Source organism: Hoplias malabaricus, chromosome 3, assembly GCF_029633855.1.
Source record: "Hoplias malabaricus isolate fHopMal1 chromosome 3, fHopMal1.hap1, whole genome shotgun sequence".
Lineage (NCBI taxonomy): Eukaryota > Metazoa > Chordata > Actinopteri > Characiformes > Erythrinidae > Hoplias > Hoplias malabaricus.
Genome location: NC_089802.1, coordinates 12,782,303 through 12,999,386, shown reverse-complemented (window position 1 = coordinate 12,999,386; position 217,084 = coordinate 12,782,303). Strand labels below are relative to the sequence as shown.

At 37.2% G+C, this 217,084-nt stretch overlaps 9 protein-coding genes across 16 annotated transcripts; 3 read left to right on the top strand and 6 right to left on the bottom strand.

The window, feature by feature from the left end:
- The first annotated feature begins 5,215 nt into the window (after positions 1–5,215).
- acsf2 (acyl-CoA synthetase family member 2) lies at positions 5,216–28,348 on the top strand. The gene is made up of 16 exons (XM_066663227.1): positions 5,216–5,349; positions 6,250–6,445; positions 10,317–10,445; positions 10,551–10,604; positions 10,929–11,047; positions 12,115–12,277; positions 12,599–12,694; positions 12,902–13,053; positions 13,907–13,998; positions 15,429–15,505; positions 25,864–25,971; positions 26,105–26,256; positions 27,009–27,150; positions 27,285–27,395; positions 27,511–27,579; positions 27,974–28,348. The coding sequence occupies exons 1-16, from the start codon at positions 5,243–5,245 to the stop codon at positions 28,022–28,024; spliced, it is 1,818 nt and encodes a 605-aa protein (XP_066519324.1). The 5' UTR covers positions 5,216–5,242; the 3' UTR covers positions 28,025–28,348.
- Positions 16,978–23,014, bottom strand: chad (chondroadherin). The gene is made up of 4 exons (XM_066666028.1): positions 21,971–23,014; positions 19,853–20,016; positions 19,556–19,702; positions 16,978–18,336 (listed from the first exon to the last, which is right to left on the bottom strand). The coding sequence occupies exons 1-3, from the start codon at positions 22,751–22,753 to the stop codon at positions 19,561–19,563; spliced, it is 1,089 nt and encodes a 362-aa protein (XP_066522125.1). The 5' UTR covers positions 22,754–23,014; the 3' UTR covers positions 16,978–18,336; positions 19,556–19,560.
- Positions 28,349–28,834: 486 nt separating the features above from the next.
- On the bottom strand, positions 28,835–40,065 carry armc7 (armadillo repeat containing 7). Of its 3 annotated transcripts, none has more exons than XM_066663230.1 (4): positions 40,036–40,065; positions 30,650–30,740; positions 30,373–30,516; positions 28,835–30,138 (listed from the first exon to the last, which is right to left on the bottom strand). In XM_066663230.1, the coding sequence occupies exons 1-4, from the start codon at positions 40,048–40,050 to the stop codon at positions 29,792–29,794; spliced, it is 597 nt and encodes a 198-aa protein (XP_066519327.1). In that variant the 5' UTR covers positions 40,051–40,065; the 3' UTR covers positions 28,835–29,791. The 3 variants fall into 3 exon arrangements, with proteins under 3 accessions (XP_066519327.1, XP_066519329.1, XP_066519328.1); XM_066663232.1 differs by lacking the exon at positions 40,036–40,065 and adding an exon at positions 31,983–32,001; XM_066663231.1 differs by lacking the exon at positions 40,036–40,065 and adding an exon at positions 31,762–31,927.
- stxbp4 (syntaxin binding protein 4) lies at positions 39,784–192,067 on the top strand. Of its 5 annotated transcripts, none has more exons than XM_066663223.1 (23): positions 39,784–39,886; positions 48,962–49,134; positions 160,988–161,061; positions 161,543–161,638; positions 161,717–161,786; positions 162,049–162,123; positions 165,421–165,512; positions 167,005–167,113; positions 167,443–167,575; positions 167,800–167,906; positions 168,059–168,281; positions 168,552–168,630; positions 170,048–170,163; positions 170,728–170,824; positions 171,855–171,967; positions 172,285–172,374; positions 172,540–172,605; positions 176,912–177,088; positions 177,874–177,987; positions 178,616–178,665; positions 180,745–180,887; positions 188,289–188,346; positions 190,013–192,067. In XM_066663223.1, exons 2-23 carry the CDS (start codon positions 49,082–49,084, stop codon positions 190,119–190,121), a joined length of 2,244 nt encoding a protein of 747 aa, XP_066519320.1. In that variant the 5' UTR covers positions 39,784–39,886; positions 48,962–49,081; the 3' UTR covers positions 190,122–192,067. The 5 variants fall into 5 exon arrangements, with proteins under 5 accessions (XP_066519320.1, XP_066519322.1, XP_066519323.1 ...); XM_066663226.1 differs by lacking the exons at positions 39,784–39,886; positions 48,962–49,134 and adding exons at positions 159,276–159,388; positions 160,168–160,215; XM_066663225.1 differs by lacking the exons at positions 39,784–39,886; positions 48,962–49,134 and adding an exon at positions 157,078–157,913.
- On the bottom strand, positions 85,926–120,586 carry grin2cb (glutamate receptor, ionotropic, N-methyl D-aspartate 2Cb). The gene is made up of 12 exons (XM_066665388.1): positions 120,164–120,586; positions 111,897–112,492; positions 110,032–110,146; positions 103,612–103,823; positions 95,488–95,656; positions 94,703–94,856; positions 94,231–94,356; positions 93,133–93,362; positions 92,062–92,222; positions 91,498–91,685; positions 90,239–90,471; positions 85,926–87,427 (listed from the first exon to the last, which is right to left on the bottom strand). The coding sequence occupies exons 1-12, from the start codon at positions 120,584–120,586 to the stop codon at positions 86,030–86,032; spliced, it is 4,005 nt and encodes a 1,334-aa protein (XP_066521485.1). The 3' UTR covers positions 85,926–86,029.
- On the bottom strand, positions 141,865–152,421 carry rab40b (RAB40B, member RAS oncogene family). Its single transcript, XM_066664938.1, has 6 exons — positions 151,836–152,421; positions 147,469–147,529; positions 146,727–146,787; positions 145,809–145,886; positions 145,008–145,230; positions 141,865–142,873 (listed from the first exon to the last, which is right to left on the bottom strand). The coding sequence occupies exons 1-6, from the start codon at positions 152,005–152,007 to the stop codon at positions 142,602–142,604; spliced, it is 867 nt and encodes a 288-aa protein (XP_066521035.1). The 5' UTR covers positions 152,008–152,421; the 3' UTR covers positions 141,865–142,601.
- cox11 (cytochrome c oxidase assembly homolog 11 (yeast)) lies at positions 154,063–157,978 on the bottom strand. The gene is made up of 5 exons (XM_066663229.1): positions 157,847–157,978; positions 155,277–155,643; positions 154,984–155,139; positions 154,687–154,812; positions 154,063–154,562 (listed from the first exon to the last, which is right to left on the bottom strand). The coding sequence occupies exons 2-5, from the start codon at positions 155,592–155,594 to the stop codon at positions 154,380–154,382; spliced, it is 783 nt and encodes a 260-aa protein (XP_066519326.1). The 5' UTR covers positions 155,595–155,643; positions 157,847–157,978; the 3' UTR covers positions 154,063–154,379.
- A 2,490-nt stretch (positions 192,068–194,557) lies between the features above and the next one.
- Positions 194,558–201,321, top strand: hlfb (HLF transcription factor, PAR bZIP family member b). 2 transcript variants are annotated; one of them, XM_066665237.1, is made up of 5 exons: positions 194,558–194,825; positions 195,501–195,830; positions 197,714–197,928; positions 198,718–198,759; positions 199,360–201,321. In XM_066665237.1, exons 1-5 carry the CDS (start codon positions 194,717–194,719, stop codon positions 199,573–199,575), a joined length of 912 nt encoding a protein of 303 aa, XP_066521334.1. In that variant the 5' UTR covers positions 194,558–194,716; the 3' UTR covers positions 199,576–201,321. The 2 variants fall into 2 exon arrangements, with proteins under 2 accessions (XP_066521334.1, XP_066521335.1); XM_066665238.1 differs by lacking the exon at positions 198,718–198,759.
- Positions 201,322–213,426: 12,105 nt separating this feature from the next.
- On the bottom strand, positions 213,427–213,790 carry si:ch73-256g18.2 (small integral membrane protein 36). Its single transcript, XM_066662893.1, has one exon. It carries the CDS (start codon positions 213,733–213,735, stop codon positions 213,427–213,429), a length of 309 nt encoding a protein of 102 aa, XP_066518990.1. The 5' UTR covers positions 213,736–213,790.
- Positions 213,791–217,084: the final 3,294 nt, after the last annotated feature.

The following is a 217,084-nucleotide window of genomic DNA, read 5'->3' as shown; positions in this document are numbered from 1 at the left end:
TCAGCATGGTGGCGCAGCAGGTAGTTGCAGTCACACAGCTCCAGGGACCTGGAGGTTGTGAGTTCAATTCCCGCTCTATGTGACTGTCTGTGAGGAGTTGGTGCCTCATATAGGCAGCCAAATTTTATTGTATACATTGTGCAACTTCCTCTGAGGCAGCAGTCATGGCTCAAATGTGCAGGTAAAAGTACTTTTTCAGAAACTGCCTCTGAGTCACCAGAGCATTTTACAGCTTACTCAAAAAATAGAACTCACAGTATATTGCACAGTTATTCTTCTAGGGGAATTTCTGTCAGAAAGTGCAGGCAACCCACAAGGGTCTAGGTAGAGCTTTACTGGTTTATGGCGTAGTATTTGAAAATCTTTACCCACTCTATTTTAACCCTTTTAATCATGTTAATCCCTGTCTGTTGGCTAATAACCAATTACTTCTGCCATAAAGGCAATGCTGCTTCCAGACCCATTTTTGAGTAGTGCTTTTAAACACATGCTTACAACTCACTTCACATCAAACACATATCACTTGTTCACATGCAGTCCTCAAATATATGAGACCCTAATGTACAAAGTGAAGACATGAGTGGAACCGAATGAGGTCTGCTCCTTGTAAGGGGGCCTTTCACACATTTTCTATGCACTTGTACGGAAGTGGCCAAAGGTGTAGCCATAATATATACTTAATCTTCTCCCCTGCTGCCAAACCCCAGTTTTCTAAATATTTGTGTAACTGTATTGGACCAGTCCCCAGGACAAATGGAATGACACACGTCATAGTTTGGAAAAGCAATGACGTATATGGATTGCATTTCACATTTTTCTATTGCAATGGTTGCTTTTCAATTTGGCACCAATTCCTCTCCATAGCCCTGTGTTGGGCCAAGCCTTAACTGGCTTGAAATTTATATATATATGTTTATTTATTTAAAAATCAAATATTTAGTTGAGTCTAGTGGACTTCTTTTTTCTGTCTCAAGCCAGGCTCTGAGAAGTGTGTACTCTTGATAGTAGCTGCTGATAGTAAATAATGAATGCATCTTAAATAAGACACACCTACGAACACTGACATTCCAATTATGAATGGGATATTTAGCACATATGCAAATAAAACAAATTAGCTGATCATTAATTAAAAATACTTGTTAACCAAATATGTTCATATTGTCCATCCATCCATCCATCCATTATCTGTAACCGCTTATCCAATTTTAGGGTCGCGGGGGGTCCAGAGCCTACCTGGAATCATCGGGCGCAAGGCAGGAATACACCCTGGAGGGGACGCCAGTCCTTCACAGGGCAACACAGACACACACACATTCACTCACACACTCACACCTACGGACACTTTCGAGTCGCCAATCCACCTGCAACGTGTGTTTTTGGACTGTGGGAGGAATGTTCATATTGTGTTATTCATATTCATATTTCATGTTTGATGTACTTTGACTGGTCTGAAGCTTAATCTGGAGGGGAAAAACTCACCGGATCATGGATTTAAGCACAAGATTTCACTACTCAAGGCTTGTAAAGAGGAGAATCAGATGGAGCAGGTGAGGCACACTGTAGTCAGAACAAAAAAACTGAATATATAAAGTGACATTTGAAGAAAGCATCAGTTTAATTGTAGGGCATTTGCACAATAACTTGAGGATCTGGCTCTTATCAAGCTACAAACTGTGAAATGAAACAATCCAGTCAGTTTTTTTTAACAAAGTCAAAAAACATGGGATAAAATTAACTGTTCTGATTTGCGCTGCTTCTCATGTCAAATGCAGAGACTTTGTCCCTCCTCTTCTGAGAATTTTCAGTTAAGATGCTAGACATGGATTAATGTGAAAATGAAATGATGAGGTTAAACAGAGCAAACAAACATAGAAATGGGTACTGATATGACAAGAGAAATTAAAGAAAACAAAGTGAAAATGGCTAATAATCAGAGGTTCTGCAACTGGGGCTCATTGTCATTGAAAAGGGCTGATTAGATGGGGAGAATGCAGCTATGTGGTTTAATCCTTGTGGAAACTATATTTACTTGTGGAAAATGCATATAACAAGTTTAAAATTAAAGGTTTTAAATTGGGCAAGAATATATCTGATATACAGTTTACATCAATATCAATATACAGTATACATCAATACAGTTTAGAGTTAGAAAAACTCCAAAAACACTGAAAAGGTCTGATTTATTCTTAAAATTAGAAAAGAAATATTATAAAATGGGCTTAACAACATTATAATCTTTAGAAGTTAAGAAGTGATAGGTGAAGATTCATTCATTCATTCATTATCTGTAAGCGCTTATCCAGTTCAGGGTCGCGGTGGGTCCAGAGCCTACCTTGAATCATTGGGCGCAAGGCGGGAATACACCCTGGAGGGGGCGCCAGTCCTTCACAGGGCAACACGGACACACATTCACTCACACACTCACACCTATGGACACTTTTGAGTCGCCAGTCCACCTGCAACGTGTGTTTTTGGACTGTGGGAGGAAACCAGAGCACCTGGAGGAAACCCACGCAGACACGGGGAGAACACACCAACTCCTCACAGACAGTCACTCCCTGGAGCTGTGTGACTGCGACACTACCTGCTGCACCACCGTGCCGCCCCCATAGGTGAAGATGTGTATTATAATTTAATTACAATTCTTGGTGCTTTAGATTATGTACTCCTCCGAGTATTGTTTTGTCTATGCCATTCTTGTTCTTGTTTAGTTTTCACACATTCACAATTCAAAACAAAGTTTATGAGAATAACAAATGCTAATTATATGAGCAAATAATGGCTAAAATGTTTTGAAAGGTTTAGCTTACCTGAGACTTTTATTAATTTGTTTATTTTTAAGTCAAAGTGTTCTAATATATTTTGTAGATCTTCGATCCTGAGCCCTGCATATTGTACTAAACAAATTCCAGTAGAATAATTAGTAAAGAATTTCAGATCATAAATTAAGCACACACAATCTGTCTTTGTGATCTTTGCCTTTCTTTGAGGTTCCACTGTGTGTGTCCCTGAGCACTAAAGGTACATCTCTGGAATGTTTTTGGATGAGAGTCAAACTCTGTATACTTTTTGTAATAAGCTCTGTACTGGCTCTATTTTTCCTGACCAGTTAGTGATTTAAAAAATAAATAAATAAATAAATAAAAATCATCACTGGACATCACACAAACCCCTAGAGGTCCTGATGCCAGTTGTCCATGCAGGTCAAAGAAGCTCATGTCTGTTTCTACTTAAACGGTATGCATATAGTCTATTATTTAGATATATATTACTGTAGTAACAAATACAAATTTAGTTCTTTGTTTTAAGAAAACCATGTGAACAATGTGAAGGTTTCTGTGATTTCTTTTCTCAGGGGATTCTCTGGTTTTGCCAAGGGTCATCTCATCTACTCACTTTAAATATACTATATTGCTCTAAAGACAGAATACTGTGGTTTTACTGGCTAATGTGTTCATTAGGAAATTTTAACCAGAACAACAATAAATGCTTTTCGCAATTTCCCATCTTTCAGTCTTAAGATTCCAACTCTGCAAGTAATTGCACTTGTAACTACTTGTAACGTAAAATAATGTCTTGTGCACTTTCACAAGATCTAAGTTTGTTCTCTTTTGGTCATACGACAGTATGAGCAAAACACATGATGTCACTTACAAAACAGGATTATTCATTATCTGTAACTGCTTATCCAGTTCAGGGTCGCGGTGGGTCCAGAGCCTACCTGGAATCATTGGGTGCAAGGCGGGAATACACCCTGGAGGGGGTGCCAGTCCTTCACAGGGCAACACAGACACACACACACACACCTACAGACACTTTTGAGTCGTCAATCCACCTACCAACGTGTGTTTTTGGACTGTGGGAGGAAACCGGAGCACCTGGGGGAAACCCATGCAGACACAGGGAGAACACACCAATTCCTCACAGACAGTCACCCGGAGGAAACCCATGTGAACACGCTAAGAATACACCAATTCCTCACAGTCACCCGGAGCATGAATTGATCCCACAACCTCCAGGTCCCTGGAGCTGTGTGACTGCGACACTACCTGCTGCGCCACCATGCCGCCCAAAACAGAACTAAACTAAACTAAAATAAATTAATTTAGAAATATTTAGTAGTAATACAAGCAGACTATGGAAACTCTTTGTATGAATTATAAGCTGCACAACTGTGACTGCCACTCAGTATACTGCATGGTGGGGCAGAAGGTAGCATCGCTGTTCGAGCCCCACTCTGGGTGACTATCTGTGAGGAGTTTGGTGTGTTCTCCATGTGTCCATGTGGGTTTCCTCCAGGTGCTCAGGTTTCCTCCCACTGTTCAAAAAAACACTGTTGGTAGGTGGATTGACTACTAAAAAAGTGTCCCTAGTTGTGAGTAAATGTGTGAGTGTGTGTCGCCCTTCGAACATCTAGTGCCCCCTCCAGGATGTGTTCCCATATTGTGCCCACCTGGATCCACCGAGACCCTGAACTGGATGAGTGGTTACAGAAAATGACTGACTTGACATCTGTTCTGCCAGTAGCTTTACTGGCACGCTGCAACAGATTATGTTTGTTTATTTTGAAACTTGGCCTCCGTCCAACAGTAGTTCTTACTGGTGGACTGTTGCTAAAGAAATCTCTTAGTACATTGTGTAAGTCTGACGTTAAAGCAGACACTCTGTATTTGTACATCTGTATACCGATTTAAAGCCAGATAGTTGCTCATCATGCTGGAGCACTTTAAAAATACTTAAAACCTCCACCTTATGATAATACTATACAGGTATAGTTTTAAAGGTCCCAGTGCTATTATATTATATGTCAGTACTCTCATGGTACTGTCTTCCAATCAAACTACTGGGTCGGACCTCGATACTGAATTTAAGTATATGTATTATATCTCATCAGCTGAATTCACGTTGGTTGAGTGGATAATAACAGAAAGCGCGCCATCTTGTGTTCATACAGCGCCACAGATTCGGGTTATTACTTCAACTTTGGTTCAAAGTTCTAACTGTTTTACGGTCCAATCACCCGTTTGGTCTGCACACCTTAAGACAGACTGGTTGGTGTCACTCTGCCAGAGGAATAAGGATTTTCTTACGTCAGAGACATTTACCTTTGTGTGAATCGGTACAAACTGCATTGTTGGGTCGGGGTTCTTCTTCTATATTCACACGGCAGTTCTACAGTCAAGATTCTCTCAGTCTCAGCGATCAGCTTTGACCCTCAGGTTTTAAAAGCTTTGGACCGAAAATGTCGCCGAAGATTTTGGCAGCTGTTCGCACCGCTGTTGTGCTTTCTAAGACCGGGAGAAGTGTGACAAAAGCACGGATACCGACTATAACAGTTCAGCCTAACTGGTAAGTAGTGAAAACCACAGACCGTAGAGTCTGCACAAGTCTAATGACCGCTCCTATAAAGAAAAAAAGGTATCAGTGTAGCATGTGTAAATGCTGCCATATCTGTTGTTGTTTTGGAGATTTTGAACCGCAACTCCCTTCCCTGGTCTAATTTTGCACTTCCTGTTCATTTTCTGCAAGTATCAGAAAATTTTCTGCAAGTATCGGCGAGATCAGGATATTCTGGGGATGTTATGAAATGTGATGGGAAGCACAAATTTAGGGAAGTGAAACCCACGTAAAAGATCAAATTTCAGGACTAAATTCGACGGAACAACCGTTAAGAAACCTCATACTTGAAAAATAAATCTGTCCAGGGCTGAACAATAGTATAAAAATGAACCAGCTGCAGAGGCCTCAGCTCTGGGCAGTGTTCCATTTTGCACGCTGTTATGTTCTTTACATGCTCTTAAGGATTTAGTGTTCATAACAATAGTTCAAAACGTCTGCCTAATGAAACGTTTAACACGTAAACAAAGGCACTGAAGTCTAGAGAAACACACTCAAATGTTCAATTCGTGGGTATGCAAGAAACAGAAAGGCTAGATAGTCTTTAAAGGAAAGTAATTAAGATTACATAAAAACTCAACTGTAGGGGTCACTGCATGTTTCGGATAGACCAATCCAAGTTACATACGTTTCAGCCACTGAATAAAGTTCTTATTTCTTATTAAATGTTTTAGAAGCCATATATAAATATATAAATTAAAATATATTTATTGAAGTTGCTTTCATGCATTTTGTGTGCCTAATAAAACTGCAAAACACTTTGCTTTTTTTTTTGCATAAAAATACTAGTCTTTTTTACTGAAATAATTTTCAGATCTGTAAGTTTCATATTTTCCTTTCCAATTTATCCAGTGCCATCCATGTGGATACTCCACCCAGCGTGCCGACCTTGATCACCAGCTATGCCCATGGTGTGTCCTCCTTTCCTTTGCTGTCTCGTACCGTGGGTAAGACCCTGCAGGACACAGTAGAGCGCTGCCCTGACCAGGAGGCTGTGGTGTTTATGCAGACTGGCATCAGGAAAACCTTTGCTCAGTTCCAACATGATGTGAGTAGCCTTCTTTTAATTGTTTAGTATTCTGGCCATACTCATATGGTATATTCATATAAGTATCTGAGATTTTCTGTGCATAAGTAATCAGGGAAGTCGCAGGAAAATATGAAACAGTACTCCAAAACTAGAGTTCAAAATGAATTTAAAAAATAGAGTGGCCTCCTGACAGCTGTAAATGATCTAGTAGCATTGATGTGTGTCTGAAAGGATGTGAAGATGTTGTTACTGAGAAAACAGTATAGAGGGAAAAAAAAAACATCCAGGCAAAGAAGTAGCTGGTGCGCTTAGAACAACTGACTGGCCAGACCATGGCCTAATCTCAAAGTAGGTTGTGAGAAGCAGAAAGTGTAACCAAATTCTTAGATTTTGCCCCTTTATTTAATTGACAATTGGAAAATGTAAGCAGATATCCTGAAAAGTCTTAACTGGTGTATAGATGGAGTACTGTAGAAATTCATTCATTCACTGTCTGTAACAGTTTAAGTGCTTCTGTTAAATGTATATTTTATCTGTTTTTTCATCCTAAAGCTAAAAATATATTTGACAGTATATTAAATAAATGAAGCATAATAATTTATATTATTTGGGTAGTGACACTAACCTGGAAGTAACATTAGTTATCATGCTGGCGCAGCAGGTTTTATTTCAGTGTTTATTTCTGCAACAATGCTAAGATAATGTCTACACCAAAAAAATGACAGATGTGGTTTATTGTTTGACTGAGCATTGCTTATTGGCTAATAACGGATGTAGTTTCTGAATTTACATGTATGACCTATACATTATATCTTTAAAAAGTATATATTGTGAATTAATGTTAACTACCTGAGGATGATTTAGCCTGTCCTCCCGTTTTTCTGTTGGGTCATGACCTGTGAAAGATTCATCATTTAATTTGCAATGCCAGGCCTCGTTCTACTTCTGTGGTAACTTTTGTTGGTAACACGATGTACATACATTGTGTTAAAATTTGACCTTTGCTTGATTTTGTGATTTGTGTCTAGAACTACAAAGTAAACATGACCAATCCTTTAACTCCCAGTTCAAAGGTTAGTTGTGACATAGAAGCTGATTGTATAATATGTACTTGAATGAAGAATGCACATCAAGGATTTTAAAGGAGCATTCTGTAGTACTGACACCAAGCGTTTAAAATTGGAACTATAATACAAACAGTTTCAAAACAGTGGAGTGAACTGTCTGTCTCCTCCCGCTCCTCCCCAGACGTGAAGCTCGAGCAGGTTTGCCAGTTTGAGGAAAACTGAACAAACAAGCAAGAGACGAGTTTAAGAACTTTGGACAGTGACAGCTAAGAAGAATGTGCCACAATCAACATATTTACACAGAAATGTGTTAATCATTTCACTAATATATATATCTACGTAAGAGAAAGTCAAAAAAGTGAAAGAGCCATTGACATTTCCTTGCATTTACAAGCCTTTACTGTTCAAGTCCACATTAAATATTTAGATTAGACGAGGCAGGTGTTACTTATCGATTTTATAATAATAATAAATGTCGTTTAGGAGGCAGACGTTTGCTTCTTATTCACAATTTTCATAGTCAAACATTTCATTTCAACTTGCAGGTGTCCATTTACAAGTCTTATTGGCGCTATTCGCCAGATTCTTGAATTCTCTGTTCCACATTAAGAGCTGAAGCTACTGCTATAGATTTTGAAACTTCTGAAGTGACTGATATTCCACTTTATACGTTTAAATCACACAAACCAATTGTGTGATGTCACTAAACATTTACCTACATTCGCTGCAATTAAACAAATTTACTGTCTAAACCATCTTAACATTTTGGACTAGACAAGACTAGTGTTATTTTCCCATCAACCATAGGGTGACCAGACGTCCTCTTTTACCTGGACATGTCCTCTTTTTTAGACTTAAAAAAATATCCGGGTGGAATTTCAGAAATGTCCGGCATTTTGTTTTTCTAGAGCTTACATAGAATTTCGAGAAGCGTTTCGTTCCCAAACTAGTCCCGCCCTCCCCTACTCCGATTGGTTCGCTTGAGTGAGAAGGGGGAGTGAGAATTGGACGGTCTGACTGTAGAGATACCGTTATTGGTCGATAACCTTCTCTGTCCACCCCCCGTATTAAAGAATTTAGTTAAATGGGTCAGTTTAAGGGTCTTATTTGCGTTCCAGCTTCTTTTTGAATGTTCATTTCCACCATAAACAGTTATGCGAAGCTAAAGCTAGTGGTAGGATTTCTAAACAAAACTTGTTTTGAAACACTTCTTATTTCCCATTTTATCCATTTAAAACACACGACCAAGTGTTGATCATGTCACTAAAACATCTACCTACTAGTGAAACGCTTATATTTACTGTGTACTAGCTACCAAGCTTGATTTCTCTGTTCCACCTTAAATAGCTGAATATGTGAGGCTTTTCAAACACAATTCTTACACTCTAATTTGTTTAAAACACACACACACACACACACTATGGGGAAGCACATGAATCTGTCTCAATTTTTTAAAAACATATAAACAATGGTACTTACACGTTTCAATCTTGTTGTTATTAACTTTTTCGTATAAAACACACAGATTACAGTCCTAATGCCTTTCAAATATCACTATGGCGTTTACTCCTTTTAATCTATAAATAGGCGTCTGTACTTCTATATTTTTAAAGAAAGTTTTTGCTGTTCAGGATAAAATTAGCCAGCTCTGGCTCTGTTTGTGTTGCTGCATCTAAACTGCCTCCACGTTTTAAACACAAAACCAATATTTCCTCTGATTTTACTCTGTCTCTGGTCATGGAGATTTTTAGAAGGCGCAGCAGGTAGTGTCGCAGTCACACAGCTCCAGGGGCCTGGAGGTTGTGGGTTCGATTCCAGCTCCGGGTGACTGTCTGTGAGGAGTTGGTGTGTTCTCCCCGTGTCCGCGTGGGTTTCCTCCGGGTGCTCCGGTTTCCTCCCACAGTCCAAAAACACACGTTGCAGGTGGATTGGCGACTCGAAAGTGTCCGTAGGTGTGAGTGAATGTGTGTGTGTCTGTGTTGCCCTGTGAAGGACTGGCGTCCCCTCCAGGGTGTATTCCCGCCTTGCGCCCGATGATTCCAGGTAGGCTCTGGACCCCCCGCGACCCTAAATTGGATAAGCGGTTACAGATAATAGATGGATGGATGGAAGACACTGTTTGTAGCTCTGGGCACACAGTGGACTGTAAAATGATTAGACAGAGGGCGGGACACATGCAGGACCTCAGAGGGCGGGATCTGTGAGCTTCACTCTGGACAATGCTGTGAGAGGCAGCTGTGTTTTAGCTTTGACTGTTTCCTTAATCTATGATCACACACTGGACATTTTATGACTATGTACAGTAAATATCTAACATATTGCCCCTTTAAGCACAGACAAATTTCAGATTTGCCTCCTTATACATTGTTAGTTGCTTTTTTGATGAATTTGCTCCTTTGAAAGAGTCAATTTGTCTTTTAAGCTAGTGCTGCCAAAAATATAGTTTCCTGAAATGCAGTTATTCCTACATATATTTCTGAATAATGCCAAAAGTTTTATATTTGTTCAAAAAACCCATGTTATTCTGAGACCCAGAATGGTTGCTGGAAAACTACGTAATGGTGTTTTGTTAGACAGTCTATTTAGTCTGATTTACATGGATATACAGTATAAATACATTTTCAGATAAATTAGTATTCGTTCTTGAGATATACATAATATTTATGTGCCTGCTTTTTACAGCTCTGAACATTTCTTTTGATAGTTAGACTAATTTAGAAGTGAATCTAGTTTTTTAAACATTGTCCATACACAATAGCCATACTAATTATCAAAATGTAAAGGGTAATGCCCCAATTAATTAGTGAAATGTTTTACTGCAGGTGGATCAGGCAGCAGCAGGTCTGTTAGCTCTGGGACTGAAGAAAGGAGATCGATTAGGGATGTGGGGACCCAACACATATGAATGGATTCTGATGCAGTTTGCCACAGCCAAGGCTGGCATCATTATGGTGAGATTTGTTTACTACTTTCATATTAAGGTTTTGATTGCTTGTTTTAACACTAAGTCTAAACAACAAAAATATACTTATTTATATTGTTTTTTTCCCTTATAGATCTCAGTGAATCCAGCTTATCAGCTGCATGAACTTGAATTTACCTTAAGGAAGGTAAAGTTGGTTTCTACACTCATTTGACTTTGACTTTAAAATCTCAGATTAAACCATTTAAACCATTTTAGTATTTGGTAGTGTTTGTCTGTGACTGGTTTCCTTTAATCAAGCTTTACTGTTTTTTTATTGTTATTATAAGTGTATTTATGAGTTCTGTTTTATCTTCTGTGTTTTTTGTTGTTCTAATAACATGTCTTTGTTTTTTGATCATGTTGTACAGTTCATTTTTTTTAATATGGCAATAAAAAAATAAGGCTGTTAATTTTACTTCCCTTAGTTTTGTGCTCAGCTTTTGCTAAAACATCTTCTCCTTTGGTTTAGGTGCAATGCAAAGCAATTGTATGTCCGACACAGTTTAAGACCCAGAAATACTATGACATGTTGAGGCAGCTCTGCCCTGACATGGAAACTGCCGCCCCTGGGGAGATAAAAAGTACCAGGTGCAAAAACACTTACATAATACTACACACCATTCCACTCACATTACATCCCAGTTGGCCCTCAATGTGAGACTAACATATAGACTATAGTTATATAGTTTCCTTCGGATTTTAGTTCTGAGAAGACTGCATTATTTAATCCTGGATTGAACTGACTAGTTCCAAAAGTCACTGAGCCATTAAAATACTACTACATTCCTAAGAACTTTGTGGCTCCAGATTTTTTTTTAGTTTTTGTCTTCACATTGCATAATAATTGGACCCATAAAAATGTTTTAAAAAAATCTTTCAAGATATTTTGTTAAATTAGCTTAATATTGGAATAAATATGTCTGGAATAATTATGAAAATAATCACTTTTTCATTGCATTAGCAATCCACAAACTGTGAAATAGAACATCTCAGTGAAATCAGCAAACGTGGGATAAATTGACACGTTGATTTTTTTTCTGCTTCCTATGTGGAGTACACTAGGATTGTCCCTCTTCAATCTCAAATCTCAAATCACAGTGTTTGTACATGTGCTACGATGAGGTTGATTGGAGCCAAATACACACAATAAATGCAGAGAATGAGTATACTGTTTTAAATTTGCTGAAAACTATTCATTTTTGCCAAAGCAGCATTAAAGCATCTAATTTGGTTGTAAAAAATTATGAATATTAAATGTAGTCAGAACGCCCTGCGAAGGACTGGCGCCCCCTCCAGGGTGTGTTCCCGCCTTGCGCCCAGTGATTCTGGGTAGGCTCCAGACCCACCTCAACCCTGAATTGAATAAGCGGTTACAGACAATGAATGAATGAAATGTAGTCAAATATGACATATAATTAAACACCACCAATTATCTAAAACATAAACTAGTATTGTTATTTACTCTTGCATACACAGTTGCATGAAAAATCAAATTACATTTTTTGTTTTGACAAAGTTTAAGAATATGAGCTGATTACCAGATGATAATTTGAGATTAACTTCCTGTTGTAAAAATATTGTTTTCCTTCTTACAATGTAAATAAAATTGACTTAATTTTATGTTTGTCACTACTGTTCCTACATGGTGTGTGCAGATTGCCAGACTTGACTATAGTTATTGTGACGGACAGTAAGCAGCCTGGGACACTTCACTGGAACGATCTGATGCAGGCAGGGAACAGCCAGCACCTTCAGCAACTGGAGGATATCCAGAAAAAACTCTCATTTGACGACCCCATTAATATCCAGTTTACATCGGTACTGAACAGCATATTTGTCAAACCAATATATTGTCATTTTCCACTCAAAAACATGTATCTGCATTTTTGTGGAATTTTAATTTACTACATAATTTGAACACAGCAGCGGTCCTTTACATTGTGTGAACATTTCATGATGAATGGACCAGTAGAAATGCTCCAAAATAAAATCTTTTTACATTGAATTGCATTGAAATTTAAGAATTTTTTTCCTTCTCTTGTAAAGTCACTATTTTGGAGATACATGATTTTGATTGGACAGGAGTGATATTTACCTTGAAATTAAGATTCAATATAAACATAATTTGTCTGTCTCAAGGGAACTACTGGACGTCCAAAAGGAGCCGTGCTGACCCACCACAATATTGTCAACAATGCTTATTATATTGGTCAACGCGTGGGATACGAATGGAGGGTGCGTGTGTGCATTATATCTGTGATAGACTCCTTGAAGATATTATTTATGAAAATTAAAAGAGTTATTGATTTGTACAGTGTATAATATTTTTGTAGATGATTTTAAACCATAAAGACCACACTTTAAAGTTTTTGTTTTGAGCTTATACATGTTATGGATTTGCTTTAACAGAGATTGTCTTTTATTTGACCCTGTTGTCCCCAGAAAAATGTAAGAGTGTGTTTACCAGTGCCACTCTATCACTGTTTTGGATCTGTGGGTGGTGGGATTGTCATGGCAGTACATGGAGTTACTCTGGTTTTCCCCTCCACTGCATATGATGGACATGCCAACTTGGCAGCCATACAGAACGAGAAGTATGACTAAACAATGTTTTTCTCTCTCTTTCTTGGTGTTACCTCCAGCATGTGGATCACATCCTGTTCTCCAGAACTAAAACGTTCAGAAATGTGTAGTGATATATAATGTGGAATTTCTAGTCTCATTGTCTTGAATGTTTAATGTTCATTTTTAAAAAGATTATATATAATTCTATTTCTTAAAAGAGAAATATTAAAAAGTTTGAAAAAAAAATTCTGATCAATTAACTTGTTGAAATGTTTCAAATTCTGAGAGATAAGGTTCTAAATTGTGCTGCTCAAACCTGCCCAATTTCACAAATGAGCACCAGGGTTTGAACTTAAGAGAGCCAGAGTCAGTCAGAGTCAGACTGGGTCTGAGTTTGTGCTATGCTAAAAGCTAACTCGAGGCTGCTATGTTCTCTTTTTCTCCTTAATGTCGGGGGGCTTCTTGTTGGATATTTGTGTTGATGGAGCTGAACTTGCATCCTGCACACAAGACACTGTGAGCTCTGTGTGGTTACCAGAACTGCAGAACAAGCTTCCAGATTGACTGCCTGATGGTAGTTTTTTATGTCATTTTTTTGCCAGGTCTCACAGTGGCCTACGTCATAGAGATAGTCTGAATGGTAACATATAGTCTATAACTGTTACTTGCTGCTGTAACACTGAATTTCCCCATTGTGGGACTATTAAAGGATAAAAGGATAAAAGTCAGGAGCATCACAATTTTAACAGCACTACTGACAAAGCCTGATGACACACCAGGGTACTGTGGCAGTCTGATTGAAAAAAGACTGTTTTACACTGATGACTATCATAACTTTGTTTGTTATGATAATGTTACCATATTTTTTTCCTACTCTTTCAGGTGCACATTTGTCTATGGCACTCCAACTATGTACATAGACATGCTGGGTCAGCCTGATTTGTCCACGTTTGATCTGTCATCTCTTAAGTCGGGTGAGTCATGGAGTTCAGTCTGTTAAATATCTAGGATCTGGTGTTGGATCCATGCTAATATTCCTTATCCATTTTTTTCCATATAATATGACTTAAGATGTAATAAATTCTAGGAGATCTTCATTTAGAATTTAGGGGATTTACAAATACACCACTAGCCATACGTCATATAAGGTTTGTAATATTAATTACAAATTCAATTTGTGTAATTGATTTGACATTTGGCCTGCAACCACTTCCAAAAACATTGGAACAGTAAAGTATTTACCTACTTTGTAATGTTGCCAGTTCTTTTCTCAACACTTAAAAGACATTTTATGAAGGAGAATATGAAGTGATGAAGTGTTTCAGGAGTTATTTTGTTCCATTCCTCCTGCAAACACATATTTAGGTGTGTAACTGTACAGGGTTCTCATTGACACTTTTTACCTGGATAGTCCACTTCTGCAGCTATGCCTTTGTAATGTGTGCAGCATGTGGGTTTGCACGGCAGCATATGTTGCTCTAATATCTCATTGTACTTATCTGTATGAATGCTGCCATTATAAAATCAACTTTTGGATTTGTTGCTGATATCACTCTGGACAGTCCTTTTCATCTTTGGCCTAGAGCACACTGCGAACCTTTATTCCAAAGTAGCTCTGAAATAATGATTAGCCTGAACACAATACACATCCGTCATAAACGCCTCTGGAAATGGTTAAAACAGGGCTTCTACTTTGCACAGTAAAACGATGTTTGTGAATATAACTCTGTATCATAGTGTATGATATAGTTTTGACTAGTAATCCATTGCCTATGTGGTTATGTGAGGTATTGATGGATGGTTCTGAGGTGCCATCTGAGGTCTTGAAAATCACAGGTGTTCAGTTTAGTGCCCTTGCCATTTAAACACTGAAATCCACCCTGATTTTTGACTCATGTAACAGTATTATGCACTATAGATGGAGGAATATGCAAATCCCTTTCAATCTTTAGGGAACATTGTTTTTAGTCATTTAAATAATTTTCTCATGCATTTGTTGACTGACCCTCTGCCCATTTTTGCTCCTCAAATACTCTGTTTTTGTATCAATTCAAATTACTTTCACTGTTGTTGTTTTTTTTTTTTATTATTTAAAATATTGTTTTACTCATCCTCAATTTTCCCCTTGTCTCCTTAAGCAGGCCTGAAATACAACAATGTATGTATATTAACAAATACAACAAAACCAACCATATAAAACATGCATATATTATTTTTAGATTTTATTCATTCATTCATTATCTGTAACTGCTTATCCAATTCAGGGTCGCGGTTTTTAGATTTTAGTATATTGTATTTTTTATATTTTTTTATTTACATTTTCTCTAAATTTTCTGATTTTGCTTAGTACATAGTATATGTGAGGCTTGACACTTATGGAGTATCTGTTCTTTTTGCCTGATAGGAGTAGTAGCTGGCTCCCCTTGCCCCCCTGAGGTTTTGAGGAAACTTATGGAATTCATGAACCTAAAGCAAATAACTGTGAGTACTGTTTCCATCTCCAGAAACAAATTATTACAATGTGTATATTCTTGATTTCATATTAATCTCAGAAAATAAATTCTGTTTAGATTTAGATATGATATTTCTTGGTTTATAGGTAGTTTATAACCCTAATGTTTCAGGATGTAGGGTTTATGTGTGCCTTAATGGATGTAACAAGACATATATGTGTAGTATGTTTTAAATTTTTTTTTTTTTTAATGTTGATAAGGATTACAAAACTGAATGTCAACATTCTACACATTTGTTATTGTTTTGAAAATAATTGTTTTGCACCAGCCAGAACGCCTGGTCTTGCTCTAAACATTTAGAGTAGAATATCAATTATGAATTTTAGAAAGATTTCTTTGTATATAATATCACAAATATTGAGAATAAATATATAAATGGACACTAAAGTAGTTCACTAGAGGGAGACAAAGGTGTGTGTGTGTGTGTAAAAGCCAGTAAAAAATTTAATGTAATGAAAAGGTGTCATTTGATTATTTTGCTTAAGTAATAAAATGTTTTTCTGAGGAAGTATATTTTAAATTTAAGTAGAATAAAATACATAATTACATAATGTAAAATTAACTATTTACATAACAATCCATAATTAATCACTCACCATTAATACAATTATTTAACTAACCATGCATAACACATAGTCAGCAAGACAAAGCCCTGTATACATTGCACATTAACAGGAAAATCACAATGCTAAGTTCAGAATGGCTCCGTATTCACTATTCCCTATATTCCTCACTATATAAGTGCACTGTTATAGGGAACTAAATTCAGGAGGATAGTGAAAGATTTCAGACACTACCTCATGCAGGTTTTTAACCAAACAATGCAGTGTATTATGGATATCTGCTATCTACTTGTGTCAGCTAGTGTACATATGTTGTACACTATTTTTTACAGTGCTTTGTGGGATTGTTTACGAATACTGAAAATGATCCACTGTAGTTTTGGACACTACTACAAAATGGGGGAATCCTAAAGTAGTGCAGTATATAGTGCATAGGGCAAAATTGTTACACAGTGTTATTTATTATACTGATGTTGAGGTAATAATCAGAACGATAATTTAACTTACATTTTAACAGCAATTGCAAAATATCCCTTTTCTTTTGGTAATATCTTATAGCTGTTCTTGAAAATGTTTGTAAATAATACCATTAGCACACCATAATACCCACATACAGGATGTGTGTCATCATTATTCTTTCTTAAACTCTTTTCTTTTTTCTTTTACCCACAACACATTTGATATTATTAATATAATCTGTTAATAAGGCCATAGATTTTCATTTTACATATAATGCACATCATGTCAATATATATATATATATATATATATATATATATATATATATATATATATATATAATGTGTGTGTAAAGGGTTTTTTGGTGTGCTCCAAAGAGAAATAAAACAAAAAACTAATCTGTAGTTTAGGTGCTGGACTTTTATTTAAAATGTAATACAGATGACTTATTACATACAATTTGAAGTAACTACATAATACTGTGCCATGCAGTTGTTTGGTAATACCTATATAAAAATATCCCTTATGAAAATGAACATTTCTTTGAAAATAATGTAAACTGTTTTTTGATAGGATGTCATCTCTGTTTATTTGAATGAAAAAGCACTGCAAAGCAACAGGATATGGAAAAGTGTAAGCATGTGGCACAGGCTTAAAAATGAACAGTTTATTTTACTCTTACTCACACATCATGCTCGATGTACATATTTCTTCCTCTCCTCTTATTGTGCACATGCATCTATTTTGTGCATTCAGCATAATAAAGGTTTGCTTTAATGCGTATTTTATGTAACTTGCATACATCATGAGACAGCAATACTGATAACCTCAATTGTCTCAGAAGTTAGTTTAAGGTATGCCAGTTTATACTCTTATTGAAAATTGTTGTGCCCCATTTTTGGTCAGAGGTTGCTTTCCTGGGTCTGGGTAATTGCTTAGATTCAAGATGGAGGAAAGGAGTTATGTATGAGTATGTATAATTCATATAGTTTTTTCCATAAGTTGTTGGGTCAGCTGAACACACAATAGATACAAAAGCTCATTTAAAACTGGCAGAGCTACACATACACCATATGGCCTTAAGTTTGTGGACCTGCTTGTCAAACAGTTCTTCTGAAATTAAGTTAATTATAGGATATTTTTACTTCTTTTTTTATCAAAAGGAAGAAACATGGGCTACTACTATTTTGGGTAGGTTTTATATTATTTCACGCACAAGGGATTTTGATTGAGGTTCTCATTTAGGATCAGAAATGCCTCTCCCAATTCATTCTAAAGGTATTGGCTGTGATACTGTCCAAAGCAGCAAATGTACAGGGTCTTATCTTGATATCACCATTTTAGTCAGTGTCAGGAATGAGAGTGTTATTATAGGCCTTTAAAAGTAATGCTCATGGAACTGAACTGAGTGAACTCTGAGAAAGTTGGACTATAGCAGGCTTGTCTGCTTATCTGAAAGCTACAGGAAGCTTACCCTTTCCTCAAGATGATTACAGATGTTGCAGAGAATGTGTATCAGGCTCTGTGTGAGTGAAGTGATCTTTATACATTGTTGGATCTGGATTTGTGAATTATTGTCTTCAGATGTGTTATTAATCATTATGTTTACAGACCTTTTTGCTTCTCATTTTACTGAGAATACATTTAATGTGTGCATATCTGTGCCACTTCATAGAATTTATAAGAAAGAAATGTATGGAGAGTCCTGACATGGAAAGTAGCAATGCTTCCCTTCTCTGCACACATAGCCAGTCACCTGGACAGGCATCTGCATCTCCTGTGGAAAGACACAAAAAAGGGTGCCAAATCAAATAGCCAGTCCCTGTGCTAGACAACATTTTTTTTGGATTATTCTATGGTGGCTAAAGTGGAAAGGCACGGACAGGCCCAGAACACAAGGTATAATCCAGAGATCAAAACAAGTCAGTAGCCTAAAACCATATCCTGACCACAATTATAACAGCAGCATTTGCTGTTTCAAAATGAGTGGAGAAGATATATGGCAGGCTGACAAATATTCTGACCTTTGTTTCCTTGCCAATTTTGTGAGATGTTTTGTTGAAAGTACAGAAGGGCGATCTGAAACAAGCTACAGTAAGTTAGAAAAACCTGATTACAACTTAATGCAGTAAAAAAGCCAGCTAAAAATTGTCCCCCATTCACAAATAATGTGTATTAGATATTAGATGTCATAGACTAGTTGTTGGCTACTATCTTTTGCCAGTTGTATTCTACTGAAAGTAGCATTATCTAGTTATTTAATTCTCAACGTTTGCACCTTCACTTGAAGTCTTAGGAATTGTTGCACAGTCCTAAGACACAGACTGATTATTACAGGTCTTATAATAATATCCTAATATAAAGAAGACTTCTAATATATACATTTGAAATAATTTGGTTTTTAATTTTAAGTTTGAAGTTGTGATTTTTAAAACACAGCTGCAGGCATAAAAACTGTAATAAACATATACATTAAATACTGAATTTCAGAATATTGTTTATGCTAAGTTTTGGACCGGTCCTGCCAAGTTCTCAGCATTTGCATTTAACTGTTTTATAATATAAACGTTTACAAATCAAGATTCCTGTCCCAGTGCAACCCTGAACAGGATGAAGCAATTACAAATACAGAATGGATTAATACAAAAATGCCTCTGATATTTCTTTTTGAATGTCAGAATTGAAACTTGCTTTGATTCACACATATTTTTACATTTAGTGTCATCTATAATCTCCAGTGTGTGTGGATTAAGTGTTGAATGGAATGGTTCTGAGTGTTGTGGATTTTAAAGCTTCCTTGGGTATCTAGAAAGGCGCTATATAAGTGTAACAATAACAAAAAATATATAAATAAATAAATAAATTCACTGCTTAAACCTACATTTAAAAAAAATTAAAACCATTAGTTCACTTTGAATAACATCACACAACGAACCAGTAGCAGGTTTCGGTGTAACATTTTCTTAGCTCTTGATAATTTATAAGCATTCTGTTACCTTTTTTAAAGCTGTGTTCCCTTTCTGGCTCTCTTCTGCTTTCCTTTGCACTTTTTAAAAACAGTACTGTCTCTTATCTGTTTGCCTTTCTGATTTGGAGGAGATGCACAAACTGCATCAATATGACCACCACTGGTGTCCATCCACCTAGAGATGAAAAGATATTTTAAAGTAATTTAGGCAGTTGTCTTGACCATTTTAAGACATGTAATTAGATTTGTGTAGTATTGCACCATTGCATTTAAACTTGATCATATGGTGTTAAACATTTTTTGTGTTGTTGTATTTGGCCCTTACTTTTTAAGGTTTGCCAACTGGCAGGTGCAGCTCCATGGGTTGTTGAAAAGAGTGAGATTCTGGATAGAGGTAAAAACCAAACTGCTTGGTAGGTTCTTCAGCTTGTTGTTCTCAAGATGCAGATGCTTCAGTGCTGTTACCCCTTCAAAAGCAGCAGTGGAGAACTAGGTGGACAGAAATTGTGCTCCATAATTAATTTCTCCAGACTTTTTATCTGCTAACACGGAAAACATGGTATGACATTAGCAGTGCATTTTTAATAATGTTCATAATTTGCAAAAATTGCAGAATTCTGTGTTTTGATTTGAGTTTATAATGCTTGGTTGTCTGTCCTCCTGATGTGGAATTTCTCTACTATTTACAGATACAGCCCATTTCTTGTGTCCGTGTATAGAGAATGTGAATCTTTATTTAAAATCTCTACTACTTGCAGTTAGGCCTCAGTGTGTTGTTTAGATGGAAAGGTTATTTCACATGAAAGAGCCCTCACATGCCTTCACCTGTGCCAAGGCTTATGTAAACCTTTCTGTACTACCAACCCAGCTCTCCATTAAACTTCATAAGCAACTGCTAAGATGTTAAAAACTGCACTAAGGTGCTAGGTGAGCCATTCTGCCTTGATGGCATGAAGGTCGTTCTTCTTAAAGGAAGAAGGTGGTTCTCAGCCAGAGACGTTGCAGACGGGGTGTATGAGTGGGAGGGTGTTTGCATGCGTTATGTAAGTCCAAAAGAGATGCGCTTATTTAGGAGACTTTTTGTAAATTTCCACTTGAGGGAAGAAATTGGAAGGCTAGAGAGCTTGGTAAGTTGAGGCTATGGAAGATGGATCATTTCCAGTGTAGAAGGGTTGTTTTTGCAACTTCTTTCTCACTTGCATCAATGAACACACTTGCCAAAATGCTTGCAAAGAGGCCAATTGTGTATTCAGGTGTGGCAACTACAGCCTAAAAATACCTCTCTTCATGGCCCTTGGAACACCCTGTCACTATTTACCTGTCTCCTAACCCTTCCTGACCTGTTTACCAGGTGCCTCATGGGGAGAAAATCACCAATCTTAAAATAACACTTGAAATTACTGGACTGAGACAGATTTGGATAGGGGCCACAAAACATACAGATGCTAAAAATATACATAGTATGTCTGCCACATTACTTTTTTAAATTGCCTCTGTACGTTCTGTCATGAATGCTGCATGGAATATACATACAATATGCAAATCCGTAAGATTCTAACCACAGTGGAATTAAACAATACAATATGCAAGTAATTTGAGATTTATGATGGCTTTTTTAAAATACTACACTTATTGATAATTATACCTGCACTTGTTTTCATCTGGTCCTTCAGTGCCAAAATAAATGGGTGAAAACCATAATGGAATAACATTCAAAGGTACTGGGTTTATTGCATGTTTTTTGGTCCACACCAAATCCCTGTCTGTGTTTTAACCCACAGAGCTAAATAAGGCCCCTTTCTTGTACTACTGCAGAAGCAAAAAATGGTGCAAATATAGGATTGGGTCAAAAAGAATTAAGCTTTTTATATTCTTTTTACTTTCAAAGCTTCTTTACTGAGACAGTAGTGAGGAATCCTACTGGTCTTCAGGGTAACAGGAGGATATAGAAAATATCAGGTAGATTTTATTATGTGTGGATGAGATGTGTAAATGTATGCAGTTATTGTACAAGAGCTTCAGAATCTGAAAACATGTTCTGATTAAATGTGCACAAGGCAAAGCTGCACAAAACCAATTGCAGTAAAGTTTTTTTTTTATCTTAAATATATTTCCTGTAGTATTAAAAGACATTGTGAAAGTTTATACTTTAATTATTTTTATACTAATAACCTCATCAACTGAGAGATATACGGCATGCATACTTTGTGTTTACACATGCCTGACCACAAGGAAACCAAAAAATAAACAAACCATCATACAGCCAGGATAGAGAGGCTCCTCAGTGGAATAAAAAAATCTACATAATTAACTTTCCTGCAAAATGTGTGATTTTTCTTTCTTTTTTGTATGCATTGTATAGCTGATACTTTCTTAAAAAATAATTAATTATAACTGTCCATAAGTCTAGCCCAGCAAATATAGCAATGACAGAGGATCTCACCTTTTCCAGTCCCATATCATTGAGGTGTAGTTTCTCCATGTAGCGGCCAAAGCTCCGAAATGCATGATCAGGGATGGAGCTGAGTGGGTTCTTTGACAAATTAAGTTCTTCAATAACACGTAGTTTGCTCATAGCTAGAATGGGATAGTTAGAGAGCTTGTTTTGGTCCAAGGTAAGAACAGCCAGGTTCTCCACTTCATCAAGAGAGCCAGGCTGCATAGAACTCAATTCATTGCTACTCATGTGCAGCCAACGGAGGTCCTTTGCACCTGTGAAGGTGCCTGGTTGAAGGTCACGGATTTTGTTGTTATCAAGTTTCAGAATAAATAAGTTCATCAAAGGGGAAAAGATGCCCTTAGGGAGACCTGAGATGCGATTACCATCCATGTAAAGATATGTGAGCTCTGTTAGGTCTTCAAATGCTCCAGATTTGATGGTGCTGATCTCATTGTTGGACAAGTAAAGGTAAATGAGGCTTTTGAGGCCTTTAAAAGCCTGACTGCCAATCTCCCGGATTTGGCAGTGTTGCAGATGTAGGGAGATGAGTCCCTTCATGTCGCTGAAGCCTCCGGTGGGGAGTATGCCCAGGTTGTTTCGTTGCAAGTTCAGAAGCCGTGTGGCCTCAGAGATGCGAGGAATTTTCTTCAGGCCAGCATTGTCACAGATAACATGCTGAAGGTCACCATGACAGTGACATTGGTTGGGACACTGGCTTTGGATACTTACTATAAATGTGGCAAAAACCTGTATGCAGAAAACTAACTGGAACCTTGCATTCTTCATACTGACCCTGTTCCTGGCAGTGTCTTGCTTCTGTCTGTTCTCTGTCTGTTCTTCTCTAGTCTTCTTAAAGCATCTAACAGCAGAAACGAGTAGCCAAACAGCAAACAGGATTTTCACTAAGCCCAGATGTAGAAAGAGTATGTGTCAGAGTGCTGAAAAGGAGTAAGAGCAAGAACGAGAGAGGGTGTGTGACTTAGAAAAGGAGGGCAGTGCAAAAAGATTCACTTTGGAACTTTTAGAGAGAAATGGCAGTCATCTGGGTGGAGCAGTATTTATAATATTTACTCATGGTGAGGAAAAAAAGTGTTTTTCCTTGCCCTCAGGTTTGACCAGAATTTATTATTTTTTTTGTGGTATAGACTCCTTGAGGAAGTGAGGTATCTTTTGAGAGTTTAACTCTCTACAGGCATGAAATGAGTGTTTTACTTAAATCTTAACATTTTCTGGTGTTTTTGTTGAAATATATACATTTTGTGTCAGTTTATTCTTAGGTTCCAAAGTACAATTAATTATTCCCTCCCAGGGAAGGGAGGATCCCGTTTATAACTCATGATTCCATTTGTTTTTTATAGCAAGCTCTTTGTGTTACTATGCCTATGAAAAACAGTCTGGACTGCTGTATCCTGAACAACAGGATACGTGTAAACATTAGCTCACTCATTTGTAGAAAACGAGTATAAATTGTTTATCCACAAAATTAATCCTCAAGTAAAGGGTTCCAGTGTCATCATCTCCTCCACACACATTCTCATCAGTTTGTGAATAATGCAGTTAAAACTGATGTCTAACAAAAAAAAAACTACTCTGAGAGCTGATGTGGAAGAACACACATCATTTTGTCAGCTCTTGAGAAGTTAAAAGAAGTCTAAAGTGAGAAGTAAGACGTGTGTTCTGCCAGACCTTCCATTGTTTTTCAGTCAGCAGTAAGAGGAACGCGAGTCCATCCTGTGTGGCTGACTGTTTTATAACATATAATCATTGCCAGATGTTTGGCTTGAATCAAATCACAACAATGGAAATGAGCTTTTCTTTTCTTCTGTGAAAGAAAAATCAACAGTACATTCCACTGCACAAATGTCTCGCATTTCAGATATGTACAGTATTCCGTAGACTTAGGAAGAAAGCAGAATGGTCATTATCCCAACTCCTTGTAGCACTTAACATGATTGGTTCTAATGACTCATCCCTACTAAATTAAATTTGGATTTCTGTTAAGGCACAAATAGATTTGAACAAGCCACTAGCTATCAATCTTGTCCTTCCATTTGACATTACAGTAATGACAGTAATGGGGAGGCAGTCATTAATGTCGGTCCAAAAGATGCATCCTTGAGAGTAATTTACACTCATAGGTAATGCAGTTTGTTTAGGAAATGTCATAAACTGTCATCTATTTTTCATGCAATATTTTATGTGACTCAGAAAGGTCACAGTGCCTTTCCTCTGAGCTTAAGAATTCAGACCTTAGATTTAAATGAACAAGGAAAAATATATGATAATGGTAATTTTACAGTAAGTTGTGTTTTATTTCATGATGTTAAATTGTGAAACACTGTTACTGACATTTTCATAGATTTCATATTATTTAACATTGAACAGAAATATAACAGCTAGATTGGTGAATTAGTTTGATTGAGTGTAAAAAATTGTGATTTCAAAATTATGATTTGTTCATGAATTGAACATTGATAATCTGTATTCCCTACAAAACTTCCAAAGCAGGATCGGTTCAATTTAATTAAAAAATATTATTAAAATGAATTACTTAAAACCTGCTTTTTAATCTTGATAATATTCTTTTTAAAAAATAAATGAACATGGTGTGAAGCTGCAGGCTTGAGCTACAAGGCAATTAAAAACCACTGTACTCCCTCTGTGAGCTACCATGGGTTGATTAAAACTTGCTTGGTCTGCAACACTAGCTACTCCTGGCCAAATAATACACACTAAACCTCCTCCACAAGCAATAATACTTGCTCGGCCAGCTCCACAAGCAACCACAGGGCAATTAAAACTAGCTCAGCATGCTCTGTGAGCTAACAGTGGTGCACTTTAACCTCAGTTAGTACACAAACCCATAACTCACCAGTGTTTTGAGTCAGTTAGGCGCAAATGAAAACAAGAGCTCTTTTCTAGGCCGGCCCACTTGTTGCTAGGGCAAAAAATACAACAAAGGGAAAATGTTGTTCATTGCTTCATGAGCACATTTCTTTTGGACTTGGCCTCATATCTGTCTGTTTTCAGTTATGGCAGCTGCTCTCAGGGAAGGTGGAATCTAGTGTTTGCTCAACAAATGTAACATTTTATTGGGAAAATGTACCTCTTGGCATTCAAAGTATGTATTTATACCAGATCCAATCTTGATTCGATCTTGCAATGGTCAGTCAGATATGGGGTTAATGCCAGTAATTAATTGCTTAATCATTATGAGATCATAGCTTTACACTTCTAATCAGTTAAACTCAAATAAAATATAATTCTGTATTATTAAAAAAACAACCAAACAAAAAACAACAACTGCAATTTAGTTTCTTGATGAATGTGCAATAATTAGTTGGCAGTTTGCTTTTCTAAATATGTTGTTGGACATATGTAATATATAGTTTTAACATTTCTAATCTGTTTTTAGTGAAATATTTTAAAATCTTTGTAAGGGTATTCAAAGGGCACATGATGCAAAGCTAGCTTAAATGTTTTTCTGTTGGAGAGGCCAGTGAGGGACAGAGGTGGGGAATTGTGCTGCAGATGAGCCAGTTCTCAGATGTGCACCACATACCTCACCTGCCTTCCAGCCCTGAATCCCCTCCATGCTGACACGGCAGACTGCCTTCCTTTCGGCCAGGAGACTGTGGGTGGACATAGCACCTTTACCAGGGCCTGCTGAATGAAAGGTGTAAACATCCAAGTTAACTGTCTCTTCTCTGAGATTTGAGTTTTGCAGGGTATGAAATACAGTATTTTTAATAGACCATAACAACACAAATTCAATGCGTGTGTGTATATATATGTATATGTATGTATGTATGTATGTTGCATTGTAATTTCCTAACTGCAGACAGAGAAAACAGAGAGAATGTATGCTTTGATTTTCTCTTTTCTAATCTGAATAGAATGCATATGGCACCACTGAGAACAGTCCTGTGACTTTCTGTGGTTTCCCTGTTGACAACTTGGAGAGAAAGTTAGAGACTGTTGGATGTATTCTCCCTCATACTGAGGTAAGTACATGTCTTCCAAATGTGTTGTTAAATTAATGTATAACGACTTTACATATTTTAGTCACTTTGGATATAATAAGTCTGTAAGTCTATAAGTGTGCTTGTTTGTCTAATGACTGGTTTGATTTGTTAGGCGAAGGTTGTTGACCCTACGACAGGAATCGTTGTTCCTCTAGGAGCACAAGGAGAGCTGATGATAAGAGGATACTGTGTTATGCTGGAATACTGGCAAGAGGAGGCCAAAACCAGAGAATGCATCACTAAAGAACGCTGGTATAAGACTGGGTATGTTTGCCTGACTTTTAATAAACACTGTTAATCAGCATAAAAATATGTTGTTATGTAGCACTTTTCTTGTGCTACGCTGTGTTATGAATGGCTCCAGGGTATCTTAGTATCAATATAAAAATCACCATATAGAATTTACTCTATAGTATAGAATATATATGGAACCACGACCCTGAAATGGAAAAGCGGAAAAGAAGATGTATGTATGTATGTATGTATGAATATATATGGAATGACCGAAGTACACTTCACTGGGAATTCAGATGTGATGGCTTAAACAATACATAGTGTACAAGTTGTGTAAGAGGGACCAATCCTTTGCTGTCCAATTAAAAACATGCATCTCCATTTTTGCTGATTTTTAGTTTACTACATCATTTGAACATGTCTTTCACATCATGTGCAAATTTGACGATGAATGCACCAATAGAAATGCTCAAAAATTTCTTGGCATCTTTTTACATTCGCTTCCATTCAGATCTAAGAAGGTTTTTTCCTTCTCCTGTAAAGTAGGGAAATGTTGGGAACTGGACACTGACAAAATACCACTGTGCTATGTTCATATGGGACTACATCTTTGTTTTACTTGTTTAAATATGTGGCTGTCTAATGTTTTTACAATGTTTTATGTCAGTGCTTATGCCTGCCATAAAATAGCACTGGGATGCCCTAGGTTAATTGGTTTTGATCATTTAAAATGAAAACTGCTGCACTTAAATTGACATCCCATGGTCATTCATCTTTTGAAGTGATATTGCCAGTTTGGACAAGTATGGCTACTGCAAAATAGAGGGACGAATTAAAGACATGGTAATTCGTGGAGGAGAAAACATCTATCCTGCTGAAATTGAACAGTTTCTTCACACACATCCTAAAGTCCAGGAAGCACAGGTGAGTATACAAACCTAAACGAGGAAGGGATTTTCAGTTATCAGTTCCTTTATTTGCTTTTAGCACTAAAAATGGTAGAAAAAAGTATACATGATGAATCTGAATCTTCGAGGTACTGTTTTCTCTGTTTTCAGGTGATTGGGGTGAAAGATAAGAGAATGGGAGAAGAGGTTTGTGCCTGCATCAAGCTGAAGGCTGGACAAGAATGCACGGCTGAGGAGATTCGTTCGTACTGCAAAGGCCAGGTTATGTTCATTCAAGGCTCTACCACCTGAATAAAATATTAATATTCATATAAGGAATAACACATACAAACAAATGTTTTTCTGATAGTCTAATTTACTTATTATTTAATTGCAGATTTCCCATTTCAAGATTCCACGTTATGTGCTTTTTGTTAAGGACTACCCTCTTACTGTCTCAGGCAAGGTAAGTGTGCAGTGTAGGCACAAAGAACCCAAAGAAAAAGGTTTATCTGAAACTGCAGGTGAGCCAGAAATATTTTTCATCCATATATTAGACCTGCAGTCTGCTTAAATATCATCCAAATATTCCCTGTGGTCACCGCCCCTTTTTATTTGCTTTTGTGGACACTTTGGAAAAAATGTTAAAAATGTGAGAGCGGCATTTATTTGAGCCTAATCACATCGATTCCTAGACGGGAGAAATCTGAACAATTTCCCTGTCTGCACAATATCCGTTAAAGCAGTTTCTGTCGTTAGAGGCACCAGTTTCTCCGGCACTTCTGCTTTGTGGTTTACTGTTGAAGGATTGAATCCTTAATAGCACTTATAGGCTGATTCTTTCCTTTCACCTTCCTCAGATCCAGAAGAACAAACTGCGAGAGCAGACTGAGAAAGAGCTGGGACTGTGAATGGAAGGAAATCTGTGCTTTATTTTTACCGAACAAAATGCCAATTCCACATTGGCCTGAACTGTTAATGTGCCACTTCATAACCATTGGACATTCACTATATGTTACATTTGTAGACTTTTATTCATGTTAAATGTATCCTGTGATTCACCAATAGTGGTTAGAACATTTAAAAAGAGATGCAGATACTTATACTCATTAACTAGTATCATGAAGGATGTTTTATCAGTCAGCAATGAAATCCTTTTTTATGTCATGAATAAATGATTAACAATTTACAAAAACACATTTTATGTGATGTGAAACACTGTACTATTTGTACAATCAATATAATTTTATAAATGGCAAGAACGTCTATGGATTGCTTATTCTCTTATTTTAATTATTCATATATTTTCTCAAGCTATAGCTTTTTATAGCAACATTGTGTATGTTTTAACTGCTTGATCTGTTTATGGGAACAAAAACTGGATTGCTTCCACTGTCTGTGTGACACACAGTCCATTATTCATTAACACATGGATCACATTAAAGTCGCACTCCACCTGAGGTGCATATGCCCTGATCCTGACACTCACTAGTTCTCTCTCTCTCTAAATACAATCAACCATAACTTTATAACTAGGTACATAACCATAACATTATAAGTAGGTGTGTCTGGTCAATTTGACAGTGAGGGAGCACAGTGTTTAAAAACTCCCTGCAGCACAACACAGTACAAATATACACATTCCAGTCCATAACATTATTACAATGTTGACTCATTGACAATTCTCTCAGCTCCACTGTGTTGTGCTGCATAAGTGGATCAGACACATCAGTGGTTGATGAGTTTAAAGCCCTTAGTGTCTCTGCTGGACTAGTCTAAGCCACAAACACTCCACCCACAATTCTAATTGGCTGTTCATACATCCACACATTCCTTGTATATTTTTGTAGTGGCACTGTCTGACATGGATCAAAGACTGCCGCCTTCTACACGTCATGTCTTAATAGCATGTTAAATGGCAGAAGGTGTGAGACTACAGCTGGACTGAGAATAGTCCACCAACCAAAACATCCAGCCAACAGCATCCTGTGTCCACTGATAAAGGACTAGAGGACAACCAATATAAACAGCAGGGACGGATGAGCTGCTACCTGACTTTATATCTACAAGGCGCACTGATGAGGGACACATTGAGTGGACATCGTTTAAATGCTCCAGCAACGGTGATGTATCTGATGCCCTTGTACCTACGGAACCCGCACTACCACCCCTCTACCACATCAGTGTCACTGCAGCACTGAGAATTATCCACCACCAAAATCATATCTGTTCTGTGGTAATGACCATTGAAGCACAAGGTAAAAATGAGATATTAAATTATGCATAGAAACAGACTACGGTCTGTAATTGTACAACTACAAAGTACTCCTGTATGATCAGAAGAACTGAGAGAATGGACAGCTAATGCAGAAACAAGGAGGTGGTCATAATATTATAAACGTTTTTGAATACAATAAATACCTAAAGAAAATGTGGAATTACCACAGGGCTCACAGACCAGTGTCATTACCACTTTTATGCTTATACTAAAGTAACAAGAAAATAATACACATGATGTCTAAACTTTATATACAATTTGAAAAGACCACTTACAATGCAAAACTCACAAAAATAATCACCATTCTGTGGTGACCAGTCATTTGATCTTGATCTTTTGAAATCAGCTGTATTCAGATCAGAAAGCAGCCCTGATCTGGCAGGCGTGACCTGAATGTCTTCTAGTCTTTTGGCAGTGGAATTCCAACTGCTGACTGGCTGTGTCCCTGCATTAGGTCTCTGGCTTTGTCCACTTGTTCTTGAGAGCAATAGTCCTGCAGGAAGACGGTGGCTAGGTTGCTAAGGCGAGGGTTTTGTGTTTGAGAAAATCTTAGCATGCACTGTACCACTGCGCTGTCTGTGGTTTTACAGTGTGGTGCTGCCATAGTAAGGTTCATTAATGCTGTGATGGCAGAGAGGACCGTCTCATCTCTGTGACTTGAGAGGCAGCCTATTACTAATGTAATTCCTCCACTCTTCACAATTTGTTCACAGCACTCCCGGTCCATACTGATGTTACACAGGCCACCTGAGTTACAGAAAACAAATTAAATCAGGCAGAGAATTTAAAGGCATTCAGTAACAAAATCACCTAGCTCCTGTATTTCTGAACCTACTGGAAACATTTACTGTCTTAGGCTCAGTTTTCCAAACACATCTAAGCTAAGCTCAGCTTTATTAGGAGAGTATGTTCGGTTTGTACTAATTGTAAACATTGTAAAATTCATCCTTGTGCTGAGATGCTCTGTGTATTGATACTAACCAATTCCAAACTCCACAAAGTTCTCGTTCTCCTCTGTCAGCATGTCCAAAAAGAGCTCAGTGACCTGTAGCATCTGCAAAGCTTCCATGTTTCGAGGATCATAAGAAAAGTTGGCCAGATTTGCCAGAATTTGCTCTTTAGCTTCTACAGAAATAGAATGAGAGAGATAATGTTGATTAACGGTATTTATGCAAACATAATCCATTGGAATTCATTTCCAAAACTCACACTAAAGGTCTAAAGAAAGGTTGCTCATCATGAGGAAGCATAGTTATACCTTCACTATCAGTGTCCTGAAACTCTGTCACGAGCCCTTGCAGGTAATCAAACCTTTCTGATGCACAGAATTTATCCATTTCTGTCACAAGCTGGAAAAATAAGATTCAATAAAAATATATTTAAAAAAAAGGTGTCTGCAATAAAAAAGGAGCATTTAACACTTTAAATGTCTGGTTCCTATAAAAACCACAGTAAATAATTCTGATTTATTAATGTTCCACTGTAGCTAACTACCTCTCGTCAAAGCACATAATGACTCTACTTAAATCTTAAACATGAAATTATGAAGGCATTTTTAAAAGTTTGTAAAATTATGTATGCCACAATTATGAGATGATATTCACACTTTTTATGAACTTAACAAAAATAACACCCTGGTTTTTCTCCACGACTAATCAATTGTCAACTCTTTAACTGATGACCACTGATGACCAAGTTGAGTTTTTTCACATTAGAAATTAACATGGGGATTCCCAGGCACCTAGGTAATCAGTTACTTTAATCATGTGTTAAAATGAATTAAAATAAAGCCCCGCCCCAATTCAATTACAAAAGCCATGTTAAACATATTGTATAAAAAACAAAACATAAAAACATGCAGAACATTCCTCGTATGTTGCACCTCTACTTCAGGAAAATACATTCGTTTTGCTGTAACTGTCTGTGCATTTTATATCACTAGCTACAACAGTTTTCATTCGCTCTGTCAAGTGTACCCACAACCCCGTGTGATATTTCTAGCTCCTAAAAAAACAAACAATGTTTTTGTTTTGTGTAATTTTTTAAAAAAAAATGAAAAATGATCTTTGTCCTCCAGGGACTCAAAGCTACAAACAACAAATAAAAGATCGGATAGCGACAGAAATACAGTGAGAATCGAGTGAATAGGTTGTTGTGGGGTGTTTTTATACACCTTTTATGTCTTTAATGTTGTTATTATTATTATTATTATTTAAAAATTAGTTGGGATAACAATCATCTGTAAAAGACTAAAAACGGGAAGTAACACAACACTAAACGGAGGTGTTTATAAATCTCCCTATTTTGGGCTTCGAAACGCTCAAATGCTCCCATATGAAAAAATATGAACGAAGTTCACAGTAAGCTTACAGAAAACGAACACTTCTCGGCTATTTTTGAAGAGATGATTCCTGAATGGGTTTTTACAGCAAACCTGAAAATGAGGTGCTATAAAGTTGTTTCATATCTTATCGTTTAAATATATATCTTTAAATAAAGTAGTATCTAGCAGTCGCAAATAACTCATTAGCGTTGCCATGTCTCTATATTTGAATCCCAAATACATCTCGGTTGGTCATGTAGTGCACTACCTGAGTCTATAAGTCAATGCATCCTATGACCTGTATAGTGCACTAGTTAGGGAATAAGGGGCCATTTGAAATCAGGCCCATGTGCGCAGGTTTGAAATTGCAGATCCGGTTTTTTCCCTGGAAACAAATAGTTCCTGCTCAACCATTTTATTTATTTTTTATAATTTTACATGTTTTAAAACATCGTAACAATAAAATCTCTATACTAAATCTAAACTTCAGGTATTTTGCCTGTTAATATCTGCAGTCTGCAAGCGCATTTGTAAGAAATAACCACTATAAACGAGAGTGTTATTTACAATCCTCTGAGGAAGGGGCGTGTACGTGTTTTGGGGCACGACTCGAGGTCAGAGCTAGGAAAGCAGCCTCATTATTAATAACCTTAACGGCTTCATCAGGTTCCTGTGAACATTTTTCAACATGAAGCAACACAAGTTATCAGCAAAAAAACGTCTTACAAAGCCCATTCTCTTCGGAACTCTGATCTTAGGACTGACCACAGCCTTCTTGAATAGGTAACTTAAATGTCAACGCCATGCCAATGTTTATGTGTTACTTCGCTAGTTTTAATAGTTTTAAAGCAAATTCCTCTTAAAAAAAAAAACCCTGACTCGATTTGTCGTCAAACACAAATCACAAAATTCATGCGCGGCTTCTAAAAGCTTTCCAGACTCTGTCACTTTGACTCCTATACATATTGCAGAAAAAACATGTTTGACTGAAATTATTTTTTCTCCTGAAGGCACTTGTTCTTTAAAGATGTGGCAGAGATCCGGGCTCAGGAACGAGCTCGTAATGATGCAAAACTGTTAGAGGTTATAGAGAGGAGGCAGAAGCAAATAGAAGACCTGTCAGACAAGAAAAATGCAAGGTAGAGGTGAAAATCAAACACACCTTCAAAGGATATATCAAGTCTTTTATACGGAAAGAGGACCATCCCTGGTGACACTGACAAAAGGCTGGACAACTGACATGTCCTGTTACGTATTTGAAATTATTCGAGAAACATATCAAGTGACCTGCACATTACACATGAAGAAAGACAAAAAAAGGACCTTTACCTTTTGTGGAAGAGAAAAACCTGACTGCCCAAAAGAGCAACTCACTTATGGATTGAAGATCTACTGATGTCAAAGGGAAGCCAACAATTCTGTGTTGAGACAGTATTGTTTAATCCTGTTCCAGGCACTACTCAGCCTCCTTTCAACTTTAGTGCCTCAGCCTGATATCTGTCAACAGTGATTACAATTTGAAGATTTAAATGTACAAAAATAAATGTTTTTTTTTTTTTCTCAGTACCTTCAAAAATATAAAGAATGTGAACACTTTAGAATCCATACAGTGGGCGGGAAGCAGAGGGTTGTGATCAGATGGATGCCTTCCTTTTTTAATGTGTTTCAGTTAAAACATAGTAGTGATGTACTTAAGAAATTTTTTGACAATTTTGCTTATAGCGTATAAAATATTAAAATTTGAAAACGGATTCAATACATATTTTTTTTAACAAATGCTGATGAGCCTTGTTCTTTTCTGGTTTATTTATCAATTTGTTTCACTAAAGTCCTGCCTTGATTTAGAGGGACTTGGGTATTGCTCACTGCAGGAATCAGTAATTGAACTGAAAATCTTGGACACTGAAGGTTCTGATTGTTAACAACTCTCTTTGATTTTATGCACTCTCATTGTTGTCAGTTTATTAAGCACATTACTGTAGTGTTGTCAGCCAAGAAGTTTCCATCATGGCAAAGATAAGAGATATAGTACCAAATAACAGCCAGAGCTGTTTGATTTGTCTGATGATTACAATAGATTTATTTTCTTTATTGTTTTATTTGTTGGAAGATGAAATGTATACTCTAGACATATGGACTGAAGCATTGAGATCAAATATTATGTGTATAAATTCATAAAATATGGATTAAAGGTATAGAATGTTTTCAGTGAAACGAGTTTTTCTGTTGGTCAACAGAAACTAATTTGAAATGTGTTTTAGGTAAAGTACATTGTTATAGTACAAAAGTTATAAGTTTATATAAATATGACCTAGAGAAGCTGATGTGTCTTTTGTAATCTACAATATCTACAGCGCCATCTGCTGAAAGTTAAAGAGCAACAAACAACAATGTGAAAGGGGAAAACAAAGTATGCAGAGAAACAGATGGAGTACAGTCAGTAATATTAGCACTACAAATTCCTCCTGCCTGGTCTGTGGAGCCAGGAGAATGGACCATGGTTGTAGAAACAAGGAGGAGGTCATAATGTTATGGTTGATTTGTGTATATAGAATGAACATTGTTATGCTTTACATTTGTGTCAAACATTTGTGGAAATTCTCACATTCTCAATTCTCACTTATCAATAACTTTGAAGTACAGTCCATAAAATAGAGAAAGTATAGAAAAGAGGGACAAAAAGATGCAATCTTTAAAATAAGACATAGATCTCATCTTTAGCAGGTTATGACCAGACAGTTATTTTTGAAAAAACAATATATTTTGATACATGACTCACCACAGACATCTACTTGCTGGATTTTACATTCAATGGAACAGTTACCGTGGTTTAATGTGAAATGCATTCTAGAGAACCTTGCTAATTCCAAACATTTTACAATGGTAATGGTAAAATTATTACAAGTATGTTGCCTGATGCTAATACACAATACTATGAAAGGTTTGAATAAAGCTTTGGCTTAAAAAAATATGCAGATATGTTAATACATTCAGTGTGTTCCAAAACAAAACGAGCCGAACACATGATGACAACAGTAAGACCCCAAAATGAATACCAATAATTAAAATATGCAGCCATTTTTTTACAACATTTGGTGTCTTAGATGTGAAGTGCTGAATAGAGGCCCTGAATAGTGAGTGAGTTACTATTCCAGTTCAGTTGTATGTTTTGACTCTTAGTTACATATAATTAAAATAGCCTGACTTAGCTGTGCATACATCAGAAACATAGAAAATTCAGTATTGCCCAAACCTTTTCAGTATTCTGGTTTACTGTCTTATCTGTGAGCCACTGCAGCCTGCCAATGACCATCGTCATCTAGCATTCACAGTGACCGACCACCATTTATTCTGTAAAGACAGAAACTCTATCAGTCCAGTTACTCAGCAAAAACCTAACATTCTTCCTTTTTATGCAAGTGTAATGGAGTCCCCCAGGCCTGTCTGGCTCTTTAGTAATGGATTGAGTGACAGGGAGGAGACTTGAGAGTGGAGGATCCTCTGAGAACCCCCTGTATGACAGACACTTGAGTGGACAGCACAATCTGTCTTTTTCCCCACAGCTCTCCATTTGCTTGATAAGCCAATAGACACAGGCACCCAGAGTAAAATGAGCTGATGGTCAGGGGACAGATCTGGAGTTGGGAAATGAAAAGATCAATTTCGCAGCCACGTTTTTTTTTAAATTAGTTTTTATATTTTACAGCTTAATAGAATGATTGTTTTTGTCCCTGTATAGTTTTTTTCACTGTGAAAATGATTTTGACATGAGTTTTCTAAGTAACAATAAAGACGCTAACATTAGCTAAAATAAAACATTCATAGATTAAAATATAAAATACTAAAGTATAACTAAAACATGCTTAGATGTGTATGGTCATTTGATTAATTTATAACCATGTAAGAGGTTGAGAAACCCGTTTAGAAATCCAGATAGACTATCTGATTTTAATATCATGGTTAAAACAACTGAAATAAGTCAATGGGTTTGAGCCTTTCAGGTTTCCAAACAGCTGGATCATTTCTACAACCCTTGAGGTACTGTTTTAAACACAGGCCTTTCATTTGCTTTGAGTAGTCACAGAGATGAGATGAGAGCGGGTTTACTACCTTTACTCAATTATAGAGTGCAGTTGTAAAATCATTGAGAAATATACAAAAGGCTGGGTTTATTGAGCTTATGCCATCTTTGAGAATTTACATTTCAAAGTGACTCATCTCATCACGTATAGAAAAAAAAAAGAATTAACTTTGGTCTGCTTGGCCCTTTCATAATTAATCCTCTGTACTCCACACTGATAGCATTTCCAGACCATAACATTATCCTTTCATGAAATGTCCTCTTTTATCCTGTCAGATGGACGAGTCATCATTTCTTGTTTATGAGGCAGGGCATCAAATAGAAAAACAAGTTATTTACATTTTACATCACAACTGCAAATGAGAGATGAAATTTGTGTAAATATGGTTCACTAGAACAGACGTAATTGCTTTCATGCAGTATAGCAAGATTTACTGCAATATTGCAGTCAATATCTGTTCATCTGCCAAAGTTTAACAGGCACCCTGTGCTTCATAAAACATGTCACCTTATGAGCGCTGTTCACAAACACAAACAAAGCAAAAGTGTACAAATGCAAAGCACATACAACAATGTATCTTACAAATGACCAGAAAACTATGTTTACTATATGAGAGTTTCAGCAGTGTATAAAACTCATATCACTCTACATCCTCCAGAGGGCACCAGTCCATTCTCAGAGGTGGTTTTCCTCGTCATGAGGAATTTTCTCTGCAATATACACTGATCAACCACAACATTAAAACTACCACTGACAGCTGAGGGAAATAAAATTGATTATCGAGTTACAATGGTAACTGTCGAGTCGTGATATATATATCAGACAGCAAGTAAACAATCAATTCATGAAGCTGATGTTCGAAGCTTTGACGAGGGCCAAATTGTGATGGCCATAAATATTTGGCAGAATATTTCTAAAAGAGCAAGTCTAGTGAGGTGTTCCTAGTGTATAATACCTAATAAAGTGGTCTAAGGAAGCCCAAGGCTCTTTGATGCTTGAGAAGAGTAAGACTATCCCATAGAGGAGCTCAAATTGTGTGACATTTCTCAAGAGACATACATCTGTTGGAGTTTTACTTATGGTCCTTGTTTGGATCACTTTTGGTAGGTACTAAATACTGCTGAACACCTGGAACAGCAACAAGGGTTGCTGTTTTGGTTCTGTGCTCTATTTGGAACCAAATCATCATTTCTGGCAGGAAAAGGTTTTATCACAATACTTTACTTTTTTTTATATAGTTTTGTGCTATGGCTGCAAAAGCAGAGCCTTTCTAGTGATGTCACCACACAGCCTTCTAAGAGCAGTCCATTTGAAAGAGCTGTTGGCTCTTGCACTCTTTTGACGCCTTTGAGTCGCCAATCCACCCACCAACGTGTGTGTTTGAACCATGGGAGGAAACTGGAGCACCAGGAGGAAACCCAAGCGGAAACAGGGAAAACACACCAACTCCTCACAGACAGTCACCCGGAGCGGGAATTGAACCCGCAACCTCTAGGTCCCTGGAGCTGTGTGACTGCGACACTAGCTGCCATATGAAATCAACATAATATTAAGATCAAAAATCATTAGAGAGTAAGGTACAATTATGTTCCCTAATTAAAGTATATGTACCCTTTAGAGTACCACCACGGTGACATTTATTCTGTCAGTGTATGGGGTAGTCTTTAAGGGCTGAGGACTTCTCTTTCTGAGGCTGTAGCCTAAGCCTTGGAACACGGCTACTGTCTCCTTTGTAAGATAAATTGTGTAAGTTTGGTACAGTTGCACCAAGATGGTTTTGGACTGTAAACCTCAGAATATTTTATGTATTTCGTTTCATATGAACCTAGTGAGCTTTGCTGGTGATATATCTATATATGGCCATAACTGTTGACTGTAGATTTGTGACCAATAGATATTTAAAGTATGGCACTAATATCCATCCATTATCTGTAACCGCTTATCCAATTCAGGGTCACGGAGGGTTCAGAGCCTACCTGGAATCACTGGGCACAAGGTGGGAATACACCCTGGAGGGGGCACCAGTCCTTCACAGGGGAACACACACATTCACTCACACCTACAGACACTTTTTAAGTTGCCAACCCACCTACCAACGTGTGTTTTTGGACCGTGGGAGGAAACCGGAGCACCCGGAGGAAACCCACACAGACACAGGGAGAACACACCAAACTCCAAACAGTCATCCAGAGCAGGACTCGAACCCACAACCTCCAGGTCCCTGGAGCTGTGTGACACTACCTGCTGCACCACCGTGCCGCCCATGGTACTAATATGAGATTTTTAAATCAAGGTCTCAAATTAGTAAAATGAGAGGACAAGATAATTGTTCATGACTTTGTCAGCTGATGGAATCAGATAATTAATTAAGTCATGGTTTCAGTTTAAGTATCATGACTTAACTATTTCACTGCTATAACAAAATTATCATATGACATCTCATTCACACTCCTTACTTTGTTATTGCCACATATTACTTCCACACATGGAGAATTTCCCCCTCATTACAAGCACAGTGTTGCCCATCTTAGGCATCTTTTAGGTGGCAGAGCAGATCTAGACAGTTAGCTTTCTTCTCCAAGCCTGTTGAATTGTCCAGTGGCATTGCATTAGCAGCAGTTTGGAAAAAGTGGTAGTGGCCTTCACGTGTCTCTGAGTAAGCATTCCCTTACCCTCACCCTCCTAGTTTGGTGGCATTTTGTAATTGGGGATACCTAGCTAACAGACCTTGCCTCTTTTTCATGGGATACAATGAGAAAGTCATTCCTTATCAAGAAATGTATAATGCTTCATTTAAATGCTAAATATAACACTTACAGTTTTTGGTTAATCCATTTATTAATCCATTAAAGTTTAATCATGGAACTTTTCTCATCATTCAGAAAACAACAGAACATAATTAAACTTCTGCTTTATTATTTCATGTCTGATGCAGATATTAACATAATTGCAGAGGCATGAAAACTAGACTTTCCAGCATAAAACACTGCTGATACAAGAAATTATTGCTGTAAAAGGTGGCTATCTTGAGAGCTTTGGGTCCAGAACATTTATCATTAAACAGCTGACTGATCTGAACATGTTACACAGTAACAAGGTACTACCTCTGGCTTCCCACCAGTGGCTAAGGCAAATTATCGTAGAATAAATGTGATGGGGTAATTATAGGGATGCTTCTTGAAGCTGTAATGTAATCAGTTCATTACACATCTTATATTTTATTAAAATGTTACCATTTTCTCCTCTGAATATATGAAATAAACACAACTTCATATTAAAAATCTGTCATTTTTGATGTGGGTGATTTTAGCTTCTTAGTCAGGGCAGCTCAGTGATTTGACCTTGAGGTAACATTGCAGGGAAAAGCAATCCCAGACTGAAATAATATTGTACTTTAAGTTTATTCTTGTATATTCTGCTGGGATCTCTCTTAGAATTTCACTCAGAGCTCGACACTGGCAATTGCATACATTGTTTAAGATCTTTTGCTTTGTTTCTTCTGATATTTATTCTCCCTTTGATGAGGCACCTGTGTTACTGGTAGTGTGGCTAACATTGTTTTTGAAGTATTGAGCCATTGTGGTGGTGTGGCAGGCATGCGGGAAGATGACAGGGCAGATGGTTTATTAGAGTTAATCTCAGCTGGAGGGACTGAATTAGAGAGGGGACAGTGACACTCTCGCAGCCAGGTGCAATACACAGTCACACACATAGGCTTGTCTCCAGATCACTCAACGGTAGGGATGTACCGATGCACCACGAGACAGTTAATAATCGATGCAAACATGCACTGCTCAATTCGATTGAGATTTAAACAGCAGAGGGCACTGGAACCATTTCCGCGTGTTATACGTCACTACACATAGTTGCCAGATTTGGGATATTCCTGCCAAATAGCGGTTAATTAAAAATGCAGTCGAGAGGGAATGGTAAAAGGTGGTGATATCTGCAGGGCCTGGCAACCCTGTCACTACAGCGTTTTAGTATGCAGTGCATAAATGGTGGTGATAAGTCTAGACGAACTTGAGGATTCACCCTCCTCTTTCAAATCAGAGTTTTGACAGCGTTTTGGCTTCCTCAAATGAAAAAGGTAAAAAGATAACAGACAACGCGTAAACAGCGCACAAACAGCGCAACGAATATGAGGAGGCACATAAAATGGCACCACAATAAGAAGCTCCGTTTAGTCCTGTCTGAGTGAAAAAAAAAAACATTATTAAAAGGCCAAGTCACGCTCACCTCTAGCAAAAGCATACTTTTCTATACCAGCCACTGGTGTCCCGAGTGAAAAGGGTTTTTTTCAACAGCACGTTGTGCTCAGAGATATCTGCTTCTGCCTGAAAATGTAGATATGCTAATTTACCTGAAAATAACGTAAATTTCAAGCCTGAAAAGAGCACAGATAAAGCCTTAGTTCATTTATTTGTGGAGAATTTCTTTATTAGAATCATTGTTTATTTATGTGGGATTTGTTTTAAAACTTGTTTTTGTTACACAAAAAGAGAAATGTGTAGCACTGTTTTGCATTATGCCTACCTCAGAAATAAAAGAGAATAAGATAAAATTGTATTGTGAACGTAGCATCATGAATCGTATAGTATCACTACATCCCTACACAGCGGCCTTACTAACCACATGACCTTTCATTCACAAAAGAGTGACTGTTCACTGTTCCATTCACTGATATTGAGATAGAAAAGCAGGCATTTTTGCAATACTACTTACATACTGAAAAAAATCAACAAAGTAAAATGTGGTAAAGTGTAGTTTTTCTGTTGGTACGTTGGGTTGTGACGATTGAGGAAGTTATATTTTAAATATTATGCGGGCCCAATTTCTGCTTCACAGATTTTATGTTAACTAAAATGTTATATTTCTTGTTCTGGGAGCATTGTGTGTTTTGGACAGTATTAGCTTTGTTGCCCTAGTGTTTCAGATTAAATTATTTTGTTTTGACGAGTTGCTAGTTCAGTTTTAATTGCTCCATGTCTCTGGTCATATTATGCAAGATTAAATTATTTAAATCACAAAGTAATGAGTGCAGTGGACTGGTTCTGGTTGGTGTGCCAGACTGATACTGGATACCCTAATATTATGGCTGGTAAATTTAGCTTCAGTATTAATTTTTGTTCATTGTCTATCAAACTGTCTATAACTACATCAGGTCTTACTGAAGACCAAGGTTATGACCAGGTTTTCCTCTTCAAGACCAAGGTTGCAAAGTGGTGGGTGATTTCCGATAGATTTCCAGTAAATTACCAGTAACTTTCCATGGGAAATTTAGCTTGGGAACTTTGGGAACTTATGGGACTTTATTGGAATTAATAGAAAATATTGGATAATTTAAAGGAACTATATCATACACTTTCATCAGTGTACCTTTTTTTCTGTCAACAGCAGACATGAAGGCACAACAATAATAACGGACACCTGTGATGTCATAGTTGATGCACATGGCATGCTTCTGTTAAATAAAATGACAGTGTAAAAACATGAGCTAATGGTCTTCAAAATGTTAAATAAATATAATTAATAAGTATTAATTCTTGGTTACAGAAATGCGTTGAAGCCAAAAATATAGGTAGCTAGCCTTGGTAAGCTAACCTCTAGCCTGCTGAGCTTTTCTGATTTACCAGATCGCAAGCAGCTGTGAGATTACACCTTGATTTAATAGTTGCTTAAATGTTTCAATGCTATTATTGTCATTAAAAATATGAACCTTGACCAATCTTACCTGACTTTAGGTAGCCCTTTCCAAATGTGTGCTTTCAGTAGGTGAGTATCACATTTCTATAAATCATCTGGACATATGCTGTCATATCTAATTATTTTAGCCAAGATTATGCTTCAGGCTATTTTTTACCAACTATATGTAAGTTTCTCACCTTTACCCTTGAATATTCCAATTTTTTCCCCCATTAATACCCATTAATTTCCATAATTACCTATTAATTCCCATGGTAAATTTCCCAAATTTGAAAATTCGCGGAATTTTGCAACCCTAGTTTTGACAGAGGAGATTGAGAGAGTTTTTGGAGATGTATTTATGATTTATCTCCCTGTCAACGTCTAGCATTTGTTAGCAGCGTTAGCCTCTTAGCTTTTGTTACAAAAACTACTCCAACTGATGACAGTCAACAGCTAAATTTGATCTCTTTTAAGAAGTGCATGTTTCTGTTTTTCAACAAAGAATCTCTTCTCCAGGATTAGGTTTCCAAGCAAACTTAATACATAAAACCTAAATTCAGTCCCAGAAAGAAAAATACGTCCCAGATTTTTTTTACAACCCTGATAGCTCTGAAGCTGATTTGAGACGATTATAGAAGCCAGGCAGTCCCTTAAGAGAATTTTGCCCCTTAATTGTTGCTTGTGACATCTTGTTCTATTGAACATATAAAGCCATACTGTAAATAATACTAGTCTTCACCTCATGCTGACAGCACAAGGAGAAGTCATTGATCTTATAGCTAATGCTCACTGGGGAAAGTGTTTGGTTGACCATGGAGGGAGAGGACAGATGGGCGTATGGGAGAGGGGTCATCTCATTGCTTCATACATGACCAATATATCAATATTAATTTTAATGCAGAGTTTGTCTTTAGGACATCTGAGTTGTCTTTTGGAGGACACACCTAGCAGCATTGCTAATTAGCAGTAATAAAAATACACACATTAAGAGGAAAAGCCCTGATGGAAGTGGCTTCACGCTGGGTTAAATATTACATTGCATGTGAATAACTGGTTTCTGTCATGTGATGACTCAAATTCACATTTGTCAAGCTATTATAGAACCACAATTTATTAGCTCTGTTTATGCATGCAACACATACCCACAGAAACAAAGCACAGAAACCTCTAAACCCCATTTATTTCTTTGAACTTTTTCACATAGTTCACCACCTACAACTATCTGTACAGGTCTAATCCCTATCCAGAACCAAGCTCTATGGAAATGAGACCTATTTAATGAGATACATCAATGATAATTATGATTATGACCCCTGAGATGCCAGTTTCTGAAAGTAATTAAAGATAAAATTGCAGGAGGAAATGAAGGGGCCCAGAGGCAAAAGGACAAAAGATCACTAAGAGGCAAAGCTTATTAAATGAAAAAATACAGAATTGTGATTTCCTCATTTCCAAGCTGCAGTTCTAAATACTCTCAACTTTTATTGTCATTACTGCTGTTGAAATAAGTATACAAACTCGAGTAACTGAGGTGGGGGATTTGCACAGTTTAAAACGGATGAATTTGGATGAAGGCTTAAGACCTTGGCTGAAATTGTTGTATGAAAACATTCACTACTAAGTCCAAATGTTTGTAGAAACCCCTTTTTACTGAACGATTTCATGAATTTCATTGCTAAGTTTATATTCATGCAATGAATTACTTGAATGAGACTCAAATGATACTCTCTGTGGGTGCAGAAAGAAATGAGTAGGTCCACCAGCATGTGCTCCTATAATGTAGGATAATACCACAAACTTAGGACTCTTATTAAAGCTGAAATTTGTGCCTCGGTCTACAACATTGGGAACCAGAATATACCCTTTTACATAATATGCCTTAAACACTGTGTGTGTAACTGTAGGATGACATTTTTTGGTATGAATATAATATCACTTAAACCTGCTGTTAATGACCCACTATCACAATACCATTGTCACAGCAGGTACTGCTAGGGTGTGCACGTTTATCTGTGCATATCCTCTGACACTTAGACATATCCCAAGTGCATGGAATAAACAGACTTAAAGAAACTTCATATTAACTTCATATGTAAATTACATTGAAAGCAAATATGGTTACTAAGATTTACCAGCGACTTGACTTGAGGCAAAAACCATGCTTGGTATAATAACAATATATTTTTTTCTCTGTTTCATGCTGATCATGGACATGAGGTCGATTTTGAAGTATATTAAATAAAGAAAATCAAATAACAGATATTCTTAAATTTTGCCCTTTTTTTTTTCAAGACAAGTTCCATATTGCCCTTAAAGTGGCTTAAAACTTACTGTATATCTTGACTTTCATTCTGTACGTTGACAAGATTGGTTCCTTAGGTTTATGGTGTAAAAAACTGCCTATTTTAAAGAAACACTACAATTTCAAAGCAGAATGAAAGCAGCCATGGTGTTGATTGCTTATTTTACTCATATTTTCTAACTTTTCAAAAAAAAAAAACACTGTACACTTATGTTAAAATTGTTTCATCTGTGTTGGTTTTTAATATCTTAGAAGTTTCTCTTAGATGACAGTGAGATCTGTTGGAAAGAAGTATCAGCATTTGAGTAGGGATCTCAGTCTTACACTGGGCTGAGATTTTTTTTTAAATAAAATTCCCTGTCAATCTGAGTTTCCTGAGCTACAAATAAAGTGAAATGGTAGTGTATGTCATTTGTATTCTCCAACTCCATGATTGGCACTTTGGTATCCCCCACAAATAAACAAAAAAAAGATATTTGAGAATCAGGGAATGTAGCACTAGCAAAGGCTTTGATACTCTGGTCTCCGGCTGGTGGTCTCTCTCCACATTCAAGATGAGGCGTAATGACAGCACTGGCATGTCTTTGTCCCCTCTGCCAACAATTACACTGACATGTACTGACACCTACCAGTTCCTCAGTGGGAGGTGCAACCTTTTCCTCTTGAGCAATATCCAGTGGACATCAAAGAAGGAGATAAACTGTAGATGGCAGATAATAGGACATTTTTAAAGTCATGGTTTAACGCATGCACGTCCTGACACCACCATCTCTGTTCCCTTCGGCCTCTCCCAGTGGAATGTCAAGTTAATGGCTCAGCTCTGAAAACCCTCACTGAATCTAAACTACAGTTGATATAGCAGAGAATGTGATTAATTTTCAGGATGGTATATTAAAATTCTATTAAATAGAATTAAAAAATCAATCCAATCTGTGAGTATATTTTAAAGTGCAGTCATTTCCAGTGCAAACATTCAGTCACATACACAAAGCTTGTAGAATCACTATAGAAATGTTTTATGTAGAGGACACGAGCAGACCCACTTGAGTCTATGGTCAGAATGCTCAATACCAACAGTCAAGCTGCATTGGGTTGTAGAGCAGTGGAACTGCGTTCTTAGGAGTGATTCTAAATAATAAGAGTTGAAACTTACTGAAACCAGGGAGGGGACAAACTTATTACTACCCTTGATGGATAAGCAGTTTTCCAGTACTAGATTGCAACTAACCTTAGACTGTGAAGTACTAAATCGTAAATCACTTTTGTCATTTATTTTAATGCAATATTGTGCTTAATCTTTATCCAGGAACCTTGGATGAAGGTTGTACATTTCTTCAGTGATTGTGCTCTAGGTTTAATGTGGAGGATGGGGATAGAAAAGGAAAGCCAATATTTTGAAGTTATGCATCCATTTATCCTATAATTAATTTAGATTCTTAATTACGCTGGTTTGATTGTAATGTGTTCTGTTGATTAATGAGGCCAAAGGAAGGTTCTGTGTCTATCCTGGGAGCAATTACCTCTGCAGCAAAGCACCTGTTTAATCCTGAGCTCATACTCTGTGTGCTGACTATTTTTGCTTGGTTTATGAGATTAGACTAATATGAGTTAATGCTTTTGTTTTTGACACTATAATGACTCAATCCTTGACCTATTCTCTTTGGCAGAGAGATTCCAAATTATTTTCTGTGGATTTTAACACTTTCCCATTATTGTTCTTTGACTTGATATTTTTTGACTTCATAATTTTTCATTCGGGTAGCGCCAAGTCCATAAATATATTTCTTGGCCAGTTTGACACACAAAAGGTCACTTTCATTTTTCTTTTATTAGATTTGTAATAGCAGCAATTATTTCTTCCCTCATTAACAGATTGTATATTTGTGTGGAAGGTTCAGGAGATGAGGGTTATATGAAAAGATGAACATTTTGACTTTTAATGAGGTCATTTGTACCAATTTGTGACCCTACTGTTTTCTTATTTCTCACACTGGAGTCATATACACTATTCATTAAGCTGTCAGTAGTCATTGCATTCTGAGAGTTTCTAAAATGCATCCAAGGCTTCATTTGAGGGATAAAAGAGTGAAGTCATTTGATGTCCTTTATGCTGTGCAGTCTGTGAGGAGTTTCACATGTTCTCATTGTGTCTGAGTGGGTTCCTCTAGTTGCTACAATTTCCTCCCACAATCTGAAAAAAATACGTTAGTAGGTGGACTTGCTATTCAAAAATGTTCATAGGTGTGATTTGACTGGCTGTATGAGTGTGAGATGCCCTGTTGATGGACTGACACTCTTTCCAGGGTGTGTTCTTGTCCTGTGCCCGGTGATTCCTGATATGCTGTGGACTCACCACAGCCCTAAACAAGATGAAATAGTTAAAATAAATAAATAAATAAATAAATGAATTTAAGTTATATAGACATGAATAGTTTGGTTCTACCTAGGGTTTGGTGATGCCCTCTCGCCTCTTTCAACTGTCTACACATCTGCTGCTAACATCTATCCAACTAGAGAACATCAGTATGTTGCTGCTGAACATAAAAAAGTACAATGTTTACACTTATACCAAAAATGGAAAAACTGCTGCTAAAAAACAATGTTTATATTCATACAAATACAGACAAAATTGCACCTTACTTCTCCTCCAAATGGACATATTTGCACCTTACTGCTAACTGCACTGTCCCTCACCCTTTTTTTTTATTATTTATGTCTCACGTACTTTTTGTAAACCGTTTTGCACATTTGCACCTTATGTTGTATTGTGTAGTCTGTTGTTCTGTGTAGCACCTTGGTCCTGGAGGAACTTTGTTTCGTTTCACTGTACACTGTACACCACTTTATATGGTTGAAATGACAATAAAAAACATTTAAGCTCAATGCCCCTTAAAGTGTGATCACATGGGTTTAGTATTTTCTGATGGGTTTAGTATTTTCCTTGATTTTTTGAAAAGAACATAACTTTGTGATGGTAGATAATTTTAAGAATTTTCATCCTAGTGACTTACTGTTCCTATTCAGCACCTGATGTGGGCAGCACAAGACAGCAGTATTCTCTATATCTTTTTTGACTGTTTTCATAGCTGAGAGAGGGATAGTTAAGGGATAGTGGATAGTGGAGAGGGATAGTGTAACGCTTCATAATTTGTCTCCTGTTTTCAGGTTGGTAATGCATAAAACATAAACACATGATAAAAACACACTGTAATGCTATCAAACTGCATTTTCTTACATAAATGTCAGGTAGCAATTTGCGTGGTCAAGATTTGAATTTCTGTTTAATGTAAGAAATACAAGTTTCACAAGGGCATTTTGAGAATGGCAGCTGTACATATTTTACTAACCTAAATTTTGTTATTAATATCTCATCAAAGTTTGACTTATAAGTCATGAAAATAAATATTTAATACTTTGGTTACACAAACAACACGAATTTCAAAAGTTCTGCATTGGGGAAAGGACATAAATTTCAAGTACACTGCATTTGAAAATGTGAAATACATTTAAAAAATGTTTTATTCCAGGGTTGCTCAAACCAGAAAAATGCCACTCTCCTGTAAAGAGCTGTCTCTGTGTGGGTGTGTGAGTGATTAACACTGCAATCACTGTGCTTCTTAGACCTACTGATACCTAGAAGCGCAGAGAGCCAGTCATTTGACTACTGTGGTTATACTCCAAATGCAGTGTTGTTTTTTTGTTCTAAGAAGGCACACACTCTTAATAGGAATAAGCTGGGAATAAATACAGGCCTTAAAGCTACGAATTTTAAGTCCTCATCATACAGAGCAGGAATGGACTACATGTGCTACAAGTGCTACATGGCAGTTATGTGTTCCATATCAGACATAAAAACTATGTTATACTAAGTATAGTCCTTGGCCAAGATTCTTAATCCAGTCAAGTCATTGGTTCTTGACCATGTTAATGGACAAAATGCAGCACACTCTGATGATGAGCAGAGGTCTGGTTTGTAAGGGTCAGAGTGCACTGGTTCTCTGTGTGTTAATACCTTAAACTTGTGCAGTCGGTTCTCCATCAGAAAATGCCACATCAGCTAACCAAGCTGGTCATCATTTGCTGTCCAGGCTTTAAACATAAGAAACATGGCACTTTTTTTCATGTGTGAACTTTCACAGATTTCAGTAAACTAGTGTTAGAGTCATACCAATTTGGATGTGTACCATAAATGGGAAATGACTCTAGTGTCACTGAGTGTGTTACCTGTGACAGTGTGCTTAAGTGTGTATGATAGACAGCACATAATTCAGCAAGTATTCTCGCACCCCATGTGGCTTGCAGATGTAATTGGGACGTCTCTCTGTAGGGGCATGATGAGCTCATTAAGGGTGATCAATCTGAGGAAGAAGTGCCTGCTGAACTGATAACATCACAACCAACCTGATACCTGTTCCTGCCATTTTGACTCCCCACAAACCAGATGTCACTGGATACTGACATTTAGAGCTCTTTACTTTGAATCCCTTTCTGAAATAGCTGTGTTGTCTTTAATACTTTTAACATTTATATTTAAAGAGTACTTATTTTAGGACTACTACAACCATCTTGTAACACTTTGATTTAACAATTGTCTCTGAGGGTCTTGTGATCTCTGAGTGAGTTGATGGGTTGTATGACTGAAAAATACAAAAAAGGCACTTAACCTGATATTTTGATTTACAATTTGTACCACTTTCATAATGATTACATGAAATGGTTATGAATGTGCAAAATTATGCCTCAGACATTATTTCATGGCACACTTAAGAGAAGATCTTTGAAGAAAGTTACCTAAAGACTTAATGTTAAAGAAAGAAAAGAAAACCCTGGTCTCCACTGTATATTTACAACTCCATCCATCTATCAGTACCTTTTTAAAATAAGACAACACTTAATAAAGTTTATAAATGGTTGCAATATCTATTTATTACTGGATTATTAATTGTGTTGTAAACACCTTAAATGTCATTAATTGGTGATGCGCGATTATATCAGATGTTTTTGTAATATTTTTATTGACACTTCAAACTAATAATTGCTGTTACATAGGGTTGGGCGGTATAACGATAATAATAATTATACAGTAATATTTAAAAATGTGGATGGTATCTCAAAATTAGGGTGGTATTTATGTGGCGTGTGTGCTGTATCAAATTTCTGTTGTGTGTTTTTAAGGACATGGCCAAACATTTTTGTGCATGTAAGTGAGCCACAGAGAGGGAGAATGTAGGAACTCACTGGCTGGAGTCTGAAAACTGGTGGAGAAAATCAAGCCCAGTAGCCCACCATAGACAGATGAAAACAGACAAAATACTCAGAAGACCCTTCACCCGACTCACAGCTCACAGGTATAAGGCTTTATACTCTAATTATGTATGTTTTGAAATAGGGGTGGGCAATATTTCAGGGTATTTTGGTACTTATGCCAATAAGAAAAAAACACTGAAAAATAATTTTAATTTTTTAAAAAACACACTACTGAAACAAATTAACAAATTAAATATAATTAATATATATCAGTAGTATTACATGGGTATATTTATTTAAAAAAATATATTACTACAAATGTAACAAGCATTTTAAAAACTGTAAACATTTGCTTATTTTGTAAACTGTAACTTACCAAGATTCTGATTTTGTATAAAACAATTATGTAGCATATAAATCTACCCCCCCCAAACACACACTCACAAATACACCCTCCCCATGGTAATGCTGTAAACTGGCATAAAATTTTGAAACCATATGTCAGTATGAAAAATTTGGATACCCCCCCATCCCTACTGATACATTATTTTATGCTAGAATAAGACTAGGCGACACTCTTTTATTGTCATATTATTTAAACACTTTTTAAAAGAACAAACAACAAAATTTGCCTCAGATTCTTCCACCACTGATAGAGTGGAGTAGCATAAAGGCAGAACTGAAGCTTTTTTTCTGTATTACAATATTTTTGAATTGCTTTTTTTTTTAATTGTGTCAATGCATGTCTATAATTATCTTTCTGTCTATCTATATATCTAGATATCCGAGCTGATCATTCATTATCTGTAACCGCTTATCCAGTTCAGGGTTGCGGTGTGTCTGGAGCCCACCCGGAATCACAGGGCGCAAGGTGGGAGGTGTGTGACACACACTTGCACACTCTGGACAATTTTGAGTAGCCAGTCCACCTTTTGGACAGTGGGAGGAAACCGAAGCACCCGGAGGAAACCCACACAAAAAATACACCTCCTAACAGACGATCACCCAGAGAGGTGTTCCTGGGTTCCCGCTTCGGGTGACTCTCTGTGAGGAGTTGATGTGTTTTCCTTGTGTCCGTGTGGGTTTCCTCCGGGTGCTCCGGTTTCCTCCCATGGGCCAAAAACACACGTTGGCAGGTAGATTGTTGACTCAAAAGTGTCCGTACCTGTGAAGGACTTGCGCCCCCTCCAGGGTGTATTCCTGCCTTGGGCCCAATGATTCCAGGTAGGCTCTGGACCCACCGCGACCCTGAACTGGATAAGCACTTACAGATAATGAATGAATGAATGAAAAAAGGATGTAATTCTACTTGATCATGTTACAGTGCATGTTAACTAACATGAGTTGGGTACTTCAGTTTCTTGTGCATGCAGGTCAGGCCATGAGTATGATTTGTTCAACATAATGCAGGATTCAGGCCACAACAAAAAAAACAAAACAAAACAAAAAAAACACTGTTTTGAGCAGTAAATTGGAATTGAACACTTAGACTTGCAGTGTGAACTTGCCCTTGGATGGAGAGAGGAATAAAATAACATGTTAGAGGATGTATTTATTTTCCCTCTGCCATGTCTGTGGCTATATTTGGGCCTGGCCTAAACGTTTCCTCCTACACATTGTGACGGATCGATGGAAAAATAAATAAAAAATGTGAACTAGTTATAGCCACCAAAAACCTATCTGTGGGTATAGGTGTCTGTTGGGAGTTAATAAGATGTCAGTGAAGATTGATGGTAGAGCCATAGGAGGAGGTTGGAGGTTTGGCGTGAGATGGCAGTGTGTGCTTTTATGAAAATGGACTGAAAAGGGAGGAGAGTTCAGCATTTTCAACATCACTCAAAATGTCAGGCAGGCTATGTGCAATTTCTTTTGCCTTTAACTGAACACCAATATAGCACAAGCAGTTACTTTGGAAAATGTAGATATGTGGGCTGAAGAGTTTGCTTTACACCCAAACAGATGCCATCTTAGGGTATATGTAAATATACTGGTACGAAATCACTACATTACAAACAAAATAAACGGTGTCTAGAGCAAAGCGAAACACTTCAAAAACTAGAGTGTATGGTAGAATACAGTAAATACAGTATATGTTGTTCAGAAAACTAACAGTAGCTAGGAAATCTACATTAATTTCAGCAAATAGAATAAAAGAGAGAGTTTTAGCCTTTCTTCAGATCTACGATTGAAAAACCCAACTAGACACATCAGACTTACTGGCCAACTCTCCCTCAAACACATTTATACACAATAGCACACAGATCTCTGTGAATTATTACTTGACCTTTTTGACTTTATCATTTGTGTGTATTTCTTCCTTAAAAAGGCACCAGTTTTTACATTTTTATGCTTCGTTTGATTTGGGCTTAGCTGAAACTTTACCCTAAACTTTTGAAATTGTCATCAGATTTGGTGACATTCTGTTTCTGCAAACAACTATTGTCTGATTTACATGAAAATAGTTCTTAATTTTTTCATCCTAGTGTAGTTGAGTGTAATATTACATTTTCAGACCATTAAGTATCAGTATCGATCAGGTTCACTGAGCATCAAACCGATTTGGGCAAATCTAGGTCTGGAAGTGCCTGAGAGTAGAGAGCTTTTCGTGGGGATAACTGTAGCACATGTTGAATGCACCTGTCATATTACACTCAAAACAGGAGTGAAAAAATGCCTTTGGTGAATTGGAGTGTTCCCAGAAGTGCTTTGTTTATCTGAGAAGTCTGCATTGGCGAATGCAGTGTGTGACCCTCAAGTAAAGTGTAGAGGAATTCTCTGTGTGAACTTGACATGTTATCTCGTGGGCTTTGAGCCCATCTCTGCTCCCCTAAATTAACTCCCCTCTCAGGATATGTCAACGATTTGGACTGGACCTAATTCAGTTCACATTGAGATATATTCTCCCTCTCTGCCTCTTCCTCTCTCTCCTTCTCTTTCTCTCTCTCTCTCTCTCTCTCTCTCTGTTGTCACTCCCTCCCTCCACAGGGAGGAGCCCAGGGAGGTTTCTTGTCTTTTCAAATCACACATCCATCACTCAGGCACTCGAGCGGAGGAGGGAGGGTCTGGATGAGATGAGTGTGTGTGCGTGTGTGTGGCTGATACCTTGGACTATGGTCCCCGGGCAGTTTCACACACACGTCAGAAAGGCAGCCATCTGCTCTCTTCAGAGGATTTGCTTCAGGTCAGTCTGAGGGAGAACGAAGAAAAGCTGCTTCCAGTGAAATAAGGCAAACCTACTTTTTTATTCCTCAAAGGCATGAGACCAGTGATAGCAAACCACAATCAAAGATCTCTGTCTAATGAGCAGTCTGCTGGTATTAGCTGTTAATCCGGGTGTGGTGAGGAACCTAAGACTGGTCACATATCAAAGTATCAAAGGCTTTGAGGAGATGTTTCCCTAACGTACACGCAGCTCCTTGCACTCAGTTCAAAGTTACCTGGCTTCTCATGTTTGCCTAGTCCATCAGTCAAAGGCCAGACTGAGACACTGATCCCTATCTCCTCTCATCCTTCAGCCTGACACCCCTGACAGCCAATCCCAGTCTTGATTGGCCCTCGGCTTGAAGGGAAATGGATGAATGGTTACCATCAGGCTCTTATAGACACTCAGCCATGATACTTGTAAATCACTGTGTACTATCCCAGCCTCCATATAGCTGACAATGAACAACTGCTGTACAGATCAGAGGACTTGTTCATGCAAAACATACATGCCCCCACACTTGTGGGGCATCATGGAAATGGAAAAACCTTTGAGTACAGATTTACTGTTCTTACCATCTGCTCCTGTACTTCCTCAGAAGATTAAGGAGTATGGGAGGTAAATCCTGGCAAAATTGAAATGAAAACAATAAAATGAAAATGCAAATACAGTTTTGCCATTTCTTTTTCCAAAAGTGTGAGCAAATATCAGGACAAAATGAAAAATGAAATGCAGTAACTTTATTTGCAATTTCATTTTTCACTCAAGCATGGGTCAGCACTGACAATATTAAAATGAAAGCTTTTTGTCATTTAATTTTCAAAACTGCTGGTGTTTCATGGTCAAATCTAAAATGAAAAAGCTAACAAGGAAAAGAAAATTCAAACACTTTGGCTTTGTTTTTTCTTCGTGCTCTGGATAATAATGCTCAAAATAAAAATGGAAATTAAATATTTATTTAGCTTTTCATTTTCCACAGCAAAATGAAAAATGAAACAATAAAAGTCAAAGTGACTGTTCTGTTTTCAGGACTGTTGGCATTTTCACTGACATAGCTTTCATTAATACAGATATTCATATACAGGGTGGGCCATTTATATGGATACACCTTTATAAAATGGGAATGGTGTGTGGCCATTTTAAAGTTGGCCATTTTGGATCCAACTTCTGTTTTTTCAGTGGGAGGAGGGTCATGTGATACATCAAACTTATTTCACAAGAAAAACAATGGTGTGCTTGGTTTTAACGTAACTTTATTCTTTCATGAGTTATTTACAAGTTTCTGACCACTTATAAAATGTGTTCAAACTGCTGCACATTGTGTTGAATTGTCAATGCAACCCTCTTCTCCCACTCTTCACACACTAATAGCAAAACTGCAGCAGAAATGCTAGCACAGGCTTCCAGTATCTGTAGTTTCAGGTGCTGCAAATCTAGATCTTCGCAGCATAGACAATTGCCTTCAGATTACCCCAAAGATAAAAGTCTAAGGGGGTCAGATTGGGAGACCTTAGGGGCCGTTTAACTGGCCCACGACGACCAATCCTGTTCATCTAGGAAAGCTTGGACCTGACACCCTTAATGTGGTGGTGCACCATCTTGCTGGAAAAACTCAGGGAACGTGCCAGCTTCAGTGCATAAAGAGGAAAACACATCATCATGTAGCAATTTTGCATATCCAGTGGCCTTAAGGTTTCCATTGATGAAGAATGGCCCCACTGTCTTTGTACCCCATATACCACATCATACCATCAAGATATGCAGCACCTGAAACTATGGATACTAGAAGCCTGTGCTAGCATTTCTCCTGCGGTGTTGCTATCAGTGTGTGAAGAGTGGGAGAAGAGGGTTGCATTGACAATCCAACACAATGGGCAGCACTTTGAACACATTTTATAAGTGGTCAGAAACTTGTAAATAACTCATGAAAGAATAAAGTTACGTTAAAACCAGCACACCATTGTTTTTCTTAACAATTCCTTGTTAAGTTTGATGTGTCACATGACACTCTTTCTATTGCAAAACAAAAGTTGGATCCAAAATGGCTGACTTCAAAATGGTCACCACCCATCTTGAAAAGTTTCTCCCCTCCCATATACTAATGTTCCACAAACAGGAAGTTAATATCACCAACCATTCCCATTTTATTAAGGTGTATCCGTATAAATGCCCCAGCCTGTACTTTAAACTGACGGACATATGCACTAATACTGATAACAACCAAAAATCCATTACAGTCATTCATGCTATAATTAAATTGCACTATATTTAATCAAATCTACACATTTTTACAAGAATTATCATGACTGTTTTGCATCTGTGTGTTTTTGTGTGTGCATATGTGACATTGCTGCAGTGTCATTGTCCCACAGATTTAATTACTTAGCTGCCCTTGTTTAGATAAAATTCTATCCATCATTTTGAAGGACAGGAAGTTCTTGGATGTTTGGATGTCATGGTAGAGTTTTGATAATTTCATATTTATTTATTTATTTATTTATGGTATCATACAAACTGGGCTCTGTCCCAGCCAGTCAACATAGCTGGACATCAAAGATACCTCATGTCACCTTGCTTTTGCCTCTGTGTGCTGACTGAGAGTGCTTAGTGTAAACTCTACTCTGTATGCATCTGTTCTCCTGCAATCTCTGTCACATTTAACCACAGCAGACAAGATGGCTAAAGTTTAAATGCTCCGCAAGATGACATTGTTGTACATCTCCCTTTATAATTACTTAAGAAAGTTACACAGAATCCTTAAACTTCAATACAACCCAGTTTCAGGAAATTAGCTCTGATTGGCTAATTATCTTGAAAATTGATTTAACTGACAAATACCCAAAGAAAATATTACCCATATTTTCCTTAACCAACAGGACAAATTACAATTTAATCCATTTAAAACGTTCTATTATGTAGGTCTTTGCTAGCAAAAAATGGGGCATGGCTCACCACTTTGTTCCAAACTTTATAAAGTTCAACATTTCTTAATATGAAATTGCAAGAAATTTAGGTATTTTCCTATGTACTATTCTTAACATTGTGAAAGATTCAGGAAACTTTGGCAAACCTCGTTATGGCTAAATCAGTGTCCATGTTATAGGTAACTTGTTTATGTGTGAATTTATCATTGATATAGAGGTTTATACTGGGATTTTAGAGAGATATTTGCTGTTATTAAGATGACGTCTTTTTCTGGGAAGCCAATGGTTATTTTAGAAAGATGATGCAGGCCTAATTGTATACATGCTACAGCAGCATGACTTTGTAGGCACAGTGTGCTTGTGCTTAAAAAGCCTGCCTGGAGTCCAGGTCTGTGTGCTGTGAATAAATTGAAGCGGAGAATAAGAGTGAGCACAGATTTTTGAGAAGCTAACATTTTGCCTAAGTTAAAATGGGCAAACATTTTATTTGCAAAACAAACTATTCGTATCCCATTTCCCAAGATATCAAGAGTAAATAAGAGGAAACATGATAACACAGTGGTTGATGTCTTTTTATTAACATTTTTGGAATGTGTTACAGGCAACACGTTTTAAACTAGTGATGCATGATCTATTGGCGGCCGTTATATTATTTGTCGATATGTGGATTTTTTTAGTTATTGTTATCAGTCCAACATTGGAATTTTAGCCGTTATTACAACCGATACTTGGCGCCTAATTTATGCTTGTGCATATGCACTGACGGCTGTAAACTCTCTGCCGTGTGGACGTTTTTCTCAGTTTTTGCAGAGAACAGTCTCTGGGATTAAATTTCTCAGTGCTGAAAACTAATTTATAATATGAGTGATGCTCACTACACGCACGCACATAAGATGTTAACACACACAGCAGGTTAAACGACAGTAAGATACTCTCAAACACCGCAATGCAGGAGCCCTTCTTTATATAAAGCATATGAAAATGGATAGAGTCATTCAGCGTCTGAATTTATTACTGAAACATGATGATAAACACTCGCTCAAACACCCCCTCTCTCCCTCGTTCACTCTGACCGCCTATATGCTGCTCTCTACCTCACTCTCCAAAACAAACCCGCTGTTGCACTAATAAGCATCCCCTCTAGAAATCATTCATGCGGAACCAACAGTAAATCTTTGATTAAAGTGTGAATAAACTACACCTAATAAACTTAAAGGATAAAAAGTACAGAAATGTACAAATACTGAAGAAAGGCCCTGTCCTATGACAAGATTTTTTTTTTGCTTTAATTCATTGTGAATTTGCTTTAATTACAAAAAATAAATGTATCAGTTATTATCGGTATTGGCTTCTCCAAGGTTCTAATTATCGGCTAATTATCATATTGGCCCATAAAATTAAAAATCGGTGCATCTATATTTTAAATGTGTTTATATTTAGGATTGGTAATTGAAAATTGAAAAAAAAAATCACTGGAATATTTTCATCTTATACTTCTTAGTTAAATAAATATTTAGGACAATTAACAAAACACAAATTGTTGTTTTAACTGGATTTCACAGAAAATCTTTCTATAAACAGGGTTTTTATCTAAAAATCATAAATGTCCTTTTCATCTGAATGTTTGCTAAGAAGAAACTGCATATCAATTATCAAATCTATATTTGCAAGAAGGCCTACTGACACTTCATTAACACAGCTTGTTAGTGATGCTCATCGCCAAGGAAGTGATCATCAGGGGCATAACACAAAGTCAGCAGCGGTAATTATGATTCTACTGTGAGTTATGTTGTGGACTCTAAAGACTGGAAAGGTTTAGTGTGTGATTCCCATGATAATGATGGAGACTGTAATTAAAACACACAGTTCAAGAGGATCACAACACTTTTTTATCACCTGCAGCACGTCCATGGATAGTACTGTGAAGCTGCTTTGAGACAACATCAGTTGTAAAAAGCGCTTGATTTGATTTGATACGCATTACACATGTGCATAACTAATGACACACATGTAACAAAGCTGATCAAATCAACTTTCTACAGAAGGTTGATTTTTTATATTATATATGATGTGGACTTGTAAGAGTCCATTGATTTTTTAAATTAATTCATTCAATCTAAGTCTTTAACTGCTCATTCAGTTCAAAGTCGCAGTGGGTCTGGAGCCAACCAGGAATCACTGCGCACAAGGTGTGAACACACCTGGGATGGGCGACAGTACATCAAAGGGCACTCACACATTCACTCACACACTCACACCTTACACACACACACAAAATATTAAATATTCTAGTATTATCAAAGTTGTCGACATGCAAATTTGTTGATTTTCATAAATAATAGCAGCGATGGCTAGCCATAATACAGAATTTGAGGGCTAAAACAATGATACCCACCAATCACCCACCAATTTGAGTTATAGCATATGAAAATATGCAAAATGTGTGTTAGCATGAGATAAAACATCTCAGTATAGGCACAAGACCAAAAACCATATATACAGCTTTACTTTGGAAATCAGGCACATTAAAGCTTCTACATTTCTGGAAAGGCACTGGAATATCACAAAAGCTACTCCACCACATCCCACTGGTATTCCATGTTGCTCCATCACACCAGAGAACATAGTTCCACTGCTCCCTAGCAGAATGCATAGGCACTTTTTACCCTTCAGGGCCCATGATTGGTATGAATTGTAGTGACCTTATAGAAATTTACTTTAGAACTGATATGACTTCAGGCATGTGCAGTGTGTTTTGAGCATATAACCCTAGATTTGACCACACTCTCACACACCATTTTTCATTTATTTGTTTACATATATAACCAGACAAATGAATAGAAATTGTTAATATTTGCTGGACTTATCACTTGCAAATGTCCCTATGTTGTCAGAGCTGATGCTACACCATTCATCTCCTTGTGTGGGCATCACTGGCCTGGTACAAATGTGTGGGAGATTAGTCTCTGAATAATTCTTGCCAGGTCAACAGGATGCTGGGCTGATTGAAGAATAGCTGTTGGAGGCTCAATTCCTGTCCAACACTCTGTGGAACAATAAGGAATTTGTGTTTCACATGTGACCTAAAGTGAAGGACTGGCGCCCCCGCCAGGGTGTATTCCCGCCTTGCGCCCAATGATTCCAGGTAGGCTCTGGACCCCCCGCGACCCTAAATTGGATAAGCGGTACAGATAATGGATGGATGGATGGATGTGACCTAAAGTAATTTTATGGGCATTGCTGTATTTTATTTCTTAAAGATTCATACATTATTCTGAGTGTTTTAATATGACACTCTGAGTCAGAAATATCAATATATTTCAAAGTTGTTACAATTAAAGAAATGCAGATTATTAGAACAATATGCCAAGTTAAATTATATGTATTTTTTCTTAATTTCATTATGGTGCACATTGCAGTAGTGAATAAACTATTGGCACAGAGTTAGGGTCTCTGTCACCAGCTCCAGGGTCCAACATTTGAACCCTGCCCCAGGTCACAGTCCAAAGTCCAAAAACACTTTTCCTCCCACAGTTCCAAACACATGCTGCTGGCACGTTTGTCAATTCAAAATTGTCCATAGGTGAATGTGTAATGCCTTTTACTTTATATATACCACATTTTGTTTGCTGTAGTGCAGTGTGAATATAACATATATACAGCAACCACCCATAAAACTCCTTGGATTAGATAATTAACTCATTAGCCTACCACTGCACGATGATTAGAATGGTAATATGATTTTGCAAAACTTTTTTCTTTACTTTTTATTCATGAAAATTAATTTTGGAATGTTAATTTGTGTGAGGGGGGCTCAGACCGGGGCAGGTGGCAGGCTGCTGAGTTCTGGGCTGTAACTTGGAGCGGTGTGTGAGGCAGAGTAAGGCATGCCCTCAGCATCTCCTAATCACCAGGGACAAAAAGGAACACAGTGTGACAAATGCACCATGTCACTTTCTTTCCCCAGAAGCAAGCCTTTACCCTAGAGTGTTTGACTTGAAGACTGCTAATGCTTCTTCAGTGCCCTCCAGATGAAAGATCAGAATCACTCCCATGCTGGGATCTTTCTAACACTCAGTCAGAGCCAAAATAATCCAACAGACCTCATTAGATAAATCCACTGAAGGTTGCCTCTTTTTAATTTGAGCAGTTTGTTCTATGATGTTGCATCAAGTTATGATCTGTGAATGAAGGTTTCACACTATGCAGTTTTTTGTGCTGTAATTGTCATGAACTCTTGATTTTCTGTCATGTCCTGTTAAAGGTGTAGTCAGTTGCACCAGGGTCCATTTAAAACAATCCAAAGCTGAAATAAGGTGTATTCTTTCATATGGCTAGCTTCAGTTACCCTCCTCTAATACTGGTGACTGCATCTTTTATCAGTGCTGTGTACTAAGAGACTAGAGTGTGATATTTTTATCATCATACATTAGTATGGTTGTGGGAATTTGAGGGACATTCATGACAAGAATCTTTTTCTTCTAAAGGTCTGTCTTATGAATGTCTATGCTGAACTGCCTAATAAGACTCATGGTTTTGGGTCATATCAGCAGGCTATGAACATAATATTTGTGATCTTCAACTGTGAAGATAGAGAGGCAGGGTGAGAACTTCCTCTACAGGAGTAAATGAATGATGTGTGAAATGAATTTCTGAGCTCTGCTGTTCTCCATTCACACTCTGGGCTATCATAAGATCTGCTAATTCAGCTGCATGGCCCTTACTGACTTTAATTAAAGCCTACATGACTTTAATTTTGTAAATATATTTCAAGATACAGTGACACCACATGATCAAATGTCTGGATTGCCCAACATTTCTCTGATGAATGCTGTATATTAGCATACAGTTTTGATCCATTATTTCCTTTGGCAAATTCTGCCATGAGAACATTAGTTGGGTTGAATAGTGATGATGGATTTAGTTTAGGATCACAAATGTCACTCCAACTCATACCAAAGTTATTGAACAGAGTGCCATTACTCCACAGAATCTGCTTCCATTTCTTCACATCCCAATGTGAGGGGGCATTATGCCCCTCTAGCTGACACTTGACATTGGGCAGTGTGACCCTAGTTAAAGCAAAGCGTCCCCTTTTAATTGCAAGCTTTTGTAGCATCTACAAAATTACATCACAGTAGAATAGATATTCTTTTTAAGACTAGACTGTCCAAGGACAACTATGGGTCCTTGATGCAAAATAATGGATGTAATTCATCTCAGTATTGTGAACCATATTTGCATTTGTCATACTTATGGTCCATACAGAGACTGAAGAATACAATCCTTTGCCACTTCTTACAGTCTGTCATATCTGAAAATAGAACTAAAGGCTTATGTTGCAAACAGACATGGTTTGAAACTGAATAAAACATGTGTATGTGTATAAAAACACTAATCATATGAGGTGAGCATTTGGGATTGCATAAAAGTGTATAATGCCTGAAGGGCTATTTATTACACTTATCTGTTGGCATATTGATTCTCAGCTGGAAAACAGAAATCATGTATCCTGAGGGTGTGCCTCCCTCCATCACATTTATCTTCATCCACTCCAGAGGCAAAGGAGAAGATGGCAAACTGGCATAGCATAGAATAGCAGTCACGACTCAAATAATGTCACTGAATATTTGCCTTTAGCATCAAATTGTTTATTTAAATGATTCTTTAGCCATAATGAGTCATAATGGTGCTAATTCAGAATATGCCCTGGATTAAGCTTGCAGCATATAGAAGATAAAGTCTTGAGTTTGATCCAGTGAGTTATACTGTGGCTAGAGTGAGGTCAGGCTTTGCTGTGCTGTCTTTAAAGTCCCCCCCTGCTTTTTTTTTTTTTTTTGAGGGATGAGTGTGTCCAGCTGCTGGTTGATTAAAGTCCTTGGTGTGTCCGTGGAGGCTGACAGACACACTCCTGCTCATGAGGGACCATCCAGTGAGGTCTCGCTTTAATTAACTCAATACTCGAGACCACAGATGCACAGATCCTCAACGGTGTCCTCAATAAACCAAACAACAAACAAGCCACGCAAAATGATATGCTTAACCCCTCTTTTTTCACCTACAAAGAAGCTACAGTATGTAAATCAAGGTGTTCTTTGAGCACCAGATCTGTGACCAGTGTTGTAAGCCAATATGTTTCCATCTCTTGAATATTCTCAGCAGGAGAATGTCCCCATGGTTTTGCCCTTGTCAAGAAATTGCTAATGGCTTCATATCAGAAGAAGAGTTTTTTTTTTAAAGTTTATATTTAGGCAGCTTGTCAGACCCCATTGACCTATATTACTTCAACAATAAGAAGAGAGATTTGTAAACATTTTTGTTCTCATGAATATTTGCTGGTTGATCTAACTTTAAAGATACTTTATTATGGCCTAAATGAGATATCCATGGCTGAAAGCACAGTTTGCATTTGTTATGGCCGTTTTCTTATAATTAAATTAAGAAGGGCACTTTATCAAGTTTTGCAGGAGTATTTATGTTCTAACTAATATCTGACCTCAAATTAACCACATAACTTTTAATTGTATGAAACATACAAACCCCATTTCCAGAAAAGTTGGGACATTTAATAAAATTAAACAAAAAGAACAATCTGTGTTTTTTTTTTTATTTCCTTTGAAGATTTATTTAACTGACAAAAGAAGAAAAAAGATTTCTGATGTTTTAACTTGATTGTTTTATGTAAAAATAAGTACATTTAGAATTTGGCACCTGGAACAGACTACAATGTTGTGACAGAGTTTACAACTGTGTTACATCATCTTTCCTTGTAATGACACTATTTAATCATTTGGGAACTGAGGACACTAATAGTTCAAGTTTTGCCAGTAAATGTTAAATTCTGACTTGAAAACACAGTTTTACAACTGTTGAGTCCATGATAGCTATTGCCTGATTCTCATCTTATAATGCACAAAATGAGACACATCTGGACTCCAGGCAGGCCAGTCAAGCACATGCTGTAGTAGCACATACATAATGAGGCCTAGCATTGTCTTTCCAGTATAATACATTAACTTTATGGCAGCATATATCTCTCTAAAAAACACATTTTTGCCACACCCATGCTGTAGTCACTGACGCACCCTCATACAATGAGAAATGTTTGCTTTTTCACCTGTCGCTGATAAAATTCTGTATGGACGCTGTATGGACACTTTCAGAATAAGCACAAAAAACACTGTTTGTTTTTCATGAAAACAGGCTAAAACATGGAATCCCCTGACCACAGCTCACAAGTCTGTTGTGTTCAGAACTTAGTGGTTCCACATTAAATTGATGTATGGCTTACGAGTTAATTTTTTTTGTTTCGTTTTGGATGCAGTATTAGAGCCCATGTGACTGTAGTTATAACTGTAACATGACAGTTTCTTATGCATCTGAGGGCAAGATTCCCTCTTAAGCAAGATTGCCCTATTAATTATGGTAGATAATATAACACCTACATTTTTTTGCAGTCTAAAGCCCTATGGGGGCAGCCATGATCTGGTGGTTAGGGAACTGGGCTTGTAACTGGAAGGTTGCCAGTACGATCCCCAGAGCCAGCAGGTCATGACTGAAGTGCCCTTGAGCAAGGCACCTAACACCCAACTGCTTCCCGGGCATCATGGCTAGGGCACTAGTGTTCACTAGTTTGTGTAAACATGTTTTTCACTGAATGTACTGGGTTTGCAGAGAACAAGTTCCTCTGTGTGCAAGCACAGTGGCCTATAAAGTGATTCTAATTCTATTCGGACGGGGTTAGTTTTACCTGTTGACTTGTGGGTGAAGTAATTATTACCTGATTATCTCAGTAGTTTTAATCCTGTCTGAATAGACCATTGCAGGCATTGCACACACCTGTTTCAGGAAAGTTTCCTCAGCCTTTTACATACTGTAAAATGAGCTGTAAAAATGACCCCAGGTTATACAAATCACGTCCAATGCGCTGTTTAAACTGTTTGACAATACTCTTTAATGAAGTTTGGCATGAAGTGATGAGCAACAAACTCTTTTTGCCTTCTAAGCCTTTGGTGCATGATCATCTTATACCTTTTATATATACCTGCTTATAGTGTAATGCTTTGCCAGGATGGCATGCATGATCTATAAACTTTTTTTACTTTTTTTTTATCACAAAGTTTTTTAAGGGTTGCAGGTATCAAATTCCATGTTTGTTGAATTGTACAGACCACAATCAAGTTGGTAAGTAAAATCTTTGGAAATTATTTCTTTGTAATGTCATCAGTTAATGAAAGGTTTGAGAGAACTAATTTAATCACAGATACTTGTTTTTATTCCATTTTACAATATGTCTCAACTTTTCAGAAAATTGGGTTTTAACATGTGGGAACATATGATGTAAATATGATACATATACTAGGATTGAAACAATCCAAATAAAAAGTGATACATCTCAAAATTGTCTTTTAAATAGAGACAACAATGAAGTGCATTCATAAACAATGTAACATTCGTGTAGTTCATGTATAGGTCATATTACCTCGGCTCTTGTTATTTTCCAGAAGAGTCCCTCTCAAAGTCCAAGCTCCTGACACAGTCTCTATACTGAACACAAAAACTGAACTGAACACACACAGAGATGTGAGCTAAATGGCTCTCTGTGTTGAGATCCAAGGGGCTTTCAGGTCTGAATTAAAAGCACCCCACTGACCACATGTGGCTGAGCTCTTATAGACACGGCAGGTAAAGCAGTGCAGCTCTGATCTCATGAACTTTCACACCATCTGGTTTTAGATGACTTCTATCTACGAGAGAGAGGGGGAGAGTGTATTTTTTCCTTCTTTGATGGACTGAGATGTTGCTTTTCCTGGTGTTCCTTTTTACTGTGTGCATTCTACTTATTACAGCATTACTCTGTGGTTACTCACTTTCTAGATTATGCGGTTACAGATAATGAATAAAAAATTAATGAATGAATATATATATATGCATAGCATGTATGCTGTGATCTAAAATGAGTGTGATCTGAAAATGTTTTGTCATTAGACACTAATGTGACTTTAATTGGTCTTTTAATTTGGGGCTGTGACATGGCCAATGGACTTGGGCAGCTTGGGGCAGTTCAGCTTGCTCCTCACTTTCTCAGGTGGCTATGTTTATTGCGCCCACCTATTTGCTTTCAATCTGTCAGCAGCAGGGCTGCGCGTAAGAGGAGAGGCGCGGCATTTGGCAAGCCATCTTTCACATGGCACCCAAATGCTGTGTCCCATCTGCCAGACAGGCATCTAGTCCGGGACCAGCGCCTGGCATAGGCTCGACTGAGAAACAGCTCACCCTCACCCTCCCCCCTCCCTCTGTGAGGAATCATTTTACCCTTTTCTCAGATGTTCCTCTGGGCTGATGAGGTCATATGCCAGCCTAGTGGAGACGACTTAAGGTTTTCATAAATTTCCAGCACTACAGAATGCTTGCAGTTTTATTTTCTCATTTAAAAGGGAAAAAAATATTGGTACTGTTGGATTTTTATAGGGTGTGTTTTGCCAATCATATCATATACCCTAAAAATAGTTCTTCTTTAACTTTAGTAAAGGTAGTGGTTCAATATAGAACCAGGAACACTTTAGAAACAGATTTAAAAGGTTTTGTTCCTGGTTAAATGCCCTTTATCCAAACATTTGCAAACACAGCTTACAGTTAGTGTATTTTGCAAATTTAATGATAGCCCTTTTAATTGAGTTGAATAGAATGAGGTCACCAAGCTCAATGCATTATGTCAGTTTGAAGGGTATAAATCCCCCAGGTATTGGGTAGTGGTGCAGTACTCTGAATTCATTGAGCTTCATTAAATTTATTTGGGAAGATTGTGTTAGGGTTAGTCTCACATTGCCGGACTCTCTAGGGTTTCACATTTCACAGCTTTGTGTGGACAAGAACTGCATACTACTGCAGGAAAAGAAATTTGACAGACACGCAGAATGACCAATCACAAGTCTGCTATTTTGGCATGGCGGAGGTATGCAGTTAGTCAATCAGAACGCAACTGAGAGAATCCTGACAGTGAGGCCAGCTTAATGCACTGAAAGTATCAGACTCTCAGTGGGTGGAACATCTGTGGCTGAGTCTAGGTTAGTGTTAATACCAATGATACAATATTAGTACTTCATTCTCAAGGTCAAATGCATTTGGAGTGCCTTCCCAGAAGTCTTGCCAACTAAATATCAGGTTTTTTCTGCAGGGCTTAAAAATATAGACCACAGATTTAATTTAACAGGTTGGAAAATATGTGACCATTTGAAGAGGTAATTCATAAAAGTTTTTGTTTGATTTTGATGTGAAAAACTGTAATTCACATGTTATTATAACCATTTAAAGCACAAAATGACATATACATTGCAAGTTTGAATTTAAACCAGTTTTTTTTTTTAATCAATTAGTTTGAAAGTTTTAACCATTGTTAAAATCTATTTGGTTGACTCAGTGTGGTGAATCCAAAAAGAATGGTTCATTCATGAATTATAGGGCAATTTAAACTGGCTGTGTCTGCTTTGTGAGTTTTGTGGGGCTTTTAAAACAGAATATGCATGCTCTTTGGGATAATATAAACTTTGCACACTCAGTGAGCTCCATGTGGTGATTACAATTACTATGCCTGCTCCACAGGGGATTAATACTTTCTCAGTAGTTATACCTGCTGAACTTACCTCACGACAATACTCACTGTAGCCTTTTTTATGTGCACAATTCAACAATATAGCTCTCATGTACACACTATGTTCAAGTTACCAGGCTGAACTCACTCAAATTTTTTGCCTTAATGTGACACATCTTGTTTTTTCAGGGTTGTTTGTACATGTTAAAGGCAAAAATAATAAATAAATAAATAATCAGATTTGAGTCACTTTAGTCTGGTAATGTGAACATAGCTGCACTCAGTCGGTCAGATTAAGATGATAAAAGCTTTTCCTTTAAACAGCATATCTGAATTGTATTTAGTGCTACACATATCTATACTTAAAAACAAGGCAAGCCATTTCATGACTATTTCTTTCTCAGCTGTAAGTAAACATTTTAAAGTGGTCTGTCAGCAGACTGTATAATGATCATTATGTCTGTTTTGTTAGCTGATGCTAATAGACTAGTTATCACTTTGGCTAATTAAACTGAACTCACTATCGCTGTGCTCAGCTCTGCCAACTCTAAACACATTAATATCATTATTTAGCACATAGTGTTGTATGGTGGCCTCTGCATACTATCAAGTTTTTTTTAAGTTTAAGACTAACTGCTAAATTAGAAATGTAAATATTTTTTAACACAGTTTCAAAACTGTCAAAAAATTATTTTAAAAATAGTTCAATATAGGTTTAGAAAGGGTTCCACTATTGTTATAGTCACAGAGATGTTAGATTTTCAGACTTTACTACCCTTTATCCTTTGGAGAAACAAGGTGGTGGGATGGGGGAGAGAGGTGTAAAGAACATGCGTGAGGAGTAGACCTATAAAGCAATCAGTAAAATAAACATTAATATTTAATCTATGCATGAGGGCCAGAAAGGATTTTATTGTAATTTGCTTGGCATATTGCTGAACATGGCTGGTGCTGAACCCCTGCAGGCCACAGGCTGGAAGCAGCTTAATTTGGGGCAGTGATTATCAGCTTGTCAGCCGTCCTTATTAGAGGTGCGAGTGTCCTGCCTGTCCACCACTGCTTTGTTGACTCACTCACTCAGTCAGCAGGCCCTTCTGCCTTGAGCTCAGATTATATTCAGCTATCCACACCTCTACCAGTCCTCTGATTCCCAACATGTGAATGTGTTCATATTTAGCCTGACATGCCAGACTGCTTGACACGTGGGTATAAAGTCTGGGGACGTTTTGTAAGGTTGTTACCCAGTAAGCCTCAACACCCCCCAAATACAGTGTTGAGGAAAAGTTCATTTAATTATTTAAAGTCAAAATGGCCATTAAGTAGAACTTGTTCATTTTTCACTAGATATTTCAGAGAAGATTGTATATTGTTGCTGTCCAATGAAAAACATTTATCTAAATTTTTGTTGATTTTTAGTTTACTACATCATTTGAACACAAAATGTTGTTTACATGTTGAAAATGTCATAATGAATAACATGAAATATTTAATTTAAACATTGATGTAATATATATTTGTAATGTAGTTAGGTATTACAGGTTGCCAAATGAATGTGCAAAAACATTGAAATATGCTCCTTTAAAGGAGCTGCAGAAAAACAAGACTCTTAAGATGTGGGTTATCACCAAAACAGTCAATGCTAGATAAACAGTTCTTTAATCTTTTATATGCTGTAGAACTTCATGCTCCACTGTTACCTCTGATCTTACTGTTTATCCACCCTAAAAAGACAACAACCCAGCTCTATGGCTCTGAAAGTAACTGTAGAAGAAATTACCATGAAAACATAATAGATGAAAATGAAAATGTTCAAATCAAACCCAAAAGCTGCTAGTTACCCCAGTTTTGTTTTATGTTGCTGAAAAAGTAATACTCATTCATTATCTGTAACCACTTATCCAATTCAGGGTCGCGGTGGGTCCAGAGCCTACCTGGAATCATTGGGCGCAAGGCAGGAATACACCCTGGAGGGGGCGCCAGTCCTTCACAGGGCAACACAGACACACACACATTCACTTTTGAGTCGCCAATCCACCTAACAACATGTGTTTTTGGACTGTGGGAGGAAACACACGCGGACAAGGGGAGAACACACCAACTCCTCACAGACAGTCACCCGGAGTGGGAATCGAACCCACAATCTCCAGGTCCCTGGAGCTGTGTGATTGCAACACTACCTGCTGCGCCACCATGCCACCGAAAAGTAATACTTTTAAACTTAAAGGTCTTTGGCCGAAACCTTCCAAAAACCATATGAAGTCAGAAGTGTGTTTTAGGTTGATAATTCTCTTATTTGCATAGTTTTAGATTAAGGTGTCTTCACACTGAAATGCAAATACCTAAAAGCATTCATCTGGTCTCTTGTCAGCAACTGCTTGGAAACCAATGGATATGTCCCGATATAATACACACTGATCCATAGTGTATTAATCTGTGAGAGAGGGCTGTCAGTAGACTATATCAGGTTATGCTTTATATACATGAAATATGAAGATTGAAATTGTTAGTATATGCGGTACATGTTTATTTTATGCCACAACTCACAGAGAAACGTTTGAATTGTTTTGTGTATTTGTGAACCAGGTATGAGGCAATAAAGACCTAATGTATGTAAACTCAATATACCCAACATAATAAGCCCTACGTTTCCAGCCGCACTAATACAGGATAGTTTTATTGATTTTTAAACACATTGAGCCTTTCATTGTAACCAGAATTGTACTATGGGACATTATTGATCTTCAGTAAATGATTATGTGCCTACTCACTGAATGTAAAAAAAATAACACAGTCATAAATGCTGTGTTTTCACCTCCCCCACAGTTTTTTATCTATTCGACTCCTGTAAGATTCCTTGGAGGTCAATGATAATGGAGCATGCTTCAGATTAAAACAGATGACTCTATCCTTGCTTTTTATTTCAGACACCAGCAACTTTGATCTTGGAGGGGAAACCAAGGTGAATTGTTGAGTCAGCCCATTTTACAAGAAATTGCTCAGATTTGAAGTATATTAGCTAGAAACCATGAAAAATCACCCTTAAAATAAAGCACTTGTCCTTTTGTCCCTTGTGTCCCTGTGTAAGATACACATATGCTCTGTGGATGTTGTAATGAGTGGATTCTAACTTTTTCTGAATGGCCCAGAGTTGCCAAATGTCCCTAGGAGGATGTTTATTTTTTAACATATATCCAAAAGTTTTAGAGCGCCTGTTTTAACCCCTGTTTTGCTGTGTCCTTTCCCATTTGGGTAAATGGTTTTATTTTTGGTCAAGTATATTGACTTTAATAAACTAGCTCCCACTGCCTTTCTCCTTTCAGATGGATTTCAGTTGCTCTTTTTTTAACATTATGAGGCCCTGGAAGTGCAAATGTTGCTCTATTTAAGCAAAGGCAAAATATGGAGTTAACATGAAAACCATGACATACACAATGACTGACAAATCAGAAAAAAAATAACACAGAGCTTTTAAACATGAACAGAACAGAGAACAACTCTGAGCTCTCGATCACATGATCGATAGCTCACAGGTGTGGGGTGTGTCTAGAGGAACAAAACGCAAACAAAAGCACATGGAAAAATTAACAGGGGGCATAGAGAAGCACAAGGTAGGGGCAGATTACAGTGTGGCTGTCATGTGATGCACTGTCTGGATGATGTTGTGCTCTACTTACTGCTGTTAGCACCTCTTTTCAAACACTTTAATCTAGTTTGCTATCAGACTCCCCCTGGACAGCTCATCTGTTTTAATGACATGTCATAAAATGTCCGCATCACAAAGTTGAGCAAAGTAGGCAATGCGCTTTTGGAAAGTCCCCCTTTGGGCCTCCATCTGGTACAACACCAGTGTAGAGAAACGTGGTAGGGCTAAATTGAAGTGAGAAATGCTGGACTGATGTGTGAGGCTGTGGGTGAGGAGAGATTTAGACAGCTAGCAAAGCCCCTTCTGAATACAAAGTGCTCTGATACTGAGTGATGGCATCATGTCACAAAAATGGCACCTGACACACACAATAGGACACTATGATGGCTAATGTGAAAGCTTTCTACTAGACTTCTTACTCCTCTCAAGAACAGAACCATATTGATTGCACCAGTTGCTCACATCACTGCAAATAGAAAAAACAAACAAAAAATCTTCATTCTCTGGGATGTACAGTTTGCAGCGTTTAGCAGATGCTGTTATCCAGAGTAACTTACAGATGTGATGTAAACCTAAATTAGTCATCACCATCAGCTGGTTATCACCAGACAGCTACAGTGCTGTAGAAGGAATAGGTCTATGAACATCCATCCATCCATTATCTGTAACCGCTTATCCAATTTAGGGTCGCGGGGGGTCCAGAGCCTACCTGGAATCATCGGGCGCAAGGAGGGAATACACCCTGGAGGGGACGCCAGTCCTTCACAGGGCGTCTATGAACATGTTTTTTTTTTATTATTTAATTTAATTTAATTAATTATTATTATTTATTTATTTTATTTTTTTTGTAATTTGTGCCAGCTACTATTTACATCGTGTTAATATTTCATAATGATAAGACTAACATATAGGCTCCATAAACATGACTATGCTTAGAATATTCCTGTTCCATTAACTCTAACTCAAAGTAGAGTCAAAATTTCTTTCCTTTCTCTTGTAAAATAACCATTTTGTTGTTTTTATCAAGATGATGATATACTACATTGAACTCTTAATTAAAAAATGAAATGGAAGTTTTACATGTGCAATTCATTTTAATCTAAACACTTGAGTCTGAATTTGAAACTATACTGTTGTTTATATGTTACTCTGAACTGCATCTCTCTGTAGTTGTCAGTCATTGATCAGCCTAAATAATATCACTGACAGAAGGCCCATTTTCTGCTTTTACCTAGAGACAGAAACCGTCTATGTTGGTACTCACACACTCAGGGCTGTGTGAAAGAGACATTCAGGAAATTTGAATGAACAGTGGGGCCCAGAACCTCTTTAACTTCAAAAGGATGTTTTGTGTCAAGCTACATTATAACAGTAGTGAAGCTGAGGTGCCTCAGAGGTGTTCCCATGGACTGTGTAAGGGAAAAACAGATGCTGTATCAGTCATTCAGTCACTAAATTCTGCTTCTTTGAGATCCTCTTCAGGTGGTCCTGGAGGTTGTCTCTGTGGGGTGTTCTCTGTGCTTGTCTTTGTCATTCATGACGTCTCTATTGTCTTATTTCCTGTCCTATCATGTCAGATTTAAAAATTGATTGCAGTCTGATGTTGTCACCTTTAATTAGTCCCGATGTGGCACATACACGTCCGCACCACCATTGCCCTCCACCCAGTGTTAATACTGACGCAAGACAGATGCATCAGACACTCCTAATTCATAAAAACAGACGACCCCTTTCCCCTGTAAGAATAATCTGCCACAGTGCTCTCAGGGGACTGTGTGTATGTGTGTCTGAATACAAAATTGGCTGACAAAATATTTCAGTAGTTTAGATTGATTTGTTTGTTAGGATCAGCAGTCACAGAGCTTTTAAAACAAACTACTCATCACTCTACAAAGATCCAAGCCTTAGAGTAGGTTCTCAGCTCCCGTCTTGCTGAAGCTATACTGACATTTATACTATAGATTTTAAATGACCAGGTCAGGTTTTCCTAGTTATTTTATTTCAAATTTAGCATCAAATTTATAATCCAGTTTATGATGCAATATCCCAATCTGAGATTACCCAATAAGTTCACTGTCAAAAGATTGACAGTGTGATAGTACCCTCGAGGGTATATTTTTTTAACATTATTGTAATTGTATATTAAAAATTTGTGTTGATTTCTAGACATATATGATGTTTTTGGACTTCTCAGCATAATTATAGATTAAAAAATTGAATTAAAAGTATTATGACAGTTTATGCTAGTGACTATTACTGTCATTCTTCATAAACAAGGCATGCAGATTGTATTTTGAATTGACTGTAGTTCTGAATGTAATTATAGATCCTTTAAAATGATTCGCAGTGCACATACAGGGAAGGACATGGTCAGCTACTTTTATTACAGGCGTTAGCAGAGTTTCATGGTGCTTTGTACTCATTAGGTTCAGTACATGTGATTCACCACAGTAATCATCATCACATACTTCAGAGATATTTTACACTGTTTTTCCTATATGTATTAAGACATTATATGAACATAGCTGTCTAATGATGAAATGGGTGTTTCTCTTCTGCTCGTCTTCCTTATTTGTAAAATGTTTGTAAGATATTCAGTAATAACCACATATTTCTAGTATCATACCCTTTAGTGGGCGGCACGGTGGCGCAGCATGTAGTGGGTCGCAGTGTTGTGGGTTCGATTCCCGCTCCGGGTGACTGTCTGTGAGGAGTTGGTGTGTTCTCCCCGTGTCCGCGTGGGTTTCCTCCGGGTGCTCCGGTTTCCTCCCATAGTCCAAAAACACACGTTGGTGGGTAGATTGGTGACTCCAAAGTGTCCGTGTGTGTGTGAGTGAATGTGTGTGTGTGTGTCTGTGTTGCCCTGTGGGGGACTGGCGCCCAATGATTCCAGGTAGGCTCTGGACCCACTGCGACCCTGAATTGGATAAGGGTTACAGATAATGAATGAATGAATGAATGAATACCCTTTAGTTAGTACCTATTTTATTTTATGGCTTATTTAACAAGAACATACTCTGTACTTAACTAGTAATTAGTGGGCTTTAATTTAAAGTGTTACCAACTTTTATGTATTTTTTCTTACCTCTCTATACTGGTGTTGAAACAGAGGGTGTCTGTGTGAATAGATGAGGATGATAAATTATTATGAATTCAGTGCTCAGCCCTTTGTGCTCTCTGTACTCAGTACTACAGGACAGGCTTACTTATATCCTGGGACAGGACCCAAACAGGCCTTCTGCATGTGAGTCATGAGCTGAAAGTTCAGCTTAGTTACCTTTGCCCTTGGCATCTCTGAGAGTATAAAACAGAACTTTGCTATACTTGGTAACACTCATTAATTAAAACATATTATACTGTCAAGTCATTATATGAATATTTGTTTTATGGCACAAAGCTTTTTGAAAACTCTGCTTAAGTGCATTAAGTGTAGTTAATGAGGTTAATTCAACAGGCGTGTGGTTTAATGTGTCCTATGTGCTCAGCTTTGGTTCTCAGTGTAACGGCGAAGAAGGATTGAGTTCTTACATTTTCCTGTTCATAATCTTGCCCCTGACCTCAGTGTTGGAGCCAGGGCATGTGCCACTGATTGCACCTTATCCTAGCCCTCTTTGGGAATGTCCCCTTGCCACAAAAGCAATCTAACATTGTGTTGGGATGGTGTAATTTTCCCATCTGATAAATATCCACATGGCAGGAGTGAATGGGTCTTAACCTGGGAAGTCTATTATAGCATGTATTAGGCTGGCAAGGACTCAGGCCTCTAGAGAGTAGCACTTTATCACAATAATGAAACATCTATGAGAAGACTTTGGAATGCACCCTGGTTTGGTATTCTCTTGGGGCATCTAAACCAATGTTGACCTCTGCAGTTTGCAGTTAGATTAACTCCAGAGTCTGATTCACACACACCGTGTGACAATAGAAAGAAAATGATGTTTTGGGGAGTAATTTATTTCTAGTGCAAGACTCCACCTTAAAATGTGTATTGATTAAAAAGTATTTAAATATTCAAAAAAATGTATATAATAATGTTTATTTTAATAATTAAATGTAGAATTTGAGCCTTTTTTCACAGTTACACGTTTAAGACCTTTATAGTAAGAATGAAATATTTGCACATTTGTGATACAGTTTTGGCCTGTTCTTTTTAAGCAAACTGTTCACTTCACCAAGTTTCCAAGGGTCTTTTACTGGATTTGCCAATCCAAATTCTTAGTTAATTTAAAATGAGATTCAAGTCAGAAGATTGCATAAAATATTAGACAGCTATTAGATTTTTAGAAACCCGTGGAGTAGTTTTTGTGTAGGCTTTTTGGGGTCACTGTATTTGCCTTTTTCATGTTTCCTTCAGTGACATGTAATATTCCAGTGCCTTTCTCAGAGTAGCTTCTTGTTTTCAGAATACCTCCTTATATCACTGTGTAAAGATGAAAGCAGTGGCCTAAAAGAGAAACAGGCTAGAGTCCAAAAAAATCTGTTGTATCCCCTGGACTGGCAGGAAATATGGGACAGGGTAAAAAAAGGATCAGTGCCTTCTCCACCCTGAGCATTCACAGATTAAGTGCCTCTGAACAAGGCACCTAACCACTAATTGCTCCATGGGTGCTGGCTGCTAATCACTTCAGTCATTTTATTTCTAGTAATACTGCTACTTCTTCATTTGCTTTTCTGTTGCTTCTTCCTCTACTACTACTGCCAACAATATTTCTTCATCTTCTTCTTCTAATACTACTAATGCTATTACTTCTTGTTCTTTTTCATCTTCATCTACTGCTACTTGTTCTTCATGTACTTCCACTTTTACTGCTACTACTTGGCCTTTTTCATCTTCTACTACTATGACTGCTACTACTACTACCTCTTCACGTTCTACTACTGTGACTACTATTACTTCTACCTCTTCACCTTCTACTACAATGATTACTATTACTACTACCTCTTCATCTTCTACTACTATGATTACTATTACTATTTCTTTATCATTTCTACTACTACTTCTTGTTCTGCTTCATCTTCTTCTACTACTACTATTACTACTACTACTACATCATCTACTACTACTACTACTACTTCTGCTACTACATCATCTACTACTATGACGACTACTACTACTACTACTACTACTACTTCTGCTACTACATCATCTACTACTACGACGACTACTACTACTACTTCTGCTACTACATCATCTACTACTACGACGACTACTACTACTACTACTACTTCTTTTTGACCTACTACTACTACTTTTTAAAATTTTCTTCTTCTTCTACTCCTTCTATTTCTAATACTACTACCACTAGTACTTCTTCTTTTTCTGGAGAAGTTTTGGTGCTTCATATCAATGTCTTTGTTTACATGTGGTTTTTATTATGTGATTGTGTTGTACTGAAAATATGGAAGGCAGGACTAATAAATGCAGAAATTAAAAATAGAGCACAAAGTTTGTTCACAATATATAACACTGGCATCAGTGTTTTTCTTGTTCATTTTATTTAAAAATAAATACTAGATGATCGACCACCAAAAAAACAGAGACCAAGAATTACAATTATTTATTCAATATAACTGGTTAGTTAAAACATGTGAAGTTTAAGGAGGCTGTGCACAACTATATTGTTTTATAAACACATGTGCAAAGACACACACACGTGAAATAAGACAAATTCAGCAGTCCTCCTCTCTCTGTGAGATATAACCAGTGTATAAATGTTGCTGAGTTCCGCGCCGTCCTGCTGAACTTGTGAACAGTGGAAAAACTTAACTACAATGCAGAGCCAAACACAGCCCCAGAAACTGGAACTGTTCTGGTTCCTTATCGGTGAAAAGGTGCTATGTGAAATATGGCATTTTTGTGAAAGAAAAAATAACAGGAAGATTTACACTTTAAACATAAAGAATCACATTAAGCCTAGGTTAACAAGGATTTTCAATAGCAAATCCACAAAAGTAAAATTTAATCCAACAGTGATCTTAATCTTTGTTCCACGAACTGTTCATTAGATTGTGTTCCAAATATTTCGGTATAATGAGGAAAGAGCTCGGAGGAAATAGTAAAGTGTTTGTATACTGTGTACAACACTTGTTGAACTCCTACACACTGTGCTCCCTTTGGTGTTATCTTGGCCCTTCCTGCAGCAGGACAGGAACAGCAATAACACAGTCTACCATGGTGCCCTGAAGAAACAGTAGCAATAGTCTTTTGTGCATTTGGAAAGATGAAAGGAATTTGAGCATTAATTTGGTCATCCACAGGCTGTCTGTGTGAACCCATGCTTTTATAGAATACTGGACAGTAACATGACCATGTTTCTCACTGTGAGCATAGGGAAGCTATCAATACCTGCGCAAATGAGGACACATTAGCCTATGACATGATGTAATGAAAATAGAATGTCCTTAAAACCACAACAGAGCTTTCAAACCATGGATCTCTGTAATATCTCTCTCCCATTGATCAACTGGGCACAATTGTACAGATCTCATGGGTCCTTTCATTGCCCTTACTATCCTAAGGGTTTTACAAAGTGAGGGAAATGGGTCAGATTTGTGGAGCATGACCAGATCCAAATTGTTCTCTGAGACTATATCATTTATAGTGAGGGTGTGGTTAAAAGAGCAGTTGGGAGGCTATTGTCTGATGTAGAGGGGATATTCAGTATAAAGCTGTTACATGGGCTAACAATAGAAAATGCAACATTTCTATAGTGTGTATGTAAATAAACCCGAATATATGCTATGGTATGTTCAGTTTACCACGTGCCTGTCCATTCATTTACATGTTTGCTTAAATGTTGTTTATAGGAGGTATAGGAAGTAAACTGAAAAAACTCTGCCTAAACAGAAATTCTTGAAATAGCAATTCCTTCCTACAGACAGCTGTGTTGAACTAGCAGAGTAAATTGGGAATGGGATTTGATTAGAGAAAGCATTCGATGTTGCTATGTAATTGCCCTATTTAATTTTTAATGGAGAAATAAATCAGACAATTGCTCACACAGAATCATAATTGAAGTAATTGTACTCATCAAACACAAATTCATTTTTATACACAGACAATTGGAATTCAGCTTGGGGAATAATGTAGCTCAAAAACTGGCATTTGAAGGGTAATGGTTGTAATACTCTAATACAATCAAGTAGGAATTATGATCATTACTGTACACATACATTTTACAATTCAGTGTGAGAAAACTGCAGGGTTTACTGCATGTAATCTGAAATATTTGATGGACTATGTATCTGAATCTCTGATAGTAGGCCCAAGTCATAGTCCAAGGCAAAAGAGCTAAAAGTATCAGAAAAGGCTAGATATTATCATTGTCTACATGAACCTGTCAGGTCCAAACATGGAATACACCTGACAAATTTGATATAATTTGAGAATTTGAAATTTTACTTAAGTAATTTGAAACATTTTAAGGGAAATATTAAGGTCAGTGTAGAGTGTAGATGGCAATTCAGAGATCAAACATCATGCAGTTTTGTTCAGGCAGGTCTAAAGTCTTTTGCTGTTGTGCTGAAATAGTCCAGTCCAAAAGTCAAAAGTTTCTACATGTTCTGTTTTCATTATTCATTAAAGCTCTTTTTTGTGGACTTCAAGTTACTCATTTTTCTATTTTTAAAACTATACCTAGATGTTATAAAAAGTACCCCTGGTCCTGTAGTATATTCATATATATTCGTAGTATAATCAAATTCCATTCCCAGTTTACTCTGCTCATATTGAAACTCAATTTTATAAATGTAGAAATCTTGAAATTTTGAGATGTAAACAGATGTTTTAAATAACTATATTTTGTGAGTATATCATGTGAAAACTGAAGATTTGTCACTGTTACAATTATTACCTATTTCCCCTATTTAAATATTTTGCCACATTTTAAAAACTATTCTGAACATCATAGTGCTTATTACTTTATTAGTAAGCAAACAAACTACTTAACGTTCTGTGTCTTCACTGTTAATACACGTTTCAGTGGTGTTCTATATGCCCCTTTTCTAGCCCCCCTTTCCTCTCTCTCTCTACTGAGCAGTAATCAAAGGCAGGCTATCAATAGCCAGGGAAGATGAATGGAGTTGTGCGCAGTCCCAGCAAACACAAAGAGCAAGTGTAAAGTGTACGGTAATTAAAATAGAAATAGAGATCTAACCAGCACAAAACAAATGGAGCAGCACTAATAGAGCTGGCAGACTCCATGCCCTGCACATTTCCATTAACCCCACAGAAATATCATATTAACCCTGGTGTAAGGCAACATCAACATTAAACCAAGGCCACACTTATCTTCTGTGTACCACAGACATTATACTCACATTTCCTCCCTGTTACTGCTGAGTTTGAATAGCAGATAATTTTATATTAGAATCTAAGCTTTAAGTATAATCTTTTCCATATTTTTAAGTAATTTATCTTTTTTTTTTAAATAACAACAAAGGTTGTTTTCCAAGATAATGACTTCATATGGGATAGACTTTTCATCATTAAAAATAAATGATTTCCGATTACCAAGTCAAATACTTTGATTCAAGGCACTCTATATTACAGTCTATTATAGCTGAATAAGCACGTAAGTCTGCCCACTTAATTACAATAACTCTAACAGGTTTAATGAGGCTCCAGTTTCAGAGTCATAAATGTCAACAAGATGCTGATTTGCTGGACATAATGAGTCTAACACCTCAGAATCCCTTTATCTCTTTTACCTGAAGAAACAGAACCATAATAAACATCTAAATTACTTTGCTGTTCTCTACAAATTACAATTGAAAAGCAGTTAAGAGAGGATCCTGGTCCAGGATTCGAATAAGAAGTGATTTGTTAGAGATCATAGTCTTAGCTCCTTTAAATGTTGTGGAAAGGAATTCAATGTGTTTTAGTGGCCAGTTAGCTGCTCGATCACACTAAACACTCCATCAAAACTCCATGATGTAGTTTATGATACACAGACAGATAAGTCCCTAATGGATGCTGTCATTTGCAATGCTAGTTTACTCTTCTAACTACTGATTTTTAATAGGTTCGTTATAAACAAACAACATATAAAGAGACAATGCCCACTTTTGCCATCTAATGCTCTTATTACCACACATCAAATAAACAGATATTTCTCACTACCTCTCGCTAAAGGGGTTATTAACCAACACCAGTAGACAACCATAGATTGCTACTTCCTGGAATTACCATGCACAAGAAAGCATAAAAAAATACTCCAATACCGCTTTTCACTCCAGTTTGTTCCCCTTTTCACAGAGTGAAAACACTTATCAGGTTTAGAGACCTGATATAGGTTTCATAGATGGTCCTTGATTAACATAATTTAGAGTATACATTTTACCAAGTATAAGACATAGTACTAGGCGAAGTGAGATAGAAAGAAACCTTTAACTTCCTTTTTTTCTGGTCAAGGACATGGACACCCCTTGCCCTTGATAGTTGTGGATGATTTCTACAGGACAGACTGGATACCCTAATGGACATCGCCTCCAAAATTATTTCGTTTAGGATGTCCTTCCTCCTGGCCTTAGAATTGCCTGTGACCTGCAGGCATAGAGTCTGTAGTTCCTTTTTTCTAATTTCCTCAGCCCAATTTCCAGATAAATTCAGACACTCTGCAAAATACATAGAACTAAAAGCAGTGAGGTACAAATGATTTTATTTAATTAAAAATGGGTACAAAGAGATAATGTTGAAACAGAAAATTAAGCCCCACTCTGGGTAACTAGCTGGGAGGAGTTTGGTGTGCTCTCCGTGTGGGTTTCCTCTGGGTGCTCCTTCCACAGTCTAAAAACAGCTAATTCATTCATTGTCTGTGATCGCTCATCCAGTTCAGGGACACAGTGGGTCTGGAGCCTACACGGAATCATTGGGAATAAGGCAGGAATACACCTTGGAGGGGGTATCAGTCCTTCACAGGGCAACACACACACACAAAATGACTCACACATTTTGAGTATCCAATCCACCTACCACTGTGTTTTTGGGCAGTGGGAGGAAACTGGAGCCCCCGGAGAAAACCCACACAGACACGGGGAGAACACAACAAACTCCATACAGATAGTGACCTGGAGCGGGACTTGAACCCACAACCTCCAGATCCCTGGAGCTGTGTGACTGCAACACTATCTGCTGCGCCACCATACCGCCTATTACTGAACATTGTAAAATAAAATAACATGATATAAGTCCTGGAAGAATAAAACAACAAAACTTCAAAATGTAGCATTAATATAGAATGTGGTACAATTATGTTCCCTATTTAGAGGTACACTTGAGGTTACCAACACAGTGACAGTTTAGTCTGTATGCAATAAATATCTCTACATTAAGCAAAGTGTTAGTATTTTTTATTTGTATATTTACATATACTTTGGCCATTCAGTAAGTTCTCTGTATTGATAAAATTTACTAATCCTGCAGGTCATTATACGGGGGGGGGGCATTTATATGGATACACCTTAATAAAATGGGAATGGTTGGTGATAGTAACTTCCTGTTTGTGGCACATTAGTATATGGGAGGGGGGGGGGACTACGATAGTGGAAGCCTGTGCTAGCATTTATCCAGCAGTGTTGCTATCAGTGTGTGAAGAGTGGAAGAAGAGGGTTGCATTGACAATCCAACACAATGGGTAGCACTTTGAACACATTTTATAAGTGGTCAGAACCTTGTAAATAACTCATGAAAGAATAAAGTTATGTTAAATCCAAGCACACCATTGTTTTTTTGTGAAATTCCCAATAGGTTTGATGTGTCACATGACCCTATTCCCACTGAAAAAACAAAAGTTGGATCCAAAATGGCTGACTTCAAAATGGCCACCATGGTCACCACCCATCTTGAAAAGTTTCCCCCCTCCCATATACTAATGTGCCACAAACAGGAAGTTAATATCACCAACCATTCCCATTTTATTAAGGTGTATCCATATAAATGGCCCACCCTGTATAATGACCTTATATATTTTATAATGACTTTATAAGTGAATCTTTCTGAGAGTATATAAAGAAAATATCAACTCATTTTGTTGCAGTCACTACAGAAACTAAACAATTCTCAGTAACACAAATATGTTGAGGATACATGAGCATCACATGTAGTCTTCCAATCTATAGTCCTGACTTTACCTAGAATAATTTTTACTCTTGAAGAATGTTTTCAGTGGAAAGCAATTATCTCATGATAGTACGTAAAGAAGAAATGTCCTTTTTAGGGAACTGTAAAAAGGTGATTACATAGTACAATAAAAATAATACAGTTCATGTGTCATGTTTTACGTCATACCTATACTGAGAACATGTTGAATATTGGATGCAAATGGTTTGCTAAAGTCCTCTGGACATGTTGGGCAAGTTTACTTGAGGTTTTTTGAAGAATGATTATCCTTATTTTAAAAGTTGTGTTTATTCTGAAATTGGTGGGTGGCTCAAGCACTTCTTAATTAGAAAGGCATTTGTTTCCAAGTGCTCATTGGCAACCTGCTAAAGTGTGGCCTCACTCATATTAGGGGCCTATAGCATGGCAACCTGGGGGATGTTAATTTGCTGCCATGTTATGAGCCAAGGCCAACTGCTGGGACTGTCACCTTGGAAGGACAAAAAGAGAGCCGATAAACAGTGTCAGGGTTTATTCAGACAGCCTTAGTCTTAACCTCTCAACTGTGAAACACACAAGATATTTATACTTGATCATTAGGAAGGCTTGCTGAATATTTTGTTCTTTATGCCATGCCTGAATCTGTTTTGTTTATGGTTTGACTCATTTCTATTGTTCTTATTAGTCAAAGCATTTCAGTTAAGACCAATGATTTAATGCTTAAAAAAGTAATGAAATAAGGCCTAGGATATGTATGCGCTGGAAAATCCATCGATCTGCTTTTGTGGCTCACTTGTGTCTGGCACAAAACTGTTGATGTATTGCCTCTATATGGTGTGAGACCCAGTTAGACCACTGTTGACACAGCAGATTTGGGGGAATGAACACTACAAACACATTGGGAATAAATTCACAATAGTTTCACAGTGCATGCCTATCATCAAGACCATCTGATAGATTTAGACAGTTAATTTATTCTGTGAAGTGTTTTGATTGTGCCTCTATATTTAGCACAAAACTGTCACTGTTTAATGAAAATAACTTCTGTGGAATTTGTTAAACTAGATTATGTGCACTATTCACACTATTCATAGTTTCAACATTTGAAATATTGTCTTTGTACAATTTTAAAAAAAATATAATGATATATGATTTGTACATCATTGCATTCTGTTTTTATTTACATCATACCCAAGTTGAACTTTGGTCAAGGGGCATATTTTGTTGATATTTCAAGTGAGAAGTAGTAAACACAATCCAGACAGTAAATTACAATTTACAATAACATTTCTGCAGATCAATTTGACCATAGCTGCTTACACCTGTCTGTATAAAAGCTGGAAATGTTAAAGTTTAAGGTCGCAGCACCACACCATTTTGGTAAATAAACAACAACATGAACAGATTTCACAGGTTTTTCTTAAACAGTATTTTCTCCATCATTTTCTTATACAGAATGACATTGGCCTAATTACATGCAGTGTCTATGACTATTTTCCAGCTAGATCAGTCAGTGTGTGCTGATGAGTTAGTGTCAATCTGAAATTCTCAGGGGTTGCATCAATGCTTTATGATCAATTTTTCAGACCTGAACACACGGCAGTGCTTAAGGCAGATCTGAGCTACTACTTTGTAGATACAAGGTTTTGTTCTTAGAATTATATGTCAGTGAATACATGACTAAATCAAAAGTGGAGTTGAAGTAAATATTTTTTATATGGTTAATTTAAAATCAGGAAGAAAGTGTTATTGTACTAGTAAAATAAATTGTAAACATTGAGTAATCATGTAGCACAGACTGGGCTATGATTTCTGTATGCATGCATCGTAGGATGATTTTAATTAAACTGATGAGCATGGAATGAACCGGATATGACAGCTGAAAAACAATTTGTTAGGTTAAATCCAATTAGATAGATCTGTAATTAAACCATACTACATGACAAGGTGTGCATCATCAGACAACAGCATGTCTCCAGATATGAAGGTAATGCATGTTAAAGCCCTTGTGTACTTGAAAGGAATAAGATATTAACGAGCCTATTTTTTCTTCTTCAATTCTTAATATTGACACAGAACTCTTCCTGAAGCTAGGAGTTTCTCTGCTTACATTATGGTGTGGTTCTGTCCCTGTTTACTGTTAATGTCATTTAAATATTTTTGAATACACAAAGAGAATATAACTGGATAAATACAAGCTCACAGAACAAATCCTTTTGAAATCCTATTGTTTTCTGTTGACTGCAAACCATAGCTCTATATCTCTAAAGCATTTTTTGACAGATTAGATTTGTAGAATATATTATCAAAGATACAAACTGTGTAACATTTCAGAATATAATGTATCTTCCTTAATAGGTCTAACAGGTCCCCCTTTCAGGAAATGTCTTTGTCGTTTTTAGTTATGGAAATTAGTCATTGCTCAAGCTGTGTGCGGCTGTTGTCCTCTTTTCTGCCTCTTCTCGTCCCAGGCCCTTGGCTGAAGGTGTGCATGGGACAATTTCCAACATCTAAGCAAATGGATTTAAGGAAATGATGTGAAAAGAATAGGGATATGGTGTAGGACAAAGTATTATTAGCATTTGTGTGTGGTATGTGTTTAAAGTATTTCACTGCTGCATTCACCCTGATTCTGAGTGTTTTTCTATTTGGTTTAATGAAGGGTATATTTCAAAAAAGAATATGGAGCCAAGATGAGAAGAGACAGAAAAACCAGAAACAAAGATTCAAACAAAGACTTGTATATTTAAGGTTTCTCGCTGTTTTAGTAGTTTAGACCTGGCATTTCTCAAAATGTTTTTTGTTGCAGTACATTTGTTTACTTCTAATTGAGACAAGACTTCAGAGATACATTAACATTTGAGTACATTTAGGCTACCACCAGTTACTGCTTGTATTTTATTACTTCATACACATTGCCTTAAGGTTTAACATTCATTTAAAATCTTAAATTCCAGTTGACTGTTACTCAGCAGTGAAAGCACATGGCTTAGGTGGTAAACTACTTGTTGAAATGTGGTCTGTTCACTATCAGTAGCTGGATCTAGAGAATGGTATGATGTAGAAAGTAATAAATATTAGCTGTGTTCTGCCAGCAGAGTATCATGATGATGTTATTGCTATCAACCAAAAAGGATCCTGAGCCTGTGGCTATTCTAGAGAGAACAACTGTGAACAAATCTTTCAGCTGCTTATGAATCTTAGAGCGAACATGCAAATTATTAATGTTTTGAAAATCCCATTGTGGCATGGCATAGTGTCTGCTGCATATAAAACTGGTGGACACCAACCCCCTTGACTTTTAAATGCAGATCATTTGTCTCTCATAGCTACCTGTAGCGTTTGATATATTGCTGCTTATTTCATTCTGTGGCCAATTGCCAGTCTCCCAAGATGCTTTCATATGCAGGTACTGAATCATTTATCAACTCACAAAAATGTCTCAACAACAGGCTTGTCAGGAACACACAGAGCATGATGTTGGGTTTATGGGGCTTAAGCTGGCTTTGGTCAGCATTTACCTCACTTCTGTGTCTACAACATATGATAACAAAAGTAAATTCTGTTCCTTTCGGCTGCAAACATCTGTTTTGCAGGTACAGTATATATGAGCAAATATATGCGCAAGGAGCAATAATTATATATAAACCTAACAGCGAAGTGTGGTGCTGGGGAAAGATTAAATCATTTCTATTTTGCCATCATCTAAAATGCAGCAATAACAAAGCAAGGTTCATAATTGTAAAATAGGGGATTTGTAAAATGTTTGGATTCTCAAAAACTCTCCATTTCCTCCCTGAAATGCTCTTCACTTGCTCCTTATCGGTAGATAACATGAGTCTCACAGCATAATTACCTCAATCGGGGTCACCTTGAGCTTTGTAGGAGCACTCTGAGGTGGACACATTCAACATAATATAATCCAGTAAAGGGCACTTTTTTGGTAACGTTTACCAGGCTTTGCATAATCATGATACAGATTGGGTTTAATGAAACATTCATGACCGTCTCTAGAGCATAGACACTCGTACATCACAGCTGAAGGCTCTTCCTCTTCAGAACAAGACCAAAACCTACTGTGAAGTGTCCCTTCACGATGGAGAGCAGGTTTCTCTTTTTTTGGTTCCACTTTACATTTTCTTAACCCTCTTATCTTTCTTTGCTTTCCTTTTTCTTACCTACTTTATCTGTCTCCTCTACTCTAGAGTGTTAAAGCAATTTTATATTTTATTTGAAGGGATTCTCTGGAAGGCTCGTGAGGATGTGGAGGTCAATGCACAAGTCAGCAGAGTTATGTGTACAGTGATTCATCTCAATTTTTTTTTGGGTTTGAGTGGGGGTTTGAGTGGGGTGCATTCAATATGTATATGTTGGCAGTAATATGAAGCCAACTCAACTGTGTATACTCTGAATTATTGTCACTTTATTTTTCCAAGTATGCGATACATAATTGTATGACAAGATACAAAAGAACAAACAAACAAACAAAAAAAAATCCCAGTAGATACCAATACAGGTACTTAGTACTAGCCAATGCTTTTAATGAAATATTGGCTTTTATATAATAATGCTGTTCACCCTTTGCTATTACAAACATAAAACATTTTAAGACACAACCCACACATTGAAATAAAGGATGCTTTTTCACATTGAATCATTTGAAAATAATAGGCAGTCTTACTTAAAAGTAGTTTTAATCACAATGTCTAAAATATACTGTACTTAATATAGAAGGCAGTATTCAGACTACTCTCATAGTTACCCATTTAAAAAAAGACACTGATTCCATGGGACCCACTCAGAGGCCTTTGTAAGTTATTAAAGTGTTGGAGGTACCTGGTAATGCTATTAATAGAATATCTTTCGACTTGCTCCTATTCACAATCCTTCTTAGACACATACACACACACACACACACACACACAAAGAGAGAGAGAGAGATAGAGAGATAGAGAGAGAGAGCTAAAGAGAGAGAGCTAAAGAGAAAAAAAAAAACACCTGAAAAACCCAAAGCCATCAAGTCCTATATTTATGTGACAAATGTGTTTACAAAATTCATTATTATAGAGGACTACATGGAGCAATACCAAATTTACCTCAAAAAACAACAACACTTTATATACTGTATCTACCAAATGCCCCTATCTCCCACCCCAAACAGTCATATCACCCTACTTCAACATCCTTTTGTTTCCTTGACAGGGGAATAACACTGTGATTGAACCCAAGGAAACATTATCTACTCAGTTGAATTACAAATGGTCCATAAATTCATTGACACATCCTCCTCACCTCACCCTTCTACAATCTCAACATTATTGCACTTACATGAATAAAAGAAAGCGCAAAGTGAGTTTTGTGTGTGTTTGTGTGTGTGTGTGTGTGTGTGTGTGTGTGTGTGAGCAGGCACGCACATGTGTTAGTGTGTTTTTTTTGCAACAATCAAAGGCAGAGTCCTGTAACTGGTTGCTAGGTGTTCAGTGACAGAGCTTGGCACTGAAAACAGCGGTGTGAAAAACGGCACATGGAAGTGAGGGCTTAAACCTCGGACTCCAGGCTGGAGATCCTGCCCCATGTCAGAGGTATGCCTGGGCTGCTGACCCTGTGAACCACCCTGCTGGCTGGAACAGGCAGCAGATGGTCATCTTGTATATGTCCAGGAGCTCGGTAGGCCCCGTACACACTGTCACTCAGGGGGGCCATGCAGGGGAATATGTTACACAGCTCGGCTGGCCCATATGGCAGTGTGCTCTGGTAAAGTGGCAGGTCAGGGTAAGAGTATTGTCTGTGCATTAGGCTGCTGGCCCTTCTCACAGCTGCAGCATTGTGAAGAACTGCCTCCCTGTAAGAGGGAAGCCGAGTGGATTGAGTGTGCCTCAGCTTCTGACCCTTTCTGGGATGACGGCGGAATGGGTGAAGATAACTGTGGTCTGCAGGCAAAGGGTAGCACAGGTTATTCCTCACTCTTCCACATACATCCACACAAGGGAAAAGATCTGGTATGTCAGGTCTTGATGATGCTGAGGCTAGGGGTCTTTCGCCTGGAAACTGAACCCTGTCAGGACCCCAGGTAGCCTTGAGGAATGAGGGCCTGCGATGAAGCTTCCTCTTTCCTATTAGAGGCACGTCATCTAGCACTGGATCCACATAGGTCTTGATGCAAGAATTGCAGGTGGGATCTCCTGGTCTATAGGGGCTTTCCATTGATGATGAAGGAACATTGTCAGGTACAAAGTGGTTTGCTCTGAGTTCTGCAAGACAAATAGTCTGGTCTTTAAAATCGTGTAACCCTCTAAGGTCCATGGACTCCACCAGGGCACTGCGAGACCTTTTTTTCCGCCTGAGACCATCAGAGGCGTGGCAGGTTTCTTGATGCTCAGCATAGATATCTGGCACCTGTAGATCTCTGTATGGTGTGAATGGGGATGCTGGCTTCTGAGAATAGGGTTCATGCATGGCTAAATGAGGGGTACTGATACTAGACACCGGAAGCATCCCATTATACAGACCACCAGACCGTGAAGGGAGAGTGTAACGTAGAGGAGTGGGACGTGTTAAAAGTCTGTTATTGGGTACATGGGGAGGGCTACCAGTGTCTGTGTAATGCTGACTGAATGGGGGTGTTAAAGAGTGTGGCACATGGGGTGAGTGGTTCTCTGTGATGTTAGTGATGTAAGAGAAGTGACCAGGCACAGTCTCAGTGGTGGTCACTTGTGGTATGCGTGCTGGCAGAGTCCCCCCTTGCCGACTCCAGTTTTCAATGGTTTTTGTAGCATTGTCCAGTGAGTTCTCTACTTTTGCTGAGGAGACAATGTCTTTGGCAGTCTGAAGCATTTTTAGCATGTTAGCCTGGGCATAGTTTGTGGTGAGGTCAGGGTTCTGCATGTTGCCAGATCTTCCTACATCCTCTACACCATTAAAACAGCTGTATATGCCCTGAGAGAAAAGAAGACAAAAATTTTTTGGTTCATGTCATACAAATGCCATATTACAGCACAATCCTAAAACACTTAAAGGAGCAATCTGTATCACTGACACCAAGCATTTAAAATCGGAAATATAATACAGTTTCAAAACAGTGGAGAGAACTGTCTGCCTCCTCTCCAGACATGAAGCCATAATAGCTAAGACGAATATACCATAATCAACATATTTACACAGAAAAGTGTTTATCATTTCACTAAAACATCTAGCGATATCTACGCAAAAAAATGAACATGAAGTTCCCTGCATTTACAAGCCTTTACTGTCCAAATCCACCTGAAATATTTCGACTAGACACAGCTGGTGGTACTTATAGATTTTCCCTTCCACCATAAATATCATTTAGGAGGCAGATCCACAATTTCCACAAGGTCAAACATTTCATTCCACCTTACATGTGTCCGTTTACGAGTCCTAATTGCTTTATCAACCAGCTTCTTGAATTCTCTGTTCCACCTTAAGAGCTGAAACTAGAGCTATAGCTTTTTGAACAATTGTATTATTCAACCAATTATTCACAAGTTTTGTATTCCAGCATTTAATTCCAACTAAACTGGGTCTATTTAAGAGTTGTATTTGCTTTGTTCTCTAGCTTCTTATTTAATACTAATTTAGGGTGACCAGATCTGAGATGGTGAAAAAGAGGACACGTCTCGGGGTTGATGAGCTCTCGCCCCTCACTGCCGTTGTATGCTTAGCTGAACCTATGTGTGCTTTTAGGTCCTTTACTCCTTTATTTGCTACACAAAACATGGGAATTTCTTTTCTAATTCATCCAAGAACTTATATTTACATTTTGGCATAGCTGCTCGAGATGAGGGTAGGTACATGAGCTTTGCCTGACGTAAACAAAGACTACTGACGTGCAGACTGACCAATTAAATATTTACAGAGAAGGTTATCGACCAATAACGGTAGCTCTACAGTCAGACCGTCCAATCAGAAGATTTTAGGCTACTTCACCACCCCCCCTTCTCACTCAAGCGAACCAATCGGAGTAGGGGAGGGCGGGACTAGTTTGTGAACGAAACGCTTCTCAAAATTCTATGTAAGCTCTAGAAAAACAAAATTTTTAATCTATTCATAGGCGTCTGTACTTCTATATTTTTTCAGAAATGATTTGTTGTTACCAGTTCAGGAGAAAATTAGCCAGCTCTGGCTTTGTTCTGTAGTGTTGCTGCTTGTAAACTGCCTCCACTTTTTCAAATCTCTGGTCATGGAGATTTTTAGAAGGGCAGTGGGACTTTTTGGGTCTGGTAAAATATAGCATTAACTCTGTTCACTTGGTCATTTCATGGCTGCGAGACACTGTGTGTAGATCTGGGCACACAGTGGACTGTAAAATGATTGGAGAGAGGGATGGGATGACAGGCAGGACCACGAAGGGCGGGATCATATATGTTCCGGACCGGACTAGGCACCTCAAGAAGAATATACTGCTTTAGCAATGCTGTGAGAGGCAGCAGTGTTTTAGCTTTGACTGTTTCCTTATAGTCAAATGATCTATGATCATACACCCTGGACACTTTATGACTAGGTAGAGTAAATATCCTACAGATTACTCCTTTAATACGTGCAGCTATTTTTATTCAACGCTCTCAGACAAAAGGTATGGTAGATGTACATTATTGTAAATGTACCTTTAAAGGGACGACAGTGGCTTAAGGGTCCAGTTATGTTCCCTAAAGGTACATTACATTTTTTTCTCCAGAAGGAGAACTATAGAGTTTCTACATATTTCATTATAGAACTTTGTAAAAAACATAATGTAAGTCCAAGAGATTAAATGGGGCGTACGAAATCAACAAAATTTTAAATTCTACAGTTTTAATAGAATAAGGTACAATTATGTTCCCTAATTCAAGGTACAGAATATGTACCACAGAGACAGCAAAAGTTTCCACCACAGTGACTGTAGTGGATGAATAGAAATGGCCACAAATAACTTGCAATTACAATCCCGTTACATTAAAATAATAAAAGAACATTTTAGGAATGGCGCACACAATGCTATATAGTAATATATTTTAAATAATAACATAATAAATGTGCATAATTTTACTAAAACGTATAATTCTTTTGAACATTATTTTCTCTCTGGCATGAAGATAAAATACGTTTCACTGAGAAAACTGGCAGTGCATATTTATACCTGCTTTTTTCTAAAAATAGACACCAAAGACAGGAGCAGAAGCTGTATTACAAAGCTCTGTTGATGCAACTAAATAACATTACAGTTCAGACACGTGTCCCAATAAATACACACACTTATATAATTCCAAAATGAAAGCCATGCACTACATATATCCATATATGGAAAATAATCTGTACACTTGCCTAAAATCATTTCATTATTTGTAACCCAGTGAGCTGAACTGTACATTTAAAAATGACAATTATGATTTCATTGTCTCGCTATTTATAGAGGTCACTATATTTCTGAAGCAAAGGCTTATACTGCAGTAAAAGACAATTGCGTGAAAGATTGAAAGATTAGTGCTCTCTTTTAATGAGCAATTAGCAAAATATGTCCTTGCTATCAGTCTGGATAGCCTGAGGTTTTCTGGCCATTAAAATTATGCCTACTTTGATAAGAAAATAATTTGTTCAATGACTCAATTCCGAGATAGTCCATTATTTTAAACCTGGATACGAAATCACAAATTGTTGAACATTAGAGATTTTTCCATATTGTTGTACTGAGAAAAAAATTCAGTATTAAAAGCTTAGAAAGTAATGTGCTGTGGTGTGGTGCCAGTATACCCTGCTTATGGCCAAGAGGAAATCCAAGCGCTCAGATTTGTGCACAGAGTGTCTAAGCTTCCAGTAAAGCAGATGTTCCCAGGCAAAAACAAGCAAACTGAGGCCCATAGCCACCAGCAGCATGTAGAAGACGCCCGCCATGTTGTCTATGTCCAACTTGGAACTCATCACCTCATTCTTCTCATTTTGGCAGATGCCAGACAGCCACACAGTCTCCAGTCTCTGTGTATCCCCTTCAGTAGCAGAAACAAAACAGAGTTAGTAAGCAGTGTCAGTCCCAATGCTGCCCAACTGTTCACACTCAATACCTTTTCACATAAAAAAGATATAATAAATTAAAATTAAGTTATTTTAAATATATATTAAAAATAAGTTATATTTATATTTACAGAATCTATGAGTGACTGTAGGAAATAAAAATATATTTTCAAAAGTATGAAAAAAATTAGTTTCTTTTAATATTAATAATTTTATTAATAAAATATTTTAAATTCTTACTTCATTCCAAAAGATTGATAAAAATATCTTGTGTTTATATCTTTTTGTTACAACAACTTCTTTACTCTTTGACTTTCCCAGTTTCCAATGTTTTTCATTCATTCACGGTGGGTCCAGAGTCTACCTGGAATCATTGGGGAATACATCCTGGAGGGGGCATCAGTCTTTCACAGGGCAACTCATGCACTCACACCTATGGACACTTTTGAGTTGCCAATCCACCTACCAACGTGTGTTTTTTGGACAGTGGGAGGAAACCGGAGCACCCGGAGGAAACCCACGCAGACACGGGGAGAACACACCAACTACTCGCAGGCAGTCACCCGGAGTGGGAATCGAACCCACAACCTCCAGGTCCCTGGAGCTGTGTGACTGGAACACTACCTGCTGCGCCACCATGCCGCCCAAAACAATGTTTTTTTTTTGTTTTTGTTTTAATATCAAAAGAAAAGTGTTAAAAAAGAGGGAAAAGTATTTCTGAAGAAATTTTGTGCTTAAAAAAAATGACCTCTGAAACTAAAACCCAATGCAAATGAGTGTATATTAATATCCTGTCCTTAATGACATTTTATGCCAAGTAATAATATAGACACACTGCATCAGGTTCACACTAACATCCTTAATCCGGTAAATTCTCAGGTGTTTGGGTGCATGTGGTGACCTAGTTCTAGAGCCACTGATGTAGATGATAGTAATGGTCTCCATGCTGTGAAGGAGGATATTAATTGTGGACCTGGTCTGATCCCCTGATGGTGATTTACCATCTCCGAGGAACTGGAGGAGAGCCAGGTCTATGGGGCGCTTCCAGCGGGAGTCCTTCTGCAGAGCTATGCCATAGCCTGTAGTAGCAAACACCTTTCCACTGCCAATGGTCACCAGCTTGCAGCCCTCGTCCTTGCCAGCCATGTAATTAAGCACTGCAGCATCATATATGAAGGCATCCAGTTTCCTGCAGCAAGGACAGTGACATGGCACTTGCTGATAAGTTGAAGGTAAATGGTTTGATAATTACACATAATTTATGAAAAACAAATTATGTCAAAAATGTGTTACACACAGACAAATATGAAGTTACTGTGTAAATTTAGAACTAAACAAATAACTTACACCAACATTTAATAAACAACACATTAAAGAAATATGAGAGCTGAGAACTGTTAATCATATGTTTGAAATCACAGCTGATATCTGAAGATATTACGCAGTAACACCCTCATTTTTTAGCAAAACTATTGAGGTTTTTATTGAAGGCCTATACTAATAACTTACTTATCCTCTTTAAACAGTTAAATTTTTTCTTATGGGTCAGGGCCCACTAAACATACCCTGTTTTAAGGCTGTTGAGTGCCTCCTCCACTCCTTTCTGGTTGTATTTCATCATGTGGGTGTGCATGTCAGGGTAATTGCTGCGAATGTTTCTCTCAGTGCTGCCGTTTGGGACTGTGCCGAAGCGAAAAGGCGGGTAATGCTCCTGGGGCTTCTGGAACTGCCGGAAAAGACAAAAAAAAAAAGAAGTTTGATCAGCATGTAGTTAGATACCAGACCGCAGGCATTACCATTCATGTTTTATATATGTTTGATCCACACAGAATTAGAGATAACCTCAAAAATACAGTCCAATTTGACAAGCTGTGAAAAGAATGACTTAATGGCAGGGACATATCACTAACAGACCAGGCAGGTCACAAATTCCCCAGGCCCTGGCCTAACCTTGTGAGGCCAGTGAAGGAAATGAGCCTTAATGTACCATTCAAGCAACTTGCAGTCAGCTTTGTATTTTCTTTCACACCTCATTGAGAAATGGTGTCGGATTGCTAGCAGATCATTCTTCATATTCTCCACAGTGAAATATTTTACAGTTGTTAGGTTAAAAGTATATGTTTCTATTCTATGAGTGTACAGTTGACAGTTTGATCATTTCCTTTTATAGCCCCTGTAATCCTGGTGAGGAGGGTTGGATCAGTGGGCTTTCAGTGGATGGGGTTCAAAAAAAGACTTCAAATCCTGTTTCAAATTAAATATGCATACACAAATACAACTATGTATAACTGCTTCTATTAATCTGCCTTCTAGGGCTTATCCTGTTTTGTATGAATGAAGAAGCTGTTGTCTTTACTTTCTGAAAGCACATTTCTTTACTTCTTGCATAATTTTATAGCGTTTGTCACTTCTATAGCTTTCCCCTGTCTCTCTGAATTACTATGAAGACATTATTTAGTTACTAGAGGTTCTACAGCACATCTTGATAGGCGTTATCTAAATGTGATGTTGTGGGTAGTGGTGGTGTTCTGAAGAGATAGAGGAAACTATAATTAAATAACTAAATAACTAAATTAATTATTCTAAAATGGCTTTAAAATATGTTCTAAATAGTGGGATTTTAACCATGTCCTTACTTTTTTGTCACTGAGTCCAGAGACAGTGTCAATATACTGCTCTTGGATCATGAAGGCTGCTAAATTGGCAGTGTAGCTGGCTAGGAAAATGACTGCAAAAAAGGCCCACACCAAGACCATAATCTTGCTGGTTGTGCCTTTAGGATTTTCTATAGGGACAGAGTTATTGAAAACAATCCCCCACAGCAGCCACACCGACTTCCCAATAGTGAAGGTAGGGCCTCCAGGGGCTGTGGATAAAGAAGACAAAATTTTTTTTAATTTTGGCTAAATGCTCTGGTATATTAAAATATATAATTATAATATATATTATAATAAATATATATTAAAATATATATTAATATTCAAACTGAATATTATGTCCAGTGATTAAGTACAAGAATAGAAATGTAAATATTATAGTGTGATATACACTATATTACTATACACTATAGTACTATACTATGTACTTTATGAAACTGGCAAAATTTCATTCCAGTTAATTAGATTACATCCACTATAAAGCTAGGCTATATAATAGGAGCTAATTAAAATTTGGCATGTTGGAAACCCCACTGACAAATTTGACACAATGCTAGCATTATCTAGAATTGGGGAAAAAATTCTGCTGTATCATAATACTGTGACCTTTCACAAATGTAGTGACTTTGGCTGAAATTTGAGGTTTGAAATACAATTTATCACTCGAATGGATTTTGCCAGTATTTTGTTCTTATGGACAGGTTAGTTTTGTCCATAAAAAAATATGTACAAAATGACATATAATTTGACAGCTTTAGATGAATTCCACATTGTGTGAATGTTTTGTGATGAATGTAATGGAAATAAAAGGTCCCCAGATTGCAGATTGTTTTGGAGATGCATTTTGTCTGACAGCAGCAATTGGCTTCCTTAAGTTTAACATGTAGAAACAGTCAGGGCAAGCAATTAGTCAAAGTGAAATTAGCACTAAGAGAAACAATAATTAAGCACAGAAAGATAGTTAAACCATTACATAAGCCTGATAAGACTGATTTGGCTGTTTCTATCCCATTTCTGTATATAACACAGTGTATTTCTTCCTGTTTTAGTGTTGGACATTTGCAAAACAACACTGACCTTTGGCACTGACAAGGCTGCGGTTGTACCCCATAGGGCTAAAGTATTCAAACACAAATACAGTGACCGCTACAACGGTCAGACACATTACGAACATCATGACCCACACTGCAGGACTGTAAGGCTCTGTAAAGAGAGAGCGAGAAAGAGAAAGAACAAAAAATGTATGAAGTCACATTTCTGAACCTCCATAAGATTACAATTAATAGTTACAATCACTGATGACAAGAATATAATATTATGTCTCTGCTGTTTTATTAGAGGTAGAATATCAGCCTGACTAATGTTCAGCTGTACAAATGAACCGTAAATGGTCCTCTTAAGCATTTAAAGCAATTTTCCATCTTGGACCTATTTAACCTTAAACCCAATGATATATAAAACTTTAATCCATCTATAGGAGTCTTTAGCAGTAAATACTGGCCTGTATGATAGCCAGAGGATAAAAAGACATTGAATTAAATATTCCCACCTAGAAAGGCAGAAGGGGAGACAGTTCCATTGCTCCTGGCCACCATGACACTAATCCCAGTCTCCACAAATGGCACTGAAAAGTCAATAATCTCCGAACGCTCTTCATTAATAGTGAGTGAGCCAATGGCCATATCAGCACGCTTGTAGACGACCTGAAAAACAGGAGAGAATCAGCAACATATTACAGCATTGTTATATATTATAATTATAAAATGTAATAAATTATAGATACAATGGTGTGCAAATGTCAGAGACGCCCCCCCACACACACACACACACACTCACATATATATATATATATATATATATAAAGAGAGAGAGAGAGAGAGAAAGAGATAGAGAGCGTGTACAGGATGTATTCCCCGCCTTGCGCCCAATGATTCCAGGTAGGCTCTGGACCCACTGCGACCCTGAACTGGATAAGCGGTTACAGATAATGAATGAATGTATATATATATATATATATATATATATATATATGATTTTTTTAGTTCCGTCTGAAGCTGATCAGTTCATTAGAATCAAATCACATTTAATATTATTGAGCACATGTCTCTGGAATAGTCAATTCAATGTTCTGATAACACCAGTGTTTTCACAGTGGACAGAAATACACAAGATCAGTTTTAACAAGCATGTGATATCAGAAGTCAATGTGACTTCCTCAGTCTTTTTGTGACCATTTTAATTTTAGCCCAATATATTCCATGCTAATTGTCTTGAGATGAGGAGTTCACTTCTAGTAGGTGTGGGTGTAAGTGCAGCACAAGTCTAGCTGCTAACCTCTCCAATCATTCCATTCCAGATTCCTCTGACCAGCTTGCCATGTTTTCCATTGGTGACCAGGTAGAGGTCATAAGAGAACTTGATGGTGCGTGAGAGTTTCTTCAGAATATCGATGCAGAAACCTTTGCAGCACAGCTTGGTGTAAGGCTCAGAGTGCCCGAACATGCTGCAAATAGAAGTGAGAAACACAAAGACTGTATATTTTACCACTCTGGTGAGAACGATTCTGTACCGCACTGTGTTACAATCTTGCTCACAGTAATCTCACAAAGCCACTCTGAAATATTCACTGATGGCAGTCATTAAACCGACCATTTATGGAAAGGACAAATCTTAGCAGATACTTTAAGGAGCTTTCATTGTTGATATAGGGGCTTTCACTTCTGTGATTGATGTATTGATGTCCTTGTTTTCAGAATAATTGTTGAAAGAGCAGGTCCCCACACAGTGTAGCTTGCAGCCATCTGTTTTAATTATTGTAGGTAAGTGACAGGATTACATCAGACATGAATATAGATAGAGGAAAAAATATTTTTGCTGGTTTAAGGGGATTAGCAACTGGAAATATGCAAAAGGGTGACTACATTACCAGCTAACTACAGTCTTAGGTAACCTGCATTAATACACTGGATTCTACACTGGATGTGCTGGATTCTAAGTTTAGTCCTAGTCTATATTTTGTAAGAGGGCAGCTGTCTAGACCTTGTCCCACCAACAAAGAAAGACAGAGAGCAGCCACCTTCTAATCAGTGGCAATGCAAACACTTGGCTAAGCTTTTCTTATGCACCAGTTTGGAATGCCCTGGTTGAGGGCTTTACCAAGACTGGCTGGTAATTTGGTTAGAGACCTTGCTTGAGCTTTTTATTGCTTTAGATCAAACCCCTTAAGGCCTGTCCCATGAGGCTTCTCTGAAGCTTTTTTGAAAAAAAAAAATCCTCTTGGGCTCCTGTGAACGAAACCTTGTGCTTTAAAGTTCAATGTAAGCTTAATCTCTAGAGCAACACTGTACTTGGAGCCTTCTAGGTCTCGTCAGTGTATCACCCAGAATGACTATTATTCCCTTACCTCTACAGACCTGGTGTCCTGGGGTAACCTTGTCAGATGTTTTCCTTTCAGCTGGAAATCTCCATTCAAAATGTTCTGTAGTTCAGGACTTTGCTTAATACCAGTAATTGTTTTAATTAATTAATAAAAAAACATTTTTAAGAATAATTTTTCAAAATGTTGTAGACACCTTTTAATAAAATATTTTTTGAAGACTTCATGGATATTAATAGGATATGAACCAAATGTATCCCCTTTGCTGCAGTAACAGGCTTTATACCAGATGTCTGAACATGCTGTGAGGACTTGATTTTATTCAGTCGAGAAGTTAAGTGAGTTTGAGTGCTGATGTTGGATGATCACAAATGCTACTCCAACTCATTCTAATCTATTTAATAGTGCTCCATAATTCCAAATCCCTATACTTATATTCAATTCTTTGTATTGTGCAAAGTGATTTAAACTCATGTGCCACTCTATTTACAATGCTTTTCTATGGAGATCAGCACCTTGAAAGAGCTCACTCACTAGAAGGATTGTCTGGATTTATGGACACAATGTATATGCATTATGTTCAGGAATAGTTCACTTATTTTATTTGTCTCAATTATGTTCATATACAGACATCAGTGTATTTATTACCAGATGCCGTTTTCTAAGTTGACTCCAAAACTGGTCCTGAGCTTACACTGAACTTGCTTTGTGCAGGCCTTCAGAGCTAAACTTCCTGAAAGAAACATTGGTAGCCAGTGATGGGCCCTATTCAGCCATTATGTGAAGGGAGTACTCAGCAGAGAAACTGGGGGAGATATGATGATGCATCACCCCTAACCTCCTTCAGACCCCCTGCCTAATGAGCTGTGGGGAGAGAAAGGCAATCAGAGAGGGGTGTGTTCAGTTGGGGCAGTGGCCATTGCAAAGAAAAACAAATGAAGTTTTTGGAAAGATGAGATTCCCTGTGTGCAATCATCTCAGCCAGAACATAAACAAGCTTGTCCCTGGCTCCCCTATCTCACCACCTGCATGCAGTGCTGAAGCTTTTAGGTTAACTGAGCTGTGAATTGTGGCTGAGTTCTTTAATCAGTCAAGGCTCTCTCTCTCTCTCTCTCTCTCTCTCTCTCTCTCTCTCTCTCTCTCTCTCTCTCTCTGTCTCCCTCCCTCTCTCTCTCTCCCTCCCTCTCTCTCTCTCTCTCTCTCTCTCTCTCTCTCTCTCTCTCTCTCTCTCTCTCTCACCTTCTCTCTCTCCCTCCATGTCCTTATATTGTCTGATGGTAGCTCAGGCCACTGTCCTGAGAAGTCCTGGCCACTCTCCAGGGTACTGGAGTCCCACCCTTCAAAAATACTTCAGCATCCGCTTTCTGGACCAACCTTCTGGATGGTTACTAGCATGTGGTCTGAGTGTAGGATTCCCCTATTAAACAAACCTGTAAGGCTGATAGCTAAAAATATTTTAGTCAAAGAATGTTAAGAGTGGACAATCTGGCAATAATATAACCATGGGTGACATGGCTTGCTGTGGTGCAATTTTTGAGTCATTAGCAAAATAATGATATATATGATGGAACCATTTTTCTGTTCTATATAGAACCATATTTAAAAGGTTCTTTAGAAAACCATTACAGCAATGTTTCTGTCAGCTTAAAAGTTCTGTCAGCTTTTTAAAGAACTCTTTTTAAGAGTGAGTGGACAAAAATGTTTCCTTGACTTTCCTTGCTTTTTTCTGTCATTTGGATATACAAGCAAGATGCTGCCAGCTAAATTAAAGGCTTCCAAATTGCTGTTGACACACTGCCAATTGCTGCTATGCACGATAAAAAAAATCCTCAGTATGTTGTTATTATGAGATCTTATATCATAACTATCAGATAAGCATCTGGTTATTCTGAGTTAGTATCTCTTTATTTTCAGGTAATATCTTGTAATACCAAGATACCATGTTGTAAATATGACATAGGCTATTATATACAACATCTCATTATCTGAGCTTAAGATTTTGACATGGTTTGTAAATACCTTCTGCCCTTCACTTTGTGTGAATGCTCTATTATAAGTGGAGCAATAGCAATGTTCCAAAACCTATGCGATAAAATATTTTTACATTAACTTACACTGAAATGTAAGCCTTGGAGTGTTTGACTTTTTATTTTTTGTACCCAATGCTCCCTTTTACTCTTGTAGACAACCGTTAAATATAGGTCTGTGCTTCTGCATCTAAATTAAGATGTTGGCAGTGAACTGTGATTTATAGACCCCTGTGACATTAGTGAGTATTCATTGCACAAACAGTTACAGTCAAAGTTCTGGCTGAGTGCCATGGCTCATCCTGTGTACTGGAAAGGTAGACTACCCTTAAGGATGAGTTCACTGCTACCTGCACACATATATTTCCTGTACAGAGGCAAAGCAGCTTCCACAAAGTGCTGCTTAAAATGAAAAGAAAAACAAGCTTTATTGCTGATGTAATGCTGATTTTGCAGTTGTGATTTACAGTATCTATAACACGTATTAAGCATGTTACTGAACCTGCTATCTGAAAAGTGGTGATACAAGGCTTTTGCATATCGGCGATGAGATATTTTGATGTGCTTTATGTAATAAATGGGTGCCAACACATTTCCAGTTAATAACTAACTCTGGAGTCTAGGTGGAGAAATCTGAGTAGGGGTGGGCGATATATCACTAACGATAATACCCGTATGTTTTTTAATTCAATTACTTTTTTGTGATGTAAGCGCGAGCTTCTGACGCAGGCGCGTGAACGTGAACACACAAGCTAGAGCTGGGGATATATCGCAAATATCAATATATTCCATAGTATTTTTTACATGATTTTGAAATCGTTTCCATCTGAGTACATTTAAACCAGTGCACAAATGTCCCGTTCAGCACAGGATAATAATAAAAAATAATAATAATAAAAGTGCTGTTAAGACCATGATGTTTGAAACACTCTGCTCTCCCTCAACTGGAGGGAGAGGCAGATACTCCACGGTTCCTAAACAGAGAACAAGCTTTTCATTGATTGTCACTTTTATTTAGCCAATCAACAGCCAAACTTAGCTGTCCATCATGTAGTGCTGCAGCCAATGGAGTCACAGTCCCGCCTACAGGGTGGTGCTGAGAGATACAGGTCAATGCTTTAAAAAAAATCCTATTTTTGCACTGTGTTTAGAAGAAATTACATTTAATTTTTCCTTCAGCACATCTGTGATGACAATAAAAGTGACTGACTTTTAGAATCAAAATAATTCTTTATACATAAAAATCACATTAGATAATTTCATATAAGTTTAAAAATAATATTAAATCATTTATATGAATGGTGAAGACACCATTTGTTCACTTTGTTACAAAAAAAAAAAGACAGCAGCTTGGATGCAGGCAGTTTGTTTCTTAATGTGAGATATTCAGTGTTAAGCAGATAATCTGGGCTGAGTTTACTTGAAGTGTTCACTGGCACAAATTACAAGTATCAGATCGCTACACTGTATTGGCAGATACTCAACTTTAAAAGACGTGAATCAGGATCTGGGGCAAAAAACTTGACGGGCCATCACTATATGTTAGACATACAGTTTGATAATTACAGTTAGATAATGTTAGATAATGCAGCACTAATACATTGATATATTTTGTTATGGTTTTCGTAATATTGTATATTGCCATTTCATTTAGAAATATTGAGATATGAGTTTTTTGGTCATATTGCCCAGCGCTACTTCTGAGCCGCCCTGTGAAGGACTGGCGTCCCCTCCAGGGTGTATTCCCGCCTTGCGCCCGATGATTCCAGGTAGGCTCTGGACCCCCCGCGACCCTAAATTGGATAAGCGGTTACAGATAATGGATGGATGGATGGATGGATACTTCTGAGCCACCCACAAGCAACTTCTGAGCAATACAACTGTCCTCTGAGTATGTTTTTCCAGTGTTCCCATGAGTAGAGGAATGCTGGAGAAAATATCAACAGTGAGATTCCCACTTATTAAATGGCCATCACAATCTGTGATTCAATTAAAAGCTGTGGATAGAGCTTCCAAAAGTTCCTGAACAGCAGTGACAATTAGCATGAAGGTGTGTGACAGCCCATGACACTAACGTCATCATTACTGTTATTGATTACCATCCCCCTCTCCGCTCTCCCATCTTCCCCAAGGGGTGCTTACTCCGCTCTCTGATTTATTTACATGCTCTCCCCTCAGCATGCCATCATAATGAGACTGTCATCTCCTCCCTCAGGTCCTGAGATGCTCCTCAGCAATGGGTACTTCCTCTAGTGCTTCTGCATGAATCACTGAGCCTTTACTCTTTTCCCAAATGGAACGGTAGCACTAACTTTACCATCGACATTATTTTCATGTTTGAATTCATGCCTGGGAATATGCCAGTGGCAGGAGACTACTTTATGAGCTCTGATTGAAATAAATGTCTTCATGCTCAAACAAATGTTTTATGCTCAGGGCAGGTTGCTTGGCCTGATAGAAAGCCTGCATTATAGTAAGACAATCCCTAATTATTAGCTTTGGGTAAATGCGGGCCTTCAGTCCATTGAATTTTTGCTTGGGTGTAAATCACACTGGTTAATGCAGATGAGGTGCATTTGTTGGAATTCACTTGAGAGCACAGTTGGTGGAGTCAGGTGTGAAAACTCGGGAGTGACATAAGCACAACTTCAGCTCATTTCCATATTAAGGGAAGCGTTCTAGAAACTTGCGGAGTGCCTGCAATAATGTTTTTTGAGATCTGAGTTTATTTGTAGAATAAAAAATGATTAACATACACTAGAACTATTAATTACAGTCAGAATACCAGTATATGCCCATATGAAACAAGCCTGCAAGACGATTAAAAAGCCTATTTATAGAAAAAATAAAATGTAATTATTTGAAATTAAATTGTATTATGTAAATATTCAAAACATATCTGTCTGACCTATATACAGAAAACTAAGCCTCAAAAATAGGCTGTGTTGAATTTGGTGAAAATCAACACATTTACAGTAGGTTAGCTCTGCCACTTCAATACTATAAGATGTTTTTCAGCCTGGGCAGTTTTTTGGGTGAGGCATAATCAGAATGTGGCTAATTTTGAATTTAATCTTAGGTACCATAAAATAAACAACCTTTTCACATACTGATAAAGTAAGGTTGGTCACATTAAATCTTTATATACTTATTTATAAATGAATCAAAGTGTAGTGGATAAGATTTATTTACTGTACTAGGAAAACTATAAATATGAATTGTGTGATCAAGAGATATCAGCAAATGCTGGGTATGTTCCGATCTGTTTCCAAATCAGAGCAGGTTTTCAGCTCTCATGGTTTTGTGCATATAATTTAAATCTAGACCATTTTGTGTCTGTAATCTATTCAGAGAAGTTTCAAAGCTTTTTTAAACAAGTATATGCACTGATCATCCATAACACCTCCTGAGTGAGAATAGTCCACTGAGAAATGTCCACCAACCAAAAATATCCAGACAGATGACCAGCACAAACTGTGCAGCAACAGATGACCTACATGTCTCTGACTTTATATCTGCAAGCTGGACCAATGATGTAGATGTGTCTAACAGAGTAGATAGTGAGTGGATACAATGTTTAAAAAGTCCAGCCATCATTGCTGGATCCACTTGTACCAGTACAACAAACACAATCACATCACTACAACATGAGTGTCACTGCAGCCCTGAGAAGGATCCACCACTCAAATCATACCTGCCCTGTGATGGTCAACATGGTCTTAATATCATGGCTGATTGGTGTATACATAGGAATATACTTACATAAGTCATCATCATCATCATCATTTTCTTCTCCGCTTCTCCATTTCAGGGTCGTGGTACTTACATAAGTATATAATTAAATAAAGTGCATATACTTATATATTTAAGATATATGTATATAGATATCTAAGGTAAACATAAATAAGATCACTTTATTATAGGTCATTGACTTCAGCAAGAAAACCTACATCATTATGCAGCATAATTTTCTTATTAGTGCAGCAGGTACTGTTGCTGTCACACAGCTTCAGGGTCATGGGGCTGGGGCTGTGGGTTCGAACCCTGCTCCAGGTGACTACCTGTGAGGAGTTTAGTGTGTTCTTCCCATGTCCGCGTGAGTGTCCTCCAGGTGCTCCAGTTTCCTCCCAAAAATACATGTTCGTAGGATTGGAGACTCAAAAAGTGTCCATAGGTGTGAATGTGCGAGTGTATGTCGCCTTGTGAAGGACTATAGACCCATCCAGGGTTCTACCCATGCTTCTGCCTTGCGCCCATTGATTCCGGGTAGGCTCTAGAGCCATCGCGACCCTGAACTGGATAAGCAGTTACACACAATAATGGATAATAATGAATGGATGAATGAATGTTCCTCTTGGAACTCATTAGCAGAAAGAAAATTGTCCAGAAGGCAACATTATTAACACATTTGCATGTCCCATCTTATAAATCTTACTAATACATAAGAGTGCATATTTGCATGCAGTGATATAATGCAGAGCAGACAATGTGCCTTAAACAATCCTACTGCTGACTGATATGAGAAAATATAACTGATAATAGCAAGACATTTTATATGATATAGCTGGGCAGTTGAAATGACCACTGGCAAAAAAAAAAGTTTCAGTGATGCAGTGTAAACATGGTGCTTCCCATCAGTGAAACTATGTTTCTATTAATGGTAAATTGTATGTACTCTCTGTTCAAAGAAACATATTCTCACAGTGCTCATGTTGAGCTCACATTAATGGGTTTAATGACACTGAGTTATGTCATGGAGCAGGGATTAATCATCCTACATTAGCTCACAGAGGGTGTTAATGTCTCACTACAATTCATCTCTGCTAAATTCTGTGGCAATATACTAGATTGTTTGTCACATTAACATTTTCATCAACCAGCAACACTGTCAAGTAACAGCAACTCTTTCCAATACCACAGTATATTTTTTCTTTAAAAAAAAAAGAAAGAAAATTATTAATGACATTATATAACTGAAATGCCTATTTTAAGAATCCCCAAAAGTGCTTTGAGCCAAGCTCTATATGTAAATGCTTCTTATATGACATCACTTACATTTCTGTCTTGTTGACTTGGCGGCGACAGGGCACAGTGTTTCGGACACAGGTGCCAGTGGCAGGGTCCACGCTCTCTACAATGACGAAAGGCCGCTCCTCCAGTGTTGCCACTGTCAGGTGACGGTTATCTGACACAGGCTCCAGAAAACTGCTGTAGCGTGGCCACACTGGATAACGCATGTGCAGAATGCCACCTTCATATGTCCCTACCTGGATGGAAATAAAATGTTTATAAGGGCAACACTTAAAGCTTTAAACCCCTACAGGTTTGCCCCATTAAAACAAACAGGATACTTTGATAACACATACCAGATAACACATTTCTCACTGCCCAATGAAATATATGTATCTCCAAAATAGTAACCTTACAGGAGAAGGGAAAAAACCTTATTTTTCAACGGAAGTCAATGTAAAAAAACTATTTTACTTCAAGTAATTTTGGACCATTCCTATTGGTCCATTCATCATGATTTTTTTGCACAATTTGAAGGACAGCTGCTGTGTTCAAACAATGTATTAATGATATTTAAAATGCCTCTTCATGTATCCCCACCTGGAAGGAATTAAAGTGAGAATAAGGGGCTAAATTTAAGGCATTACTCTGCCAGGGATGCCACTTTACAACAAACAGAAAGGAGCACAAGGAGGAAAACCCACATTGTCAGTGGCAGCAGGAACAAAGAAAAGAATTCCCTAATTGAATTGAGCCTTTACTTCCGACAAGTTGTGTATATTCCAGGCTGAATAAATCATTGGCTTTTCAATATGATGCAATCCAGTAGTGGCATTCTGTCAGGTATGCTGTGATACATAAATCATGATAAAATCTTCCACAGCCCTTGTTTTCACTGACCCTGAAGCTGTGACAGTGTTCTCTTGCTGATATATAAATCTCAGTAGTGTCTGATACCGGAAGATTCAAGTCTGGACTTTCCCTGTAAAAGGCTGTGTGGTGTCTCAAGTCAAAAATCTCCAGAGATTTTCAGTCACACTTTAAATAGAAGCAACTGCCCACTAGCTCTGGCAGTGGTGGACAAAGTATGTCATTGGTGTACTTGAGTGAATCTTGACACCGTTTTAATTTTTTTTCAGGAAACGTTAAAGTTTTTTATATTTTATTAGTGTGTTGAATTACTGAAGTATTTGCTTTTGTATAAAAAATTGAGTCCTGAAGCCCTTTGTTCTGTTTAATTCTAAACCTCTTCTTTTCTTCTATCTCTAGTTTAGTCTAGTTCGCTCCCACATTAAAGCTCTTTTATATGTATCTAACTTGCACACATCTCATATTGATTTAGACATTCTTGCTTATTTAGATTTTTTTTTTTTTTAGAAATATGGTGGAATTAATTTAAAATATTAAAAATGGTGCCAATAATGAGAAATATTTGAATGAATGAAATGAACTACAGTACAATTATGAATGTAATTCATTGTGGTACATGTGATACACCACTGTGGTAACATATTGTGGGTTACAGATGTGGCATATAGAGATTAGGTTGAAAGAATGCTGTTTCTTTTAAGCTGATATGACGATGATTAGGAAGCACGTGTCTTCCTGGAGCATATTTACTGAGCTAGAAAAGAGAGAGCAAGATAGAGAGAGAGATAGAGAGAGAGAGAGAGAGAGAGAGAGAGAGAGAGAGAGAGAGAGATTCCTTATTATCTAGAGAGTAAACAGGCAGTCCAGGCCAGCTTTAGAGCCCACAGAGAGCCTGTTACAACACAATCTTCACACACTCTTCCCCCATATCCCCACTTCACAGCCTGAGATCCAGGTCCACAGAGACAGTCAGAGCCAGCACTCCATGAACAAGCTTTTTTTATATGTTCTTTTAAGTGTGAACGCAATATAATTTGCTGTGCTTTGTTAATGAATTGCTGCATGTACTGTTCAGTTCATTAGCTAATAAAGCATTCATATATGCTTTATTATTATGCACAGTGTGCCTTTTGAATAGAGAAGCTAAATATATGTGCTTTTTGTGCAAATATTTGAATATATTCTATTATAAGTATTATTGCCTTAAATCAAATCTTCCTTGGAGAAGGCTTTAAACAAAAAATCACCTTAGTGAGGATTTAATGGAATTATGCCATGAGAGTATTGATGAGGTCAGGTCCTAGAAGGGCACTGAGCACTGAGTGATCTTAAATTGTTGTGCAAATAATCCAGCACCTCCCATTACAGTTTGTTTTCCCAGCGAGTACACCTCCAGTAAGAGAATTCAATAATTATAATTGTTTTCTGTACAGTATGTTTTAATCAGTTGTGCATCTTGTATTGTGCAGCTCAGATAAATGCGGAGGAAGAAAGGTTATTCAGATTGGAGATCAGTCTTTGTCATATTTATTTATGGTATTAGCCATGAGGACTAGCGAGCATGATAAGCCTCAGCAACAGGGATTTATTCAGGTATCATTCATAAACATCAACAGTGCAAACAGACCCAATCTTCTGCCTTACAGGTGTGGGTAATGAGACATGCTTGAATAACACTGGCCATCGTTTGAAATGTTCACTCAGTGAATGGACATCTTAAAAATTAGACACCAGAGAATTCTTGTTACATATGAATATTTAAATAAAGCAGACAGATGTTATTTAAATTGGGGCAGTGTTATGGTGGTTATTTGCAAGATGACTCCAAAGGTACAGCATGGTATCAAAATAATGTAATATTTTATTCATGCCATTTGGGAGAGCAGTTCTTGATGGAGACTGAAACAGGTATTGCTGCAGCGAATGGCATAGTGAAAGTCATCTATCTAACAGAATATTATGATAATGCTTTGAATGACAAATCTGCGCCTGTCATAAGAAACAGATTTATTTGTGTGTGTGTGTGTACTTTCATGAAAAAGAGTTAGTGCAGTACAGAGCACAGTCCATTTTCACTGGCCATCTCTTCAAACATCTAAGAATAACAGAGCCCTTATTTTATATTCAGGTTTTCAGTTTAACTGAACATAGGAAATGTGATATATGTTACTTCAGGTAACAAGTAACTCAGTAACCTAACTCATCAAAACCTGTTTGCCTCTTAAAAAATGCATTGGCTCTAGCATCAGAGAGAGCATATCTGGCTTTATTGCCACATACTCCTCTCATCCCATGGCACACTGACACACACACATGGGTGTCTGTCAGCTGATGTGATGACCTGACCTGCTTTTCTCTCATGCGTGAGGCTGCCCACCAATGTTTCATTAGCAACTGTACAAAAATGGTTGGTGGTTGACATCACATGCTTAGGAGGAAAGAAGTGCTTGTCCTCACCCTTCCAGTATTGCAGCTAACGGGGTCGAACTGGAGATTACTAAAAACTGGGTGAAAATTCAGCCAAATGAGGGGTAGACAATCATTTTTAAAAAGTATTCTTCTAAAATTTTATATTCTTTGAAGATGACAAAAAACAGAATGCTATTAAAATTATGTTCGAATGCTTAAAAAGCTGAGCCTTGCTATAGTTATTTATGTATGACATTTTTTAAACAGCTACTTGTGTTGCTTCTGAAATCAGACTAGGTAAAGCAGACTAAGTATTGGAACACTGGTGTGAGGATTTGATTGAATTCAACCATAAAAGTAATGGCATAGGGAAATTAGATAGAAATTATAAGCGTCAGCTGACACAGACCACCAGATGTCACTCTGCTGAAGGGCCGTTAGTTAAATGGATGTTTGTCAGTTGTCACAAGAATATTAGTGAAGTTAGGTTCTATAAAAGACAGCAGGAAGTGGCTGTCAGTGGCAGCTGACCACTCACCCCCAGTAAATCACCAGTAGCAGTTACCACTCATGGTCAGTGTCAGCTTAAATGGGTTGAGTGGCAACTTACATTGTCTGGGAAGCAGCTCCCGTAATTTTTTTTTGGCAACTTCCACAAGAATATTAGTGAGTTCAAGTTGTGTTAGGTTCCAGTAGCAGCCTATGGCAGCTGACCACTAACTACCAGCTGCCACTCATTATTATTGGCAGTTTCCACTGACTGACTGGCAGCTGCCACTGGTTGCTCAGTTCTGCTGTCAGACAGCTTTTAGATCCATTTTATTTGCTACTTCGTTGGACCAGAAATGAGATCAACAAAGGGTGGTGTACAAACCTGGCACAGTATTGGACAAATTCCTTTACTAAGGGAGTAAGAGTGTACTTCTACCTATATGTATATTTATTTTATATTTATTTGTGTCTACCTCCAGTAATTTGACACTACTTGGTCTTATGTCTGTCAGATCACCCTCTGTAGAGCTCAGACACCCTCTGGACTCTATAGACTCGACAGAGAAGAACCTACTCTAAGACATGGTCATGCCTCTGTTTAAAATAGTGGAGTGGTGATTCATTCCACTCAGATGAGCAGAGAGGTGGCACTGAGTGTCAATGGGAAACTAAAGAAGGCTACCGTGGGGGGCAAACTGATAAAGATAAGCTGTTATGTCACACAGGGGATCAGGGAGATGATAGCATCCAGAGGTGAGAGTTATGACTGTTTTTCACTGATAATCTGAGACTGATGATCTACAGAGCATTTACAGCGTGTCTTGGTGGTCTGTGGATGACAGCATGCTCATTCTCATTACTTCATCCTCCCATCCAGCTCAAGGAGAATGAGACTGACCACATACTTAGAGTTTTTTTCTATTTATACTCACATCTGGTCCCACAGTCAGTGTTAGCACATTGCCAACCTCTCTCCACATGTCTGTATCTGAGGAAGCCACAGCCCTGAGGGCCTGACTAACTGAGGACAGAGGGATTGTTTTAGAGAACGAACTGTAACTGCATTATCTGCTGTTGCTGACAGTGACATATTATCTGTGTTTAAGAATATAAGAATTTCTTTACTGGTGATTTCCTCCATTAGTTCATGTGTCTCTATGCCAGTTGTATTTTTTGCCCTTGAAATAATCTCCACTGAAATGCATTCAGTGTGCAACATTTATATGTATTTGATGACAGGTAAAAGATATGCTAGCTATTAAATTAATAGCCCATAAACCAGGGACTGGACTGTGAGTTTCAGTAATTCTATGACTGCAATTGCATTTGAGCATATAAAACTCAAAGGGCATATAGAGGTTATAAGACTTATTCAAGAGGTTCTGGAATTTATGATCCTGAAAACTATATTTCATCATAAGTCAGACTCTCAGTCCTTGCTGAATGGTATTCAGTTGCCTGAAATGCTCTGAGAAAAACAATTGTATCTTTTTTTTTTCTTTGGCACATTCCACATTGTATCCTCAGTAAAATTTGAACACAGAAACACGCAGTTTTCTTATTGTTCTGTGAGATCTGTCACATGACCAATAATATCTCGCAGATGTGGGGTGTGGCTAGAGCAGAGAACACGAGGAGCAGCATGAGAAACCGAAGGCAGGATTTGTGGATCAAAACAAAACCAAAATATACTGGTTCAAGAAAAGCACATGGGCTGAATAAATACAATGACAGAGTGTGGTATGGTAAAGTTTATTTAGTAATTTAGAGCTAAATGGTGTTATTTGATTAAAAAATATATATATAAAATGATAAAAAAGAATAAAATAATACTCTAGTAAAAGTAAAAGTCCTCCGTTTAGATTTTTGCTCAAGTAATTGTACAAAAGAACTTCAAATGTATTTAAATATCAGTAGTAAACATATCATGATTTATTATGGCTCTAATGTCCTATTATAATTTTTTGTAACAAGACCCTTGATTATTCGCGTTATATACTTCATAAATACTTCAGAGTCACTCTTCATTCACCAGTGATTCAGTACAATGTCATTAATTATTCTGACACGGACTGTTAAAGTATCATGAAGCATAAAACACTGAGGGCAAACTTTGTCCTTTAGGGTTAGGGTTGTGAAATACCTAAAGTCTTTAAATTTCATATTGAAAACTGTCACACATGCCCCGCTTCATGTGTTCCTGCTCCATTTTTGTGCTTCATTGACTCCTCCCTTGTCTCCGCCTTAGCTTCATCAGTGTTCCCACCTTTGTCTCCTTTGTTGCCCTGCCCTCTCATTATCTCTCCCAGGGGTTCCTTGTTGGTGATCCTGTGTATTTATACCCCCTTGTTCTCAGTACTCCTTTGACTGGTCTTGTGTGTAGATGTCTCATTAGTAGTCTCAGTGTTTTACATATGTCTACACCGGTTCATGGCTGTTTTGTTCATTCCTTTCTTAGTTCTGTTCAGTTTTGTTCTAGTTTGGTTCTGTGACCTGCCTGTGTTTATTTTCAGATTGTGCTTTGTTTGGTTTGGTTTTGTTATTTGTGTTATTAAAGTCCTTCCTTGCATACTTCATAATAGCCAATTAATATTTCACAATAAACAGCATAGTTATTATAATATGATGATTTCCACACAAGACCATGTTCCAGAAATGGTTATTAAGTTAAATATTAAGATTTACTTTTTTTACCTTGTCCCAGTGTCTTTCACGATCCAAAGCAATGATCACCATGGAGGGGTTCATGAGATAGCCATCTTCATTGAAGGCCAGGTCTCTGTGATCCCATGTCACATTCAGCATATGTCTATAAAATAACCAGAACAATTTCTGTTAAAGGCATGGCCCTTTCCGGGCAAACAAAAGTCCTCAGAAGAATTTATGCACTTGATTTATTGCTTATCCTCCAACCTGGAGATGAAAAGCTCCTGTTCCAACAGCTGGATCCATAAAGTGTTATACAATGGCCTTTGTTTTATAGCACACATTAGGAGTCAACATATTACCAAGGTACATTTAGAATATATTGTAGTCATAACCATCTTCCTTTACCTGAGGCTTGGACTAAAAGGCACTGTGCTGTACAGTGGAGGTGGCAATATCAGCACTGGGAGAATTTTGTCATGAACTGCGTACCTCAGATAATGAAGATTTGTTCATTAAGCTCTTAAACAGTCAGAATGTCTCTGTAAATCACTTCTTTCAAAATGAATCAATAAAAAAACCCTGTAGCCCATATAGCTGAGAAATCTGGCAACATTACAGATGGAAAGCCAGTCACTCGTGTGTCTCTGAAAAGCTTGATCACAAAGTCTGGGGAAGCAACTGGAACAGTCTTTAATGAGGCCGGCTGCTCCCAGGTGAAAAGCCGATCTAACCAGGAAATCTGGAGAATATTTGAATCTCATTATAAGGGGAAAGACTGACCAAAAAAAAAAGAACAGGAGCTTTGCAAGTCTCAGTGCTTTGCCTTGTGGACTATGAAAAGAAAAATCCTTTCTGGACACACTTGCATCATATATAATATATATAATTTCATATTTATTTACTGCACCTGCTCTGTTGAGCAGTAAAAAAACATATTATATTTATATGGGTGTCATATAGCATTCATAGGAATTGGAGTGCTCCGGATGGAGAGCTCCAGTAAGCTATAGTATGTCTAAATTGCAGATCTGTGTACAGGCAATGCTTTACCTTTCAGAACTGAGCATTTAAAATCAGAGGAACAAGCAGACAAATAAATCAGTGCTGTACATGGAAATGATCTCTGTTCATGGTTGTTCAGGGTTAGCCTACAAATGCGACATTTCATGAATACTGTTGTTGAACAAGCTTTAAAGAAGGATGCTAAAAATAAAATTGGACAATTCAGTGGCATGCACTCATGTTTATGTCCTTAATACTCATATTTAGAGGATGCTTATAATTGTAAAATATATGTATTTTGTATGTTTAAATAAAGGGGCGGCATGGTGACACAGCAGGCAGTGTTGTAGTCAGACAGCTCCAGGGACCTGGAGGTTGTGTGTTAAAGTCCCAGTCCAGGTGGCTGTCTGAGAGGAGTTTGTTGTGTTTTCCCTGTATTCGTGTGGGTTTCCCTCAGGTGCTCCAATTTCCTCCCACGGTCCAAAAACAAATGTTTCTATGTGGATTAGTGACTCAAAAGTGTCGCCCTGTGAGAGTGTGTGTCGCCCTGTGAACTACTGGCGCACCCTCCATGGTGTATTCCTGCCTTGCACCCAATGATTCCAGGTAGGCTCTGGACCCACCGCGACCCTGAACTGGATAAGCGGTTGCAGATAACAAATGAATGAATGAATGAATGAATGAATGAATGTTTAAATAAAGCCCCACTGTTTTTGGGATTGATTTGAGAAGATTATTAGAGTCAACAGAATTTTGGCCAACACTGAACAAAACATCTCCAACTTTGGGACAGATATTGTGTAAGAATGCAATATTTATTACAACTTGGATTAGTCACTTCTGTAAGTACATAAATAATACTATTAATTATTTCATTATAAAAAGCACAGGAGAAGTGGAAATCTTACCTAAAAAGTGCATTATTGGCATGTGATTTTGATGAACTGTTGCAGTTGTTGTGTCCCTCAGGGACAAATCCTCTGTGTTTATGGAAACTGTACACACCTTTCACCACCACAGCAACACCTTCCCGCACCCTCTGACGCAGTGTTTTCCTCCAGCGGTCAGAGATGATGCTGATCACTCCAATAGGAAAACTGTCAGGAGGTTTGGCCTCTGGGTTTCCAACGCCCAGACTAGGGATGACCCAAACATAGCCAGGCCCCAAAAGCCCAACATCAGAGGCCATCCTGAATAGATACTGAGCCTCCTCATGAGAGCAGTACACCAGATACACCTGAGCATCCACCTGCTGCAGCAGTCGGCGTGAGCGGATGTCATTGGCCCCCACTGACATCTCAAAGCTCAGCACCTCCTGTAGCTCCCACAGAAAGTAGCTGGAGTCCGTGAAAGAACGGATGAAGTCTACAAAGTTCTCATAGCCAGGATACAAGCTGGTAATCACCACAAAGCTGCTCCAGTTATATTCCTCCAACACTTTGAACATAACATTGATCTGTTGCTCGATGGAAGCACCCATCTGGAGGAAGGTTGAACCATCAGCCTGATGGGAAAGTAAAAAAAAATGTATTAGAAGCTGTTAGATGAGAGACCATAGGTCTACATTACACATTATAGTCTACCCATGAAAATGCAATTTCTGTTTTCTTTCAGGATCTGTAATAATCTTAGTACTATAGAGCTCTTAAAATGTGTCAAGATAAAAGAATATCAACTTCAAGAACCATATGAATGTTTAACTGGTCCTTTATTTAACTCAAGGGTTCATGGAGAATATATAGGTTTTAAATTCACTATTGTAAATTTTCACAGAACCTTTTTTGCTACTAAGGATGTATGTATATAGAAGGCAGATTGCTACTGATTAACTTACACAGCATTTATGCCAAAATCTGAACTAGATAGATATCCAGATATTTCTATAAATAGATGTCTAAACACTATTCAGGAGAGAGTGTCATTCATCCATCCATTATCTGTAACCGCTTATCCAATTTAGGGTCGCGGGGGGTCCAGAGCCTACCTGGAATCATCGGGCGCAAGGCGGGAATACACCCTGGAGGGGACGCCAGTCCTTCACAGGGCAACACAGACACACACACATTCACTCACACACTCACACCTACGGACACTTTCGAGTCGCCAATCCACCTGCAACGTGTGTTTTTGGACTGTGGGAGGAAACCGGAGCACCCGGAGGAAACCCACGCGGACACGGGGAGAACACACCAACTCCTCACAGACAGTCACCCGGAGCTGGAATCGAACCCACAACCTCCAGGCCCCTGGAGCTGTGTGACTGCGACACTACCTGCTGTGCCATGGTGTTTTGATCCTATATCTTCTATTGCCACTAACAGCTGTCATGATTTATTGCTGAGCTTTTGACCATTTTTCTGTTCCCTGATTATTTTGAATTGATTTACAGTTTACCCTCAAAACCTATTTCACAGTGCTGCTGTGGAAAAATAACATATACTCTAATGAATGTACTCAGGCATGTCTACACACATTGTGTAAATATATATTAATCAAATCTTTTGAGCCCTTATGATCAGGTATGATTCATATGGCACATTATTCAGTATAATATATGAACTATTCATTAAGTACAAGGAAATGGGTAGATATTTGTTTATGAGAATTATTAAGTACTATGGGTTTCAAATACGGGACCTTGGGGTTGAAGTGGTTAATTCATAGTGTTCTTTTTCTTGTTGTTATTACCTTCCCTCTGGATTTGTATTCACTGCACATCTCACAAAAATACGGACATTGAACCAATTTCAAAATGATTGTTCTGATTGGATAACATAGCAGCCACCTAAAAACACCCTACTATTCATAAGAAATACACTAACAACCAGTTAATCACTCACTAGCAACCATTTGGGATAACAAAGCAAAACAACCTTTGACTGCAACACAGCTTAAGTCACTAAGTACCCTATATTTTTCAGTTTAAAAATGACAGTGCATTTTTAAATGGATCCTTTAGATCTGTTCTATAAAAGAAACACCAGTGATGCTCTAAAGAAATTTTGGGTATATAGTTCTTTAAAGAACATCATGTGAAAACCTTCTATTAACATCAGGGCTATAATCAAATTATATATTTTTTCTAATGTAATATATGTCTAAGACAATGTTCATATACAAACTTTTATTTTTAAGAGTGAGTGAATGTTAAATTATGATTCATAAGATGATGTCCTCCTGTCCTATCCTGCCAACAGCAGCACTTGCCTGCACAGTGGCATACAGGGTGGCTAAGAATACAGAAGGTAGATTGAGGTGCCTAATTAAGTTCCAACATGAGGAAAATGGGTGGAGAGGTGAAGAGTGTCAGGGGCTTTGAGACACTTTCCCAAGACCCCTCTCTGACAGAAGCCTGCTTGCGCCCTGATAGGCTGATCCTGTGTCCTTCAGATAACTTCCACGCTTACTTAAAGTAGGCAAGGCATGAGAGACAGAAGGGCTCAGAGTGTCAGGAGCTCTGGGACTGACTGTTTTTCTTTTTGTGCAACTTTTCCTCCTTGTAGAAATAAAGGAAAAGATCATCCAGGTTCTCAGAGGGTGCCAATTAGTTGAAATGAAAGCAATGAACCCACATCAGTACCAGGACCTCGATTACATCTTTAGCATTCTCACTAACTATGTGAGCGTAAGAAGCACTATTTTAAACTTAATTCCAGATTGATAATACTGTCTTCCTGTAAAATGTGCATTATATTTGTGATTTCTTTTACAGGAATAGTCTAACCTAGATGCTAACAATGCCCCTTGTTCTCAGGCTTTGGGAAAAAAATCCCATACCAGATGTTTTTGAATCCCGGAGCATTCCTTTTGAGGCCAGTGGGAGGCTTTTCAGAAGGATCGTAATCTAAAACAGCTTATATATTAGTATGGGGCTGCCATGTGTAGGGTACATTAGTGACTACTGTTTTGCTTCAGTGCTGAATAAAGAGCAGATTTTGACATAAAGGAACAGACTGTGCTGCTGTTAGGGGCAGTTTTTGACCCTTTACACTGGCTGGCTTTAATAAATGAATTGAATATTAGTTGTAATCTACATGCTATGCATTTCTCATAGGAGATTACAGGCCTTCATTTTCTAATCCTCAATCTGGTAGTGAGGTTTACTACAGCTCTATGCAATCTGCACTTATACACATTGTATGACAAGAGTCCAAAGTGTGCAGCTTTTAATTTGGTAAAGGAGTCACTTTTAAACAACCAATCACTTTAGTTAACTAAAGAATTTCCCACTCAGTATTTTAGATTTAATAAATAAAATATTTATGAGAGAAATGTCACTATGCACGCCTTATATATGCTCTCCATTATTTTCCCACGTTCATTTTTCTACATATTTTAAACACACAATCTATATTAGAAAAACGATGTTCTGGTGAATGATTTGGAATATAATGTCTTTGTATAAGTTAATTATATATTTATTATGTTTTTTTTTGGTTTGTTTGTTTGTTTGTGTTTGGACAACCACAATATTCTACGCTTTATCCTAGTTACTGTGACCAAAGGAAAACAAATTCTAGCCTGTTTACATTAAATGGACATTTTCCTGAGGCAAACATATTTAGAGTTATTGCCAGAGAACAGCAAATTATTGCAAAGCGAACATTGCACCAGCTCTTTCCTGCAGTGAAAAATCCTAGGCTCAACTATTTTACAAGAACATAGACATACAGAATAAAAGCCAAATTTTTTTAGAGAACTCAATATTCATTGAAAGACAGCAGAAACTAGCCTGTAACTTTTCATATTTTAAAACACTATTAAGAACCTTAATCATTATTTGTCAGCATATCCTTCGACAAATATCCCAATAATGAAGATGTAAGCATATTCTGAAGCGTTCTGCTTCATTCAGTCTTATCTCCTATCCTTCACATGTACAGAGGCAGCTTGAAGTGGGTTTGAAAAATGATGGCTGGGCAGGAAACGGGTCTCTCCTTGATCCACTACTGAAGATATTCATCTGTCCCACTGAATCTATTGCCATTGTATTTCTCATTTAGAGATATACATCTTTCTTCACTCCATTTGCATAACATGTCCACATTTCCCCCAGTTCCTGATTCTTTTATCAATAAGGTCTAACACATGCATACACATGTATTTTGCATAATGAACTTCAAAATTAGTTCATAAATTGTATAAATAGAAAATGCATTTAAAATTGTATACATAGTAGACAAACTGTTAAAGGTTTTTATTCATTCTTTTTTCAAAATTAATTATAAAATAAGACTCTCTTGTGCATTGAATACCATAATTTCATCCAGTGTTAAGTTTTGCGCACATAGTATACAGTAATATATTTTTGTCCATCAGTCACAATTTTATTCTCAATGTGTTACAGCTTTCTCTGTAATTATAGAATAGTTAAAAGATCTGATCATAATTCTGGACACATCTAGTGTTTCTCTCATAGCTTCCTTCTAATTATTTGTAGAAGTAGTCTGTGAAGTATAATGGCATAATTAATAAACAGTTTCTTACATGTATTTATTTATATATTTTATAAATATATAAATCACACTGTGATTTTGTTCATTTCATATCATGCCAGAAACCAAATTTACACTTTAAATTCACACTTTGAGAGTGGGATCCACCCATCACCCTTAGTCATTCAGTAGCTTCACCCTTAGTCATTCACTATCATTACATATGTATGGGGCATACATCATGTTTTTTCATGTGGCACAAGCATCCACTGAATGCTAAAATATTTTGTTGTTTCCACTTTTAAATTTCAGATATTTTTTGTTTCAGTGCATTTCTTCACCTTCAATCAATCAAAAGCCGAAAGTGGGACACAGACCTCTTGGGTGTTTATGATATTCATCATAATACCTATTGATTCAAAGACCTCACAAATCTCAATAGTTATATTTGGACTTTGACTATTTCTCAGACACGTTGGGAAAATGGCAGTGGGAAAATGCAGATAACATTGATTAGGTCTGGACTCAATGTTTCAATTCGCAGTGTGTGGAATTGCATTCTAATGAATCTGAAGTTTTTTGTGAGCTGAGTCTCATCAGCTTCTAAATGTTTGATTATGTGTATTAACAATTCTTATGTTTTGTGGAACATATTAACATTTTTTCTGCTGTTTGCTTTTATAGCCTTTCCCCAAATTGATACTTATACCAGGAAAGTGGCAAATACAATGTTGCAGCTGCCTGACAGAAATATACAAATATTGATAGGAACAGGGAGAATGTTAAAATACATAGGTACTAGAATAACATTTTTTTCTATGGCTTTGAATGAAAATAACAAAATAACAAAAAAAACTTTTACAAATATTATTTAATAATACTTATATATTTTTTATTGGATTATTTTGTGTGGAATCAAAGTGTGTAGCACTCTGGGCATTTCCATCCAGTTTTTCTTTTTTAAGGAAATGAGGGCTTTCAGATTTTTTTAATGAACTTATTGCTTACTGGTAGATATGCTGACATAACAAGGATCCTCTGTATAATATTGGACCCTTCATAAAATTTACTTCTAATGAATAAAAAGTGTCAGTGTGACTGGCTTGTTTACTCAATTCTGTACAAACACATTGGTACAATTAAGGCAAGCCACCAGATCCATGGTCTAATAATTCCATATATGTTTAGGCCAGACTACTAATTTAACATTCTAACAGTACAAATAATGAATGTGTCATGTGTCAGTTGGTAAAGGATCTGTTTAAAAATGCAAATTAACGCTGTCTGTGCAGTGTTTATAGGGGTGAACTGGTGAGGTATGTTGTAAAGAAATTGGGTGTTTCTGAGTCATTGGTGTTAATCAGTGGCAGTGTTTATATAAGAAAATCTAAGACAGGTTTATGCATCCAGGTCAATTCAGCCAATCCTGTTCAAGTCAGTGATCTGGTGATCCAATGACTCTGGGTTTTTATTTAGACTTTGACATTGCTTCTGCTTTTAGCATTCATTTACATAACATGCATTTTAGCCTATAACATTTCCAGCCTGTTTCCAGCCTTGTGGTATTACTGTCTGTTGCCTGGGGACTAGTTTATCCCAAGAAGGCTAATCATTTCTAATTCCGCACACATGGTGAAAATCACAACATCTGGACAGCTGCATTAGACACACCATATTTAACAGCCTGTGTATGGCATGTCTTCATGCTGTACAATTATAAACATAACTTTCATTGCAGCTGAGTTACTCGCTTAATTTCATTAAGTTATGTGCACAATGCAGACTCTGTCTGGGTTAGTCTACAATTCAGACTTGTAGATCATTGTTCACTACATTTTTTACTCAGTTCTGAAGTCATGTTTACATAAACTTACAATTCCTACAAGACATAATTTTACATTTTGAACAACTGAGTTAGTGATACAAATTTCATGTTTTTGAGTGGCAGTGAATTCTCATCTGGAAATAAAATAATTTTTAAATATACTGACAAAATGATGTTTTATCAGACAATTATACTGTTTGAGGAAATTATTATGGAATACAAGGCATGTTCAGAAAATGTAAAAAGATTATTATTGCATAATCATGGAATATATTAGCTTTGAGGCAAATGTTGCAATCACAAATGAATACCAATTACATTTAATCATTTTACCTATAATAACCTACCTGCTATGACACTGAATAATGTATTGAGGGACTGGTTTCTCAATGTTTAGGGAATTAATGAGTGGTAGCAAGTAAAGGGAATCCAATGTCAATACATAGGTCAGTGTAGCAAAGCATTAAATGCTTAACAATCCAACTAGTGTAGTAAACTAGCAAAAACTGGCTTATGTGTATTTTCCTTTATATACACTGATCCACAATAACATTAATATGACCACCTTGTATTCATTGTCCATTTTGTCAGCCATAATTACAATAGTGCAGCATGCAGTTTTGAAATTAGTGTGAAGTGCCTGTCTATCTGTACACACTTTGTTAGCTCACTGTTAACGTGTTCTTCAATGATCAGAACCCCTTCAGGTTGGGTGTTGGATCTTATTAGCAGTGCAGTGACATTGACCTAGTTGTAGCGTGTAAATGTGTATTGTGCTGATATGAGTGGATCAGACACAGCAGTGCTGCTGGAGTTTTTAAACACTGTTATTACTGCTGGATTTAAAACATTTTACCAAATTAAAATATATCCACCCAATAGTGAATGTCCAGTGACCACTCATGAAAGACTAGAGGATGATTGCCACAAACATTTAGCTATTTAGGTAACATTTGAGCTATTATCCCTGACTTTACTTCTAAAAGGTGGACCAACAAGATGTGTGACCAACAAGAGTGGCAAGTTAGTGGACAGAATGTTTAAAAGTTTCTTCAGTCCTGCAAAAGTATAAGTCATCAGTCAGTGTCACTGCAGTAAACAGAATAATCCACCACCCAAAAATACTTGGCTTTGTTGAACCTAATCATTGAACAACAGGGTGAAATTAGACTAACAATTTTTTCAAAAACAATAGATGGGCACACTCTGAAACTGTAGTTTAAATGTAAGCTAAGTGGAGATTCTAAACTAACCCTAACAAGGAGGCCATCCTTGTTAGGGTTAGTTTAGGATGTGTTATAAATAAGGTGAGTAAAATAGGTGTAAGTCAAACTCCATTATTAGAGCTGTACAAGAGGAAAGCTAATGTTATAATACATATGCTACATGCCCACTCTATGACCTCTTTCAGTTACTCCCATCAAACTAGGACTATAAAGTTCCACTGGCTAAAACAGATGTTTTAAAAAGGTCTTTTGTACCAGTGGCTAATAGTCTTAATCGTGAGTGAAATATGATGGCAGGAGGGGTATATCTTATTAATAGTTTTTATTGATTGATTGTTTGTGTGTAATTACAGTTTCTATGCAAGTGGTATGATGCATTGTGTCGCAGTGAAATGATAGACAATAAAGTTTTTGCATCTGAATCTGACTGTTATAGGCTTATTACACTTTTTTATTTTTTTTATTTTTTATTATGGGTATAAGTAATTATTATTTGTTAATCTTATTAATTGCATCTTCCCAAAGAGCTGCTAAAGGAGGCCAGTAGGATTTCCTGTTTATTTTAGTGTGTGAGGGAAGTTTTTAAAGTCTAAAAGACCACCAAAAAATGTAAAGGCTCTGTGTATATTTAAACATTTCATATACAAGATTAATATTTAAGAAAGCATAAAAGATCAAGGCTTAGTTACCTTGTGAGGAATGACCAGGGCAGAACCCCCATTGATGCCCACTATAGGAATGGACGTTTGTGAGGATATGAAGTCAAGGATCTGAGCCACAGCCTCAGAGTCAACGTCATCCTCGAAGACGACTCCATGTAGGCTCTCAGCAGCCATAGTCTGACAGAGACGAGTTAGCAGTGCACTGGGGTTGGTGTCATTCACCAACACAGTAATGGGATTGACATCCAGTGGCAGGTCCAAGAAGTTCTCCCTGCTCAGGCGACCCTTTATTTCACCCTGCTGACTTGAGCCACTGAATACCACTGCCACATTGACTGTTGGCGGGCCAAAGAAAGGGCGGCCATGGCATTGCGGTGTGGCACTGAGCAACAGGAGGAGGAACAGGAGGAGCTGGAGAGAGGAGCTCAAACGTCCCCGGGGCATGGCCATCTCAGCCACCTACAGTCTAGAGAGAGAGAGAGAGAGAGAGAGAGAGATTTGAATTCTTTAAGCCAAAAATTGAATAGTTCAATTCTATACTTGGGTAAAATAACTAAAAGAAGTTTCATTACACTGTCAAAAGGAAAAATAGCAGTTGAAGTGTACTGTTTTCTGTTGCTGAGTGTCACCCTGTAAAGCCAGAAAAAAAGTATTTAAATGCCAGAGTGCTTGGGTTGGATTTATGCTAAATTCAGTTCTCCTCAGAAACTCCTACTTATGATTTCAAAGACTGATTCTGAATAACTTTGTTGTGTGTTTGATGAGTTCTGTTTCTTTGCTATTCCTCTTCAACAGTGAAAGTTATGCACAAAATGTAAGCTTTAACAGTATAGTTAACATGTAAAACTACAGCTAAGTTTACAACTAGAACATTGGTGTGGTTTTTATTTGATGTTTATGTGCACTCAAATTGTAAATATGATATTTCTGACATGACTTCAGTGGGAGTTTTTGGACCACATTAGACATCTTTACATATTAATGTTACACACACAGGCTCAAAAAGAAGTGACTCTATGGGCTGGTTTCCTGAGTAACATTAGTGGGCCTGGCTCACAGTGCTGATCCGCTTAAGTTAGTGAATGGAAGAAGAGACATATCACTGAATATGAAGCGATTTTGATCAAAATAGATTGTGGGGCACACAGCTGTGGACAACCAAGCCAAAAGGGATTGTTTGGAAACAAAGCTTATTCCATAATATAGAAGAGAGTTCCATCATCAAATTCCATCATCCTTCAGTGCAGATGCACTTATAAACATGACAAAAATATACTTGGAGAAATGGAACACAGACCAACACATGTTATCTTTTGCATGATTCATGCAATTATTTCCACCAGCATTTCCCCAAACTGGCCAAACATTCATAGTGTGATTTAAAACATTTTTCAAAAACACTACTTGACTAACATTACAAAATCAGCAGCTCAAAAGAACTACAGGATGCAGTGGAAACATTGTAGTGTCTATCAGCAATTAAAGGCAACGTTCACAATTGTAATACATACAATTGAGGTACAGATGTTTCCTCACAATATGCTAACTCTCCAGTCTGTTTGCATGCTGGAAACCATTCTAACATGTTTGCAAAACTCTGTCAGAATTAAAAAATGAAGTGTCTCAGTCACACACTGAGGCTTTCTCTATCTTTGTTCAATGTGAAGGAATGGCAAAGACACCCAAATATTGAAAATAATGAAAAGAGATGAAGATATTGCTTTCCTGCTTCATAGTTGGGTAATATTGACTTATCTTTACTGTTTTAGATTATTTACATAGGAAACCAATCTATATTTGGGAGTCAACAGTCTTTTTCTTTTTCAGACAAAATACGCTGAGCTTCTGAATGTAAACAAACCAGAGAGAACTGCACTTCAACGTTTTTCAAAGTTTGGCGTTCTCTTTTGTCTAAAAAACTTCAGATGTCTTTTCACTGCCATGAAAGAGAGAGAGAGAGAGAGAGAGAGAGAGAGAGAGAGAGAGAGAGAGAGAGAGAAAGAAAGTGTGATCCTAGCCTACCACACTGAGACACTCTGTTTTTATTGCCATTTACTGACACTGGGGCTTCAGAAACACATTAGACCGGTTTCAAGTATGCAAAGAAACAGAAATGTAGGAAATGGTGTAGAAAAATTAAAGCTTAAATGTGATAAATCTACATTTTTAATCTTTGCATTTCTCACAAAAAAAGAAAAAATTAATAATTTATCAAGATAAGAAAACACTTAGTATAAAATCATTAATATTTTGCCCAATACAACATTAAACCCACCTTTGGAAGAAAAAAAAGACAGTGAGTTCCACAGTAAATATCTCATTACTTTTGCTCTGTGCTGCCATGTACCGAAAAAAAAGCTACTTGTTATGAAACTCTAGTTCTGTGACTCGTAATCCCTGATTGCATGTGTTTGGTCTCAGAGTGTGTGTGTGTGAGACACAACAGGCCATTAGCAGTCCGAGGAAGAAACCCGCTGAGAGCACAGTGAGGATTTCACAGCTATCTGCGCTCTCTCAACACTACCTACTGACCACTCTTTGACTCCACTAACCCACAGATGGTGTCAGTCAGTGGTACATGCCCCTAAATAGGAAAACAGGATCTACAAACCATGACCTGGTTTTCGCTCTTTCTGTTCTCAGCTTCATGCTTCACTTATTTGCCAAAATCCACCATGTCTTATAATAACAGAGGTATGTGTAATAATCACCATCAAGATAACTTTTTACTGTTTGTCTTGGAATATTTGATAGTTCTTGTGTCAGAACATTAATAAATAAATTTGTGTGCAAATGTCAGAGACCACCCCCCCACCCATCATATTTATTGTGCTTATCATATAGGTAAATAATTATATTTTTGAGATCATCAGCATTTTTTTTTATTGATCTGTCTATTTTGTATCTGTTTTCTCTTCTGATTAACATTTAGAGTATTTAGTAGATGCTCTTATCCAGAGCAACTTACGAATGTGCTTAGTGTTCAGATAGAATATGTATCCTAGCTAGTATGAATAGGTTAGAGTCCAAACTCCTCTTGAGCTCAGACACAGACAGAACAAGGGCCAGTGTTAATATCTAGAAGGAACAAACATAGCAAAGTGCAATACACAGCTTCTTGACAGCTTCCTGACAGCTACACATCCTTTCAGACCTATAGAATTTGTTGATCTCCTTACAGTGAGATGATGGACTAAAATATAAATAAAAATGAACATTGTTGTGCCATCTAACATGCAATTATATAGGCTTGTTGATCCGTACTGGTTCTTTACCACAGGTGCAGGACTAGGACAAAGCTGCATGTTGGTTTTGATTTGGATGGATTTAAAATGTTTTCTGTGGGGATGTTTATGAAGCAGGTGGTGTCCTAGATGGAAGGGGTCAGTTTACCTTCAGATCATGAAAGGACTCAGTGGACAGGACAGTGCAGCTGAAGGCTTTACGTGGGTGGACAATTGCTGAGCTCAACAAGGTGAAAATGAAAAATGTGACGACATTCAGTGATAATCTTGTGATCTGGGTGATGTTTTGTTTTATCATTTGGAACTAAATGTAAATGTGTCACATTCCCTTCTTTGTCTGGGGAATTATTTTTAGTCCTGCTCCCGAAAAGTATGGTGTCAAACATCTGGACTCATTCAGACACACTGACAGCTGTGTTGTTGTTGTTGCTGATGTATGGAGGGTTTCAGGGTTTGTCCCTTGTCATTTTCAGATTATTGTTAAATTAGATGTGAGACTTTCAACACACATTCTATACATTATCTTATAACCATATGTGACCAGTCATCAGTGAAAAAAAGCTTTAAAGCTAAGTGCAGTTGCTTCCATTTTCCAATGGATCACTTGTAGAAGCAAATAGTTCAAAGATAGGCAGTTGTAAGTTGAAGTCTACAACATGATTCTAGGTGCTGCATTTCCTTTCTTGGTTTATTTTGCTGATGAGTTCATATGCATGGTTATAGTATCATGCAAAACTCTGGGCACCCCCTTGCTATTTATGGGTTTTGTTTGTTTGTTTGTTTACTTTTCATTTGAAATCAAATAAATTGACATATTCTTTCTATGGAAGGCTCTTTAATATGACATTCATTTATTCATTCATTACCTCTTTATACACTTAACTAAGAATGTTGGATAAGCATAGGGCTGTATGTCTTTTTTTCTTTTTTTTTAAAGCGAAATAGAAATAAAATGTTCTTAATGCCTTTTGACTGAAATTATATGAAACAAATGGTGACCTCTGAGTTTTGTACTGTACTGTATGACCTTTGGTTTATAGACACTCTGCTTCTGAACTATGTGAGTGTGTTGAGCTCTGGAGAAATCTAAAGAAAGCATGGAGCAAAAAGGGTTTTCATGTTTGAATGGTGCTAGAATCTCAACTCTTATGTCCAATGTACAGTTTACAAAAATATACAGTGATGGCCAGATAGTTTTGAGGCTGTGTTTCAGTGCCTTGGAATTCAATTAGCAGAAAGTATCAAGGAGCTATTAGTCATTTTAGCAGCTGGAAAACGGTCAGGTTTGAGCAGAGTCTTGTTGGACTGGACCTCTTTCAGTTTTGAGCAGTGTGCCTCTCAGCAGGGCCTTGTGTTTGAGTGTGAGGGCAAACAGCATCGCAACCTAATGAGATGCGCCTGATTTAGAATCTTAAAGGTTACTCCCATCCATCCATGCCAGTGTTTTACAAGTGCAACCACACAACCTATTAAACTATTAGAGCAGCTACAACATGAATTTAAATTATTCTGTGTGATGCATATATCTATGTGTTTTAACAGTCTTGTAATTAGTTTACTCAGTAATGGAAGTTATGAAGGCAAGAACAAAATATAATTGGTAACTTGCCTGTATGAATGCATTATAATTTAGTGTGATTTCAAGAGAAGTTTTAAATAAAGCAGATGGTGGAGCAGGCAGAATGATGTATGCTCTACTCAAAAGAGCAGCATGCCAAGAAGGACCTCAGGCACATCCAAAGTCAGAACCCAATCTCTAATTCATACATGGATCAAAAGGTCTCTGTAATTTCAGCTGAATTTCATACCACAGTTTTATGGGATGTATATATTGATTCTAAGGCATTTTTCTTGTTCTCCTTGACACTACATGAGGAGCATGAATTTTAACAATTGAATCTTTAAAGCACTATACAAAAGGTTCTCCACATAACCTTTTGAAGTGTCTGTGTAAACGGAACTTAAGTGTAATTAAAACAATGTGATTTTTAATTTGTCTGTTTGTCTCCAGGCCCCCTCCAGGGTGTATTCCCGCCTTGAGCCCAATGATTCCAGGTAGGCTCTGGACACCCCCTGAATTGGATAAGTGCTTACAGATAACGAATGAATGAATGAATGAATGAATGAATGAAATTTACAAATATTCATGATGAACGGACCATTAGATTTTTTTTAACATTAACTTATTTTTAAAGTTAAGAATGATGCCATTTTGGTGTTTTGGAGTTTTAACATTTGAGGTCAGACCCCATCATACACTGTAACTAAGTCTCTCATCTGGCTTTACAAATTCTGAGTTGATTTTCTTTATATTTTTATCTACTTCACAAACTCACAAGACCCCCACTGTTAATCAAACTAATGAATAGTGAAAAATAACACATTTCCAGATGACAGTGCATTCCATTTGCAGTAATAGGCTGCATTTCAGAGAGTGAGAACCAGAGAAACTCCCTCTAGTGGGAGATGAAGTGTAGACGTGCTGGAGCGTGGCTTGCCACTCAAAGTGCAGTGAACCATGTGTGTGTTTCTTCATGTGTGTGTTTGCCCACAAAAAATACTCCACACTGAGTCAGTGAGACACCTGCAGCCCTGCTTTGATGGTAACCAATCACACACACACACACACACGCAAACACACATGCATATACACTAGCTGAGCTGTGGATGAGGCAAATATATTCACTGATCATTTTCATCACATTGGGTGTCCTGTTCATGTGGAGATCTTCTCATGTCTATCATTTAATTCTCCTCTGATCCCTTTTCGGCTCAGCACTTTCATGTGTGTTTGATCATCAGTGCTCTGGACAATGGACAGCACACGGACAGTGCATTTGTTCTTCTGATGAAACGAGATATTTGTAAGATAAGAAAAAGAACATGAAACCATCATCAGTTTCAGGTTCATCAGTTATTTCTTGCACTACATGGAGCCCCTTCAATCTAACCCACTTCTATGTGAAACAGCTTGTTGTCTTCATTTGCTATTGCATTTTTGAATGGTCCACTATATAAATCTTGGGTGAATTTCTTTACCAAATCAAGCTATATTTTATTTTATATAATCATTGACATTCTATTTCCTTTAGAATCCAAGGTGTGCACTGAGTTGTAATAAGTTGATCTAAATAAGCAAATACAATATTCAGACACAAAATTATGACCATCTCCTTGTTCTGCACTCACTGTCCATTCATCTCCATTGACCATACAGGATCACACTGAGGTTCTATAGTTTGCAGATAGTATTCCACATGTTGCTCTGCATACTTTGCCCCTTTCACCTTGATCTACAATGATAAAAATACCAGATCTGGATGAAGTACACAAACCTTGTACTTGAATGAAAGTAAAAAAACACAAATATTTGCCTTTAAATGTACTTAAGTATCATATACTTAAGCCATTTATTATGGCTCTAGTGTTATTAACACTTTGTAGGCAAATGACTCTAGTGTCACTCTTGTTACATCAATCCTTTAATAGAATGTTTAAGTTGAATAACAGCTTTAAATTGAAACACAGCTTTAAAAACAGGTTCACAAATGAGTGCGCACTGTACTTTGATCAATGTGCTTGCTTCCTGCTTTTTTAACTTTTGACATAGCAGAATAACCAGAACTAAATACATTCAAAGCGATTATATTTACAGATCTGAAAACCATGTCATATGAATAGTACATTTCAGCTCTCAACTGTGTATGTGTGCCTAACTAGCAGGGTTAGAGACTCAGACAACAGACAACTGGGCGGAACAGGGATTTTTGTAAAGACATGGTACATTTTTATGCACACATAAGCCTCAGATTTGGCCAAATATAGTGTAATAATCAGTAAGATAGTTTACTCAGAAAAGTGTATGAAGGATGCACAAAAACTACTGAAGAAGAGTAACAAATTACATTTACTTTGGTACACTACACCACTGGACAATACACACCAACACACCGCAAATATGTCAGTGTCACTGCAGCACAGAGTATGATCAAATCACACCTGCTCTGTGGTGATCCGGTGGGAGTCCTGACCATTTAAGAACAGGGTGAAAGGGGGCAATGCAGAGCAACAGATGGACAATCTCTAACTGGAGAACAACAAAGTACTCCTGTATGCTCTGTGGAGCTAAGAGAAAGACTGAGTACAGAAACTCAGAGGTGGTCATAAGGATATGGCTGATGGTATATATGTAAATGATTAAGTTTTCATTATATCACATAAGCAATCAGTTAGAAACAGGTTATGTTTATGGCATAGTTTAAATATATGGAATGTGTGACCAAGAGAATCAGTCGTAATTATATTGCATAGTGGGTGGTTAACACTGCTGCTTTCCACACCGTAGATTCATTTCCTGACTCCTAACGCTGCATTCACCTGCCTCTGTAATGTGAATAAAATTGTAAGCCACTCAAAATGTACATGCTAAATGTAATAATGGCCCACAAAAACAATGTGGGTTATATGAGGTTATTAAATATTGTTGCTTCATTAAAACAAAATTCTCAGACAGGAGGGCTTAGGAGTATGACAAATCTGTAATGCAAATTAATGAAAAATTTGATTTTATTCTAAATCTTTTAAGACCATTTCTGTTGGCACAGTTTTCAACCAATAAATTAAGAACAGCTGGTGTTTTCAAAAAGTGTAAAATAGTAATAATTGAGGTTGCACTGCTTTAATATTACAACATTCATGCTTTCTTTTTAAAAATGACAAGAAGAATTACATTTCCATGGTTATTGCAAAGTAAAATGCCTCTGAAACATGACTGCCATATCGCTCAGCCATTGTGGAACACTAAGAGGCTGTAGAGCGTGTGTTTAAGCTCACAAGACATGCAGTAAATGTAGCTTTAACAGCACTATTGCTGCCTGAGGCAGAGTTTTTACACTGAATGCACCACTAAACCTGCAATTACTAAAGGCCTACTGTATGTACATTTAGCCTTTCATCACCTCACCATGATTGTGCTATAGAGTATACTGAGTATGTATATATTTTCACATTTTATTTTTTTCCTGCTATGATTGCTTTCCTCTATCACTGTGGCTACTAGTAAGTAGATTGTCATCACAGAAGCCATCTAAAAAGAGGCAACAGGGGGAAGACAGCTACACCCAGGGAGCTGAGATCCAGCATCATGCCTCTGTCAAATTTAGTCCCTTTGTGGATGTACATTGTAACTCAGCAACATGGCCCATCACAAACTATAATCCTCATATAAATAATCACTAGTAATGACATTGTCATGGTACAACACCAGCTGTGGGTGCCAGCTGCCTCCACTGCATCTGATTCAATAAAGTGGAGGAAGTTGCTCCAAGCACCTATTTATTTGTTTCATTTTGTATCAGGGAATGCATTGTCAGAATAAAGACATGTACTAATAACTGGGACATCCATAATCAGGCAAATATGAGTTGACTTCATAAACTGTCACATTTTGACAATTGTAAACATCTATAGCAATTATTGGAGAAAATACAAAATAAGCTTTATAATGTCGTTTTAAAAGATTGTGTATATACAATATAGTAATAATGTAGTAACAAAATAATAATTTTGATCCTAAGCAATATCCACTGTCAATCAAATGTATTTCATAATGCATATATGTTCTTTTCTGAAGTGCAATCATATACTGAATTAACTACAAAATCCTTTTGAAATGTTAGAAATATTAAATATAGCTCATTTTCCTAAAAGGAGATGGAATGTTTCTGTATGGAAATGGCCTTTTACATTCCGTTTTTACACTGACATTATTAGAACTTTCACTTCACAGCCTCACAAACTTTTTTTTTGCCGCTTTGAGTAATTAATAGCTCTTCTGTTGACTGTAACAAGTCTGCACATTACGGATTGTGTCACCTCTGAACCAAGACTCCTTTAAGAGCAAAAGATTTCATAGGCACTTTCTAGATGGAATCTGTGCCATGGACAGTAACATTTTGAAGTTTAAAACTTGACCAGAGCAGTAAAAAGTTGTCTCTCATGCTGGCCAGATGGAGTGAGACAAGTGAAGCTGAGGGAAATGACGTGTTACATTAGCACCAAATTAACATCTCATTGGGTCTGTCAGCACATGTGTTTCTAGAGTGTTGGGCAATGATAGATTTAGCCTCTCTTTGCATTTAGCATCACAGTTCTGTTTGATGCATCTGTTTCCAACAGGGATAATGCTTCGTGGAAGTGAATTACAGTTGGAGTTTTAGTCCTGTTCTTTAATAATTTCCCCAGAGTGTATGACTCATTGGTAAATACAACAAAATACTGTATTTACCAGACTGAATTTTGCCTAAGCTAAGTCTGTCCCTAGTGGAATGGAATTTGGTTTTGTATGATTGATTGGTCTGCTTGGCATGAGATATAAGCTGTCTTGGTGCTATTGGACTGCAATCATATTGAAAGGGAGAGGGATCGAGATAAGACCCCTTTTAAGCCACGGTCAACAAGGTCATTGTAGAATACCACTGTGCAGATGTCACTGGTTGCTTTAGCCATAGAGTGAGCAGTTATGTACTCACTGACATTATGGCCACTGAGCTGGACACTCATTCACCCCCACACTCAAGCCATATATGTTCTATCAGGCATTTCTTATAGCTCTGTGACAATATATACAGCACTGTGCAGAAGTCAGCCTTCATCCTTACACTACTACAAGGTTTTTTTTCCCAGTATATGTTTAGTATTAGTTATAAGATCCCCTTATGTAGGAAATGGAAGAGGAAACACAAGAGGAAACACAGGAATTCCCGTATTAGGTGTTCAAGTTATTAATACTACAGAGAAAATGTGACTCAACAAAGATGCAGATAAATCTGATAAAAATTAAGGAATATTTAGCTCGACTATTACATCAGTTCAGAAATCATCCACAGCTATTTTTGTCCATCTGTGAGAAGACAACTCTGATAAAAGGATCTGATAAGAATGTGTGTGTACATAAACTTGCTAATAAAAAAAAATACAAAAGACAGAGCAAGAAAAGTATCTGCTAGTGTGTGCAGGACAACGGAGATCAGCAGCACTGTATGTGCTTATTTGAATAGTGAGAAGCAGAAGTGCAACCAACTGTTAAAACAGAAATAATGGATGGTATTTTATTTTTGCATATTTCTGTACAAAGAAATCAATATTAAACAGGGACAAACCAATGCCTCAATTTCTAACCATTGCCTCATTCCAAAACAGATCACATTTTGTCCCCCTTTAATATTCCACCCAAAAGCTGTTTCTTCTCTGAGTGTATACATTTTTAACAATGATCCAAGGGGAGTTCACTCACTTAGAGTCAAGTTCATATTGACATATAATGAGTCCTTTTTCACTTAACATGCCTTATGGGTAAATCCTCTCTTTCCTTGTGTGTACAGTTTCTTTAAAATGTAATATGCTATGTTCTGACCTATACTTTAGTTATAAGCTTAAAGGGCAAGTCACCTTCACTACAGCAAACCAATGTATGCAGGCAGCTTGGGGAGAACATTTTAAGAAGCCACACTTTGACATGAATGTAATTGCATTCCTATTTAACTGAAATAAACAAGGCCCGCTTCAGCATTACTATTGGAGTTGTCATCATCGTATATTAGCTGTGTGGTAATGTGGACATAAGCGGACACTAACTGTGATACATTAGATACACTCCACAGACTTGTGAATGGACATTAAGTAATGATAATATTTTGCTGTATTGGAGTCGTGCTTGTGATTCAGAAAAAAATCATCCAAAATTACCTAAGCACACTGATTTTCTTGTGGAGGATTCCATCAAATTGTTACAGAAATGTGCTCACAACTATTATAAAGCTTTCCAAGAAGAACAGAAGCTGCTACTTCAGCAAAAGTGGAATAAAGTCATATTTTCTGCTTTAATTTCAGAAGAGATGTGTCCACAGACTTATGGCCATAGAGTTTACCTGTATATGTGCACTTGCTTCAAGGTGTACAAACACATTTTACATGTGTCCTACATTGTTGGATGAAAGTATGTTCTATTTGACTTTGGTTTGGTACACGTTAAATCATTCATTTACTGATTTTTCCTCCCATGACCTTGATTGATATGATGGGTTAGACTGTGTGCTTGCAATAAACGGGAAGTAGTATGGCCAGCTTTATTCCCTGTGTGATGTTTGGGGATCTGTTATACTTACATTCATCAAAGAATTCCCCTAATAATTGACTTACATGATAATTTTTTCAAATGTGCATGATACACTACTTTTGATGTCTCCGCTTTGGCTATAACTCTCTCTGCCCCACCCATGGCCTAATTGTATTTCCTAACACAAGACTTTCTCTGACTGTAACTAATCCCTAGTCAAGTAGACACGCTCCAGATGCACTAGACTTTCCCTGCTTAAATATTGACAGCCGTCTGTTGCTGAACAACTTTGCTATATATACAGCCTATTAATCAGTGCACTGATATTGACATTTTTGTACTGACACTTCCAAATAGCATGTCTTCATTTTACAATATAAAAATATAACAAATTCACTCCAGAGCTAAGTAAACGCTCTATGCTCTGATTTGCTTTACCCCCTTTTTCTAGGAATTGCATTAGTGATATAACTACAACAGACAGCAGTACACCTGTTAACAACACTTGCTTTAGCCCTGCGGGCATCTCTGTTCAAACCTGAAAACCTAATCCCTCTCTGTGCACACAGCAGGTACAATAGAGACAAACAAAATGGATTAAATCACCCGGGTCCAAACAATGAATGCCAAATAAACAGTGCTCTAATCTCATGAGCCAGACAGAAATACTAGGAGTTTTCCTACCTGCACTGGACAGATGCATCCGCGCCTGACCTCGAGCACTTCATCCTTTCCCTGCGCGTTTCCACTGTCCCCTTCTCTGAATCCCCTCCTTCGTGTTCTCCCTCTTTTCCTTTTGGCCTCTCTCTCTCACACTGACTCTCTCTCTCTCACACACACACACACACTTTAACACTCTTCTTCCTCTCGACACTTGTGTGAGTGTGGTAGTTGGAAAGCAGAGACGATGCCACCGGCACTGAGTCTATATCCTTGGCACTGATGGGTCAAATGGCATCTGGTGATGATGGGTAGATGAGGAAAAAGGCTAGATGAAGTGAGAGAAGTGTCCCAAAACAAGAAGCAGTGCTGTTGGCAGTTTTACTGCCTCGTGACGGTTGTGTAAAGCATCTGGAGGATTGCAGTTGCGATTTTTGACTGGGAAAAGGTGTGAGTGCAAGTGTAGAAGCGAGCAGAGTCAGTCATGGAAATTCCCTGCTAGAAGTGTGTATGTGTGAGAAATGTGAAATGTGTGTCAGATTGTATTTTTATGGCTTACATGAGCCTCATCACCAGTTTAGAATCTGGGACTATGGGTTAAGGATGTGAAGAGTGTGCCATATAGCCCCGGTATTTGCACTATGCCCTTATCCTCAATCAGCTTCCTAATCCATAGTGACTTTCTGCTTCACTGCAAGCAACCTACTTGTCCAGTCTTGAGGAAAAATAATGACAAAATGATATAAAGAGGCCTGAAAAATTGCAGAAACTGATTAAAAAGGATGATGAGGATACAAAGTCCCAGCGCCCGACATCCTTGGTCCCAGTCTTTTTTCTCTGTTCAGAAGATGTGAAAAAAATTCCATGCAGGCACTGTTTTATATTATTATTTTTTTAAATTGCCCCACAATTTTATACAGTCCAAAAAAATCCAGAAAGTTTTGTAAAGGAGTCTTGTATCTTGCGGTAATGTCTTGGTGTTGCTACTTTTCCCAAAGCTCCAGTAGCTGAGTTCCATAAGCACTTCCCAAATACTGGTGATGGCAATCCATGAATGAAGCAGCAGGTTGTGGACTTTTTTCTGTAGGTGTCCAGCTTCTGTAATGGACGTGCTTCAGTGGCCTGTCAGCGATGTAAAGGTGCACTCATGCATGCTGCTCTCTATGCCATGGCACCACAAAGCCGTCTGAGCCCTAATCATGATGCTGTACGGATTTATCCTCCCTCACATATCTCCCTCCCTGCTCCCTTCCTCGCTCCTCATAACTCCCCCACCTTCCTCTCTCTCTCTCTCTCTCTCTCTCTCTCTCTCTCTCTCTCTCTCTCCCTCTCTCTCTCTCACACACACACACACACTAAAATGTGTATCTGAGCCCCTCCCCAGCACCCATTCTTTACTGCTCTCAGTACTATAGCCTTTGCTTTTACTTCAGAATTTTTTATTTTCTTAAAAAAGCTCTCTGTCTTGCAATCAATTTTTTGCTGTCCACTTTCATTTTAAGCCCTTCTTCTCCTGAAGAGTCTGTATGAAGGACAGATTTCTCTGAAGTCCTCCATTCTTTTAATTGAGTTATTTTCTTGTATTAATCTCTTTCTATCCTTTCCCTTCTCCTCCCAAATATCCTCCAACCCACTGACTTTGTCTGCTCTTCAGGTCCTGTGTGTCTCAGGCTGCTGACAGATGCAGGTCAATTTCCTTTAGGCACATTTTTAAAAACCCTATTTCCAAGTCTGTTTTGCTTAAAAGACCACATTACAAAAAGCTAATTCAATCACAGAAACGCTGCATATAAATTAGCACACACATAGGTACATGCCTTTTCATTTTAGTTCAATAATACTTATGTTATATATGTATGATTTGATTTACCATGTTTATTTGAGCTGTGTAGTTCTTATACAATGTGTACTAAACAAAACACAATGTCCTTACTTGTTCATGTACTATGTACATTTTTCAATTTAATACCACATCAGTCCTTCCCCACCCTCTAGGGTCTATACATTGGAAAAGCATAAACAGCCCAAAATTATTTGTCTTTGTGATGATATGAAAGTGGATAGCTTTGTGCCTATTCATTTTACAAAATGTAGCCCTGTCCATTCAGCTTGAAGTTATAATGTTTCATTTTAAGGAGGTCATTCAGGAGTCATTTACATATTTCAGTATTAAAGGAACAGTAACCTGTTTAATATTTTGGGATGAACAGTGGTTGGATAATGGCCGTGTTTCAACAAATTAGTTGTCTTTTTAAATAAATTTTAAATAAAATTACACAATCTTCATGAATGCAGGGAAAAATGCATGATATGTAAAGGATTCTGTTAAACTAGATTCTACGACTATAGACCATTAAATATACCTGGAGGAAGTCAGTGTAGTGTAGTACTGGGTCTAAAAATTCCTATGTCATGAATGCAACAAGACTGGGGAGTTTCAAAATGGAACACTGGTACATGTTACAATGCTTGTCTAGTCTGTTTCATTGCTGACATATTTCTAAATAAATATGCCTAATGCTATGACGTCTTTTTTTACTTCTGTATATCCCTGTGGGGGGAAAAGCCAGCAAGAAACTGTCATCACACCTTATTCTTCCAAATGTGTTTCTCTTTTTTTTCATCCTCATTCTGTTCCCTCCATTTTTCTACTGCACGTTCAGGCAGATTATAAAGAGCTCCCGTCTCGTTTCATTTAAGTTGACTAAAAAGAAATTCTGTAAATTGTCTAAAGTGCTTTGTGCACATGGTTGCTTTTAAGCAAAGCTAAAAATACAGTGGAGCTATTTTGGAACAGTACAGGTGATGACATGCTGACAGGTGCAGCAGCTAATGTCTCATTGCTTTAAACATGCTCTGCTACAGCACCACATAAACCCTGCATGAAGCTGACACAATCACAGACGCGCTGCATACAAACTAGCACACACATCTGTACTTCTTATGGGTCTCAGGCAGTAATTGCTGCTTTTAGCTTATATGACATTATTTGCCCTTTCTGCTTGACATGTTTACAAGTCATATTTACCCTGTAATGAACTTTTACTTTTTCCATTTTACAATTTGTGTTTTGACATTGTTCTTCCAGTGAGGAGAGATACTATTTCATATTTATATTCCAGATGGCATGCTCAGTAAATGTTCAACCCTTGCACTGACACTAAAAGAAGGGCTATAAAGTCTTCATGATGAGCAGAGGTCAATCCCGTTTCAGTCTCATTCCTCTAGGCAGTTTGTTGAGATACCTGATCAGACACATCTGAGTCAATTCTGCAGTTAGTTAGCGGGCAGGACATGTGATGTGCTAGAGCAGGATACAATGAAATTGTGTGTCTTTCCAAGACCTGAAAATAAATCAGATTAAGAGTTTACTCTATATGAAAGCCAATACAATGAGACTATTATATGTATATAAATATATATACAGTCAATTCATCCTAAAACTATTAACATTGTGACACATTGTAAATGACAGTGCTCATGTACAAGGGTGATAATTAAAGAAATATATTGTGCAGCAATTAATAAAGTCTTTGTCATTCACATTTACATAAACCTTATTAGTGCAGACATTCACTTGCAAGGCCTAGATGGGATACATACTGTGAATTAAACACTTCATAGATACCAACCGGGATCATTATTTCCAGTTCAGACCTGGTGGAGAGTTTGGTGAGATATCTGATTGCCTACATCAGTTTCAACTTTGCAGTTAGTTTTTAGGTTCGCTAGCTGTGCTTGAGCAGGATAATGATGAAACTATTTTGACCTTGATGTGTAACCCCATCATTCCCTCCCTTTACCCCCACACCCACTTTCATGATAGTTTCATGATGAAAACTACATGCATTAAGTTGCGAGGCCATGTCCCCTGGCAGGAGTGTGATGTTGGTATTGATGTGTGCTGTTGGCCCCATCGGGTGCAGTTGCTTGCTGTATGTATCATGTCAGATGTGTGGAAAAGCCGTGTGGGGTCAGGAGTTCCCGCGAGGCGCAGGTGAAGTCCGCGAGCTCGTCAGGTGTCTGAGCGCCAGAGAACCACAAGCCCAAGGCCATGACTGCCTGCCTCTTTCGCTGCATAAGATGAACCGCCAAAGCAAAAAATAGCAATAGTGTGGAAATATATAAATATTGCGAGGCATATAAATAAATCCACTCTTTTATCTTTCATCTATGAAATATGACATTTCTGAATATTTGCTGCTGTGCTGTTTGCTATTATTAGAACGTCTTCAGTAAGACATGGCAAGAAATAAAGAAATAAAGTGCATTAGGGTTAACTTTGCTGTCTAATTCCCAAAAGGAACATCTAGAATGCTGATGAGTCTTGGATTTGGCCGATGAAAGTCAACTGCAAGCCACCAATGTTTGCAATTACTCAGCTGGGAACATAATGATCAGAAAAAACAAGGCTTGCCAAAGTCTTTGAATGCATCTCACAGTTAATGATGACTTTCCATTGAAAGTTCTTTAGGAGCTCAATGGCTATCTTCCAGTTGCCTCTAATGAGCATTTATGTACAGGTGAATTGTAAAAAGTTGTTTATTTGTAAATCGGTCATTCTTTTCTCCTTGACTGCTATTTGACAAGAAATGTTATCATCAGTGATGTGGAATTGACTATGACCTGTTATTCTTGATTGTCCAGGTGACTGTTTGCAAGAAGCTTGGTGTGTTCTCCTTGTGTTCGTGTGGATTTCCTCCAGGTGTTCTGGTTTCCTTGCATGGTCCAAAAATACACGTTGGTAGGTGGATTGGCGACTCAAATGTGTCCGTAGGTGTGAGTGAATTTGTGAGTGTGTGTGTGTGTGTTGCCCTGTGAAGGACTGGCGCCCCCTCCAGGGGGTATTCCCGCCTTGCGCCCAATGTTTCCAGGTAGGCTCTGGACCCACCGCGACCCTGAACTGGATAAGCAGTTACAGATAATGAATGAATGATGAATGAATGAATGAATGAATGAATGTGAATGTTTGTTAGCTCACAATTCTCTATTCTTTTGGGCCAGATCTAGCTAAATTAGTAGCTAAATTGATGAGGCACAAAGAAGTTTGTGATGTAGGAGCTAAGGATGCCCCCAGAAATACATATTGTTGATTTAATGAAAAGTGCCTGAGTGCAGCTACACACACACAGCCAATAAAGCTCACCACTCCATAAAAAAACACACACACACAAGAATTGCTTGCAGATGGTGTTGGCAACCTTAGGTGACTGGCTAAGTCCGTGTGCAGAGGGAGGTCATATAAAGTAATAGAGCTGGCTTTTCCTATACCTCCTGGCTTCTCTCTATACCTGAAGTGGAAGGTCACAGGCCCAGACTGTTATTCACAGCTGCATTACATACTAACATTAAATGTAAGTTAAATAAACTGTGTATCTGATGTGTGCTATGATTTGTTCTGCAATCTCATTCATTTTCACCAAAACATTTCACAAATGTCTTCATTTTGTATGTTCAGGTACTAGAGACTCCTTAGAGCTCTCAGGCTATATTCAGAGAAATGGCTTGAGAGCATGTTACTAAAGTGGAGGTTTATCTGTGAAGGTGTGTATCCTCATGTGGGCTCACTCACCATTTGCAGGTTTTGCCACATTTCTCTGACAGATTTAGCTTTGCAAATGTATCACTGCACCCTTCCAGGTTTTCACATCTGTGAAATCTGTGTTTCTCCAGTCTGGTGACTTTTGATACTGTTAAATATAATTTCATCCAATAGTACTTAACTAACCTTACTATTTTGCAAAGCTTTTCTAATTCAAAATGTACTACATGAAGATGGGACTTGAGAGAATAAGCCAGACTCTGCATTTTTTTACTTTGTATAAAGCTTAGATTTCATTTATGTTGTTAATGTAAGATTGACAAATAATAATTCAATGTTTTTATTTCACTGATCTATACCAAGGGTGACAATAATCATGGAGCTAACTGTGTGTGTGTGTGTGTGTGTGTGTGTGTGTGTGTGTGTGTGAATGTGTAACATCTGTATCGGATTAATCTGTAAATGTGCCTTTTATAAATAAAACCAAATAAAACACATAGGTAAATCACAGAACACAAAGAAAACTAAAGAAAAACAAAAACAATCACATGGTCACCAGTATACTGACAATAATAGACCCCTCAGAGACAAAGACACGGGGCTTTTAAACATGAGAAGAACTCATGGACCTCATGACCACAATAACAGAAATGTACAGGGTGTGGCTAGAGGAAAAACACAACAAAAGTATATGGATAAATAAACACAGGGATGCAAAGTGCCAGGCAGGGGCAGATAAAAACGTTGTGTCTTAGCAAGTACTTCATAAGGGGAAAACCAGTAAATTAGTCTATGGAATGTGAAGGAGAACACGGGGCTTGAGGGAGGTCAACCTCGAACATAAGCCCTCAGAGACATAGCAGAGTAAGAAATGTTCTCTGGGACAATGAGCATCCTGTACAAGGGCATTGTGAGAAATAAAAGCCTTTGTCCTTGAAGGAGCTTCGCCCACATTTTGGTTGACATCTGTGTACATACATAATTATTTTGTGATATTCTTCAGAACTAGCACCTGTAAAATCCTTTTGGAGAGGTGAATTGAATTGCAAGTTAATTAGAAAATGCAGGCATGTTTTTCTCATGCCTGGGGAGTTTACTGGTATCAGAGTGACCAAAAAGTTGACAACTAGACAGGTTTAATGATCATAAAGCCTGAGGTAGCCCCTTTTTTTACTGGCCAGATGGCAGCCTGCTAGGCTGATGAGTTTGGCTCCATATGCATAGACACACCTGCAGACTGTCTGTTCCCTTTGCTCTGGCTGAGGGTGCAGGACAAGACAAAATGGCCAAAACACAGTGACTTAATAGTACATGTTTCTACAAACGATTTTAACAACATAGCCTGGGGTGAACGTCTATAAACACTTGCTCACCCTGATTGTTGTGAGACCAGAATGAATAGCATGATTGTTTCAGTATAAGCTAGCATGGACTATGCTAGGTCAACAAACGGATGTGGCTTTAGAAATCTGTTCTTCGCTAAAAGCATATTTATCTTAAAATTAATTGCCCTTATTTTGTGTATTATTAAATCTGTAGTATGTCTGGCTTATTGCTCCAAAAGGAGAGGAAAAGGGAATAGTTTGGTAGGGATTATAATGTCTTTATAGTGTGCCTGTAACCCTTAACAAATTGCTTCCTACTTTATTATAAAACCCTTACATGCCTGAAAGTTTTTTTCAGAGCAAACATAATGCTCCAAATAAGCCTTATGAATAGAGGAGGTGTTAATTAATCAAATTGAGGAAAATATGCTAGACAGCTTGTCAGGCTCATGTTGTTTATTAATTTATTATTATAATAACTGTTGTGTATTACTGAAATGTGAAATGGTTATTTTCTGTTGGTCTGATCAGAACCTGACAGGCATTTTAAGTTACTGCTTGATAATGTAGTAGTGGGCACAAATGCAATAAGAAGTTATTGAGTCTATTACCTTGATAAATTTTAATTAAATACGAAAAAATGAATTGAGATTACAGTGACTGATAAGCCTGCTACAATTATGCAAAGTAAACTAAACATAAGAGTATTCTGTTTTAAATATTGATTAAAATATGAGAAGAGAAGGAAACATGTTTGTGTTGACCTTAATGGAGTGCTAACATTTGGAATGGAGTACAACAGTTACATTTTCAGCAGTTTACCAGGCCTTAACCTATCATTTTAAAGCATGTTCGTTTGAAGTGACCAGTAAACCAGAAACTTTCACTCTTCAAGCCTTTTAAAAGTGACACAAAAACTCTTTTGGACAGTTCCTCTTATCTGAAGCCCTACTGGATAAAAGCATAAGCTTGTGTTACCTGTTGTGTGTATAACAGCTTGGCAGGGTCAGCTCTTTAGTTCATGGTGTCAGGGTCATACACCACACCTTTTGAAATTGACCTGTCTTTAGGACACATTTATCAGTGAAGTTTTGAATATTTGCTATTCAAAGCCTTGAATCCATATGTCACCTGAAGACAATGTCCATACCTCTTGTGATTTGGTATCAGATGTAGTCTTTGTTTCTGGCGTTCACCAATGGAACATGATGACAAAGACATACCAAATTATAACTTATGGCAAACGTGCAGACAAACAGATGTAATATATTTGGTTTATGATTATCTTTATGGATGCCATCTGTTATTAAAGCGCAAAATTTTCAAATGCATTTACAGTGCTCCACTTATGTCACATTTGTTCTTGCATTTATAGTCTACAATAACAATCAGAATTTTATGGCAGCATTCATTAGATGGACCACTTTGAAGATGGCTAGCAGTCCATTCTAGTAAATCTAGACTCAGTTTAGGCTGCCGGATTAAAATCATGTGTCCCTTCAACCCATACACAGATGTGATACATACGCCATCTGGAGGCTTTTCAGCTCATTTACAGGATCAAATCGCAGAGCTCTTTTTAAGATTTAATATTAAACATTCATCTCGTTTTAAAGACAGTTATTCAATTTAAGTTCACTTTTGATTTTGATTTTTTCTTAAATATGATTTTTCTTAAATATTTTATAAGTGAACACCCAAGATTCATTAATTCATTCATTATCTGTAAGCGCTTATCCAGTTCAGGGTCGCGGTGGGTCCAGAGCCTACCTGGAATCATTGGATGCAAGGCGGTAATACACCCTGGAGGGGGCGCCCTCACACACTCACACATTCGCTCACACACTCACACCTACGGACACTTTTGAGTCGCCAATCCACCCACCAACGTGTGTTTTTTCGACTGTGGGAAGAAACACCCAAGATATTTTCACTCAAATAATGCTAATGTATAATGTATTTTTTAGGAGGTGCTGTTAGTTGTCTTTTAATATTATGGTTTTAGCTGTGGGTAGAGCCTTAATCTGTAAGTAAAAGAACTGGCTGGTTTTTTAAAATAAAAGTTCAGGGGAAAAAAAACAGTCACATATAGAGCTGCACTGGATCTTCTTGCTACATCCAGTATTTATCTCTCAAAACCTTAGAAGCTTTCTTTTTGATGTATAAAATTGTGGTTTGACCAAACACAAAGAAAACACAAAGGAAAGAGAAAGGGTGAGATGGCATTATGGGAAACTGAAACGAGTGGTTTTAATTTTGTGTTGTATAATTTTTGCCTTGAGGGGTGTGCTGTTCCTTCATGTCTGATAGAGTAGATTGCCCTGTTCTACAAAGAGGAGAGATTATTTCATGTTTCAATTAATGTTGCTACAATATCAAATTTGCTTGTCTGAGCTATTGTGTAGAAGGTATTAGGGCATATTCTGCTGACAGCAGCTCTCACAGAGGTGTGATTTCATGTTTCCACTTGACTGGGCTCTAAAGTTAGCAGAGCAGAGTGCAGTATACACGACCTATTTTCTTATCAGCATCCCACAACCTTACTAGTAAGTGTTCTTACTAGAATAAAGAGCTGAAGCTAGGAGTAAATGTTTTCTGTGGCTTTTATAAAGTGCACCCCATTCTGCCAGCACTGATTGCTGCTTACTATAGATTATTTCACACGGCTTCCAATTTAAGCATAAAATCCATTGGATCCAGTCTGCCCTTTAATCCACTATTTAAACCTATTTGAAATATATTGCTCTTAGTTTAGAAAAATAAAGCTCAACACTCCCCTCTAGTGGTGACATGGCTGAGATATTGAAAATCAGTCAGCGATTCTGTTGGTAACACACTTTTATTAAAAAAAATTATATCTAGTAATGAATTCCTGTAGATCTGCAGTGTAATTGAAACATTAGTGTCTGTATTGATTTCATAACAAATCATGTTAGCATTGGTGAGCTCCTTATTTAATCTGCCACATCTTTGGTGTCACTCCATAGAAAATATAACAATATCATTCACAATTCAAGTGCATTACAATAATTAAGAATAATAATAGTATCAAACAACATGACTTAAATACACAATACAAAGAGCTGCATTTCTCAACACTGATGTTTTGTTCAATACGTGTACCCTGAAGAGCATTAGAAGAAACTTTAGAAAACAAGCTGGTATTATTAACTAGGTCCACTGTGGAAAAAAAAAACAGGACAGTTTTACTCTGCCCTCATGCTTGCTTGGTCCAAGCTTGGTAAAATGTTTGATGTCTTCAATGCCAAATGCAGTACCTTTATATTTCTAACTCATCATTTACAAACAGGATGAAATATATTGTACATATATGCAAAACATGGTGGAAATAATTTCTTCACACTCAAATCCCTTCTCATGAGTCTATCCAATCTCTTTGAGCAATCACATTCAGATCCAGTGGATATCTGGGTGTAATGGAAAGATCATGGGCACTGTTTGCCACGAGTCACTGAGAAATGTCTTCACTGAAGTAAAACCCTGTTGATTTTGAACATTGCCTCATGTTGTAAACTGTGGTTGTGTGTTTAAGTTGTGAGTTCCCACTGTTATTAGACTATGATATCTTGCAGCTGGTCCTTGCACAGCTCTGGGACGGGCTTAGGGGTGGGTAGATGAGTTTGGATTTTTTCGTTCCATTCCTCTTCTTGACGCTGCTGGCTATGACAGAGTATGAGCGTCCATGCATCATGCGGGCATTGAGGCCGTTGGCCATGGAGAAGGACTTGAGGTGGCTCTTTAAGGCAACAGGAAGTGGGAGTTTGTCCACCAGGTGCACAGGTGTGCAAGAGACGATGGAGCGGCAGCACAGGTCCTGCAGACTCAACACTGCAAACAGGGAGAAATTTTGAGTCATATGTTCAAAGAATCTATTAGTGTCGACAAAAGAGACATCTCCAAATAGAGAAGAGTTAAAAAAAAAAGACATTCTAAGACAATTTTTATTCTTTTATCAGAATATAATCTCAGAAACAACAGAACTGTAAGAGGTACATTATTGGTCACTAAAAGTCCAGTTGTGATCCTTAACCATCCTTAAAAAATCTGAAACATTGGTACCCTACAAGACCTGGAACAACGCAGCAACATTCACCATACAGAATAATTAAAGTTGTATCTCTGAGAGACAGGAGAACAAGCCCTACACTTGCTTCATAGTCCAAAAAATAATAAAAAGTTCACAGCTGTTACTGTCCATCCTTTCACTTAAGCCGCTTGTTTTTTTTCGGATATGAAAAAGTAACTTTAAGTCTTCTTTCTGATGGTGAATGTTGCTGTGTTGTTCCAGGTCTTGTAGGGTACTAATGTTTCTGAATTTTTTAATTTTCCATTTTTAGAAACTTCCACTCCTATGTATTTTTGTTTTTATAGATATGAACAATGGAAAAAGTCTGAAGAATTAATTAACACACAACCATAGATTTTCAGTGTCAGACACATTTTCACATGTAGGCATGGATTGGCACCTGTGCAGTGATACCTATGAGGAATGGCAGGATTCTCTGGAACATTACTGGCTCTATTCAAACATGTGCTCACATTTTCTGGAGCTTATATTGAGTAGAAGGTCAGGGTAATGTCTTGTATAAATATTACTAACATAATATTCACACATACATTTCTGGATTAACGTACAAGTGTGAAACACGCTTAAGTATTATAGGTCTGAATGCATCTGTAGCTGTCCAAAAGTCTTTACTGAGAAAAAGAAAAAGTACACTAAAAAGTAGGAACTCAGTAAACAAAAAAGTAGAAAATCAAACAAAAAACCTACTGGGGGAAAAGTACAGTGAACAGCTCCAGAGACCCGACCTCCTCTTTACATGACTGAATGTGGAATAAACTGAATTGGGAGAAGGATAAAATGTAATCAATGTGAAATGTGAGCAAGTGTTCTTTCAGAATTCCATAAAAAAAATGAAAAGAAGTAAAAAAAATGCAGTACAGAAGGATGAACAAAATTACAAACACATACAGAAACATACACCAATTATAATTTCTTGTCAAGTCTATCTTTTGTTTTCATAAAATATGTTTTCTGATTTTTTTCTTAATGTAGAAAGATGAATAGCTTCTACTTAATGACTAGATGTCAAATAAATATCAAACAGGCCTAAATGTTCTTTTTGTTCTTTCATAATAATGATGTTTAGAAAAGCTAGCTCATGGGCCATTTAAAAATAATTTCAGCAGTTATAAAAGCAAAACTGTTCCTCCTGAACTCAAAACGCAAACCCATGAAAACAAAGTCTGTTGGTCTCACGTGACCGTAATAAGAAAAATACAGTATTTGGCAGTTTCAATTATGAAAGACAAACGTGACTCAAGACAAAGTGTATAAATGCTGGCTTTCAAGGGCTACAACACTCATCTGAAGATTACACACAAAACTGATTTGTCATTGTTTCTTACTTTAAAATGAACAGTCAAAACTTAAAACAGGTTATAAAATATTTAGATTTTGTTTATTCTGGATTTACATGTTTTTGTTTAATTTAAAGGGCAAGCATGTAGGCCTTCAAATGCTATGGCAGAATTAATATTTTGGACATTGCTTTGGTATCTGACCACTGGGTGTCTCCAGAGTTAGCTTAAAGGTTTTAAAAACCTTGGATTCTTTTGGTTTACTGAGCATTCTTGGGCTGCATACGTAATTGCTGTGTAAGTTTATGTGGTCACTCAGTTATGGGTGACTTAGGTTTGTATGGAAGCTTGCTTATGGAAATGATTGCTTATCTAAATGCATTAAAACACATTCAGGCACACACTTCTTGACATACTTTCATGTCCATATGGTGACACATTTTCAGTTATCTCAATTCACTGCCAAAAAATTAATCACAACAACCTCCTTTCACAAGTTCTCTGCTCAGTGTCTTCTACAACATTGCACACTTTATTTGCCTGTAAATGTTATAAATAGTTTTATTTAGTAATAGGTACCATAGGACAAAGTGGTTACCTTTGTTGGGTTTCCAGAGTCTCTCCATGCCATGACGCATTAGAACAATGCGAGCCAATTCAGTGAAGGACTCTGTGATGTTGAAGTTGCACAGAGGGCTGACCTCAAAAAAGGTGACACCCAGACGCTCTGCAAAGGCCTGGGCATTTTCAGTGGTCACCTGACGCTTGTAGGCCAAATGTAGCCGGTTCCCCACCAGGATCTTAGGTACTCCTGGTGCATGCTGGGGAATAAATATTCAATAAGACGTAGTTATGTTTCAATTAGTTCTTAACAAACCAACCAGAACATACTAGTTTCTTTGATATTTCAGTTTCACTGTGAACACTGCATGCTCTCCTTCTGCTCTTTGAATGCTCTTCGTTTGTCACAGAAGAAAAAAAGGTTGATATATCATAAATTAGTTTAACAAAGTAAGATACAAATCGTAAAATACACTGAAGGTGGCACAGTGGCACTACAGGAAACTAACCATGTCTGCATGGGTTTCTGGCTTCTCCGGTGTCCTCGCACAGTTCAAAATCACATGCTGGTAGGTGAACTAGCTATTCAAAAGTGTCCATAGGTGTGAATATGTGAGTGTGCGGTGCCCTGTGATGGACTGGCGCCTTGTCTAGGGTGTGTTCCTGCCTTGCGCCCAGTGGGCAGACTCCAGACCCACGACCCTGAACTGGATTAGTCATAACCGGATATGAAATAACAGAAAACACACTCAGGGAATATAAAAATGCAGTACCAAGAATTTCAGTATTGTTTTTGAGGAACAGATTTTGATTTGAACAGAAACACTGAAAGTTTTACCTCATCAATCTCTTTAATCCATCTGTCAATTCCATCAAAGGACCAGCGATTTGTAATGTCATATACAAGGATGACACCCTGTGGGAAATACACATTAAACATTACATTACATGATACACTTTGATACACAGTTATCCATACTGGCCCTGTGAAAACATTCTATTAAATTATACAGTTATATCCAGGTTAACACTAACTTTTGTAACTGCAATAAATACGCCATAAACCTCTAAACTTTCTGAAGCTCTCAGCTTTGTGTCCACTAGTTTCTTTATAGGATTCAGGAAAGAATGCAAGAGCAGGTCATCTGTGGTGTCTTTTCGTCCCAGCTTGGGCATTATTATGATATGTGCATAAGCCAGAACAGGAAAATATCACATCAACAGTAATAGCCCACCCTGCTTTACCACATGCCTTTGAAAAGGAACTGCTGACCTCTGGGTGGAGCATTTATCAACACTGAATATAAAGAACAAAACAAAACAAAACAAAATAAAAAAAACCATGAATGTTTAATAGCCAGACTCTGTCTGTTTTTTTTTTTTTTTTTGCCTTTAAGAGATTCAAAACCACTGTGTGTTATTAATGATGAAAAGATCCTACAGATAGGCAGAGATACTGACTTTATTATGTAGATCAGATATATAGTTTCATAGTCATGATTCTTAAGTAATTGTAACAATGCAATTTTATAAACTTTCTACAACCATCAAACTAAATATGTTTTGTTCTATACCTCTCTCCACTATCATAAGTTGGCCTCACTCCAATATTTATGCCTTAACAGTGCACTGGTAATGGATTGGCACTTGGTATTGGTTGGGTTGATCAGACCCTGAGGTCTGATATCAGCCTCAGAGAAACAGGAGGTTTGTAGGACCCATAGTTATTAACTGTAAAAAATGTGTGTTAGCATACCTGTGCTCCTCTGGAGTAAGAGCGAAAGATGGTGCAGAAACGACCCTGTCCAGAGGTGTCCCTACAAAACAACAAAAGCACACTCACATCCAATTTACAGTAATCTTCTTCAGCTTTCCAGAAGCTGTTTCTGCAGGTACCTTCTGTCCTGTGTTTCATAAAATGATGTGTTCTTGGTGCATGGTGCCAGGGCAGTAGACTGTGAGTATGATCAGGGTTTTCTAAATCATTTAAACTATGTGGCTCTGCTCTACATGTAGCCAGTATGTTCTGGTTTGTCAGCACGGCTAGTGGATGAATTATTATAAACACTTCTCACTAAGATGCCTCATCCGCTGAGATATAATTAATAATTTAAAGCTGACTCAAGTGAGAGTGCAGTCCTCTAAAAATATTCTAGAATTTAAATAAGGCTTGTGGGCACGCTTGGCAGGATTGACTTGGCTGTGTGCTTCATTGGAAAACTGTGTTGAGCAATGGTATAATTTACATACTCAGACTTTTGGCATATTTTCTTCATATTTCACTAACCAAAGGACCTTTTCAGCATATCCTGCACTTGAAGTTACAACTGCAGGGACAATATCCATACACTCATAAGTTAAAGAGTTCTAATTACTAAACACTATAAAATGGAAATACTAATTTAAAACCGAGCCCCTCCAAAGATTAATTAGGTATGATCACATCTTTTCTACATGTACAGCTTTAGTTGTGATCATTCTGATGCAAATATACTCACCAAAGCTGCAGCTTAACTCTGCGCCCATCGAGCAGTATAGTGGTGGTTTTATAATCAATCCCTGCAGAAGACAACAGTAAATTCACAACTGGAGTTGGGCATTGTTGTTGTAAAAAAATGTCACATTTTGTTGCAGCATACAGACAAACATCCCCAACTACACCCTGCCCCCAACACACATTTTTTATTTTATATTTTTCAACATTGTTTGAAAAATACACAAAAATGTGTGTATGTTGCAAATTCTAAATTCAACATCTTGGAGTTATATATATATTGGATTACCTTGTATTACAATTAGCAGATGTCTCTGCTGTAAAAGCCATTTTGTACATTCTTTCTGGATAGTTATTGTATCATAGATGTTGTACAGAGCTCTGAATACCTGCACTATTTACTACGATATCAGCATAATTCATTCATTCATTCATTGTCTATAACTGCTTATCCAGTTCAGGGACGGAGTGAGTCCAGAGCCTACCCGCAATCACTGGGCGCAAGGCAGGAACACACCCTGGAGGGGGCGCCAGTCCTTTGCAGGGCCACACACATACTCACACATTCACACCTAGGGATACTTTTGTGTCACCAATCCACCTACCAATGTGTGTTTTTGGACCGTGGAATGAAACCAGAGCACCCGGAGGAAACGCACACGAACACAGGGAGCACACACCAAACTCCTCATAGACAGTCACCTGGAGCGGGACCTAAACCTACAAACCCAGGATTGTGGAACTGTGTGACTGTGACACTACCTGCTGTGCCATTGTAACGGCATAATTACTTGTGTTTATTATATTAGCTTAATTTAGAATGCACCTTGCATAAGATATGAAAAATTTATTTATATTCACATATTGTATTTATCATTTTTCTTGCGATGTGTGTTCTGACCAATATACTAGAAGTGGTTTGCAGAATCACAGGTAAGGGTTATACTCTTGTAGTATCACCCACCCCTGATAGTTTTCAGCTTTTTTGTAGTCACCTAAGTTTTTTTATGTGTAAAATTTTAAAAGCATAATCTGATTACATGACAAAAATCGTTTTATGCATTAATACAGAACAGTGTCCGCAGCACTCAAGGTTTTATGCAGATGCTAGGATAAAACATAACTGAAATATGTCTGGTTTCATCTGAATTCTGCTCGTCATTCCTATGTACAACTTTTCCTCTGCTGAAGTACGACAGTCTCTAGGCAACAATGAATAACACAATAGGGTACAATAATAATAAGAGTAAAGCTTAAAGACGTTCTCTTTGATAGTTAACGAGTGCTTAGTGGCATGTTTAAGAGGCCTTTGACTCCAAACACAAACACACATAGTGATCACTCGGACTTCTGAAGAGCTTCATGACCCATCATACATTCCTCTGTGACAGCCAGGCTGAAAGCCAATACCGTGGAAATATACATAGTCGTTGTTTGAGACATATTTTAGTGACAGCACATGGCTTCAAATGATCTAGTCCTGCATAAAAGTAGCCAAATTAACCCATCAAAAACACAGCTCAAATAAATTTAGACATGGGATCATGGCAAATGACACAGACACCACAATGTATGTAAAGGCATGTGCTAACATGTGAACATTCAAAAGGCAGAGCTTATAAAATTATTCTTCCACACAAAATTAATGAATTCAGTGAAAGGTCTTGGAAGAATATTCCTTTACACAAAATACCTGTACTATACAAAGTTTCAGAAACGATAAGATGCTGTAAAATGTGTATTATTCCTATATGAAAATATAAAGAATATTTGATGACATCTGTATTGCATTCAGAAAAAGCAGGACATTATATAAATAAAATCTAAACATTTTCCCCGTTTGTGTGGGCCACCTCTGATTCATCTCAACACATTTTTTTTTTCACATCTTCTGTCTCCCTGTGCAATTATCCAGTTCTGTGCACCTCTTTTCTCTTCCCTTTACACCACACAGCAATAAGGCATGGGTGTTTTCTGAAAGGATGACACATATAGAACTAACAGGAGAAGAGCAGTAGGAAGTTGAAAGCTTCAGGAGGTGATGACATTCTGAAGCTTAAGCTCAGTTGTGCAGAACCATTGCTGGCTCCAGCTCCCTGGTACAACAGCACACGAGCATCTGAACAGACCAAAGCGCAGCACAAACAGCCTCTGTGTTCCCTACTTGGACCTCTGAGGAGAGTGACTGTTTTGTTAGCCTGAAGCAGAGCAGTTATCACTGACCTAAGTGTGCACTCAGCACATGGACAAACCGTAATATTGTACCAAAAGGTTTTTACCACCTGGTTTAGAGTTAGGTTCAGGCAAAAAAGCTTAAGAATGCGCCAGGGATTTAGCAACAAGAGAAATGTTTGGCCCGTTTTTCAGTTTCTTTTACAGCATCAATACTCAGAAGAGCAGCTGGAAGGCTTCATTTGTCACGGCCTGACAAAAGATCAGACTGTGAGATAGAAAGCACTCTCTATAAACACTCAACCTAAAACACAACCCACCAAAAAGGGTCACAAGTAAAGACAAACATCTGAATATTCTATTGCCAGAAAATGTTGGCTGCACCCAGTGTCACTAAAGCTACATCTTGTGCAGTGCCTGTGAGCAAAGAATAGCAGTTATATAAGAGGTTATGACAGTAGTAATAATTGCTCAAGATTGAAATCACAACAGGGGTTTCTGAAGGCTCACAGCCCTTCAGAGATACCACTTAAGTAAGAGAAAGCACCCAAAATCTATACTATATTAATTCTAGTCTCTTACACTGGCCTCCCTATTATTTACTGCCTAAACCTTGGATATGTGAGTCTGTTTGTAGAATATTTGTATCTTGGCAGATGCACAGGAGGGCCTAAAAGGGAAAACACTGCCAAAGATGATGTAGATGAATCAACTGTGAAATATGAAGGCGTACATAATGGCGTAATGCTTTACGTATTCATACCTCTCCCTAAAGGATTCTGAGCTAGGACTGGTCTGGATTTTATATTTCTGCTTTAAACAGATAACAACTCAACTAAGGCAGTTTTGAGGAGATGGCATCTGCAGGTACTGAAAAATTTCTGTATGTAATAAAAAAATCTTTCTGTGATAAGGAATAAATAAGTATTCAGGGTGTTTTTTGTTCTAAAACATCAATGATGCAACTAGCAGTTTTACTCATGAAAGAGTTATGATTAATGAAATATTTCATGATTCAGTGTTGTTTATAATAACCTATTGTCATTTTCTGGGGCGCACACATATCTGTAAAGACTATTATGCAACACAGGTGAACAGGCAGCAGCGATGAAAGGTAGTCTGAGCTCCAGCACCTTATGACCTTTAGAGACTGGCTCTCAATCAAATTAAATAGTGGTTCAATTTTCAAAGTAACTAGATGTGTGGGGAGGTGGGGGTGGGGTGCAATCCCCTTATCCCAAACAGTACCAGTGTAATCTAAACTGTGCAAATGAGGCTCTGAATACTCTGACAGGCCTTGGACTTTGACCAGGTGCACTTTGAAAATGGCAATGAATGCAACTTCTGCACTTAGTGAATTTGCACTTTGCGCAAATTCTTTCATACTTTCCATATAGGGTGCAATATGTGAAAAATACAATGCAATAAAAGACAACTAATAGTCTGAAAACTTTCAACTTGTACAGGGGTGTTTAGATTTTAAAAGTAAAACACGCTATCACGTGAAGCAGTGTTAGCTTTGGAAAGAATGGAGTCCAGGTAGGTTTACAATGCCAGTATGTGCCTACAGCTTTGGATTAGGAGACCCATTATTTCCTCTTTAAGACACAACCTATGATGTTTATGGGTTTATTAGAAGCAGTGCTTCCAGCTATGTGTTTATCCCCATAGCATTGCTCTGAAACTGATTTGTCTCAAGGGATCAGCTATTTTTTCCAAACAGGCTGTGGGTTACTAGAGTTCAGCTGCTAATCATGATAAAAACAGTTGCGTCAGTCTCTGATCATAAATGTCCAGCGCCATGCTGAGGATTGTCCAGAAACACATGATAATTAAAAATACTTTTCTACATTTAAGCCAAGCACTGTCACCTGAAATGCTGTGTTTTAATCTACGAAGTACTCTACATCTATATTTTGAATGTAATATAATCATTTACTAAATAATGTTGGAGATGTTAAAGGACCAATAATGTATTTGTTTATGTACCTATTTCTTTCCCCCTTATTATCCTTACATGTTTTTGGAGAAACTTTGACGTCAGTGTAAACAATGGAAGCACTACAGAATGATGCAAGAGATCTGACTCTGTTTATACTAATATTGAGAAAACAACATGTACAGCAGCAGTTGGCCAGATGCGAATTGAGGCTTATGTCATAGAATATCAAGAGCTGCATTTGTCACCTATTTACTCACCCATGTTATATCCATAAGGCGATTCACTAGATCCATCCTGTAAACTGGCCAGTATTTCTCCTTTTCCCACATCACTGTCTCCCACCAGTAGAAATTTCAGCAGAAAATCATAGGCTTTAGCGGGGCTGCTCCTGTGGCTCATCTTCATGAATGTGTCACTCTGATGTCCCATTATGGGTCATCTTCTTTATTTGTGCTCTGTCTTCCTTATGTCCAGAATTTCAGACCACACTATAGTCTCCTACATGACACCAAACATTTCTCTTTCTGTCTCACATATGACAAAGACAGTTTCTCCCACTCCAGCTCAGCTCAAAGACGGACTCTGGTTTAATCACACTTAAGATGCTCTCGAGGAAAACGTTTTTGTTCTGAGCGGGAATAAACGCACTACTGCAACGTAAAAGTCTGTGTCGCTAATTTACACATTTATCACATAAACAACAACGAAAGATGTTCTAGGAATGCCACAGGAACTCCTGACACTATGTGCACTCGAGACTGTATTCCTTTTTCTGCTTCCTTTTCTCCTCGTCGTCGCACTCGTCCATTGAGATCATCTGCTTGGATTCCACTGTAGCTTCAGCTTCCCTCAACAGGGGGAAAAAAAAGTTCAGCCCTAGCTGAGAGCTGATTGGCTCATCAGCGGAGTTGCTAGGGCCAAAACCCTGTTGTCATTCGTCAACCAGCATGTTCATTAAATTCTAGATCCGCCCAATTGGCACTGGAGAAGGTGTGGCCAAATAGCGCTGCCAAGAGATCGATTCAATTCCACAAATTTAGAGTCGACTCTGATTCTGATTGAAAGTAATAGGATTCGATACAGTCGGTTGCAAACAAGAATTTGGATTCCTGCACTTGGTCAGCAGAAATATTGAATTAATTAAATTACATAAATTAATAATATAATTGTAGCAAGAATATCTTGAGAGGAATTATAAACTATAATTATGTAATTATAAATTAAAATAAATTATATAATTATAATAAATTATATATATGGCTAAAATGTGAGTCTGTCAAAATCTTCAGGTGTGTATGGTTGGGAGCTTTATTTGATTATAAGCACTTCTTTGATTCTAGGTCTTTCACAAACCTGAAAATTCCTATGTAAATAACCATGACTAACAAGTTAACTTCTTGGCTATTCTTAATGGAGCTATTAACAAGCATCTGCATTCTATTTCATTCATTTTTCCATCATCCAGCATCCATCTATTTACCTCACACAAATATGCCGTGTATTGCCTTTGAAAAGTTAGAAAGTTAAACATTCAAGTAAATAGCTCCTTTTGTTTTCCTCTTTGACCCAATTGAAATATTGGAATACAATGTAGAAGAATTTTGATTTCAGACAGATTTCAAAGTGATAGGAGAATTCTGTCTCTTTACGCACATTTTAACATGTTGTGTAGAATCGAATCCCAAGATTCAGAATCAAATGTGTCCCCGAAAACCACACATAAAGGAAAGGGTTCTTTTTAGGAATCGACTCCCAGCGCTAGTTTTGGACGGTCAGCGCTGATTGTGGATCATTGGCGAGGCGATAGGCTCTTTAATTGAACCAGCGCAGGAGTTAACTGTGACTGATCCTGAATCAGCATTTGTTGTTGTATTGCGGGGGCAAGAATAAGGATGTAGACTCAGAGCACACGGTGTTACTGAGGCGAATTTGGTACGGGTTGTATTGGACAACACATTCTCTCCAGCCGTATTGTGGTCAATGGTTATGGTTTACAGCCTAAACCTGGGCCGAGTGGTTAACATGTCTATTAGTTTAAAGTTACTGTTATATAAGCATTACCACATTATACATGGACCATATATTTATGATTTTTAAATTAGTCCAGAGGTATGAGGCTTAAATGTATTTTTGTAATTCGAATTTCAATATTAAAAGTCTTATGATTTAGTTGATCATAGGGGCGGGGAGAGAGGTCACTTCATTTTCATCTCGTAAATGTCCTCATCTAGCTTTTTTTTTTTTTTTTTTTTTTTTTGACATTGCGCAACGTTGTTTGTTTGAGTACCATCGAGATTGCTTGATCACACGTTATGTAAGGGCAGCCTCTACCTCCGCTGCAGTTGCATAACGCCCAAATCATGTAGCTCGTATCCTTATAACCAGATACGAAAATATCAGACCGCAAGATAAAGCACACAATCTTCTAATCTCTAATAAAAAAGGTATTCCAGCAAATGCAATGAACCTGGTTTTACTCACATTTTTAGACTTGCTTGCATGACAGAATATTGCAACCGTTCTGCCCCCTACTGTACTGAGACAGGCAATGCACTTTAGCACCCAATGTCCAGCAATGTCCAGCATGGCTGATGAATCTGCTGTTCAGTCTAAATAGTCATTCAAGTGGAATTTCATGGTACATTAGCTCCAACATGGACACGTTTATTTACATAGACAACATATATGTGTTAATGAAAAGGCATTAGCAAATTACATAACTTTCTTATTAGTGGTGCTCTCAAACACATTTCTTTTGGGCTCATCTCAAATGTGAGGCCAAAATGCACCACGTACTGAATTTAGCTGTACCCAGGAAGTGGTAATTTCTGTCCTTCTTTGGCTTCAAAAAAGGTATATGACAATATAATGTTATCAACCCGTGCCATTCTGGGGTCCTCATCAAATTCTGGGTCTATGTAAAAGAAAACAGGCATGTCCACCTCTTCTTGAGGGTTTAACCTCTGTTCTTCAAAACAGAAGCACTGTGAATCAAGATGAGATGATAGCTCAGTTCAGTGTAATATAGGATTCCCACACACATCTGCAATATTTAAAATTTTGAAGGAGATCATCAAATTTTATAAAATATGCACTAATCTCTCTTACCTGAATTTTATTAAAATATTGTCCTGCTTCAAATGGCACTACATTGTACGTAGATATTCCTATTACAGGTTTGTCTGTGGGATTCCGTGCTTTGTAAAACGCTAGAGCAGTTTCTCCTGGAACAACCTGATTTAAAAATAAAAAATATCAACTTAGTCAAAATTCTTCATTGCACTGAAAATAAATTGATTATTCACAGTTATAATGTAAACAGAATTCATAATTTAGTTGCTCAGGCATTAGAAACAGAACAAACCTAGCAGCAGATAACTGATAGGAAATGCTTAATTATCTTACATAGATCTCTGACTGCTGAGGTCGGAAATTCCACTGAAGGCTTGCATGTGTGTCAGCATTAAAGGTGACTTTAATTACACGATCCTTGACTGGCTTCATCGTCTCCACTAAATCTGCATCATGTCCTGCCACTGCTGCACCACCTAGTCCTGTTGCCTGAGGTAGAAGACACAACACCACTAAAACATGTACAATAAATTTAAAGACAGCTAATCTCTTCTAGACTACTTTGATGTTTCTTACCCTCTGTTTAATGAAAACAATATCAAAGCCATTAAACTATCAGCACTGACCTGGCAATAGAGTCTGTAAAGTGGTACAGCAGCGTAAGACATGCCAATCATTCCAACCCCAGCTGCTGCAATATACGTGAGGATGGTCTTATTCTTTTGCTTCCATTCATCCTCCTGGCTGTTTATCTTTTTCCTGTGGGTTTTAGCTCCTCGTGTCTGGTTACCAAACCTTTGAGCTGTTCTCCTGACAAAGAGCTGGCTGGTGGAAGTGGTTAGTCTTCGGATATTCGCATTTTTCACACACATCTGAGCTTTACAAACAGCTAGTCTTACATAGTGCTTTGCACAGCACTCACGGAAGGCCAAAGACAGAAGCATATCCCCAGCTTCTATATGCCATCCACTTCAAGACAGTTCTTGTACAAACCTGTTGAAAAATGTTTTTTAATACATTATGTGAAGCCCTACTTAATAATGCTTGATTTCAACATCATTAATAATATTAACAAATACTGTGTAATCCCAGACAGCGAGCATATATCGGTCCATTGGCATAAAAACGCTGGCACTTCACTGACTGTAGACCACTGTCGGTCCACCATCGGAGCACTCAGATTACTGTCCTGTACAGGATATAACTCATTTATAATCTCCTCAAACAGATTTTAAATTCACAGAGACTTTTATTCTGGAAAACAAACTAATACAAATATTACCAACAACTATGAGAGATCTAATAATGAGTATAAGCCTGATATAAAATGATTTATGCTAAAAATGTTGACACTGTGCTGGATTAAAATGATTTACTAATTTTATTTATAAAATATAACAAAAAGAACCTAATAAAGGAAAAAAAGTAAATTGGACTGTGAATGGAAAAGTGCTAAAATGTGGTATTTTGTCTAAAATTCTGTTTAATCAGCAGCGGTCCGCCCAGAAAACGCTGTTCAAAACACTAGTGAACCTCCAACTTTGCCCTCAGTGGGACAACAGTGGTCCGCCGTCTCCTTGCTCTCAGGGATGTTTACAGTATTAAACTACAGAGTGAGTCAAAATTTGCAGGACACCCTTTTATTTGTTTGACATGCTACATGACCACGTTCCTGCTGGAAAACCTTACCCCTGATCCAATATGGCAGCTTTACAGATGGTGGCCATGTTCCAGACATAGTTGCTGGGGTATTCAGATAAAAGGGTGTCCTGCAACTTTTGACAAATCCTGTATATTTGTAAAACTGACCAGTCATTAGCTTGTATAAAGTTACTTTTGAAATTAAAGTTTTAAATATGGACTTAGTCCCGCTTTGCTGCAGTAATATCCACCAATACTCTGGAAATCACTAGATTTTGGTACATATCTTTGGTGGCTTGATCGCATTTAGCTTCAAGAGCATTAGCGAGAGGTGTTCCTGAAGATGGGTTCTGGATCACAAACCCCACTGTAATATATTTATTTAATTAATTTCAAATGTGGTGGCACAGATAGTGTCGTGGTCACACAGGTCCAGGATCCTGAGGTTGTGGGTTCAAGTCCCACTCCGGGTGACTGTCTGTGAGGAGTTTGTTATGTTCTTCCAGTGTCCACGTGAGTTTCCTCCTGGTGATCCAGTTTCCTCCCACAGTCCACAAACACACATTATTAGGTTTATTGGCTACTCAAAAGTGTCCATAAGTGTGAGTGAATGTGTGCTGCTCTGTGAAGGACAGGCACCTCCTCCAGAGTGTGGTACTGTCTTGTGCCCAGTGATTCCAGGTAGGCCCTAACCCACTAGAACTCTGAACTGGATAAGCGGTTACAGACAATGAATGAATGAATGAATGAATTTCAAACGCTATACCCGGGATCAATGGGCGCAAGGCAGGAACACACCCTGGAGGGGGAGCCAATCCTTCACAGGGCGACACACACACAAGTATTCACTCAAACTTATGGACACTTTTTAAGTTATCAATCCACATATCAGGTCCCTGGAGGTGTGTGATCATGCCACCCTGACTGCAGTACAGTGCTGTAAAATTAATTACACAAGTGGGAGCCCCAGAAACAAAAAACACAAACCTTTCCTAGTACCTATATATTTCTCTCTAATACAGTTTAATCAATCTTTTCACTAACGAAAGCCCAGCCCACCACACGAACAGGTTAACAGGGTTAAAGACTTGATTGTTATTCGAGGTGGTCTTTAAGACAATTTATAGTTAATTAGGGCCTTTTAGGTACTCATAGGATCATGGGTCAGGGACTGCTCAACTGTCGTACAGTTAGTCCTGATGGACTGAACTGTATATGCACTGAAAGGCAGTTCCTGTAAAGACATACGATCCTTCAGTATACATGATATCAGACGACGTTAGTTGCTTTTTAATTGTTTTAACTCTGTCTGGTTAGGCAGTATAAAAACGTTCACGGTAAATGACATCTGACTGACATAACGACACCACTAATTCATCAACGCTGCTATTTCTAAGGACACTAGCTAGCCAGCTACATAGCTTTATGGGCAGTTCTTAACATTCATTTTTTTCTGTTTGAAATAGTTTTGTGAGGGAAAACAACAAACGCAGTGTAACTCCTTTAACAAGAACAGAGAATCGCATTATCTCAGACTGTGAAAATAGTTTCTCACCGATCTTAAATGACCGCTCTGTTCGCTCTCCTCCACATAAACCTTCTACTGCTACACACGATGTGGGGTAAGTCTCAAATTACTCCGTGCTCCCTGCCTAGTGCGCTTCGTGATTTATGACATTTTGGCTTCTGAAACCAGGTATTGCATTATTTATTCAAAAACTTGATCCCAAATCGATGTATTTAAATATATATAGAGAGAGTTTGAGAGCGGATGATAGCGTTTGGAGACGGAACTACACATATGTAGTGTTCTATGTAGGGATCAGGGAGAGTTTAAGATTGACCCGATCCTACACTCTCATCGTTCCCCCAGAAAAGTGGCAGCCGGACTATAGTTCCTAACACCGTTCCTAGGAAATTGTAATGGGTTTGATTGAGTTTAACCCGACGTTTGTAGTTTCTTAATAAGAGAGTCTTTTTAGTAACTCATATTTGTTATTAAATATTTTCGGTCTAAAAACGGTCAGAGCTTTAAAAAAAGTTTTGGTAACGCTTTATAATACATAATACAGTTCGAGTGTATTATGTATTATAAAGAGTGTACTTTCCCCATGGTTACATTGTGTTTACAATTAGTACATAAACCTAACTTGCATGCAGGGCTTTTCACGTCGTGGAGGGGTGGCTAGAGATAGATGTGGGGAATTGGAAAATGAATGAATAAGAAGTACATTTACATTAACGGACAAGAGGGTTTTTTCATGGGGGTAATTTTAAATGCGTAAGTTGATAAACAGATAAGTTTTAGATAGTTAATGGATAGCCGGACGGACTCTGTATGCTCGTTAATAAATTGCTGCACAAACATTGGCGCAAAAGAGGCACATGCCAAAGTAGTATGCAGGATTTTTGTAAACATTTGTTTACTTAGAAATTAAAGAAAGAAACATGTAATTTGACTAGGGGTGTTTAAACCTGGCACACGGGTGTAGTATGAAATGAGAGAATTGGCTTTTTCTGTTCTCGAAACACTGCCGCCAAGTGGATTGATATCGAACTACAACATCATTGTTTTTATTGGGCATTTAGGGACATTGTAGATATTTAGTAATTACAGCTTAATGAAAGTTCAAGATTTTCATGTAAGATTAAGTATTTGATTTTTGTGTGTGTTGAATGCAGATGATACATTTAAATGATGAGATTTATTTTACTTATTTACTTTACTCTAATTTATGAATATAATTTATCAATCTGCACGTATGAGCTTTTGTTTAGTTTGTGGTTCTTTGTTAAATTTCCAGAGGGAGACACATCATGAGTTGTGGCAATGGAGAGAGAGAGAGAGGTGAAGCACACCATGTGACTGCTGGGTATCAGGGGGGATTAGTGGATAGGTAGGCGCATGTCTGTGACTGTTTGGGTAGATTGCTGTCTCTTGGTCATCTTAGACCGTCCTGATTTGAACCGTCATCTCCCCGACCTAGAGATGAGGTTGCCTTTATAATATTTCATCAGCTGTTTTTGGACCTGCAATGCCACTGCTGCCACAGTCAGCTGAGGCAGAGCGCTTTGACGGACTATCCCTGCTTTACTGGTAGGCTGTCCTCCTTTTTAATGCAGAAAATCTGCAGATTTAGAAAAGCTGTGAATGTTTGTGAAGGACTGAATATATTTTCAGTTTTGCCATATGCTTATAATTGTGTTGGGCCAGGTGCAATTATTTTTTCAGTTCTTTTAAATACAGGATTTTTGAAATTTGTATTTAAAAAGATGTACTTGATAAGGATTTGATGTGTAATTTAAGGTCGGATTTATGTGCTTTTTTTTACTCTGAGACTTCCTCCAGTTATATATTAAGCAGCATGCATCCAAAACTTACTGATCCACTTGATTTGCACTATGTATATGTGTAGAATCAGATAAGGGGAAGAAATTCCTTAAAAACAGGTGGTCACTGTGAACGATGTCACTCGTCTGGAATAGTCATAGGTCTGCAGGAAGTTCATGTCCAAGGGTTTATTGTTGGCTTCATGCAAGATGTCCAAGCACCATGGCTCTGGTACAATTCTCAGCATGTACCTTAATGTGGCTTGTGGAATGTAAGACAGATTAGACTGAATTAAGTGATCAGTTTAAATGCCTCAGCTACTGTAACACAATCCTATTTAGTAAGCCCAGTTGCTTGCCCTGTTCTTTAAACACTGTTAGGCACTGGTGGGCTTTACATCCACTGACAAACAGCCTCTGTTTCTGGTTTGTTTTGGAGCTACATTTGTAGGGCAGACGGTTGTCTGCTGGGGTAAGGGGCTTACTATCATGCCATTCTGGCTGTTGCTCTTTTCATCCTGGACTCTGTAAAATCACACACACTAGAATGTTTACAGATCCTCTGGTGAGCGGAATGGTGCATTTGTAGAAGAGGTAAATCGAACCGTTTAAAACTCTTTACTTTCATTTTTTAAATTTTATTTTTTATCTAAGCCTTTGTGTTCATATTCATTTTACCTCCAGATGTATTCACAAGACTCGTGTCCTTCAGCTCACATTCACATTCATGCATCCTCAGCCGATTAGTCAATAAATGTGATTCCTGAGTTAATTATTATTTTTCAGATACAGAATGTGCCCTGCTGCCTGGAATTATATTTAGCCTGTTATTTTGTTCTCGGATCAATTAAGAAATTAATGCAAAATGTGCCTTTATCATACAGCAGTTATAGCTTGAAAAATCAGCTTTTGAAAAAAAAAAAACAATTAAACAAAGTGAGATTCCCTTTCTATATGATACATGGAAGCTTTTCAAAGCTATATGAGAACCACTGTCAATGGCCTAGATAAGAATGGAGCTTTTGCATAGTTTTCTTGTTGTCTGTTATGGGGATTAAATTCAACAGAGATCAGGATGTAGTTTAACAGATTGGAGGCACGCTTCTCCCACAACAGTGGTGTTTACCTATGCATGGTAGTGTTTATGAAATAAACCTCAGTGCTCTAACCTACTTCCTTTTGTTAATCACTTTGAATAGTGTATGTATTTTTAGAGTGATGCTGAATTACTATATGGATCTTCACTTATCTTCAGAAAGTGTATTCATCTAAAAATATAAAGTTATTTATTTGTCCCCCTGCTTGTGTGTTTTCGGGTACCAATTCTATTGTTATGACCTGCTGACAGCTGACGAATGTTTTTCAGGACCATCATGGGACCCCATGGCATCAACCGTGCTGTGCAGAGGCTGGAGTTCTCCAACTGCAGAAAAGGACTCGGTGAGTTTCACAGGAAGCTGAATTCTAACACAACAGGTCTCCTGAAAGGTTATTGGCTTCTGTGTATATACACTCCCAGAAAAACTGCCTCTCTGATGGTACCTTTTGCCGTCACTGTGGTTGTACCCTCAGTGATACATAAAGAGTACATTCATTTAGGGTACATAACTCTACCATATTCTATAATAACTATAGATTTTTAATTTGTGTTGGTCTCATATGCCTTATGTTCTTTAGTTTACAAAGTTCATTATCTTTTTAATACTCAGTGTAATTGATGAATGAGTTGAAGAACACTCTATAAAACTTTTCTTTTGGAACCAAAGTCGTTCTACAGTATCACTCCCAGCAGCATTTGTTTGACCATTGTGATGAGTTGTTTTATACCTCATGCTTCTTTGGGTGTCACTTGTATTGTTTCTTTTCTGTTGCAGTGTTACATATATGAAATACTTTCTAGCCTTTTGCTTCCATTTTCCAGGGGTGAAAATCATTGGAGGTTACAGAGAGCTGAGTGGTGAAGAATTTGGCATTTTCATTAAACGAATCTTACCTGGTGGCGTTGCAGCACAAGATGGTATGCTGGCACTCCATATATCGTCAGCTGAGTTTTTGTAATTTAATAATAGGAATAATGCTTATATGTTTCTACCAGGACGACTTAGGGCGGGCGACCTCATTTTAGATGTCAACAACATGAATTTAGGGGGTGTCACTAATGAAAGGTATGCATTTTAGTAGAGTAGCATCTACAAATATAATATCATGTTGTTTAAAAATATATTTACTGGATTTCTCCCTCCAGTACTCCACATGAATGTAGGAGCTCTTCTACTTCTTTTCCAATCCCTCCCGTCAAATACAAATCACATTATGACTTGATCTTGTCACTGTTAATTAATTGCATTATAATCTGTGACCACTTTTGCAGATAAATGAGGATAATGTTGCTGTAGGAAATGAATTCCATCTGCTCTCTTTCATCAGGGCAGTGGAGATTCTGCGCACAGCATCCGCCTCTAACCACATGTCACTTCTGATTGCTCGGGATGAGGAGTCAAGGTATCAGAAAAAAAAGTGACAAGATAACTTTAGATCCACCTTTTAGGCCTGAATTTTGTTGTTTTAAGTTAAGGTAAAATGCTGCTTAGTTGGAGTCTGTGATCATGTGATCTATGGGGCTAGCAATGTAGTAGATTCTAAATCATGAAATGTTGATTTGTTTGACAGCGTATTGTTGTCATCTTCTACATTAATCCTGTTAGTGGATAAGCACAGAAGAGCTACTTGATTGTTTTTATAAGTCTAAAAATAGTCTTAATACATTAAGTACATTAAAGTCTTTGGAATTTATTTGGAACTCTTGGTCCAAGCAGTAGAACAGTAGTGCTGTTGGATGTTGTTAACATTTACTTTACTTTATCACATTATTTAAACCAACAGTATTATAAATCAAAAAGCTATTGCTGTCAGCCTTTAACTTTTGCTACATTTTGAGAAGTTTCATTGTCAGAAATGTAGAATCTTGCGCCAGTTACTTGTTTGTTTTAGCGCTATATGCTAATGGGAGGTTGCTATTTGGAGCAGCTGTCAGAATAGGCTAGTTGTCTTAGTATAAACTGAGTTGGCATTCTGCTGGTCTCTGGGACTTTGTATGGCATGCTTTCACCTAGAGCTGGATACATCTTGACGTATTAGGGCCAGCAGTCGATCAGATGCAACCTGGCTTGAACCTGTAGAGTTAGAACAGTGGGCTATCCTCTGAGGATTACCATCATGGATAATTGATTACTGTTCAGTTGACTACAGTTCATTAACAACATGTTCATGTGTGTAACAGTGCTTTTAGTTGATTTACAATGATCTGTGGTCTAGCTTTAAAAAATATATATTTTTTCATCACTTAGAAAACTGTCAAAGTCAGTTTTTATGTTGTAATTCTTTTTACTTGGCTCCTTACCTAAGGACTATTGTTCTATGATTAAGGGAGTAATCTTATTAAGTGCTGCTTAGCCTCTTCTCAGTGAGTAGTGAAGGAGTTGCTTTTAATTGGCAATACACTATCAGTCACGGGCTAACAATTAGCAAGTCAAAGAGATTGTTCTGCAAATTATTAGGCAGGTCTTGTGTTAAACTGTTTTATTTAAGCTTTATGTGTAGATTTAATTAAGTTAGCAAGTTCATTGTAATTTAGCAATATTGGCAAAATGAGGGTGGATACAGCTGTAACTGGAAATAGCTTGGGACAATCTCTCATATATATACCCCTTCAAAGTTATATTGGAAATTATAAATATGTGCATATTTATTTAAATATCAAAATCACGTAATGCGTCATGTATGACATGTATGTAGTAATATATGAAGATGGGAATTTTTTAAACTAACTTATCTGTATTATTTATTATTATTTATCTGTAGTGTAATTGTAGATGCCTAACAGAGCTTTTTCATTCGTTGTAATGGCATTGTCTCTTAAAAGGACATATATTAACTGTAAATTAAACCTTTTGTAAAATGCAGTATAAAACAACAATCTGTGATTTGTAGATACATTTAACTGAACAATGTTCAAAGAATAGAGTTCCAACATAATATATTGTAAATGTAAACAAAATTAGAAACTGCCATCTGCAGCACACTCCATAAACCAACAAAGGCTTATTAACCACTGTGTTACATCACTATCAACAACTGAAAATTTTGTCCGTTCTTGCTTTATACACAAATTAAGCTTCTCAACACTCTGTGGTTGTCGTTGTCTGATTCTCCTTTTCATGATGTGCTATGCATATCCAATAGTAGACAACTGGACTTCAGGCAGGTCAGTAAAGCACAGGCATTCTGTGTCTATAAAGCCATGATGTTGTAGCACATGCCGGAGGAGGCCTGTCATTATCTTGCTGAAGGAAGCATGGATTACTCAGCAAAAGATGTGGCAGCCTCTCTTAAATCCAATTTTACACATTGGCATTAGTGATACCTTCGCACAACGCAAGCCACCCATATCATGGGCCCTGATTCACTCTTATACCTCTACAGATGTCCCTTTTTTCTTTGGGAAGGACAGCTCAAAATCTGTTTTCACTGAAAATTAGCTGAAACAAGGACAGACCATAGCACATATTTCCACTGTCTTTCACAACTTCTGAAACAATCTTAGGAGCAGGAAACTCAGCAGTGTTTGTGCATTAATGAATTTATGGCTTTTATAATAGCCTTTTGTAATAGAGTTTTAGGTTGTATTTTGTAATGCAGCAGACTATTCATCATATTATTTGGAGTAGATGGGTAAATATATACTTGCTTTTCAGTTTTGTGTAGAGAAATGTTCTATTTGGACAGTCTGATCATTGTCTCACAAAGTTTAGTAAAAAGTTATGAGCCCCACACCCCTAAGTTTGCATAGACTAAACATTTGATGGATACTAATTTTACCCAATCAAGATACTTTCATTTGTTAGCAGTGTTGCAGTTTGCCGAAATTAAAATTGGTTTATATTTACAAAATACAATCAAGTTAGTTAACCAAAACATTAAAAGTAATTTCTTTGTACTCAATTACTTTCTTTGTAAAATCAAATAAAATTTCAGCAGAATTAAAAAATAAGAGATTCTTGATTTTTCTGCATTTTACACAATGTCAAACATTTACAGATTATTTTTTAAGTAATCAGATTGTTATTTCTCATGGAATAAGTCCAATGCTTTCTCAAGTCCAATGCTGTTTTTAATTTAGAACATAGAAAAGGCTAAAAAAATGCTTAATAAAAAAAACAACAACAACAATGTACTATAGCTTATCATATATTTTATTTGATTAATTTAGGAATATTTACCACCTTTTGCCCAGTGATTTCTGGTAGGCTCGGGATCCAATTCTGAACTGGATAAGCAGTTACAATGAATATATAATTTAAGAATAGAACACAGAACATAAATACACAGGCATGAATTTTCTGTGGTTTTTCCATATTTCATGCAAGTTATATTTCAGCACATCATTTGTAGAATAAGCCATATATCATTTTATAAAACTGGTATTGCCCTAAAAAGCAATACTACATACAGCGGACTGGGAAAAAATGCAATTGCATACCTTTATCATACTTAAACATAATAATTGAGTGTCTTGAAAACAATTTATTTTAGCAGGTTTTTTGAAAAATGCTTAATGTTTGCATCCAAAAAACATTGGTAGACACCACTCAAGAAAGAGGTTTAAAAATCTATTTGTTAAAAATTTTGTTTTTAAACAGATACATTTAGGGCTACTGTATATTGAAATATAATAAATTATGATGACTATCAAGGAAACACATGTATTATGAAGTGAACTATGATGACTGTGTGTTTTAGGAGAGAGTTTGCTGAACTCATGGAGAAATATGATTCCAACTGTAATACAAGCTCTGGAACTGGCCGGACATCACCTACTCCTGTGTCTACAGGTATTATTCATTACAATATTTAAGATTAGCTAATAAAGACTAATGTTAAACCTTAACGACTTGTAGGTACAGGTACATATGTTAGACTGATAGAGGAGGACACACTTTTTCAGTTGCAAGTTTGAATTTTACACTTTATTAAGCTCCAAGAAACCAAGGTCTTTCACCCTACTTCACATACTCTGGGAATTATAGCCCCATACCAGTAACACAGACCCACCACTATTAAATTAATAAAGATATTCAAACACTGTGCCACATTGATACGATTCTAATGGTGTAGTAAGATAAAATGAAAAGTAAGATATACAGGAATAAATATATTAATATATAAATAAGCATTATGTAATGTTTATAAAATTACAAGGATGCCCATCTGTTTTGCTAGATTGTTCTAGTAAGCTTGACAATTATTATAGCTTAGTGAATATATAAAGAAATAAGTTTAAGGTGAGAGTCTTGATGCTTTGAAAATACAAATTCTGTTTCCAGAAAGGTTGGGACATTTTGTAAAAGGCAAAACATTATTTAAAGTGGCAGGCTTTTCAGATATTGCAAGAACTCAGTGACTTGAAAGGATTTAAAGGTAAGGTTGAGTTGGCCTTTTTCTGAACAGGTAAGATACTATATATATATATATATATATATATATTTATGACTAGCTACTAAAATCCCAGGCAGTCTGTCATTGTTGTGGATTTTGTTTCCTTTAACATAATGTAATACTGTACCTACTGTGTGTTACATCAAAGTAATATTACAGTACAGTAATGAAAATTAGCCTGTTAACATGCTAACACTGGTTTATTTGCCTCTGAAGTTTTCTGGTTCAGGAACCAACATATGTTTGTGGAAATGTGCTGAACATTTCCAAATTAAGTTTGTGAATGGAAACTTGCAATATGTGAGAAGGTGCCACCGATTCATATCGATCTGTGATTCATATCGATCATATGATTCAGTATCTGTAATATTACGTTTTAGAGAGTATTATGCTGCCATGAAGTCCATGACTTTTTTTGGAAATCCACTGTTATTGTCAGAAGAATGCCAAGCTTCATCTGCATGTGCTAGTTTTGTAGACACAGAACATGTTCTTCAGTGGCCTGCTTGCAGTCCAGATCTGTCCCTAATACACATTATGAAAAGGAGAACCAGACAACAAAGACCACTTTTGTGCAGCTGAAGTCTTGTATCAATCAACAATATTTAAAATTTCCACTTGCAAAATCTCAGTTACATTTTGTCATACTACTATATTAAATGAGCAAAAAAAATTCTAATTTGTTATGACAACGATTATTATTTATGTACAAATATGGCAAACACAGAACTAGACAGTAAAAATCCTTCCCACAATTTTGTTTCAACTTCCTAATTCTCTGAGGCTAGTTTGAAGTGATTAGAAAATCCAGGCATGTGGAATGAAACCCTGGAGAGTGTTTACAACTTTTTTTTTTTAACCACCTCTGGTTACTCGTCTCTTTTTCAGGTAAGCTGACTGACACTGCTTCATCGTCATCATCATCAAGATCAACAAGCCCACAAATCCTAAGCCCTAAAGACTGCACTACAGCCACAGTTGCTCCACAGGTGTGCAGGTAAGTCATGCACAGTTAACGTTTGAAGAAGTACAAGTAAAAGAATGAATGAATATGTAAAATAATATTTGGTTAGTTATACATTAACAATGTAAAGGAATTTTTAATCCCTGTGTTGCGCTAGGACATTTGTTGATAGAACATGTTCATGTTGAATGGCCTGCTGTTTGAAAAGCTATTATGTTGCTGAAATGACAGATACTTAGCCTGAGTAATAAAATCCTATGAAAGATTAGTTCATGCCATTCAGAAAAGAATGCATTAATCACCTTGCAAGTGATTATATCTGTTACAGTTGTCAGTCTTTTTTTTGTGCTCTCCTCCCCCAGTGACTGCATGATTCAGTTGATATGTGTTGCCAAGGGAACCGGCTTAGGCCTGGTCATTAAGGGTGGAGCAAACCGAGCAGAGGGGCCAATGGTGTTCATTCAGGAATTAGTGCCTGGAGGAGACTGCCAAAAGGTGAATAACCTGTGCAATGATGTGTTAATAGTCTCTAAAATAAAGAAGTGACTAAATTAAATTTTATTTATTTTGAGTCTGAAAATATATTATATCAAAAATGACACAAAATTTTTCATTCACATCTATAAATCATTTAGAATATTAACAATGACATTTGAACATGCTGCAGCTTTATTGTTTTTTTTTGTTTATGTGAGATTTTCTACACTGGGACTTTTTAGGATGGAAGACTAAAGGTCGGAGATCAACTGATATCTATCAATAAAGAGTCATTTATTGGAGTAACACATGAAGAAGCCAAAAGCATACTAACCAGAACAAAGCTCAGGTCTGACTTTCTGTACAATTCTTACCTTATTTTTCTGTAAACAGAGAGGTCAGAGTAATCCTATTGTCATCTTATTTAGCCATTTACTTGATGTAATGCATTACTTTGCTAGTATTTTACCAAGATATTCAAAGTTGTGACTGTCCACACAGACCGGACCCTACGGTGGAGATAGCATTTATCAGGCGGCGGTCTTCCTCTGGTTCCAGCAGTGGCCCCCACAGTCCCATCTCCCTGCAGCCCTCATGCAACACAGCCCCTCAGGTCAGACCGCATGGCCCAGGGGGTGTACCTCTGCCTGGGGGTGTTGTACCCAAAATTACTCCTACCACTAACTCTAGCAGTGAGACACTGCCTACTGTCAAACTAACTCAGGTAAAACACCCAAGTGAACATTTTGAATGTATTGTTTTGAGTATGTTTGATTATTTCCAAACATGGAAATTGATCAGAGCTCAGTCATTATAGCTGCAGAAATACATTTTCCATTTCAGGAAAAAAAGGATTGTGGCCCTTAAATTGGTTTGTTTTCGCTGTTCCTCTTGAATATATTGCCTGGCTACTCATTTGGTTTCTACCCATGCTTTAAAGCAAACACATTTTAAGACTACTTTGTAATACGTCTTTTACTGTTTATTGTTATAGGTACGAGCAGTACCAGTGAAGCCAGAGCTCCCAACTATCTCTATCCCTGAGAGTGCCTGCACCACAGTGGGCAATTCCGGTACTGCATTACTCTGTGTAGTCACGGACAATTTTGTTATTTAATTAAATGCTTAGTATGCTATGTACATACATACATATCCCTTATGTTGGTGGCTGAATGGTCATTTACTTTTAGTTTAATTACTTTGCTTAGTGATGTTTTGTAGTAGCAAACTATTAGGAAATAATTCAGTAAATCTGATATTATGGGATGATGAACATTTTTCCATCATAACCTGGATTACCTGCCAACTACAGCAAGCTTGCAAATTGTGTTGATGAAATGTTGGAGTGTTTATTATTGAAGATAATCCTGCCAGCGGGATACCACATTTTCAATATGAGCAGATGAAAATGGATATTATCATACAAATACCCTTAAGGATAAGGCCAAAATAAACCCATGTCCGCTGAGGTCATGTCTTAGTTGTGTTGTCAGACACAATATGATATATATCTTTTGTTTGCCATTAGGTAAATAACCCATTCAGAGGGGTTTTATCATTTTTTAACTGAAAGAGAAATTCCTTGATAGTGTGTAATTAGAGATCTGGTTTAGAAAACTGAACCTCTGAACTTTAGAAGGTGAATTTTTTGGACATTTCGTTTCAGATAGTTACACTGCAGATGAAGGAAAATCAGAAAAGAGCTCTTGCACCTTGTTTGTGAGAATATATACGTTCTCTTAACTATTATTTCTTGATGATTAGTTGTTTTTGGTTTGTAGGTTTGTGCTGTGATCCCTTTCTCCTCTTTTACTGTTTCATATAGTAATTTTTATGCTGTCCTTTGTCAGTGAACTGTACTTTAAGGAGAACCTTACAGTGTGGTGATGTTTGTGAATGGTCCCACCCACAGCCTCAAATGTGCCTAAGCATACAGCAAACTATAATGTTATACAAATGATTACATAAACCCCAGTTTAAACCCTGACTCTGATTTAAACCGAATCAGACCCCAAGCACAAATACATACATATTTTATGCCCCCATTTGAACCAAATTTCCTCACGTCAGCATTCTCATGTATTTCACTTTTTTATTTGAACAAACCCTGTTCAATCCAGATAGACTTTTAGGCTAGATTCTGAATTAAGCTTTATCACACATTCTAATCAGGCATTCCAATGTAATTATGACACTATTTTGGCATAGTAATTTATGCCTAAATGTATTCTGAATTAAATATTAGGATTTATATTAGAAATGATTTTCTAGGTCATTTCTTATTGGTAGATGTGTGCAACACAGCAACGTGTTCTTTATTAAGCATTGAAACGGGACTTCAATCCTGATGTTTGAGCAGTTGTTTGAGGTTCACTACAAATTATAACATAATTTCAATTTGAAGTCATATTTGAGGATGCAGGAAATCATTTTGGATTAACTTAATTTTAATATTAACTATTAATGTAAATGTAATGTCTGTGTCTCCAGATGCCACTGCTGCCTGTAAGCCCTGTGCCACAGCCAATGCCACTGCCACAGCTGCCCAGTCGAGGACACCATTTCTCAGCTCTAGCTCTCGTGTCAAGATGGAGAGACTGGAACAGGTTTGCTGCTGCTCCTGCCCCCTTTTTCCTGCCCTTATTCACTTATAGCCACCCCAGTCAGCCTGCTTTCCCTCTTTCCCCTGTCAAATCTTTTGGCTAAGCCAGTGGGCTCTAACGATCCATTTCCAATGTTCCCATAGTTCTATTGAGCCGTTAGTTTTGTGTTATCATGTGGCGAGGAGTTAATGACACTGTTGGCTCCTCCTGCACTATAATGGGAAAATCAATAGCAATTGTGCTGTAGCCTTAGCCTGTGCAGACATGCTAAGCTCTGGTATGTTCTGTTGCTGTGTTGCTATTGGAAACAGTGCCCTGTGAGTCAGTAATGTGATTCATTCTGTGGAAAGACGTATAACTGTAACAATTACACATAATAGTTATAAAAATATTTATTGCTAAGCATTTGTTAAAATTTTTAAATATTAACCATTTGGGGTATTAGCAAAGAAGAGTGTGGGAGTGTGGAAGTGAGTGAGAGAGGGTGGGATACAAAACACTGTGTGGGTGAGAGGGCACTACTCTCATGCCTGAACCATGCTAAGAGGACAGTGGTGTTGTCCACAGGCTCTGGAAGTGCTGGGTCTGAAGCCAACAGAGTCTCAGCTCCAGACTTTGAGAGAGAGGCTCCATATGGACCCTGGAGGGACAGTTGCTTACGAGGGTGAGCAAGCCTCATACTTTGTTTATTATTACTAGTAACTTTCAAAATATGCAAACTTTTAGGGCATTAGTCCTTGTGTAGATTAATGCAAAAATAATGATTTACTCCTCGTAATGCCTTAATAATATTTGTAGTTTATTCTACACTGTAATTTTTCACAAAACACACTGTCCAGTAATTATTATGAAATTAAAATGTAAATTACGTACTTACAGGATGGATGTATTGAAGTGTGGGACATTTGGGACTGGGGACAAAACAAAGGATGTGTAACATATTTGTGCCTTTAGGAATTTACTATCAATCACACAAATGCAACCATGGAATATACACATTTTGTTCTGTCACCCAAATCTATTGATTGTCAATCATATATGTGCTTTCACAAATTCTTTAAGCATGCATATTTTGAGCTGTATGCCAAGAAAACATGTATAATGTAGAGATTATCTTATTTCCAAGTAATATTTCATCAAAAACTAGGCAAGCTAATTTCCAAACATTTAACTAAAAGCACAAATTTTTACTGTAATTTATGCCATTCAGTCAACAGTTTTCACTTTTCCACCAGGAAACATAAACTTAACCTTGATTTTCTGTCTTTATGGGTGCGGTGTTATTCTGCGAATTTTAAATGCTTGGTTCAGAGAGTAGTTCAGGAGATTGTGCATGAGGTACACTTTTCCAGTTTCCATTTTTCAAGCATCACATATATCTGTAGTTAGTCTGAGGGCACACATTTTCATTATGAGTATAAGACACTCAAATAAAATAAAAAGACATATGCCCTAATAATTTTATATATGCTTTATATATATATATATATATATATATATATATATATATATATATATATATATATATATATATATATATATATATTTTATAATAATAACTTCTTCGATTTCCTGAATGAAGCTGCAATATTTACCTTTTTCATATTTCCTTGTTTTGATTATTGTACTAAGCCAGAATGTGAAGTAAAATGTTAAGGTAGTTTGTGCAGTTGTTTATGTTTTTGTTGTTCCAGATTTTGAAACTTTGACCAAAGAACTCTTCAAGTTGACAGACGAATCAAAGTTAGGACAGGAAGTAGCCAGATTCACGTCAGATGATCTTACAGACTCTTCATCAAACCGTCTAGTAAGATTTTCTTTAAATACTTAATATATTTTTTCATATGTTATATTTATATATAAATAATTTATACATTAGTCAGGCTTAAATATTTTCCATTTTTGCTGTAAGTAGTCAAACATATTTCATTTTTATATTATTTTATTCTACTTATTAGCGAATAGTGATTTTGGAATTCTTGTCATTTATGTCCACATTGTGCAGCTCTAATATTACAGAACAGTAAATAGTTTACTATGAGAAATATGTGCAAAGGGATATAATTATGTAACCCTGGTGGAAGTATTTTCCACTTTTGATTTTCTCATTGTGTGATTTCCAAGGCATCGACATCTGACTCTGATGACCTTGATGAGATGGAGAAATTGAGAAAAGATCAGATTGAAGCATTAAGAGAAATAAAAAGACTGCAGGTAAATTATATATCAGTTCATGCCAGGACTCAGACTGTTTGTGCAGCTCCAGGTGTTTTTCTGTTGTGTTTATGGGAATTACTATTGAGGACTTACTGTGCTTATTTCACAGGATAAGGAAGGTATTCACATTCATGCTCCCATGACATGTATTTTATCCAACAGGATAGGCAGGTTGAATCTGAAAGCCTTTGTCATCAGATGCAGCAAGAGCTGACAAAAGTCAAACAAGTGAGTATGCTCATAATGCTTTTTTTTATTTTGATTTATATTTTTTATGTTATTTTATTTTATTTGTATATATTTTTTGGTGACTGTATTTGTCCTGTACAGTCAGAGAGGTGCCCTTAGGGGGAGCTGTAGACATTTTTATATTCTTGTGTGCTACCACCTTGATGCTTTTCAAGTGCTCTCCGCAGAGTTTCAGCTCGTATCGGCTTCCAATTAACTGCACAGTATAACAATCATACCATAGATTTACGATACTGTATATGGTATAGCATTTCCAGAATATATATCCAATGTGTCTTAGGGTTCAAGAGATGTGATCCACCCACTGCATATCTGTATGTGGGAAGTGGAGTATTTAGGGCACTGTAGAGATGTCAGCTTATATGTGGAAATAGTTCTGTTCTGTGAGTCATAAAAATGGACTCAGCACACAGTAGCCCGGTTCCATCTCAGAGCAATAGAAGTGCCTGTTACATAAAAAGCACATTCAAGAGCATCTTAAATGTCATCACATGTCTTTTGAATTTAATGAACTATAAGCGACATTGATATTGGTGAAGGTCTTGAAATAATGGTAAACCAATAATAAGGAAAATTATTGACCATCACTGTTTTATGCAGTTCAATAAAAGACTTGTGACATGTTACTTCAGATGTTACTTCTGTATTGCATGTTAAATCTATTATTTTATTCAATTTAATTGTCAGGATGTTTTTTTTTTCATAATAATATCATCTTTCCTGCATTTTTTGGTTTTATGGAGTCAGTGGATTCCAGTCTCTTGTTAAAGCATTTTGACAGGCTGCCAAGCTCACTTTAAACCTATATGTAATTGGAGTGTCCCAGAATTGCTTTCTATATACCATAGCTACACATTGTTAATTCTACTCTCTGGTGCTTATTGTGCTGTCTTTAAAAGGATACCTGAGATTTATATATGCTTCCGTATCTATTATCACTCTGCTTTTTGTGCTTATGTTTCAGTTTAGCCTTTGGATAACCATCATGAAATGACCTCACCTGGAGGATCAAGTTTTTTCCATGTTTTTCAAAAATGCATTTGATCTGCTAAGAGCTTTGCAGATTTTTAATTTCGTCTTTTGCCAAAGGCCTGAATTTGAGTTGTTTGAACCATTTGACACATCTAGTGATAGGGTCTAGGCTGCCTCTCTGTGCTTTCTCTCCATGCTCCACACAGTAGCTCTGATTTGTGGTGTCAGCACCACACTGAGCTCTATTACTTACCAAGTTCAGAGCAACAGCAGCCAAGTAGGAGCCTTGAAAGCCCAGCCGTGTGGAACCAAGGCTTTATTTAAACCCATGCTTCTTTCAAGCCTGTATCTGCCTCTCTGAATTCGTTCTGCTCTCTTCACCCCCCGCCCACTCTTGCCATGCTATATATGCCATTAGAGTAACAGGTAGGCAGACTGACTGCACAGTGCAGGAGTAGCATGCTTTTAAGCTTTCCCTTTGGAGATGACTGTGCAGGCGAGGGGCCGTCCACACATCGTACCATAGGCGTGGCACACTGAAAAGTGTGAGGGGGAGCTATGAATTGCTAAGATATCGCTGGCTATGTGGATTAGGGATGATATGTCTATATTTGAGTCTTGTAATGTGCAGCTTGTATTAGGAGCGTTTGATATACTGTCCAAATGGACTGTGCAAATTGATCTTCATTTTTCCCCATCCTTAACTACAACAGTCTATTTATTACATTTATCTCAGCTCAAAAGCTGATCACTATTATATAATCTGATTTTTTTTTAGTCTTGACCTTACATCTTCACTTTTTTCAGGCTAAATATTTTGTCTGATTTTAAGAAATTTTAGATTAATAACTGTATTATTAAAGACACATTACTGCCCACTTGTCATGTTTTTAATAAATGTAACAGATTCATGTGGTGTGTACATGAAAGTGGAGATAGAAGCAGAGCCTCATTGCATATTCTTAGGCCCAAGCATAGTGATTAAAGTCAAATGTGGTTAAATATAGTTAAAGGCAAAGTTCACAATAGTAATCAAAAAACCTTTTTATAAAATTCTGAGGATGTTCCCTCCCTATCTGCTCCCTATGTGTTTTTTGCACGCTCAAAACCTAAAATCTAATGTGTTTACAAAGCCTTGGTGTCAGTACAGGCTAAAAAAACAAAGTGTCTCGGCCGGGTCTGGTAGACTTCTCTCTCTCTCTCTCTGTTCATGACAAAGCATCTGGACTTTTTTAGACAACGGAGAGAGTTTCAAAAAGCATTAACCAAGATGAGGATATTGCTCTCTCTGTTCCTGCTTCATAGGTGGGTAATATTGATTTAATTTCAGTGTTTCCGATTACTTAAGGTGGAAATGTGTCCAAATTCGAGGTACAGCTAACCGCATTACTGCAAAGCAAACTAAACAACTTGGATTACAAATGAGTTTATGTGGTAATCCAGTAAGTAAAAACTTTAACAAACATATCAAACATACCATTCCACATTAAAAGGCACAGAGCTCCTGAATTTGAGCAAAGCAGAGAGAACGGTGTTTCCTTGAAATAATAGATGGCCCCTTTAAATCCACTTTTAAGGATTTTATTATATTTTATTATCAGAACTAAATTTTGAATGTGTAATTTTACATGTTAGTTTCTTTGGGGGGTTAATTAATATATATTATTATATAGTTTTAGGCACATGCAAAAAATGTTGGAAAGTAAAGATGACTTCAAAAATAATGGAATTAATTCTTTATTACTTGAAAGAAAAAGACAACAATGTGCAGTAAACATTAATAAATGAAAGAAAGTCTGTATTATATGTGACAACCATTTGCTTTTTTTCTTAAGTATTAGTCCTAGGTACAGTTTATACAGTTTTATAAAAAAAAAATGGGATGGTAGGTTTTACTGGGTGTCATGGAGAATCTGCCACAGTTCTTTTAAGAAGTTGGATTGTCACACTTCTTTTTTCATGCAAACACTAATTAGCCTTCATTATGTTTTTTGTTCTTTGTACAAGTTAATGTTTTTTGTAAATATAAGCACAATTTCACAAATTCAAAGAACTGAGAATACTAATTATTGTAATTTTGCAGTTAGGTGATTATTTATGCTTGATACAAGACTTCAGATGATCAAAAGTCTGAGGTAGCCTTTCTTTTATTTGTGATGTACCATAAATATTCCATAGGAAGCATTCTGTTTCAACAAAATCACTTTGCTGAATGCAGAATGACACCTGGCATTTGCCTTGATCACTGCATATCTCTCTAAAATCCCAGTATGTGTCTTAACATCAATGGTACCTTCACACAAATGTAGGACACCAATGCATGCGCAATGATACACTCCTGTACCATGAGAAATATTTGTGATTGCACTTTTTTAATATTCCCTTTTCTCTTTGAAACAGACTTCAGTTGTCCTGCAAAATAAGCTGAAACATATAAAAATCTGACTACATTCCCACTCTTATTTGAACTATGAGATGAATTTGTTTATGTTTTAAAGAATACAATCAAGTTGGTCAGTGAAAGCATAAAAAGTAAATTCTTTGTATTTTGGTCAGTTCAAAATTTTTCAAGAGCATTAATAAATCACAGGTTCTTGTTGTAACAAAATACATGTTAATACATGTTTACATAAAACATATGTAAAATATGTTTGTACTTGAATAGATCTTTAAAATTCTATATACTATATATTGTATCAGGTGTGTTTCATTATCTAAATCTAAATCAAAATATCATACACATTCCCACAAAGTGTGATAAGTGGGTATCAGATGAGAACAAGTTCACAAAAAATCTTGCTCTGGGACATAAAATGGTTCAAGGCTATAGTGTTACCTGTTTATACTGTGATACTTGACTGATCTGAAATTACCTTGACCCTGTTGCCCTCTCTTGGTTTGGTTTCTGTTGACTGATGTTGTTGTGAAAAGTATTCAATGCCACCCTGGTTTTCATCATGACCCAGGTATATTTCACTCACCATATTATGTAACAGCTTGTTTTTGTCAGGTGTGGTTCCTTCCCTTGCCCATCTATAGGTTAAATGGTCTTTAAGCAGACATGTTTCAGCAGGCCAAAAATTCAAAGCCTTTACATACAATGGCAGAAATGACTGCACGAGTATTGTTTATCTAAACCAGTGCTTGATCATGCTTTGAACGTGTGAAAACTGCAAGAGAAAGTGTGTCAGGCATTTCTTTTGTAGTGCGCTGACTTTGCAATGCCTGGGGGTGAGAGCCCCTCAGCACTATACGTTTTTACAGTATGTGCATACTCATCAGTGCCTCTCTAACTTTGACTGTGCTGCTGCAGGAAGCAAAAGCTGCGGTGGATGAGAGCAGAGCTCTACAGACACAGGTTCAGCTAGCTGAGGCTGCTCAGAAGCAAGCACGAGGAATGGAGATGGACTACGAGGAGGTTATTCACCTCTTGGAGGAAGAGATAGCAGAGATGAAGTCTCAGAGAAATGAACAGATTGGCCAGGCCAAGGTATTCACTTGAGAAAATGGTCTGCCATCCACTAAAATAAAAATGTTAGTCTGTTCTTCTCACTCCCACTCCCCCTTCCATGCTCATATCCACCTCAGGTTTTTACTCCCTCCTGTACTGCTAAAAGTAGGTCACTGTTTGCTTTGTATTATTCAGTAACTGGGCTGATGTGCAATGAAGGCTTTAACATGATCTTGCAGGGTGACGTGGGCTGATGAAGTTATTTTTGAAAATTCTGGCTAGCAACCTCACCGGTCAGAGGAGAACCTTATTTCCTGTACTGTACTTTTGAAGCTTTCACTAAGCATGTAAAACATTTTTCATTATTTTGCTGCAAGAATGATTTCATGTTGTTGCAGTGTGCAAGCTCAGTCGCTCTCAGACTTGCACTTGAAACACAGCATGACATTTTAAATTACATTTAACTTGAAATAAATTCATAGCCATTTTGTATGTAATAGGTTTTTGAAAAGTATAACAGCTCATGTATAATGGAAAACACATTTTTATTTCTCGAATAAGACTGGCATTGGTCATAAATTCAGAATTACTGTTTTTTATATTTGTTATATTCTTATAAGTTCACTACCAGCAACATATCTTGGGGAAAAATTATTCAAAGGATGGTATAAAAAATGAGTTTTTATATATTGAATTCTCAACTTAAAATAAAACATAATATTTACACAAATTTTTAAGTGTTCTAACCAAAATGTATACCTATGCCGATTAAACCATAAGATGATTTTAACATATGATACCTTGTAACCCTTGTATTCATACAGGAGGAGCAAGAATTGAGGAAGAGGATTGCTTTGCTTGAGTGTCAGTTACGAAAGAGTGAAGCTGTGAAGAAAGGCTTTGAGGTTTCTACTGGAAAACTTCTGCGTTTTGTTGAGGTAATGTATTTCAATTAGATGTGCATTCAGAAATATCTCTTTAAAAATACTCTCAGTTCTAGAATAAAGATCAGTAGGATATTACATCATATGCTCAAAGCCCATTTTGGGGTTCTTCAGCTTGTCCCTGTCATAGAACCCTATTTTTTGTGAAGGTCCTGGAATAAACATTAAATATTCAGCTACTTATTCAAACTCTGAAAGAATCATACCTAAACTGGTCATATATTCTTTAATATTCCTGTTAAATGAATGAAAAACAAATCTTAACAGAACCTTAGCCCAAATTATATCACATTGTTTGAGAGGACAGTTTGAAAAATGAAGCTGATTACAGAGCTGTGGATATATACATTACTGTCTTGAGGGAAGTATACTAAAAAAATAAATATTAAATAATATTTATCAAGTAATTACTTATATGCAGATTTCCACTTAACATTTTAAATGTAGCAACTCGCTTTTATTCTTATGTAAATGTAAATATGAATCCATATCCATTAAGTATCAGCCGTTCACATCAGGTCAGGTATAGTCTTGGATTTGAATAAGTCAGTGTTTTCGCTCAATTTAACCATCAAGAAGGTTGAATAGTAATATAGTAATTCCATTTTTTTGACTCTCCTAGGTCATCCAAGACTTTCTTACAGAGCACCAAGGATCTCTACGATCCTATAGGTAAGAGAGCTTTTCAAATTTCTTATTTAGCTAAACATGCATCCCTACACAGCATATTCTCTAGTGTTAAATCAACACTATTAGTGTTGACTTAATATTGAGATTGTTAAATTATTACACTAACAGTGTTAAATTAGTTAAATCAACACTAATAGTTGTGTACACTAATTTGTTGTGTAAACAGTCAGACCAAGCAGAACGTATCAACTGTATTAAAAGCTAATATAAGTTATATACTATATGTAGCATTGGTAAAATGCTGTTGTCTGAGACATTTTTCAGAATCTGTAGTATGTGGTGGATGTCTGCCCATGTTTCTTCGATGAAAGATCATATTGTAGAGCATAAACTGAAAAGCTTTTTAGTAATTAAAGGTTTTGAAACATTTATTTAGTGCGAAAACAGGTGTCGATAATGATCAGAAGTCAGTGCTTCAGCTAAGCCTGGTGGTGATTTTGTTAAGGTCCAATCAGCATGGACACCTGCTGTCTCACTCTTCACACTCCGTTGGCTGAACAGAGTGAGGAGACCTTGCTTTCTCTAATGATCGCCCCTGCTGGTTCTAATGGCCACTGTGTCTGTGTGTATTAGTGAAAAAAAGAAAAAAGAATGCAAAAAAAGTATTTCTGCTTCCAGACATTCTTTTAATCTATGGCTTAGTTGATCTACTTTGTTGTTTAATGAATGAATGATTGAATAAAGGAATGAATGTAAGAAGCCATAAGGTAAAGCTTAAAATTTTCAAGATTAATTTGGTAATCTGGCCTTTGGGAGAAAACAAATATGCTTCTTTTCCTTCTGAAAAAAAAATTATCTCAAGGGATGGAGTTTGCACACCATCATTATTTTCCACACTGTAAACGTGCTAGATTCACTTCTCACTGTATAATAATAAAATAAAAGGTGTTGTAACACCTTTAATAAGAAAGAGCATATCACTAACTGAATATATATTTATAATGCATATTAAATAATACTAATAATTATAACAAAAAGCAATTCCAGTTCTAACAATTAAACAAATATAGCAAAATTCTTTGGTAAGAAGGTGCTTTGAAAATGTTACATATGTTTGTATAATTTTTGATTGCTGTGTGAACTATTTCACACAGTTATCTCTCAATGACCTGAAAGTGTGGTGATTGTGCAATCCTTGTTTTTTCATAACACTCTATCCATGTCAGTGGGTCTGAGCACATGAATCCCTTTCCCCAAAACCCTTTCTGTGTTGGATGTCATGCTGGGCCCTCCACTGCCCCCTGCCCAGACTTCTTTGTTCATTTCAGGACAAAGGAACCGCTCTTAGGAATAGCTTTTGTAACAAGTCAAACTTATAAAATCTAGTTCAGATTGCTTTTTATTTCTGTAGTTCAGTATTCTAGTACCAGATTCTTGACTTAGTTAAATAGTTTCTAAGATGCGTATAAGAACCCACTGGCAAACGTAGACTAAAGGGTACAAAGGACAGAGGAAGAGTACTTAAGTATAGCTTTTATAACAAGTCCAACTTTTCAAGCAGACATTTTCTGACCTTAATTTGATGTAGGCTGGTGTGAAACAAGTAGTCCCAATAAATGTTTTTGCAATGTAAACAAATTCCATTAGCTTCCATTAAAAGTATTATTTCACATTTTTTCTGATAAGTACAAGACAGCCTGCAATGTGTCTAACTGCAGGTTAAAACCATGCAGTTGTTCTCATGGAAATCCAGTGTCTTATTTTGTTTCTGTTCTTCCATCCTCAAGCCATAGTTATACAAAATCATTATCAGGATACTTGCTGATGAACAGTACAAACTGATAGAATGGTGAATAAATCATGTGGTAAAGCAGAAAGGTGAATAACAACACTCAGAATATGACTAGACTATAAGTTGTTGAATACGTTTTTAGACTTGTTTATTTGCCTCATGAAGTACAGCAAGGTTTTTGCTTCTGTTAATGTTCTAGAGCAAGACTGTCTGTACCATGTCGTGTACCCAATCCAAATAGATTTTATGAAAAACTGCCTTCTGTAGAAGTCAGGGAGCTGTACATGATTTTTGGTAACAGGTGCTATATTACAATTCTTCTTTTTCAGTTCTCAGAGTGAACCAAAGCTAGCTGCTCTGTCCCAAGCGCTGACGTCACGGAGTGGGAAAAAAGTTTCAAGGACAGCCTCAGCACTTGCCTTGGAGGCCAAAGAGCTGACTCGCTCTGTTAGGGCCATTTTAGAGGTGGACTGTAAGTGATTTCACAATTTGTTTTCCCAACTGCAGTCAAATCACCCAGCAGAATTGCCACTGATCCCTTTGCAACATTCTTCTAATTAATCACCCAGCATATTCCTATATGTAGAGCCTTGTTAGAGTAAACCTGTTCAGCCATGTATGTTCAAATATATTATAAAACAATTCATGTAATGTTTGTAATATACAATAAAAACGTTACTTACATTTAAGCAGACATTCTTATCCAGAGCAACTTACAAGGTTACTGGTAATACAGGTAGGCCATTGCAGTGTTAGGAGTCTTGCCCAAGGACTCTTATTGGAGTAGCACAAACCAGTTGCCCAGATCTGGAATAAAACCCAGGTCTCTTACATGGGAGCCAATGGTTTTACCACTGTACCACACCAGCTAATCAGATGCATCACGGAAAACCTTCCACAGTGACTACAAATATACTAAAATTTTTGTTCAAAGCAAATTATATTCATAAGCTGAACCAATACACTAGTTGAAATTTTCTGCTAGTTCAGTAGTCTTCATTTTATGCCTTTACATTTCTGCAGTTTAGTATTCTCAGTATTCTAGTAGCATCTTCTTGTCTTATTTGAAGAGCTTCTAAGACAAGTCCAAAAACCCACTGGCAAATAATTTAGGTTAGGGATGTGATTTAGAAGCTACACTAAAGTAAAATAAGTTTTTTAAAATGGATTAAGCAGCAAAAAATGCTGCTGCTGATGATGTTGACAATTAATTAAATTAATAATGCCAGATAAAGGGCGGCACGGTGGCGCAGCAGGTAGTGTCGCAGTCACACAGCTCCAGGGACCTGGAGGTTGTGGGTTTGATTCCTGCTCTAGGTGACTGTGTGTGAGGAGTTGGTGTGTTCTCCCCGTGTCCGCGTGGGTTTCCTCCGGTTTCCTCTCACAGTCCAAAAACACACGTTGGTAGGTGGATTGGCGACTCAAAAGTGTCCGTAGGTGTGAGTGAATGTGTGTGTGTGTCTGTGTTGCCCTGTGAAGGAGTGGCGCCCCCTCCAGGGTGTATTCCCGCCTTGCGCCCAATGATTCCAGGTAGGCTCTGGACCCACCGCAACCCTGAACTGGATAAGCGGTTACAGATAATGAATGAATGAATGCTAGATAAAACAAAATCCAAAAAACATGGTACCTTAAGAGCAAAGCGAAAAGTGAAAGCAACAGCCCCTCCCTATAAAAACAAATATATTTTCAAAGAGGGTTTTATGTTTTAGTAGCAAGTAATTTTGTAACTTTGAAAAACAATAGCAGGAAAGTTAATTTAGAGATTGTTTAGGGATCAGATTGTTCCTATTTGAAGTAATGTCTGAAACAAAAGGAAACTTAAGTCCTATGATGATAATTTTCCCTGTGTAACTTTGTGAATTTCTGCATGAATGGCGGTTCATGAATTGCAAAATTATTATCTTCTTTTAAGTCAAATTTTCTAATACGAATTTTTATGTGATATACAAAAAAATTGATTTAAAAAAATAGGGTACAGTTCTGGTGTGGCATATACTTGATCCTGATAAAAACAGATTTCAGAAAGCATCAAGGGAGTCTTTGAAGCTGGGATTTTGAAAGTGTTATAAAAAGCTTTCCAAAATATATAGATCTCTTAGTTTATGGTCACACGCATAACAAGATAAACTGAACAAAAGGGAAAAAATATCTCTAGAATAAGCAAAAATAAATTGTTTCAAGTTTGCTCAAGAGCATTTGTATATTCCACATCACAACAGGAACTTTTGTTCTGTGGGCATAAAAGCCAAAAGCTGTTGTACACAGCTGATTACTCATTCACTGGAGGAGCTTTGAGTAAGCAAGAAGGACAAAAGATCAACATGAAAATAAGCAATGTAGGCTTCAGTAAAATCACCTCAAGGGATGATTTCATGTATAAAAACTGTCATAAAGGCATAATATTTGATTTGTGATGGTGCAAGGAAAAGGAAAATCAGAAAACTGTTCTGTATTCTAACAATGACATGTTTAATGTTTTTGACATTGGATGTTGTAGTGAAAATACTACTTTAAAGCTTATCATGAAAGTTAAAGGTCTTGTCTACGATTGTGGGGAAATAAAATTCTCTCATTTGTTTACTTTCAAATGCTTTGCTTCTTTTAAGGTGGAATGGTATGTTTGAGGGGAAAACAAAGAGTTCACTGTTTGACTTAGCAAAGAAACTCTTGTGTTATTTAGTTGTTTAGTTGTTGCACTTTAAGTCTGTGTTGTTACCTACACGCAGTTACTGCTCAGTTCCACCTGCAGCAAAAATAAGTCAGTATTACCCACTTATAGAGCAGGAGTAAAGTAATATCCTCATCTCAGTTCATGCTTTTCAACATTTGGAGTTCTGTTCATTGTCTAAAAACCTCATAGGTCAGAGAAGGAAAGCCTAGCATACCCAACCAAGACACTTTTTTTTTTCATTTACAGACCCAGGGCCTTTGTAAGCACATTAGACCAGTTTTGAGCATGCAAACAGACTGGAGAACTATGGTGAGGAAACTATGGTGAAAGAAGGTGGAGTTGCAAGTTGGAAATAATCTTCTGCTAGCAGGCTAAAATATCAGTAACATAAAAACAAATTTTTAGCATCACAAAGGGAGACATGATTATTTTGCAGTATTTTCAGTACAAAAAATGTTTGAGAATTGTGAAAATCCTGAAAAAGTAAAAGTAATTTAAAAAAATAGTAAAAAGTTGTAAATACAAATGTTTGAGTGTTTCTTCAGATGAGCTAAACCAGAGCTAACTGGTTATCTTTTTTACATGCCGTTTCAGTGAATTTATTTGTAATGATAAATTTTGAGCACTATCGTTTTATTTTTTGAAGGTCCAATGAGCTCCAGATTTTATGAGGAAAGATTAGTTTTGGTTCACATAGAACCCAGAAGACTATATAATGGCAAATATGTATACTATTTAAAAAAGAAGCCATTCATGCAGAAGTCAAGAAAGTTTCTTGGATTTCACACACATTTTCAAAACTTATATCTAATAGTGCAAACAGCCTAGGATGTATTCCAAAAAAAAAAAAAAAATCAAAGGGCAATTTGCTTTTATAGAAGACTTACTGGTTGTCTGTGCTTATGAACGAGTAGAATTTGGCCTGCTAATATAAACACGTCACCTTAAGAGTTCAGTAGTAAAAATGTAGATTTTTAGTAAAAGTTGATGAAAACAAGAGTCTGAGTCTGTGATTCGTCAATTATCTTTGACCTTTATTTAACTGACAAAACACAGTATCTTTTAAAAATTAGACATAAGAGTATAAAATAAGAGAAAAAAATGATCTGAGCAAGTAAATATAAAAGTTATAAAATGATCATCTACAAGATTCCGTCTTCAAAACAAAGATGGGTTGTGGCTCAGCATGTTTCAGACATTGTGAATGAATTTAATGAACGGTTTTAAAAATATCATTTATCACTATGTGATAGCGAAAAATAAGTAAATAAATAAAATAGCATTTCATATGATACATCTGTGAAAAGGTTAAGAATAGAGTAAGTATGGAAACCAATTTTATAAGTAATTCACTGTCGAGTCCTCAGACAGCATTGCATCAGAAACTGTAATGCTAATGTGATAAATATAGCCATATGGACTTGGCAGTATTGGAAAATGACAGCCGTGAACTATTGAGCAGCTAAAGTTTTGTAACTGGAAAATGTTCAGATAGGATCATAACTGTCCCATATGTAGTTCTAAGTTTTGATTTACAGTGCACAACAAATGAATATTATGCCTCATACACAGTGTCCAGTCTTTTGGCATGGTTATGTATAAGCCTCTGTTGTTGCAGTGCCAAAAATGTTCTTGCTATGTGCAAGGATTGGATTTTATGACTTTCATAGCATTAAACCATCTAAATTATTATGGATATGATGATACTTCAAGTTGCAAACACTGCTGTTATTACTGTTAATATTGTATATTTCAGTATTTAGTAGTATATATTTGTATTGTCAGTCATAATCCTGTCAGAAAAGTTGTGGTACCCACGGGTGTACATATTCTGTATCTTTAATTAGGGAACCTAATTGTACTTTATTCTATTAGAATTGTAGATTTTAAAATGGTGTTGATTTCAAATGCCACATTTCTTCTCCAGGACAGTGTTATTTTATTTTACCCAGTTCTATATATTTCCACAATTCTGATGAATATAATGTACATTTATGGAATACAACTGGACGTTAAAACTACTGATGCACCTTTAAAGGTACATTTACACTTATTGTACCTTTAATGACAATAATTTACCACTACTGTACTTTTCATTCTGAGAGTATATTAAAAAAAGAACAGTTCTTGTGTGTTAATAATTCTTCAGTTAAACTATTAAAAAAAATCATTGCAATAAAACATATCTTTGCAACATATGGCAGTGTATGTTATAACCTAATCAGGAAAAATAATCTTGTGTTGGTGTACTGGGTTAAAAGAATTAGGTCAACCCAATAAGGAAACAAAATCTAAGGTGCATATGCTAGTAAAAGAACCCATTGGGTCTCATTCACCTCACTGCTGAAATTGTTGCCTAGATACAAAGCTCTGAACAAGCTGAACTGTCTGTCTGGTCCTTCAAAAGCATTGTTATATCATGTAGTGTAAAACACTATTGAAGAAAGGTTATTAAAGTAAAATCTAAAAATGTTCCATGATGCTAATTGGCAGGATCCAGAAAATAGAATCAAAATAGTATTTTACATATTTATGAATAAAAAAAAGAGGAAAACAAATAAAATAAACAATTAAACTGCTTCATGAAAACTAGATGAACACCACTATATAAAAACTATAATACGGGTTAATGATTTGTCAAATGATTTTAGGAGATCTGTTGCTTTTTTTAAATTGATTTTATGAAATATGGTATCCTGATTTCTCAAAACTTACATTGTATAGTAAACTAGCAAGATTGTTAGTAATTGCTATTTTATTTGCCTCACAGGTCAGATAGCATGGAAAGCATTACATGTAGGAGAGGTATCTGACTGTACCGTATTCATTTCCAGTGTTGGGAGCTGCCATAATTTGTGCACCTGTCCTACCTGAAACTGACTATACAAGTTGTGTATAGAGAGTTGATTGTGTATGGGCTGTGAGAATTGTTTATTTTTTTGTTTTTGTTTATTTAAAGTCATTAGGACCTTTTTGTTTTAGATTGTCATAAATGCCAGTGGAAGGTAATGATAATAACAAAAGTTCTTAATGATTTCATGAATTTGTAAATGATGTTTTCATGACTTTGTTAATCCCTTATTAATAAATTATTAAAAAGCACCCCAGTATTTTCACTTACTCTTCTGTGGTAATGGTACAGATGTGTATGGGTTTTAAAGAGTAGCAAAAAAAGTAATATATGAATATATAGAATGAGTAGTTAGATATTTTTCCCCATTATATTCAATTATATTCTGAAATTATAAACTGAACCATGGGGCAATTAACACATGTTCTCACTGAATGTAAACATTGTGTTCATCCAATGGATATCCACAATTCAGGGAGAGATAGAGAAGCAATACATTTAAGGAAGAGGGAATATAGTTGGATAAGAGTGGATGAAGACAGGGATCCAGATCCAGTTTGGGGAGGGGGGAAATGATCAGAGTTGGGCTAGAGGATCAGGATTAATAGAGATAGACTGGGAGAGAGTGGGAAACATGCTAGGAAGCATGTGACTTCTCAGCCAGTGATGCTCGCGTTTCAACTGAGTGCTCTCTGGGAGGGTGAGGAGTTTTTTGTGGAGATGCACATGGCCTGCCACCCTCTTCTCACCTACTGAAACAAAAGAGGGCAACCTTAGCCTGAGATGTGCAGTGCATGGGGTTCCACGTGATGGATATTCAGCCAGCCACGTGACTGGTTGCAGATTATTCAGTGACTCATCAATACAGTGGCACAGAGAGAGTGCTGATCAAATTCTAAGCCACTGTCAGCAAAATATGGTTGTAATTTTAAAAAGATTTTTTTTATTTTAGATATTTTGATCCAGTTTTTTTTTTTTTTTTTTTTTTGAACCAAAACAAAGACTACTGAGTCATTGCACATTCATTTTAGATGAAACTAACTCATGCCAAAGGAGAATGAAACTAATTCAGTTAGTGAAGTAGTTCATAGGTTCCACACTCTTATTAGAGTATATTTTAAGCCATCTTAAGCTATTTAATTTCTCTTTTCTAAGAAATCAACAGTCCCATCATAGCTATTGGAGTAAGGTCCTCAGAAACAAAGGATCAGTTGAGTTTTTGGGTCTTATGATGAGCTGCTATGACGTGATGGCTTAATGCGTCTGCAGCCAAGCCCCACAGGGCTCTGACTTTAAACAACCTCCTGTTGCTCACTAATGCTGGACCTATTAAAACAAGGATATAACCTCAGGTTGAGGGTTACATTATGGCATCTTAGCCTTTAGAATGAAATTGTTTTTTAGAATGTTTAATTTTATTGATAACAAATAAATATATAAATTTAAGCATGTATTTTTAGATTTTCAGAAGGAGATCTGTTTATAAAATATTATCAAGTTTACTTCTTTTCTGCCATTGCATGTCAGCATTTCATTGCATGTGTGTATATGTGTGTTTTAGGGATATTTCACAGATTATTGAGAATTCCTGCATAAATTAAGATTTAAACAAAAGTATGTATTCAGTTATGTGATGTGTTGTGAACAACATCATTCATCTCTTTTAACTCTCATTCGACTCTTTAGTGAGGCTTACGTCTATCAGTGATGATAAATACAAAATTGGTAGAACGCCTAATGCCTCTAAAAGCTTCCTCACATAGAAATATTATACAGTATGATTACAAATCTGCCTGTGACATTTTGCAGTTGCACTGAGGTAAGGTTACTTCCTAAAATGTGGTAGATGCTGGGTGTTGTAAAGCAACGTTTGGTTGTTATCATTCGTATGACCTGGAAATGTAAAACCATTATATATCCAGCCCCTCTCTTTCCAGACATTTTTTTTAAATGTCTGGAAACGGGCTGGATTTATCATAAAAAATTATAAGAAATTTTATAAGAATTTTTTTTTTATAATAAAACATTTATAATTAAAAAATGGTGTAATTCCCCTTTAATTCACAATTTAGTTTTAATTAGTAAGCACTTTTAGTATTATATCAAGTTTCATATTGTCAGAAATTTGTCTCAGTGCTGTATCAGTACATTATGTGCATTGATGAATATGATATGATAAGTGCTGTGCTTCCTGATAATAGGCTGGGTGTTTCAGTTCAAGTACTGATAAGGATTTAAATCCAGTAGGACTTCCTCCGATAAATCCATTAAGATTCATTACAAACCTTGTGTAAAATTAACTAACTGTCATTAAAACAAATAGAACTCTATTTGTGTGTTTCTCTTCTCAGGTTTACCCTATGGCTGGGATGAAGCTTATACTGCAGATGGTGTCAAATACTACATCAAGTATGTTCAGCAATGTGTTTGGATATGACTACATTTTTATTATTATTATTATACTACAGTGCTTACTCTACCTGCTGTGTGTATTCTACATTTCCCTATTCCACAAATCTCAAAATAATGCTAAAATTGCATGTTAATGTTCAAGTTGCGCTATGTGCAAGTTTAGCAAGTTTGGGGAACTGGTGACCACTCTGTTGGAATTATGCAATCGCACAGAAGTTGCAGAAATAAAATTTGTAATGTTCATTCCATTTCTCAGAGTAGATGTATCTGATTATTGCAAGTGCAATTATGTTTAAGATAAGCAGGGTCATGTTAACAACCTTACATTCACTTTCAACATTCATTCAAAATGTGACTATAGCAAAGATATAGCCAACTCAAATACTGCATGCTTTCCAATATGACCATGCCTCCGATGCAATATTAAGAGGCCAGGGTAGCCAAGGGCAGGACAAAGTTATAACAAAAGGACATAAATATGTGAACAGGGAGCTGTCCGGAAGGGGGTGCTGAAAAGACACCCCTAAGTTATACGTTAGTAAACAAAGCACTGCCATAGTTCCTGTCACAGCTGTAGGGCCAGACCTTTGTGACAAGTAACTAATGACTATGTTGTGGGAGGGACAGATTAGTGCACTGGACTGAACTAGCACCAGCTTGCTGTGTCAAACAACAAAAGCAAAGTAAATGTCTAATATTAGCTATCATCATCCCTGCCTGGCTATTTTCTGTAGCAAGTTAGCGAACTCACAACATACTCAGCATCACTTATGTATTCCTTCAGGTCACAGAGTTGAGTAGTTATGGTACTAGCTCAAGCTCTGTTGCTCTACATTTTAGCTTGCTGACACTCACCAGTTGTAAGGTTTTTTTTTTTGCTTTAACCATGGGTGACACCACAGAAGACCACTAGGATTTCTGTTCCATGTTGCTCAGTATTTAGCCATTTATTTCTCTCTCCTTAAACTCATTAACTTTCAGCACATTTCAGATCAAAATTGTGGACCACACTACATTAATATAACAAAGGTTACCCCATTCAGCCAGAAAATTCTTTTTGAGCATTTGTGTGTGATGTTACTGTTCAATATCATCTGAGGTGGAAATAAAATTCTCACCTAATCTAATGAATATTTCAGGTTATACAGTGTGACTCACAGCAGAAAGACTCTATAGATTAGCAATGTTTGATTTAGTAATGTGATTCTTTCCATTTTTAATGAACACATCTTTCATAGTGCATCTATTCAGCAGATGTTTTCATTAAAATTTCAGCAACAAAAGCTGCAGGCTTTTCCATTTATTTGCTTCTTATCTTCATTTACAGAGAAAGTAACTTGGGGCCTTCAGTACATCAGTATCATGGTAGAAGTACATGGCACAATATCACATCTAAGCTGAAAATATGAATATGAAATTAAACTGATTCTATATTGATTTTAATGTGTGGGTTGTAAAAAATATCAAGGCATAAAGATCACCTTTATGAAGAGACATAAAGTTGGACAGGTCCTTAACAGGTTATTAGTATTAAGATGAAGTGCTAGGCTAAACCTGATTATAATAAAACATTTCCCTTATTGCAGTGCTTTTTGGAAATTGAGGCCTGTTTAAATGTTCAATCATTCTGTTTGATAATGATATATTTCTTTGTTCTGTCTAGTCATGTGACTCAGACGACATCATGGACTCACCCTGTGATGAACTCCTTGGGGCTTTCAGAACCAGAAGCAAATGAGCCAACCCAGAACACCCAAGAAGCCAAAGGCTAAAGCACACCGCCTTACAAGAGTGGCTTTGCCTGCTCACTTTTTCTAAAAGTCATGTGATTTATATTTAAAAAAATGTATTGAAAGCAATTTCACAGGTAGTATAATTTCAGCACTGATATATCTAACAAGCCTCTTTGACAGGTATTAGGCATGCTTTGTTTTCCATCTAAACCTGGCATAAAATAACATTTTCTAGAAGGACATAAAAGCAATAAGCATTAGTAGCTTAATATGCAGTATTTACATAAATAACACTATCTGTAATTGCCAAACATGAGAGTGGTCATTCTAGGACTCACTCTGACTTTATTAGAACAGACCATAGTACACAGTCATCTCAGAATATTATGACCACCTCCTGGTTTCTACACACACAGTCCTCTCAGCTCCACTGAATATACACAAGCATTATATAGTTCAACAATTACTGACTATAGTTCATCAGTTGCACTGCATGCTTGTTTGCCCAGTTTCACCCTGTTCTTCAGTGGTCAGGACCTCAGATGGATCAGAGTTTTTAAGCCCTCAGTGTCACAGCTGAACTGAGAATAGTCTACCAAGCAGAAATATCCAACTAACAGCTTCCTATGGGCGCCGTCCTCTGTCCACTGATGAAGGACTAGAGGATGACCAACACAAACTATGCAACAAAAGATGAACTACTCTCTCTGACTTTACATCTTTAAGGCGCACCAACAAGGTAGATGGGGCTGACAGAGTGGAGAGTGAGTAGATACAGTGTTTAAAAATTCCAGCAGCACCGTCTGATCCACCTATATCAACACTACACGCTCTAATACACCATCATCACCAGCACTGAGAATGATCCACCACCTGATCATACCTGCTCTCTGGTGGTCCGTTGAAGAACGGGGTGAAAGGGGCCAAACAATGTATGCACAGCAACAGTAATTGTAGAGCTACAATGTGCTCCTGTATGGTCAGTGGAACTAAGAGAATGGCCATTGAGTGTAGAAACAAGATGGTCATGATATACTAATATGACTGTGTAAATTTATGCATTAACATAATGGAATGTGCTGTCACTGATTATAGTCAGGCTAAAGCTATGGACTGATTGCAGGCTGACTGTTTGTTGGCTGCTGAAAAAATCTTTTAAAAACAGACCTACCATTTTCAGTGATGTCTGTGTCAGGATTATACCAGTTCATTAACTGTATCTGTACTGATCATATATAATACTGTGTATTCACAAAATGTATACAAATAATATATACATATTCATATAATGAAGGCCACCAGACTGAAGAAAGAAGCCGAGATTGAACTTAAAATGAAGGGCATTTTTTAGTAAATCCTGTTTTGCTTCACTTGCCTGGTTTTTTTCAATGTCATGGATTTCCCGTCTTATTCTACTCTGTTGTTTACTCTTTACGTTGCATCTAGATCAAAACAGAAGCCAAGCCCACTCTGATTTCCCATCCTCCAAAAACAGTGTTCCCACTCTCCAGTCAAACCTGTCAAAAGTCTTTGAAGTCAAAGTACATCTCCTTGTTTTGTACAAAAGGGAAAGTCTAAGAGGAAAATGTGAGCTCATCAACATTGTTTTAATAGATCTATGATGAACAAGCTGTCAGTAACTGAAGCAAACAACGTTTATTATTATTGTTAAAATATTTAGGTGCCCTTTTATCTGCTACAGTTTCATGGAACTCATTCTACAGTCCACTATGGTGTATTGGTGCACTATGGTGAGGCATAACTTTGCATTCATGTTTCATTTTCCTGCACTCTGATATTGTCAACACAACAAAAGCAGTACTGTTGTAAAATGTTCGGGAATTTATAACTGGAAGTATAGCTCACATGTAAACAAATCTGTTGTTGCATGTGTGATTTTAGTTGTCTGCATTTCTAGTCGACATGTGAAATGTCAGTGTTGTACCCTAAGCCTTATGTGCATTTTCTGAGAATGACTTGTCTTAGCAAATTTGCTTTGTTATTTGCAAGTTGGATTCAAGCTTGTATTGTTTAAAACTGCCTAACAGCATAGATTTATAGTAGAATATTATATTTAGATAATCGATTAGATGATTTTCCTATTTAACTTGAAATATGTTTTGACTTTTTTTGTGGTAGTAATAAAGTATAATAAATTAACATTTTTGTCTTTCCTTTCATTTTAAGGATTTGGCCGACATTTTTGTAATGGTATAATATTCCATGTCTTGCGTCTATTTCAAGGAAGACGTTTCTGATCGGAGTTGGTGTGCACGACTTAGCACACTTAATGCCGAGGGCGAGGAGTATTGATTTCTTCCTCTCCCAAGCATGTGTTGTTAAATATATCTGCTTCCAGGAATTTCACATCACACAAACCACACATAACACTTGCTGGCCATCTCACTCAGCCCTCACACACAGAAACACAAGTGGTCTTCTTTTTACCAAATAATCAGCAACTACCCAATATTATTAATCTCTTAAATTAAGCACTGAGTATATCCATCATGTGCAACAGAATGTAAAATCATTTCCAAGGACATCTTTGACTCATGCTGTATAATGTGATATTGTTAAAATACTTCAAGTGCTATGATACAAAAATATAAAGTCGTGGTTACAAAAGTCGATTAATAAAACTGATATAAATATCTCAAAGCTTAGAAATGTTCCTATTATGAAAGAGATTGAGGCATTGAAACAACATTCATGCTTGTCCTTAACTGTACTGTAGGTCCTCTTTTGAAAGTGATTTAAGTATTTTTATTGTTTAGTACATTCTATATTTGATATATATTTATAAAACTATATATATATATATATATATATATATATATATATATATATATATGGGATCTGCTTTGTCAGAGAAGGCGAAATGTCAAGGGATCTATAAGTAAACAAGCGCAGTGTGCAATCTGTTTTCAATTTGTCAGACACATGTAGCAACATGTGGTTGATGGTGCTCTACATTAGAAGAGGAGTGGCCAGTCGTGACCTACTTTCTCCAAAGGACGTTACACCTATCGCTGTAGCAACCGGTTGCCAAGGAAACATAAAGAAAAATTAAGTAAATAAATACGTTTCACAGTTGTGACAAATGGGGATGTAACAAAAAAAGCGTTCACATAAGCGTCTTTGGAAAGGAAAGGGTCAATAAGTTAATGAGAGAGAGAGAGAGAGAGAGAGAGAGAGAGAGAGAGAGAGAGAGAGAGAGAGAAATGATGTTGATTAAGAGAGCACGGACAGGCTGTTAGGAAAGCCTTCTCTCTCTAGAAAACTTGAGCCGCTGCATGAGTTTCAACGTGACGCGGAGAGGGCGGCCGCTCCGCGAGGCTCGGTGCTGATTGGATAAAACTGGGTCAAGCATTGGTCACGTGACCATGGCTCTCGCCGCCCACTGTAGTGAATGTACACAGGCAGGAATGAAGAGACAGCTATTACACTCATATATTCATATGTGGGAGGCTGTCTCTTCAGAAGATCTGCTAATGACTGCTATATCTCTTTACTAAAATAATGTGGAAAAAGTTATTAAAAAAGAACTTTACCTATTTTTAATTGAAAACAAATTCACTTATATACTGGATATGGGATCTGCCATTTTAAAGAAAATCAAAATAGTTCACACAGTGGGACAAGGGAGCTGAGTTTGTCTCTAAAAGTTTCCTCACATAAACATTTTATACGAAATGATGAATATTGTCTGATAATTGGTTTTTATATCAGTTTTGTCAAAACATGTCCTGTTGTTTAATTATTTTTATTATCGATTAATAGATTAATAATTAATAGTCAACGGATACACGTATGAAAACGTTTTTAAACGTACCACTTTTTAACTATTATCAACATTATAAACGTTGATATGTGTGAAAAAAAAAATATATATATATATAATGATACGGACATCATTAGCACCACTGTAAAATAATAAGTGAGCAAGTTTCTCTATAATGTAATTACAACAACTGAATTATAGGGTAAATGTGTGTGTGTGGGGGGGGGGGGCGTCTTCACGACGTCTTCAATAGTGGGGGAAATACACTACAATCGATGGTGTATACTTCTTCCGTTTAATTCACCATTCCCTCTCCCTTCATTTCACATCCGTCAAAACCCTATTAGTTTCGTTCTCTCCTCCTTACGTTTATATCCATCCATTTGTTCCTTACATTTACGCTACCCATTCACTATCATTTCCTCGTTAAAGAAGGTTTACACCTGCCTTTTCCCCTGTTAATACCCATTATCTCTCCCTCTCTACTTTACCCTGTTTTAAGTTTGCATGCCGAGCCTGGGGGAATAACACGAGTCTCATTAGTTCTCGCTTTGTGTCGGTCCAGTCGGTCCAGCCTCTGGAGCTTGACGTCACTAACCTCAGCCTTCACACATGGAATTGATCATTTCAGTCCAGTCCAGTCGACACACTCTCTCCCTCTCTCTTTCACTCACACGCACACACACACACGCACACATACACGCTCTGAGCTCGGTCTGTGACCGGTGACACCACAGCAGTCGCGGGTTTGTTTGGGCAGCTCTACCGTTGACGTTTCTCTATAGTCTCCCTCAGCGTTCACTCTCGACCACTGTGTTTTATTTTTACGCATTTCTCTTACAACCGAGTGATGGCCAGACCTCTTACAATGAATCCAACTTTTCTACCTCCGCAAACTCACGGCGTTCTCAAGTCGCTTCTGGAAAACCCAATGAAACTACCGCTGCACCACGACGACGGTAAGTCAAGTCTTTACTGAACTCAGAAACAACGTAGCACAGATAACACACTCAACTGAGCTGACAGCTGCCTTTCACACAGCAGCATTTAACCTTTCCTACGACAAATACTTGCTTGAATTATGCTTTTGTTTGATAGGTTTATGTGGGATAAACAAATAAAATGTAGGCGTTCCTTTTTTTCTTCTTACACTAATGCATTTTAAAGCATTTGCTGCTTTGTCGACTGTTTTATCACTGTTCTATTGTCAAAGTGGACTTTGTTTTACACGCCTGTATCCACCTATATTTATCATAATGAGCTTAAGATAACTTCTTGAAAACAGAAAACGATTAGCTTTCATAAAAACTAAACCTATCAGGGCTTTATCTTTAATCTTTGTTTCAAGCAGCATCACTGGATAAAAAAAACACTTTGTAAAAATAAATCTCCCGAGCTTTACACTAATCATTTTAATAAAAATGTTCACCAGCTCAAGCTTGTGTAAAATAACAATAATTAAAAAAAACAGTTTTCAACTTTAAATAAACCAATGCTTTTTTCAGTGTAAACCTCTGAGATGGAATAAAGCCCATATGACATAGGCTTTAGATGAGCACTTTTTTATAGTGATAAATAAATGTGAAAGATTGAACATCAGCTCAGCCAATGATTTTGCTATATTTGCTTTCCAGTTTTTGTTAAAGATAGAGAGAAGGAGAAGAAGTTGGAGGAAGACCGGAATGTGCCGCAGTCTGCTTTCTTGGGCCCAACACTTTGGGATAAAACATTGCCGTATGATGGGGATAACTTCCAGTTGGAGTACATGAACCTTGAAGAATTCCTTTCTGAAAATGGCATCCCTTCCAGTCCATCGCAACATGACCAAAGCCACCACCAGCAGCAGCAGCCCTGTCTGCAGCCACAGGCCTCAGTGTCAGTCATGGACCTCAGCAGCAGAGCCACTACCTCCATCCACACAGGCTTGATTCCCCAAAGCTGCCTGCAGACTCCCGGCAGACCAGGTAACACTCCCTGAGTCACACACACAATCACTGGAGACATCCCTTCACACAACGTCAATGATGTGGGTTGTATGTCACTGAAAATTTAATGGCAGTTTTGTCAAGAGGACAATCTGTGATTAATTTAAAATGTCATTTACACATGTAAACATAATCATATCATTGGCCACGTGCCTGGACATGGAGTGACTGACAGCAAAGGTCAGTCGGTTATTCGACAGGTTTAGGCCATTCTGTTTTGTTCAACATCTGCTCTCAGACACAAAATACAGCCTTTCATGCCACATCATCTAAAGAAGAGCATTGTGTCTAACAATAAAAAAAGGAAGAGTAACTAATAAGAAAACACGTCTTTATCAAGTATTATTGCCATTTACTATATCATTTATTCCTATTACTAAATCTTGTACACAAAACCGAGGTCTCTGCTGTTATTTTAAACTTCTAAAAGTACAAGTCTGCATTTCTTTGGGGAATTTGCCTATTGGAAAAAAATCAAAAGCTTAATTGTTAAGTGGTTTAATGAATAAATAAATAAATAAATAAAAGTGAATATGAACACATTTTTACTTGTTTGTTGTAATTACACTGACCTCAGTGTACGTGATTATGACGTTATACAGATGAGAAAGGCTCCAGCCGGGGTTTTGTACTGATCTGCATGGAAAACAACGTGATGCTCCTTCATGCTTCACATGTGACAGCTATCAGTGGCTTTCCCTCTAATGCCATTTTAATTTTAATCACTTTATATGTGTATCCCCATTCAGAAATACTCCACAGATGTCGCACGGTTTCAGTTATAAGCCACTGACCCCGCGCTGCTTTCTGTCTCTGTTAAGTTGTATTTCAGTCTCTGCAGCTCTTTCCTGAATCACGTTTATCCAACGTTGTGCCGTCATTCATTTTCTACCCGTTTTCCGCCAAATTAGCATTGGGCTTAAACTCTGATTGGCTGGTGCGACCAGTGTCCAACGGTCTGATTGGATGGTAACTGCTTGCGTGCATGAACTACTGGCTACTGTCATAAGTATTCGAGACTTTACAGAGAAAGGCGGGGCTTGTCGGAATACAGGCGCGAAAACTAATAACGCGACTGTCACTTTGAGATTTTGAGACGGTTTAAAAAGTCTGCAGAAGAATCAGGCACAATCATATATTATGCCCGGCTGTTAATATATATATTTACTAGAGATATCTTTATTTTTTATTGTCTTGTAATGTTAACGAACGTGGCAAATGTATGTGTTATTGTCATTGTTATATTGAGAGAACTCACCTATCATTAAAAAGTCAATGAATTAAACAAAAGTGTTGGAGAATCTTCATATTTCAGTTACATTTGATGTAGGAACCTTGTAGTTTAAACAAAGTAAATATTTCAAAAATCCCCAGATTTATAATTCATATTTTAACTATATAGTGTATAACAATGGTTTATTCATGATGTTCAATTCATTTAATGGATGATAGAAATAAGCTGATATAAGCAATATACAGAAAGGGCAACAGACTTTTTCAGTTTTTCTCAACACGTGTTTGACTTTTCTTTCTCCATAATTCAATTTTACATTAGATATTAAGAAACATCAGATGTTTTTTTACCTTTTTTATTTTTATGATATACATTTATAGTATTGAATTTGTATGTGTTTATGGCATAATTCATTAATCTTGAATTTTTTTTTTTTTTGATTAGAAGTGAATGTTTTACAATTCGCATTTGGAGACTACTTGGTCTCTATGCAGAGAACAGCATTTGGCTCTTGCTTTTTAGCCTCAATGGCGTGAGCGCCACCCAGTGGATTAGTGTGGATACTACAATCCAAACCTGTTTGTTTAATTTTAAAAGCATTTTTATTTTTATGTATTTTTATGTTTAGTTTTACCTCCAGCACGAAACACTCCCAGTCCAATCGATCCAGAGACCATCCAAGTGCCAGTGGGCTATGATCCTGACCCCACAGACCTGGCCCTGTCCAGTGTGCCTGGGCAAGAGGCCTTTGACCCTCGCAAGCACAAGTTCTCAGACGAAGAACTGAAACCTCAACCAATGATCAAGAAGGCACGCAAAGTCTTCATTCCTGAAGACTTGAAGGTAACAGACCCTTGGTGGATGTGTTAGCACTACGATGTGTGTCCATACAGGACAAGTTCTTTTACCCCTGTTCTTGTAGGCAAGTCTCACAAACATTTTGTGTCTGACCATTTGCATCTTTTTACACTGGCCAGAGATGCCGTAGGTTGTGGCTAAGAGGCTTTAGCCCAGTCATCCATTCATTCATCCTTGGGCAGCCAGGCCCATGTGATCCTACTTTTCCTGGTATCTCACTTGTTCTGCTGGGGTCGGGATTAAAGGATTTGCCTTTTTAATTTGTTCAAATAAAAGTGGATCCATGCAAGGATTTGCAGAGTAATAAATTGCTTAAAGCTGATTTCACAGCCATGGATTCATGAGAAAACCTGTCGCCACACTGATGGATAATTCTGTAATACCCACTGTCTCATTAAATATTCACACTAAAAATGGCAGCTGATAGTAGCTCAGTATGGTTTGTTTTGGAGATTTAGGCATACATTAATTGTTTATTAGCATATGTTTTACCAAGTTAATCAGTTTACAAATCTTGTGTATATATAATATTTTATATGGTATAAAATGCATAAAAACACTTTTATTTCTAGTTTTGTTTGGTTGGTCGGTTGGTTGTTGTTTTTTTGACATATTATTAAGAACTATTGAAAATAGCTGAATTTTGTGTAAAAATCTTTGCATCAGCTTTGTAGCATAAACAATGTGTAATAAAATTCACACTTAAGTTATTAGCTTCATAACTTTACTTAACATCATATCATCAATAACATAGATCATTATTTTGCTTTCTAGAGCTTTAAGTTTGAGGAGGACATCACCTTTAATACAAAGAATGTGAGAGTTATTCTGTTTACTATTCCACTGAAGCTTACTTATGAAATTCCATAATTAATAGCATGGGGCTACAAAAGTCTACACTTCTGGGGGGTGAATTTTGGTATTTGTTTCATGTGGATTGAGGGCAAGATTTTTCATTTTCCAAAGCAAATAGAAATTTCATGTGCAAACATTCTGTATCTGTTTGTGTCAGTTATGGAAATAAATAGATTTAGAATAGTGTAACATTTTAATTATGTTTTTTTATATGTTGGGACTGTTACTCATAAACTCATACCATTGATATAGAATGGAAGGCCTGCCAAATATCACACCCTAAAATACAATGTGAAGGACACTAGTGTTAAACGCTACAATGTTTACCAAGCTTATGATAACATTAACACCTGAATATTGACTTTCCTCTTTATATGGTAGAAGCTATAAATGCTATTGGCAAAATATCCAGTGTCTACACTCCATAAATATATCTAAAAATACACCTTTAATATTCTGTTATGGTCTATGTATTCATCCAAGACAGTGTGAGGTTAAGAATGCACAACAGAACATAACTGGGCATGTTTCAATTTCTCATTTTCTGTATATCTGGATCAGGATGAAAAGTACTGGGCACGGCGCAAAAAGAACAACCTGGCTGCCAAGAGGTCACGAGACGCCAGGCGCCTGAAGGAGAACCAGATTGCCATCAGGGCCAGCTTCCTGGAAAAGGAGAACTCTGCACTCCGCCAGGAAGTGGCGGACCTACGAAAAGAGCTGGGCCGCTGCAAAAATATTGTAGCAAAGTATGAAGCCCAGCATGGCCCCCTGTGAGGCCAGCCCCCTGGAGACCCTCAGGCTCTGACAGTTTGAAGGACAATTGAATGGGATACCGTCCATTCAGTTTCTGCTCCAGCCAACTTTCACCTCAATCTGATATTGGCACTTTAGAAGGCAGAGTACACATAGTGTATAGTCATGTGTATATTCCATATTCAGACTACATTTCATTTGCCAGTCAGTTTTTTTGTTTTGTTTTATTTTTGTCTATTATAGTTGTTTGATGCTACCAGGAAAAGTAATTTCTCGTTGTTTTGCTTATGACTATAAGCATGTCGTAGCATTTTATTCTATCTTGGTATAAATAAATTGCCTTGTATTTTTTGTCTTAACAGCTATGTTGTTACAGGTTTTATGATTAAAGTTTGCAACCTCATTATGTCCAAATGAATCAGCCCTCCACCATCATGTCCAAACTAGTTTTAAGCTCATCTACAAAGGCCTATTAGTTCCACTAGGTGAATAGAATGTAGCAAGTCCAAAAAGGAGGTTAGTGAAAGTGTTTGTTTTTTTAATGCAAACAAAATAACTACAAATAACTGAACTTTTACCCAAATATCTTAATCTACTTGCCATTCCAGGATACAAATGTTTGATTCTAAGGCTGTCTTTCTTTCACTTTGCAGTTTATAGCTATACTGATTAATACTGACTTCAGGAATTTTTATGTCGGTGTTTGTTTCCTTTGTTTCAATGATTTACAGCTGTCACTTGTCAGAACACAGAATGCTTAGAACATATTTTGATGTTTAGTCTTAAATATTTGTCTGTGTATTCTTTCTCTGGCTGAAGTTCTTACATATTACCCTTATTATAGAATTACTGTAGAGTACAAAGCTTTGCTGCTCCAGTGTTTTTTTTTTTCCTGGAAACTGGTCTTACACCAAACCTGTGGCAATAACTTCATTGTCGAACATGTAAAGGACATGTGATGTTACAGAGTTATAAGTTGTTTTGTTTTTTTTTTTTTGTTTTTTTTTTCGGGTGGGGTGGTGGGGTTATTGTTTTTAGCACTGGCCATTACCTAAAAAATGGCAATACTTTGGATGATCTTGACTCTGCATTTGCCTTTTTAAACCGATGTGAGATGAATGTATGTGTTAGGATTTATTATCTGTCTCTGTGAACAGGCCTATTACTCGTTATTCCAGACCAAAAGAGAGATTATAAATAATATATTGTTATATGAAAAGTAGATGTTTTTACAAAGCTATTCTTGTTTTTGTACAGTATTTTCCTATGAATTTCTGAGAACATGTTTTAAAAGCTGTATGAGTACATGGGGAAAAAATACAAATATTTAAATTTCTCAAGTGTAATGCTCTAGCCTGCTGGAAAATTGCATGGGCATTATTCTGTTATAATCCAAATTCTTTCAACATATTCATCTGATTTTCTAACAAAACGTCAATGTGTCTCCTGGTCATAGCCTCTCAAACTCTGTGTGAGCTGAAGGGTGCATATGTGTTTCTCTTTCCTCCTTTCTGTGAGTGATATTGGTAGATTAAGCCCAGTCTGCCCTGTTTCTTGCTGTTTTTTTAATTCTTTTAGATTGTAGTGTTGTATTTGCCAGATTGTTGAAAGTGGTGAGCAGCAACCGTGAAGATTTTGATCTCAGACAGCACTTATTGTTTTCTAAATTATAGCATGTTTAATTTTGGTAAGGTAATGTCAGAAAATTTGTTGGCTTTTTTAAATTAAACTTTGATGTCTGTGTGTGTTATTTTGTTTACCTCGTTCCCTTGCTCACAACCAAAATAAATGGTTTTGAATGATTTATGGTCATGCTTTCCTTACTTTAAAGCAATTTAATTTCAAGAATCATCCAGCAGACAAAAACCTTGATTTAAACTGGTTACCTGTGAAATAGCTTTCAAAGATTTCCTACATAGATAATACAATAACTGCATTTCTAATTTCACGATTGTTATATAATTCACAATATGACTTTCTCTGAAGTTATTTTTAAGATCTTGAGCATTTCAAACTAAACTTTACATTTTTTAGAAACCCCAAATACATTGCTTTATATATATATATATATATCTCAGATTTCATTTACATATAACCGTAGTTTTGAGGAGTAGAAACTTACTGAGAAAATGAAAGTTATAAAGGTGAAGGGTAGATATTTAAAAAATGTTAATGCTATAATCAGTTTTTGAAGTTTCTGTTTAACTGAAACATCTGTAGTTTGTCATGCAACTATTTCGAGTGGAAAATAAAAAGATGAAGTTGGGTATTTGACTGGCACTGTATATCAACCACTTTTTTAAAACTTAGTCTTAGAATTCCACTCTTGGAGTGTCTAATTTGCATATGATAATATGTGCACAACACTCCTATTTCTGAATGTTCCTTTGGTTGTGCCTATAACAGACCACTAGAGAGCATCCTTTCTGCAAAATTGATTTTTCCCCTGATCACTGGTCAGAGAGAATTAAAACGTCATGTCTATCTGTGCCGTCACTTTTTAATCAGCCTCAGTTGCAACCCCTCCCTCTGTCCCATTTCTGTCCTCTTTATTCACATTATCAATATCATTACAACAGCAGCACTGTCGTCATCGTCGTCGTCATCATCTGTGTAATCACCATCGTCATGATCTTTACCACAAGCAAGATGTATTCTTAAATTTAGTGCTCTACAAGTAATCTACAGTTAGTAAGGTACAAGTGAAAGAACATTTGCATCAGTTGATTGCTGATAATAGTAAACATTGTAAATATCAACACCCCTAAATAAGACTTGATCCCACCCCTTAAATGTTTCGGGTGTCGAAACATTTATCCTTCTTACCTCTAATGTTAAATATTACAATACATTTACAATATTCATGCCTGGAAGAATCTTGAAATATGATTTCAAACACCCCTACACAGGACCATACCATTCCTAGTTAAGTTTTACCTCTCATCTGCACCTGCCAGACAAGGCAGAGAGTTCATTTCGTGTAAGTTACTATCTAGCTTTTTAAAAACACTTTATTGCCTTCAGTAAATCACTCACGTGAAAATGTTAGATTGATCAATCTCACCCTCCCAACTTAAATGCTGCAGTGGTGACACGGGTGACAAGGCTAAGCACAAGACTAAGCACCAGCTCTATGAAAGTGTCAAACAAATAAATACAATGGAATTTGAGTTCCTAACTTGCGTTTATTGCTAGTCAGAAAACATGTTATTTCTTACTAATTGAAGGAATAAGGTTTAAACGACCGTTGCCTCCCCCCCCAACGGTGTTCGGAAACTCTAATAGGCGTCTTGCCTGTGACGTAGATGGTGGACAACAACTCTAGAAGCTGCACTTAATTTAATGCAAAATGACGAAAAGGTGTGTTGTTTTTGGCTGCAATCATTCAGTGTACAGTGGGACATCTGTGCACAAATGACCCAAAGATCCCAAAATATCCAGAAAATGGTCTAAATTTGTCAACTTTAAACGGGCACTTTGGAAAGGACCATCCGCTCACTCCGTTATCTGTAGCTCATTTCACTGGCGCTTTTCCAACAATATGGGCATGTAAGGAAACCAACGAAAGGTGTTCAAGAGCCTCTGTAACATGGAGGTAAACAGGGTAAGTACACTTACTTCGTTAGCTTGACTTGCTAAACTCGGTGACTCAGATTATACTCGGCTACGTATCACTAGTTGCATTACGGAGGTTTATCGTGTCGGATGAATTCACATTCGACTTCGATCACATTTACAAGAATAACGGTACCTCTACATTTGAGTTTAGCTAATTGCTAAGCTATTGTCATGAATAATGTTGGTTATTTAGCTAGATACTGTCATAACAGTCAGTCATAACGGTGTTTTACCGCGGCGTTGTTCAGCTGTTGTCCACCAGTGACGTCACGGTTGCGTTCAAGAATTTCCGTAGCGAGCACGGGTTTTTCCGTCAATTTAATAAAATTGTCAGTTTTAAAGCAAATTAAGCTGCTATTTTCATTTTAATTAATACTTATATATGTCAGTAACTAAAATAATGTGAAATATTCATGGAGGTCCATTAAGTGGTGCTTAGCCTTTAATGGTTGACTGACATCTAATGTTGAAACGCACATGCGTGACTAGGAACTGTAAATTCAGCCATATTTCACAGAGAGAACATAAGGTGGCGCCACTACACCGCTACACTGTTTGTTGTTAGTTCAGCCATATTTCACATTCCGGATCATGAATTAAATTTGTAACTGTTCTGCGGTGACCAAAGGTCCTCTTTTCCCTGGAGAAGTACTCGTTCTGGGAACTAAACATATGCGTGTTCAAAGGGCCAGAGAGTTTAGAGCTGAATTGGGACACACTCGCGCCGCTTTAGCGCTGTAGGTCCATCATCCACCGCGGTGCAGCTCAGTGTTTTACTGGAGCCTCGAACAGAAATGTGTTGAACGTTGTTGAGGTAATATTTATCGTAGTCTCTTCTTTATGTTTGAAGAATGTGGACCGGCCTTTTGTCTTCTACTATATTTTTAAAAAACAGGAAGTTATTTTATCTGTTCCTATAACGACACGAATACACGGACACATCTCACCGTTACTGACTTTCTGAAGAGTAAATCACATCTGCACAGCTTTTTTTTTTATTTTACATGAAAACGGCCAAAATCTCCGGAGTATTAAAGTCAGAACACCAGAGCGATGTGTTACTCAAAATAAACAGGGCTCTGAATTTGTTACAGCACTGTTTTATCAGTCGGACCCTTATAGAAATGTAAGTCAGTAATAAATATCTAGTTCCCAACGATGCCCTGTTGCTTTATCAAGTATAGATTATTTGGTTGATAAAACGTTAAGGTGCTTGGTTTTAGAAATGTTCAAAAACTTAAGTGTTATCTTGTTGCTGTCTGCTGTTTTAATGTCATCTCAAAACGGTGCTTCAGTTTTGTAGCTTTGTATGAACAGACAATAACAGGCTTTCCATGATCATACACACACTCTCAGCAACTGTTTTTGAAATACCAGAAAAACCTCTGTGGCAATGGCTATATGGCTAATGTCTGTCCGGCTAAATTAGGCTTGCCTAGTTTCTCTTTGCTCTTGTTTAGGCACTTTGAACGTAACTTCGTCGGCTTTTAAGGTGGAACAGAACATTCAAATAAGCCAGGTTTAATTTTTATGTGGACAGTTTTTATTTTCAGCACGACAGCATAAACGTATATGACTTATCAAGAACTTAACATCTACTACAAATTCAATGTAATGTATGCATCATTTTAAAGCGGAAGAGAAAATTTGAAGAAGAACCTAAAATCTTCATAATCTGGTGGCTGTAGTAGTGAGGTATTAGTTGCTACTGTGAGTAGTTTTACAGTTAACACAAATATTGCTTCAAAGAATCAATACATTAAAGGTATCTATAAATTTTAGTATATGGCCGAGGCACATTGGTTAAATGTTTGTTTTATTTACTTTTTTCATTTAATGTGATTCACTAAAAGAGAGTTTAGGGGCTGTTCTGATAAAAAGTAATATGCTAAAAACTGTTAAAAACTAGAAAAGAGTTAAAATGTAGATGAAAATTCTGTGCTGCTTCAGAAAAATTATGCCTGGTTTTGCAGTGAATGTGATAGAGAATGAAAATGTATTTATACAATATTTTTATTATTGACATATAATAATTTTACATTGCTCTATAATATATTGTTGGTGATCGCTGACTACAAAGCTTGTGGTGTGGTATGTGACACATTAGCTAGTGTAATGGATTGATCATGAATGTACTGCAGACATTACAGTAAACAAGCAAGACTCTAAGTATTGTAGGTCTTTTCGTGGTGAGTTTCAGGTCTCTCTGGGCAATCAGCGCATTGTTGGGTTTATACATCACGATTTAGTACCTACTCGCAGACCCAGATCATCAATATAGGCCCATGGGCACAGATGTGCAGTTGGTCCCCAAGTAGCTGTGGTTTTAGTGATGTGGGTATTTTTGAGGAACATTCCATGTTAATTCTGGCCTCAAGATTAAGTAAGATTAAAACTGTCATTCAGTGCAGTTTAACTAGAAGGGATTTTGGCTCCATTGGCAGTAGCCAGGGCCTATTGTTACCAATCATAGTGCTTTATTTACTAGTTCTGACCCTGCAACGTGATTGGCTAAGAGACACTGAAGGAGTGTCAGCATTACACAATAATGGCACTCTGACCAAGCTCTTCAGGTATCACTGCTAAATACATGTAACCTAGCAACAAAGACAGAGCTGTGCCTGGAGGTTTTCACCCAACAGGGAATCGTTTCATTTTCCATTCGCGCACCTTATTTTGAACAGAGTAAAGAGTTATGGCGCAGTGAACCATTATCTGCTTTTTTTTACAAAAGAAAAAAAAAACCCAGTAAATTACTATGTCTGTGTGGTTTCTGTGATTATGTTTAACTCAAGTTGAGGTGTGTCTTTTTTCTTTGCTGCTCTCGTTCACCAGCTCAGCAGCACAGCTCTAGAGTGATATTCCAAAATACTCACTTTAAACCATGACATTATATTCACTTCATGCATTTCTCTGCTTCTGTCCTGAGTTGTGAGCAGCTCTGTATAACGCAGCCTAGTTTCCCAACAAATCTGCTGTGAACACGGGAGTGGCTCGCTGGGAAGACCAAAGTTCAAATATCCTGGATGGGTCCAACATCGCACAAGTTACAGATCCAGAGTTCGTTGAAAAGAGCAAAAAGGAATGTGTGACGGAATGGAACTATTCTACCTCATGGAAGATTGATAAACAATAGTTTTTTGTCACATTCTTCTTTACCTTACAACCTAATAATCAACAACGATAACGAACTGTGGTATAACCGCGATAATACACTCGATGTTCATTCTATAATGTGAGATATTGACAGTGGTGATCTTCAGCCTCGTACTTACGACCGTAGCACATACTTTGTTACATTGCTTGGGTGGTCCCCCAAGTGGCCTGGGATCTTGGGCATGTGCCCATAAAGCCCATTGGATAATCTGGGCTTGCCTACTCGGCTCGGTTGGAACCATACGAGCAGGAACTAAAAAAAGGTACCTTGTTCCTGGGACAAGGTACCAGATTTGGCCAGTGGAAAGCAAAAGAGCCGAGCTGTGTTAAGTCGAGACATGTAGGTTTCATGCAGTGGAAAAGCACCAATAGTGAAATAATATTTCTTTAGTTTGAAGCCTTCTAATTACAGTAGAAGCTGCAAAAACTGCCAGTTAATAACCTTAATTTCAGAAGAAATGTAATATATACAGGGCTCATCAAATTATTAGCTATAATACTCTGTGCTGTTTATTTTTCAAAGTAGTCCTCAGGTTTGACTCTTTGGCCTTGATATTTTAATCTCTGATTCCAATGCATGCATACTGTGTGTAATAGCCTAAATCTGTAAAGTCCTCACTTGCATTCTTTCTACACTCTCATCTTTCCTACCTCCCCCTCCTTTATCTCTCACTCTTTCTGTCTAAATCCCTGTGCATGCTGAGGGCAGTAAGTGTGGCGTTTACTCTGTGCTGCATTGACATGTGTTTGCAGTGGTCGTCACGCATGTTTATCTGCGTAGTCTTCCTCTGGGTGTGGCCTGGGTGACCTCTTACCCCACACGCAAACGCAGATGACTTCCTGCAGGGATTTCTGTGGCATTTATCAAATAGTCTTGGGGTTATATAAAGCCATTTGTAAATGCAGAGGGAGCAGATTGGGATCTGTTGTTAATCCCAGGCTGCTCCCAGCCTGGCTGCAGAGCCACTGAGCGAGAACTGCAGTACGGCCCCGGGACGCACACATACACACACTGTCACTCCATGTAACCCACATCATCCGTCATCCATCAGTCTGTCATGCTTCAAACTCACACCCACATTTCACACCTACCCACAGTCATTCCACAGTACAAATCCTGCACCTTCAGGTCTCAGTAATTTGGATAATTGGATTGGGCGTCACTTTTCAAATAACATGCTTTATTATTTTTCAAAATGAGGCACACATCCTGCAACAAATTCTGTATATTTTAATTCATACTTAAGTTTAATTTGCTGAACATTATGTACAGTGTCGCAACATAAAGTGTGATCTGGTAAGTATGTTTAACAAGTATTGTGCTGTAAAATATTCAGCAAAGGTTGTATTTAAAATTGTGCAATATTATAACACTTGAATTATAATTGTAAAATGATCATTTTAAATGTTCTGTATTCTGTATTCTACTTTCCCTATAGTATACAGAAACTGTAAAATGTTCTTTATCTGTAAAGCCCAAGAAAATACTAATACCTTCTTGTGCAATTTCTGTTCTTCAAAGTTCTGTGCCTGTTGCTCTTTTATGGATTGGTACATGCTGCTCTGGCTCCACAACAGGAGTGTGCCACCCTTGAGATAAATTTCAATATCCAAATTATCACCGTTTGCAGTAACAGATTTTGAAAAAGGTAACAAGAAAATCTTTTAAACACAAATAGAGACAAAACAATTCATTTTAATTAAAGCATCATTGAATTTTAAGTTAAGTTTTAGCCACTGTCCCCATTTATTCAGGTAATTTTTTTCTGTTTTAGAAAACATATGTCCACAAACCTGCACCCAATGCAAAAAAAAACAGTTTTTTTGCATTGGGTGCAAAGAAATCTTATTAGATTCTTATTAGATCTCATTAGATTCTAGTTCAAGGCCTTGCCCAAAATTTCAATTGACCTTAAGCTTTGAACTTTCAGCCAGGTAGATTTGAATGTATTGAGCACATTATATTCTGGCACCTCTGCATCCATTTTTGGCAAAGATATGGCTGTGCTGCCAAAACTCAGTATGAACCAAATGTGGCCCAGACTTCTGGCTGACATGTGGCCCAGACTTCTGGCTGACATGTGGCCTTGATTTGCTATTTCTCTGTGTGTGTGCACTGTGGTAAACATTAGGAAATTTCTTTCCATCCACATTCTATTTGGTACAAATCAACAAACACCAAAAATCATTCAGTCCAAATATATTGTACAGATCCCTGGACTATTTCGGAGTCCACCTTCACAAAACACCAAATACAGAATGATCCATGAGGATATCTGAGTGTTGGAAAACTCTCATTCACTACAGCATTGTATCCTATGTTTTGGGTATTGAGAAAGCATCTAGTTTTAATATACCATAATGTGCACTAAATTCCTGTGGAGACGTGGAGGTTTGGTACATTTTGAAAGCACTTGACGTGTTCTGTGTTATCGTATGATTTATGACACATAGATAGTTGTGTCAGATTGTGTCATGTAACAAGTGTGGGACCACTTAAAATGCTTAATTGTGAACACATCAGAAATATAGGACTTTGCATTGGCAGTTAACTATACATTCCTTCCCTGCTCACACTGCATGTCAAATGCCAACCCATAAGAACTGGTTTAGACTGCACAGTGTATGTCGGATGTTAGTGCCAAATTAGCCAATCAGAATGCAGCAGGCAAAACCAAGGCAGTGTGACCAGGTGAATGCACTAAACCTGGCACTGAAGCTAGGTCATTACAGATATATCCTACACCTTTGTGAATGCTAGCTAGCATTCATTTTGCATATTTGTTGCTGTTTTAAGAACTACAGATTAATTTTCAAGTCTGTACAGAAATATCATTATACAGAATGTAATCATGCCTTACAAATCATGTAATGATTCAATGCAAATGTAACATTGTCCTGTACATAATTAAATGTTGCAACCCCTTAGTTTACCTTAGTTTACCACATCCTGCTTATTCTGCTGCTAAAATGTCTTGATAGTTATCAGTTGTAATCAGTTGTGATTTTTTGGGGATTCTTACAAACTTGACAAACTACCCTTTTCTGCATTTTCCTGGTCCTAATTTTTCTGTGCCCGGTTTGCCTGTGTCCTGAATGTGGGAAACAAACAACGAAACCAAACCGATCCCATGAAAGCTCTTTTATTTTTTCATTTTCATTTCTGCATCCACATATCCCTTGCATAATTACAATAATTTAATTATTATTTTACAATTCGTCTTGTCTGTATACTTCTGTACATATCATAGATAGTTCAGTACACTGAATATAAGGTTCAGCTGTTTTTTCCCAGTCTCTGAGCAGAGTCATAATAATGGTGTTCCATACAGAGATGTCTAATGTTGGAGGTTTTGAAAGAGCAATACATTAGAGGTGTCCAGAGGTGCTCAGGTCGGTTTCCCAACATCATAGCACATAAGAGGTTAAAGAGAGGAGAGCAGTACCTGTGAATACTCTCTAAAGCAATCATGCATTTAGGCCACCACACACTCCTCTTAGGGAGCATAGGATTCCTCAATAATCAGAAAAACATCAGAGCAAGCGCTGTGGTGAAAGTTTGCAGAAAGAGCACATTTAATAAAATTAATTAGAGACAAAACTGTATAAAAAATTTTTTATTGGCAAATGTAAACAGTCCCTTGCACTCTTCAGACTTTTACTGGGAAATCTGTTTCACCAGCGCTTGGGCCCAGTCTCAAACTCTTGAGTCCAGAAACTATGTTGCTTCCATGTCTGTGAAGAGCTAGCATTCTTAATGTGAGACCTGGATTAGAGGAGGTTGTCCTGGAAAAGAAAAAAGACCAGTGTTCGAGATTGCATTGAAAGTATGGTTTGTTTTTTGCCTGTCTACTCAGCTTATATGCAGGGTGACTGGATTTGAGAGGCTGTGTCAGGGTTGCATAACTGAGGTTGTTGTTGGTGATCATAGCTGCTAAAAACAGAGCTTTTAGTGTGGAGCTCCCAAATTTCTAACACTAGATTCCTCCAGTAGTGGAAAGTATTTGAGTGATTTCATGCTTAAGTTGTTCTGGAAGGGTTTTACTTTACTGAAGTATTAGTTTCCTATTTTTCTGTTATCTAATATTTCTATTCAGTTTCAATATGTATTATTAATATTATTACTATAATTATTAGCATTTTGTAAGACCTGTTTATTGTTATTTTAAGCATTTGTGGATTCATCAAAGTCAAACTCTAGCTTGGTTTTTGAAGCACAATATTTAAAAACTGCTCAGAACACAGATAGAATTTTAGAATTTAAAGGGGATGAAATATTTGTAGCTGATCATAGTACAAAATTTTTATTGTGATGTCTTTTTTCTGAGCATTGATTTATTGTAACACATTGTAACAAAATGTAATCTATTATCATATTATATATAAGTAATATCTATATTATATGTAATATAAATCTTAGTGTTTTACATTTGCTACAGTAGTCTAACTTAAATTATGCTCAGCATATAATAAAACATTCAGTGTTCTGAACAATTACTGACAAACTACTGACAATATTTATAAAGTTCTAAGTAGTATATCGTGACATTTTATCACAGTAACAATTAAAAAACACCTTATTATCCCACTCACAAAAATCATTTTATATTTTATATCATTATTTCATATTATTATTATTTTTTTTAACTAAAGCTTTCAGTCATATTCATGTCACTGCAGTCAGGGAAAATTGTAAATATTTAAAAGTGCAAAAGTATTCATTAAATTCACCGAATATTACAGAGCTTGTAGAAAGGTGAGGAGCATTATGAAATGTTTACTTTAAAAAACAAAAAAGCCCTTTCTTTTTACAATGTATTTTAAATGCCAAAAACATTTGATCTCACTTAAGTATATATTTTAAGTATATAGTGTGGATATGAGACATAAACTGGTCTTTATCATACAACCCTGACTAGTGCAGTCTGGTCATTTTTCAAACATTTGTCCATCTTGATGCATATGATATAATCTCATTGTGACTTCACATCTGCCAATCACTCAACTCCACTGTTCCCATTTCCATAGCTTTGAGAAACAGTGATAAAGACTGCGATATTGCTGGTGAAGTTTTTTAAATCAGTGTAAAACAGTGTATTGTTGTTACAACAAAAATTGCAAAAGTGCCTTATATTTTTAATAATACACCTGTATGTATTTTAAAATGTTTTAATTTGGATTCTTTGCATTTTAGGAACTTTCAGTTTTTGATGATTTTTATTTTCTGCAAAATGTATCAAAGTGATTGCACTGTAAACATAATTTTTTGGCAAAACATGTAGGCCAGTAACTAAACGTCAGCTTAAGCTAGATCATGTGATTTTCATAGTAGATTTATTGCTTCAAAATCTTGTCAGAGAGATGTAAGTATAGAGACAGAAGGTATTACTGAATCAGATTGGACTACTGGTATTATCAGTTTTGTTGTTAAGCACTGCTTTTGACATTGGCCAGTGACGCATAGTTTTTATTATATAAATAATGATTATGTTGAATACACATATATCTTTTTTTTCTTTCAATCATTCTGCATCAAGCTGTATCAGAGATGAGGGAGTGGGTAGGAAGGGGATAGGAGAATGACTTCAAAATTTTCTTCTAAATCATGTAATTTATTAAAGAGGTTAGTTTAAATCTGATATAATTTCAAATGTAAATTAAAATGAATATTTCAAGTTGACATTTTCACCAATACTGAAGGTGCATAAGAAAACAATATTAGCCTTTTATTGTTAAGTTATGAGGGAAGCATTTAAGGACCTCAGATCACCCATATAAACAATAGCTCATGGTTATCCCGGATTAGCCACACTGAATGGCCAACGTGCTCTTCATCCAATATTCTGAAAGGAAGGGCATTAATAGGATGTCTTACACCTGCTTACTTGCTGTTTATTTGATGTCTTATGCCTGCATACTTGCTGCTTCTTCTCTTTTTCAAAAGATGTTAGATTCTGTAACATTTTATGAGGATTTGATGGCAGTCAGCCACAATAATATTACTGAGCCCAGGTTGATGTTGGATGATTAGTTTGAATAACAAACAACACTCCAACTAAACAAAAAGGCTCAGGCTGGTGATTCATCACTAACCAAAAGAATTCCACTGCTCCACAACCCAAAGCTAGGAGCTTCATAGCTGACATTTAGCACTGAGCATGGTGACCTTAAGCTCATGTGCAACAGCTCCAGAGAATTCCATTTCATTTCATGTGCATAAACTGAATAAGTGTGATAAAAATGGGTGCATTTATATCATTATAATTGTGTCTACAAATTCTGAAGGCATGGTGTTTATTACTAGCATGGAAATCCTGAATAAATGAATAAAAAACCTGAATATCCAATGTGTAATTAAAATGATTTTGTGTGTCTGATTGTTATTACTAAAATGGTTAAAGCTTTTGATAATAACATGATTAATTTGAAATGATTCGTTTAGTATCTCACAACCATTGCATGGCCTTTTATCTGCTATATTAATAGATCCATCCATCCATCCATTATCCACCGCTTATATTAATAGATAAATAGACTAATATAAAAAGGCAGTGGTTGTGACATATTTAATTTTTTAAAATATTGCAATAATAAACATTTTGGTTTTTTAAATATTAAAAGTATAATAATCATGCTTGTGTGTTTAGTGAGCACAACACTGGGAGCTGATGCAACAGTGATGTAGATTCTATGCAGCTGGAGATAATCCCTCTGCCTCCAAATGCCCTATTCCACAATAATGGCAAAAAAAAAAGAAAAAAAAAAAAAGATGATACTGATGTTTTTTGTAAAACATATTTTGTCATGTTTATGTCTGAATATACTCTTAGGAGCAATAAAATCTCAGTGGACGGTAATGATATAGGGGATTTAATAATCATAATAAACATATTGTGCTATGAGACTGTTTTCTTTAAAGCACCTAATGCAGTGAAACTAATGAATGGGTTGGACAGTGAAGTGACCATGGCTCACCTTCTTAACTTGGTCCAAACGGTTGGTCCTAGGAGGACTATGCGCAGAGAGGAAAGTAAGATGAAGATGACAAATAAAAAATTTATATTAGCAGCAGTCTTATCCATTGAATTTTCCAAATGTTTACACAAGTGTACTTCTCTTCTCACGAAGGTCTGGGGTAGGTGGCACATAGTTGGAGGCGGCTGTGTTGTTCTGCTCATTGTAACGGGATGAGGCTGGAGAATTCTGCATCACCACCAGCCGGATAGGAGACTGCTGCTGTGGGGCTGGGGGTTCGGAAATATACTCCTTCGAGGGGTCCTTGCCACGGCAATCATACAGGATGCAAGAGATGAGGAAGACCAGTAGTAGGATCACGTAGCTGGCGATGAGGATGATGAGGTTCAGGGTGACGGGGTCAATCTCCAGGTAAAACTCCATAAGCCCCATGGTGAAGCTTCATCCCGCACGCCACACTCTGAGAGAAACGGGGGCACCATGGACTCTCGCCCGGCTCCTGTGCCGCTGCCGCAGCAAAACTATCAGCACAATCTCTCACAGAGCAACAGCAGGGCCCTCGCCGCAGATCAGAGTGGATCTGTAGCTCTGCAGTTCAAAGACTTTAATCCCTCCCGCTACTCCTCCAACCTTGAATTCCTGTAGCCAATGATTAAAAGCTGCTCAGTTTAATAACTTAAGCTACCATTTTAATTTTGCCAACTGCACATTGCAGAATGAATTTTGCCAAATTATGGCTGCAGAGGTAAAGATGGATGAGACGGAGCTTTTGCCACCCTGTCTCGTTCCTGTCACTCTGCCAAGAACATATCTGGCTTGGATTTAGGTGATTATTGTGCAACAAATTACTTATTAGTTATGTCATTAGTAATGAGCTGTGATGTAAAGCCTTGAGCATAATTGGTATTTAGATTTTTTTATCACTTTAGGAAAATGTATACAAGTTTGTATGAGGACATATTTCAATAGTATATGACAAAACAGTGTATTTAAACACTGTATGTAATCATAGATTATATAAACACATTTATTATATACAAGTATATATTTATGAGAAAAGCATCCGGAATAAAATATATTTAAAAAAATTCAACAATAAATTAAACAATAAATTTCACTTAGGCTTAATTTTTTTTTTTTTTACCACACAGCTAATATGTAACATCGTATGTAATCAATACATTGAGTAATTCAGCCAAATTTGTTTTACTCTGGAAAACCATTCATACATTGTCTGCAACTGTTACGCAGTTCAAGGTTGCAGTGGGTCCGGAGCCGACCTGGAATCACTGCGCGTGAGGTGGGAACACACCTCCTTCAGAGGACGACCCTCACTCGCACACACCTATGGACATTTTTGAGTAGCCAATCCACTGGGGAATCCCAGTGGTGTAGAAAGTCATTAATGACTCTAATCATATGATATAATTTTCTTTTTTTCCCCAAAAAAGCAAAGTTGTTCTTTAATTTGGATTTGTGACATCTGCTTGTCCCACTTTTCCTGAAACAAACTCTGTTTGAGTCCATTACAGCTTAATTTGGAGTGCACAGGATTGGAGACTCAAGTGTCCATAGGTGTGAGTGTCTAAGTGTGTCACATTGTACAGGACTGGTTCCCCTTCAGGGTGTGTTCCTGCCTTACGCCCAATGATTCCGGGTAGGTTCTGGACCAACCTTGACTCTGAACTGGATAAGCGGTTACAGAAAATGAATTAATATTTGTAACTCAATGACTTTAGAAAAAGAATATCTACATATTAGAGTATGCTGAATTACAAATAAAATTAAAATGCTTCAAATATATGCTTTAAATTAATAATATAAATTAAAAATAAATTAAAATGTGAAACAGTTAAATGTTGTAAACATATTACAAACATCTGAGTTCAAAACACTTACACATAAAATTCAGTTTAATGGATATGAGCTGTTGCGGTCAGATTTGATCACTTGTCAGTCAGACACTTTCATTCTAATTGGAACTCTGTTCCCATCTGTACAAGAAATCCAGCTGACCTAATAATTTGCTAGCCGTATGGTCTTTCAGCTTACTACCTATAGACATTGCATGAGGTGAGTATAGGAAAATAAACTATATTTCTTTAGAAATGTGATCGTAATCCAAAAACTGACCACAACCTAATTCTACTCTTTCATGTCAAGTTTTCTTTTAGAGGATGTTTCATTTTAGAGGATGGCCATATGGTCATATATCAGTTTTTTTATTTTAATTTTTTAAATTGATTGGTTAAGAAAACAGCCAAACAAAAACTTTTAAAATCTACAATATGCTCTACTCTTTGCACAGACCAAATTTTTTCTAATTGCTACATTCCGCAAACAACTGATTTTGCTGAATTATATTTATATATATATATATATATATATATATATATATATATATATATATATATATATATATATATATATATATATATATATATATATATTTTTTTTTTTTTTTTTAATAATTTTACATAATTATTTTTCTTTCATTTGAGTTTCTCCTGTCACAGGGTGGAGTATGTATATTTTCATATTTTCAAGTCTTTTCCCTGCCTGCCCTGCCAGCCCTTCCAGCACACAGCAGTGAGTCCAAGCAGCAGGATGCTGCTAGAGAGCAGCACCAGCCCCAGGATGGAGATGTTGGAGCCATGGGAATTAAAGCCGTAAGCTACAGCTATAACTGCAGTGCCAGTCATCAAGAGCACAGCACCAAAAGGTAGAGTACAGTGATAGCACGAGCCCTCTTTGCCTCCAGTGCCCACAGTCAGCTCCAGTTGATTCACAAAAATGGAATTTGTTATCATGCCACTCATGTTTCAGTCTGTATCCTCAAAGATCACAAAATGTGTGAGGAACACTGCAGTTTGAATTTTGAGTGAAGTATGATGCTAGTTCCCTGTTACCGCTTCAGCTTACTTCAATCACAAAAAAACAGATGTCCAGAAATGAAACATAGAACTGTAGTTTTTTAAGGCAGTGTTAAATTTATAGTAATAATAAGAGATTTAATTTACTGAATTGTTGACCAATAAAGTCCATGAACCAAATGGCCATAATGAACACATCTAAATCTTTACAAATCATTTTGTATGAAATTATTTATTGCTTGCATATAATTTCAGAATTAATCATCAAAAATCAGACCTTAATGTGTTACCTGTCTATTTATGTATGTATTTTTGTTTCTAGAGTTTGTGGAGAGTTTGTGGAATTTTTTCTGAAAATGTTTTAATCTAGACACTGGAACATTTCTGTCAGGATTTGATGGCATTCAGTAATAAATATATTATCACACATTCACATTCCACAGTTACACATCCCCAAGCTGCTGAATCATGGTCATTATAGTACAATTTAGCTCACTTAGTAATAAAATATGGTACCAGATAACGATAAAATGCCTTGAGTTTGTGATAAACTTACAATACCCTGACTTCTGTGGAGTGATGCTGCTCTTATTTGCTAGGGCAGTAACCCTTTACTGTCAGTCTTGTATAAAGGACAAGTAACTCAGAAGAGGGAGTTCCTTTCCCCTCACTAGACTGTGACTTCATAAATTAACCCTTGCTAATCAGGATTTCTTGTTATTTACAACTAAAATATTTCAACCTCAGTTCCTTTTTCCATTGTTGTTTTTATTTTAATAAAAAATGTACTGTACATTACTGTTCACTGAATGTACAAACAGTGTAAATGTACCTTTAAATGCACACCTCCAGAAGGAGGGTAATTATTTGTAAGCTTTAATTATAGAACTGTTTAAAAAAACAATAAT

What these genes read in the sequence shown, in the direction of transcription:
- acsf2 (XM_066663227.1), top strand. Translation starts at nt 5,243, where the DNA reads ATGTCGCCGAAGATTTTGGCAGCTGTTCGCACCGCTGTTGTGCTTTCT. An exon ending in CCAAGGCTGGCATCATTATG is followed by an intron (nt 10,446 to 10,550) that starts GTGAGATTTGTT and finishes TTTCCCTTATAG; the next exon opens with ATCTCAGTGAATCCAGCTTA. An exon ending in TTGAATTTACCTTAAGGAAG is followed by an intron (nt 10,605 to 10,928) that starts GTAAAGTTGGTT and finishes CCTTTGGTTTAG; the next exon opens with GTGCAATGCAAAGCAATTGT.
- chad (XM_066666028.1), bottom strand. Translation starts at nt 22,753, where the DNA reads ATGAAGAATGCAAGGTTCCAGTTAGTTTTCTGCATACAGGTTTTTGCC. An exon ending in ATGATATGGGACTGGAAAAG is followed by an intron (nt 20,017 to 21,970) that starts GTGAGATCCTCT and finishes CTGTCCACCTAG; the next exon opens with TTCTCCACTGCTGCTTTTGA. An exon ending in CAGTTGGCAAACCTTAAAAA is followed by an intron (nt 19,703 to 19,852) that starts GTAAGGGCCAAA and finishes TTTCATCTCTAG; the next exon opens with GTGGATGGACACCAGTGGTG.
- armc7 (XM_066663230.1), bottom strand. An exon ending in TCAGGACACTGATAGTGAAG is followed by an intron (nt 30,517 to 30,649) that starts GTATAACTATGC and finishes CTATTTCTGTAG; the next exon opens with AAGCTAAAGAGCAAATTCTG. An exon ending in CTTTGTGGAGTTTGGAATTG is followed by an intron (nt 30,139 to 30,372) that starts GTTAGTATCAAT and finishes TCTGTAACTCAG; the next exon opens with GTGGCCTGTGTAACATCAGT.
- grin2cb (XM_066665388.1), bottom strand. Translation starts at nt 120,586, where the DNA reads ATGGCCATGCCCCGGGGACGTTTGAGCTCCTCTCTCCAGCTCCTCCTG. An exon ending in GGAATGGAATGATTGGAGAG is followed by an intron (nt 94,857 to 95,487) that starts GTTAGCAGCTAG and finishes CCTGTTTTTCAG; the next exon opens with GTCGTCTACAAGCGTGCTGA. An exon ending in TCCTCTTGGCCATAAGCAGG is followed by an intron (nt 87,428 to 90,238) that starts GTATACTGGCAC and finishes CTTTTCTCTCAG; the next exon opens with GGCATATACAGCTGTTTTAA.
- rab40b (XM_066664938.1), bottom strand. Translation starts at nt 152,007, where the DNA reads ATGGGACATCAGAGTGACACATTCATGAAGATGAGCCACAGGAGCAGC. An exon ending in GGATTAAAGAGATTGATGAG is followed by an intron (nt 145,231 to 145,808) that starts GTAAAACTTTCA and finishes TTTATTCCCCAG; the next exon opens with CATGCACCAGGAGTACCTAA. An exon ending in ACTCTGGAAACCCAACAAAG is followed by an intron (nt 142,874 to 145,007) that starts GTAACCACTTTG and finishes CCCTGTTTGCAG; the next exon opens with TGTTGAGTCTGCAGGACCTG.
- cox11 (XM_066663229.1), bottom strand. Translation starts at nt 155,594, where the DNA reads ATGCTTCTGTCTTTGGCCTTCCGTGAGTGCTGTGCAAAGCACTATGTA. An exon ending in TTTACAGACTCTATTGCCAG is followed by an intron (nt 155,140 to 155,276) that starts GTCAGTGCTGAT and finishes CTTCTACCTCAG; the next exon opens with GCAACAGGACTAGGTGGTGC. An exon ending in AATATTTTAATAAAATTCAG is followed by an intron (nt 154,563 to 154,686) that starts GTAAGAGAGATT and finishes CTTGATTCACAG; the next exon opens with TGCTTCTGTTTTGAAGAACA.
- stxbp4 (XM_066663222.1), top strand. Translation starts at nt 159,327, where the DNA reads ATGCCACTGCTGCCACAGTCAGCTGAGGCAGAGCGCTTTGACGGACTA. An exon ending in GCTCGGGATGAGGAGTCAAG is followed by an intron (nt 162,124 to 165,420) that starts GTATCAGAAAAA and finishes TGTGTGTTTTAG; the next exon opens with GAGAGAGTTTGCTGAACTCA. An exon ending in AACAGATTGGCCAGGCCAAG is followed by an intron (nt 177,089 to 177,873) that starts GTATTCACTTGA and finishes GTATTCATACAG; the next exon opens with GAGGAGCAAGAATTGAGGAA.
- hlfb (XM_066665237.1), top strand. Translation starts at nt 194,717, where the DNA reads ATGGCCAGACCTCTTACAATGAATCCAACTTTTCTACCTCCGCAAACT. An exon ending in TCATTCCTGAAGACTTGAAG is followed by an intron (nt 197,929 to 198,717) that starts GTAACAGACCCT and finishes TTTGCTTTCTAG; the next exon opens with AGCTTTAAGTTTGAGGAGGA. An exon ending in TCACCTTTAATACAAAGAAT is followed by an intron (nt 198,760 to 199,359) that starts GTGAGAGTTATT and finishes TATCTGGATCAG; the next exon opens with GATGAAAAGTACTGGGCACG.
- si:ch73-256g18.2 (XM_066662893.1), bottom strand. Translation starts at nt 213,735, where the DNA reads ATGGGGCTTATGGAGTTTTACCTGGAGATTGACCCCGTCACCCTGAAC.